Source organism: Dama dama, chromosome 25 (genome assembly GCF_033118175.1).
Source record: "Dama dama isolate Ldn47 chromosome 25, ASM3311817v1, whole genome shotgun sequence".
NCBI classification, from domain to species: domain Eukaryota; kingdom Metazoa; phylum Chordata; class Mammalia; order Artiodactyla; family Cervidae; genus Dama; species Dama dama.
The window spans coordinates 15,088,459-15,376,816 of NC_083705.1; the positions used below are offsets into that span (position 1 = coordinate 15,088,459).

Here is a 288,358-nt window from a genome sequence, read left to right on the forward strand (position 1 = left end):
AAATCAAATCCCTAATGATTATACACTGGAAGTCACAAATATATTCAAGGGATTAGATCTCATAGAGTGCCTGAAGAACTATGGACAGAGGTTCATGACATTGTACAGGAGGCAGTGATCAAGACCATCCCCAAGGAAAAGAAATGCAAAAAAGCAAAATGGTTGTGTGAGGAGGCTTTACAAATAGCTGAGAAAAGAAGAGACGCTAAAGGCAAGTGAGAAAAGGAAAGATATACCCATATGAATGCAGAGTTCCAAAGAATAGCAAGGAGTGATAAGAAAGCCTTCCTCAGTGATCAATGCAAAGAAATAGAGGAAAACAATAGAATGGGAGAGGCTAGAGATTTCTTCAAGAAAATTAGAGATATTAAGGGAATATTTCATGCAAAGACAAGCATAATATAGGACAAAAATCATGTGGACCTAACAGAAGCAGAGGCAGAAGATGTTAAGAAGAGGTGGCAAGAATACACAAAAGAATTATACAAAAAAATCCTAATGACCCAGATACCTGTGACGGTGTGATCACTCACCAAAGCCAGATATCCTGGAGTCGGAAGTCAAGTGGACCTTAGGAAGCATCACTAAGAACAAAGCTACTGGAGGTGATGGAATTCCAGCTGAGCTATTTGAAGTCCTAAAGATGATGCTATTAAAGTGCTGCACTCAGATGACATGATCCTCTACATAGAAAACCCTAAAGACTCTACCAGAAAATTACTAGAGCTAATCAATGAATATAGTAAAGTTGCAGGATATAAAATTAACACACAGAAATCCCTTGCATTCCTATATACTAACAATGAAAAAACAGAAAGAGAAATTAAGGAAACAATACCATTCACCATTGCAACAAAAAGAATAAAATACTTTGGAGTATATCTACCTAAAGAAACAAAAGACCTATACATAGAAAACTATAAAACACTGATGAAAGAAATCAAAGAGGACACAAACAGATGGAGAAACATACCATGTTCATGGATTGGAAGAATCAATATTGTCAAAATGGCTATTCTACCCAAAGCAATCTATAGATTCAATGCAATCCCTATCAAGCTACCAACGGTATTTTTCACAGAACTAGAACAAATAATTTCACAATTTGTATGGAAATACAAAAAACCTCGAATAGCCAAAGTAATCTTGAGAAAGAAGATTCGAACTGGAGGAATCAACCTGCCTGACTTCAGACTCTACTACAAAGCCACAGTCATCAAGACAGTGTGGTACTGGCACAAAGACAGAAATATAGATCAATGGAACAGAATAGAAAGCCCAGAGATAAATCCACGAACCTATGGACACCTCATCTTTGACAAAGGAGGCAAGGATATACAATGGAAAAAAGACAACCTCTTTAACAAGTGGTGCTGGGAAAACTGGTCAACCACTTGTAAAAGAATGAAACTAGAACACTTTCTAACACCATACACAAAAATAAACTCAAAATGGATTAAAGATCTAAATGTAAGACCAGAAACTATAAAACTCCTAGAGGAGAACATAGGCAAAACACTCTCCGACATAAATCACAGCAGGATCCTCTATGACCCACCTCCCAAAATATTGGAAATAAAAGCAAAACTAAACAAATGGGACCTAATGAAACTTAAAAGCTTTTGCACTACAAAGGAAACTATAAGTAAGGTGAAAAGACAGCCCTCAGATTGGGAGAAAATAATAGCAAATGAAGCAACAGACAAAGGATTAATCTCAAAAATATACAAGCAACTCCTGCAGCTCAATTCCAGAAAAATAAATGACCCAATCAAAAAATGGGCCAAAGAACTAAACAGACATTTCTCCAAAGAAGACATACAGATGGCTAACAAACACATGAAAAGATGCTCAACATCACTCATTATCAGAGAAATGCAAATCAAAACCACAATGAGGTACCATTACACGCCAGTCAGGATGGCTGCTATCCAAAAGTCTACAAGCAATAAATGCTGGAGAGGGTGTGGAGAAAAGGGAACCCTCTTACACTGTTGGTGGGAATGCAAACTAGTACAGCCGCTATGGAAAACAGTGTGGAGATTTCTTTAAAAACTGGAAATAGAACTGCCATATGACCCAGCAATCCCACTTCTGGGCATATACACTGAGGAAACCAGATCTGAAAGAGACACGTGCACCCCAATGTTCATCGCAGCACTGTTTATAATAGCCAGGACATGGAAGCAACCTAGATGCCCATCAGCAGATGAATGGATAAGGAAGCTGTGGTACATATACACCATGGAATATTACTCAGCCGTTAAAAAGAATTCATTTGAACCAGTCCTAATGAGATGGATGAAACTGGAGCCCCTTATACAGAGTGAAGTAAGCCAGAAAGATAAAGAACATTACAGCATACTAACACATATATATGGAATTTAGAAAGATGGTAACAATAACCCTATATGCAAAACAGAAAAAGAGACACAGAAATACAGAACAGACTTTTGAACTCTGTGGGAGAATGTGAGGGTGGGATATTTCAAAAGAACAGCATGTATACTATCTATGGTGAAACAGATCACCAGCCCAGGTGGGATGCATGAGACAAGTGCTCGGGCCTGGTGCACTGGGAAGACCCAGAGGAATCGGGTGGAGAGGGAGGTGGGAGGGGGGATCGGGATGGGGAATACGTGTAAATCTATGGCTGATTCATATCAATGTATGACAAAACCCACTGAAATGTTGTGAAGTAATTAGCCTGCAACTAATAAAAAAAAAATAAATAAAAATAAATAAAAAAAAAATAAAGTGCTGCACTCAATATGCCAGCAGATTTGGAAAACTCAGCAGTGGCCACGGGACTAGAAAAGGTCAGTTTTCATTCGAATCTCAAAGAAAGGCAATGTCAAAGAATGTTCCTAAAGGAAATCAGTCCTAAATATTCATCGGAAGGACTGATGCTGAAGCTGAAACTCCATTACTTTGGCCACCTGATGCGAAGAACTGACTCACTAGAAAAGACCCTGATGCTGGGAAAGATTGAAGGTGGGAGAAGAAGGGGACAACAGCAGATGAGATGGCTGAATGGCATCACCGACTCAATGGACGTGAGTTTGAGTAAGTTCTGGGGGTTGGTGATGGACAGGGAAGCCTGGTGTGCTGCAGTCTATGAAGTCACAAAGAGTTGGGCACAACTGAGCAACTGAACTGAACTGAAAGAATGTTCAAACTACCACAGAGTTGCACTCATCTCACATGCTAGCAAAGTAATGCTCAAAATCCTCCAAGACAGCTTTCAATAGTATGTGAACCAAGAGCTTCCAGATGTTCAAGCTGGATTTAGAAAAGGCAGAGGAACCAGAGATCAAATTGCCAACATCTACTGAATCATCAAAAAAGCAAGAGAGTTCCAGAAAAACATCTATTTCTGCTTTATTGACTATGCCAAAGCCTTTGACTGTGTGGATCACAACAATCTGTAGAAAATTCTTAAGGAGATGGGAATACCAGACCACCTTACCTGCCTCCTGAGAAATCTTTATGCAGATCAAGAAGCAATAGTCAGAAGTGGACATGGAACAACAGACTGGTTCCAAATTGGGAAAGGAGTACTTCAACATTGTATATTGTCACCCTGCTCATTTAATGTCATCATCATGCAAAATGCCAGGATGGATGGAAGCAAAAGCTGGAATCAAGATTGCCAGGAGAAATATCAATAACCTCAGATAGGCAGATGACACCACCCTTATGGCAGAAAGCAAAGAAGAACTGAAGAGCCTCTTAATAAAAGTGAAAGAGGAGAGTGAAAAAGCTGGCTAAAAATTCAACATTCAAAAAACGAAGATCATGGCATCTGGTCCCATCATTTCATGGCAAATAGATGAGGAAACAATGAAAACAGTGAGAGACTTTTACTTTCTCAGGGTCCAAAATCACTTCAGATGGTGACTGCAGGCATGAGATTAAAAGATGTTTGCTCGTTGGAAGAAAAGCTATGACCAACCTAGACAGCATATTATAAAGCAGAAACATTACTTTGCCAACAAAGGCCCATCTAGTCAAAGCTATGATTTTTCCAGTAGTCATATATGGATGTGGGAGTTGGACTATAAAGAGAGCTGAGCACCGAAGAATTGATGCTTTTGAACTGTGGTGTTGGAGAAGACTCCTAAGAGTTTTTTGGACTGCAGAAGATCCAACCAGTCCATCCTAAAGGAAATCACTCCTGAATATTCATTGGAAGGACTGATGCTGAAGTTGAAGTTCCAATACCTTGGCCACCTGATATGAAGAACTGATTCATTGGAAAAGACCCTGATGCTGGGAGAGATTGAAAGCAGGAGAAGGGGACGACAGAGGATGAGATGGTTGGATGGCATCACTGACTCATCATGGACATGAGTTTGAGCAAGCTCCAGGACTTGGTGATGGGCTGGGAGGCCTGGCATGCTACAATCCATGAGGTTGCAAAGAGTTGGAGACAACTGAGTGACTGAACTAAACTGAACTGAACTAAGATCATGGCCCCATCCCCAGTAATTCATGGCAAATAGTGGGTGCAAAGGTGGAAGTAGTGACAGATTCCACTTCTTGTCTCTAAAATCACTGTGGATGGTGACTGCAGCCATGAAATCAGAAGACATTTACTTATTGGCAGGAAAGTTATGACAAACCTAGACAGTGTGTTGAAAAGCAGAGACATTCCTCTGCCAACAAATGTCCATATAGTCAAGGCTATGGTTTTCCCAGTGGTCATGTATGGTTGTGAGAGTCCCTTGGACAGCAAGGAGATCAAACCAGCCAATCCTAAGGGAGATCAACCCTGAATACTAGTTGCAAGGACTGATGCTGAAGCTGAAACTCCAGTCTTTTGGTCGTCTGATGTGAAAAGCCGACTCATTGGTATAGTCCCTAATGCGGGATAGATTGAAGGCAGGAGGAGAAGGGGACGACAGAGGATGAGATGGTTGGATGGCATCACTGACTCAATGGACATGAGTTTGAGCTCATGGGAGTTGGTGATGGACAGGGAAGCCGGGCATGCTGCAGTCCATGAAGTCTCAAAGAGTCGGACTGTCTGAGCATCTTAACTGAACTGAACAACAGAAGGATGCAATATTTTTACGGAATCCACTTTATTGAACTATTACAACATTGTGAGCTTTTTGTTGGTTTTGGAGATGACTTGCTGTGGTTATCTTTGTTTGCAAATATTTCTTTGCATTCTAGGTTGCCTTCATTCCTGAAGGTTTCCTTTTTTGGACACCTGCTTTGAAATTGAAGTAGGTCGCATTTTCCTGGTTTGGGCTTATTTCTCATTGCTCTAGGAGATGGGTTCCAAAAGACCTTACAAGGAAAGCATCCAAACCCAAAAAGACCTCTTAGTTTATATCCTCACATGTTCTATGTTTTCCTTAAGACTTTCATCAGATCCCTCCTGACCTTTAGATATTTATGATTTGGAGTTCACTTCGTGTATGGTGTTAGAGAGTACTCTTACCTCATTCTCGTTTTCTTTGTTTTAATAAGCCTCCTATGATCCTTCATAGTGTCTCTTACCAGTGTCTATTACCAGCATCAGGGGAGGAATATTCCCCTTTCTCCCTGCCTTTTCCATCAGTTAGTGTTTGTCAGGTTTCTGATAATGGCCATTCTGAGTGCTGTGAAGTGATTCCTTCCTGTGGTTTTGATTTGCATTTCTTATATTTAGCAAAATTGGCCTCTTTTCGTGTGCTTTCTTTTCAAAGGTGAGTTCACGTTACCTCTCAATGTGGCCTCCTGTAACTCGGCCCTGTTTTAAACTCCTTTCTGATGACTACCCCTAGGACGTTTGTTGAGATCAGCTGTTTTTGACTTCAGACCCTTTCAGTTCAGTTCAGTTCAGTCAGTCGTGTCCAGCTCTTTGCGACCCCATGAACCGCAGCACGCCAGGCCTCCCTGTCTATCACCAACTCCCAGAGTCCACCCAAACCCATGTCCACCGAGTTGATGATGCCATCCAACCATCTCATCCTCTCTTGTCCCCTTCTCCTCTTGTCCTCAATCTTTTCCAGCATCAGGGTCTTTTTCAATGAGTCAACTCTTCGCATGAGGTGGCCAAAATATTGGAGTTTCAGCTTCAACATCAGCCCTTCCTTCCAATGAACAACTAGGACTGATCTCCCTTAGGATGGACTGGTTGGATCTCCTTGCAGTCCAAGGGACTCTCTAGAGTCTTCTCCAACACCACAGTTCAAAAGCATCAATTCTTCAGCGCTCAGCTTTCTTCACAGTCCAACTCTCACATCTGTACATGACCACTGGAAAAACCATAGCCTTGACTAGACAGACCTTTGTTGGCAAAGTAATGTCTCTGTTTTTTAATATGCTGTCATAACTTTCCTTCTAAGGAATAAGCGTCTTTTAATTTCACGCCTGCAGTAATCATCTGCAGTGATTTTGGAGCCCAGAAAAATAAAGTCACTGACTATTTCCACTGTTTCCCCATCTGACATGAAGTGATGGGACCAGATGCCATGACCTTAGTTTTCTGAATGTTGAGCTTTAAGCCAACTTTTTCACTCTCCTCTTTCACTTTCATCAAGAGGCTCTTTAGTTCTTCTTCACTTTCTGCCATGAGGGTGGTGTCATCTGCATATCTGAGATTATTGATATTTCTCCCGGCAATGTTGATTCCAGCTTGTGCTTCCTCCAGCCCAGCATTTCCCATGATGTACTTTGCATATAAGTTAAATAAGCAGGGTGACAATATACAGCCTTGACGTACTCCTTTTCCTATTTGGAACCAGTCTGTTGTTCCGTGTCCAGTTCTAACTGTTGCTTCCTGACCTACATACAGGTTTCTCAGGAGGCAGGTCAGGTGGTCTCGTATTCCCTGAGAATACTCAATGCCCTTCTGCACAGCTTTTCAAGCTGTTGTTCCCAAAATGGCCACAAGGCGGCAGCATTACCCACCCTCACAGACATACATATCTCCCCCCACCCTGTCATTTCAGTGTGATTTTATGTTGGAATAGAGGTGATTTCTGATTTTATGTGTGTTTCAGTCGTACAGGAACTTGATACATTCATGGATGAACAGATTTCTATTCTCTTTCAAGTTCTTATTCCCATCTAGGTGATTACAGTGTGTTCAGTAGGTCGTTTTGGGTCATCTATTGGATACCTATGTGAGGGTCTATTCAAATCTCCTCCTTTACTTCACCGAAGATTGAGGGCTCTGCAGAGGGCAAGAGGCACTCCAGGAACGTCGTGGGGCTCACTGCCTGCCTGCCTGCCTGCCTGCCTCCCAGGACCCTGAGCCCCAAAACAATCCAGCCTGGGACTCAGACCTGCCCAGTCTCCAGAGATATGAGTCCAGCCAAGATAACCATGGGATGAGGGGAATAGAGTCAGCGTATGTTTCTATGTTTATTGTGTTTATCCAGGTATTTGAACTTGAGTATATTGGTGAATTACAAGTCAGTGGGTGGGTTTTGTTGGGTTTTTTGTTTGTTTGCTTGCTTAATTCATAGTCACTTGATTCGCTCACACATTGCTGTATTTCAGGGACTGGCCCTGTATAGATTATGACAGAAAGGAGTATCATTCCTAGTGTTACCCAGTAGGTCCTTGGGGTTTATTTTCTAAATAGTAGTGTGCACATGTTAGACAAGTAGCTTATTTCTGTGTGCCCAACACCTTTTCTTCTCTGCTAACAGGAAGAGAGATGAGTTTTTTCTAAGTCTGGGAACTGTTTATCTTGGCTTGAAGAGCTCCTACGTATCCATTTTTAGATTCCACCTACAGGTGACATCATATCCTATCTGTCGCTCCCTCTGTCTCTTACTTCACTTGCTGTGATCATCTCTACCTCCTTCCCTGTGCCTGAACATGGTACTCTTCCGATCTTCCTTATGACTGATTCATACGCCATTATGTATACAGACCCCATTTTCTTTATTCATTTCTGTGTGCTTGTCCACTTAGGTTGCGGCAGTGTCCTTCACTTGGAAACTGGTCCGGCGGGGATGGCACGGCACCCATCTTTGGAAATGTCTTTTCCCTGCCTGTGTGCCTGGCATATGGCTGCTGCTTCCCCAGACACGTCCATGTCTCATTTTCTAAAGACCCTCCAATTGTGCTTTCTAGTGGACGAACCAATGCAGGTTTTTACTAATCCCATCCAAATTAATTTCTTGATGGGAGTTTCTATTCCTAAACTTTTCCCATTTTTATTTTGTGAACCTTCATTCTTGATCATTTCATGTGTTTGTAGCCATCCATCCACTCTTTCTTTTTCAATTGAGATATATTACTCTGTATGCTTTGGGATACAACAGAGTGATTCAATATCTTCATGGAATATATACCATTTAAAGATATTGCAAAATGATGTCTATATTTCTCTCTGCTGCATACAATATCCTATTATTTTTCTTAAATTATAGTGATTTTTATTTCTTAATTTCTACTTCAATCTGGCAACACCCACAACCAAATCCCCACAGGAATCCATTAGTTTCTGGATTTGTGAGTTTCTTTCTCTTTCATAGATAAGACCATTTGTGTCTTATTTTAGATGGCAATTAAATGTGATTTCCTATGGCAGTTTTCTCTGAGTTTCTGACAAACTTGCGTTAGATGAGAGTATATAAATAAATTCTCCTGAAAGGAGTATAATTTTCAGGAAGAGTATAATGTAAAAGGGACTTTTGTTCACCTTTCAGCCTGCCAGTTGCAGTCCTAAAATAGAAACTTTTCCTTATTTCAGTCCAGGAACCTGAGGGGCAGAGTTGCCAGCCTGAAATGCAGGAGTAGGCACTCTTGCCTCTTGCTGCCCCAGGGGACCCCGGGGGCACCGCCTCCCCCAGGTCAGTAAGAGGAGGCACTCATCCACTGGTCCATGATGGACCGTCATGGAAGTCCCTACTTATTCATTTTAAATTGGAATTGCAAAGTTAACCTGTTAGATGCTCTAATTTGCCAAATTTTCTTATCATTACAAATACTTTAAATACCAAGCATATACAGACTGTTCCATATGACAGACAGACCCTAAGGTGAGCCCCAATGATTTCCCATCTCCCAGTACCCATACTTTTGTGTGGTTCCCTCTTCTTGAGTGAGGGCAGGACCTGTGACTTGCTTCTAACCATAGGATACGGCAAAGGTGGTGTGAAGTCAGTGCCTTGGCTACGTTGTGTTACATGGAAAAGATGATGAGATGTCACACGCACGATTATGTTGTGTTGTAAATGACTCTGTGTCAGCAAACTGGGGTGAAAGTTTCTCCTTGGGCTTTTGAAGTGAGCAGCAGCATTGGAGAAAACTGCTGCAGGCTGATTATTTGCATTCCTCCAGCTCAGCTGGTAAAGAATCCACCTGCAATTCAGGAAACCTGGGTTTGATCCCTGGGTTGGGAAGATCCCAACCTGGAGAAGGGAACACCTACTCACTCCAGTATTCTTGCCTGGAGAATTCCATGAACAGAGGAGCCTGACAGGCTTCAGACCATGGGGTCGCAAACAATCAGACACAACTGAGCAACTTTAACTTTCAAAATCCATATGTGGAAATCCTAACCCAAAAGGGATGGTATTAGGAGGTGGGGCCTTTGGAGGTAATTAGGTCATAATGGTGATGATTTCATGAATGGTCTTACTACTCTAATAGAAAAGGCCCCAGAGAGCTCTGGTGGCCTTTTTCTGCCATGTGAAGACACAAGTACAAACTGACAGTCTGCAACCCAAAAGGGGGCTCTCGCTGGAACCTGGCTATCCTGCTATCTGACTTCCAGCCTCCAGAACTGGGAGAAATAAGTTGCTGTTGTTTATAAGCCCCATCCGCTTACAAGAGAGTGGAGGAGAAGGACATGTGCTCATCTTCTCCTGTGAGAAATCCAAAATTACAACTCACTGCCGAACAACCATCGCCAGCAGAATGTTGGGTCACACCAAAAAAAGATACCCCATGTCCAGGGGCAAAGGAGAAGCCATAGCGAGACGGTAGGAGGGGCGAAATCACATTTAGAATCAGACCCCGTCCCCACCAGAGACACTTGGAGGGCTCAGACAAAACCTGTGTGCACCAGAAGACCCCACGAAAACTGAGCCAGACCCTCCTTTGAGTGTCTCCTGCGGAGCGGGTCAGCAGTGGCCGGCTGCAGGGGCGGGGCTCTGGGTGCGGCAGGCCTGGGTGTGGCATGAGCCCTCTTGGAGGAGGTCGCCATTAACCCCACCATAGAGCCACCAGAACAGACTCTTGGAGGGCACAGACAAAACCTTGTGCGCGGCAGGACTCAGGAGAAAGGAGCAGTGGCCCCACTAGAGACTGACCCAGACTTGCCCGTGAGTTTCCAGGAGTCCCCGGGAGGCCTGGGTTGGCGGTGGCCTGCTGCAGGGTCTGGGGCAGAGTGTGGCAGTGCATGCATGGACCTTTTGAAGGAGGTCACCATTATCTTCACTACCTCCACCATAGTTTGGCTTCAGGTCAAACAGGGAGGGAACACAGCCCCGCCCATCAACAGAAAATTGGATTAAAGATTTAGGAGCATGGCCCCACCCATCAGAACTAGATCCAGTTTCCCCCTCAGTCAGTCTCTCCCATCAGGAATCTTCCATAAGCCTCTTATCCTTCTCCATCAGAGGGCAGACAGAATGAAAACCACAATCACAGAAAACTAATCAAACTGATCACAAGGACCACAGCCTTGTGTAACTCAATGAAACTATGAGCCAGGCCATGTAGGGCCACCCAAGACGGACAAATAACGGTGGAGAGTTCTGACAAAATATGGTCCACTGGAGAAGGGAATGGCAAACCACTTCAGTATTCTTGCCTTGAGAACCCCATGAACAGTATGAAAAGGCAAAAAGATAGGACACTGAAAGATGAACTCCCCAGGTCGGTAGGTGCCCAATATGCTACTGGAGATCAGAGGAGAGATAACTCCAGAAAGAAGGAAGAGACGAAGCCAAAGAAAAACAACACCCAGTTGTGGATGTGACTGGTGATGGAAGTAAAGTCCGATGCTGTAAAGAGCAATATTGCATAGGAACCTGGAATGTTAGGTCTATGAACCAAGGTAAATCAAAGTGGTCAAACAGGAGATGACAACAGTGAACATCGACATTTTAGGAATCAGTGAGCTAAAACGGACTGGAATGGGTGGATTTAACTCAGATGACCATTATATCTACTACTATGGGCAGGAATCCCTTAGAAGAAATGGAGTACCCATTTTAGTCAACAAAAGTGTCTGAAATGCAGTCTGGAGGCAGTCTCAAAAATGACAGAATGATCTTTGTTCATTTCCAAGGCAAACCATTCAATATCACAGTAATCCAAGTCTATGCCCTGACCAGTAATGCTGAAGAAGCTAAAGTTGAATGGTTCTGTGAAGACCTACAAGACCTTCTAGAACTAACACCAAAAAAAAAGATGTTCTTTTCATCATAGGGGACTGGAATGCAAAAGTAGGAAGTCAAGAAATACCTGGAGTAACAGGAAAATTTGGCCTTGGAGTACAGAATGAAGCAGGGCAAAGGCTAACAGTTTTGCCAAGAGAATGCACTGGTCATAGCAAACACCCTCTTCCAACAACACAAGAGAAGACTCTACACATGGACATAACCAGATGGTCAACACCGAAATCAGATTGATTATATTCTTTGCAGCCCAAATGGAGAAGCTCTATACAGTCAGCAAAAACAGGACTGGGAGCTGACTGTGGCTCAGATTATGAACTTCTTATTGCCAAATTCAGACTTAAATTGAAGAAAGTAGGGAAAACCACTAGACCATTCAGGTGTGACCTAAATCAAATCCCTTATGATTATAAGTGGAAGTGACAGATTCAAGGGATTAGATCTGATAGAGTGCCTGGAGAAGTATGGACAGAGGTTGGTGACATTGTACAGGAAGCAGTCATCAAGACCATCCCCAAGAAAAAGAAATGCAAAAAGGCAAAATGGTTGTCTGAGGAGGCCCTGCAAATAGCTGAGAAAAGAAGAGAAGCAAAAAGCTAAGGAGAAAAGGAAAGATATACCCATTTGAATGCAGAGTTTCAAAAAATAGCAAGGAGAGATAAGAAAACTGTCCTCAGTGATCAAACCAAAGAAATAGAGGAAAACAATAGAATGGGAAAGAATAGAGCCCTCTTTAAGAAAATTTGAGATACCAAGGGAAATTTCATGCAAAGATGAGCACAATAAAGAAATAGTATGGACCTAACAGAAGCAGAAGATATTAAGAAGAGGTGGCAAGAATACACAGAACTATGCAAAAAAGATCTTCATGACCCAGATAACCACCATGGTGTGATCACTCACTTAGGGCCAGACATCCTGGAATGCCAAGTCATGTGGGCCTTTAGGAAGCATCACTACCAACAAAGCTAGTGGAGGTGAAGGAATTCCAGTTGAGCTATTTCATATCCTAAAAGATGATGCTGTGAAAGTGCTGCAGTCAATCTGCCAGCAAATTTGGAAAACTCAGCAGTGGCCACAGGACTGAAAAAGGTCAGTTTTCATTCCAGTCCCAAGGAAAGGCAGTGCCAAAGGATGTTCAAACTACCGCACAATTGTACTCATCTCACACGCTAGTAAAGTAATGCTCAAAATTCTCCAAGCCAGGCTTCAATAGTACGTTGCCCTTCCAAATGTTCAAGCTGGATTTAGAAAAGGCAGAGGAACCAGGGATAAAATTGCCAACATCCGTTGGATCATCAAAAAAGCCGGAGAGTTCCAGAAAAACATCTACTTCTGCTTTATTGACTATGCCACAACCTTTGACTGTGAGGATCACAACAATCTGTGGAAAATTCTTCAAGAGATGGGAGTACCAGACAACCTGACCTGCCTCCTGAGAAATCTGTATGGCAACAGTTAGAACTGGACATGGAACAACAGAATTGTTCCAAACCAGGAAAGGAGTACGTCAAGGTTGTATGTTGTCACCCTGTTTATTTAACTTCTATGCAGAGTACATCATGAGAAATGCCGGGCTGGATGAAGCACAAGCTGGAATCAAGACTGCTGGGAGAAATATCAATAACTTCAGATAGGCAGATGACACCACCCTTATGGCAGAAAGCGAAGAGAAACTAAAGAGCTTTTTGATCAAAGTGAAAGAGGAGAGTGAAAAAGTTGGCTTAAAACTCAACATTCAGAAAACCAAGATCATGGCATCTGGTCCCGTCACTTCATGGCAAATAGATGGGGAAACAGTGGAAACAGTGAAAGACTTTATTTTGGGGGGCTCCAAAATCACTGTAGATGGTGACTGCAGCCATGAAGTTAAAAGACACTTGCTCCTGGGAAGAAAAGCTATGACCAATGTAGACAGCATATTAAGAAGCAGAGACATTACTCTGCCAACAAAGGTCTGTCTAGTCAAAGCTATGGTTTTTCCAGTGGTCATGTATGGATGTGAGAGTTGGACTATAAAGAAAGCTGAGCTTCGAAGAACTGATGCTTTTGAACTGTGGTGTTAGAGAAGACTCTTGAGAGTCCCTTGGACTGCAAGGAGATCCAACCAGTCCATCCTAAAGGAAATCCATCCTGAACATTTATTGGAAGGACTGATGCTGAAGCTGAAGCTCCAATACTTTGGTCACCTGATTGAAGAACTGACACAATTGGACACAATTTAGTGACTAAACAACAAATGAGACATCATGAGACACTTAATAGAGTTCTGTACCTTAAAAGGAATCATCTTTGGGCTAGCATATCCCCTAGATTCAAATCCCACATTACCTATTCTTCTATCTGATTTGAGTCGGCTGCTCTAACCTGCCCTCCCCATAAGTTATAGTCCATTATTTGTTCCTTGTTTAGATGTGTGTTTCTTTGGCTTTTGAAAGCTATTATAGTGTCTTTCTACATGACTTAAAGATTGTTTTAATGACATTGCATATGATTCTTCCTACATATATCTTATTCCTGTTAATCCTCTTTGAATTTGATCATTTTTTTTCCTCTTTGTCAGGTCACAATTCATATAGATATTTAAATGACATTTGTCTGGATCTTGCATATTGCCTACTATCAGTAGAAACATTTGATTTAAAACAAACCCAACATGAAAAGATAGAACAAAACAAACAAAAAAAGGAACCTGATGGATTGAACAAGAACAGAAGAAAACCAACCAATAAATAATATCCTTGGGAAAATAATAGAAGATTCTGCATCCATAAAACAAGGGTAGCATATTGTGAAAAACTAAATAGCAATGAATATTTGGAAATCTGAAAAATATGCAAGATGAAATAAAGCATTATGATAGGAGAGTTGGAAAGTCAAATCAAAGTTATTGTCCAGCAAGCAGAACAAAAGGACAAAAAAACAGAACAGAAAGCAACTGGTGGCTTAGATGTAGAGCCTCAGTCTAAGAGATCAGAAATCATAAAAAGAAAAGAAAACGGAAGACAGAAAATTTCCAAGGAAAGGTACAAGAAAATTTTCCACACATGAAGGACACAGAGCCTCCAGACCGAAAGGACCCTCAGTGCTAGCTTGATGAATAGCAGAACATCCACGAGAGGGCACATCTCTGACATTTCAGAACGTTTGACGTAAAGAGGCAACCTTAAAAGCTTTCAGAGAGACAAAATAGGTTACATAGAAAATAATGACAATCAGAGTGCCCTAAGACTTCTCATCATTGCCAGATAGTAGATGGAGTAATGCCTTTAAAATTACCCAGCCAAACCATGCAACAAGCATGGGGATTGAGTAAGACACCCTCCTTACTTCGAGGCTGCTGAAAGCTGTGCTTCAGCAGATGCACAGAGCAGTCAAACCTGGAGAAGGAGGATCGCTGGATTCAGCGAAGGGAAACCCAACACAAGAGCAATAGCTTGACGGGGAAGAGAGTTCTCACGATGACAGGTGTGCGGCGGGCTGAAGAGCAACCCAGCCAGACAGCAGTAGAAAGTGGCGTGCTGTGAGAGGGAGGCCGCTGAGGAAGAGAGGGAAATAGGTTATTAATATGCTCGAGCGCTACGGGGGAGGGAAAACCTACCGAGAGGATTTGACAGAGCAGATGGACCTCTTGGGAAAATATTTAAGATTGATACAGAGAAAATGGGATTTTAAAAATTATTAATTCCAGGAAAATTAAAAATTTGTACAAGATACAATTTATCACGAACTGGATCATCACTAGACTGTATTTCAATAGCCAAAAAATATATTGACTACTGATTTAGCTAGAATTTTTTATGCTGGAGGAGAGAGGAAGTTGGAGGTGATAATACAACAGGCTAATTTATCGTTTACTTGATAGAAGGTTAATAGTTTCAAATTGATAAAATCAAGAAATTATAGTATAAATATATTACTTAGAAATATGAAGATAAATGCCAGGTTTATGGGGTGGGGGGAAGCTAAATTTGTTCAAAATAGTTGCCTCCAGGGAGTAGGGGACACATATTTTCATAAAGACTTTTCAATATTATTTTGAGCACCTACTATATGCCAGACATATACCTTTCTCCTCAAGATCTCAATCGCTAGAGTCAGTCTACTTTCAAAAAGCCATATGGCGATCTGTTTCATTGCCTCCCCCAGGACCCTGCTCCATCCATCACTGTTTTTTAATTTCCCATCATCAGTCAGTCTCTCCCTCTCCACTGGCTTCTTTCCTTTTGCTTATAACTGTGTCCAAGAACTTCCAGCTTGGCAAACTGACTGGCCGACTTTGGCTTCATTCCCTGGACTCTGATCTTGTAACTTGGCACAGAATATCGTTGGCATGATAGCTACTACTAATGAGCCCTCACAGTTCCAGAACCTCCCACATATGGATACTTGCAAGGCACCTAATGTCAGCCCTACCTGCAGCAATGGGCACTGAGAAGTCAAAAGTACTATAACTGCGGATAAACAAGGAAGAAAAGAAGAGTAAAGGCTGACAGTAAAAGCTGGCAGGATCATTACTGACACTGGGAACTCAAAAGCTGGACAATGGTGAGAGAGATATGGAATATGATAAATTTGACTTTAAACAAATTGAGTTTGTAGCTATATAATGCCCACTCTAGTGTCCTTGCCTGGAGAATCCCAGGGATGGCGGAGCCTGGTGGGCTGCTGTCTGTGGGGTCGCACAGAGTCAGACACAACTGAAGCAACTTAGTAGCAGCAGCGGGTTATAGAATTGGGTAGTAATCAGGGTAAAGTAGACAGTTAATCATGTCCCAAAATAGTGAAATATAATGGGGAAGGTTTTGGAAATAATATATACTAGATTCATATTCTGGCTCTGTGTGCATGCTTAGTCGCTCAGTCGTGTCCAAGTCTTTGCAACCCCATGGACTGTAGCCTGCCACTCCTCTCTTCATGGGGTTCTCCAGGCAAGAATACTGGAGTGGGTTGCCATGCCCTCCTCCAGGCGATCTTCCCAACCCAGTGATCAGATTCTTTACCGTCTGAGCCATCAGGGAAGCCCAAAGAATACTGGAGTGGGTTGCCATGCCCTCCCCCAGAGGATCTTCCCAACCAGGGATCAAATCCAGGTTTCCCGCATTGCGGGCAAATTTTTTACCAGCTGAACCACCAGGGAAGCCCATTCTGGCTCTACCAACTATTTCTCTGAGGCTCAATTTTCTCATCTGCAAATGGGGATTGTATCTTGATTAGAAAGCATGCATGACACATTTGAGGTGTCACCAGGGAATCAGAAAGTGATTCTTTGTGGCTGTAGTGTGACATCTAGTTTGGAGATGTCAGGACTGCAGGTAATACTCTGATTCTAATAGTGTAGAAGATCAAGGATAATGGGCTCCAGGTGTACTCAAGGGAGGGAACACCCAAAGGTAGAAAAAGATGGGACAATTTAGGAAATACTTGGGACGTAGAACCATTAGGATGCTGTGATTTATTGGTTTGGGGCGGTGGGGGGTGTGTGGCAGATGAGGTCAATGCTCGACCTGTGGATCCCTCTACCATTTTCGTGCTTTGTTTTCCTTCAAACAACCAGCATCTGTGAGGGGAGCCAGACACAGCCGGGATTTCATCCCCAGGGAGAACCCTAAGAAATGACTCCTGGTGCAGAAGTATTCCTCCTCCAGCCTCCACACCCCTGGTCCAGATTGCTCTCAAGTGGGACAGTCTCCAGGCTCTTCTGTGGAGTTGAGCCTATATTGTCCTCCAAGAGACTTTGTTTGATACCAGATCTTGCTTCTCTTCCTTCTCTGCCATGACTCTCTTCCTCACTGACTGACTGTTTTTTTTCCCTAGCAGCACTTCCCGTGAATCCTCATCTCAGGTATTTTCCTGTGAATCCTCATCCCAGGGTCTGCTTCTGGGGATTCCACCCTAAGATGGTGTTGTAGTCATGAATGTTGCTTGTTATTTTTTCTGCCCGCTGCCTTCTGAGCCTGTGGTAGGGCTGTACTTTCTGGCCTTCTGTGATGGGGCCCAGTCGTCAGCTCTAGCAGACATGATATTTGTTGCTTCTGGGCTGAGCACCAGATAAATCAGCAGGATGAAACCCTTCAGAGTTCTTTTCTTTCCAACGTGGTGGCCAGGAGTGTTCCGGATAGTGGCCTCTCCCTCCGCCTGGGACCTGCAGGCAGTGTGACGGCTTGGGGCAGAGCCCCCGCTCGGCCTCAGGAGTCAGGGGAGAAACAAACTTCCATTGTGTGAAGCCACTCAGAGTAGGAGTTACTTGCTATAGAGCAGTACAAACCAGTATATCCTGACGGATGCGGAGAGGGAGAAAAAGAGGAGAACCAAGGATGGCTAAGATTTCTGCCTTGGCTACTGGATGGATGGAGTTAACATTCTTTGGGGTTGGGAAAAGCAAGGAGGAAGAGCTGGATTTATTTGTTTGTTGTTTCAGGTGGGGAATTAAGTGTTGTTTTAGACATTTTTGAGTTTGAAATTCTTGGGGCAATCTAAACAGAAGTAGAGAAGACAGCTGGTTCTGAATCTCTGGAAAGTGATCTGAGCTGGAGACATATTTGAGATATAGGTAGTAATTTAAGAAAATAGGGGAAAAAAGAAAATAGGGATAGAAAATCAGGATTAAAGGAAAAATAGAATGCATAGGTGCTAATGACAAATGACACAGATGCTATGATTGAAATTTATTTAAAAATTTTGTATTGAAATATAGTTGATTTTTAGTGTTGTGTTAGCAAAATGATTCACTTATTCATGTATCTATTCTTTTTCATATTTTCCATTAGGATTTATTTTGGGCTACTGAATATAGTTCCCTGTGCTATTACAGTAAGACCTTATTTTCTGTAGAGTAATTTGTATCTGCTAATCCCAAACTCTTATTTTATCCTTCTATGTCTGTGAGTCTGTTTCTGTTTCATAAATAACTTTATTTGTGTCATATTTTAGATTCTACATATAAATGATACCAATGGCATCTTTCTCTTTCTGACTTTCTTCACATAGTATGATCATCTCTAGCTTCATTTTGTTGCTGCAAATGGCATCATCTCATTGTTTTTATGGCCAGATAGTATTCCACTGTGTGTATATACCACATCTTCTTTGTCTACTCATCTATGGACATTTAGGTTTTCTCCATGTCTTAGCTAATGTGACTAGTGCTCCTATGAACATAAGGGTGCATGTATCTTTTCAAATTATAGTTTTGTCCAGATGTATGCCCTGGAGTGAGACTGCTGGATCATATGGCAGCTCTACTTTTAGTTTTCTAAGGAACCTCCATGCTGTTTTCCATAGTGACTGCATCAATTTAATTCCCACCAACAGGAGGACTCCCTTTTCTCCATACCCTCTGCAGCATTTATTATTTGTAGACTTTTTACTGATGGCCATTCTGACCACTGTGAGGTGGTACCTCTTTGTAGTTTTGATTTGCGTTTCTCTAAGAATTAGTGATGTTGAAAATCTTTTCAATGTGCCTATTATCCATCTGTATACCTTATTTGGAGGAATGCCTATTTAGATCTTGTGCCCATTTTTGGATAGGGTTGTTTGTTTTTTGTTACTGATCTGTATGAGCTGTTTGTATGTTTTGGAAATTAAGCCCTTCTTGGTTCCATTGTTTGCAGATATTTTCTCCCAGGTTGTCTTTTTGCTTTGTTTATGGTTTCCTTTGCTGTGCAAAACATTATCAAGTTTGATTATTTTGTTTCTTTAAACTTCTGTATTTGATTTATTGATTTGGCTGCCTCAGGTCTCATGCCTTAGTTGTGGCATGTGGGATCTTTGCTGCATCACGCAGGATCTTTTGAGGCAGCACATAGACCCTGTAGCACTTCAGTAGCTGCGGCACTCAAACTCTCTGGTTGTAGCACACGGACTTGGGAGTGCACAAGCTCAGTAGTCGTAGTTCACGGGCTCAGTTGCTCCACAGCATGTGGAATCTTAGTTCCCTGACCAGGGATTGAACCCGAGTCCCCTGCATTGCAAGGCAGATTCTCAATCACTGAACAGACCACTAGGGAAGTCCTCTGTTTTTATTTTTGTTTCTATCACCTTGGGAGACTGACCTAAGAAGACACTGCTGCAGTGTATGTCAGAGACTATTTAGACTGTGTCCTCTGGTAGAAATTTTATGGTGTCATATCTTATATTTAAATCTTTAAGCCATTCTGAGTTTCTTTTTTGTATATGGTTTGAGAGTGTATTCTAACTTCATTAACTCACTTGCTGAAGAGACTGTCTTTTCTCCATTATATATTCTTGCCTACGTTGTCAAAGATTAATTGACCATAGGTGTATGTGTTTATTTCTGCGTTTTCTATCCTGTTCTATTGAGCCATTTGGCTGGTTTTGTGCCAATACCACCCTGTTTTGCTTACTGTAACTTCATAGTATTGTCCAAAGTCTAAGAGAATTATGCCTCCAGCTTTGTTGTTTTTCCTCAGGTTTACTGTGGGAATTCTGGGTCTTTCGTGGTTTGATATAAATTTTAGGAATATTTGTTCTAGTTCTGTGAAAACGTCATGGATAATTTGTTAGGGATTACATTCAATCTGTAGATTGCTTAGGGTAGTATGGCCATTTTAATATATGACTGAAATTTAAATTAGGCATTAAGCTTCCTGGCTGGGGAAACAAAGGACACTTGTTCTAATATATGCCTCTCACTACTAGAAAGAAATAAGTATATCAGTTCCTTCAAGAAAATAAAAGTTCTAATGTTCTCCTCCTACTTCAACCAGAATAGCATCTGAATAATATGGTCTTAGAGGAAGAATTTCATGACTCTTGCCCCCATATACAAAACTTGTAAAACTATAGGTGATCTTCCCTGAGTATCATTTCTTTGGGCTAGATTTCTGATACAAAGTGAAGAGCAGAAAATTCAATATATATTCTCTGAGGAACTCAGAGAACTCTGAGAACAGAAGGGAATCCCAGGGGGATCTAGGCAAAGCAGGCTTTTCTCCAGGAAAAGCAGTTTTGGAATGTTCCCAGCATTTATTTTCACTATCTAAGTTGTCTTGCAAAGTTACATTTTATGGCTTCTAGCCCATCTTGATCACGAGTTTGGACAGTGCTCCTCTGTATTTGCCAGCATCTCTACTGAATAGTGACTGCTACTGCTTTTGTAGCCATGAAACTTTCCCAACAAGTATTACAATATCTTCAGTAGAGCAGAAAGGAATAATCAACCACAAAGGGACCTGGAAGTGATTTTAATCATGAAGAATGACTCTGCAAGATGACTACAGTACTTAGCTAATGTGATGTGCAGGTTTTTCTATCCTAGAACAGCCAATCAACTCAGTTCACTGAACAGACATGATCATTGGTAAAGAATGCATGTATTTGTTGGAGTCTAGTAAGTTTTATGAGAGTGAAAGAATAGTTCTGGCATATATGTAAAATATCAGCATTTGTGGGGGAAAGCAACCATAGGAAACAAAATGGAAAAAAACACACAAAAAGTAAAATTTTAAAAGTTAAATACCGTTCAAGAACCACTAATACATCCTCAGTAAGATGCCATGATAAAAGCCTTCTCTTATAGAGTTAACTACGTGAACTAAAGCATATTTTTGGTATTCATGATAGGGTCTAAAGGGAAAAGCCACCATCCTTTAAAACACAAAGGTAATAATGTAAGTGTTCTCCTTATTCTCCCAATATAATGGGTTTCAGAGTGTTTTAGGGAAAACTTCAATTGTAAAAATACTCATAGAATGGGAAAAACAGAGAACAGGTATAAAAAGGCAGTTGGTAGGCACAAAAAGCACAAACTATAGAAGAAAAGATTAATAAATTTAGACATTAAAAATAAAAATGTCTATTCATCAGAAGATGCTATAGCAATAATTAAAACTTCTTTTCATTGAAAGACACTGATAATAAATATTACATAGTGCTTCCTAGGATTGAGGCACTGTTCTACATCTGTTACATTTTTGCCTAATAATATTTAATATTTACTTAATAATAATAATGCATACTTGCTTATAATATTGCCTTTGTTTAACAGATGAGGAAATTGAGGCACAGAAGATTTTTTAAGTGAAAAAACAAGCCATGGACCAGGAGAATATATCCAACACACACACAGAACTCCTGCAAAACAATAAACAGAATAAAGATAACTGAACAGAAAAATGGGCAAAGGGAATGAACAGAAGAGAAAACCCTGGTGGTCAGTAAAATGTAAAAGATGCACAATCACAGTAGGCATCAGAAATGCATAGTAGAACAGTGCATGAGACAGCATTCCCAGTGCATCCAACCTGCAAATAAGACTGAGTATGGTAAGAATGTAGAAGAACGGGAACATCATTACACAGGTGGCAGCAGAAATGGACACACCATTTTGAAGAACAATTTGACATTATCTAGTCAAGTTGAGGGCTTTCCAGGTGGCTCAGTGGCAAAGAATCTGCCTGCCAATGCAGGAGACGCAGGTTCGACCCCTGGGTCGGGAAGATCCCTTGGAGAAGCAAATGGCAACCCACTCTGGTATTCTTGCCTGGAAATCCCATGAAAGAGGAGCCTGGTGGGCTGCCGTCCATGGGGCTGCAGAAGAGCCAGGCACGACTGAGCAACTAAAGAGCATCAACAGCAAAGTTGAACAAGCTCGTCCCTTACTATTCAGTAATACCACTCCCAAACATGCATTCTCAGAAGTACCAGCTTGTGAGCATAAGGAGACATGAGCAATAACGCCCATTGAGCAGTATTTATAATGGCTAGTTATTGGAAGCTGTCTTTATTTCTACCGATAGGAGATAAAATGTAGTTGATTTGGTGCAGACTGACACGCTGCCGTGAAGATTAATGAGGAGGACCTGTCAGCTTGTGTCTCTGTGAACCTTCTCCTCCACCCCTGCCCTCTTCTCACTGTTTCCTGGGTTTACTGGACACTTTTCTCCACATGGTCTTACTATGAAAAAGGCAAGAAAATGAACTTTCTGTTAATTGAATTACAGTGAAGTAATATGGAGTTTCTCCATATTTTTCTCTCTCAGATTATCCAACATTTTTTTAAATTAGAAAGTCTCTAAAATCCTTTAGTCACATATTTATTCACAATTCTTGCTCTCCTTCCAGAGAGCTAACCACATCCACATGTTGGCTTGTTTTATTCTGTGGCAGCCTTATTTCAAAATCACCAGGTAAGGGACATCTCACTGTGGCCTCCAGATAGAAATAACACTCTTCCATGTGCTGAGTTTTGAAAGTTAATTAGAGTTTGCCTGGCAGAGTGTGGCAGGTAAGGGAGTTCCAGCTGGAAGAATAAAAATGTGTGAAAGTCCAGAGACGGGAAGCAGCTGGGTGGTTGAAGAACCTCTGGGCAATTTACAGAGCTCTCAGTGTGACTGCAGGAGGGTCAAGGCCAAGCCCGCCCGAATGGAGGGGTGACAGATGGGAGGGGAAGGGCTTTGCATTTGGGGAGGAGCTAAGGAGCACGTTAAACAGGCGTGTTGGGACTTCCCTGTGTTACTGTGGTTAAGACTGTGCTTCCAATCCTGTGGTCCAGGAACTAAGATCCCATCTTCCATGTGGTGTGGCTCCCTCCCACCCCCAAAAAGATAAATAAAATAAATTAAGGAAAAAAGCAAACATATCGTTTCCTCTTTGTACTTTCACCCCTCTGCTTTCGCACTGCTTCTCCTGAGCTTTTTTCATCATAACCATAACAAATCATGTCAGCGCCTTGATTTTGAAAAATAATTGCTGAAACGACCCCAGTTTTGAAGAAGGTGCTCAGGAGGAGCACTCTTTCTTTTGCTCTCCACTGTGTATCTCTCTGAAAAGTGGCTGGACACGGATGGAGGTACTGGCCTGGCTACATGGAGCCTGGGACAACGTGCTAAAGGCTGGGGCTTGACCTGGTCTGTGATGTGCCCAGTAAAAGGTTTTAGGAAGGGATTAATCCCAAAAAACCCTACACTTTTTAGAGCAAACACACACCCCTATACACACATAAACATATACGTGCATGAATAGATAGATACACTGTATTTAGAGGCACTAGATAGATTCTCCACAAATGTATCAAGCATGTATGTTAAATATATACACAATTGCTTAGTTTACTATATTCACACACATATGGTGTGTTTTATATATATATATATATACACACACACATATAAGTATGTAGGTGGCAAGAATACACAGAAGAAGTATACAAAAAAGACCTTCACTACCCAGGTAATCATGATAGTGTGATTACTCGCTTAGAGCCAGGCATCCTGGAATGTGAAGTGGGCCTTAGGAAGCATCACTATGAACAAAGCTAGTGTAGGTAATGGGATTCCAGCTGAGCTATTTCAAATCCTAAAGGATGATGCTGTGAAAGTGCTGCACTCAATCTGCCAGCAAATTTGGAAAACTCAGCAGAGGCCACAGGATTGGAAAAGGTGAGTTTTCATTCCAATCCCAAAGCAAGGCAATGCCAAAGAATGTTCAAACTACCACACAGTTGCACTCCTCTCACACGCTAGCAAAGTAATGCTCAAAATTCTCCAAGCCAGTCTTGAACAATACATGAACTGTGAAGTTCCAGATGTTCAAGCTGGATTTAGAAAAGGCAGAGGAACCAGTGATCAAATTGCCAACATCTGCTGGATCATCGAAAAAGTGAGAGAGTTCCAGAAAAGCATCTACTTCTGCTTTATTGACTATGCCAAAGCCTTTAACTGTGTGCATCACAATAGACTGGAAAATTCAAGAGTTGGGAATACCAGACCACCTGACCTGCCTCCTGAGAGATATGTATGCAAGTCAAGAAGCAACAGTTAGAACTGGACATGGAACAGCAGACTGGTTCCAAATAGGAAAAGGAGTACATCAAGGCAGTATATTGTCACCCTGCTTATTTAACTTATATGCAAAGTACATTATGAGAAATGCTGGACTGGATGAAGCACAAGCTGGAATCAAGATTGCTGGGAGAAATATCAATAACCTCAGATATGTGGATGACACCACCCTTAGGGCAAAAAGTGAAGAACTAAAGAGCCTCTTGATGAAAGTGAAAGAGGAGAGTGAAAAAGTTGGCTTAAATCTCAACATTCAGAAAACTAAGATCATGGCACCCAGTCCTATCACTTCATGGCAAATAGATGGGGAAACAATGGAAACAGTGACAGACTTTATTTTTGGGGGCTCCAAAATCACTGCAGATGATGACTGCAGCCATGAAATTAAAAGATGCTTCCTCTTTGGAAGAAAAGCTATGACCAACCTAGACAGTGTATTAAAAAGCAGAGACATTACTCTGCCAACAAAGGTCTGTCTAGTCAAAGCTATGGTTTTTCCAGTAGTCATGTATGGATGTGAGTGTTGGACTATAAAGAAAGAGGAGTGCCAAAGAATTGATGCTTTTGAACTGTAGTGTTGGAGAAGGTTCTTGAAAGTCTCTTGGACTGCAAGGAGATCCAACCTGTCCATACTAAAGGAGATCAGTCCTGAATATTCATTGGAAGGACTGATGCTGAAGCTGAAGCTCCAACTCCAACACCTGATATATGAAGAACAAACTCATTAGAAAAGGCCCTGATGCTGGGAAAGATTGAAGGCAGGAGGAGAAGGGGACGACAGAGGAAGAAATGGTTGGATGGCATCACTGACACGAAGGACATGAGTTTGAGTAAACTCCTGGAGTTAGTGATGGACAGGGAAGCCTGGTGTGCTGCAGTCCATGGGGTCACAAAGAGTCGGACACAACTGAGCGACTGAACTGAACTGATACATGTATACAGTGGAGAGTGTATATATATATATAAAGAATATGACATTGTATGTGTGTATGTAATATGTGTATATGTATATCTATATTCTGTATAAAGGGAGAAACAAACAGCTGGAGAGAGAGAGGCAGAAACATGGAGAAACTGGATGGATACCTACTCACAGTGCTAACAATGGCTACCTCTGAAGGCAGATTGGAGAGAGGACTTTCACTTCCTATATATACCTTACCAGAGTATTTGAATTTGATGCAAGAGCATACACTGATTTTGTAATACAGAAATCTCAAAAGCATAAAAATTTAGGGAGTATTGTGTAGATATGGGGACTTCCTCAGTGGCTCAGGGGTAAAGAATCTGCAGGAGATGCAGGAGACCGGGTTTGATCCCTGGGTTGGGAAGATCCCCTGGAGAAAGGAATGGCTACCCACTCCAGTATTCTTGCCTGGAGAATCCCCATGGACAGAGGAGCCTGGTGGGCTAGTCCATGGGGTCACAAAGAGTCAGACATGACCGAGTGACTAAGCGCACTACACAGTGCTAGACAGTAAGAGCTTGTTGTTTATCCCTTTAATATATAAACACTTGCATCTGCTAATCCAAAACTCCCAATCCATCCCTCCCCACCTCTCTTGGCAACCGCAAGTTTCTGTTTCATAGATAAGTTCATTATTATCATATTTTAGATTCTGCATGTAAGTGATATCATATAGTATTTGCCTTTCTCTTTCTGACTTATTTCACTTTCTATGATAATCTCTGGGTCCATCTATGTTGCTGCAAATGGTATAATTTCATTCTTTTTATGGCTGAGTAGTATTCCATTGTATATATGTACCACATATTTTTCATCCATTCATCCATCAATGAACAGTTATGTTTCTTCCATGTCTTGGCCACTGTGAGTAGTGCTACTCTGAATACAGGAGTGCATGTAAGTTTTCAAATTATAGTTTTCTCTGGATACACGTCCAGGCATGGAATTGCAAAATCACATTGGCAACTCTGGGCTTCCCTGGTGACTCAGATGGTAAAGAACACGCCTGCAATGTGGGAGACCTAGGTTCAGTCCCTGGGTTGAGACGATCCCCTGGAGGAGGCATGGGAACCCACTCCAGTATTCTGGCCTGGAGAATCCCCATGGACAGAGGAGCCTGGGGGGCTACAGTCCTTGGGGTCCCAAAGAGTCAGACACGACTGAACGACTAAGCACAGCCCAGCAATGTCAACGTTATTTTTAGTTATCGAGGAACCTCCATACTGTTTTCCATAGTAGCTGCACTAATTTACACTCCCGCCAATGGTGCAGGAGGGTTCCCTTTTCCCCACACCCTCTTCAGCATGTTATTTGTAGACTTTTTAATGTTGACCATTCTGATCAGTATAAGGTGATACCTCATTGTAGTTTTGATCTGTATTTCTCTAATAATAATACTGAACATCTTTTCATGTGCCTCTAAACAATATAATTTGGTGTTCTGCATGTCAGTGTCTACTTCATGAAATTTCAACCTTGGTGACTACCAGGGGAAATTTCAAAAAAATATAGTTCCCATGTACTGTATATTTGAAGGTTACTTGGATCTTAAAAGTAGATCTTAAAAGTTTTCATCACAAAAAATGAAAATGTGTAACTATGTATGATAAATGATGTTAACTAGACTTATTGTGGTGCTCATTTCTCAATATATTGAATTCTTGTTGTACACCTGAAACCAACATAATTATGCATCAATTTAAAAAAACCAAAAAGAACCCCCAAAACAAACAAACAAACCAGTTTTTAGAGCTACTTGCAGAGATTTTGTTTCAATTGTTTCAAGTTGGAGCGTAGGCCCTTCATTTTAAAAGATCCTCTGGTTAACTTAGCATGCAGCCAGGATTGAAGTTTTACAGAGCTTGTCCTTCCCGCAAGAGATTTCCTTTGAACTCCTTCATGAGAGAGATCAAAGACTTCACATGGATTCACTTGAGATTGAGTTCTCTTGGCCATCTGGCTGACTTTCTGGGTCTTCCTCATTTCCACCAAGATTCTAATAATATTTAAACCCCAACACTCCCATCCCTTTATGCCCTTTCCTTACACACGGGTCAGGAGCTTTATTCTTATCTCAGTTTTCTCACATTTTAAAAAGCTTTGGACATAAGTTTGACAAATTATAATGCATTTGTCATTTTGCTTTTACAGTTCACTGTAAATGTCTTTATAATACTTCTTTCAACTTTATTGCTCTTTTATTTTTCAAAAATATACTATTTATGTAAAAACATACTGGGGGAATTTCCTGACATTTTAGTGGTTAGGACTCCAAGCTCTCATTGCTGAGGGCCCAAGTTCAATCCTTGGTCAGGTAACTAAGAACCCATATGCTGCATGGCCAAACAAAACAAACAAAAATACAGGTATATGTGTATTGCATACACATAAGTACATACACACATGTGTGTGTATCCATATATCTATTGTTATGAACATTCCTTTTTTTTTTTTCTGCTTGTTCTTGGATCTTCCAAACATACAGAAGAATATATATAAGAAGTAAATAGTCAATAAATAGAAGCATAAATCCAAATGGCCAATAAACACATGAAAATATTCTAAATCTCATTATACTTAGGAAAATGCATAGTATATATAATGACTGATTCACATTGTTGTATGACAGAAACCAAAACAACATTATAAAGCAGTTATCTTTCAATTAAAAGATAAAAATAAATGATCACACACACAGAAAAAGCCCAGAATTCACTGCTGAATTCTACAAAACATTTAATGAATTAACAAAAATCCTTCTCACAACTGTCAAAAAATAAGAGAGACAACTTATAATTCATTCTGTGAGTTCAGTATTACTCTGATAACAAAGCCAGACAAAGACATCACAAGAAAAGAAAACTTCAGACCAGTATCACCTATGATCGTGGGTGCAAAAATCCTCTACAAATGTTGGAGAGTCAAGTCCAGCAGCACATAAGGAATATACACCATGACCAAGTGGGATTTATCCCATGAATGTGAGGACTGGTTCAACATATGAAAGTCAATCAATGTAATACATGACATTAATAAAATAATAGATCATCTCAACAGACAAAAAAAACCCCTACATTTGACAAAATCCAACACCCTTTTATGATAAAAACACTCAACAAAGTAGGAGGGAATTTCCTCAGCCTGATAAAGGGCACCCATGAAAAGCCTGCAGCTTATATCATACTTAATGGTAAAAGACTGAAAATATTCCTCATAAAATCAGGAACAAGATAGAAATATCTGGTGTCATTATTTCTCTTCAACGTTGTACTGGAGGTCCTAGCCAGGGCAACTAGGTGAGAAAAAGAAAAAAGGGAAATTGAGGTTGGAAGGGAGAAAATAAATTTGTTTCTATTTGTAGATGACATGATCTTGCACATAGAAAACCCTAAAAAAAAAGAAAAACCAGAACAAAAAATGATTAGAGTTGATAAACAAGTTAACCAAAGTTTCAAGAGGGGATTCTCTGATGGTCCTCTGATTAGGACTCCAAGCTTCTGTTGGGGGAGCAGGTTCCATCCTGGTTGGGAAACTCAGATTCAGCAAGCTACATAGCAAAAAAAACAGAAAAAGTTGCAGAATACAAGATCAGTATACCAACATCAACTTTATTTCTGTGTACTAGTAGTAAACAAATTGAAAATTGAATTAAGAAAACAATTTCATGTATAATAGCATATGAAAGAAAAAATAAATTTAACTAAGGAAGTACAGGATTTGCACACTGCAAACTATAATAATGGAGTAAAAAAAGGATTTAAAGAAGCAAAAAGATATTTTGTGCTTACATACTAAAGCACATAATGTTAAGATGACAGTATTCCTCAAATGTAATCTGTATCAAGAATTTAATTGTTTTTTTTAATAGAAATGGACAAATTAATTCTAAAGTCCATATGTATTTTGCACATGGGGTGGTTGGCAGACTGTGCTCAGAGACTGAGATTGTCCTTGCCCAATATTTATGTGTTTATTTGACATAGGTTTATTGCAGCAATTATAATAATTTCACAAGCCAACAACATATAGGATAATGTCTCTTAATAAGTCAATGAAGAAATAACATACTCCAAACAAATGATAGATTAATGACACTATTGTTCTAGGCAAGGAAGGTAAAAGAAAGTCCAAATGTAGTTCACAGTGTACCTTTATGCAAATTGGTTCTCAGGAGAGGCAGCTTAATCAACAGCAAGCTGACATGCAGCTGCCCGCAGAACAAAAGTGAAAAGCTCCCTGTTGCTAGAACATATTGCTAGCAACCGTGGCACAGATGTTGGGGGCAAGATGATCTCCTTTGGGCCTCTGCGTGGCTTTTGGCACTGTGGATAAAAGAGTTACCTTTCCCATGGCAGGAGCTAATGCCCTAAGCTCTTCAGAGGGCTATTTAGATCAGTAAAGGGTGGCCTTACCCATACCTAACCCTCTTGGATAGCCCTCACCCTAGGTATTTACGGTCTAAATGTCCTCTCATCATAGTTGCTTTTTCATATGTACTTATCAGCAACTCCAGACATGGATGATGACATCCTAACATACAATTTCACTTCAATATCAAAACAACAGCTTCACTCAGGCTTTCCTGGTGGTCCAGAGTTTCCAATGCAGGGGGCACAGCTTCCACCCCTGGCTGGGGAGGTAAGATCCCACATGTGCCATGGCATGACAAAAAAAAACCCCAAAAAAACAAAAAAATTCACTCTTAAAAACAACTTCATTTTTGTCAGAAGTAAGTGGATTTAAAATCGTGTCAAGGGACTTCCCTGGTGGTCCAGTGGTTAAGAATCTATCCGCCAAAAATGCGGCCAGCATAGATGGGTTCTGGTCAGGGAACTAAGATCCCACATGCCACGGGGCAGCTAAGCCACAGCTACTGAAGCCTGAGTGCTCTAGAGCCCAAGGTCCACAGCAAGAGAGGCCAGTTCAGTGAGAAGCCCCAGCACTGCAACTAGGGAGAAGCCTCCATTTGCCGCACCTAGAGAAAGCCTGGGGCTTCCATGATAGCTCGGCTGGTAACGAATCTGCCTGCAAGGCAGGAGACCTGGGCTTGATACCTGGGTTGGGAAGATCCCCTGGAGAGGGGATAGGCTACCCACTCCAGTATTCTTGGGCTTCCCTAGTGGCTCAGATTGAAAAGAATCTGCCTGTAATGCAGAAGACCTGAGTTAGATCCCTGAGTTGGGAAAATCCCCTGGAGGAGGGCATGGCTACCCACCCCAGTATTCTGGCCTGGAGAATCCCCATGGACAGAGGAGCCTGGCAGGCTCCAGTCCTTGGGGTTGCAGAGTCAGACACGACTGAGCGACTAAGCACAGCCCAGCACAGAGGAAGCCTGGGCACAGCAACGAAGAGCCTGTGCACCCTGCCGCCAAAAGGAAAAAATGATTATGTCAAGCCCCTACACAACAAGATGGCGATGTCAAACAATCTTTAAATGACTGGTGTCCAATAGTAGGAGAAGGCAACTATATTATGGCATTTTTATACAGTGAAATGATACACAGAAATCCAAAGGAAGAAGCTACTACCATATTCCACAACACATAATGCTGAGCAAAAATGTCAGACAAAAAAAGTTCATACTGCGTTATTCGGTTTAAATGAAATTCAAAATGAATTTCAAAACATCTATGATGTCAGGTGTCAAAATGATGGTTACCTCTTGGGAGAGGTATGGTCTGGGGCAGGGAATGGGGGAGCTTGGTGACACGCTGGAAATGTTCCCTATCTTGCTTTGGGTGGTAGCTATCTAGGTGTCCACATTTTAAAAATTCATTGAACTGTGCAATTAATCTTAGACCTCTTATTTACTTTCCCATAAAAGTGATGCCTTAGTTCAAAATTAAGTATCAGAATTATATTAAAAAAATTTTTTTCCTTTTATTGAATGCCTACTTTGTGTCACTGCGCTGCCTCTTTTATTTCTCTATTTGGCTGCCCTGGGTCTTCACTGGTGTTCTGGGCTTTCTCTAGTAGTGGTGAGCGGGGGCTACTCCTCATTGCAGTGCCCGGGCTTCTCACTGGGGTGGCCTCCCCAGTTGTGGAGCGTGGGCTCTAGGTGCATGAACTTCAGTAGTTCATGGCTCAGTCTTGGGCTTTGTTGCGCCATAGGATGTGTAATCTTCCTGGACCAGGGATCGAACCTGTGTCCCCTACATTGGCAGGCAGATTCTTATCACTGTACCACTGGGGAAGTCCAAAACCAGAAGTTTAAATCCCTTCACTTTGTCTCATCTGAGTTTCTCTGTCTGTAAATTATCTCACTCTCTTAATAAAGGTGATGCATGCGTGCATGTTATGCTGCTTCAGTCATGTCCAACTCTGCGATGCTATGGACTGTATAGCCTGCCAGGCTCCTCTGTCCATGGAATTCTCCAGGCCAGAATACTGCCATACCCTCCTCCAGGGATCTTCCCAACCCAGGGATCCAACATGTGTCTCTTACGTCTCCTGCATTGGCAAGTGGATTCTTTACCACTAGCACCACCTGGGAAGCCTCAATAAAGGTGATGCCTATGGTGCTTATTTCGGAGAAGGCAACAGCACCCCACTCCAGTACTCTTGCCTGGAAAATCCCATGGACGGAGGAGCCTGGTAGGCTGCAGTCCATGGGGTCTCAAAGAGTCAGACACGACTGAGCGACTTCACTTTCACTTTTCACTTTCATGCATTGGGGAAGGAAATGGCAGCCCACTCCAGTGTTCTTGCCTGGAGAATCTCAGGGAAGGGAGCCTGGTGGGCTGCCGTCTATGCGGTCACACAGAGTCAGACACGACTGAAGCGACTTAGCAATGGTGCTTATTTAAAATGCAAGGCCCCATTGCAGATGTGCTGGATTGGAATATCTAGAGAGACTCGGGCCTGCGCATGTCTAACCTTGAAACTGAAGCGCACGAGGAGCCTGCACACTAAAGGCCTGGTCCCGGCCCAGCCCCCGCCCCGCACTTAGCTCCACTGTAGCATTTTCAAACCAAGGCCAAGCTGAAAAATTGAGAGACATTGTGTATTGTTTCCGCCTTGACGTGGGGGAAGCAGAAGACTGTCCCCCTTCTAAGCCTTGGCAGGACATGCCTTTCATTGCTGGATGTGCCTTTGTTTGGACTGAAAGTTCATCTCTTTTTGTTCCTTTCCAATATAAAAGAAATCAAGTGTTTTGCCTGGTCTTTTTTTATTTTCCCCTAATTATCCTAGTTGAGCTGGAGTATTGAGAGTTTCATAGGTTTTTATTTGTTTTACTGCTTGATTTTTGGTTTTGAAGTTGGGGTAAAGGAGTCTTTGCTTTTATGTTTTCTTGAGTACAATATCTACTGCTTCCACATGGAAAGCATTTTTAGTTCCAGCATTATCTGCAGAACAAAATTTAGTTGTTAATCAGATCTCTCCTCTCTGTCTCCCTGAAAGCAGGAAATAAATCTTCCTGTGAAAGATGCCTTCCCTGCGCTGGGAGGTAGAAAGACATCTTTAACAGCAGAAGTAGAGAATTTGGGGCTTGAGTTGTTGCTGCTGTTGTTCTGTCACTCAGTGGTGTCTGACTCTTTGCGAGCCATGGACAGCAGCACACCGGGCTTCCCTGTCCTTCACCATCTCCCGGAGCTTGCTCAAACTCATGTTCACCGAGTCAGTGATGCCATCCAACCATCTCATCCTCTGTCGTCCCCTTCTCCTCCTGCCTTCAATCTTTCCCAGCGTCAGGGTCTCTTCCAATGCTCTTCGCATCAGATGGCCAAAGTATTGGAGTTTCAGCTTCAGCATCAGTACTTCCAATGAATATTCAGGATTGATTTGCTTTAGGATTGACTAGTTTGATCTCCTTGATGTCCAAGGGATAATCAAGAGTCTTCTCTAGCACCACAGTTTGAAAGCATCGATTCTTCGGTGCTCAGCCTTCTTTATGGTCCTACTCTCACATCTGTACATGACTACTGGAAAAACCGTAGCTTTCACTATATGGACCTTATGACAGTCTTGCAAGGTACATAAAATTGGTTGAAAACAGGGAAATTGCCCTCCCCATCCTCAACAACCCTGAGCTCCAGTTCCTAAAGATCTCACTATTTCAGATGTCCCCACTTGTAGGTCTCACAGCATGGAAAGCTTAATGTAGTTGAAATGAAATTAATGATTTTACCTCCTAAATTCTCATTCCCTAAGTGATGCCTGTTTTAATCAGCAGAATCAGCATCTACCCTGGTTCAAGCCAGAAGCCTGGTGATCGTGCTTATCTTCTCTATTACTTTGTACATTTTGCCAAGTCCTGTTGATTTCACTTCCCACCTTTGAGCTTTAGAAATTCATTTACAACTCTTCATCCTCATTATGACCTCTAGACCAGACTGCCGTCTCTCACCTGGATAAATTAATCAGTTCCATAGCTGGCTTCCAGTCTGCAGACTTATTTTCTTCATTTTCCCAATTGCAGCCTGAGAAAATTTGCTAACGTGTGTCACTCTGAAACTTAAACCTTTTTTCTTATGGCAAATTTTAATATGTATTTGTTGTTATTTAGTTGCTAAGTCACATCCCACTCTTTTGGGACCCTATGGACTATAGCCTGCCAGGCTCCACTGTCCATGGGATTTCCCAGGCAAGAATACTGGGGTGGGTTGCCATTTCCTCCTCCAGGGGATCTTCCCCACCCAGGGGTCAAAAATGTGTCTCCTGCATTGCAAGCAGATTCTTGATCTGAGCCACAGGGAAGCCCTGAAATGTAAATTTTTTAAATGGCTCTCCCTTGCCTTTGGAAGGCAGTCCATACTGACCATCGATAACAAGGGCTTTTTAGAGGAATAACTGGTCTTGCCTGTTTCTCTGGTGTCATTTCTTGACACTCTGCACTCTTCTAAAAGTACAAGTTGTCTTCTCAGTTCTACCAGAAAACCACTGTTCTACGGGCAGGTCCACATTTCCTCTTGGCTCTGCCCGACCCATGTCTCTGTCACATTACAGGGACTAGACAGCACAGTGCCTGGCATAAGTGTATCTTTTTGAAAGATACTTGTTGAGTTAATAAAATATAATAATGAGTGAGAGGGTGTTAATATAAATGTTATGGGAAACACCCTGACTGAAACCACCCACCCTGGCCAGGCACCACAGTAACCACTTGCGTGAGTTATTTTACAATAGGAGGTCCTGGTAAGGAACCCAAAACTAACAAGCCACCACCAACCAGAAGAGTTCGGGAAAGGTCAAAAGGAGATGCCACATGTCCTACCACCTCCCAGAATCCTTCTCGCTGGCATCCATCTTGGTTGAGCAATGTGTGCACCACCAGGAAGGATCCTGAGTCAGAATGATCAGCTAGAGACAGCCCAGAAACTAATCCCATCACCATAAAAGCCAAGACTGTGAGCCATGGGGCGGAGCAGCTCTCCTGGGTTCCCTTACCCTCCTGCTCTCCGCCTAGGGGCCCCTTCCCAACAGCACACGTGTCTCCTTGGACCATTCATTTCTGAGTGTCAGACAAGAGCCCCCTTTAGGCCCTGGAAGGGCTCCCCCTCCCTGCAACTAAGTATGTACTGAAAGTGAAAGTCACTCAGTTGTGTCCGACTCTTTGAGACCCCATGGATAGTCCATGGAATTCTCTAGGCTAGAATACTGGAGTGGGTACCTGTTCCCTTCTCCAGGGCATCTTCCCAACCCGGGGATCGAACCCAGATCTCCCTCTCCTGCATTGCGGGCAGATTCTTTACCAGTTGAGCCACCAGAGAAGTCCAAGAATACTGGAGTGGGTAGCCAATCCCTTCTCCAGCTGATCTTCCCAACCCAGGAATCGAACCAGGGTCTCCTGCACTGCAGGCGGATTCTTTATCAGCTGAGCTACCAGGGAAGCCCAAACTAAACATGAAGGGTTTCAAAGCCTCAATCTTCTGATCTGAAGTCAGATGCTTTATCCATTAGGCCAACGTGGTTCTAGAAGCTTGCATATATACTAACTGAGAAATAGTACAATTAAGTTTATAGTTTATTGTTTAAAGTCTAGTGTAATTCAGGACAACGGTCAAATTTCTGCTCTAGCACTTGGGGTCAGTTTCTTCACCTCTCTAAACCTCAGTTTCCTCATCTCTGAAATAAGGATATAGTATCTACCTCAAATAGATAGTGTGAGGATTAAACAAGACAACTTAAATAAAACATTTAGTATAATGTCTGGTACATAAGTGATTAAAAAATGTAACCCAACAACAATAACAATGATGATCATGATACTTTCCTCCAGATGGGTGATCTATTTTGTATCTGTTATAGAGTGAGTAGCTGTTTCATTAAGCTTTGTGGTTGCTATTAGCACTTAAAAATAATACCTCTTATTGACTGCAGTAAGATAGGCAAATGTTTTGTATTTCTTTGAGTAACAGCAGTTTACCTCTTTAGACATTCATGGTATTATTTCTACATTTTGGCTTTAAAAAAATGCTTTAGTGACATCTTCATACACATACCTTTTTTCTGTTTTTTTCACTGCTTTGAAAATTTTACTTCTATTGTTGTCATTTAACTATTCAATAGCCATTTCGGGAAATACACACAATAAAAAAACATCAGATTGTAGTTAATTTTTTCTTCTTTTTAAAAGGTTCCTTATGTATTAAGGAGAACATTCATACTTTCATCACTTTTGATACGTATCAACAGGTAGCTTTTTATGAAGAACAGACTACTTGTTCTCATTTTAGGATCCCTCTTGACATCTTGATTCTTTTACTTGTTTTTAATTAAAAAATGAAAAGCATAATTATAATTTTCTATATGTTCTTTATGTACTTGGCATGGCAATTACTTTGGCCAGTAACTTCTTTCCAGACTAAAACAGCCATTTGTTATCCTTCTCACAGTGGTATTTGAGACTTACTGAGGTTATGTATGAAATGTGTAAGACCAAATGAATAATCAAGTATAAGGTATTTTTTTTAATGTTTATTTATTTTTGACCTTCACTGCAGCATGCAAACCTGCAGCCGCGGCATGTGGGTTCCTATTCCCTGACCAGGGGTCAAACCTGGGGCCCGTGGTGGGAACGGGGAGCTTTTGCCACTGGACCACCAGTGAAGTCCCAAGATGCTCATTTCAAGGTCAGGAAGCAGTGTGTTTTCTTCATCAAATATCGGATAGGTAAATCACAGGGAGCACTGATTTCTTCAGAACGCCATTCCTTAAGACAGCAGCAAAATCAAAGAAAAGCATCTATTTGTACTGTATACACAGTATAGAAGAGTGTTCTCTGCTTCTAGCCATAGCAAGGAGATAGTGTTTAACTTTGAATTTTAGTGAGGACTGCATTTGTTGTCAAGTAACCGAGAAGACAGGAGCAGTCTGGGATTGCTGTGGTAGCTCTCTATGTCATCATTATCCCGTGTCCCTGTCTCTTGGCTCTGGCACCGTTAATACACGGGTTTCATTCTCTTGGTTACAAGATGGCTGCTCTCATCCCAGGGATAAGTCCTTCTTCCAAGCAGGAAGAATAAAAAGTACAAATGGCAAAAAGCAAAGGGATCACTTGGTGTGTCTTTTACCACTAAAACAAAACCTTTCTTGGAAGCCATACCAAGTAATCTTCTGTTACATTTCATTAGCCAAAATGATCATAAGCTGCAAGAGGAGTCTGGAAAGGAAAACAGCTTTGGCTGGACACATGACCACCCTGAACAAAATTAGATCTGACTGAGAAAAAGGGAAAATAGATATTAACTAGGCAACTTGTTGTATATGCCACGAGTATAAATGTGTAATTTTTCTTTGGTGAAAGCGCTGGGTTAAAACTCAACATTCAAAAAACTAAGATCATGGCATCCAGTCCCATCACTTCATGGCAAATAGGTGGGGAAACAATGGAAACAGTGACAGACTTTATTTTCTTGGGCTCCAACGTCACTGCGGACAGTAAGTGCAGCCATGAAATTAAAAAACACTTTTGCTCCTTGGAAGAAAAGCTATGACAAACCTAGACAGGGTATTAAAAATCAGAGACATTATTTTGCTTAAAAAGTTATTCAAAGTTAAGGTTTATCCAGTAGTCATGTATAGATGTGAGAGTTGGACCATAAAGAAGGCTGAACAGTGAAGGATTGATGCTTTCAAACTGTGGTGTTACTGGAGAAGATTCTTCAGATCCCCTGGACAGCAAGGGGATAAACCTTGCTTTAAGATCCTAAAGGAAATCAACCTTGAATTTTCATGGGAAGGACTAGTGCTGAAGCTCCAATACTTTGGCCACCTGATGCAAAGAGCCAACTCATTGGAAAAGACCCTGATGCTGGGAAAGATTGAAGGCAGGAGGAGAAGGGGATGATAGCGGGATGAAGTGGTTGGATGGCATCACCGACTAGATGGACATGAGTTTGAGCAAGCTCTGGGAGATGGTGAAGGACAGGGAAACCTGGCTGTCCATGGGGTCATAAGAGTAGGATATGATTGAGTGACTTAGCAACAGCAATATGAAAAATATCACATTTTCTTTCTCTTAAACTGAGCCTAAACTTACCAAATACTCTGAGCTTTAACTTATATATCATGTTAAATTAAACTGAACCAAAAGAACAAATTAACTGGTCTTCTCAAACTTGTTATTACTCTCGTTCTTCGAGTTTGTTTTTTCTCAATGCATAGTATCATTCAGGAATTTGAAATCTGCAAATAGTAGTGGTGTTTGACAAAGAAAACCCCGACAAAATAGCGCTTTTAACCCTGAAAGCATTCCTGTGACATACCTTATATACCTGGGTAAGAAATAAAGCATTCTTCTAGGGTGAGTAGGAAAGATGACTAGATTACCTTTCCGCTTCCCCTTTTCCATGGCTGTCACTATTAGCTAACTGGTTAACTAGTTGGCTAGTATTTTAGATCTAGAGGTTCCTAGGCTACCTTAGTCATGAGAGTTTTTTCACTGTAATTTTATGAATTTAAAACATGTATATTGTATATACTGGACCCTAATTCTGTTGCAGGGAGGAAGCCAATTCTGACTCCATGTTGGAACTGTTTCTTTAACTTGCTTTTCATTGTTTTTGTTATTATAATCATACAGAATGGTTTGCTCAGGGAATCCTGCCCCTCTGCCAGACTGTTAAAGTACCCTTGTTCAGAACCCTGTTCACCTGTGGATGGCAGGAAGGAAGAAATTAACACATCCCCTGCTTGAGGCTTGCCATTCTAGATGTTTGCAAGATTAATGGCCTTTTTCCTTTGCTTCCTCTCCTCCCCTCATCTCTGATCTATAACAGAACCTGGTATCCAGATGCCATAAGATGGTTATTTTCAGGCGCTAGCCAGCCTTCTTCTTGGTCTCCAGGCTCCCTGATTAAAGTCTCTTCCTTTCCTCAATACCTCCTCTCTCAGATTCATTGGCCTATGGAGTTGCAAGCAGAGCGAACTTGGACTTGGTAACAATTCTGCCCATTAAGCCTAGTGGAGGGTCAGAGATGGTGGTGAATCTTTTCTTCCATTCACTAAATAAATATATAAATCAAAAGTATAACTGTTCTCAGGAATTTGGGGAAAAAAAAAACTTGGAGAGCAATTACCCTTAAAAGATGTGGAAAGTTGGGTTTTTTTTTTTTTTTTTTTGGCTTTTCAAAAACTAACAGATTATATAATTTTGCTTAATATATATGTGAGGAAGTCTTACAAGTTTTCTTTCTAACTAAGGATTTAATTTCCTCTTCATGTCCAGGAAAATACTACTGCATCTAAGTATGGTATGTTCTAGGGCTTCAAAAGCAAAATTCAATCATATGGCATAAGATTTTGTGTCCATGAAAGGTGGTATGAAACACTGATTAAGGGAGTGTGCTCTGGAGCCAACTGCCAGGATTATTAGCTATGTGACCCTGAGGAAATTACTTAGCTTCTTTGTGTGCCTCAATTTTCCTGTCGATAAACTGGGGATAACATTAGTATGTCCCTCAAAGGTTGGTTATGAGAATTAAATGAGCTGATTTCTACAAAAAAGTTAGTAGAATGCCTTGCAGCTTGCTAACAATTAAAAACATTCGCCATTAGGAATTTCTCTTTTCTAATACAATTTAAGGGCCCTTTTCTGGGTCATTTATATCAGCAACCTCTAAGTCTGGAGGTGTTGCAAGTTTCTCTTACTATGGTTTTATTTCCCTTTTGACATATACTAACAATGCAATGAGAACTCTGAACATATTTCTTTCTGCTTATAACTTAACAAAATAATAATTAAAGCAAGCATGAAAGTGTTAGTTGCTTAGTCTTGTCCAACTCTTTGCGACCCCATAGATTGTAGTGCACCAGGCTCCTCTGTCCATGTCCATGGAATTCTCCAGGCAAGAATACTGGAGTGGGTAAGGCATTCTCTGCTCCAGGGGATCTTCCTGACCCAGGGATTGAACCCTGGTCTCCTGCATTGCGGGCTTCCCTGGTGGCTCAGATGATAAAGCGTCTGCCTGCAATGCAGCAGACCGGGGTTTGATCCCTGGGTCAGGAAGTTCCCCTGGAGAAGGAAATGGCAACCCAATCCAGCATTCTTGCCTGAAAAATCCCATGGTCAGAGTAACCTGATAGGTTACAATCCACGGGTCGCAAAGAGTCAGACAGGACTAAGAGACTTCACTTTCACTTTCACTCCTGCATTGCAAGGCAGATTTGTTACCCTCAGAGTAACCAGGGAAGCAAGCATATGCAACAACAAGAATCAAAGCTATAGAACTCTTATTCCCTACAAAACTTTTTAAGACAAAAGCTTCAAAGCATATTTTAAAATATTTTCATAGCGATTTATAGCATGTATTAATCTGATAGACTAATTTTTCAGTTCTTTATCCACTTAGAACCCATGGATCTTCAGAATATGGGTAAAAACAGAAGCAAGGTATCTGTATCTCAGCCAAATAGGGAAGTAAATAATTTTTTTTTTCCCCTTAAAACACTCAGAGCTTTATCTTGTTGCAAGTGAAGAGAATGAAGCCAGAGTTTCCTCACTTGACACTCCTCATGAGAAGGAGACAGCGCTTCTCCACCAGGGTTCAGCAGGAAAGATCCTTGCCACAGAAAGCACTGAGTTTAGCTGCTTGAATGAGGGACCGCTGGACTCTCTCTTTTAGGGGCTAGGTGAGTGTGACTTTGATTACTAAAGTGTGGTCAGACACCTGAAAGATAGCTTCCCATGCATAAGTGGCCACCGAATATAGTAACAGCTGAAATCCAACCACACTCATGCATTTCAAACATAAAAAATTGTATTGGCTAGCTTTACTCTAAGGCCCAAGTCTTCAACACCTGTTGCCTGGTAGCCAAAAGGACATCTTGCCAAAGCAGCAATCGTTTGGAATTGCCCTGGGGACTCCGATTTACAAATAGCCCTAGAAATACAAATTCAAGAGTTATATAACTTCATTCATTTCAGATTTGCTGTGAATAAAACCCTGGTATTCAAAATTCCTGCTCAATTAAATCTTATTCAGTGTTAAGGGCCAGAAAAATGGTAAATACTTTATAATATTTAAGATTTCTGTTAAATATTACAAATAAAACATTAGAGATGTGAAATTGATTTTTATGAGCAACTAGAAAAGTCTATTTGGCGAAAAACATCTGAGTTAAATATCTCTCTATCAACAAGTGTTCTTTAAAAGTATTTATTGGCTTCGTTGATCATTAGTAAATTCATGAAAGGCTGGAACTGCGATTGCTTAATATTTCCAAGGAATTAAAGAAGCAATTTCAAACCTATTGGATGAGCTGAAAACAATGCCGCAGCTCTTGAATGGTGAGTTTATTTTCCAGAGATTACGGATTGACACAATACTATTCCTCAATTCATTTATTAAACATATTTAAACCATGGCCTGCATTACTTTAAAGAAATCTATCGTGCTTTAAATACTTGAGTACTTATCTTCCTTCCACGAGAGTGTAATTAGCAAAAGGACCCTGGGCGCTAAGGCAGACGAAATATGTTGGGAGAGGAAGGGGAGGAGAGGAGGGTGGAGCCGCCGTTCGCCTGGGGATAGTTTGCGTGTGCTAGGCTGAGAAAAGAGAAAAGGTCAACGCAGGAATCTGGTGGTTCCTGGTAATCTCAAAATGGAAGTCTTGTCTTGTCCAGATTGGGCTCTTCCAGATTGTGAATGGGGCTCTCTACCTCCTTTCTGCTTACATCTTCCAGCGTGGCAGTGGATTTAAGAGGGAGGTGCCGGGCGGTGCCAGTGGTCCTCGCCCGCCCTCCCTGCATCCCGGCCGGAGGTCGGCTGGCCTCGCCCACCCTGGGTAAATTCCCGGAGGTCCCGCCCCTCGCTGGAGAACTCCCCGGGGAGTGCAGACGGGCGTCTGCGAATGTTGACAGTCGAGGAATACGCACATTCAGCGTCCAGGTCCCCGCGGCTTACCCACACCTATTTTTATAGCTAAGCCAAGGTCACTCTTTAATACCGGGCCAGCGCCTGGGCTGCGGCGTCGCTCTCTGCCTAGCGACGGCAGCCGGGGCGGGGAGAGGGGCCGCGGGGGCGGGGGGGGGGGGCCGCGGGGCGCCCCCCGGCCGGCCGAGCCCACACCTGCCCGGCGGCCGCGAGACCCGCGAGCCCGGCCGGAGGCAGGGCGACGTCCCGGGCGTCGAGGAGGGGCCGCGCGCCGCGGGCGGGCGGGGGGATTCGCGGTGGGCGCGGGCGCCGCGCGGCCGCAGAGGCTGGAGGCGCTGCGGCGCTAGTGCGTCACGCCGGCGGAGGGCACGGTGGGCTGCGGCCGGCCTGCCGACCAGGAGCCGGGTGTCCCGGGCGGCGGGCAGGCGGCCGCACTCGCCCCGGCAGCCGCGAGCGGCGCGGCCCGGGCCCGGCCGGGGGTCGCCGGCGAGCCGCCGCCGGCTCCATTCATTCCCGCGGCTCCGCCTCCTTTCCCGGGCTCCTCAGGCGGCTCCGGCGGCGCGTCCGAGGTGAGTGCGCGGCCCGTCCCGGGCGGGGGGCCCCGGGCCCAGGGCCCAGGCCGAAGCTGCTGGGTCCGGCCTCGCGTCCCGCCGGCTTGGCCCCGCACAGCCGCGGGCACGAGCTGCGGGCCTCCCCGAGGGCTCGGGCGCGGCGCAGGCCCACGCCGGCCGCCCGGGCTCGGGGCGCGCGTCCAGCTGCGGGCGACTGGCCGGCTCCTCCGAGGGGCGTGTGGTGCGCTCCCAGGTGCTTCGGCCTCCGCGCCAGCGCCACCATTTTGTGTGAGGGAATGCCTCCTTCTCCTTCCCCCACCCGCGTCGGCCCGACCCCCAGCTGCTGCCTGCCGAGCCCGCTCCCTTCCTGCCTTCCCACCTGGAGCCTTTCAGTCCGGGTCGCTGGCCTCGGCCTGGGGGAAGCGGACCTGGTGGCGGGTGGGGGAGGGGCGGCGGAAGCGTTCCGGTTCCGCCACGCAGGTGGCTTCCATGGATGCTCTGACCATCTCCCTTACCTGTAACCACTTTCGGATTAGGTATTGTATAGATTCCCTTCTAAAATACAGGTCGTGGCAATTTTGTTCTAGTTCTTAGCTGCCCATTGTGCAATTTTCGAGGCCTGTGCCCTAAGAAATCAGTGGGTGAAGCTTTGGATTGTTTATGGCTCAGGGCTTTGGGTTGCGTTTACTTCAGATGAAGTATCTCACTGGCTTTTCAGCTTCTGGAAGTTGGTCTGACTGCCTTGTCTGGGGTAGATTCACAATTAACCGCGCGACCCCTTCCTCTTTTGGGATATCCTTTCAAAACCTCAAACAAAACGTTCTCGTGTGAGGATTCTTGAGTGGGATAGGGACAGGTTGCTAAAAGACTACCCAAAGGACAAGTTGTATTGTGATTCAGAACTGTTACACATTCCGTCGTTTTCAAGGGTCATGAGAATTTGGTAGTTCTTGTTTTTAATTTATCTCCTCACAAATTTACTGAAGTTCCTAGTAGGGTATACTCTGGCCATTTGTATTTTATCACTGCATCACAGACAGGGATTAAAGCCTGGAATGGTGGCTGTTGCATAATACACACAGTTGGGCCCTGGAGGGAATTTGCCAAAATGGATCTGGGTTTGACGTGCCTTGTATGTCTGCTTGCATGTACAAAAGATGTACAGGTTATCTTTGCAAGCTATGTTTTGGTTTTCTCCTACAAGAGGAACGATTTTTAATTTATTATTATTTATTATTCACAAGGTTAAGTTTTTAGTATATGGACAAGACTAAGTTTTGGGTTTTAAATCTTTGCTTGTCTCTTTTGTTTTGTTTTGTGGGGTGGGGGGCAATGTGGGTGTGAGCCCAGGGAATGTGGTGAGAGGAACCTGGGAAGAGTCCATTTGTGATAAGACTTCCAGCGCAAACAATGATAAAATATCAAGTCTTTCACGGAAAGCTTGTAAGCTGTCATATTGGACTCCTCTGAATTTATGATGAGGATTGGTTTAGGGAACTTAGCTTATATGAGTAGCAACATTGCCTGCTCCTTGAGTGATTATACTCTTAAGATGCTTTACCTGTGGATTTTAGATTCTAACAAGTTCCAGATTAGTCTGATCTTTTAAGTAGTATTCAAATCATTACAAATTTCTTTAATAACTATATAATACACCTTAAGCAAAAGACTTAACTTTGATTTGGAGAAAAAATATTTTATAATTAGATGCTTTTGAGAGTCATCTCTTTAAACGTTTTAAACCCTTCCACTCTAAACTTTTTCTGATTAGTTGAAGACTCTTTCACTTATTCTGTCTGAAAATAAATGATTCCGTATCATGTATCATCCCTAGCAGAAGTGTCATGCCTCTCCCTGCTGACATGTTTTTTGGGGGAGAATTAGGTGAAAGGGACCGTGGACCTTGAGAGATGAGTCTTGTTTTAGAGAATTTAAGGATTGCCTGTGCACTGAGTGGACCTGTTTTAGGTCCCTGGGGATTGAGGTGGTTCCTGCCAGGAAGTTCAGCACAGAGTAAAAAGAGAAAAAAAGAGCATGATTTTAGTTACTAGCTCCTCCAGTGAGATGTTAGTTTTAGGTTACACCAGAGGTAGCTTTCATTTATTCAACAAACACTGAGTGTTTTATGCTGTGGAGTGCAAAAACAGACAAACTCTACTCACGATGCTTATAGTCTAGCATTGTGGATTAAAATGTTAAAAATTCCTTAATCTAAATGCACAGAGGTTTTTGCTAATATGTATTGGGAACAAATCAATTTAGTAAATTTCCTTTTTAAAAAAAGTCCAGATTGCATGTGGGGGGACCCCTGCGTTTATGGATTCAGGAGAGGAGAAGGAGGGTTCAGTTGCTGAAAGAAACTGAGAAAGGAAAGAAACTAGTAAACTTGAGAGTATTGTCGAGGAAAGAGAAGCTGGACAGTAGTCAGTTGGGTCTGATCTGTCATAAGGACCAGAAAGGTAAAATGAAGATAATCCTGTGAATTTGGAAATTGAGAGGTTATTACTGGAGGCCTTAAGAGGGGTGATACCAGTATAGTGATAATGGAGAAGCCAATTTCAGTGAATAGCTACAGAGAAAAAGTCAACTTGACTTTTTGTTGTACAATGATAAAGTAATAAACTGTATTGATAAGGAATTTAGTCTATAAAGTCTTTTATACATATTCCTAATGCTTTTAAGTTTACATCAACCAGCTCGTCATATACCAGATGAACTTATTCTCATTCTTAACAGTAGTTATTATTCAGAGGCAGTATCATTTCACAATTTAAGCCAAATAGATAAGTTTGAACCTTGGCTTGTAAGAGTAGTTATAATAGAGCTTATCTCAAAATGTTAGCATAATTAAATGTGATAACATTCCTAAAGGTGAGCTACTACTAGTATCGTCATCAATGAAATTAGAATTTTTTTTTAAGTATCTAGTTCAGTGTTCCTCAACTTTTTCTTCTTTTTATTATCTTCTCCCCACAGTCATGCAGTGTACAGCACATTTTTGAGGTACATTTCAAAACAATGACTTTTTCTTTTTTAAAATTGTGATTTCTCTACCACTTGTCAGAGCTTTTGCTCTTCATGAGATAAAGTATAACCAAAATGAGTTGAGTTGGTAGAGTTCAAGTTAAAACCAAGAAAATCTTTGGTTTTCATTAGTTTGGGTATTAATGTGGGGAAATGAGTGTTGTTTTGCAAAATTGAATATAATTTATATAGTCCCCCATATAGCTCTTGTGGATCCCAGAATAAGAATCTATCTTCTCATTTTAGATCTGGATACTTCCCTGGAGGTCCAGTGATTAAGACTCTGCACTTCCACTGCAGGGGGCATGGGTTCAATCCTCGGTCAGGGATCTACTATCCCATGTGCTGTGTGGTAGGACCAAAAAATAAAAGTAAAAAAAAAATTTTTTTTAATATCTGGTCCTATTTTCTATTAATTACTGCATATGAGTGGCAAATATAGCTATATTTAGCAAAAAGCAAACACATGTTCAAAGTATTGATATTTAGCTTTGTAATTTAATGCATATTTAAAAGTATTTGAAATTAATTTCAAGGCTGAGGAGATTTATTGATAAAATTTTCTAGACCATTAAAAAAGAAACTGAAGTGATTCTGAATGAAGTGAAACTTTGTGAAACTGGTGAATACTAACTTTTTGTATCTGAGCAGCTTTTCAGAATGGCAACACCAACAAAAGGCGTAGTTCTATAAAATGATCCCGGTGATTTTCCAATTGCATATGCAAACAATCACTCAGCTGAATTCCGTGGACTCTTGGCTCTCTTTTCTAGAACTGGCTTAGATGAAGACGGATGTCCTTGTGCCTTGGGTGGAGAGGTGTTACTCCAGTCAGAACTGGAATGTGTCCGCAGTCACTAACGGTACTCTGATGAGCTCATTAGTCCATCTGTGTTTTCAGGAGGTGTGATACATTTGTGGATAGAATTTACTGAAGGGAGGTTTCTTCCCTTGTAAGACTTGTCCAACAAGACTTGCCCTCACTGATTTCTCCCCAGTTCCTTTTCCTCATCTTCTGTACTGTTGTTTCCAGATCCTTTGCCGTCCTGATTGTTTTCCATTGGAGGCGTCCCAGTTTTTCAGTGTTCAGTTCAGTTCAGTCGCTCAGTCATGTCCGACTCTTTGCGACCCAGTGAACCGCAACACCTCAGGCCTCCCTGTTCATCACCCACTCCCGGAGTTTACCCAAACCCACATCCATCGAGTCGGTGATGCCATTTCAGTGTAGTTTTCTTAAAATGTGATCCTCAGGATGGAATAAAAGACTAAATGCTGTCTGACTTATGAAGAGACCGGGGGTCCTTTTCCATTTCTGTATCTCCTAATTGTTGTTCAGTTGCTCAGTCATGTCCGACTCTTTTTGACCCCATGGACTGAAGCATGCCAGGCTTCCCTGTCCTTCACCATCTCCCAGAGTTTACTCAAACACATGACCGCTCAGGCAGTGATGCTCTCCGACCTATCTAAAGGAAAGGGTTGATTTCCTTTAGGATTGACTGGTTTGATCTCCTTGCTGTCCCAGGGACTCTCAAGAGTCTTCTCCAGCACCACAGTTTGAAAGAGTCAGTTCTTCGGCACTCAGCCTTCTTTGTAGTCCAGCTCTCACATTGGTACATGACTGCTGGAAAAACCATAGCTTTGACTAGATGGACCTTTGTCAGCAAATGTCTCTGCTTTTTAATATGCTGGGTTTGTCATAGCTTTCCTTGCAAGGAGCAAGCATCTTTTAATTTCATGGCTGCAATCGCCATCCACAGTGATTTTGGAGCCGAAGAACATAAAGTCTGTCACTGTTCCCCCATCTATTTGCCACGAAGTGATGGGACCAGATGCCATGATTTTAGTTTTTTGAATGTTGAGTTTTAAGTCAGTTTTTTCACTCCTTTTCCACTTTCATGAAGAGGCTCTTTAGTTTTTCTTCGCTTTCTGCCATAAGGGTGGTGGTATCTGCATATTTGAGGTTATTGATATTTCTCCCAGCAGTCTTGATTCCAGCTTGTGCTTCATCCAGTCCAACATTTTTCATGGTGTACTCTGCATAAAAGTTAAATAAACGTGGTGAGAGTATACATCCTTGAGGTACACCTTTCCTCATTTTGAATGAAGCCGTATTGTGGGATCATTTTGCTTTAACTTGGGGAAAAAAAACACTTGCTATAATTCATATTGAGTCTAGTACCAGCTGAATCTCATTTTGTCAGCTTTTAAGTTTCCCTTTCATTTTAAAACGGTTGGCTTTGTATTCATTGTGTCATAAACATTTTAAAATTCTGAAGGTGGATCATAGTGATTAGAACAAGTATCTAAAGTCTGAAGAGAGGATACTGCAAGATTCAAAAAAATCTAACACTTACCGAGTGACTGAACAATATGCTTGATATATGATATTTGTACGATCAGGTACATTATGGGTTATATTGACTTTTGTCTTGATCTAGGAACCTGACCAAATCCCTCTGGAGAGAGATTGCCTAGGTTTAGAGACTGACTCTGCCACTTACCAGCTGTGTGAACTTGGGAAACTTGACCTGTTCACACTTGAGACTCCTCATTGGAAGAATGTGTGTAAGGATAGTTAACCTCATAGAATCATTTTGAGAAATAATTTATTATGTGTAGAATGTTGAGCATAATGCCTTGTTCAAGGTAAGCAAGCAATGAATGATAGTTCTTTCATCATCAGAAAACATTTTGAGTTAGAATAAATGATTATTCATTAGATGGTACCAATCTTTTGTAAACTAAGTGCTTTTTTTCCCTGTCTTCTTTCTCTAAGTGGTCGTGCATGACCTAAGGTATTAGTTAGAAAGGACATCAGAGATCATTTGACCCATCCCTACTTTTTATATATTTGGAAAAATTATGTTTCTCTGGAGTTCTGAGCCTGGTAGAATAGATGAAGAAAAGGTAGAATAGGTAAATCACACTCTCCTGTGATAAGTATGTTAAAAGAAGTATGCATGAGGAACTTGCAAGAAACTCATGAGTTTCTCAAGTTGTCTCCCTTCATTTTTACCTATTAATGCATCCCACACGCAGTTGCTGGGTAAATTGTCTTAAACCATAGCCTTGGGTATCTCTCTGCTGCTCAGGATCTTTAAATTACCTCCTTCTGTGTGCAAAATAAAGTCCAAACTCTTTAATCTAGTGTTCTTGGCCTGTTATTTCTATCCTCAATTTATTTTCCTGGTGTACATACCACTGCTTTTTATATACCTTAACTCTCTTGATGAATCCAACTACTTGCTGTTCTCAGCATGCTTTCTGGCTTCCTTTTAGCACTCCCATCCTAGAGGGTCTCCCCTTCTATCTGCCTGTTGAGAGACCATCTATTGCTCTTCCTCTAGCCGCAGAACTTCACATGGATTTTATCTGTGGTAGTTCTTTGTTCTAGCACCAGTGTGCGGTTTATTTATGCAAAGTTGTTCAGTCTTTCGTCATTCATTTATATAGTAATATGTATTGAAGCCAGGTGGCTCAGTGGTGAAGAATCTGCCTGCAAAGCAGGAGATGCAGGTTCAATTCCTAGGTTGGGAAGACCCCTGGAGAAGGAAATGACAACCCACTCCAGTATTCATTGCCTGGGAAATCCCACAGACAGAGGAGCCGGTAGGCTACAGTCCTTAGGGTTGCGAAGAGTCGGACATGACTTAGTGATTAAACAACAAATATATTGAAGCCAGAGAGGAAGGCTACTACTATCTCTTTTTTTCCCCTGGGCCTGCTGCCGGTGAAATGTAAGAAAACAATTTCACTTGATCTGGGTAAGCATACATACCTGAGTTTGCAGGAAGATTGTAAGAGCAGGTGTATGAGGCTGTGGCTCACAGTGCAGAGTGGGAGAAGCCTGGAAGGGGAAGGGGAATGTTAAACCTGTGTTGGGCAGCTGCTTATGTTGGCCAACTTGAAAGTTGGCGTGGTACTCTGCAAGTAGCAGCAACCCTTGGTTACATTAGGAAATGGGGAGAGGTGGTGGTGATGGTGGTAGTGGTGATTGCGACTCAGCAGAATATTTCCTAAGTTGTAAGCCAAAATTAAGGACCAAGTTTTGTTTTTGTTTTAGTATTTCCTTTAAAACGAAAATATCCATCTTCCTAGTTCTAATGAGACATATCTCTGTGATATTATATGGTAAAGATATGTACAACAATATGCATATTATTTAGACTCCTATTTTTTAAAATTGCCTATGTCCTTGAGATTTACTATGCCAAACTCGTATTTACTTTAAGCAGTATAAAATTGGATCTATTTCATGGTAAAGAAGCCAGGTTTTAAAAAAAAAGATTGTCCAATGTTGAAGGACAAAACTTCATGGCGTATTCATTTAAATAGTTCTTATTTTGCCCCTCCTGAGGTTTATGAACTGCTCCTGTGAGATTATAAACTGTTTAATAATCTGGGTCATGACGGGCTGGGGTAGCTGACATGTTCTAGAGGCAAAGGTATTCTTTTCGGCAGAACCACATGTGGTTGATCAGTGGAAGCTTCAGTTACAAGCACATGTCTGTTTCACATATTGCCTATTAATTTATTGTTAAGCTTTTGCATATGTATCTGAGAAATGTAAGTAGCTTACTCTATCTTCCTCCAAGCGTATAGACAGGAAGAGGAGGATTTAGTATCCATCCCTGGCTGTGGTCATTTAGTATTTGTGGTCTGACTCATTTTGCTTAGGAGTCCCATGTCGGCCCTATGAGCCTTGCTTGTCTTCCCAAGATAGAACCTCCCAAATCACTCTTCTCCCTGGAAAGTTGGATGCAGGCATGTAACCTAAATTTTGTCAGAGTTGCATCCTAGAGAGCCTACACTACACAGTGAGTGATTGAGGAAGGAGGCTCCATGTGGAATCTCCTTTCTTCCCTTGGCTCTTCCTCCTTCACCAGGAATATCTACTGTTCATAGTATAATGTGAGCCCTTCCAGATCACTTTCTGTATAAACATATAAATATATACCAATATTTTTCATAAATTAGTTTTAAAAATACTTGGAGTAGGCTTTTTAAAAAAAATTTGAGTTGAGCATTTTTTATGTTTGTTCTTGTTTTATGAATTGCCTGTTCATGCCACTTGCTTATTTATTTGCTTAGTTTAAAAACTTTTGTATTAAGGAAGCTGATTCTTATGGTTCATATTGGTTATATAAAGTTTGCCCCTGAGTTTTTGATGCAAATTTTTTTCATGTAAAATTTTTAATGTATTAGTTTTTACTTTGAACTTGATTCCTTCTTCAGAGGCCCTTTTCCTCTCTCTGTTCAGCTGATTTGCTTCTAGCCACACAGCTAGTCTGGCGGCCCAGATGGTAAAGAATCCACCTGCAGTGCAAGAGGCACAGGTTCGATCCCTGGGTCGGGAAGATCCTCTGGAGAAGGAAATGACAATCCACCGCAGCATTCTCGCCTGGAGAATTCCATGGACGGAGGAGCCTGGTGGGCCACAGTCCATGAGGTCGCAAAGAGTCGGACACGACTGAGCGACCAACACTTTCACTTTCGCCCAGCTATTAATCCTGGCAGTTTTGGCTTGAGAACACACTCCCTTAACTAGTATTCTACACATTCTGCCTTTCAAGTGCATCAGCTTCTATGCCATGTGACTGGATGTTGCTTTTGTAAGTCCTGAAACATGCCAGGTACCCATTGCCTTCATGTTTAAATGATTTCTTAGATGTAGGACCATTTTTTCTAGAAATGAAGAAGGAATTAAACTGTTAGAAAACTGATAAGATTTCTCTTGGTATGTGTGAGCAGTCTTATACCATCTTAGTATCCTAATGTGCTTTCTGGCCTAGTATGGTGACTAAAAGGATCAGTCTCACAGCCAGACTGCCTGGGGTCAAATCCTAGCTTTGCTGCTTATTATAGGTTGGGCAGTTGGTAAAGAATCTGCCTGTAATGCAAAAAGACTTGAGATGTGGGTTGGGAAGATCCCCCGGAGAGGGAAATGGCAACCCGCTTCAGTATTCTTGCCTGGGAGATTCCATGGACAGAGGAGCCTGGTGGCTACAGTTCACGCAGCTGCAGAGAGTCAGACAGGGGTTGAGTCTGCACACACAGACGTAGTGTGCCTTGGACAGGTTACACTGTTGCTGTGTGTTTTAGCTTCCTCATCTGACAAATGAGATGATTAAATCCCCGGCTTCATGGGCTGGGGATAAAAACTGTCTCAGGGATATATGTGAAATGTTTAAAATAGAATCAGGTGCATAGTCCATGTTGGCTCAGTGATTATTACTTCAAAAGTTGATTTTTGTTCTCTACTTGAAATTAAAAAAGGTAACAAATATAAATCATGTTTGTAGGACTTCCCTGTAGCTCAGACAGTAAAGAATCTGCCTGCAACACAGGAGACCCGGGTTTGATTCCTGGGTCCGTAAGATCCCCTGGAGAAGGTAATGGCAACCCACTCCAGTATTCTTGCCTGGAGAATCCTATGGACAGAGGAGCCTGGCAGACTATAGTCCATGGGATCACAAAGAGTCGGACACGACTGATGCTACTACTACTGTGAACCACATTTAACTTCCTGTCCCATCACCCATACATTTATAGGCATCTTTAGCTATATATGGACTTCCCTGGTGGCTCAGATGATAAAGCATCTGTCTACAATGAGGGGTTCGATCCCTGGGTCAGGAAGATCACCTGGAGAAGGAAATGGCACCCCACTCAAGTACTATTGCCTGGAAAATCCCATGGGTGGAGAAGCCTGATGGATTACAGTCCATGGGGTCACAAAGAGTCGGACATGACTGAGCGACTTCACTTTCACTTTGACTACTTATATGTAATCAAATCTTTTTCCTCTCTCAGAGGATAGAAAAGGATTTCTGAGCATTGTTGAGCCCACCTGAGTGTTGATAACTGTAGCAGTCTGTTCAGTGGTTTCATTTTTGTCATACTCAAAAACTCAGTTCTAGGGGTGGAGAAAGACTCATCTTGGATTTAGGGCCTTACGTAGGATAGGAGGATAGAAGGATAAAAGGTGAGTAGAATAAAAGTTGAGCTGATGTAATACAGGACCTAGGTTAGTCAGAGAAGGATATGATGGTGGGGAGAAAAGAGACAAAGGGAGAATCACAATGAGGTCCAGAAACAGGCCTTTTGTGTAAAAGGTTGAGAGCCATCACAGATTTTTATGTTACTTGGATATCTAACCTATTTTCGGTCTTGGGGAAACAATCAGCAGAGGTAGGATCAAGGCTTGGACTGGTTGAGATAATTATTTTTTTTCTAAGAACTCTTTCACTTCTAAAATCTCCATAATTCTTTGGATTTTCTCCTCCTCCTAAAGCCCCCAATAATAGCGACACTCTTGAAGTAACTTAGGAACTCAAGTTAAAAATATGTATTTTTTCCTGCTTTAAGAATATATTTGATGGGAGGGAGTCAGGGAGGGGATATATGTTAAAAAAATAAATTAAAAAAGGTTCTGATATGCAGGAAATAAAGAAAATAAGAGAGAACACTAAATAATCATACAAAAAGTTCCACATACTTTCAAAGAGGATTCTTATTTTCAGGTATATTTTTAACAATTTGGAAATTATAATGTATAGCCTTAGAGTGATAATAAAATATTATAGAATAAAAAATATATTTGATATCCAGTAATTAACCTTAAAAAGGAGGGGAAATCACAGTAATAATTTGATTTTTAGCTCTTTCTCATAGTTTCTTTCTTAAAGAACATTCATTCTTGCAAACAGTTACATAATTTTTCAGGAAAAGGGGATGGAAGTATTAAAAGATGGGTATAAAATAGCTGGTGGGCCTCTTGTGTTCTTATGTAAGAGGTGTATTATGTTTTTATACAGGTTATCCAGGATTAATGAGCATGCCATTTACTTAATTTATAAATTAATTTGGACACTTTCTACACTTCATTGTCCATTCTGCATAAAATTTTTGATGAGTTAGTTTGCTTAAGGGGACATTAAGCTTTCTCATTCATGTAGAATCTAGTTAGGCCTTTGGTTCATCTCATGGGCAGAGCATAAAGTACTTGACACAATTTGATCTGACAGCTTTTCAGTTATATAACATTGGACAGAAGCTTAAAAACAACAAAAACAGAGAGAGAAGTCACTGATGTTTTTCATAGCAAGTTATATTTCTCTCTAAAACCTTCCTAACCTTCTCTGTCTCCCTAAACCTAGCAGAACCAGCTTAAGGCTAGTAATTTACACAGTCTTAAGCTAACCGCTATTTTTTAAAATAAACAATTACAAACATTTAGAGGTGAAAAGGTCCTTAGGATTATCCCATTTAGTTGCATCACGTTACCAATAAGAATACAGAAGGCTTAAGATGGTAAGTAACTTGCCTAGGGCCACGAAGCTGGCCAGTGGCAAAACTGACCTGGGCATCGGCACAGGGTTCCAATACAAGTACTCTTTCTGGTGTGATACGTGAATACAATGTTTAATAACAAGGTGTAGTTGTGATGTTTTACAGAAGTAAGTTTCTTGTGACAAAGAGTATGATATTTGATTTTGCATATTGAGTAAAAAATAATTACATTGGAATGTCTGCTTGCCTGGATTCATATTCTAGTTCCACTAGTGCTGTGACATTGATCGTGTCTTAATCTCTAAAGCTCGGTGTCTTCATCTGTAGAATGGGGCTGATAGAAGTACTTCATTCTGTGTTACATGCAGCATTCTCTTTAAAGTCTGGTATGTCGTCATTTCTCAGTAAATGTTGCCTGCTGCTCTTACTGATTTATAATAATTTCTAGTTCTTTCATCTTTTTAAAATACTGATCAGTGATTGTTTAGCCAATAAAATTTAGCACTGAGAGTGACCAGTAATGAAAGTAATGGATTTAAGGACAGATTTGAAAACCTAGAAATATTTTAGAAGGGGTGTATGTTTGGGCCTTTGGAGTTGGAGAAATATTTTCTAATTTTTTTCATATTAAAAGCTATGATGCTATAGTTGTTTTTAAACTATATTCAAAAATAACAACTTTTAAGTTTGTTGGGAGATGCCATGGAGGTGAAATGAGAGAGAAAATAGTGAAATAATTTCTTCTATAGTGAAGAAGAAATACATTTATTTTGAACTTGCTTTGTTGCCACAGAAATGATCGATTTAAGGACATTTAGTCATGCTTCCCCCTGGAGAAGGAAGTGGCAACCCACTTAAGTATTCTTGCCTGGAGAATCCCCATGGACAGAGGAGCCTGGAGGCTACAGTCCATGGGGTTGCAAAAGTCAGACACGATTTAGCAACTAACCCATTAGTCATGCTTCCATATCTCCAAAAAAGATTTTAAAAAAAATCCTTTCAATGTTAGTTGCTCAGTTGTGCCTGACTCTGCAACCCCATGGACTGTAGCCCACCAGGCTCCTCCGTCCGTGGGATTTCCCAGGCAAGAATACCAGGGTGGGTTGCCATTTCCTCTTCCAGGGCATCTTCCCAACCCAGGGATCAAACCTGGGTCTCCTGCATTAGACAGACTCTTTACCATCTGAGCCACCAGGAAAATGAACAATATGAAAATTAAGTCAGATGCATCAGGAAATGGCCACATTTCTAGTGCTCCAAGTCTAAAGGTTTTCACTATAAAATAATGAGTCATAAATGTGACACAGAACCCAGTGTTTTACTCACTCTGGAGGATGGGCTTGGGTGTCAGGTCCATGCCTGGATCTGAGATTTGCCACCTACTCTCTCTTTGTGACTCTGGGGAAATGATTAACATCTCCAAGGTGGTTTACTTTCCTATAAAATAAGAATATTAATTGGGTCCACCACGTATCTTTGCCTCAAGGCTTGAATGAGAGTGTTTGGCATTCTTTTAGCACAGTTCTGACACATTCTGGCACTTAATAAAAGTTAGTTATTAAAAAAGAAAGGAAATCACAACCCTTCTAACCATATTTTTCCCCTCTGGTCATGCTTATTATTCAAATTTCAGAGTATTTACATGATTGAATTTCAGGAAAACAGAATCGTTTCATTTTGTGTTTTTATTAAAATCCTTAACTAAAAATGCAGATAAACCCAGAAGACGTTATTTTTTGTATTTAAAAACCTCAGTTTAAAAAGGCTTAAGAATAAAGGATAACAAACTTCTCTTTTTACAACTAGTCATGTTCTGCTTGCCTTTGATCTGTAACGGTGTCTTCTGAATGGTAAGCAAGAGTGTTCTTACATACTACTGGAGATTTAGGAGACTTTTTTTTTTTTTTTTAAGGAGACGTTTTTAATTGATATTCAGGTGAATGTTTAAGTTATAGAAATTTGAATGCTGATTAGGAAAACGTATAATCTCATGTATCAAGTTGAGGATTTCATAGGCTTTATAGTTTAGGATGAATAAATGTTTTTTTTTAAAGTAAGCTTCAAATATTAATTTATATTTTATCCTTTACATCATGGTTATTCTTAGGAAATAAAAATTTTAAATGTTTCATTCATACCATGTTTTGGTAGTTAATATTTTAGAGAGTCTTTTGAGTTGGCTTACGAGGAATACTTTTTTAAATTGACCTTGGCATGTGGGATCTTAGTTCTCCTGACCAGGGATCTAACCTGCCTCCCCCCTGTAGTTGTAGCATGGAGTCTTAGCCACTGGACCTCCAGGGGAAGTCCCAGGAATACTTTTATTCTTTCTTGAACTTCTGTAGCATATTAAGTGTCTTTGAATGTTTTACTTGGGTACAAAGTTGGGATTTTGTCTATAGGAAAGCAAAAACAGTTACTGTACTAACATTCTTTTAACTAGTGTCCTCCTTGTGCTTCTTCCACTTGCTGTTGACTCATGTTTTCTTTCACTCATGTTTTTAGTTTTTGTAAGAAAAAAAAATATTTTTGTTTGGCTACATCGAGTCTTAATTGGAGCATGTGGGATCTAGTTCCCTGACCAGGGGTTGAACCTGGGCCCCCTGCATTGGGAGTGTGGAGTCTTAACCATTGGACCACTAGGGAAGTCCCATGTTTCTTCATTATAGTTGATGGTTTGACTATAGAACATAATGTTGTATTTGCTTAGATTGCTTTTTCATATTGACTTTGATAGAGATACAGAGATTTGCCAAACTGACAAATAAGCTTCCTTCAATGTAGAGCTACTGTTTTATTTTAGGATCCCTTTCTAACTATAACATCTTATTTAGATAAGCTCCTGATGGTTCTCTGATTTTTTTTATTTTTTGGTTCTCTCTTGAAATTTGGTTTTTATTTTCCTCCTTTTCACAAGCTGTCTGTAAGTCCTATGGTATCACTTTCATAAATAGTGTCACAAGTTTTTCTTACTTTCTCTTTTTATTTAGACATTTACTAGCAGATGGGTTGAATTTAAGTGTTCTATTTCTAGGTTTTGATTTTTAAAAATTTAAAAAAAGTCAGCTTAATTTTAAAAATTCTATATATATTTACAAATTAAGGTCCCAGTCATATGTACATCAGGTTTTAAAGTTCTTAGGACCAGTATTTCAGATTATGGTTAAAAAAAAAAAGAACTTCCTCTCATTAACATATCTTCAGAATTCAGAAAAATATGTTTAATTGTATGTATAACAGTATATGTCTTTTTTGTGTTTATCTCATATTTCTATTAGATATTCAGTTCCTTATCTAATGATGCTTTTGTTGTATTAAAATAGATTTGAAGGTCACTTTAAAGAAAAGTAACTTATTTTTTCAGTGACTTTTCCCCTAGATTAAAAAAAAATTTTGGGGACTTCAGTGGCTAAGACCCTTGAGTTCCCATGAAGGGCCCAGGATTCAATCCCTCGCCAGGGAACTAGATCCCACATGCTGCAGCTAAGACCCAGCACAGTCAAATAAATAAATATTTTTTTAATGGGCAAAATTAATTTCTCATTTCAATATATTGTAAGACAACCAGTGAAACAGTACTACCTATTAAAAAGTCCTGGACTACTATGGAAAACAGTGTGGAGATTTCTTAAAAAACTGGAAATAGAACTGCCATGTGACCCAGCAATCCCACTTCTGGGCATACACACTGAGGAAACCAGATCTGAAAGAGACACATGCACCCCAATGTTCATTGCAGCACTGTTTATAATAGCCAGGACATGGAAGCAACCTAGATGCCCATCAGCAGATGAATGGATAAGGAAGTTGTGGTACATATACACCATGGAATATTACTCAGCCATAAAAAGAATTCATTTGAATCAGTTCTAATGAGACAGATGAAACTGGAGCCCATTATACAGAGTGAAGTAAGCCAGAAAGATAAAGAACATTACAGCATACTAACACATATATATGGAATTTAGAAAGATGGTAACGATAACCCTACATGCAGAACAGAAAAAGAGACACAGAAATACAGAACAGACTTTTGAACTCTGTGGGAGAATGTGAGGGTGGGATGTTTCAAAAGAACAGCATGTATATTATCTACGGTGAAACAGATCACCAGCCCAGGTGGGATGCATGAGACAAGTGCTCGGGCCTGGTGCACTGGGAAGACCCAGAGGAATCGGGTGGAGAGGGAGGTGGGAGGGGGGATTGGGATGGGGAATACGTGTAAATCTATGGCTGATTCATATCAGTGTATGACAAAACCCACTGAAATGTTGTGAAGTAATTAGCCTCCAACTAATAAAAAAAAAAAAAAAAAGTCCTGGACTTTCCATTTATTGTTTCTTCTTACTGGTTATTATTATATATATGAGGGCTTGATTTCTCTATGTAATTTTATATCTTACCATTTTACTACATTTTCTTAATTGTTTGAAATAATTTTTCCATTGATTTTTGTTTTTGTTTTTTTGGTTTTTCAGTTAAATGTATTATTTGCAAATTGGGGTAGAGATAGTCTCCTTTTCCCCCTAACCCATGCACCTGTCCCCAATTGTTATGCCTCTAATTGCTTTTTTCTTTAATTTTTTTAGTTAATTAATTAATTATCTATTGGCTGTTCTGGGTCTTTGTCGCTGTGCGTGAGCTTTCTCTAGCTGTGGCGAGTGGGGGCTCCTCTCTAGTTGCTGTGCTTGGGATTCTCATTGCAGTGGCTTCTCTTGTTGTGGAGCATGGGCTCCAGGGTGTGTGGATCTTAGTAGCTGTGGCTCATGGGCTCTAGAGCTCAGACTCAGTACTTGCAGCATGTGGGCTTAGTTGTCCCACGGCATGTGGAATCATCCTGGACCAGGGATTGAACCTCTGTTTCTGCATTGGCAGGTGGATTCTTAACCACTGGACCACTAGGGAAGTCTTAATTTTCTCAACTAAGTGCATTAGCAAGTACCTATATAATATTATTTATTAGGTAAGTCCTTATTTTTCTTGACTTTAGTGAAAAATCTTTAGTGTCCCCCACCCCCTCTAGGTTGTTGGCTTCCTTTTTTAACAGCTGTATTCATGAGAGATACAGTTTACAAACTGTAAATTCTTAAAGAGATGGGAATACCAGACCACCTTAGCTGCCTTCTGAGAAACCTGTATGCAGGTTAAGAAGCAACAGTTAGAACTATACATGGAACAATGGACTGGTTCCACATTGGGAAAGGAGTACATCAAGTCTGTATGTTGTCATCCTGCTTATTTAGCTTCTGTGCAGAGTATGTCATGTGAAATGCCAGGCTGGATAAAGCACAGCTGGAATCAAGATTGCTGGGAGAAATACCAATAATTTCAGATATGCAAATGACACCACCCTTATGGCAGAAAGTGAAGAGGAACTAAAGAACCTCTTGATGAAGGTGACAGAGGAGAATGAAAAAGCTGCCTTAAAACTTAGCATTCAAAAAAACTAAGATCATGGCATCTGGTCCCATTACTTCATGGCAAATAGATGTAGAAAAAATGGAAACAGTGACAGATTTTATTTTCTTGGGCTCCAAAATCACTGCGGATGGTGACTGCAGCCATGAAATTAAAAGACATTTGCTCCTTGGAAGAAAAGCCATGACAAACGTAAACAGTGTATTAAAAAGTGGAGACATTGCTTTGACAATGATCTGTAAAGTCAAAGCTATGATTTTCCCAGTAGTAATGTGCAGATGTGAGAGTTAGACCATAAAGAAGGCTGAGCACGGAAGACTTGATGCTTTTGAACTGTGGTGTTGGAGAAGACTCTTGAGAGTCCCTTGGACTGCAAGGAGATCAAACCAGTCAACCCTAGAGGAAATCAACCCTGAATATTCATTGGAAGGATTGATGCTGAAGCTTCAGTACTTTGGCCACTTGATGTGAAGAGCTGACACATTGGAAAAGACCCTGATGCTGGAAAAGATTGAGGGCAGGAGGAGAAGGGGGCGACAGAGGGTGAGATGGTTGGATGACATTATCAACTTGATGGACATGAGTTTGAGCAAACTCCGAGAGATAGTGAAGGACAGGGAAGCCTGGCGTGCTGCGGTCCGTGGGGTTGCAAAGAGTCAGAAACAACTGAGTGACTGAACAACATTTACCCGTTACAGCTGTACTTCAGAGATTTTTTTAAAAAGTAAATTTATAAGGTTGTTCAACCATCACCAAAACTTATTTGTGAATGTTTCTGTGATTCTGAAAAGTTCCTGTGTCCTTTTATAGCAATTTTTATGTTGAGAGGTATATGATGATTTGTTTGTATGCATATGTGTTTATATCCTATACCTTGTAAATATTTAGTTTTATCATTTAAGGAATTATTCATTTTTAAAAAATGAAGTATAGTGGATTTACAGTATTAGTTTCAGATGTGTAAAACAGCGATTCAGTGTTTTTATAGGTTATATTCCATTTATGATACGGTGGTAAAGAATATACCTGCCAGTGCAGGAGATGCAAGAGACTCGGGTTCAATCTCTGGGTCGGGCAGATCCTCTGGAGGAGGGCATGGCAATCCACTCTAGTATTCTTGCATGGAAAATTCCATAGACAGAGAAGCCTGGTGGGCTACAGTCCATGGGGTCAAAAAGTAGGACATGACTGAGTGTGTGTGTGCATGCGTGCACACGCACACAGACACACATGCAATTTGAAGTTGTTATAAACTAATCATACATTTCCCTGTAGGAACAGTGTACCCTTGTAGCTTGTTTGATGCATGATCATCTGTACTCCTTAATTCCCCAACTTGCCCCTTTCTGCTTCTTCCCATTGGTAAACACCAGCGTGTTCTCTGTATCTGTGAATTTGTTTTGCTATATTCATTTTTTTGTTTTATTTTTTAGGTTCCACATATAACTAATAACATGTAGTATTTGTCTTTCTCTGACTTAATTCAGTAAGCATATTACCTTCTAGGTCCATCCATGTTATTCTTTAAAAGAAAAAATTTCATTCTTTTTTTAATGACTGAGTAGTATTCCGTTATATATATATACATACCACGTTAAAAAAAGATCTGATCTTCTTAATCCATTCATCTGTTTATGGAAACAGGTTACTTCTGTATCTTAGCTATTGTAAATAGTGCTGCTATGAATATTGGGCGGCATGTATCTTTTTGAATTACTATTTTTGTTTTCTTCAGGTATATATCCAGGTATTCGCTTGCAGGATCTCAGTTCCCCAGCCAGAGACTGAACCCAGGCCCAGCACAGTGAAAGTGCTGTGTCCTAACCTTTGGACCACCAGGAATTCCTTCTTTTAGCTTTTTAAGGATCCTCCATATTGTTTTCCGCAGTGGCTGTACCATTTTACACTCCCACCAACAGTGTAGGAGGGTTCCCTTTTCTCCACATCTCTCACATTTGTTATTCATGTTCTTTCTGATGATGGCCGTTCTTACAGATGTGAGATAATACATTGTTGTGGTTTTGACTTGCATTTCTTTGATGGTTAGCGATATTGAACATGTTTTCCTGTGCCTGTTGTCCATCTGTATGTATGACTTCTTTGGAAAAATGCCTATTCAGGTCTGCTGCTTGTATTTTAACTGGTTTGTTTTTTGACATAGAGTTGTATGAGCTGTTCATATATTTTGGATAATAATTCCTTATTGGTCATATCATTTGCGAATATTTCCTCCTATTCAGTAGGTTTTTTCTTTATTTTATTGATGATTTCCTTTGCTGTGAAAAAGCTTTTCAGTTTAATTAGGTACCATTTGTTTATTTTTGCTTTTGTTTCCTTTGCGCTCGTAGACAGATCCAGAAAAGTATTGCTGTGCTATATGTCAAAGCGTATTCTCTGTATGTTTTCTTCTAGGACTGTTATGGTTTCTGGTCTTAAGTTTAGGGCTTTAATCCATTTGGAGTTTATTTTTGTAAATGGTATAAGAAAATGTTTTAAATGGTGTAAGAAAAATGTTCTTTCATTCTTTTGCATATAGTTGTCCAGTTTTTCCAGCACTGCTTATTGAAGAGACTGTCTTTTGTCCATTGTATATTCTTATCTCCTTTGTCATAAATTAATTGACCAAAGGTGCATGGGCATTAATTCTTATTTCATTGCTTGTTTTTAATATGAGTGTTTAAGTTTTCTTTTTGACATACATTTAAATCAGCAGGCTCAAGTTGTAGTCTTTCTTGGCGTAGTAAAAAAAAGAAGTCTCTCTACAATAAAATGCTGTGCTATTACAGAGAAAGTGTTCTCAGTACAGGAAGATAGTATTTCTTTTTTTTTTTTGAAAACAGTATTTCATACTCTGAAACATTTTGTTCCATGTTGTTTGTTAAAGAGGATGGCATTCCCTGTGGATATGTTGGATAATTGCAGTCATGAGGAACTGGAAAATTCTGCTGAAGATTACATGTCAGATCTGAGGTTTGGGGACCCTGAAAATCCGGAATGTTTTTCTCTTCTCAATATTACGGTAAGGCATCCTGCTGTGATTTTTACCAGTCTTTTCCACTGAGTTTATAATGAAGTCAGTATCCTTTTATTATCTTTTAAAGTGTTAACTAATCACCTTTGAAAATTTTATCAGAAGACTTTTCAGTAAAACGGATAAATATTGAATAAAAATCAGCAAAAGAAAATTAATTAAAAAACGAAAGAAAAAAAATCAGCAAAACACTACATTACACTTTTTTGTGTCACAAGCCTTCCTTTTCCCAAAATATTAAAAATTTCTGAATACATTTTGATAGATCATTAGACATAAAATTATTAGAATTCTAGTGTGAATTTGATGACAGGCAAATTCTCTAACCTGTTTAGGCCTCAGGTTTTTCTTTTGGCAAATGATGTTTATTTAACGAATTCTCAGCTTCTTCCAACATCAGTATTTTACAGTTCTTTGAATGGCAATATTACGTGTAAATAGGGAATTAGCGTTCCAGACTGTGAAGAATCTGACTGCAATGCCAGAGACCCAGGTTCGATCCCTGGGTTGGGAATATCCTCTGGAGAAGGGAATACCCACTCCAGTATTCTTGCCTGGAGAATTCCATGGACACAGAAGCCTGGCAGTCTACAGTCCATGGGGTCACAAAGAGTCAGACAAGACTGAACAACTTTAATTCGTTAAAGGCAGAAAAGATTTAAAGTATTGTATATATCTCAGGGGAAAAATACCCTAGTGTCTTTTACTAGAAAATGAAAAATTTCCCTTAAGTGACCTAAATAACAGATGATAAAATTTTTAAATCATTTTATAGAGCATATCATGCTTTTGTTTTTATTCAGATACATAGCTACAGCACAGTGATACTTATTGAAATACTTAATTTTTCTCCCAAGTTCACAAAATTCCTGCAAAAGTAAAGCCTATCTCATGTGGTTTTTTTCTTTTTTTTTCTTTTCTTCTCTGGAGACTAGAAATATCCTCTGTGAGAAGAAACTACAGTTAGTGTTAATGTATGTTTAAAATTTTGGTAGAAACATGGTGTTTCTGATATTTTTTTTTTACCAACTCTTCACTAATGTTTAATCAATTGTCATTTCAGATTCCTATTAGCCTGTCAAATGTAGGCTTTGTACCTCTCTATGGTGGAGATCAGACCCAGAAAGTTCTTGCTCTTTTTGCACCTGAGGACTCACTTACAGGTCTCTGTTTTGCTTAATCTTTATAAATTGAGGAATTTTTTCTCCCAAACAATTAGAAATTTAATAAAAGATAGCTACATGAAGGGATTTTGAAGGAAAAAAAACTTATTTCAAACTGTAAATTTAGGAAAATAAAATTTCTCTTAAATATTTAGTGAGCGAAATACAATAAGATAGTATAAATGGGGCTGCCACACTGTATTATAAAGTATGGGTATATTTAAGAGTATCGTTAAAAGCCTACAAAATAGTAATATCGTGTACTTTAAGACTTCGATGTTAACCATCATTTATTCTCTTTTAGCTGTGGCACTTTACCTTGCTGATCAGTGGTGGGCTATTGATGATATTGTGAAAACATCTGTCCCTTCTAGAGAGGGGCTTAAGCAGGTAACAAGACCCTGTCGTTTTAAAAGTGTTTCTTAAGAGACTATTTCACAATGTGTTTCCCATAAACAGTGATAGTTTTTGAAGTTACTGGGCTATTCTCCATTTTAGTATTCCTGGTGATAGTAAACCCTTTCATTGTTCCATTGTTACGGTGAAACTGGCATTTAGATTGGGCTTCCTTGATTTTAATGTGAGGGTCTGAGTATTGAGGGAGGAGGAATGAGAACCTGTGGTTTAATTGATCTGTAGTTACCCACATCACCTTCAGGTTCTGATTTTTCCTTTTGGGTGGGAAAAAGCATATTCTCTCTGTGTGGTTGCTTAGGTTCTCTGTCTCTAGGAGAGACTATCCAGGAAACTTGCTTATCAGTAGGGCCATTTTGGGTGGTCCATTCAGTGTTCCAAACAGTGTAGTGGAAAGGAGGTCCTCAGTAGCATACTGTAAAACTTAGTCTTTTTTCTGTCCCAGTCATCATTTTATCAGTTACTTAGAAGATGACATAGTTGGCATGCTTATCAGTTCTTCATGCCACAGTGCTGGAAGAGAGAACTCATCTGTAAAGGCAGAATTAAGAAACAAAAGAGAAGGATCTAACATGAAAATAAACTAGTGAAAAAGGTAAAATAATATCTATGGGTTCAAAAAATTAACTGTACACCATGAAGATCAAACTAAAACAGCAGCACATATGAAAAAGATTGGGCTTTAGTTAATTAGAAGTAAAGTCAAGGAAAGAAAGAAAGCTGATAAAAACCCTAAGTTTATACAGAAAAGCCCCATTATCTTATCAATATCTTCAGTTTATATCTGTAGTAGCTGCATCTGGGACATGCAGAGAGACATTAGGGATCTGAAGCCATTTCAAGGGAAAAGACTGGAATGGCAGGAGTACCCAAAATCATATTAGATGAGTCTTTTTCTACATTCAGCTTTGATAGGAAATTTAGGAGAATATAAGGGCTGTTTTCAAATATTTGTAGACTCTGTGGTCCAGAATATCAAGCAAAGTATAGTTTTTGGAAAAGAGATTTCAGCTCAATGTGAGGAGGAATTTCATGCTGGTCAGAGCTGTTCACGGAAGGCATGGGTTACCTTGTAAGCTGGTGAGCATGGTAATTTCATGTGGTGTTTGGTATTGGAAATCTCTTTCCAGGGAGGTTTTTGGTAGTAGTGTGTGTGTGCCTAATACTTTTTTCTCTCCCTTCCCCTAATTAGACATTCTTGTTTTTCTTTAAGGAAAGTTGGAGCGTGCGTGTAGATTTCATGGCTAGACTCTTGTTTTTAGCAGTGACAGATATCTGTGGGGAAGACCCCACTGTTCAGTGTCGGGCAGTTGATGAAGGGGTCCCAGTGACTGTGGAGCCCTCCCTGTAGGAGTGAGGTTCTGTTTCCATTCTGTGATTGACCCAAGTTTTGTTTTCATCAGACTGCCCTGGTGCCACTGTCATCGCCCATCTGATCTGGTGGAGGCGTGTGTGTGTATGTGTATGAGGGGAGACAGGTATTCCCGAGAGTTGCATGACAAACACATGACTGTCAAATGACCATTTTACCTGGAAAAGATGAGACAGATGCCTTTCCCAAGGGCATAATTACGGCTTTCCTCATCAAATGAGATGATTGTTTTTAAAGCCTTCAGAGTAACACTAAGCTTTTGTCCCTTTTATTTTATTTACTTTTTTTTTTTTTTAATTGTGTAGGCTGGAATGGGTGGAAAGAGCTGAGGCACTAGAGATGTTGGGGGCTGCAGTTAGAGTTTGGGGAGACCTGGGATCTGGGCAGTTGGAAGCCAGAAGAGAACGCTGACTGCTGAAGTGGAGATGCTGGGTGTTGGTATATTGGAAACCTGCTTGCCTATTTTAGAATTTTGCTGAGAGGCATTATTTCATGCATAACTTGTATCCATAGAAATGGATTGTTATTGGTGTGAATGACTTGGTCTCATCTTTGTGATAATAAAATGGTTTACAAGTCATTTTGAATGTATTCAAAATGCTTTGAATGTCAGTACAAGATGGAAGCAGGGAGTCAGGTAAATTGCATCTCTCAGTTGATGCGTATTATAACTTGTGCCTGGTGTCTGACTCTCTTTGTAGGTGAGAACTCTTGGGGAGAGAGTGGTTCTATATGTTCTGAATCGAATTATTTATAGAAAGCAGGAAATGGAGAGAAATGAGATCCCATTCCTGTGTCATAGCAGTACTGATTATGCTAAGATTCTGTGGAAGAAAGGAGAGGCCATTGGGTTTTATTCAGTTAAGCCTACAGGTGAGTCTTTAAAAGTTATTTAAAATATGTATTATGTAAACTCACTTTCTGGACCCCACCTATATCAATGTTCCTTTTAAATTAGTATCTAAAGTACAAATTGAAATGATTTTATTCAGTATTTCTTGTGAGTGCTTTTATTCTATGTAAGTGAGGATTGTTAGGAAAAGTCTTGAAAAAAAGATTAAACATTTGACAGGAAAATTTTGCCACGTATGTGATGAAAGTTGTATATTGAGGCTCAAATTTGTCTTCTTTCCCTCTCATTTCCTTCCCTTTATTTAAAGGTCCTTGTTCTACTTCGATTCCTATTGCTGTCACTGTTACTGACTTTTTTCAAAGCCCCTTTCTACCTGTGGACCAGATGCATAGCCTTTCTCTTCTAGTTTTAGCTGATTCGGCCTGACAGATTAAAGGCAGCTTTGCTAATTACCATGAAAAACAAAGTGCTTTAATATATTTAGCGAATCCAAGCAGCTTTGACATCATTAATCTAGTCAAGTTTGGATTTCTGATCCCAGGACCCAACTACACCCTGTTCCTGAAAGACTAGAGCAGCTTCATCTTGCTGTATGTGTTCTCCTGTTCTTTTGGTTCCCTAGAGCTACTGGAGCCAGAAAAACCAAACCTGCTTAGTCCATGTGCATACATATTCCACACCTGACAACCACTAAGTAGCAAAAGCAGCCTTGTTCTGCGCCTCGGCCAAAAGGCCATTCACAGAGAACACTCACATTATTTTTCTATCTTTTTTATATTTCAGACTTGCCAAATTTAGCTCTTGTGATCAAATGCCCTCTAAAGATCTTACCAAATTCCCTGCTGACTTGAAGGACAATTGTGACTAATAACCTTAATCATACAATTAGTGGACATTTATGATGAGAATAAGTATCCATAGTCAACAAAAAGGAGGTCACTTTTTCTCAAGAATAAATAAAACTGTGATCTATAGTTTTAAATGGTTTGGAATAGTAAATAAGTCTCCGTTAGTATGCTGTTTTATTGTAGAAATTTGAAGCAGAACCAGTAATTATGTAACTCTAGAAAGATACCATCGTTTAGAGGCAGAATAATGATGTTTGTTTAGTGGAAGCCTAGTGCTGCATTGCATAAAGACATCACTTAATTGGTTTAAAATGTTCTCATACATTTGGGGCTGGAGTCTGGTTCACTATATGCTTTATTTTATACAAGGCAATTCCTATGGGGATTAGAGGCTTGTTGCTGCTACACTGGCTATAGCAGGGTTTCCTACTTGAAACTAGCTTATAGACATTTGAAGTACAGAAGAGTTTATGCTTCTCCATTTAGAGCATCTGTAGATGAAAGACACACAGTTAGAACAGGGCGCAGCATTCCCCTCTCAGTATTTCTGATCGGAACTTGATTGCAGGCGTTGGTCCCTCGTTAATGTGTGTTTGGGGCTCCTCCTCTGCTTTGGGGCCTGGCTTTTGTTTCCTTTCTCTGGTATTTAACTCAGTTTTATACGCTCCAGCTTCCAAGTACTACTTGTCTGCCCCTCTTAGCACCTTCCATTCTTCTCTGCTAACTGCACGGCCTGTTGCTTTGTCTTTTTCCACTTTAAGGTCTGGCTCTCATCAGCCAGAGAACAGTGGACTTAGATGTGATTATGCTAGCCTTTGAACCCTTAACCATCTAATTCAGTCTGGAAGTAGTTTTCTACAAAGGAAACCCAAATGTAAAATGATTTTTAAAAATTGCCTGGGACAAATACTGAAACACTTTGTGATAGAGCTGTTCTTAATGTGTTGATTTGATATGTATCAGAAAAAACCGTACCAGCAGCAAAAAGGTAAAGTCTTTCTTAAATACATTTGTAGGTGAAGAAAAGTCTGTGACTATTTATGGTTTTTTCAATAAAATAGCAAGTCAGTATATAGGGTTATTAGTAGGAACATAAAAATTATCTTGATATATAAGAGGAGACTTTGTTTATGAGGTCAAATCTAATTACAGTAAATGAAGTTCAAGAAAATATATAATTTTGGGGGGCCTAAAATAAATTATTATGAGGGATTTATAGTTTATCTTTTGGGTTAGGTAGATGTCAGATCATTAAAAATAATTTTTAACAGTAGATCACTGTATAATATCTGATACATAACTCTAAAGGGAGCTTGCAGAGTTGCATAACATCATTGTAATAAGATTTTCTGGTCCCTCCTATGGTTATTAAGCATTTTTATCTATAAAAATAAAGGAAACAGGATTAATACTTGTTGCGTTTTGATAGTAAATAATAATTGTTGGTGGTCTCATAAACTGAAAAGAAAAAGGTAAGCTCTATATATTTAATTAAGAGAGAGATTTTTAGTAAAATTTTTTTTTTTTGCTGAATAGTTTTCCAATTGTATAATATACTTGTGTTTTGATCTGTCATATACTAATATTAATTATAATGACAACTCAGAATTACTTTTGAATTGGTACTTAGAACCTTATGGTTGCAAGGAATTTTAAAAATTTATATTTAAAAAAACTTATATACAGATAATATATTTACAGAGAAGAATGATTAGATAATCAACATATAACCCAAACATAAAAATATATTACATCAAGATAACGGTGTGTAGAATAAATAGAAGGCAGGATGGGGAGGAACGATGTAGATTTTTTTTTTTTATATTATTATTATTATTTTTTTTTTATTAGTTGGAGGCTAATTACTTCACAGCATTTCAGTGGGTTTTGTCATACATTGATATGAATCAGCCATAGATTTACACGTATTCCCCATCCCGATCCCCCCTCCCACCTCCCTCTCCACCCGATTCCTCTGGGTCTTCCCAGTGCACCAGGCCCGAGCACTTGTCTCATGCATCCCACCTGGGCTGGTGATCTGTTTCACCATGGATAATATACATGCTTTTCTTTCGAAACATCCCACCCTCACCTTCTCCCACGAGTTCAAAAGTCTGTTCTGTACTTCTGTGTCTCTTTTTCTGTTTTGCATATAGGGTTATCATTACCATCTTTCTAAATTGCATATATATGTGTTAGTATGTTGTAATGTTCTTTATCTTTCTGGCTTACTTCACTCTGTATAATGGGCTCCAGTTTCATCCATCTCATTAGGACTGATTCAAATGAATTCTTTTTAACAGCTGAGTAATATTCCATGGTGTATACATACCACAGCTTCCTTATCCATTCATCTGCTGATGGGCATCTAGGTTGCTTCCATGTCCTGGCTATTATAAACAGTGCTGTGATGAACATTGGGGTGCACGTGTCTCTTTCAGATCTGGTTTCCTCAGTGTGTATGCCCAGAAGTGGGATTGCTGGGTCATATGGCACTTCTATTTCCAGTTTTTTAAGAAATCTCCACACTGTTCTCCATAGTGGCTGTACTAGTTTGCATTCCCACCAACAGTGTAAGAGGGTTCCCTTTTCTCCACACCCTCTCCAGCATTTATTGCTTGTAGACTTTTGGATAGCAGCCATCCTGACTGGCGTGTAATGGTACCTCATTGTGGTTTTGATTTGCATTTCTCTGATAATGAGTGATGTTGAGCATCTTTTCATGTGTTTGTTAGCCATCTGTATGTCTTCTTTGGAGAAATGTCTGTTTAGTTCTTTGGCCCATTTTTTGATTGGGTCATTTATTTTTCTGGAATTGAGCTGCAGGAGTTGCTTGTATATTTTTGAGATTAATCCTTTGTCTGTTGCTTCATTCGCTATTATTTTCTCCCAATCTGAGGGCTGTCTTTTCACCTTACTTATAGTTTCCTTTGTAGTGCAAAAGCTTTTAAGTTTCATTAGGTCCCATTTGTTTAGTTTTGCTTTTATTTCCAATATTCTGGGAGGTGGGTCATAGAGGATCTTGCTGTGATTTATGTCAGAGAGTGTTTTGCCTATGTTCTCCTCTAGGAGTTTTATAGTTTCTGGTCTTACATAGATCTTTAATCCATTCTGAGTTTGTTTTTGTGTATGGTGTTAGAAAGTGTTCTAGTTTCATTCTTTTACAAGTGGTTGACCAGTTTTCCCAGCACCACTTGTTAAAGAGGTTGTCTTTTTTCCATTGTATATCCTTGCCTCCTTTGTCAAAGATGAGGTGTCCATAGGTTCGTGAATTTATCTCTGGGCTTTCTATTCTGTTCCATTGATCTAGATTTCTGTCTTTGTGCCAGTACCACACTGTCTTGATGACTGTGGCTTTGTAGTAGAGTCTGAAGTCAGGCAGGTTGATTCCTCCAGTTCGAATCTTCTTTCTCAAGATTACTTTGGCTATTCGAGGTTGTTTGTATTTCCATACAAATTGTGAAATTATTTGTTCTAGTTCTGTGAAAAATACCGTTGGTAGCTTGATAGGGATTGCATTGAATCTATAGATTGCTTTGGGTAGAATAGCCATTTTGACAATATTGATTCTTCCAATCCATGAACATGGTATGTTTCTCCATCTGTTTGTGTCCTCTTTGATTTCTTTCATCAGTGTTTTATAGTTTTCTATGTATAGGTCTTTTGTTTCTTTAGGTAGATATACTCCTAAGTATTTTATTCTTTTTGTTGCAGTGGTGAATGGTATTGTTTCCTTAATTTCTCTTTCTGTTTTTTCATTGTTAGTATATAGGAACGCAAGGGATTTCTGTGTGTTAATTTTATATCCTGGAACTTTACTATATTCGTTGATTAGCTCTAGTAATTTTCTGGAAGAGTCTTTAGGGTTTTCTATGTAGAGGATCATGTCATCTGCAAACAGCGAGAGTTTCACTTCTTCTTTTCCTGTCTGGATTCCTTTTACTTCTTTTCCTGCTCTGATTGCTGTGGCCAAAACTTCCAACACTGTGTTGAATAGTAGTGGTGAGAGTGGGCACCCTTGTTTTGTTCCTGATTTCAGGGGAAATGCTTTCAATTTTTCACCATTGAGGGTGATGCTTGCTGTGGGTTTGTCATATATAGCTTTTATTATGTTGAGGTAAGTTCCTTCTATTCCTGCTTTCTGGAGAGTTTTAATCATAAATGAGTGTTGAATTTTGTCAAAGGCTTTCTCTGCATCTATTGAGATAATCATATGGTTTTTCTCTTTCAATTTGTTAATGTGGTGTATTACATTGACTGATTTGCAGATATTAAAGAATCCTTGCATTCCTGGGATAAAGCCCACTTGGTCATGGTGTATGGTTTTTTTAATATGTTGTTGGATTCTGTTTGCTAGAATTTTGTTAAGGATTTTTGCATCTATGTTCATCAGTGATATTGGCCTGTAGTTTTTTTTTGTGGCATCTTTGTCTGGTTTTGGAATTAGGGTGATGGTGGCCTCATAGAATGAGTTTGGAAGTTTACCTTCCTCTGCAATTTTCTGGAAGAGTTTGAGTAAGATAGGTGTTAGCTCTTCTCTAAATTTTTGGTAGAATTCAGCTGTGAAGCCATCTGGTCCTGGGCTTTTGTTTGCTGGAAGATTTCTGATGACAGTTTCGATTTCCTTGCTTGTGATGGGTCTGTTAAGATCTTCTATTTCTTCCTGGTCCAGTTTTGGAAAGTTATCCTTTTCTAAGAATTTGTCCATTTCATCCAAGTTGTCCATTTTATTGGCATAGAGCTGCTGGTAGTAGTCTCTTATGATCCTTTGTATTTCAGTGTTGTCTGTTGTGATCTCTCCATTTTCATTTCTAATTTTGTTAATTTAGTTCTTCTCTCTTTGTTTCTTAATGAGTCTTGCTAATGGTTTGTCAATTTTATTTATTTTTTCAAAAAACCAGCTTTTAGCTTTGTTGATTTTTGCTATGGTCTCTTTAGTTTCTTTTGCATTTATTTCTGCCCTAATGTTTAAGATTTCTTTCCTTCTGCTAACCCTGGGGTTCTTCATTTCTTCCTTCTCTAATTGCTTTAGGTGTAGAGTTAGGTTATTTATTTGGCTTTTTTCTTGTTTCTTGATGTAAGCCTGTAATGCTATGAACCTTCCCCTTAGCACTGCTTTTACAGTGTCCCATAGGTTTTGGGTTGTTGTGTTTTCATTTTCATTCATTTCTATACATATTTTGATTTCTTTTTTGATTTCGTCTATGATTTGTTGGTTATTCAGAAGCGTGTTATTTAGCCTCCATATGTTTGAATTTTTAACAATTTTTTCCCTGTATTTGAGATCTAATCTTACTGCACTGTGGTCAGAAAAGATGACTGGAATGATTTCAATTTTTTTGAATTTTCCAAGACCAGATTTATGGCCCAGGATGTGATCTGTTCTGGAGAAGGTTCCGTGTGCACTTGAGAAAAAGGTGAAGTTGATTGTTTTGGGGTGAAATGTCCTATAGATATCAATTAGGTCTAGCTGGTCCATTGTGTCATTTAAGGTTTGTGTTTCCTTGTTAATTTTCTGTTTAGTTGATCTATCCATAGTTGTGAGTGGGGTATTAAAGTCTCCCCCTATTGTTGTGTTACTATTAATTTCCTCTTTCATACTCGTTAGCGTTTGCTGTACATATTGTGGTGCTCCTATGTTGGGTGCATATATATTTATAATTGTTATATCTTCTTCTTGGATTGGTCCTTTGATCATTATGTAGTGTCCTTCTTTGTCTCTTTTCACATCCTATATTTGAAAGTCTATTTTATGTGATATGAGTATTGCGACTCCTGCTTTCTTTTGGTCTCCGTTTGCATGAAATATTTTTTTCCATCCCTTCACTTTTAGTCTGTATGTGTCTCTTGTTTTGAGGTGGGTCTCTTGTAGACAGCATATATAGGGGTCTTGTTTTTGTATCCCTTCAGCCAATCTTTGTCTTTTGGTTGGGGCATTCAACCCATTTACATTTAAGGTAATTATTGATAGGTGTGGTCCCGTTGCCATTTACTTTGTTGTTTTGGGTTCACATTTATACAGCCTTTCTGCATTTCCTGTCTAGAGAAGATCCTTTAGCATTTGTTGAGGTTTGGTGGTGCTGAATTCTCTCAGCTGTTGCTTGTCTGTAAAGCTTTTGAATTCTCCTTCATATCTGAATGAGATCCTTGCTGGATACAGTAATCTAGGTTGTAGGTTATTCTCTTTCATTACTTTCAGTACGTCCTGCCATTCCCTTCTGGCCTGGAGGGTTTCTATTGATAGATAAGCTGTTATCCTTATGGGAATTCCTTTGTGTGTTATTTGTTGTTTCTCCCTTGCTGCTTTTAATATTTGTTCTTTGTGTTTTATCTTTGTTAATTTGATTAATATGTGTCTTGGGGTGTTTCGCCTTGGGTTTATCCTGTTTGGGACTCTCTGGGTTTCTTGGACTTGGGTGGCTATTTCCTTCCCTATTTTAGGGAAGTTTTCAGCTATTATCTCCTCAAGTATTTTCTCATGGCCTTTCTTTTTGTCTTCTTCTTCTGGGACTCCTATGATTCGAATGTTGGGGCGTTTCACATTGTCCCAGAGGTCCCTGAGGTTGTCCTCATTTCTTTTGATTCTTTTTTCTTTTTTCCTCTCTGCTTCATTTATTTCCACCATTTTATCTTCTACCTCACTTATCCTATCTTCTGCCTCTGTTATTCTACTCTTGGTTCCCTCCAGAGTGTTTTTGATCTCATTCATTGCATTATTCATTTTTAATTGATTCTTTTTTATTTCTTCTAGGTCTTTATTAAACATTTCTTGTATCTTTTCAATCTTTGTCTCCAGGCTATTTATCTGTAACTCCATTTTGTTTTCAAGATTTTGGATCATTTTTATTATCATTATTCTAAATTCTTTTTCAGGTAGATTCCCTATCTCCTCCTCTTTTGTTTGACTTGGTGAGCATTTTTCATGTTCCTTTACCTGTTGGGTATTTCTTTGCCTTTTCATCTTGTTTAGATTGCTGTGTCTGGAGTGGGCTTTCTGTATTCTGGAGGTCTGGGGTTCCTTTTTATTGTGGAGGTTTTACCCAGTGGGTGGGGTTAGACGATTGGCTTGTCAAGGTTTCTTGGTTAGGGAAGCTTGCGTCGGTGTTCTGGTGCGTGGAACTTGATTTCTTCTCTTTGGAGAGCAATGGAGTGCCCAGTAATGAGTTTTGAGATGGGTCTATGTGTAAGGTGTGACCTTGGGCAGCCTGTATGTTGACGTTCAGGGCTATGTTCCTGCGTTGCTGGAGAATTTGCGTGGTATGTCTTGCTCTAAAACTTATTGGCTCTTGGGTGGTGGTTGGTTTCAGTGTAGGTATGGAGGCTTTTGGACGGTCACTTATTACTTAAAGTTCCATGTAGTCAGGAGTTTTCTGGTGTTCTCAGGTTTTGGGCTTAAGTCTCCTGCCTCTGGATTTCAGTTTTATTCTTCCTGTAGTCTCAGGACTTCTCCAACTATGCAGCACTGATAATAAAACTTCTAGGTTAATGGCTAAAAGATTCTCCCCCGTTAGGGACACCCAGAGAGGTTCACAGAGTTACATGAAGAAGAGGAGAGGGAGGAGGGAGATAGAGATGAGCAGGAGGAGAAAAAGGGGGACTCAAGAGGAGAGAGACAGATCTACGCAGCTGTCTGTTCCCAGAGTGTTCTCCGTAGCCCAGACACCCACAAAGATTCACAGAATTGGATTGGGAAGAGAAGGGGAAAGGAGGAAATAGAGGTGTTCTGAGGTAGAAAAAGGAGAGTCAAGATTGGGAGAGAATAATCAACACACGCCTGAATAAAAATGGGAACTGAATACTGGATTCTTAAATGTTCACAATTTATATCATATAACGAAAAACAAAAATTAAAAATCTGGATTAGAGGTTAGACTCTTAAAAATGCTATATTAAAAACAAAAACCAAAACACAGAAAAAAAAATTTTAGAAATATATATGAAGTTCCGTTTAAAAATAGGGCTTCTCTTTTTTTTTTTGTAAGGTTATAGTGTATTGAAAATGAAAATTAAGGAGTAGTAGAGGAGTACTAGAGGATTTTAAAAGAAATAAGAGAAAACGAAAAATAGAAAATAGAAGAGAAAAAGGAAAAAAAAAAAGAAAAAAATTTTCCCTAATTAAAAAAATCGTAAAAATCTATGAAAATGAAAGTTAAGGAGTAATGGGGGAGTAATAGGGAATTTTAAAGGAAAATAAAAGAGAAAAAAAAAAAATTTTTTTTTTTCTTACTAAAAAAAAAAAAAAAAGTAAAAATATATCTAGGAATTCCTCTGGAGCTGTTGCGGTCAGTGTGGGTTTGGCTCAGTTTCAGATAGCTCCTCGTTTCCGCTTACACTTCTCGATATCTACAGGCCCATTCCGGTGTAGTCGGTGTTTTCTACAGGGATTTTAATCTGTTGCATCGGCCCCTTCTGAAGCGGTTCCCTTTGTTTATTTGGCTTCTGTTTGCCGGTCTCTTCAGAGCCTCATTTCCGCCCTGACACAGGCGGGCGGAGGTGGACTCTTATTCAGGTAGCTAGTTCCATCGCGCTGCGGGGAGGGGCTGGCGCTGCTTTCTCCGTCTTTGCTGCGCAGGCTCCCGGCTGCTCTATATGGAGCGCGCCCGCGCTGCGCGCGGTTCCAGCCCTCGGGTGTTCCACGAAAACATGGAACAAAAAGCTGCGCCTGCTCTCCGTGCCTTCCCCGTCAGAGCGGTCCAGGCAGCGAGGGGCTTGGTGGGCGCTTTCTCCCCGGGTGCGGCGCACCCACTCCCCTCCGCGGACCCAGTCTCAGTTTCCACCGGCGCCAGTCGGGTGCGCGCGCCTTCTGCCCTCGCGTCCCCAGCCCCAGTCCCTGCCTGCACCGGTCGGGTGCCTGCGCCCTGTGTCTCGCCGCGACCCTCCCGGCGGATGTCGACCATCCAGAATGTCAGGAGGTCTTTGATTAGAAACTGAAGGCCTGTTTGCAGTGCGGCTGGGGATGCGGTCCTTGGGGCCGAGCCTGCCCCCTTCCCATTCCCCCTGTCTCCTGCCTCCGGCGGGGCTGGGTCAGTTCGCAGCCTACGAGCTCTTCTCTGGACTTTCTCGGTCCCTTTGTTCTGCGAACGGCCAGCAGTGTGTTTGGGCCGGTTAATTTTCTCTCTCCCTTTTGCTCTTCCACAGTTTAAGTTGGCAACTCACAAAAGCTCCCTCCGATTGTCCTCAGGGCACTCAGGCCTGGACCCTACCCCAAGCAATGCCACCAGCTCCTCTCCGTTCCGCCCCCACTTGCTGGTGGCGGATGTGGGTGTCTGGGGTACTTTTCTGCTGCTAGTTGCTTTTAGGCTCGTTATCTGTGGGTTTTATTTATTGTTTCCCTCCCAGTCAGGTTGCCCTCCGAGATTCAAACACTTCCCCCAGGGCCGCCAGTGCGAGGGTTTCCCAGTGTCTGGAAACGTCCTCTATTGAGACTCCCTTCCCTGGTCGGATCTCTGTCCTTAGCTCTTTTGTCTCACTTTTTATCTTTTATATTTTGTCCTACCTCCTTTCGAAGACAATCGGCTGCTTTTCTGGGTGCCTGATGCCCTCAGCTAGCGATCAGAAGTTGTTTTGTGAAGTTTGCTCAGCGTTCAGTTATTCTTTTGATGAATTTGTAGGAGAGAAAGTGGTCTCCCCGTCCTACTCCTCCGCCATCTTGGCTCCTCTCCCTCTAGATTTTTACTGTTAATGGTTAGTTCAGTAGTAAGGAACAGTTTGTTCAGTGTATGATGACAGTTATCAAATCAAATTGATATTAGTTTTTAGGGTCCATATGATTCATTTAAAAGAGTAGTGATATAGTTTTTTTCTTTAATCAATATTGTTTGTTTGAGGAGGGATGGGGCGACTTCCCTGGCAGTCCAGTGGTTAAGACTCCGCACTTTCATTACAGGGGACGTGGGTTCAATACCTGGTCAGGGAACTGAGATCCCCCACATGCCCTAAGGCCAAAAAACAAAAAGGAAACATAGTAAATTTGTATAGAGAATACTGGCAGACACCATGTTAATTAATAAATTCTGGTTAACATTACCAAGAATAAAGCACATCACTATTAGAGACCCCAGTATTGTATACTGAGAAAGGATATCACATCTTTTCTGTACTATTTTTCACCAAAATGCATAATCTCAATTTTATCATGAGAAAACATTCAGTTCATTTCAGTTCAGTTGCTCAGTCGTGTCCGACTCTTTGCAACCCCATGAACTGCAACACGCCAGGCCTCCCCGTCCATCACCAACTGCCGGATTTTACTCAAATTCATGTCTATCGAGTCAGTGACGCCATCCAACCATCTCATCTTCTGTCGTCCCCTTCTCCTCCTGCCCCCAATCCCTCCCAGCATCAGGGTCTTTCCAAATGAGTCACTTCTTCGCATCAGGTGGCCAAAGTACTGGAGTTTCAGCTTCAACATCAGTCCTTCCAATGAACACCCAGGACTGATCTCCTTTAGGATGGACTGGTTGGATCTCCTTGCAGTCCAAGGGACTCTCAAGAGTCTTTTCCAACACCACAGTTCAAAAGCATCAATTCTTTGGTGCTCAGCCAAATGAAGAAGTAGTAAGTTATTTAGAGATGTGGAAGTAAGTACTGAAAAAAGTCACAGTGCTTATTTCTGGGGGATGGATAGTGTGTTGGTGTGTGTGTATTTTCCCCAACAAGTGTTAGAGGACTGTTGTGCGCAGACTGTGTATGTGTGAAACTTTGATGAAGAGTTAAAAGTGAGCGTTATCAAAAGGACTATTCCCAGAGTCTAATTGGTGTCTACCACAAAACCAGGGGAAGTTTCCAGATCTCACAGGGCCTGTGATGATCAGGTCCACCTATTAAAAGCGCTATACTAACTAGAAAACTGCTCAGGAAAAAAATCTCATACAGGTATGAAAATTAAAACAAAACCACTTGCTAATTCAGTGAAAGTTCTGTTAACCGTCCTATGTCAAGAATGATAAAAGATAATAAGTGTGTATAAATTAGATGTCACATTTTAGTGTAGACAAACTGAGGGGAAAATGTTTGAAGACAAGTGCTATTTTGGAAATACTTCTTATTTGGCTTCAACTGTAAATCTCCTTGATCCAATTTGAAGACTCCTGTTTTGGAAAAACATAAGCCTATGAGGGAAGCACAATCTCATCAACACCTTTAAAATCAGTTTGTTAACTCGCTTCCAAAGGGATTTATTTATGATCGATATCAGGAGATGTATTTTTGGTTTTTGAAATTTCCATTTGAAATAATATTTAGTGGAAGTGTTTTTTCCTCTCTTCATTTGCAATTAGCTTTTGTTACAACTTTCTAACTCCGTTTTACTTGGAGCTATAGCTGTGATCTTACCTCCTTTTTTGGACAGGTCACTTACTTTCTGTTCACTAAAATTTAGATTTCTGGCCCTTCTCTTTCAAGATTTTTTGAGGAATAACAAAAATGTGATATAAAATAATAACTATTGATAGTATATACTGTTTTTGTTGTTCAGTTGCTCAGTCATGTCTGACTCTTGGCGACCACATGGACTGCAGCATACCAGGCTTCCCTGTCCTTCACCATCTCCCGGAGCTTGCTCAAACTCATGTCCATTGAGTCGGTGATGCCATCCAACCATCTCATCCTCTCTTGTCCCCTTCTCCTCCTGCCTTCAATCTTTGCCAGCATCAGGGTTTTTAACTACATTGAAGTGAGGTGCCCAGCTGCGATTCCTACTGCTGTGGGTGTAGAGGCATTTGGACCTTTAGCTGTTCCAGTGGCCCATCTAATGGAGTATGAGAGTTGTGAAAAATAACGAAATTATAAATTCTGTTTTAAGCCAGTACATTTGGGGATGGTTTGTGAGGCAGTAATAGGTAACTGAAGGATTGTGAGTCAGAAAGTCATCCACTACCCAGAAACAACTATGTGGCATTGTTATTTAAAAATGAAACTTTTTAATGTTAAGCTTTCCAGATTTGGTTTATTGTAACAGCTCACGTTACCTTAACTGATTTACAAAGCATGAAGACTATAATGAGAATACCTCTCTAGTAGTATATGACGAGATCTCATGTAAAGATATCTAATAGCATTATTTCCTTAGGATTCACTTTATGATGTGTGTCTGTGGAGACAGTCACACACTGGTGGCTTCATAAGGTATTAAGGCAGGTTTTATAAAGGTGAGAAGAGACAAATTCCTGGTTAGACAAAGAAATGGTGACTCCATGAAAAGAGAGAGTCATTCAATTGTGACAGAATAGTTAGTTGTTCTTGAATTTGATACATAGATCCTGAATGGTATTGTGAAAATTTATTCATTTACTCAGAAGTTATTTGTATTTGCTATATTGATATGGAAGGAAAAAGGGAAGGGGAGGAGGGTGAATAGGAGAAAGAGCAAGCAGCAGAAATTGAGAGATAGTAATAAAATGTTTGCAAACTCTATCCTCATGGAGCTTACATTTAAGAGAAGGAGATAGCAATGGATAGACAACCGATATGCTCTCAGGTGCTATGAAGGAAAACTAGATTAAAAGAATAGAATGTTGGTACTATTTTAAATAGATGTACTATTTAAATAGACTAGTCAAGGCAAGCATCTCTGAAGGAAGTGAGGGAACAATGAGGGAAGAACTTCTTTTGAAGTTTCCAGAGAAGAGGTTTTTAGAGGTCTGAATTTCGTTTTGGGTGATAGGAATCTGGTGGAGGATTTTGAACATGGAAGTAACACAATCTGGTTAGCCTTCTATGAAAGTAGCTGAGTTGTGTGGAAAACCAGAAAGAGAGATGGCAGGGTTAAGAGTGAAGTTAGTTAAGAGGCTGTTGCAGAAAACTCTGGTGAGAGGTGAAGAAAGGGGTAGAAGTCTTCATAATTAAGATAAATTATGAAGTCATTGCTGCAGTGTTTCTAATAGATTATGCATGGGCTGTGAAGGAAGATACAAGGATGAGAGCTCAGATTTTGCTCTGAGCCCCTGGTAGAATGATGATGAGATTTCCGGAAAAATTAGAAAACAGGAAAAGGAGCAGGTTTGGGGAGTATATGAAAAATCTGATTATAAACAATTTATTAGAGTCACATGTACAAATTTGTTGTTCCGTTTACATTTTTAAGCTTTATTAAGGTTCATTTACATGCTGTACAATTTACCCATTGTCGTTGTTCAGTTGCTCCATCTGGTCTGACTCTTTGCGACCCCATGGCCTGCAGGACACCAGGCTTCCCTGACCTTTACCGTCTCCCGGAGCTTGCTCAAATTCTTACCTATTGAGTCGGTAATACCATCCGACAATCTTGTCCTCTGTCATCCCCTTCTCCTCCTGCCTTCAATCTTTCCCAGCTTCAGGGTCTTTTCTAGTGAGTCGGCTCTTTGCATCAGGTGGCCAAAGTATGGAGCTTCAGCGTCAGTCCTTCCAATGAATGAATATTCAGGGTTGATTTCTACGGTTGATTGACTGGTTTGATCTCCTTGCAGTGCAAGGGACTCTCAAGAGTCTTCTCCAACACCACAGTTCAAGAGCATCAGTTCTTCGACGCTCAGCCTTCTTTATTGTCCAACTCTGACATCCATACATGACTGCTGGAAAAACCATAGCTTTGAATATGCAGACCTCTGTCTGCAAAGTAATGTCTCTGCTTTTTAATACTGTGTAGGTTTGTCATAGCTGTTCTTCAAGGAGCAGGTGTCTTTTAATTTCATGGCTGCTGTCACTGTCTACAGTGATTTTGGAGCCCAAGAAAATAAAATCTGTCACTATTTCTATTGTTTCCCCATCTGTTTGCCATGAAGTGATGGGACCTGATGCCATGATCTTGGTTTTTTGAATGTTGGGTTTTAAGCCAGCTTTTTCACTCTCTTCTTTCACTCTCATCAAGAGGCTCTTTAGTTCCTCTTCACTTTCTCCCATAAGGTGGTGTCATCTGCACATCTGAGGTTACTGATATTTCTCCCAGCAATCTTGATTCCAGCTTGTGCTTTATCCGGCCCGGCATTTCTCATGATGCACGCTGAATAGAAGTTAAATAAGCAGGGTGACAATATACAGCCTTGACGTACTCCTTTCTCGATTTGAAACCAGTCTGTTCCATGTCCGATTTTAACTGTTGCTTCTTGACCTGCCTACAGGTTTCTCAGGAGGCCGGTAAGTTGGTCTGGTGTTCCCATCGCTATTTTTATCTGTCTTCTTGACTATAGCCAACATGGTAGGTGTGAAGTGGCATGGCCCTGTCATTTTGACTCACATTTACTAAATGGCTAAGGATGTTGAGCGTCTTTTCACGTGTGTTTTTTTCATTTTTGTGTCTTCTTCGAGATAGTTGTTCAAATCCTTTACCCGTTTTTAAATTGAGTTGTCTATTTTTTTCCTTTTTTTCCCCTTCTCGCTTTATTGTGGTTAACTTACAAAAAGTTAACCATGTTGAAAGTTTAGTTTGTTATGTTTTTGACTTACGTATACAGCTGTGATACTATCACTACAATCAAGAGAGTAAACAGATCTCTTATTCCCAAAAGTTTCTTTGTGCCTCTTTGTAACGATCCTTCCTTCCTCAATTTGTCCTCAAGGAAACACTTATCTGCTGTCTGTTATTATATATTAGCCTGCTTTCTAGATTTTTATAAATTAGAATCATATAGTACCTTGTTTTTTGGTCTGAGTTTTCTTTCAGTATGATTTTTTTGAGGGCCATCCTGTTATAATTCACATATCATTGAGTTTACCCTTCAGTGATTTTCAGCATGTTCACAGAGTCGTGCAACCATCAGTACTGTCTAATTCAAAAATATCTTCATCACCTCAAGAATTCCTATACCCTTTAGCTGCCACTTCTTATTTCCTTTATCTTGGAATTCCTGGAAGCCACTAATCTCCTTTCTGTCTAGATTATCTATCTTAAAATATGTTTTTAAATCTTATTTTATTGTGGTAAGAACACTTAACAGAAGATCTACTGTCTTCACAGATTTTTAACTATAGATTACAATATTGTTGACTATAGATGTAGTGTTATGAAAAGCACATCTGTAGAACTTGGCATTACTGAAACTTTAAATCCATTGACAACTGCCCAGTTTTCTCTCACTCTGCCCTTGACACCCGTTGTTCTGCTCTCTGCTTCTGTGAATTTGACTGTTTAAAATGTCTCATATAATTGGAATCATGAAGTGTTTGTCCTGTGGCTGACTTACTTCACTTAGCATAATGTCCTCAAGGTTCATCCATTTTGTTGTATATTGCAGATTCACATTTTTTTGAAGCTGTAGGTATGTATCCTATACACACACACACACCACCCCCTCCCATATTTTCTTTATCCATTCATTCATCAATGGACCTTTAGGTTGTTACCACACCTTGGCTATTGTTAATAATGCTGCAGTGAACATTGAATTGCTAATCTCTTTGAGATACTGGTTTCAGTTATTTTGGACTTATACCCAGGAGTGGGATAGCTGGATCTGTGATAGTTCTATCTGTAATACTTTGAGGAACCTCTGTGCTTTTTTTCATAGTGGCTACACCATTTTGCATTCCCAATAATAGAATACAAGTGTTCCAGTTTTCCATATCCTTGTTAGCATTTGTTGTCTTTTGTTTTGCTGGTAGCAATCCTGATACGTATGAGGTGATACCTTATTTGATTTGCTGTTACCCTGATGATTTGAGACATTGAACATGTTTTATATACCTGTTGGCCATTTGTATGTCTTTGGAGAAATGTCTGTTAAATCCTTAGCTCATTTTTAAGTTGGGTTTTATTTATCTTTTTATTAGTGAGTTGTTAAGCATTTTTCATATATTCTAGATAGAAGTCCCATATCAAATACATAATTTGAAAGGATTTTCTCTCATTTTGTGGATTGTCTTTTTACTTTCTTGTTGATGTCCTTTGAAGCACTAGTTTTTATAAAGTCCAGTTATCTTTTTATGTGTCACTTTTGCTTTTGGTATTATAGCTAAGAAGACTTTTCCTGATCTAAGGTGATGAAGATTTACTGCTGTGTTTTATGCTAAGATTCTTGTAGTTTTAGCACTTAAAGTTATGTTTATGTTCCATTTGCAGTTAATTTTTGTATGTGGTCTAAAAAAGCAGAGTGGAGCCCAACATCATTCTTTTGCATATGTGGATATCCATTTGGCCCACCCCCATTCATTTTAAAAAGACTGTTGTGTTTCCAGAGAAATGCCTTGGGACTCCTGTCAAAAATCAGTTGACCAAAAATAAGAGGTTTTGTTTCTGCAGCTTCTATTCTGTTGATTGCTATTTATTCTTGTGCCAGTACTACACTGGCTTGATTACGGTAGCTTTGTAACTTTTAAAATGGGAAGTCTTTAAATTGGGAGTCTTCCAACTTTGCTCTTCTTTGTTAAGATTATTTGGGTCATTTGTGTTTTTTTGCATTTCCATATGAGTTTTAGGATTACTTTGTCAATTTCTGCAAAAAATCCAGCTGGAATTTTGAACCTATGGGTCGTTTGGGGTGTGTTGACACCAGTGTTGTCTTCTGAATCATGAACAATGGGATGTCTTTCCAGTTATTTAACTGTTCTTTAATTCCTTTGGTTTTTTGAAAAATTAATTACTTAGTTTTGGCTGTGATGGGTCTTCACTGCATCCCAGGGGCTCTTTGTTGCTGTGCATGGGCTTTCTCTAGTTGGGGTGAGCGGGGGGCTACTCTCTAGTTGTGGTGTGCGGGCTTCTCATTGCAGTGACCTCTGTTTGCAGAGCAGGGATTCAAGAGTGCTTTAGTGGGCTTTAGTAGTTGTGGAATATGGCCTTAGTTGCTCTGCGGCATGTGGGATGTTCCCTAACCAGGGAAGGAATCTGTGTCCTCTGCATTTGATTTGCTGTTACCCTGATGTGTAACCCCTGGACCACCAGGGAGGTCCCTAATTTCTTTTAAATGTTTGTAGTTTTCAGTTTTGTATTCTTGCCAAATTTATTCCTGAGTATTTTATTATTTGGTGATGCTCTTGTTAGTGGAATTGTTTTCTTAATTTCATTTAAAGATTGTTCCTTGCTGGTGTCTAGAAATACAATTGAATTTTTTTTTTTTTGGCCACTCTGCAAGGCACGTGAGGGTGTAGATCCTAGTTTCCCAACCAGGGGTCAAACCCACGCACCCTGTAGTGGATGCCCGAGGTGTTAAGCACTGCACTGCCAGGGAAGTCCTTAATTGATTTTTGTATATTGATCTTATATCCTATAATCTTGCTGAACTTAATAAACTACCAGTTTTAATAATTCTTTAGTGAATTTCTTAAGATGAAAATCTTAAGGTCTATATACAAGAAGGTTTTATTTCTTTCTTTCTAGGTGCTTTTCATTTCCTTTTCTTGCCTAATTGCCCTGCTAGAACCTCCTTAAGATACTAAATAAAAGTGGTGAGAATTTTTTATCCTGTTCTTGATCTTAGGGAAAAATATCTGGTCTTTCACCATTAAGTGTGGTTTTTATTAGCTGCGGGGTTTTTCATAGATCCCTTTATCAGACTGAAGACCTTGAGTATTTTTATCATGAATGTGTTGGATTTTGTCTAATGCCTTTTCTCTGTAGTTGGAGATGACTGTGTGTTTTTTGTTGTATTTACATTTATATGAGCTCTTCCATTCATCCTGGAGTAAGTTTCATGCATTACAGAAATAAAAGATTGTGATCATAAGCATTTGAATAAATGTTAGAAACCGTGAGAGTAGGTGAGATTACCTAGAGAGAGCATATAGAAAAAGGTTGCCAAAGGTGAAATTCTGAGGAGTATAAATATCCAAGCTGCCTCTTGTGCAATGCTAAATTAAATTTCATTTCAACTAGATTTTTAATGAAAAGTTCATCTAAGGTTGTAGGGTTTTTTTTTCCCTTTACTAATCACTAAATAATTTTGCTGTTGATGTGTCTGAAGAATCTCTGGTAACTTGGGAAGTTTTTCTGCCCTTTATTTAATTTCTCTTATATCTGGGTAGAAGCTGATAGAAATATAAAAATAAGAATTTAAGGTGTAGTCACAAGAAGATAATTAGCATGGTTTTTTGAAATGAATATGTACATGGTGAGTAAGTAGAACTTTAGACTTTGTGAAAATTGTTAGTTCCATAAATTGACCTTGTTAACACTATTAGCTGCTAGACTCTACCTTTTCTCTATTTAAAGGAATGTTTGTGTAAAGATAGAAAAAAATCAATTTGTGGGAAATTTACTTCATATATTTGATATTCTGAGACATGTACAAGAGTAAAAGCAATAGATCTTCAGTGTTACAAACTAGACATGATTCTCTTCTCATTTTTGCTTTGTTCTTTGAATTAATGTTACTTTTAAAGTAATGTCTCTTGATTTCTTTATCACTTCTAGCAGTTACTATGTGAGAACCCTAATTTTAAGACATTAAAAAAGCTAGTCACAGTAGCTTGTTGGTGAGGCTACCCGTTAGACTAGTAAAAATTTTATGTATTTATTTTGAATTTATTGGGTATAATTGATAAGTTGAGTTATGATTTGATACGCATTGCAAAATATTCACCATAATCATTACATTAATTGCCTAACATGGTTGCCTTTTTCTTTCTTCCTTCTTTTCTCTTATATGTATAATGTGTGTGTGTGTGTGTGTAATTTTATTTACTCTTGTCTGTGTTGTGCCTTTGTTGCTATGCAGGGTCTCCTCGAGTTGCAGCGAGCAGGGGTGCTCTCTGGTTGGGGTGTGCGGGCTTCTCATTGTGTGCTTCTCTTGTTGCAGAGCACGGGCTCTAGGGTGCTCAGGGTTAACTAGCTGTGGCTTCCTGGCTCTAGAACACAAGCGCTATAGTTCCTGCACTGGGCTCAGCTGCTCCATGGCATGTGAGATCTTCCTGGACCAGGGATCGAACCCCTGTCGCCTGCATTGGGTCCCCCCCTCCCTGCGCCCTTGCATTGGGTTTTACATACACATATTTACAACTGAGCCACCAAAGAAGCCCTCTTCCTTTCTTTTTTGAGGTGCTAATGCTTAAGATCTACTTTTTTTTTTCTTTTTTTTTTGGTTTGCGTACTCGGTTCTGTCCAGCTCTTTTCTACTCCATGTACTGTAGCCTGCCAGGCTCCTCTGTCATGGAAGTTTTTAGACAAGAATACTGGAGTGGGTTGCCCTTTCCTCCTCCAGGAGATCTTCCCTACCCAGAGATCAAACCCAAGTCTCCTGTGGCTCCCGCATTGGCAGGTGGATTCCTTGTCACTGAGCCACCTGGGAAGCCTGAGATCTACCTTTTTAATAAATTTAATGTGTATAAAGCAGCATTGTTAATTACAGCCACTGTGTAAGGCATTTGGACCCTTCCTGGTGTCCTAACTGAAGAACAGCGGTTCAGATCTAAGTATGTAACAGCGAGTCACCTGTTTTGAATTTTAATTAGTTGTCTTATTGTGTGTGCTTAGTCGATCAGTCGTGTCTGACTCTTTGTGACCCCATGGACTGTATAGCCCACTGGGCTTCTCTGTCCATGGCGATTCTCCAGGCAAGAATCCTGGAGTGGATAATCTCTTGCAGAGATTATTGCAAAAAGTTATTGAAGTTCTCCAGTTTAATAATAAGTAATTCATTATTTGGTTGAACTTAAAAAGCCTTGCTATATTGACCATCTCATCAAATTATGTGATTGGTTAAAAGTTAATTTGTGAAAGGTTTGGTGCTTGAAAATTGGTTTCTTTCTTGAACTACATCATTGTAAGTATCCAAAATCACATGAATAATATAACTGAGAATAATTGTTTTACTTGAAGTACTAAAAGAGTAGAATAACGACTGATAGCTAACTTAGAAAGTGGGATACTCCACCATGATGTCCCCTTCTTATAAACTATCTTAAGATACATTATAGAAGCTTATACATCTGTTTGATGGGTCAAAACCCAAATCAGGGTTCTCAAAAGACAAATCAGTGTAACTCTGTAATATAATAAGGGGAGGCATATTTAGTTACTACTACAAACATTTCTCCTATTAAACCTTAAATGTACAGGATAGTTTAAAAAGTGTATTCACAGAGGAAAGATTGCTGACTTAGCTGTTTCTAAAACCAATGTTTCCATTTAGTCCTAATCCATAGTCCTTAAAAATTTGGAGAACTAATTCACTTCTTTGCCGTCATTAAGTAGATAAAAATGAAACTGTACTCACTAGGGAAAAAGTAAAGGGGAAAGATGAATATTCACGTATTAAGGTTGGAATTAGATACTTTGTGTACTTATGCAATCACCAAATGCTCTTTAAATTTTAATAGTTGATGAGCTTTGAAGTTGTACAGGTCTATGGACAGAGACATATATTCAAGCATACAGTTCATCAAATGGTAACAGTTAATTTGCATGAGATACTGTTAGCAGCTGTAAAATATGCAGTTCTTCTCATCATCTCAGGTATACATTGTGATATGTAATAGCTGGAAAGCATTTTATATTGTAAATTTTATGCATTGATTTAACATTCGTGATGTAAGAAAAAAATAACCAATTTCAGATTTAACTCATGTTCTCTAAATATATATACCTACATGGTCTTTTAAATGTGAAAAATTGTTGGATTTCTGTTTTATGACTGCAGGAAGCACATGTGCCTCGTTTCTTACCCAAAACTACCAACTGCCAGTTCTGGATACAATGTTTGTAAGAAAGAAATATCGAGGCAGAGACTGTGGGCTTCACATGCTGGAGGACTTTGTTGACTCCTTTACAGAAGAGGCACTTGGCTTGCGGTATCCCCTGACCTCGCTCATGTACATAGGTAATTGGATTAAGTTTTTAGAACGTTAAACTTGTCTCAGTGTCATTTCGGACTTGTTTCTGCACTTAAACGTGTGTATGTCAGTATTAAATAAATTACATTCTTGACTCTCCAGGGTCAAGAGAGTCTATGTGCCCTTACCTCACATAAATGGCATTTTGCAAATGTGCCCTTAACCTCACGTGAATGACATTTTGAGGGTATGGTAGCTTTTTTAAAGAAATTGAAATAGAATTCACATATCATTAAATCCACCCGCATAAAGTGTACAGTTCAGTGGTTTTATTATTTCACAACTTACAACCATAACCACTATCTGATTTTGGAACATTCTCAACATCCCCAAAAGCTCTGTACCAGTTAGCAGTCACCCTTTCATTCCTCCATTCCTTCATCCCCTAGCAACCAACAACTGATCTGTTTTCTGTGTCTATGGATTTACCTATTCTGGAGATTTCATATAAATGTAATTGTGTGATATATTGTAAGTTCTTTGTGTCTAACTTCTTTCATTTTGCATAAATGTTTTCAAGGTTCATCCATGTTGTAGTCTGACTCAGTGCTTCATTTTTTTTTTTAATGGCTGAGAAATATTCTGTTGTGTGGATATGCCATCATCAGTTGATAGACTTGGATTGTTTCCACTTTTTAGATATTAGGAATAATGCTACTGTGAACATTTGTGCAGTTTTTGTGTGACCATTGCTCTGGTGTATATCTAGGTGTGGATGAAATAGCTTGGTCATAACCTTGCCAAACTGTTCTGCAAGCAACTGCACCATTTTACATTCTCGTAAACATTGTATGAGGGTTGTAGTTTCTCTACATCCTCACCAATGTGTACTATTATTTGTCCTTTTAATTTTTTAAGTTTTGATCACACTGCAAGGCTTATGGGATCTTAGTTGCCTGATGGGATTGAACCCTCACTCTTAGCAGTGAAAGCGCAGAGTCCTAACCACTGGACTGCTGGAAAATTCCCATTATTTGTGTTTTTTACTATAGCCCTCTCAGTGGATGTGGAGTGGCATCTCATTGTCTTGATGTGCATTTGGTGTTGAACATATTTTCATGTGCTTATTAGTCATATATGTATCATCTTTGGAAAAATGTATACTTAGATCCTTTAGCCATTCTTTCTTTGGGTTATTTGTTATTTGTCTGTGGTAGGTTTTTTTTTTGGTCGTGCTGCAACACATGTGGGAACTCATTTCCCTGACCAAGGATCAGACCCTCACCCCTCGTGTCAGAGGTGCAGAGTCTTAACCACTGGACCCCCAGGGGAGTCCCTGTGGTAGCTTTTTAAATTAAAAAATTCATATATACAAAAAAAAGTAGGCGGTAACAAAATACTCATGTATCGTCCAGCATGTAGCATCCCTGAGAAGTGGATTTTTGCCAATGTAGTTGTACTCCTGTCCTATCCAATTAGCTTATTCCCTCCCTTCCTTGAAATAAGCACTGTAGGGCACGGAGTTAGAGAAGGCGAGGTTCAGGAAAAGAAGGAGACCAGCCCTGTACGGGAACAGGTCACCTTTAATGAGGCGAGAAGGGGCAGCGGTCAGATTAGTGAGCTGCTGCGCCACCCCAAGAAAGAGTAAGTATACACAGGCATGTATGTGGAAATCTACTGTCTTAAGGGGGCCTGTTCTCCAAGGTTCTTCAGAGTAGTTCTCTCTTAAACGGCTGGGGCAAGGAATTCTGGAGATGGGCCAGAGGCTGGACAGTCTGGGAGCTGGACAAATCAACCTTAATGTCCATTTTTTTTCTTCGGGTGAGAGAGTTCTTTGTTTTGCATAGAATGGTAGGGAGGACCCAGAGGGGAGTTTAACTCCAGGCTATTTTGAGCAGTGTAACTTTGCTTCAAGCACTGTCCTTAATTTGGCATTTCTTTTCCCCATGCATTTATTATACACACACACACACACACACACAGTCCAACAGTGTCATGTTTTTTTAATCATCTTTTTCGTGTGTGGCTTTGTTGGGTTTTAGTTGCATTGGGTGGGCTCTTTAGCTGTGGCATGTGGGCTTAGTTGCCCCAAGGCATGTGGGATCTTGGTTCTCCAACCGGGGATCACACCCGAGTGCCCTGCATTGGAGGACGTATTCTTGACCACTGGACCACCGGGAAGTCTTGGTGTCATACTGTTTTACATGTTTAAGGACTTCAGGGAATTCCCTGGTCATCCAGTGGTTAGGACTCTGCTTTCTGTGCCAAAGCCCTAAATGCAGTCCTTGAAAATCAATTAAAAAAAAAAACTTTATATAAATAATATGTACTGTATGAATTCTGCAGTTTGCTTTTTCTACTCATCTTTAATTTATTCCTATGGATTCATGTAGCTCAATTTACTCTTTTTTTAATGCTGTTTCTATTGTGTGGATGTATTTTGTTGTTGTGTTTTAAAAGCCATTAGTGGATTTATATTTGTATTTGTATGAAGCCTGTAGTACTGCTCTTTTCTTAATGAAGTAAGATTTGATACTGAAGAGTGATTTGTGTGAAAACTTTTATAGTATATAATTTACCATTGATTTTAATCTAGCATCAGATATTCACTGAAAAGATATTTTTGTTCTAAGTTTCTTCTCCCTTTTTAATGTCAAAAATCCAGAAAACAAAAACCAAGCATTGCATGCTCATCTTGATTCACAGTTTCTCTCTAGGCCCGTACATGAGAGTGGAGTGAGTCCTGTATGCCCTGGGTAATCTGAACATGGATTTTCCTCTTAAAGTCTTAATTATTGCTTCACTAAATTTGGGGAGGGATGCAACACATCTCGGAGAAGGCAGTGGCACCCCACTCCAGTACTCTTGCCTGGAAAATCCCATGGACAGACGAGCCTGGTGGGCTGCAGTCCATGGGGTCTCAAAGAGTCAGACACGACTGAGCGACTTGACTTTCACTTTTCACTTTCATGCATTGGAGAAGGAAATGGCAACCCACTCCAGTGTTCTTACCTGGAGAATCTCAGGGACGGGGGAGCCTGGTGGGCTGCCGTCTACGGAGTTGCACAGAGTCGGCCACGACTGAAGCGACTTAGCCGCAGCAGCAGCAAACACATCTACTGTAGGCAGAGTCTCTTATTACTTACCCTTTTTAAGGATTCTAATGATAAATAAATTGAATCCTAAATGAACTACAGGTGCTTATGTATTATGTAATGCATCCTCTACTATTTTAGTTATTTTAATTGAGACAGAGTGGCCTACTGGTTTTCTCCAGCTTTTCACTTCCTGATAGGTGTGGGAACTACAACCAAAGAACCTGAGAAATATTGTCAAATATATGGGGGAAAAGTGAGCAAATGGTATCCTGGTGTCCACATATTAAGTGTCCAGATTAACACATGTTAAGGTTTTGCCATATTTTCATTTATTTTCACTTATTTTAAGAGATTTAAACTAGATGGAGACTTAAACAAGATGTAGATACAGTTGATGTTCTCTTTGAACCCGGCCCTAATCCCATCCCCCTTTCACCTTTTCCTCCCCAGAAATAATTGTGTTCCTCAAGTTGTGTGTATCCTTCCTGCCCATGGTTTCACACTTAAGTCTCTGTCTATACACACTATAAAACATTATTTTGTGTGCTTATTTTAAAATTTTTTAAGTTTTTAAAAAAATAATTTCACTTATTTTTTATGTATTCATATTTACAGAATTACTTTAGATTTTCACACTTCCCAAAATATAGATATAATTTAAAAAGCACAGAAGTTCTCCTCATTTACCCTATTAGAGGTCTTGCCTGAAAACTGGGTTCACGTCTTGATGAGTTTTGAGCCAAAAGACACAGCCAAACCAAAGAGTAGGTTTGCAGTTGCATTAGGTGAGGGGAACTCAGGCATCTTTCCCAGAGCAGTGTCCCCTAAACAGTTTTTTGGTGATAAAATACACATTACACAGCATTTTAGCTGTTCATTCCAATTGATTGCTGGGATTTCTAGAAAAGTTTCAATGTGTTTTTCAGCTTGCAACCAGTACTTTGAAAAATATCCAGGAGACCATGAACTCCTTTGGGAAGTTGAAGGTGTTGGACACTGGCACCAGAGAATACCAATCACCAGAGCATTGCAAAGAGAAACACTTAAAATTACAGGTAAGACTGTTTTCAGTTTGGACATAAGGCTACTGTAAAAGCATTGCCTAATGATGGTCTTATAGTCCAGAATAGTCCAATGTGTTATAATATGATCTCTCTAGTAATAGGCCTTCTTTTCTAAAGTTTGCATTTTTGTTATATTTAAACATTTGTGTCATTATTAGTAAGAAGACCTAGAATAGCCCTATAGAATATAGCTCAGTAGTCCAGTAGAAATTGGTGGGCAAGAAATGAACACAGATTACTCAGCACAGAATAGGCATCAGGGGATCAAAGGTAGTACTCAGTCTTATGAAGTTTCTAAATAACAGATAAACTATTTAAAACTCTTTTAAAGTTTCATTGTAAGATACTGGTGAAGGGATATCCCACATCCGAATATTTAACACCCTTCTTTAGGGCTTTTGTAAAAATCCATACAAAGAATGTGACAATTAAAACCAAATACTAACTGGGTTAAAATTTTAAAAATTCTTTTTCACACAGCAGTTTCTCAAAATGAAGCTAAAAGATCTACATCTGGAGAATACAGTCTTGCCTCTGTTCCAGAATACGAAGCAAGAGCTGAAGACAGTCAGTCTAGTGAGATGCAGCTAACTGTAGGTATACTGTATGTTTACCATAGGAAATACCAAGTGTGCTGTTTTTAAAAGAGGTTCAGCTAATATTTAACTTTATAAATGTTATTGTTCATTCAGCAAACTTACGTAACTTCTACTGTGTTACTTGGCATTTTTTGTTAATTGGTTTCTAAGATTTAATTTTCTTTGAAAAATAATTTGGAATACACAAAGTAGTACAGAAGGAAATAAAAATCTATAATTCTGTTACCCTAGATCTAGCAACTAACATTTTTGTATACGTACTTAATATATATTATGAAACATGTATGTGCATATGTTTCATTTCTGTTTTTATTCTTTTATGCTTCTAACTGGGCTTCCCTTGTGGCTCAGCTGATAAAGAATCCGCCTGCAATGTGGGAGAGCTGTGTTTGATCCCTGGGTTGGGAAGATCCCCTGGAGAAGGGAACAGCTACCCACTGCAGTATTCTGGCCTGGAGAATTCCATTGACTGTACAGTCCACGGGGTCATAAAGAGCCGGACATGACTGAGCAACTTTCATTCACTTTCATACATGCTTCTAACTGCTTTTCTCCATTGACATAATGTTGTAAGCATTTTCTGTGTCATTACTCTTTTTTTTAAATTTTATTTATTTATTTATGGCTGTGCTGGTCTTCGTTGCTGGGTGGGCTTTTCTCCAGTTGCAGCGAGTGGGAGCTACTCTTCTTTGCATGCGAGGACTTCTTATTGCACTGGCTTCTCTTGTTGCAGAGCTTGGGCTCTAGGGTGCACAGGCTTCAGTAGTTGTGGCTCCTGGGTTCTAGAGCACAGGGTCAGTAGCTGTGAAGCATGGGTTTAGTTGCTGTGTGGCATGTGGGATCTTCCTGGACCAGGGATCGAACCCATGTCTCCTGTATTGGCAGGCAGATTCTTTATCACTGAATCACCAGAGAACCCTGTCATTACTTTATTAAATCATTGTTGTTAGGTAGCACACTCTTCTATGTAAATACCAGCATTTATTTTCTTAACATATTATACTTGCTTTTATAAATGGCCCAACCATGAACACAATTATATATGCATCTTTGTTCAAATGTAATTATTTCCTTGCACAGATAAATTTCTTGAAGTGAAATAGGTCAAAGGTTATGAAGTTATTTGGGGGAAGTTTGAGGCTACATGTGTTAAGTCACTGTAGAATGTAATGCACTTTGCAAATACTAGGTAACCTGAAAGTAGAAGGGCAAGTCCCCTTTCCTAATTCCAGAGAACTTACCAGGTACTTTTCTGAAACCTACTTGATATTACTTAAACTACCAGTTCATTGGTGATCCTAGAGGTTTATTTTTTCAGCGTTTTGTTGTGGTAGCTTTTACATTATTATTACATTGGTTAATCACTCACTCATGTCTGACTCTTGCAACCCCATATCTGTAGCCTGCCAGGCTCCTCTGTCCATGGGATTCTCCAGGCAAGAATACTGGAGTGGGTTGCTATTCCTTTCTCCAGGGGATCTTCCTGACCCAAAGTTCGAACGTGGGTCTTCCTGTGTTGCATGGATTCTTTACCAGCTGAGCCACCAGGGAAGGTTTTAATATAGTCATAATTATTTTGTATGTGGGTATCTGAATATATTTTTAGTGAGTGTTGAATATGTCTGTGTAAATGCACATGCATTTCAACAACAAGTGCTTTGGGGAATTATTTGTGCCTCTCTTCTTCTGTCTTAATTAGCATGAGTGATGACTATTTGAGTAAAAATTTTGAAAAGCATTTTTAAGGATAATATAAATAATACAATAACTATATAAGGAGTTCAGTTTTTTTTCCTACCTTTGGAATTTCAGGCTTCAAAATAAGCCCTTCTGTTATGTTGCATCCAAATTCCTCAGATATATTCAAATTCTTTTATTATTGATCAGATATCATATAACAAGGGAAAGTAGAAAAATCTATTTGTTTCATACATGTACTGAGAGCAATGATTTACTTTAATATTAAGCCAAATAATTTGTGTCATTTTAATGAGAACATTAAAATTTCACTATACTGTAAAGGTTGGCAATATAAATTAGATTTTCTTTCATTTTAGAAATTCATATTCTTCATATTACTGTAATATTTTAATCAAGGAAGATATTTCTCATATTAAACTCTCTTTTCATTAGTAACCACATGGGGAAGTGATTTTGTTTAACTACATAATATTTTAGCTTTATTGAGGTATAATCGACAAAAATTATACATATTTAAGGTGTACACCTCCATGTTAAGGATGATAAATGCCCAAATTGAAGCATTGGTAATACCAAAGTGGGGGCAGTTTTGAGAGATTCTTCAGTGTCCTAATGGACAGGATTGTGGTTGGTTGAACAAAGGACAAGAAGTCATTACTGCCCCACAGGTCTTTGATTGGAATAGCATACTGAATTGTTATTGCCAATAACCAAGATAGAGAATAATACTGATTAAATATGAGAGTTTAGTTTGGGACAGATTGGATAGGAGATTGGGTTGGAGTATTCACTGGAGAGAGATTTCATTGGAAATAGAGCTTTGGAAATCAGGAAAAAAGTTGGGGGAATTAAGTTGCATATTTGGATTCATCAGCAAGGAGATGTAAAAGTAAAGGTGGTAGATACAATTACATAGAAGGAGTATTTGGACTGAGAAAGGAGCTGAGGACAGAACAGTTGGAAACCCCAGTGTATATCAGTATTGCATATTAGGTGATTTCACAGGTTCTTGGGCTTATAATAAACTGAAGCTATAATATAGCCTTTTTACTTCTTAAGTGAAAGTGAAAGTTAAGTCGCTCAGTCGTATCTGACTCTTTGCAACCCCGTGGACTGTAGCCCACCAGGCTCCTCCATCCATGGGATTCTCCAGGCAAGAATACTGGAGTGGGTTGCCATTTGTGAATCTTCTTAATTGATGGATAGTGAATACAAAAGGTGCTATTTGAAAAACTTTTAAAAGATTTTCTTTGAAACTGAATGAAGTAGATGCATAGGAAGGAAAAAGGGTCTAAAACTTTTGGTTTTGATATGTATCTCTGTTTTAGATTGATTCTCTAAAAGATGCCTTTGCAAGTACTTCTGAAGGTAAGAAATTCAGCTGGTCTATTAGTAAGTCTTTGAGAGTGTTAGAATTAAGTGTGTGTGTGTGTGTGTGTCCCTTAGTATAAATAAAGACTTACCCACCTCTAATATCTAGGTCGGGGTTGTGGTACCACTGATTCTGCTGTGTGAACAGATAAGCTATTGTACCTCTTTTTTTTCATTCCCTTACCTGTAAAATAGGGACCATAATGTCTGCCTTGTTTATTTCCCAAGATTATTGGAAGAGAATCTAAGTGAAAATGCACAAATACTTTGCAAAGCTCAAGGTAACACAGACATTGAGGAATGAATATTGACTTTAAGGTTACTTCATAAGTTAAAATATGTCACTGACATGGTTTCCTAGCCTGATGTGATAGAAAGAAAGTATGTAATGGTGGTGATATAGTTAAACTAGCTTAGTTTTTGCATTTCTGTGTATAATTAATGGGTAATTCTTTGAATACACAGTCAATTAATTATGGGCTTGCTATTTTTTTCTCAGGTCACGATAAAACACCTGTTTCCACTCGTACTCGAAGTAGCCATCTAAAGCGGCCAAAGATTGGAAAGCGGTTTCAGGATTCTGAGTTTAGTAGTTCTCAAGGGGAAGATGAAAAGACTCCTCAGACTTCTCCCACAGCTTCAGTGAACAAGTAAAGCATTGTTTATTTTATTGTCACTATTTTGTGTCCTCTTATTTTCATAGTATTTAGTTTTTAAGGTGACATTTTTTATATTATTTGTGTAGTAAATGACCTTGGTGTAGAAGTTTGTATTTGAGTTCTTCAACAAGATTATTGATTACACTTAATAAGTGTCACATTGACAGTATTATAGGGAAAAGTTGCTAGTAAGAGAGTAGAATAAACTGATGTTTTAGTCTCTTGTGTGAAAATCCAGAAGAATCTTCTAGTGATTATATTATCTCAAATGAGTCATTTATTGTCAGCTTTGAATTTGACAGTGGTTGTGGTTTTCAGTAATCCTAAAGTTTAGTCAATTTAAGAAACCCTCAATTTTACTTTATAATGGACTTATCTGGACTTATCTTACTAGATTATAGAATATAACATGAATTAGTAATTGCCATAAATGATATCATCAGCTCCTCCAGAAACTTAATAGTCTGTTGAATCAACAGAACCCTTGGATCAAAACCTTATTTTCTTATTTAAAGAAAGCAAGATTTTGAATAGTATAGTTAAATTAAGCTTTTGCTCTGATAGTCCTACTAACTGTTCTTGAGTCAACCATTCATAGCTTTGCCATCTTGGCTATAAAATTATTCTCAGGTAAAGTATTCTGTAGCTATGCTAATTTCATTCTGTATATAATTTTAAAGTTGGATAATTATGTAAATGTTATATTTCAATGAAAAATCCACCATTTTAAAGAAAAATCTAAGTATTTAACTTGTGAAAAGAGTAATAAGAGTTTAGATAATTATGGTTTTTTCCACTGAGTAACATTTTGATGTAATACCCTTTTTAGAAGGGAGTGTAATAGCACATTTTAAATCACACATCACAGAAATGTCGTGGAATTTTTCTTTAGCTTTTCATAAAATAGTAGCAGTGAGACTAGGTGCTTAAATGCTCAGACACGCTGAGGAACCAAACTTCACCTTTGCCATTGGCTAGTAGTTTCTAATACACGTGTCTGTTCCTAGGACACAGGTTGAGAGAGCTGCAAGGTGGATTGTGATGTGATAATAGAAGTGAAAGTGCTGTGGATTACAAAGGAGAGTGTGATTGACTCTAACGGAGGGGATGGAGAAATTTGACATTTGGGCCAGGGCTTCAGGGATGAGTAGAAACTCAACAAGCATATTTGGGAAAGAAGACTTTTCTGGTTTGAAGGTTCACAAACTATGGTCTATAGGCCAGTCTGGCCCACCACCTCTTGTAAATAAAATGTTACTGTACCACGTCCATGTTTATTAGTTGACATGTTTACTGTGGTTGCTTTTGCTTTACAGTGGTGGAGTGAGTGAGTGTTCAGAGACCATGTGTCTCACAAAACCTAACAGAAAAGTTTGCCAGACCTTGGTCTACGCCAGGGCTGTTAGAGAGCTTCCTGTCACGGCGGGTGTGTTCTGTGCCTTGCCTCTGCTCTGTGTGCCTGTCACTGAGCCCTGAAGTGTGGCTCGGGCGATTGAGGAGCTGAGTCTTTTATTTCACTTAGTTTATTACCATATTATAAATAATTGCAAGTGTCCTGTGGTTACTGTATTGTACCATGCAGTTCTAGACTGCAGGAATAATGTGAGCAAAGGTACAAAACTGGGAGGGGTGTTGGTAAGGAAAACTGATACACAGGTAAGTAGCATCACAGTCAGTTCACTCGCTCAGTCGTGTCCGACTCTTTGTGACACCAAGGACTGCAGCACACTAGGCTTCCCTGTCCATCACTAACTCCCAGAGCTTGCTCAGACTCATGTCCGTCAAGTCAGTGATGCCATCCAACCATCTCATCCTCTGTCGTCCCCTTCTCTTCCTGCCTTCAATCTTTCCCAGCACCAAGGTCTTTTGCAATGAGTCAGTTCTTCACATCAGGTGGCCAAAGTATTCAAGTTTTAGCTTCAGCATCTAAGCTGAAGGTAAAAATATAAAGGTCTGGTCATGTTAGACTTTGAGAGGATATGTGCTTTATTCTGCAGTCCATAGAGGACCATCAGAATTTTCTGAGCTGGACTATCACTGGTACATATAGAAAGAAAGAAAGAAAGAAACATAGCTCTTTCAGTCAGTTCAGTTCAGTTCAGTCGCTCAGTCGTGTCTGAATCTTTGCAACCCCTTGAATCGCAGCATGCCAGGCCTCCCTGTCCATCACCAACTCCCAGAGTTTACTGAAACTCATGCCCATCGAGTCGGTGATGCCATCCAGCCATCTCATCCTCTGTCGTCCCCTTCTCCTCCTACTCCCAGTCCCTCCTAGCATCAGGGTCTTTTCCAATGAGTCAGCTCTTCACATGAGGTGGCCAAAGTACTGGAGTTTCAGCTTCAGCATTAGTCCTTCCAATGAACACCCAGGACTGATCTCCTTTACAATGGACTGGTTGGATCTCCTTGCAGTCCAAGGGACTCTCAAGAGGCTTCTCCAACACCACAGTTCAAAAGCATCAATTTTTCGGCACTCAGCTTTCTTCACAGTCCAACTTTCACATCTGTACATGACCACTGGAAAAACCATAGCCTTGACCAGACGGACCTTTGATGGCAAAGTAACGTCTCTGCTTTTTAATATGCTATCTAGGTTGGTCATAACTTTCCTTCCAAGGAGTAAGCATCTTTTAATTTCATGGCTGCAATCACCATCTGCAGTGATTTTGGAGCCCCCCAAAATAAAGTCTGACACTGTTTCCACTGTTTTCCCATCTATTTCCCATGAAGTGATGGGACCAGATGCCATGATCTTAGTTTTCTGAATGCTGAGCTTTAAGCCAACTTTTTTACTCTCCTCTTTCACTTTCATCAAGAGGCTTTTTAGTTCCTCTTCACTTTCTGCCATAAGGGTGGTGTCACCTGCATATCTGAGGTTACTGATATTTCTCCCGGCAATCTTGATTCCATCTTGTGCTTCATTCAGCCCAGCATTTCTCATGATGTACTCTGCATATAAGTTAAATAAGCAGAGTGACAATATACAGCCTTGATGTACTCCTTTTCCTATTTGGAACCAGTCTGTTGTTCCATGTCCAGTTTTAACTGTTGCTTCCTGACCTGCATACAGGTTTCTCAAGAGGCAAGCCAGGTGGTCTGGTATTCCCATCTCTTTCAGAATTTTCCACAGTTTATTGTGATCCACACAGTCGAAGGCTTTGGCGTAGTAAATAAAGCAGAAATAGATGTTTTTCTGGAACTCTCTTGCTTTTATGATGATCCAGCAGATATTGGCTTTTTGATCTCTGGTTCCTCTGCCTTTTCTAAAACCAACTTGAACATCTGGAAGTTCACAGTTCATGTATTGCTAAAGCCTGGCCTGGAGAATTTTGAGCATTACTTTACTAGCGCGTGAGATGAGTGCAGTTGTGCAGTAGTTTGAGCATTCTTTGGGATTGCCTTTCTTAAACCTTACTGAAGAATGTATGTACTGCTAGTCTGAACATGAGTTGGGAAGAAGTTACAGTGTCCAGAGAGAATAGGGCTTGAAGAAGGAAGATGAGAATGGGAATAGAAAGTTGTGGATTTGTTTGAGAAGCATTTCAGAAGTAGAACTAAGCCATATCATTTATTGCCCCAAGTGGTATTTTTGAGAATGAAAGGGACATTATATATAGGCGTACTCCAGAGATGTAGGTTCAGTTCCGCAGTACCAGAGTAAAGCAGCTATCACAATAAGGCAGGTCACAGAAATTTTTGAGTTTTCCAGTGCACATAAAAGTTATGTTTACACTGTACTATAATATATGTCTTTAAAGAAGTAGTATATAATTTTAAAATGCTTTATTGGTTAAAAAAAAAATGATAACCATCATCTGAGCCTTTAATGAGTCATAATCTATTTGCTGGTGTAGAGTCTTACCTCAGTGTTGGTGGCGGCTGACTGACCAGGGAGGTGGTTGCTGAAGGTTGGGGTGACTTTGGCCATTTCTTTAGTTAGACAGCCATGAACTTTGCCATGTAGATTGGCTGACTTCTTCCTTTCAGTAATGATTTCTCTGTAACGTGCAGTGCTGCTTGATAGCATTTTACCCACAGTAGAAATTCTTGCAAAATTGGAGTCAGTCCTCTCAAACCCTGATGGCAGCTTCTTCAACTAAGTTTATGTCATAGTCTTTATTATTTCACCAATCTTCATAGCATCTTCAAGAGTGGATTCCAAGAGTGGATTCCATCTCGAGATGGAATCACTTTCTTTGCTCATCCACAATAAGCAGCTCCTCATCCATTACAAACATCCATTTGCCAGCAAAGGTCCGTCTAGTCAAGGCTATGGTTTTTCCAGTAGTCATTCATGAATGTGAGAGTTGGACTGTGAAGAATGCTGAGCGCCAAAGAATTAAAGCTTTTGAACTGTGGTGTTGGAGAAGACTCTTGAGAGTCCCTTGGACTGCAAGGAGATCCAACCAGTCCATTGTAAAGGAGATCAGTCCTGGGTGTTCATTGGAAGGACTGATGTTGAAACTGAAACTCCAATACTTTGGCCACCTCATGCAAAGAGTTGACTCATTGGAAAAAACGCTAATGCTGGGAGGGATTGGGGGCAGGAGGAGAAGGGGACGACAGAGGATGAGATGGCTGGATTGCATCAACTACTCGATGGACGTGAGTTTGAGTAAACTCTGGGAGTTGGTGATGGACAGGGAGGCCTGGCGTGCTGCAATTTATGGGGTCGCAAAAAATCAGACACAATTGAGCGACTGAACTGAACATCCATTACAGTTTTATCTTGAGATTGCAGCAATTCAATACATTTTCAGGCTCCACTTCTCATTATAGTTCTCTGACTGTTTCTGCCACATCTGCGGTGACTTCCACCACTGAAGTCTTGAACCTGTCACAGTCATCCATGATAGTTGGAATCAGCTTCTTCCAAACACCTTGTAATGTTGATATTTTGACCTCTTCCCATGAATCCTAAGTGTTCATAGTGGCGTCTAGAATGGTGAATCCTTCCCAGAGGGTTTTCAATTGACTTTGCCCGGATTAATAAGAGGAATCTGTATCTTTGACAGCTGTAGCCTTATGAACTGTAATTCTTAAGAAATAAGGCTTTGGAATTGAAATGATTCCTTGATCCTTGGATTGCAGAATGGATGTTGTGTTAGCAGACATGACAACAACATGAACTTCATTATACATCTCCATCAGAGCTCTTGGGTGACCACTTACATTGTCAATGAGCAGTCATATGTTGAAAGGAAATTTGTTGTTTTCCCTGAGTAATAGGTCTTAACAGGGAGCTTAAAATATTCAGTAATCCATGTCGTCAGCAGGTGTGCTGTCAGCAAAGCTTTGTTTTTCCCTTTATACAGGACAGGTAGAGTAGGGAATTCTGAGGGGCCCTAGGATTTTCAGAATGGTAAATGAGCATTGGTGTCAACTGCAAGTCACTAGCTGCATTAGTGCCAACAGGAGTCAGCTTGTCCTTTGGAACTTTAAAGCCAGGCATTGACTACTCTTTTCTTGCTATGAAAGTCTTAGATGACATCTTTTTGTCTACATTGAGAAGTCTGTTGTTTATTGTAGCCACTTTCATTCATTATCTTAGCTCTGTGTCTTCTAGCTAACTTGATAGAGCTTCTGTGTCAGCCCTGGTTGCTTCATCTGGCACTCTCATGGAGATAACTTCTTTCCTTAAATCTCATGAACCAGCCTCTCCACTACCTTCAGGCTTTTCTTCTGCAGCATCCTCACCTCTCTCAGCCTTCGTGGAATGAATAGATTCAGGGCCTTGTTCTGGATTAGGCGTTGGCTTAAGGGAATGTTGAGGTTGGTTTGATCTTCTGTCCAGACCACTACAACTTTTTTCTCTAGACCAGCAATAAGGTTGTTTTGCTTTCGTATCATTGGTGTGTTCACTTAGAGTAGCACTGTTGATTTTTTTTTTTTTTTTTTCCAAGAACTTTTGGTTTGCATTCACAGCTTGGCTATTTGGCACAAGAGACCTAGCTTTCTGCCTGTCTCAGCTTTCAAATGCCTTTATAAATTTAGTCACTTCTAGCAAGCTTTCGATTTAAAGTAAGAAATATGTGACTCTTCCTTTCATTTGAACACTTAGAGCCATTTCAGGGTTATTAACTGGCCTAATTTCAATATTGTTGTGTCTCAAGGAATAGGGAGACCCAAAGAAAGAGAGAGAGATGGGTAATGGCCATTCAGTTGTAATAGTCAGAACACATGCAACATTTATCAATGAAGTTTGCCATCTTAGGAGTGGAGATATGTATATGTATAATTGACTCACTGTTCTGTATAGCAGAAACTAACGCAACATTGTCAGTCAGCTGTACTCCAATAAAATCATTCATTAAAGTTTGCCATTTTGTATGAGTGTAACCTGTGGCATCTTTAATAAAATAAGTAAAAATGTTTTTCTTCGGTTTCCTAGATTGGAGTCTACTGCACGCACATCAGAGAGCTCAGAAGAATTCTTGGAAGAAGAACCCGAGCAGAGTGTGATTGAATTTGAGGATGAAAGTAGTGATAAAGATGTTCAACCAGCACCAGAAACCCAGCCAGGCCTGGAAAAGCAAGAAGGTGAAAAGGTGAGTGATTCGCTTTTTTTTAAAATTAATTTTTATTGGAATGTAGTTGCTTTACAATATTGTGTTATTTTGCTGTACAGCAAAGTGAATCAGCTCTATGTATACATATATCCCCTCCTTTTTGGATTTCTGAGGTTTATTTATTTAATAGAATGAATGGAGGTAAATTTCAACTTAGTCGTATATTGTTGGAAAAGCATAAAGACTCTTAGTAGAAACTGTAATGTTAAAAAGCACATATGTCTAAAGCAAAGTCAGGTAGTGGAAGATAAAGTGTTAAGTATTTTATGTTTCAAACTGAATTTATAAAGTTTGACATATTACAGAGATAAAATAGAAGATGTTTAGATAGTAATGTCCTCTCAGTGTGTTTAAAATTCAAATCAATTTGTGGAATTAAACATAAACTTTGAGAAGTGATGCAAATTATGTGACTAATCGAAGCCTACCTTAAAAAATCAATTAGAATGCCTTAAGGACCAACAAGCTCTAAATTCACCCGATTTTGGATGTAAAGATAGAATTAGTTGTCCAGAAAAAAATAATGTATTTTTACTTAACAGTTGATTTACAAATTCCTAAAAAATAACTACATTCTTTTCTTGTTTAATTACTAGAAAACAGGTAAGAAAATAAGTTTTTGACCGAGTAAAAAATCTGTTTATCTGTCTTGATTTCTGCAGCTCCTCAATTATTTTTCTCTTTCTTTTTTCATCTTCTCTATTTCCTGTCCTTCTCTTCTTTTTCTTTAATATCTTTAGTCTTTTACAGATTCCTTATTTCTTCTTTCAAATGTGCTTAAGTTCCTTTAAAAATATTTTACCTGTTTGTCAAGTCCAACCAGGAGCTAAGAAAGTGAAACTGCATTACTGATTTAAATTGGAAAAATACATGTTTTAAAAACAAAATTTATCTGCTTCTAGATGATTATGGGAATGTATATTTGTGTGGTTTTTTCCTTTATTGAAAATTTAAGATTATGCTGTACATACTACATGTAACCTGTCTCTTCTCTCCAGCGATACCTTTGAGTACCTACGTGGTAGGTCACCAGTGACAGTTTCACTCAGTTGCAGTGGCTTTCCTTACTGAGGCTGTCTATTCTCTCTTCCTCTAGATTTTCTGATCGCCTGGCTTTATAACACTACTGCATTTTGGTTTCTAGGTTTACCTCTTTCTGGAGTTTTCATTTGGTTTTATGCATTTGGTTTTTGACTGTTCTGTTTCCTGTTGTTGTTTTTTTTCCCTTTTTCCCCTGTCTTTGTGGACATTCTTGAAGACTCAGTTCTTGACCTTCTGCCCTTTTGTTCATTTTTTTTTTTTTTTTGAAATGCATCTAGTCTTATGACGGAATGATTGTCTCTGTGGGGGTGACCAGTAGCTCTAGACTTTGAAGATTGATCCAGACTATGATCTCATAATATTACCTGCCTTCTGAGTATTTCTGTTTAGACAGATGTCTTTTATCATCTTAAATTTAATCTCTGTTCTTGCCTATCACTTCTCTACTGGGCTTCTTTTCCTCTTTCCTATTTTTCTTTCTATTCCCAAACCTAGAACTTGAAGGACATGAGTTTTTCTCTTTTGTTTCTCTCTTGTAGTTACTCACCAAAATTCAATTTTTTTACAAAAACCTTTGCTGTCTCTTTCTCATTTTCATCTTTTTAACATTTCTTCTACCCCAGTTGGTCCTTTTGTGAGTTTTATTTTAATTACCTTCTGTGTGCAGTTTATTCTTTGTACTCTGGCCAGATTACTTTTTCTTTTTTTAAATCTGTGGTTTTTTAGATTAATTAATTAATTTGGCTGTACTAGGTCTTAGTTGTGGCATGTGGCACCTTTAGTTGAGGCCTGTAGGATCTGATTCCCTGACCCTCCAGTTCAAACCTGGGCTCCTGCATTGGGAGCACTGAGTCTTAGCCACTGGACCACCAGGGAATTCCCCAGATTAATTTTTCTAAGTCTCTGATTTAAATATCCCTTAGGAAAACACTCATTATATGATTTCAGGGATTCTATATAATCCAGCCAAGTCTATTTTTAAAAATTCGAGTGTATCATTATTCTAATTTTTAAATATAAAATGTCAGTAGTATTAATTAGAAATATTAGACATTAATGGAAGTCTTGTAGATTGATTAAACATGAGAGGAAGAGTTTCAGAAATTGGAGACCTTGTGTTATCAAATCACTTTTCCATATTTTAATGTGATTTAAGGGGCAGGATTGTTCGGAGACAACCATTTATTGACTATACAGTGAGCTCACTGAGGTTGGGGACTGTCTTCTCCCAGCAGGAAGCTTTACCCAATCTCAACCTGCCACAAATCTGGTAGTGCTTCCTTCCCAGGCACGCTGAACTGTGACTTCCCTCAGACCCCAAAGATTCCAGCTACTGAACAGCTGATGTTCTGTAAATAGCCAGCACCAAATTTAGACTTTCTCTGGTAACTTTTTACCGAAAAGGTTCTTCCTGTGACTGCCCTGTAAGGAGGAAAAGGAGGAAGGAGGTAGGGTCTCTTCACTGCATCGTTCTCCATGAACACAGAGGGAAATTGGGCTGCTTAGGGGTTCTGTTCTCTTCCTGACTCTGCTGTTGCTTAATCCTTGCCCAGTAACGTGGTAGAATGTATCTTGAGTCCTAGTGCATGATAGGGAGGTACTGAGCATGGACCCATGTTGCGTGACAAGTAAGTTAATCTGTAATTTTGTCCTTTTTTTTTTTTCTCAATTGTGTAGGAATCTGCACTAGAGCCTATGAATGGTGAGATAATAGATGATACTCTTAAGACTTCACTCGTAACAGAAGAGGAGGACTCCACTAGTGAAGTTTTAGATGAAGAATTAAAATTGCAGTCTTTTAGTTCCAATGAAGACTCTACGAATCTTGCTCCACTGGTGGTAGACTCTTCACAACCCCTTGAGGGTGTTGCACAGGATAAGGTAATAGAAAAATAACCTAACTTTTTATAGTTACAGTGTCCAGCCTTGGTGACTCAGCTGGGGCAGGGTAGGATATATATTTTCCTCTACTTTAACATGTACAGTCATTTAGGAAAAATAAATTATGCTACATTGGATATTTTGAGCAGATGCAATCAGTAGTATAAATTCAAATCTTTGTAACTTCATTCATATCTGACTTATGATAACAACATGAGTTTTACTTTGTAGATTTAGGAAATGCTTAGAAAAATGGATAAAGCATTATTTACCTAAATATTTGGAGATGGCAACCTACTCCAGTATTCTTGTCTGGAGACTTTAATGAACATAGGAACCTGGAGGGCTACAGTCCATGGGGTCACTAAGAGTCAGGCACGGCTGAGTGATTAACATGCCTAAATATTATTCACCAGGTGGCGCTAGTGGTAAAGAACCCAGTTGCCAGTGCAGGAGACATGAGGCCTGGGTGACTCTTTCCCGACCCCTGGGTCGGGAAATTGCCCTGGAGGAGGGAATGGCAACCCACTTCAGGATTGTTGCCTGGAGAATCCCATGGACAGAGGAGCCTGGTGGACCTACAGTACATAGGGTCACAAAGAGTCGGACTCAACTGAGGCGACTTAGCAGGCATGCACGCAAATATTTGATTTACCTATTGCTGGTGTGTGACCAGTACAGTCATTGAATTTGTTTTAATTAGAGAGATTGATTAGTGGGGGAAAGTTGATATAATATTTTAAAGAAATATTTTTATTGAAATATAGTTGATGTACATTAATTTCATGTGTACTACATAGTGATTTGATTTTCCATATGTTATAAAATCATCACCTAAATGTCAAATGTAAGTCTATTAACTCTCTGTCCCCATACAAAATTATTACAATATTATTGACACATTCCTTATGCTGTATATTACATCCCTGTGGTTTGGTTTATAACTGGAAGTTTGTGCCTCTTAATCCCCTTTACCTGTGTCTGTCCCCTCGCTCCCTCCCCTCTGGCAACCACCCATTTGGTCTCCTAATCTGAGTCTGTTTTCCTTTTATTTTGTCTTTTAGATTCCACATATAAATGAGATCATATGGGTTCTGTCTTTGTCTGCTTATTTCACTTGGCATAATACCATGTAGATCCATCCATGTTGTTACAAATGACAAGATTTCATTCCTTTTTTATGGCTGAGTAATACTCCATTGTGTGTGTGTGTGTGTGTGTGTGTGTGTGTGTGTGTGTGTGCGCCACATCTGAAAGGACATTTAATTTCTAGTTTTGAATATCCAATTTAAGTCTAAAAACCTCTTATATAGCATTATTTTATTGGTGTCTCATGTAATTACCTGAGTAGAATTTTCACTGCCTTCCTGCCTGCTAAGTCCATTCAGTTGTGTCCGACTCTTTGAGACCCCATGGACCGTAGCCCATTGGTCTCCTCTGATCATGGGATTCTCCAGGCAAACACATTGGAGTGGGTTGCCAGGCCCTCTTCCAGATCTTCCTGACCCAGGGATCGAACCCGCATCTCTTACATCTCCTACACAGGCTGGTGTGGTCTTTACGGCTAGCACCACCTGGGGAACCCCACCCGTCAACTAATAGTCAAACCAGGTGGGTAGCACAGTGTCAAGTCCCAGGATACTTGGTTCTGGCTCCAGTAACACCAAGAAACTAAACACTTGAGTTGATTCATGGTTTTAAAGAATCTTGATGGATAGTTTAAGAGCCTTAAATACTTTTTGAGGTAAAATCATTACTTTTATTGTATCTTTAAAGCAAGCACTTAATGAATACAAAGTATCATGTAAGACAGTTTTTAAGAAATTGAGCTATATTCAGAGAATATGTGCACATGATTGACAAAAGTAGTGAGTCCTGAATTCTTTAAAATGTGGTTCAGGGAAAATAAAATAAAATGTGGTTCAGGGTCTTTGCATATTAGTGCCTGAGAATAATTTATGTAAGAACTTGATTGCAAAAGTTGTTCACTGGATTTTTTGTTTTTAGATTTCACATGCCACTGACTCAGAAATGTTGCTAGACGAAGGTCCATCTGATGACAAGGGGCGCACCGAAGAGAAGCTGCCTCTGGTTTCAAGAAAGAAAGCACATTTTGGGAGTTCAGACAATGTGGCTACTATCCCAAATGAAGAAAGGTCAGACAGTGCTTTTCCAAACTCTGTAATTGCTGAATTTTCTGAGGAATCGATCCCTGAAAATGTGTCACCCAACACTACTGCCTCATTGGAAGACCAGGGTGAGGAGGGGGTCGCCGAGCCCCAGGAATCATCTGCAGCTCTGCCTCAGAGCTCTCTGATAGAGGTTGAACTTGAAGATGTGCCGTTTTCACAGAATGCAGGACAGAAGAACCTGTCAGAGGAGCAGTCTGAAGCGTCTTCTGAGCAGCTGGATCAGTTGACACAGTCAACAGAGAAGACGGTAGACAGCAGCTCCGAGGAGATAGAAGTGGAGGTGCCTGTGGTTGACAGGCGGAATTTAAGGAGAAAGGCCAAAGGGCACAAGGGGCCTGCAAAGAAGAAAGCCAAGCTGACCTAAGTGAGGAAGACGTGCAGATGATAAAACCTCTTCTTTGCAATCAAGTTGTTGTTTTTACAATATGGCGATGAATAAATGGCATGGGGCCCAGGACAAAAATTCCAAATTTTCAAGTTGAACTTATTTATGATGCTGCTTTCCCTCCCCGGTAGATCCTAGGATTCACTGTTCTTTTTAATTTTTCAGGCTATATTTGTGTAAATACAATTTTTTTTTATTTCTATTAACCATGTTTCGATTTTGGAAGCCAGATCATACTATATTTTCTTTAGCAGTTGGAGATACCTGACCATTATAATTTCAGAAAATAGAAATTTAAAAACTATGAAAGTAGTAGGGCTTCCATCAGTTGTAAGGATCACAGACATCTTTTATACTAAGGGTTTTAATAGTAATCTTGGTGAAGGTTCTAGAAGTTTTATCTTAAATTTGGAAACTAATGATTTTTTAAAATGTAGGCATGATTAAACAAAAATGTCAGTAAATTAGGGTCAAAGTAATTTCAACCAATTGAGAGCACAGATTCAGAAATTTATGGTCAAAGGTTTACGAAGGTGGTATTTTTTATCTCTTAGTTGCAGGTGCAGTTTCTTCCTTTGACTTCTGTATCTGTTGAAAAATACAAACAATCTGTTTCCACTTCACTCTTGATAACATCTGATGTTAACAGTACTGCTCGGGATTTAACTCTAGTGTGTAGGCACTTAGCATAATTATTTAAAATTTCTTTTGAAGCTGGGGGTTGTATTTTGGTTCTCACCCGATTAACATGTATACTTCAGAAGTATGAGAACCCTTCTTAAAGGGTTCTCCTTAATCCTGACACTGCCTTTATTCTAGAATCTTGTTTATATTCCCCTCAGCTTTTGTCCACTTCCCTAACTGACGGAGTGATTCCTGTCAAAAGATCTCTCTGCCTGCCTTCCAGCTTGTGCCCTTGGCTTCCATTTTTGGTAAGTTTAGAACTGCGCCCCAGTCTTAGGCCTAGATGGCAGGAGTAAGTGGCCCCGGGAGCCGTAGTTGCAAGAGTCTTGTCCCTTTGAGCTTGCTCACCCTTGATTTGTTCTGTGCAGAGAAGTGACAGGCTAACCTGTGTAGACATTGTGTGGCCACAGCAAAGGCCTTTGCCTGGGAAAACTAGAAACAAAAAATTGAAAAACACACCCTAAATTGTTTATTTTTGTATAGTAATTTATTTAAAAGTGAAAAAAATGGTCATTCAAATCCAAAGAGAATCTTAAAACAGTCCTATTCTTTGAAAGTATTATGTGTGCTCAAATTTTCATTTGAGAATGCTTTGAGACTATTTAGATTGTTTTTAAAACTGGTCCTTACATGAAAAAAAAATGTGTTATGATTTCGTGTCATTATTTGAGGAGTTAAGGATTGATGTTGAAGGTTTATTCAGTCTATAGTCAGGTGATACTAAATTTTATTTTGGGCTGTTGGCATTTTAGGAAGATTTAAAGTTGAGGTAAAATCGTTAGTAGGCAAAAGAGCAAACCCTCCTTACTCATGTAAAAATTTAAATACTGTGTCCCCTACATTTTCTTTCATTATGTTCAGAGTTAGCCTAGATTATTCCATTCTAAATGAAAATGAAGCACTTTGGCCATTTGTTTTCTTAACAAATGCTAGTCAAGTGAAAGGATAAGTGGCTAATACTAGTGTATGTATTGAATGTTTATGCTGTTTTATACATTTGGTGAGAAATTTTTGTTAATACCACAGTTAGGGAAATAGATTCAGTAAATTCTTAAACCTTTCCATTTTTAATTTCTTAAAACAGATTTAAAAACCTAACATTTACTTTTTCACTTGGATTCTTCTTTGTTCTTTAAAATACTTTTCTTTAACAAGATGTAGTTTAAGACTGAGCTCACTGACATCTTTTGATGTGTGAATATAGTTGCTGAGTTTACAGAAAAGAAATGGATATTCGTATGATCACTAAGGACTCACTATATAAATGTATACTTAAATTTGTTTGGCTTATTCTTAAACCATAAGCGCATTTTAATCAAGTTTCAAAACTTTTTGTTCACACAAGAAAAATTTTGTCACATATTATTTCTGACAGAAAATGTTATTTTGGAGTTTATAGGTAGCAGAGGGAAAAAGTTAAATCGCATGGAAAAAATCTAACTTATATGGAAAAAACCTAACTTTCATGTTCAGTAACAATAAGTTCTATGCTCAGTGAGTGAGTATAGAATTTATAACAAAATTTATCCTCAGTTAGAACTCTAAATAAAACTTAATCAGATTACTTGTACTTTTTGCAAAAGGCATTAGAAAAACAGAATTACAGAGGACTGAAATCTGATTTCAACCAGGTAGTTGAGTGTCCAGTCACATTCTACAGTTCTTTGTGAACTGCTTTTTTTCTGTTTAGAAGTCTTATTTGTGGAGAAGGGAGTTCACTGCAGTTTGTGTAAATACATATATATTTCCTTGTGTAATATAAAGCAGACAGTTATTAGCAAAGTTTTAGTCTTACTTTCAAGTTTATTCAATTGCTAGACATCACAGAAATATATTGAAGAGTTTATTATAAAGTTCCTCTACAACTTTGAAGTGAGAGGGTCTATTATGATTTTTTTATAAAATCAAAAATAGCATGACAGAATGTCAATCTTCTACTACTTAAAATGTGTCTATATTCATGGTGTTTCCACTCAGTGCAGAGAATTATCATGGCAAGGATAAAAACTACTAGTGATTAATGGTTCACTTTTAGCTGACCACCAGAACACCACCTAAAATGGTTTCAGTGACTTTAGAAAAATACTTTGAAAGTTTATGATTGCATCAAGTTGAGCGTTTATCTGGTACCTAAATATCTGCTCTTACATTCTGCTTTACCCTTAGGGATTACCTTCTAAGGTTTGGTCACACCAGCAAACTGAGACAGATCTTAATGTAAATAAAGAATTTATACTAACACTACTCATCTGTATAACAGTATTTTAGAAATTTCTGCCTTGTTTGTCCACTAGTAGCAATACTGTGTTTAAAGTGTTAATCCAGTCTTTCATGGTTGTGATTAGTTAGTAATGTTTATGCTTCTGTTCACATACTTAGTATCAAGCTTTATTTGTACAAGATAGTTAACTTGCTTATTTTTGGTTGTGAAAAATAAGCAAACTTCAGCTCTGTATCCAGTGCTTACCTTTAGTTGATTTTGTTTCACCCTCCAAAACTTGTCACTCACTCATTCCCCATTTCTATTAGTGGCAAAATCATTTGTTAAAATCTGATTGTAAGGTAGGTTCCACTTCTGTTATCCTGAAGTAATTGTATCATACTGGATAGTCATTCCCAAGAAACTAGCCTTTCTTTTCCTAAGTGTTTGTGTGTTCCAAAACTTCTACCTACTGTTTATAGAACTTAGAAAAGATGTTACATTATTCAGAATAGCAAGACTTACTCAAGTACTTATGTTTGTTTTCTTGGTAGTTTTTTTTTTTTCCAATTTTAACAGTAGTAACTAAACCTATATTTTGTGATTGTCGACTATGTTTTGAAATTCCTTCCCTTTTCCCTAATTTCATTGGTGAAGATGTGTTTAGATACTGGATTTGTTTACACTGATTTTGTTAAAGCCACAATTAATCACATTGGTTGTACTTTCAAGACAGACTTTAAAAAAAAATAAACAGAATTGAAAACAATTAACGTGATTATAAATTAATACAATATATAAACACCCTAAAGCTCAGTCACAAACAGACTCAGATCACAGATGTGCTTCTGACTAAAACATGACCTTCTTAATGTAATCTAAGTAACTGCAAACATATTTATTTCCCTTTAAGGGCATTAATGCAGTCTTTTTACCATTCTAAAAATATAAATATACTACCCTAAGTTTAGAATGTAGAAAATGCTAAAAGTATAAACATTTTGGTTTATTTTTTTCATGTGTCTTGAGTAGAAAATATAGTTCGAAGTATATGGCATTATATATGATGAATGAGAAGGGAAAAATGTTTAAGATACTAATTCCCTGACTTACTATTGTTCTTTTGAGCTTTATAGTGTAAATGTGCCATCTCTTGTACACTTTTAAAGTATTTGAATTAAAATGTGTTAATGCTACATTTCTTTGGAGTACTATCTACAGTGAGGAGGAGGAGACCTAAGGTAAGGTCTTAAGACGTGACAGTTCCTTGGCCTATTCTTCACATTTAAGTGTGCACTAACCTTTATGATAAAAGGTATTTTCAACTACACTGGCTTTTCCTTTTTTTAAATGACAGGTCTGCACCGTGTAGTACCATTCATTAATGCAAATACTGTTGAAGTAAGATATTTCTATAATTGATTTTTTAATCATTTGATTTTTATGAACATTTAAACGCTACACAGATGCAAAAGACCAATTTGTAAAATGAGATCATTTTAATGTTGGCTTTTTTCTTTTTTAAAACAGAATAAATAGTTTTCTTTGACTGAAGACAACATGTAAGGTTGATTGGTAGTATTCAGAAATACCAGAGTGATGGTTTCCCGATTGGCGTGTGGCTTCAGTAATTACAAGGAGTTACTTGTAGGTAACTGCTGTCAAACCAGTAAGACTGCATTTATGCATCCGTCATTTTCAGGATTATTGGTAACCTGGGCATATTTTCCTAAGGGAAACAAAACAGAACAATTAGAGGTGTTAGCTAATAAAAAAGAATGCATATGACCTTTGCTTAAGATATTTACAATCACCACTTTAAGAAAGAAAAAAGTGAGCAACAGTAATATTACATGTGACTTTATAAAACGAAATCACTTAACATGCCTTTGTGGGTTGACCCTAGCACCGCTCCTTTTCCACACAATTCTTACTGGAAAAAGTATCAAGTATTATTAACTAGGTTTCAAATCAACTTAACAACCTATTTTGTTTTTGTATTCCAATACAAGTGGCAGCCTGCAGGCTGCAGTTTACTGGCACCTGGTCTATACCACGAACAAGATAGGAAATCATCCAAGTTTTCAAATCCATTAGCAAAACCTCCAGAAGTGATACTTCTAAGTTTTCAAAAAATTTTCCCTCAACCACAGAAAGAGAAAACTATCTTGGTTCTTTCCTCTGACCTAGCATTATACAGACACAAAAACCCGACTAAGATAACAGAAAATAAAGCAAAATATCTTACTTAAAAACACAGAAAAGATAATCCTAAATTAAACTTGGACAAGTTGAATCATTTGAATATTAAAAGAATAATGCATCATGATCAAGGAAGGTACATTCTAGAAATACATTATGGTTTATTACTAGGAAGACTATTAATAGATCAATTAATTCCGTAAATATTTCAGAGGAAAAAGTATGATCACCTTCACAGATGCCCAAAAAAGCATTTGTTAAAACTTCAATATTAATTTTGGCTAAAAACTATTGAAAAAGAACGAAATAAAAACATCCTTTCTCAGCATAATACTATGGCCAATCACTAGCCAAAAAAAAAGGCTTAGTTTTATTAACCTGTTTTAAAATCTAGGTCAATGTGAAGTACGTGTCAATGGCTCATATGAAGATTCAATCAATAAGCTATACACTGTATTCTTCCCTTTCAAAGAACATTAAAGTTTAGAAATACCTGGGTACTGAAAGCAGAAAACTAAGAAAATGAGGAAAAAAGAATTTAAAATTGTTATATATATTTTAGTTTGTAATTGTCACTTAAGTAGTATAGCTACATGTTTGCTGTATGCCTCCCTTCCCCCGTTTGTAGTTAATTTCTTCCAGTATTTTCAATTGTAACTTCCCATCGTTTCTAATAATACCTCTTAAAATAAAAAGCAACCAAAAATATCTAGCAATGTAGTTTATATAACTGAAATCAGTAAACTAAGTTGAGAACATTTGTTTTCTAAGTCTTATTCACATCAAGTTTAACTACATTAAAATCTTGCTGCATACTTCACGTCAACTAAAAAGCATCTATTTTAGGATTATAACACCAAGAATCCCATATTCAGATGGGACTTACCCCAGATGACTTTGCCTCCTTGTGTTACAAGGCCCAACTCACTCACGTTCACCTCAATGACGGTTCCTTTGGTAATAACACCCAAAGTTGTATACAGTGGGGATGAGGGATTCTTCTTTACACCAAGTATTGGCAAGCAAAAGGTGGCTTTCAGTTCAGGATGTGTTACATGAGCCTTCTTGAAACGTAATCCCTAGTAAGCCAAACACAAGAATGTTCTGAGTTAAAGATGTTAATGAAGAATATTGATTCTTTTTGCTTATCTTTTCCAATCATCTCCCCACCCTGCTTCAAAAAGGATTGAATATTATCTCATCTTAAGGCACTGGAGAAAATACAATTAATTCTACAGACAATGTATCTGACAGTTACAGAAAAATATGTGAGGAAAAACTCAAACACATACTCCTAAAAAGTTTTCACCATGGAACAGCAGTCCAGTTGTCTGTACTTCCCGAGGGCTCGCGACATGCCAGGCATTGTGCCAGAGCTCACAGGCAGTGCATTTCAGCATGACAGCCTTAACAACTCCCGCTACTTTTTTTAAAAAAAGGATAAAACAAGGACCAGCAGGTTAAATAACTTGTTCCCAGGCTAAATAGTGTGAGGATGGAATCAAACTTAAGTATCTCGATTCCAAGTCTTTATATACCTCAGCCACCTTCCTTGGTGAAAAAGACTGTCAGCTCTCTGCATTGATGGTTAATACTGGTCAAAAACTGCAGACAGCCCAGAGAAGTTTCTGTTACAGAGACCAGATTCCCCTAGTCACCTAGAGCTGTAGACAACATGTAAATAAATGGGCATGGCTATATTCCAATAGAACTTTATAGAAGCAGGCTGTTGGGCAACATTTTAATTCATTGAAAATGATTCAGGTTGAGAGAGTAATACTGCCGATTTTCCCCTCTGATTCTTTGTTTTTCTAAGCAGGCTGGTGTCTAGCTGGGAGATGAATTCATTCTGTTTAAAGGCATTCTGCAAAAATATATTAGGGGAGGAGAGAAGGAGATTGGGTTTGGCCGTTACCGCTGTCAACAGAAATTGAAAGCCCATTTTAATACTCTCTTGTCAATGACTACATATTAAGTAAATATTTTCAAAGGCACTGATACTTCTCTTACTAAACTGGAATTGACTCTTGAAAAAACAATTTTCCAATTTTCTAACTGTTCTCAAAGACAAGTGTCAGGCATATAGTAGATCACTTGATGAATGAGTAAAATGACTGTGTGGAAATGAAGATTCTAATTTTTTTTTTTTTTTTTTTGCCACACCATGTAGCTTGTGGGATTTCAGTTCCCCAACCAGGGATCAAACTTGTGTCCCCTGCACTGCAAGCACCAAGTCTTAACCACTGGACATCCAGGGAAGTCTCTGTCATGTTTACAAGTCCAGATTCACTGACAATCTCTGTAATGAGAATTCTTTTTCATTTCAAATCTCCTACGAAGCCAAAGATTCTTGACAGTAGTGAAAAAGTGCTAAACAATACCTATCATCAGCTTAAAAACAGCCTAAAAACATCTTTCAACCTGTTTTTTTTTATACCAGTATTAGGAATTTTAGGAAATTGTCAAGTACTTTATCTGGTTTACCACAGGAACTGATCTTTAAGCCATTGCACTCTAACAGGGTCTTACCATTGGCCTAATGAATCTTTCATACTTAGGTGGTTTTCGAGTAAAGCCATCTCCAACAAAGCAGACTTTGGTAACCATCCTCTTCCAGGCTTTCTTCTTTCTCTTTCCTGTTCGAATAACTTTTAATACTTCTGTTTCTCCCTGGGCACGAACTTTGGGCAGAGGGACCTCCCATTTTCCCTAAAACAGATCACAATTAAAATTTATATTGTTAGAGAAAGAGAATGAGAATAAAAAGTCTAGTATTTTTTAGTTGTACAAAGTTGTAGACTCACTTTTTTTGCTTTAGCAACAGTATTTTGGCTTAAGCAACAATATTTTGGCTCAACTGTTTTCTAGAGATCTACATTGTGTCCTCAAACAAGCCTGAAATGAATTGGAACTAGTTAAGTTTACTGCTAAATAGTTCATAGTGTAGAAGTAGATAATCTCTAAAATATGGTGCTGAAGTTCTACTGTTCCAATTTTGATACATACCAAAAAAAGCAGTAAGATTTTACAGATCAAATCTGGAGTCTGTCAGTTCTTTAAATACAGATAGTGCATATTCTGCGGCTACCTAGATTTGTCACTCTATCCACAGGTGTTTAAAAATAGTATCTGTCTTTCCCTCAGCTTCTAGCAAAAGGTAACCGAATTTGACACTAAGGGCAAGCCAAAAACTTTTTTTTTTCTTTTTAATTTCTGAATTTTTATCTGAGTCAAATCACTTAGGATGCTTTCCACTATGCTACTTTTTAACCAGTTTTGGCATTGCAAAGCAACAAAAACAAGAAGCAGTTGTATCCCTCTCTACAACACCACAACATTAGGAGTTGTCAAGTATAAGCAGCTGTTTTAAATAATTTCTTTTTTCTGCCCATGATGTGTGGGATCTTAGTTCCCTGACCAGGGACTGAACTTGTGCCCCTTGCAGTGGAAGTTCAGAGTCCTAACCACTGGATCGGCAGGAAATTACCTTAAGTAATTTTTGAAAACTAAAGATGCATGACATTCTTAAAAAAAAAATTAAATCCTGCTGAATGTTCTCATGGTAAGAAAGCAAACCTTTTTTTATTACTAAAACATTATATATGAAAGACTCTAACATCTAAATAATGGTAACAGTTGGATTTTATTTTTCCATTTAACTGAAGAAACTAAGAAACTCAAATAAGAATTTAAGTAATTCTCCTGAACAACAACAACAAAATAAAGACCAGTTTTTTACTGCTTACCGCTTTCTCTTTTCGTTTCTGTTTAATCATATTGGAAAGTACTTTAGCTCGAGACTGTCCTTCTCGGTCCAGTAGATATGCAGGTACTGCTCCTTGTGGAGTCTTTTCATCATTCTTCTGTTTGGTGTTTCTCTTTTCATGCATCTTAATACTACCAAGAATGAGGAAGACTCAAGATTATCAGTTTTAACAACTAATACTCAAAAGACATTAACTTGGTACAACAAATAAATGGTACTTACGTCTTTTTCATTTGTATTTTCTCAGCATGGCGCTGTTTATGGTAGAGCTTAGCTTTCAGACCAATCATCTTTTTTGCCTTCTTTGAACGTTCATGAGCCTCTCGACCTTCCTTCTTTCTCTTTTTCTCATGATAATCCAAACGATATCCGTAGCGCTTACGGTGTAACTCGATATATTCATTTTGTGGCTATAACGATGCAAGAAGTGTTAACTTTAATTTAAAAAAAACTGACAATTACTTTAAAATACTTTCTTGTGAGCAGCATGTGAAGTATAGATTGTCGTATATCATCCACTGCTCACTTGATTAAATAACTCTTGCCCCGTTAAGTCTAATCATGTAATGTAAGTTAAATAAATTTTAATCCTGTATGACATAAGGTGTCAGGATTTACTTCGGTAATAAACTCAGTGAAAGTTACTGTTTATTGAAGAGAACTGTCCAAAATCCACTAGACCACAAAGCAGACGATCTGATTCTAGAATTGCTCTTTTCTGAACATCAATATCTGGTTTTTCAATATAATCATCATTCATACTTCAAAATTTTTAAATTTATCCAATTTTATTAAAGTATAATTTACATACATAAAGATACGTGCATGTAGGTAAAGAGTTCTTAAGTTTTCACAAGCTATACCACAGTCTATATACACAGAGCTATATACACAGCTCTGTAACCACAGTCAAAATTAAGAATATTTCCAACACCCCAGAAAGTTCTGTGTCACTTTGAAGTAAATCATCTTTTTCCACCTCCAACCTGGCATCTGTTGTTCTAGCTTTGCCTTTCCCAGAATGAAAAGTAAATGGAATCTGCAGTATGCAGGCCTTTGCATCTAACTTTCACTTAGCATAAGGCTTTTGAGATTGCCCTACACTGCTGTATGAATCCATACTTCAATTCTTTTGATAAGTAGTCATTTTATTTTTACCACCATTTGTTTACTCATTTACCAGTTGACGAATATTTAGCTTGTTTCCAGTTTTCGGTGAATAAACGTGTACCCAGTCTGTCTTCGACATATGCCAAACTGTTTTCAAGGCAGCTGTACTATTTTTCGTTTCATTAGTAATGTATGGGATCCTCTTTTGCTTCTTAAGCGCCTCTTTGCTTTCCATATGCCAGTTTTATTTATAAACGTATGGCCCCAGTCTAGTGAAGTCGCTCGGTCGTGTCCAACTCTTTGCGATCCTGTGCACTGTAGCCCACCAGGCTCCTCCATCCATGGGATTCTCCAGGCAAGAATACTGGAGTGGGTTGCCATTTCCTTCCCCAGGGGATCTTCCGACTCAGGAGTCGAACCCAGGTCTCACCATTTGCAGGCAGACGCTTTAACCTCTGAGCCACCAGGGAAGCCCGTTAATTTGTATTTTAAGATTACAAAAATAAAAAATGGTGTGAGGCCAACTCCAACAACACGGAAAATAATTCTAAGTGTAACAATCAACAAGATACTTTGTATTGTGTGGTGTTTTCAACTGCTATCACATAAATTTGGCATCAACCTTGAAAAGGGTATGTGGATTTGACACTTTGCAGAGAAACACACATTAGGTACTTAGTAGAAAGACAAAAGATCTGGCAGTCAGATCTGGGTTATAAATCCAGCTGCTTGGCCGTGGGCAGGGCATACCTTCAGTTTCCTCGGCCGAGATGAGGACTGATGCGGGATTAAAGATTAGTGTACAGAGTTATCACTAGGATCTGGAACTGATGGCCACACAACTTTAGGTGAAGTCAGGAATTCAGCAGAGTGAAACCTGTCTGACTCCAAAAGCCTGTACTCAGGCAAATACTCCACTCCACCGACCAAAAGAGGTTATTTTGACTCCAGGGTATAAATGTGAGAGCTGGACCATAAAGAAGGCTCAGCGCTGAAGAATTAATGATTTTCAACTGTGGTGTTGGAGAGTCTCTCGGATAGCAAGGAGACCCAACCAGTCCATCCTAAAGGAAATCAGTCCTGAATATTCACTGGAAAGACTGATGCTGAAGCTGAAATCCAATACTTTGGCCACCTAATGCGAAGAACGGACTCATTGGAAAAGATCCTGATGCTGGGAAAGATTGAAGGCAGGAGGAGAAAAGGGCGACAGAGGACGAGACGGTTGGATGGCATCGCCGACTCAAGGGGAAGGAATTTGACCATCAGTTGGTGAAGGACAGGGAAGCCTGGCGAGCTGCAGTCCACCGGTCGCAAAGAGTCGGACACGACTGAGCAAGAGCGCACCCCACGGAGTCCACCCTCATTCCCTCAGCAGCACCTTACTTCCGCCTATCACCCCTCACCGCCAGGCCCAGCGCCTATGGGACCCCAGGCCCCGCCACCTTCGACGCCCTAGGTCCCGAGCGCCCGAGGCGACCTCCTCACCATGGTGACGGCTGCCGAGCCGCCGGGTGCAGTCTCCGCGGCGCGAAGGTCTCAATTTTCGGCTCTCAAAGACTCACGAGCCGACTCCGCACCACCCGCGACAGGAAAGGGTCTCTTCTAACTCGACGGACTCCAGAAAAACCGCGACGCAACCGTTCCGAGCTTCCTTTCTCCACTTTCAGCTAAGAGGGCGGAAGTTGCTAGCCGGCAGCCTTTGAGTGGGGCGCTGCCGGAAGTGGCGAAGTGCGGCGCCGACGGAGGCAAAGCGAAACAGATTTAGGTTCAGCTCACCGGTAGGGCGTCCTCGGAGACAGAGCGTAGCGACGTAAAGCCTTTGCACCCTTGGTTGCAGCCGGCACCTCGGCTCTCACCAGCGGGGCGGGAAAAAGACAGCCTCCGAATGCGACCGAGTGCCGGGTAGGTACCGGGCCGCGCCGTGCGGCTCCCGCGTGCCTTGGTCCACGCAGTTCACTGGAGGCCTAGGATGCTACAGCCAGGCAGACACGAGAACCTCAATCTCTCGCCCCTCACCTCGGTGTTCGCCCAGGTGTAGGCCTTTCTTTCCCTCTGACGAGAGTGACTAGTCTTTATTCCTGTCACCGTGTGTAATGTGTGCACGATTGAGAAGGATGCGGAGGCATGAAAACTTACTGTAGAGGAAAGTAAAATTACTGGGCCTTAATGACTGCCAGAAAAGAAAGACAGCGTCCTGTTTTTTCGAACTAATTTCTGAAATTCCTGAGGCCTTTTGGTGCACAGGGCGGTGTGAATTTGCATTTCGTCGTTCTCTAGTGGTACCGAAGAAAGCTGTCCGTTTTACCCTTTAAAGCACGGTCGCTGAAATTTCTTTGATTACGTCTGGAAAGTTATTCAATTATTCGTCTCCGAAAGTCTTAGAGCATGGATTTGAGGCAGCTTTTTAAGCCTTCATCTTCTAATGTGACTTATTTTCTTTAGAACCTGAACTCATTCTAATTAGTATTTGTATATTTCCAAGTGCAGTAAATTATGTAGACTTTAAGTGGGATACATTTACCCCTGGTATGGCCTTCCCCACCCGATTCAGGTCACTGTTATATTGAGGCCTTCCATAGCTCCTTGGGCTTCCCCGGTAGCTCAGCTGGTAAAGAATCTGCCTGCAGTGCAGGAGATCCCAGTTGTATTCCTGGGTCGGGAAGATCCCGTGGAGAAAGAATAGTCTACACACTACGTTTTCTTGGGCTTCCCTGGTGGCTCAGTCCGTAAAAAATCCGCCTGCAATGCGGTAGACTTGGGTTCGATTCCTGGGTTGAGAAGATCCCCTGGAGGAGGGCATGGCAACCCACTCCAGTATTCTGGCCTGGAGAATCCCCATGGACAGAGGAGCCTGGCGGACTACAGTCCATAGAGTTGCAAAGAGTCAGACACGACTGAGCGACTAAGCATAGCACAGCATATGAGCTCCTTATTTACAGTTACTGCTGCCTCAGTTCCCCTTTCCTGCTTAATTCTTTGCTGTAGCATCTGTCACCATAGGAGATGCTGTGTTTTATTCCTTTTGTTTCTTGTTTGTGTCCACTGATAGGATAGAGACAGCATGAAGCAGGGATTGTCGTTTTTTTGCTCACTACTTTAACCCCATTATCTCGAAGACAGTCGTAGACAATAAATTCTTGTTAATTAAATTGAATTCTCATGTGGATCATGTGATGTGATAGATGAAAAGACAGGCTCAGAGATTTGAAGTTAGTCACTAAAGATCATAGAAGACTTGGGACTCAGGCAGGTCCTCTGACTAAAGTCCGGTTGGTTTTTTCCCACAAGTGAAAAGCCCACTTGACATTTCTAGTATAATTAAAAGTCTATGGAGAGTTTTTAAAAGGCTTTATTGATGTGTAATAATTGTGGCACGAAGACAAATGTGTACTGTAGATGAACGATCTTAGTGAATTCTTCAAAACCTGAATATACACATATAAGCAGCACGCAAATCAAGAAATGACCTGCATATGAGAAGCCCTCCTCATGCCTTTTTCACTTATAAGAGTACCTACTATCCTGACTTCGAACAGAATGGATTAGTTTTGTCTTTTAAATTGACTGATTGGAATCATACAGTATAAACTTTTATGTGTTGGTTTCTTTTGCTTCCTGCCAGTTCATGGAAGTATTTAATAGGTTTGTTTAAATTGTGAACTCCTGATATATTTTTTTTTTCATTTGTATTTCTCAAAGCCATATGCCTTTTTCCCTTCTGAATTGGAAATAGAAAATATTTTAGATATTAAGCAATAGTCACATCTTGATTTGTGTGAAGAAGAGGAGGCAAAGTTGTTGCTATGTTGTTTATCATGTGTTCTTACTTTCACCTGGGATTGTGGGATAGAAATGGCCTAATCATGTTAGCAAAAAGCTCTCTTAAAAAAATTTCTTCCTATCTAACTGGCAGTAGCCAAGAAGGGTATCGTCACTACTTTGGTGCATCTCCCAAAAGTATATACTAGATACACACTCTTTGCATTTTGGCTGTCAAAAGCTTGACAATGTATTCCTCTGATCTGTATGATACTGTGATAGTATTTATTGGTGTAGATAAGGTTAGAAGAATAAGCCAGGAGGAAGTGAGAGCTGCTTTGTAAATTGATTTGTTAAAGAGGAGGAACAGGTACAGTAGTAAAAGCCATGCAGAAGGTGTTATGAAGGAATTGTTTGTTGTTTTGATATGCAGGGTTGTTAAAGGTCACAATTTTCCTGAGGCTGGGGATCTTGTGTTACCCATTGTCATGTTTCCAATAGCAGTTCCTTGTGTTGCTTCACTAAATGTTAGTAGAACAAGGAATTGGAAGGTACTTTTCCAGTTGACCTTTAAGAGTATCTTTATTTACTGAGCATTTTTTTCTAGCAAGCTGTTTTTTTTTTAATTGCCAAGCTTTTTTCTTGAATGAAGTTAAATGCTAGACGAATTTTAAAAAACTTATATAAATAGAGCTTGTGACGTAAATCTTGTGGTAGAAATGAGTGTTTAGATAGATAGCCTGAGGTGATCTATTCAATATAAAGAGAAAAAAGCAAAAATGACAGTAGGGGCTGACATTAATCAACGATGAACATATTGACCTGATTCATATTTGATACTTTTCTGAGAATATTGAATATGACACAAATCTGAAGTTTCTAATTCAGGAAAAATTACTAAGTATGGTAACAAATACCATATGCAAACAGACTATTTTAACTTGATGCTATAGAATCTCTTTTCCTATTAATACATTACTTCATCCTCAGGAACAGCATCTTCATTTATGCTTGCATACTAATGTATTTTGTGATTGTATTTTAGTGTCCCATGATTCCTGTTTTTGTGTATTAAACATTACAGACATGATAATCCACTGATTTTTTTTTTTTAATTAGTCTTTGGATTTGCCAAATACTCTTTTGTTTATAGATTGTGTAACTTGTTGATAATGTAGAATGGATATTTAGCTTTTTTCCCCTCGTTACTTTCCCTTTTCATAACATAAGGTGTCACACCTTTTAGTGAGTACTTATGTTACCGAAACAAGCTTGGGTCTACGTGCATGAGCACAATAAAGTCCATCTCCTGACACAGGTTGTGGTGAAGGAAAGTGCAGTGTTTACTGCAGGGTACCAAGCAAAGCGTCCTTGGTGGCTCAGATGGTAAAGAATCTGCCTGCAATGTAGGAGACTCAGGTTTGATCCCCTGGAGAAGGGAATGGCTACCCACTGCAGTATTCTTGCCTGGAGAATTTCATGGACAGAGGTGCCTAGCATGCTCCAGTCCATGGGGTCCCAAAACATCGGACAGGACTGAGGACCAGCACACACAAGCAAGGAGCCTAGGTAGCTAGTGCTTAAAAGGCCTCAGCTCTCCAGAGGCTTTCAAGGAAAGGTTTTAAAGAAAGGGAGAGGGAGGGGGATTGTGGGTGTGTGATCTGCTCATGGACAGTCATTCCAGTCAGTCGGAGGCTACCTGTTTGTCGGCATCGTGTAGTTAACTTCCCCCTGGTGGAGGTTTCAGTACCTGCAAAACAGCTCAAAGAACATGGTTCAGAATGGGTAGACTGTTATTATTTTATCGTTTGGCTATTTTATTTCTGCACTTTCTCACTTCTCCTATTAAATTAGTTGTTTGGAACTTGGGGAAGACCTAGAGGATAAAGTTTTTCTACAGACAGCAGGCAAGTGGAGGGCATGGGAGGGGTCTGTTCTGGAAGGCCCTGTAGGGCTTTGCTGGCTTACGTTTTTTTGTTTGTTTTTACTTTTTGGCCGCTCCCCGTTGTCCTGTGGGATCTTAGTTTCTGGTGAGGGGTTGAACCTGCATCCCCTGCATTGGAAGTGCAGAGTTTTAAAAAACACTGGATCACCAAGGAAAGTGTCTCAGTTGTACTTATGTGTTGTCTAAGCCTGAGGAGGTCTGGACCTTGTATAAAGAATCATCTGATAGTACCAGTAGGAAACAATTTTCATTGAAAATCATTGAGCCAAGAGGAAGAAGAGTTTCAGTGGCAGGCCCTAAATGACTTCGTAGGTCAAAAAAATGTTTGAGGCATGGTGCTAGGCTGCTGATAGAAGATCCCTCCTTTTGAGTCGGTAGTGGAGATAACGTGGAAATATCATGTTTGTCATGAGTAAATATAAGTTCCAGGTATCATGAAAACAGAGAGAAGGTGGTATGAAAACTTTGCAGGAGATTAGGAAAGGCTTCCAGGCTAAGGCTTGAAGGTTGAATAGAAATTTGCCAGGTGTGTGGCTTTGGGGATTTGAGGACTACTTTCAGACAGTGGCACCACTACATGCCAAGGTGCGAAGGTGTCAGAGCTGGTGTTTCAGAGGAATTTTGGCTAGAGCTACTGGAATAGAGTAGGAGTAGGAGAGTACAAAGAATGCTCAAACTACCGCACAATTGCACTCATCTCACACGCTAGTAAAGTGATGCTCAAAATTCTCCAAGCCAGGCTTCAGCAATACGTGAACCGTGAACTTCCAGATGTTCAAGTTGGTTTTAGAAAAGGCAGAGGAACCAGAGATCAAATTGCCAACATCTGCTGGATCATCAAAAAAACAAGAGAGTTCCAGAAAAACATCTATTTCTGCTTTATTGACTATGCCAAAGCCTTCAACTGTGTGGATCACAATAAACTGTGGAAAATTCTGAAAGAGATGGGAATACCAGACCACCTGACCTGCCTCTTGAGAAATCTGTATGCAGGTCAGGAAGCAACAGTTAGAACTGGACATGGAACAACAGACTGGTTCCAAATAGGAAAAGGAGTACATCAAGGCTGTATATTGTCACCCTGCTTATTTAACTTATATGCAGAGTACATCATGAGAAATGCTGGGCTGGATGAAGCACAAGATGGAATCAAGATTGCCGGGAGAAATATCAGTAACCTCAGATATGCAGGTGACACCACCCTTATGGCAGAAAGTGAAGAGGAACTAAAAAGCCTCTTGATGAAAGTGAAAGAGGAGAGTGAAAAAGTTGGCTTAAAGCTCAACATTCAGAAAACTAAGATCATGGCATCTGGTCCCATCACTTCATGGGAAATAGATGGGGAGACAGTGGAAACAGTGTCAGACTTTATTTTTGGGGGCTCCAAAATCACTGCAGATGGTGACTGCAGCCATGAAATTAAAAGACACTTACTCCTTGGAAGGAAAGTTATGACCAACCTAGATAGCATATTAAAAAGCAGAGACGTTACTTTGCCATCAAAGGTCCGTCTGGTCAAGGCTGTTGTTTTTCCAGTGGTCATGTATGGATGTGAGAGTTGAACTGTGAAGAAAGCTGAGCACTGAAGAATTGATGCTTTTGAACTGTGGTGTTGGAGAAGACTCTTGAGAGTCCCCTGGACTGCAAGGAGATCCAACCAGTCCATCCTGAAGGAGATCAGTCCTGGGTGTTCATTGGAAGGACTGATGCTGAAGCTGAAACTCCAGTACTTTGGCCACCTCATGCGAAGAGTTGACTCATTGGAAAAGACCCTGATGCTGGGAGGGATTGGGGGCAGGAGGAGAAGGGGATGACAGAGGATGAGATGGTTGAGTGGCATCACCGACTTGTTGGACATGGGTTTGAGTAAAATCCAGGAGTTGGTGATGGACAGGGAGGCCTGGCGTGCTGTGATTCATGGGGTCGCAGAGTCGGACACGACTGAGCAACTGAACTGAACTGAACTGAGGAGAGTACAAGGCTGTGAAGGTAGTTAAGGGTAAATTTGTCATACTAAAAGACTTTACAGATTTTTAAGTAAGAAATTGACAAGATGATGGATTCAAGCAGTATTTCCCACTTGAACGACCTGAGTACTACCTTTTTAAGTCTGACAACTGAATGTCACCTGAGCTATTAATTACTTAATATTTTTCCTTAAATTGAAATTTTTACATAAATGATTTCATGAAAGCAATACTGCAAAATCCCAGGTGGCCCAGTGGTGAAGAATCCACCTGCAATGCAGGAGAACACAGGAGACTCAGGTTCGATACCTGGGTCAGGAAGATCCCCTGGAGGAGGGCATGGCAACCCATTGCCTGGAGAATCCCATGGACAGAGGAGCCTGGTGGGCTACGGTCCATAAGGTTGCAACAAAGAGTTGGACACATGCATGCACAAACTCATAGATTTTGTTGGCTGTTGTTTCTAACATTTGTTTATTAAATTTTTTTCCCCTCTGTAACCTAAAATAATAATCATGGGCATTTACTTTGGGAAACACAGTGGTGGAATAAGTTAAAAACTTTTGGTCTATAGGAACCTTTTGTTCTTAAAAATGAGTCAGAACTCAGAACAGTTTTGTTTATATGGGTTATAATTGATAACTCAGATACTAGAAATGAAAGCAAAACTTTAAAATGTTTTAATAATTCATTAATAAATCTATTAGATATTAATGTCATTAATACACTATAATGAAAATACCTATTTTTCAAAAACAAAAAATGATCTAGTTTGAAGGGTGTTTTATATTGTTTTATATTTTGGCAAGTCTTAAATGTCTGGCTTAACAGAAAACAGCTTATATTTGCTTCTCTATTATGTTATTATGCATTGTGCTGCTACTACTATGGATTGTGCTAAGCTGACTCTTTGCAACCATACGGACTGTAGCCCGCCAGGCTCCTCTGTCCATGAGATTATGCAGGCAAGAATACTGAGTGGGTTGCCATACCCTCCTTGAGGGGATCTTCCCGATACGTATATATGCAGATATATATATGTAGACATATATATATCTAGCTTCCCGATAGATATATACATATTTTCCTGATATATATATATATATATATATATATATATATATATATACACACACACACATACATACATACATACAGATATGTATTTTAAAATCTTTTTTGGTTGAAGTGTCTGAAGAAAATCTAGCAGAATACATACATGTGGTTGGGCAAAGGAGGAGTCTTTTAGTAGTCTTTTCAGAAAATTGTGTATCAACTTATATACCGGGTTTTGACAGGTGATAGTTTCTTAAAGGTTACAGTGTGGGAACCAGCCATATTAGTGAGCTTTTTGTATTCTGTTATGGTAGAATTCCGAAATTGTTCTATTTCAGAATAAATCTAACATGTTATTTTGCAAATATTCTGAAGTTTGGTATTGGAAATGAAGAGGGAATGGATTCAAGATATACTTGGGAAATAAAATCAGAAGGACTGGTGGCTTCCTAACTAAGGGTAGTGAATGGTTCTGTCATAAGAAACGGGAGATTTAGAAAGGATGATACGGAGTTCTGACATGACTTCTTCCGCAACAGGTTCCGAGGGAGTTTAACCTTATCTGTTTACTTGGTGCCCACCCCCTCATCTCATTTGCTTCTGGGCATTTTTCTCATTGCTTTGAGAGTGTACCTGATGCATGGTGAATATTTAGTATATGTTTTTAAAACTAAAAATACTAACTTTCCATGATCACAGAAGAGGACTTGCTTCTATATATTTCTGGTTGAAAAATCAGAATATACAGATAAACCAAAAAGTTATACTGTCAGTGAGAAATTACCAACTTAACATGTAGATGCTTACCTTTCTGTACTTAATTCTGTGGTTTTTTTTTTAACATAAAAATGCTTTTTTGCTTGGTGTATTTTTGTAATTTCAATATATCTTTTTCTGCAGTATCGTCACATCTTTCTTGAAGAGTTAAAGGATGCTGAAAAAAATATGAGACTTGAGAACCATGTTTCTCATGTTTAGTTTGAGTTTTCATTTTTTGAATTATGTGTTGACTTTTGATAGCTAAAAGTATTGTTTGTATTTTTTAACAGTAATACATTTTTACTTAATATACTGCATTTACCTTACATATGTCTTACATGTAATACATAAGCTTAGTTTTGCAATTCTGTTATTTCTTTTTCAGAGAATAACAGTTTAGAGGGTCAAGATGTCCAATCTAAGGATATTTGCAGTGAATCGGAAGAAAATATCCAGCTTGCACTACTTTAATGTAAGGTTTTCTTGTAAAGTTAAATGTACTTTGGCAACTTCAGTTACTTGACTTCCCGGAAGGTCTAGTGTATTTCTTATACTAGTATAAGAATTTTGTATTTCTTATACTAGTATGTCAACAATTTCTTAACAGGGAGTATGGAAGAATCTGTAGGCAACAAGAAGCATGCCTTATCATTAATCTATAAATTCATTTTGCTACTTTCAAATTACCTGTGCAGCATATTGAGACTATATTCCATTTTGAGGTCATTAGTGGCCCAAGGAGTTACACAGATTTTCTTCAGTGTTTCCATTTCTGATGCTTTCAGAATGTACACCCTTTGATAGGTGATACTTTCTTACCTTGGTCATTATGAAGTAGAAATTTAATTAATTGAGTCTCTTCTCTGCTCTTTTCTTATAATGATAGTGTTTTATTGCCAGCAACTTGGTAACTAATGTAGAAATAACACACAAATCGCAGGTGTGCATTCCTTGACATCCTGAAAGGCAGGTTGTGCAGCTCAGAATCATTACAAACACTAACTGCAACAATGCCCAATATACTGACAGTCATTAAATGTGGTGGTCTAGGGACCACCTAGTGGTCATCTAGTGGTCTAGGGATAAATTGTTGGAGAACATTCAACCTCTGTGTGGGAACATTACAAGAAGATACTTAGGAGCTTTGAAAAATGTTAGTTTTTTTTCCCCTCCCTTCCCTGTCCCCTGAATGTATTTTAAAAGCTTTCTAGCTGTCAGAGTCACGTGGGGGGACTTGGTTTTTTTTTTTTTTTTTGCTGTATTTATTTTTAATTGAAGGCTGGTTGCTTTATAACACTGTGTGGTTTCTGCTGTACGTGAGCATGAATCAGCCACAGGTATACATATGTCCTCTTTCTCGAACCTCCCTCCCACCTCCCACCCCATCCCACCCCTCTAGGTTGTTACAGAGCCCCGGTTTGAATTCCCTGAGTCAGACAGCAAACTCCCCTTGGCTGTGTTTTACCTGTGGTAGTGTTTATGTTTCCATGTCATTTTCTCCACTTGTCCCACCCTCTCCTTCCTACTCCCACACGTGTCCGTAAGTCTGTTCTCTCTGTCTGCATCTCCGTTGCTACCCTGCAAATAGGTTCATCAGTACTGTCTTTCTAGATTCCGTATACATGCATTAATATGCAATATTTGTTTGTCTCTTTCTGACTTACTTTACTCTGTGTAATAGACTCTAGGTTCATCCACGTCATTAGAACTGATTCAAATGTGTTCCTTTTATGACTGAGTGATATTCCATTGTATATATGTATCACAGCTTTTTTATTCATTCACCTGTCGATGGATATCTAGGTTGCTTCCATGTCCTAGTTATTGGGCTGACAACCCTCAGAATGGGAGAAAATAATAATAAATGAAACAACTGACAAAGGATTAATTTCCAAAATATACAAGCAGCTCATACAACCCAATACCAGAAAAACAAACAGCCCAGTCAAAAAGTGGTTAAAAAAACCTAAACAGATATTTCTCCAAAGAAGATATACAGATGGGTAATAAACGCATGAAAAGATGCTCAACATCACTCATTTTCAGAGAAATGCAAATCAAAACTACAATGAGATATCACCTCACACTGGTCAGAATGGCCATCATAAATAAGTCTACCAACAAAAAATGCTGGAGAGGGTGTGGAGAAAAGGGAACCCTCTTGCAGTGTTGGTGGGAATATAAATAGATAAAGCCACTGTGAAAGACAGTATGGAGATTCCTTAAAAAACTAGGAATAAAACTACCATATGACCCAGCAATCCCAGTACTAGGCAAATACCCTGAGAAAACCAGAATTGAAAGAGATAGGTGTACCCCAATGTTCACTGAAGCATTATTTACAATAGCTAGGACATGGAAGCAACCTAGATGTCCGTCTACAGATGAATGGAGGGCCTGTTAAGATGCATTATTTGACCCTATCTGTAGAGTTTGATTCTCTTGAGTGGAATGGGTCCTGAGAATTTATATTTCACATAAGATCCCTGTGATGTTAAGGCTGCAGATCTAGAAGAGCCATCATCTAAGGTCAGCTCAAAGGGGCAAGCAGTATTAACTTTAGCCTTATTTTTCTCTTGTATAATTTTGTGTTGTCACTTTTTAGAAGAGCTGGAGTTAATAAACTGGGACTATTATCTGAAGATTCAACACATATTCTAAAGATTCAAAGTTATGATGTTAAAGCTACAGTAAAAAGTTATGCTAAAATAAAGTTAACATTTCTTTTTTTCCTCACCAGAATATGTGTTCCTCTAAAATAAGAGCAAGTCTAAAAAGATTAAAGCTACATGTGCTTCTTGGAAGACATTACAGTTCCCTACCAGGTACAGATGTTAGATTCTTCTCATCTTTCTTAAACTGCTTGCTTTCTCCCTTTTCTCTGTCTCTTTCTCTCTCATTTGCAAGCATCTCTGTTATTAGGGATCTTCAACCATTTTTAAAGCAGTGGCTCTCTTTTACTTCTTGGCTATTTCTTTGAGATTATTGGAATTGAAGTATTCTGGTAGATGGTAGGCGGTAGTATAAGTCGACTTACATGTCTCATGTGCTGTCCATCCTCATGAGCTGAGCAAAGGGGAGGGTTGGTGGCTTGAGTAGCTGGCTCAGAGGTGTGGCAGGTGGATCAGCGCACTGCATCTGCAGTTGCACATGTGTGGATTCATCCAGCTGCAGATTGTATAGTACTGTGGCATGCATGTATTGAAAAAATCCTTGGATAAGTGGACCTACACACTTCAGACCTCTGTAGTCCAGGGTTCACCTGTAACTTCATTCTGTAGCAGTTCTCACTACCGTCTTTGTCTCGTAGAATACTGGAGTAAAAACACGAGTTGGCTGTGTAACTTGTGAGACATGTGAATTTAACGGCCTGCCTTATTGGTGAATCTGGGGCTTTTGTGTTTTGCCCGTGCAGATTTATCCATAGCAGTGCAGATTATCATCCAGTCTTCAGATTCCCATCAGGTTTTCAAAATATAATAGAAGTCTTCATAATTTATTATAGAAGTTTGGGAGAACTGGTTTAAAAAGCAGAAAGGTGTAGATTAAATTTATAAAATGTAACTGCATTGTTTCTTTAGTATTAATAGAGTAAATGGTAAGTGTGGAATAAGTCATCATGGACTTTTTTATTCCAGAAATACTATTTGGCCTTCTATAAGTATTAGATTATTATAGCTTTCCTATTCAGTGACACCTCCCAGGCCATCTTTAAAGGTATTCTGTCCTTGGAATTGCTGAGGCATGGTAGGTTCCAAATTGTACAAAAACCATTGTCAGATGATATGAGTATCTCTCTTTGCTCTTCAGGCCTTGAGAATGTCAGTTTACAGGATTGTGTAGTGTTTTTTGTTTTGATTTTGGTCTTAAGTTATTTATATGGCTGTGCTGGATCTTAGTCATGGCCTACGATCTCTTGGTTGTGGCATGAGATCCAGGTCCCTGACTAGGGGTTGAACCTGGGCTCCCTACACTAGGAACGCAGAGCCCCAGCCCCTGGACCACCAGGAAAGTCCTTGTGCATTTTTTGTTGTTTGTTTGGTTCAAGACCAAACTTTCTTAGAGAGTGCAAGAAAATAAATTTTAGGTAAATGAGTGTTACATTTAGTTTGAATTTTACTTTAATTGGTATTATACTATTTGCTTAAAATTCTTTTAATTTCTTTAATTTATAAGTTAAGGACATTTTCTTTAACAGTTTGATTTTAACATTCTTTCCATTAGGTTTAATAGGAAATGATATCAAGTCCCTTCATTCCATCATCAGTCCTCCTATTGCTAAGTAAGTCTCATCATTGATACTGTCTTTTCCATAGGCTGCCATGAAACCTTACAGATGTCTCACAGGCTTACTTCAGCATTTAGTGAGTGCTCTAATTTCTATAACTTCCTGCCCTACCTAATTAACTATAAATAGATGTTGGTTTGTCTCTTAAAAGCTGTTGTTTCAGTTCAGTGCTTGGAATTTTTAATGTAGCAGCAGCACACTTTTCATAGAAATATAAGATATTCACACAATTGCAGTTAGCTCTTTGGTTACTTAACTGTTTTGTCAGAATACTATGAGAATGATACGTTATCCATTTTTCTAGTTTTTACACTTTTATATAAAACGTTGAAATACTAACCAGTTTTGAAAATTGCACAGCATAGATATTTTGGTTTTACAGTTTCAGTAATGTCCACCTTATAATACATGTCTTTTTTTTTTTTTCTTCCCTTTTAAACAGAATTCGTAACATTGGAATTATGGCTCATATTGATGCAGGAAAAACTACCACCACAGAAAGAATTTTATATTATTCTGGATACACAAGATCACTGGGAGGTTAGATTGGATTCCTCCTCTCCCTCCCCACCCCTATTAGAAAAAACATTATTGGGAAATATTTTGATTAAGACGTCAACCCAGAGATCTTGAGTATGGCATGGAGGCAGTACTATTTAAGCCACAACATAAAGTTAAGGTAGTTACAGTACTCACCAAAGGATGTTTTTAGTTTCAGTTCAACATTCAGACCAGTTGGCACTGGTCTACTCAGAAGTTTTTGGGGTAGGAAACATAGCTTACAAGCAGAGCAGCAGTAGGTATTTCTTCCTACAGAGTTTCTTAGAGCAGTCTACAGAGTTCTGTGGAAACTGTCTTCTCTGGCCACCCAAAAGTGATAGCTTAGGTACAAGGTGACAAGATTCACAGGAGCCGCTCTAGCTTGGAAAGCTCCTGCCTTGGAGGAGTGAGTCTCTCTCGTTACAGCTCTGTGGGCCACCTTCCAGGTTTCTCACAGAGGACATGCCATACCCCACTCAGGGAAACCTAGAGCTGGGTATCTTCATCACGCATTTATAATTCATTGTTAATCCTTCTCAAGTCAGATATAGTTTACCAGTCAGAAATTATTTTTTCTGTAAGTATGTTGCCTAGCAGTGTGTTTGGCATACTTGTTTTCTGGGCTGTAGGAGAAAAGAGCTGGAAAGTTAACCAGAGGTCAAATTCTCATGCAGAACAAGAAAGGATTTTGTTAATCTTTAACCCCTAGTAATAGTATTATTTACCTAAGTTTGAATTTACTGTTTTTATTATAATATGTCAAAAACTGTGATTCTTTTTTTCTACCTTGCCCCTTATCTCTGGTGAAACAGTTTTTTTCTTTTTTTTTGACACAGAGGGCCTCATGTCCTTTTAACTTTTTTTTCTGGTGGCACTGAGTCTTCATTGCTGCTTGCAGGCTTCCTCTCGTTGCGGTGACCAGGGGCGGCTCTTTGTTCTGCTGCATAAGCTTCTCACTGAAGTGGCTTCTCCTGTTGTGGAGCACGAGCTCTAGACCCACAGGCTTCAGTAGGTGAAGCACACAGGCTGTGTGGGCACTACAACATTGGCTAAGTAGTTTTGGTGCATGGCCTTTAGTTGCCCGTGGTATGTGGAATCTTCCTGAACCAGAGATTGAACCTGTGTTTCCTGCATAGGCAGGTAGATTCTAATCCACTGTACCACCAGAGGAGTCCACCACAGTGATTTTGAAATGTGCTTCATTGAGAACCATTTCTCTAGGTCCTTGGAATTGGCTGAGACTTTTATAAAGGATAAAACCACTCAAGATGAGAATCTTCATGATGATAGGTCTCTATCATCATGAATTTCTCATGGAATTTTTTGCTGTATAAATGGGAAAATGGGGCTTCCCAGGTGGCTCAGTGGTAAAAAATCCACCTGCCAATGCAGGAGACTTGGGCCTGATCCCTGGGTTGGGAAGATCCCCTGGAGAAGGAAATGGCAACCCACTCCAGTATTCTTGCCTGGAAAATCCATGGACAGAGGAGCCTGGCAGACAACAGTCCATGGGATTGCAAAAGAGTCTTTTGTCCAAGTCGTGAAAGTTAGCTGATTCACTTTGCTGTACAGTAGAAACTAACAACATTGGAAAGCAACTATATTCCAATAAAAATTTTAAAAATATTGTAGAGAAGTGATTAGGTTGGAATTAAAGTTTGGTTTGTCTGTGCTCTTTTATGGCATTACTCTGCCCCCTGTCAAGGGATCAGGTGTGAGGAATATCAGGTAAAGATGGGATAATGAAAGTTAAACTAGGGGAAAAAAAATGAAAGAAGTATATGATTCAGTAAAATTAAGTAAAGAGGTTAATCTTTGTTATTACAGAAAAAATGTTTTTATGGAATAATGACTCATCTGCTAAAAAAACTTTTTCTAGAACGATGCTTGATTTAGAAAAAGATTAAGGGTCTTAAATCAATTATTTTATGAACAGTTTTTTTTTTAGAGCAAATTAAACTATGTCAGGTAGACATCAAAGGCCTATGAAATATGCTTGCTTTTGAGCCTCACTGTGTCATTTCTTTCCCTGGCTAGATGTTGATGATGGAGACACGGTGACGGATTTCATGGCTCAAGAGCGAGAACGAGGCATAACTGTTCAGTCAGCCGCTGTCACGTTTGACTGGAAGGGGCACAGAGTCAATCTTATTGATACACCAGGTACAGTGCTGTTTCGGCACTGCAGAGGTGCTGCATTCTTTTGAGTTTTTTTCATTTGTGTGTGTGTGTGTGTTTTTAATCGTGGTAAAAAGCATGTAAAATTCACCATCTTAATAATTTTTAAGTGTACCGTTCAGTAGAGTAAGATTGTTCACATTATTGTGAAATAGATCTCCAGAACTTTTTCATTTTGTTGAACTGAAACTCTGTACCCTTAAACAGCGTCTCTTCTTTGTCCCCTTGACTGACCTCTGGTAGCCACCATTCTACGTTCTGGATCTATGAGACTGACTGCTTTAGATACTGCTTATAATAGGATTGTACACTATTTGTCCTTTTGTGACAGGCTTATTTCACTTAGCAAAACTTTTCAGGGTTCATCTGTATTGTAACCTGTGCCAGTATTTCCTTCCTTTTTAAGGCTATGTAGCATTCCATTGCCCATAAGGAACACATTATGGTATACATACAAAATCTTGTGTGTATACAGAAATATATGGTGAATATTTGAATACAGAAAAATTGATGAATATTTGGGTTGCTTCCACCTCTTGGTTATTGTGAATAGTGCCCTTCTGAACGTGGAGGTGTAAATATCTCTTTGAAATTATCCTTTCAGTTCTTTTGGGTGTATACCCAAAAGTGGGATTGCTGGATCGTGTGATGGTTGTGGTTGTGGTTTAAAGATTTTAGGTGTTATATTTCTCATCTTTTTCTTAGGTCATGTGGATTTTACCTTGGAGGTTGAGCGCTGCCTGAGAGTATTAGATGGTGCAGTGGCCGTGTTTGATGCCTCTGCCGGCGTAGAGGTAAAAAATATTGCCAAAGTAAAGGTAGAAAGTATGATTTTTTTTTTTAAAAGTAGACTGCATCAGATTGATTTAACTATAACCCTTTATTTAGTAAGCTGAAATTGATATTATTATAGCCCTTTATTTCATATGCTCAAATTGGTGTTATTATAACCCTTTATTTGGTAAGCCCATGTAAGTCCAATTATGATGAAAAGAATTTGGAATAATTTGGAATTTAATATTGAGATGTGATCTGTATATGATCTCATGTACTTCAGAGTAAAAGGAAAGTAAAATTTACTTTTCTGTAGGAAATAATGAAAGTTGGTTTTGAGAAGAGCTGGATTCTTACTTTCAAGCTAAAAAGTTAGTCTGCCATAGCTTTATGGATTCTGGCAGGAGACACAAGATTTCTGAGTCAAGGATGAAGGACTATATTAGTCACCAAAATAGCAATATCCAGAGTATCAACATTTTCTTGTGCTGATTCCTCAAGCCCTAATCCCCTTAGGGTGACACAAGAGAGGTCAAGTGAGAGCTGCACGTGCGGTGGAACCTGTGCTTAGAGAATGCAGGTATCTTATAATGGGCAGTAGACATGCCTGCTCTCTGCTCTTCCAGGGTCGTAGACCCGCCTACCTTTTGCTCTGGAAGGAGACACTAGCTGCTCGCTCTAAACTGTTCACTATACAAACATCTTTGAAAAGATAGTCCAGAACAAAGGCAGTCAGTGCCTCTCCTGATAAAACATGCAGAAATATGAGCAACACATGAGGGATTTTCTCCTGAAACTTAATGTAACTCTCCTTGAATAAATCCTGAAAATGATAGCAATACTCCTTAAATTATTGCTCCTGGGGTCTGTTATGTTCTCTTTAACTGGTATTTTGTTTGTTTTGTAATCTCAAGATTGGCTTTACCTTGAATATAGAACCATATCAGTTCTTCTTATCTTAAGATTATTAAAAGTGGTATCTTAATTAAGGGATCAAAATCAGCATCCCCCAAAATGAGACAAATCAATACCATGGGCCTCCTGATATGAAGCACTAAGAAGGATATTGTTTTCTGGCAAAAATGTTTGGCTCATATTGTGAGAGAACAGACTAACAAATCTAAATTGAAAGGCATTCTCCAAAACAGTGGGCCAAGGCTTTTCAGAAATTGAGAGAAAAATGTAAGGAAAAAACATAAGGAAAATGAATGATTGGGGTTGGGGGGGTTTGCTGGGAAACTGTTCTAGATTACAGAATTCTAAAGAGACAGGAAGACTAAATGTAACATACCCTCTTCAGTGGAACCCTGGATCAAAAAGAAAAGGTTACAAAGGACATCTTTGGGAAGATCAGAATTTTGAATATGAAGTATATATATTAGAGTATTATATCAGGGGACTTCCCTGGTGGTCCAGTGGTTAAGACTCTGCCATTCCAATGCATGGAGCATGGGTTCTATCCCTGGTGGAAACTAAGATCCCCCATGCCACAAGGTGCAGCCAGAATTTTTTTTAAAATGTCAACTTAAATTTCCCTGAATGTGATCTTTGTAACTGATTATGTAGGAGAACGTCCTTATCCTTAGGAAATGCATGCTGAGAGACTTCCCTGGTAGCTCAGGTGGTAAAGCTTTCCGCCTACATTGCGGGAGATCTGGGTTCGATCCCTGGCTCAGGAAGATCTCCTGGAGAAGGGAATGGTATTCTTGCCCATCCCCATCCCCCCACCCCCACCCCCCAAAAAACAGAGGCTCAAAGGAAATGCATGCTGAAGTATTTAGGGTTGAAATGTCATGGTACCTGCAACGTGATCTCATGGCTCAGCTCCCATCCACCTTCAGATACACACGTGGTTTTAGTTTGGGTGCCAAGATGGGATTAGATGTAGAAGAGATTTATTGGGGGGAATAAAAAGGGAGAAAGAGAAGTGGCAGAGGGTGTTCAGACCACAGGGCAGGCCACCTGTGAAGGAGAGGGTTAGGAAGGGGGATTCGGGAAGAAGAGTCTTAGGCTACAGCACAGTTACAAGAGTTTGACTACGCTCTGGGGATTCTTCAAGCCAAAGTCACCTGTTAGAGGAACCCATTTTTTGTGGGAATAGACCTACATTATTACTCTGCTGAACTCAGTCATTAGCTGGGAACAGCCCCCTGGAAGGGGGCTCTTGAAAGAACATGGTGTTGATCTAGAAGGCTGACAGTTGGGACCATCAGTTCATCGTGCTCTACACAGTAGTTTCAAGGGGCACACTTTCACAGCCATCGTACACATAATATGTACAGAGGCACATGTTTATACATAGAAAAAAGGCAAGTGTAACAAAATGTTAACATTTGGTAAATCTAGGTGAATGAAGAGTACATGGATATTTATTGTACTGTTCTCTCCCCTTTGTTATAGATTTGAAGTGTTTCAAATGAAAAGTTGGAGGGGAAATAAAACAGTTATTGAAAGTCCCACCTGAGGACCCCTGACAGACAGTGATATTTGCTTGATATAAAGCCTGACACTGAGGTCTGAGGTTGATTATACACTATTATTTGTATTTCTTTGAGTCACTTCATTTCCTAATGGTTGCATCCTTCCTATTGTTATAATTCTTTACAGGCATTTGACACTTAATCATTCAGACAGATTATATTATTTACAAGATCGAAATATGCTTAGTAGGAAGTTTCTGAATTTGTGACACAGAAGGCTATTATTTGCTAAAATAGTAGATGAGCTTTTAGCTGGCAGGTGGCGTGATGGAAGTTTTATTTTTTAATATGTTTTGTTTGTTGGGAAATTTATAATGTATATCCCCCCCTCCAACCCACATAAAAATTAGTGGGGCCACTAGGTAACAGTTTCTTAGAGAAGACACAGGAAACAAAAAACAAAATTGATTCATTGGACGTCATCAAAATTACATGTTTCAAATTTTAAAAAGCAAGCCTTAGACTGTGAAAAAGATGTATAATGCTAGATAAAATACTGTAAGAATGCTAAACTTCCAGAGTGCAATAACATCTGATTATGTAGAGAATATTATTGTCTTGTAAGTATGTACTGAAATTTTCACAGTACATGTATATGACCAAGGACTTGTATCCAGAATATGTGAAGAACTGTGTGTCAGTATTAACCCAATAAAACCTAACAACCCAATTAAAAAAAAAAGACAAAGGATACTTCACCAAAGAAGCAGGTGAATGGCTAGTAAGCACATGAAAAGATGCTGAGTTTCATTGGTCATTAGGGAAATACAAATTAAAGTTACAAAAGGAGACCATTTCATACCCATAAGAATGGCTAAAATTAAAAAGAAGGATGGCAGACCTTGGTTGAGGATGTGTAGTAATTGGGACTCTTACACTTTGTTGGTGGGACTGTAAAGTACTATACTCACGGTGGAAGACTGTTTGGCAGTTTCTTGTAAAATTAAGTATACACTTGTCCTTGTTGTTCAGTCACCCAGTCGTGTCCAACTCTGTGACCCCGTGGACTGTTGTAGCATGCCAGGCTTTATACAGAGCAATTTAGCAGTAAAAATCAACCAGTATATGCAACGATGGAAATGAATGTCGAAAACATTATATTGGGTGAAAGATGCTGTACTATTTATATGAGGTTCAACAACAGGCAGAATGAATCTTGGGACATAAAAATCTCTAATGTTCTATGTGTTCTATCTCTTCATTGGGGTAGTAGTTATTAAGTATACACACTTACCAAAATTCATTGAACTGTACTCTTAAAATCTGTATACAGTTGACCCTCAAACAGCATGGGTTTGAACTTCATGGGTCTGCTTACAAGTGGATTTTTTTCACTAAATAGGGACTTCAGACTCCATGAGCCATGGTTGGTTGAATCTGCAGATGCAGAACAGCAAATAGGGAAAGCCAACTGTAAAGTTATAAGTGAACTTTTGACTTTGCAGAGGTTTGCACCCTAATCCCTGTGTTGTTCAGGGGGCAGCTGTATTTTATTTTATATTAAGTTTTACCTAATAAAACAGATGACAAACTGGTTTCTATTTTAACAATGTCAGCACATTAGGTTTTTAAAAGTCTAGACTCTGCTAGGCAAACTGTTTATATTTAACACGTACAGAAAGTAGAATTAAAAGAAGCCAAATGAAAAAGCATATGAAAATTGTGACTTGGAAATACAGGTGTTGGCTTCCTTTCCCCTCCTTAAATTTTCTTCAGTTTACATGAGTATTCAAACATTCACAGTAAAAATCCTTGATTTTTGTCATAGTAGCATTTTATAGTACATTCTTATTTGTTCTTTTTACATTACAGTTGTCTGAATTAATTAAGGCAAAAGTCCATATTGCACAGATCAGAAAACTGATGAGTTCAGTATTGTATGATGTTACCAAGTGTGATTGTTACTAAGTAAGGTGAAGCCAAACAAAGAAGTTCTTGTGATTCTTGGTTAAGTCCTCTTTCTGTGACTCCCAGTACTTCTCAGTTGTTCATTTCCTTTGTCTTGCATCCTGGTTCACCCAAAGTATTCTCAGTTGGAAGCATAATCTACAGTCACACTTGAGCATTTTCTTAGCTGTTTTAATCTGACGGCATTAGAGTGGGTCCAGAGATATATGTGCAGTGGTACTAGCTATATTAGAATAGGGCCCAGTTCCATTAAAATACAGGCTGAGTCTGCTTATTTCATGTGTAGTAACAGTTGTTTTTGTCAGATGTGTGTTTTTTCCTTATCTTTGCTTTAGGCACAAACTCTTACAGTATGGAGGCAAGCTGATAAGCACAAGGTACCTCGAATCTGTTTTTTAAACAAGATGGACAAAACTGGAGCAAGGTATTTAAAATGTGTTTCTTTGGCTTATCAAAGTAAGAATATCATTTGACTTTTTAATGCACTGTAACTTAAATTTAGAAACAGCTATTCCCTATAAAGTATAATCTATTCCATGGTATCCCAATTCAATCCATGGTATCTATTCCATGGTATCCCAGTTCAATCCCATTAAAAAAAAATTCAAAGCAGCTAATAGATAAAGTAAAAATGTGGGATTAATAGAGAGCTGATAGATGATGAAGCTCTCTGATTCTAAGGTAGAGAGGCTTTATCCTATTTTTTAGGCTCCTGACAGAGTGATGTCTTGCTGATTCCACTGTCTCTATTTAGAGCTGCATGGCTGAGTCCTTGTATTGCTGAATGGTGCTCTTGTCATTGCTAACGGTAGAGGGTAGAGAATTGTTTCCTGTAGTTGCCTCAGTGAATGATGTTCTTCCTTGTCCCCTGATTTTCTTCAGCCACTGGGTAAAATGCTGTCAATAAAAAGAACCTAGGAAGGAGAAATAGGTGTTTTGAGACCTGCATATAGGGCAGACAAGTTAGTGCTGAGATGTAGTGGTAATTCTGCAGACTTAGTGTGGTAATCCTAAATGGACACGTTATTCTGAGAACAGAACTCAGGACAGTCAAGAATGTATGAAGGATTTGGAGAAAATGTGAAAGGGCGAGAGTTAGGAATTCTTATGATTCTGGGGAAATGTTAAAGGGAGCAATCCTGATCTGTGGTATGAGAGTGACAGTAATAAACCGTGTCTCTTCTAATACCACACAGGTATGCTCCGTGTGTCTGTAACTCTGCATAGTAATTCTAAGGCTGCTGGTTTAAAGGACTTGTGTCTTGATTAGTAAAGCACAGCAACCTTCAAAATGTGCTAGACTAAAGTTCTGACCATTTTCTGTTTGGAGTTCCTTGAGATTGATAGGATACTGCCTGTACTGACTGACAGAACCTGTAGTGATGGGAGGGAGATACTGGATACTAGGTTGCTGCTTAAAGACATCGGGACCAGAATGATCTGCATGTGTGTATGAATCAGCCCACATGCCAAAGATGGCATGAGTTTCGTAGGTAGCCAGCCCTAGTGTTAGCACAAAAATGAACAGTATAGCATATGATATGAAGAATGCCTGAGATAAAAGTGTAGAAAAATTAGTCTGGCTCTTGGAAGAAAGTGGGTAGTCATGTGTGATAACAAATGTATTGATATTTGTTAGAAGAATCTTTGACTTGTAATCATAAATCTTGCATTTGAATCTTAACTCCAGTTTATTATGTGTGACTTTGATCAATTCATTTAACCTTAACCTCAAACTTTAGTTAAACAAAGCTCACAATAATAAAATACCCTAAATGCATGTGTGGCAGAATTATGATAGATTCTCAATCACTTTTATCTGAAAAGTGAAAGTGTTAATCACTTAGTCGTGTCCGAGTCTTTGTGATCCCATGGATTGTAGCCTACCAGGCTCCTCTGTCCATGGAATTCTCCAGGCAAGAGTACTGGAGTGGGTTGCCATTCCCTTCTCCAGGGAAATTACCATTAAAAGATTAGACAAAATGTCCTGTGGAAAAATGTTAAATGGTAAACATGAGCAATTTAGGGTTATAATAGGGTTAGGTTCTTAAATCCTATTTTAAGAATCTTAACATTTAAAATTATTTTACAGTTTTAACTATGCAGTTGAAAGCATCAGAGAGAAGTTGAAGGCAAAACCTTTGCTTTTACAGGTTGGTTGATTAATATTTGGTTTAATTAATCTGAACAGATCCTTCTTAGTTTCCTTATCGGTTTATTGTGGTATTATTATATACATTTTTGAAGCTATCTCAAATCCTTTTGGAAGAAGTTAGGATATAAGTAAAAATAGATTTAGATTATGATGATGATGATAAGAGACATTTGGGAGTGAGTGGGGGAAGTTTTATCACCAGTATAGTTTTAATTGAGTTCTAATGATCATTTAATGTTTGTCTCACTCTCACTTATAGTTACCAATTGGTGAAGGCAAAGCTTTCAAAGGAGTGGTGGATGTAGTAGGTAAAGAAAAACTTCTTTGGAATCCCAATTCAGATGATGGAAAAGACTTTGAGAGAAAACCCCTCTTGGAAACAAGTGATCCTAAATTGCTGAAAGAAACAACGGAAGCAAGGAATGCCTTAATTGAACAAGTAAAGTAAATACTTTGAGCTTAAAATTGCTTAAATATTTAGAAACTTTAAAAAATGTTTACTGTGACATTTCATCTAAATTTACATATAGAATATATAAAGTATAATACTGGGAACACCAGTGTAATCACCTCCCAGCTTAAGAAGTAGAATATTGGCAATAGTCTTGAATCTCTGTGTGCTACTTCCTGTTCTCTCTCCCTCCCACTAATCATCTACCCCCCCACCACCATCTTGATTGCAGTGTTTGTCTTTCGTTTGCTTTACTTGATAGTTTACTACAGATATATACCTCATTTTCCATGTTTTTGAATTTTACTTAAATGAAATGGGGCTTCCCTGGTAGCTGAGCTGGTAAAGAATCTGCCTGCAATGCGGGAGACCTGGGTTTGAACCTTGACTGGAGAATCCCCATGGACAGAGGTGCCTGGCGGACTACAGTTAGTGGAGTTGCAAAGAGTCAGACACGACTGAGTGACTAAGGGTGCACGCGCGCACACACACACACCTCTGCCTATCAGTACACATACATACACACACACCTCTACCTATCAGTATACATACACACACACCTCTCTACCTATCAGTACACACACACACACACCTCTCTACCTATCAGTACACACACACACACACCTCTCTACCTATCAGTACACATACACACACACACACCTCTACCTATCAGTACACACACACACACACACACACACACACACACACACACACCCCTCTCTACCTGTCAGTACACATAGACACACACACACCTCTGCCTATCAGTACATACACACACACACCTCTCTACCTATCAGTACACACACACACACACACACCCCTCTACCTGTCGGTACACACACACACACCCCTCTCTGCCTGTCAATACACACACACACACACCTCTCTACCTGTCAGTACACACACACACACACACCTCTACCTATCAGTACACACACACACACACACACCTCTCTACCTATCAGTACACACACACACACACCTCTCTACCTATCAGTACACACACACACACACCTCTCTACCTATCAGTACACATACACACACACACACCTCTCTACCTATCAGTACACACACACACACACACACACCCCCCTCTACCTGTCGGTACACACACACACACCCGTCTCTGCCTGTCAATACACACACACACACCTCTCTACCTGTCAGTACACACACACACACACCTCTACCTATCAGTACACACACACACACACACACCTCTCTACCTATCAGTACACACACACACACCCCTCTACCTGTTGGTACACACACACACACACACACACACACACACACCTCTCTACCTCTCAGTACACACACACACACACACACACACACACTTCTGCCTGTCAGTACACACACACACACCTCTCTACCTGTCAGTACACACACACACACACACACACACACACACCCCTCTGCCTGTCAGTACACACACACACACACCTCTCTACCTGTCAGTACACACACACACACACCTCTCTACCTGTCAGTACACATACACACACACACCTCTGCCTATCAGTACACACACACACACACCTCTCTACCTGTCAGTACACACACACACACACACCTCTCTACCTATCAGTACACACACACACACCACACCTCTGCCTATCAGTACACACACACACACCTCTCTACCTGTCAGTACACATACACACACACACTTCTGCCTATCAGTACACACACCTCTCTACCTGTCAGTACACACACACACACACACACACACCTCTCTACCTATCAGTACACACACACACACACACCCCCCTCTACCTGTCGGTACACACACACACCCCTCTCTACCTGTCAGTACACACACACACACACACACACACCTCTGCCTGTCAGTACACACACACACACACACACCTCTCTACCTGTCAGTACACACACACACACCTCTCTACCTGTCAGTACACACACACACACACACACACACCTCTCTACCTATCAGTACACACACACACACCACACCTCTACCTGTTGGTACACACACACACACCTCTCTACCTGTCAGTACACATACACACACACACTTCTGCCTATCAGTACACACACACACACACACACCTCTCTACCTGTCAGTACACACACACACACACACACACCTCTCTACCTGTCAGTACACACACACACACACACACACACCTCTCTACCTGTCAGTACACACACACACACCTCTCTACCTATCAGTACACACACACACACCACACCTCTACCTGTTGGTACACACACACACACCTCTCTACCTGTCAGTACACACACACACACACACCTCTCTACCTATCAGTACACACACACACACCACACCTCTACCTGTTGGTACACACACACACACCTCTCTACCTGTCAGTACACACACACACACACACCTCTCTACCTATCAGTACACACACACACACACCACACCTCTACCTGTTGGTACACACACACACACCTCTCTACCTGTCAGTACACACACACACACACCTCTCTACCTATCAGTACACACACAGACACCACACCTCTACCTGTTGGTACACACACACACACCTCTCTACCTGTCAGTACACACACACACCTCTCTACCTATCAGTACACACACACACACCACACCTCTACCTGTTGGTACACACACACACCTCTCTACCTGTCAGTACACACACACACACACCTCTGCCTGTCAGTACACACACACACACACCCCTCTACCTGTCAGTACACATACACACACACACCTTTCTACCTGTCAGTACACACACACACACACACACCTCTCTACCTATCAGTACACACACACACACCCCTCTACCTGTCAGTACACACACACACACACCTCTCTACCTGTCAGTACACACACACACACCTCTGCCTGTCAGTACACACACACACACCTCTCTACCTGTCAGCACACACACACACACACCTCTGCCTGTCAGTACACACACACACACACACCTCTCTACCTGTCAGTACACACACACACACACCTCTCTACCTGTCAGTACACACACACACACACACACACCTCTCTACCTATCAGTACAGATACACACACACCTCTCTACCTGTCAGTACACACACACACCTCTGCCTATCAGTACACACACACCTCTCTACCTGTCAGTATACACACACACACACACTTCTGCCTATCAGTACATACACACACACACACACCTCTGCCTATCAGTACACAAACATACACACACCTCTCTACCTATCAGTACACACACACACACACACACACACACACACCTCTTTACCTATCAGTACACACACACACACACCTCTCTACCTATCAGCACACATATACACACACACACCTCTGCCTATCAGTACACACACACACCTCTCTACCTATCAGAACACACACACACACACCTCTACCTGTCAGTACACACACACACCTCTCTACCTGTCAGTACACACACACACACCTCTTTACCTGTCAGTACACACACACACACCTCTTTACCTGTCAGTACACACACACACACCTCTGCCTATCAGTACACACACACAGACCTCTCTACCTATCAGTACACACACACACCTCTCTACCTGTCAGTACACACACACACACACACACCTCTGCCTATCAGTACACACACACACACCTCTCTACCTGTCAGTACACATACACACACACCTCTGCCTATCAGTACACACACACATACACACACCCCTACCTATCAGAACACACACACACACACCTCTACCTGTCAGTACACACATACACCTCTCTACCTGTCAGTACACACACACACACACACACCTCTACCTGTCAGTACACACACACACACACACCTCTCTACCTGTCAGTACACACACACACACACACCTCTCTACCTGTCAGTACACACACACACACACACACACCCCTCTGCCTATCAGTACACAAACATACACACACCTCTCTACCTATCAGTACATACACACACACACACACACACACACCCACACACACACCTCTACCTATCAATAATCCTAAGAAGGATTTTGTAATACAGTTGAGGAGCCAAATTACATTTGCATGTATATCTCTCAATGCTCCAGAACATGGTAGTATATAATGAAAATAAGGAGAATTTGAGACGATTATCAGTAGATAGTAATAAAGTATTCATTACAAGGAATACGTATATATGTATAGAATTAGAGAATAACAGCATATCACACCAGCTAGGATAGCTACGATCAAAAAAAAAAAGGGAAGAAGAAAAAGATAATAAGAGGAAGAGTTGGCAAGAATTGGGAGAAATTGTAACCCTTGTGTACTGTTTGGGAAATGAAAATGATGCAACTACTATGGAAAACAGTATTGTGGTTCCTCCGAAAATTGAAAATAGAATTACCATATGATTTAGCAATTCCACTTCTGGGTATATGTCCAAACAAATTGAAAGCAAGATCTTGAGCTACTTGTACATCCTTCTTCATATCAGCATTTTTCTCACAGCCAAAAAGTGGGAGCAATCCAAGTATTCTTCAGCAGATGAGTGGATAAAATGTACTGTATAAACAGTGGAATATTATTCAGCCTTAATAAGGAACTTCTGACATATGCTACAACATGGATGAACTTTGATGCCATTATGCTAATTGAAATAAGCCAATCACAAAAGACAAATACTGTAGAATATCACTTATATGAAGTATCTAGAGTCCTCAGTGTTATAGAGACAGGAAGCTGGGGGGAAGGGAGAATGAGAAAAAGTTTGTTTCATGGATATAGAGTTTTGGTTTTGTGACATGAAAATGTTATGGAGGTTAGTTTTATGACAGTGTGGAATATACTTAACACTATTCACTTAGAGATGGTTAAGATGGTAATTTTATGTTTGTTATATTTTACCACAGTTAAAAACTTTTTAATTAGAGAATAAGATTAGTGCAACTAGAATCAACTTCATGTGTTCCAAAGGTGAACAGCAATGAAAGAATATTGTATACTTACTATATGTTCTGGAAGCATAGTTTGAATTGGTTATTTAAATTTCACAGTAGTCTCGTGGGATAAGTCCTAGTATTATCTCCACAGGTAACCGAGAGAGAGAGAAGTGACATAACTTTTCTCTTTTCTTTTTTTAAATCTGTGTTTGCCGGCACTGCGTCTTCGTTGTTGCATGCAGGCTTTCTCTAGTTGGGTGAGCAGGGGACCACTCTTTGTTGCAGTGCGGAGGCCTCTCATTGAAACTCTTTTGTTAATTTTATTATCAGCTGATTTCTCCTGTCACATAGGCAAATGATTAGGAACAAATATGAATGAGATTATTTATGTTTTTATTATTGAAATGATACCATGACCCTCTCAACTTAAATGTATTCCCTCAGTGAAGAATTATAAACAGGATGTGTTCTTTTACTTAGGAGATATGATGAACATTCAAAATATTAGAGGATTACCAAATGAAACTTTTCTTATGAACTAAGACCCCAAATCTATTTATTAATTTACTTATTTTGGTCACACGGCATAGCATGTGGTATATTATTTCCCCAACCAGGGATCAAACCCATGCCCCCTGGATTGTAATAACAGAGTTCTTACCACTGGACTGCCAGGGACGTCCCCTCCAGATCTGTTTTAAAGCAGCAGTCCATTGTGTGTGTTATCTTTGGCTATCAGCTGTAAATTTTCTCTTATTCCTCTTGAGTACTCTGAGTAGGTGGTACTGTATTGAGGTGCTTTATCAAAAGGCTCTGGCTTCCCGTGAGTTTAGGAAACTCATGAGATCATATCTTCAGTTTTCAGTCTCTTTCCTTTGAAAGAAAATCTCTAGAAGATGTGATGAGTTCCTTAGCCTGGATAAGTTGGATTGTGTAACTGTCTTGAAATATGTGGGTAATGGATGTTTATGGTGTGTAGACCTATAGTTGTAATAATGAATGCAAGTTATAGAACTAAAGCCTTTCCTTACAGGTTGCAGATTTGGATGATGAATTTGCTGACTTGGTTTTAGGAGAATTTAGTGAGAATTTTGATTTGCTACCAGCCAAAAAGGTAAATTGTATTAATCATTTACTTCTGACCAAGTTTTACTATTTGGATGTGGTTTGATGACTGTTGTAGATTTTTTTTTCAACTTTGGATGTTATTAGAAAATGCCGACTTAAAAATTAGAACACTGTTAAAAATTAGAGAACATTGTTCATTTTCTGCATCCTTTTCCCTTCACTGTGATCATTTCACTAAGTAGTAGTAGGAAAATCACAGATGGAAACTTTTCTTTTTTTTTTTTTTAATTTACTGATTTTTCAGACTACTATAATGGTCATTTTTCTCAGAACATTTTTTTTTTAATCTGTTTTAATTGTTAGTGGAAACTTATTCTAGATCTTCCCAGGTTTTTTTTTTTCTTTCTGGCTTTCTTATGAAATACATCAAACCAGAGAATTGTATTTGAATTATGACAGATTTATTCAAGGTCTTTTTGGTTTTTTCTGACAGGAACCTTCTCCCATGAACAGTGTTTTAAGTGGTAATGTGTTTTAAGTTGACTTCAAGATGAGCCCAGCAAATTGGCTTGGTTATTTTTCATGGAAAGAATTAACGAAAAACACAAGATCTGTAGATTAATTTTGAGCCATTTGAAATTAGAGGTGTAAAAAATTTTTTTCTTTTGCATGAAATGCTATAAGTTTGAGTTTTTTTCTTGTTTAGTATTTGAATGGTTAGATGTGATATTTACTATACCCTATAGTCACATAATATGATTTCTGTTTTCAAAGAGCTTATAATATAAAATGAAGTTGACCCACCATTCCTCTTATCAATAGCTTGCAAACACATCTAAGCTTTTCTTGATTTTTGTGATCTTTTAAAAGTTGTTTCTAGCTTTGGTACACCTCATTTTGCCTTGGATTTTATTTAATGTGAATTTAATTCATTTGAAGAAACTGAAATTCATATTTCTAATTTCTAACAAGTAGACTATCAAGGTTAAATCACAAGTAATTAACTTTTTCAAGAAGTGTTTTTATTCAACTACTTTATTTTAGTAGTTTTTGATGATTTAGTGGTGTTTTATGGGATTTGCTATAATGCTTATATAGATTTTACATTCTAGTGGATGGGGGGACAGACAGTAAACTAAATATATATTTAATATACCAGAGAGTGATTAATGTTATTTACAGTGAAAAATAGAATAAGGCCATAAAAAGAATGATGGTAGTGTGCTGAGGAGTGATATTTTACATGGTTGGTTAGAAAAATCATCTGATTCTGAGATATTTTGGTGGAGACCAAAATACTACACATAAAACATTTATGTCTCTGCTTTATAGCTACAAACCGCAATACACAGAGTGACACTGGCTCAGACCGCAGTGCCGGTGCTTTGTGGGAGTGCCCTGAAAAACAAAGGGGTCCAGCCCTTATTAGATGCTATTACTCTGTACTTGCCTTCACCTGAAGAACGCAACTGTGAATTTCTGTAAGTATAAAAGTACATAGATTAAAATTTTACAGGCTTGAAAAGAGAGGTAGACAGATAGGTCTTATTTTTCAAAAGTGGTAGTTGAATCACAATTTTTGAATAATATTGATGAAGAATATTATTCTAAACAATATAATATAGAGTCATTGTAATTTTTACTTGAAAGGGATGTTTGTCATTATCTCTTGTAACCTGCTGTCTTTAAGATGGAGCTAAGAATGTGTGACTTCTTTGTTGTGTAAAAGTATAAGTGTTGACCCTTCCATCTTAGTCTGAAAAAAAGAAGTAGTATACTGGGGGTGTTTGATAAATATGCTATAGATATATTTATTCTGGATTTCAAGATTTTTCATAAGCTCAAAATATTTTGTGACCGTACAGAAAGATTTGTTGTTTTACTCCTCTTGTGCCTAACAGCTTTGTCCTTGGTTAAAAATCCTCTAAAATCTAAGTGAGCTTTGTGCATAATGGCAGACAGAGGTGGACTTTAATCCTGTTAACTGGAATCTGAGTCACTTCTCATCTCTCTCTATTGGAGAGGCATTATGGCAATGTGATGATGAGCATGGACTGTGTACTACTTGAATTTAAATCTCAGGTCTTCCAAGTTGCTTAACCTCTTATCTGTAAAATGCAGAAAATGGGATTTATCTCATAAGGTTGACACTAGAATAAATGAGCTAATATTTATAAAGCACAAAGAACAGTGCCCAGTATATGATCAACTCTCTATATAAGGACTTGTTAAATAAAATTTGGAGAGAATAGGAATAAGATTAGAGAAGCTCAATAATAGAAGTGTCTCATCTCCTGAGTCATGGACCCCTTTGAAACTAGTGAAAATATGGAGCTTTTTCTTCAGAAAAATGTACCTATGCACAAAATTTGGCAATTTGAGACAAATTCAAACTTTCTGAAACCTCTCAGTGAATACCAGTTTAAAGGACATCATTCTGTAAGTGTTGGTGTTGTAAACAAGTTCAAGTTTATAGTGTAGATTTATATGGCTATGCAGCTGAAGAAGAAGTGGGAGGAGAGCGTGAAAGCAGTAATTGAAAAGTATCTTCTTGTTTATCCTTTACGGGGTTTTAGGAAGTGGTGTGATATTCCTAGGTGTAGTTTTTGAGGAGGGATGTCTCGGCAAGGATTATTTGCTAATAGAGGTAATATTTGGAAGAGAATCTTTTTTTGTTTGTTTGGTTTTTTCCAGTTTTGAAGCATTATGGTAAGATCTCCAATAAGTAGTATAGTCCAGTGGAGGAACAGAGGTACGTAATACATTATTTAATTGTCCTGGGTTGCTAAATTAGAAGATAAGAGTCATCTTTGGAGGACATGAAGGTAAAGTTTATGAAGTAATTCTGACCTTACCTATGTAGATATATAGGAGGCATAATTTAAAGGCTTTTCTGGAATTTCTCCTTAATTTCTAGGCAGTGGTATAAGGGTGACTTGTGTGCCCTGGCATTTAAAGTCCTCCATGACAAGCAGCGAGGCCCCCTGGTTTTTATGCGCATATACTCAGGCATGTTAAAACCCCAAACGGCCATCCATAATATTAATGGAAACTGCACGTAAGTAGAAGCCTAGGTTATTTTCTAAAGCTCCTCATTTCTGAGCTCATTTCTTTGTACTTTTACTAATATGAACCGTGGTTTTACAGGGAGAGGATAAGTCGTCTGCTTTTGCCATTTGCTGACCAACACATAGAAATCCCTTTACTGACTGCTGGTAACATTGCTTTGACTGTTGGGCTTAAACATGTAAGTGACCAAATGGTTTCTGTAGGAAATCACAGCTTAAATGTTTAATTAAAAGTGCGTATTTTATCATAGCAAAAACCCGTAAATAATCCAAAAGTGGAATAATGAATATTGTAGTACATTCATCAACATAGTCAAATCTCAAATATTTAATAGAAAAATAAATTATGGAACGCTATAAACACTATGGATTGTCTTCATATAAATTTCAAATCCAAGTAAAATAAATATATTATTTATGGATACATACTTATGGTTTACATTTATATTAGATAGTGTTATTCTCATTAGGTATTTTCCTATCTTGGTAACTTCAGAAAATTTAACTTTATAACTGATTATGTAAAAAGTGAAGATATTTTCCCAATGAAGTCTTGTAAGGGCAGGAACTTTTGTCTCTTTTACTCAAAGATAAATTTGATTCGCCAGATGAATTTTAAATGTATTTTTTGTGTGTATGTGTGTTTTATTGTTGTCCTCCTCCGGGAGTGTTTATTGTTAGATTTTACTACAGCCGTGTTTTGGATAGAATTAATCTATAAGTTAAATTAGCTTTATGAATGTACAGTTATAATAAGCTTAGTGAATTTGTCTCTTTTAGGTTTTGATGAAGAGAAAGTGCTACATTAAATTTTTCTTTGGTTTCCGTGGTTTTGGTGGAAGCTGAGTGCTTGCCTGTTGTGTTCACGCATCTTGTTTGCTTGCAGACTGCTACCGGAGACACCATTGTCTCATCAAAGTCCAGTGCATTGGCTGCATCTCGTCGAGCCAAAAGGGAGGGAGAAAAGAAGCAGAAAGAAAACGGTGAAGCAGAGAGGCTTTTATTGGCTGGCGTGGAGATTCCAGAACCTGTTTTCTTCTGTACCATAGAACCTCCATCAATGGCTAAGCAGCCAGGTACAAATAATCTTGCTGCATCAATTAATTAGTGCTCTGAAAATTTAGATAAAATAGTTACATTTCACTTCAAAAGGTTTTTTATGTCATTTTATGTCATTGAGTTCAGCATTTCAGTTTAGTTGCTCAGTCATGTCCAACTGTTTGTGACCCCATGGACTGCAGCACATCAGGCTTCCCTGTTCATCACCAACTCCTGGAGCTTGCCCAAACTCCTGTCCATCGAATTGTGATTCCATCCAACCATCTCATCCTCTGTTGTCCCCTTCTCCTCCTGCTTTCCATCATTCCCAGCATCAGGGTCTTTTCCAGTGAGTGAGTTCTTCATATCAGGTGGCCAAAGTATTGGAGTTTCAGCTTCAGCATCAGTCCTTCCAATGGATATTCAGGACTGATTTCCTTTAGGATGGACTGGTTTATCTCCTTGCCACGCATGGGACTCTCAAGTGTCCTCTCCAACACCACTGTTCAAAAGCATCGATTCTTTGGTGCTCAGCTTTCTCTATAGTCCAACTCTCACATCCATACATGACTACTGGAAAAACCATAGCTTTGACTAGATGGACCTTTGTTGGCAAAGTAATGTCTCTGCTTTTTAATATTATGCTGTCTAGGTTGGGCATAGCTTTTCTTCCAAGGAGCAAGTGTCTTCTAATTTCATGGCTGCAGTCACCATCTGATTTTGGAGCCCAAGAAAATAAAGTCTGTCACTGTTTCCATTGTTTCCCCATCTATTTGCCATGAAGTGATGGGACCAGATGCCATGATCTTAGTTTTCTGAATGTTGAAGTTATAGTTGGCACTCCCTATAGTTGGTTCCTCCATATCTGATTCTGTATATAAGAAGACCCACATCAAATCCATGTTATTCAAGGGTCAGCTGTATTCTTCTTTGGTGTGATCATTCATTGTAGAGTAGGCACATTAGCATCTCTTTATTCATGATATAATTTAGCTTCTTTCGTATTTGTTTCTGAAGGCTTTTTTGTTAGCTTCTTAACCTTTGCAGAGTATAATCAGATGATGTTACTGTCCCATGTAAAACCTTTCAGTGGCTTCCAAGTGTAAATCCAGACTTCACCATGGCCTCCAAACGTTGCATGATGTGATTGATCTCATCACACATCTCCCTCATCTGATGCTACTCTTTCTTTTGTATACCAGTATCCAGCTACACTGGCCTTCTTGTTTCTTCCATAGAAACCATTCCTTGCACAGCCATTTCCTCTATTTGGAATTCTTTTTCTGTGGGATTTACTTACGACATCATTCTTTTTGGTTTATGTCTTTATCTAAATCATCCTGGACAGGTCTTTCCAGGTCACTCAATCTCAAGTAACCTCCCAACACTGTCTTGTCACTTTTTTTAATTCTTTACAAAACATTCTGGCCATGTGAAATAACTGTTATTGTAGTACTTTATCTTAAAAAATAAAATGTAAAGGTAACAGTTATTGTTTATCCTCTAGATTTGGATCATGCATTGAAATGCCTTCAGCGTGAAGATCCCAGTTTGAAAGTGAAGCTAGATCCTGATTCTGGACAAGTATGCATATTATTATTTGATTTCCTAAATCTTTGAATAATAATGTTTGTGTGCAGGAGGGTTTAAGTCCATTTGTCTAAAACATTGATTTGTCCATGCACCCAGAAGAAAAGGCCTTCTACTTTGGCTCTCATAGTATAAATTTCTGATTATTATTTTTACTGTCAAGCTAAATTCTTAATTCCTCAGCATGATTATACCTTACTTATATATAAACTACTCCAACATTTTTATCTTCCAGAACACAGCCTTTTGTGAAATTTTGAAATAAATCTTTCAACCCCAAGACAACACTTTGAACCTCTTATGCTAAAACTTACAGAAACAGTTTACTAAAGGGAGGATGCACAGATACTTTCAGTGATGATAACACACATAGCATGGGTGAGAAGTGACAGACCGCGGCCAACAGTGTGGGAAGCAGTGTCTAGAGTGGGCACAGGACCGCACTGTGTGTGTTACGGTACAGTGGGAGAACGCATGTTCATTCTACGTCGTCTTTTCAGGGAGGCAGAGTAGAGTTTATGTAAAATATCGAGAAAAAGGTCCTTTAAAAGATTATAAATTTGCCTGTAAAAAGGATAAACTCATTTTAGTTAATCTGAAAAATGTGGAGTACTTTTTTTTCCTAAATGCCAACTAAATGATGTAGCAGCTTAATTTAATTGATTCTGAAGGCTGCAACAGCAATTGCAATAGAAACTTTTTATTTAAAAACCACCAATACATATATTTTTAAAAATAGCAGATAACATGCAAGTGGACAAAGGAAAGAATTAAAGTCTCCCTTCAGTCTTTCCATCCTGTTCTAGACAGATAATCAGTGAATAGCCTTTCACACTTTTCCAAACATCCGTTTTTTCTGCTGTGCTGTTATAAAACATAGAATATGTATATACATATTTCTAAATATATATATACAGACACATAGCAAGTCGTTCTATTTGTATTATTCAACAACTTGCTTCTTTCCAAATAATTTAGTTTTTTACCTTTATATTAAAGTATCACAGTCATACACCAAATAGTCTTTTGTTGTTGTTTCTTACAGTTTTTTTTATACTGAAAGGAAACAAATCAGAAACAGCCAAGGAAGAGACACACAGGGCAAAGTCTGGGAGAGTTCTAAATGCAAAGCTTTCTTCATCTTGACTCTGCGGAGTACTGCCAGCCAGGGAAGCTCACCTAAGCCTTCGGTGTCCAGAGATTTTGTTGGAACATAATCACATACTGCCTATGTGGCTGACATTTAATCTCTCGTGTCCCCTGTAGGTTTGGGCTACTACCTTCACCCTCTAGGTTGTGAATGGGTATGGCTATTCCAAAGCCTGTTTCATAAGTCACATTGTTAGACTGTCTGGCGGGCAAAGGCGCCAGACAAGCAAAGACACTTCTATCAGGGAGCATTTTGGCCTAGAGATAACTTTCCAGTAGCTGAAGGCAGGGGCCAGATCTCTTTTGGGGTTAAAATTAATTCTTCACTATACAGATGGTATATGAATAAAATGGGGCAAATAGGATTACTTGCACTGTACTCTCCCATACACAAAGACCTTCAGGAGTAACTGTTTTTGTGTTATTTTGTTTTTTGGGTTTTTTTTTTTTTAATGTTTTAATGCAAATTTGGCTGTTCTAACAAGGACCCAAAATGACATTGGTTCAGAAAAGATAAAAGTCAGTTTCTCTGTCACTTGAAGGTTCAAGCTACTCTAGTAGTTTTGACTGCCCACAAAACTGTAAGGTTAAGGTGTCCAGGATGATTGGGAAATAGCCATGTGATTGGGAGTGTGTGGGAGAGGGGTTATTTCCCTCATTCACAAGCTGTTGCCCTCATTCACATTTCAAGATAGTTATCTACATCTTCATTAAGAGAATGGTTTTATTTATCCTTAAAGACATAACCTAGAAGCTGACAACATCATTGATACTTATGTTCCATTGGCCAGAACTTAGCTTTGTGGTTGGGAAGCATGGTTCTGGTTAGAATGCCACTTGGCCAGCTAATAACCCAACTATCACAGAGTAAGAGGCTGACTGCACTGGCTCTTAGTTGTGGCACATGGGATCTTCATTGCGGCATGAGCACTGACTAGTTACCCGACCAGTGATCAAACCCAGGCCCCCTGCATTGGGATTGTAGAATCTTAGCCACTGGACCACCCCTTGTGATTCACTTTTAATTGATTTATTATTATACTCAGAGAAGTTAAAAACAGTGTTTTGATGTAGGAGCCAAAAAAAGTTTACAGGAGACATTTTGTTTGTAAGTAATGGGAAATAAAATGTATTGATACCATACGTGTATTTAGTGTTTTGTGATAAACAGTTTTTCCTTGACCTTTGTTTTGTTTTCTTCCTCTTTTATCCAGACTATCCTTTGTGGCATGGGGGAGTTACATATTGAAATTATTCATGACCGAATCAAGAGGGAATACGGACTAGAAACCTATCTCGGGCCCCTGCAGGTGGCATACCGAGAGGCCATCCTAAATTCAGTTCATGCCACAGGTAAATACAACATTTAGAACTTACTGGTCCTGTTGCTCTCTTTTTCTCCAGGATCTGTTTGCTGCATCTCTTAGTTTAGTTGCATAAAGCAGGGTTTATATTCGCTAGTGTCTTCCATCAGTGAGGACAGGTTTTATGTGTGTTTTCTTGTTTTTTTAGAATTTGTTTGCTTTAGGCACGGCCCTATTTCATTGCCGCTCATTTATTACATATACTTGGCTGAGCCACTCGTCAGGCAGGTGCGCAGTGGGATTAGCCATTGAAGTAGACAGCTCATCCTGGTCCTCAATACCAGAATGAGTATAAGAGTTTGAAGTTGGTGTGCTATTTTTTACTCCATAAAATAGTGGAAATGGGAGTGGGGAAGGTAGAATTAGATGAAGGCAGTCAAATGGTACTGACTTCCAGTTATAAGATAAATAAGTACTAGGGATGTGATGTACACCATGATAAAGATAATTAATACTGCTGTACATTATAAGTGAAAGTTAAGAGAGTATATCCTAAGATTTCTCATCACAAAGGAAAAAATCTTTTTTATTTCTTTAGTGTTATATCTATATGAGATGTTAGATGTTCACCAGACTAATTGTGGTAGTTATTTCATGATCTATATAAGTTAAATCCTTATGTTGTACACCTTAAACTCCTACAGTGCTGTATGTCAATTATATCTCAGTAAAATTACAGATAATTTTAAAATTTAAAAAAGAAAAAAAATAGAGTGGAAAATAATTTCCACTGTTTAATAAACATGGTAATCTTGTGCTGATGGTATTCTTGAGAAACTGAAGTTTTTATATTTCTGTGCCAAAATGTAAGAATTCATGCTTTTTCTACATACGATATTTTCAGTTTGGTTCCCTTAAGTAAAAGAACATGACAGTTATTCCCATCCCCACAGTAAGGAAACTTGGACAGGTTTGTGAAAAAATAAAGAAAAGAGATGTGTAGCGTAACTAGGAACTTTTAAGCACTTCAGTGGTTTATAAATAGGCCAGGTGATTACTTTTCATTGAAACTTGAAAAATTAAACAGGATATAGGGGCATGATGACAAATGACATGATGATTTCTTTTCCTGGACTTTATATCTGGAAAAACAAGATGCTTGGAAAATATAAATAACCCCTTTCAAGTTAATGTCTGAAGTGGTTAGAATATGATGGAAACTTCCAGAGATTAAAAAAAGGAAGGTGGAACAGAAATGTTGGAAGATAACTCAGCATCTAGGCCACTAGCTATTCTGGAGAAATCTGTGGTCGTATTTAACCTACTGCTTGAGAGCCACATTCTCATGGAAACAATATGGAAAGTCTTCTCCATAAAAGAAGGTGACAGAGAAACTTATCTGACTGGCTTTTGGCAAAGGGGCAGAATTTCTGAGGATTTGTAACCATAGGCAATTTCAGCCTAAGTTCATAGAACTAGTGTAATCTATAAAACTCCAAACCAAGAGGAACTTAGTGTGAAGTCCTCTTCATTGGTGATAGACCAAGAGAAAGCAAACAGTGGGCTCTTTAGGTAAATGTACCCTCATTCCGGGCCTCAAAGATCCCACAAAGGAAAATGAACTCAATTTTTTTTTTTTGAAGTTTTAAAATCATAAAGCCTTGAGAAAAGGCACAATGAGCAAAAAAAAGCAGTAGAAACAATAAACCTCACAGGCAGACGAGCAAAGCCTTCTGATACTGGAATTACCATGTACAGTGTATATAAAATAAATATTATTTTTGAAGAAATAAGAAAGGGGATTAAAAAGTATTAGTAAGAAATAGGAAACTTTCAAAAATAAATAAGCGATGGAATGTTATCTGAGAAAGAAAGGAAATGCTCAAAAAAATGATGGGGTTGTGTCATAAGGACATAGGAACCAACCTGAAGAGGCGACACTGGCTAAATCTGGGTTAATTTGAGCTCCAGAATAGCTAAGTACCATAATTAAGCCATTGACAAAAAGCTAGAATTCCTGAGGCCATACCAATAATAGATCAACAAGAAGAGACTGTTTTTCCTTACACTGAAATGGCAAGTGCTGACTGTTAGATGTTGAGGAGGAGGGTTGGAATAGAAAACCGTCATTTTGCAAATACTTAATATTGTTTACGTTGTTGAATAACATATTTGCATAGTCTTCAAGTGTCTCCCTCTAAATTGCTTGCTAGTTACAAAGTGAAAAGCTAGTAACCAGATGCTGCAGCAGTCAGACCACACCTTGACTGAACAGTCAGACCACCAGTGATCACATGCTGTTGAGACACAGGTTACATTTGTGTACATCTAGAAAATTATCAAAATGTACAGGTATTAAGACCCAAGTTCAGTGGGAAACCATACTATTCATGAGACTTCCTTGGTGGTCCAGGGGCTGAGATTGTCCTCCTAATGCCTGGGCCAGGGTTCAGATCCCTGGGCGGGGAACTGTTAATAGATCCCACGTACCACAGCTAAGAGTTCACATGCCACAACTAAAGATTGTGCATGCCACAATTAAGACCTGGTGCAGCCAAATAAATTTTTTGAAAAAAGAGAATGAAAGAAAACTATAGCTAAGAACCATACTATTCATAGATAAGAGGACTGAACAGCATGAAGGTACCAATTCTACCCAAAGAAGTGTATCAGACATTAACACTTATTATAAAAGCAGTCATTATGATACTGATCAACTAATCAAGCTAGGAATAGACAGATATACCGGGGGAACAAACCAGAGCGCTTAGAAACACACTCATATCTAATGAAAATGCAGCTTTCACAGAGTGATATTGAAGCTCAGTGGGAAAGGGCAGACTGAATTTCAATAAATGGGCCTGGAAAAACTATTCATATGAGAAAAGATTTATTTTCCTCCCATAAACTGTATCTAAACCTCAATTCCAGTTGAATTTAAAAGCCTAAATAAGAGGAAAGGGTTGGAAAGTCTCCCTATGAGGACAGAAGAATAAAGAGAATAAATGCTAATGTATGCAAAAGAGGAAAAAAAGAAAACCCCAATGCTTTATGAAAGTTTTTAAACTTTCAAATTTTTGGAAGATAGTATAGGAGAACATAACCAGGTAAGGCTGAAACTGAACTAAAAGATGAGTAAATTTGATGGTATTGAAATTAAGAATGTATTAGAATATAATGAAAGCAAAAAGATAGGCTGAGAGAAGATACTTGCCTCATATAAAACTGACAGATGAGAATCCAAAAATCACTAAAAACATGACAGCCAACCAAGTAGAAAAGTGAGCAAAAAAGGTTGAACAGACATTTCACAAAAGAGGCCGAAGGCCCATGAACACATTAAAAGATTGTCAGTGATTAGGGTCATGAGAGTTAAAAGACAAGATGCCCTTTTACACCAACGAGATTGGCAAGAAAACAGTTTGGCAACTTTGTTATGAAGTTGGCTATGTGTAGACCTTAGTTCTCAGCAGTTCCTCTAGTAGGTATCAGTAGGTATCAGTCCTGGGTGTTCATTGGAAGGACTCATGTTGAAGCTGAAACTCCAATACTTTGGCCACCGGATGCGAAGAGCTGATTCGTTTGAAAAGACCCTGATGCTGGGAAAGATTGAGGGCGGGAGGAGAAGGGGATGACAGAGGATGAGACGGTTGGATGGCATCACCGACTCAATGGACATGAGTTTGGGCGAACTCTGGGAGTTGGTAATGGACAGGCAGGCCTGGCGTGCTGTGGTTCATGGGGTTGCAAAGAGTTGGACATGGCTGAGCAACTGAACTGAACAGGTGGTTTCTTGACTGCTTCTCCCTTGCTTAGCAGTGGTTCCAGATCTGCCCTGTGGAACTCAGGGAAGGTCGTAGAGGCTGGAGTCTTGCCTACAAGAAATGGGGGACAAAAGCCCTCCATGCCAGAGAGCCCCAACATGGCCCCACTCAGTTTCACTGACCACTGTTGCTTGTTGACAAATGAGGGATACCATTTTCACTTTAACAAATAGATCAGTAGTTTTGGAGGATTGAAATCATGAACATTAAATAAAGAATATATTGCTGGAACAGTATGAAATTTAACTGTTTGTTGTCAAGGTTAAAAACCTTTTAATTTTCATTAGATAACCTTTTGTACTCAATAAGTGTTTTAAGTAAAAATTTTGTGCTTAAAAGAATTTCAGTCACATAAACGTTGAAACGTATGATCTGCATGTCAGAACTTGTGTGTTCATCTGCCTCAACACACCCTAACACTGAAGCAATATTAATAGGTGATTCAGAGCAAGTGTTGATAAACACAGAAACTACGCTTTCTTGATAGAACTATTTACTCTGACATTTTTATACTATGCTTAGTGTCTTTATTGGTATTCTCTTCCATGAGACCTTGAATTTGTTGACTGTAATCAACTTGTTCGACTTGCTGATTTTTGCCAGTTGTGGCACCTTGACACCTTTCCAGAACAAATCTCTGAGGTACTATATTCAATTTGTTTACAGATACCTTAGATAGAACTTTAGGAGACAAACGGCATCTTGTGACTGTAGAACTGGAAGCAAAACCCATGGAAACATCATCTCTTCTGCCCATTATCGAGTATGCAGCAAGCGTTGCTGGAGACCTCTCGCAAGCCTCCCGAGAGGCCTTTGAAAATGGCGTTCACAGTGCATGCCTCCAAGGTGAGGTAGTCAAACCAGAGTGAGCATGGGTATCACTTTCAACCCCTTCTAATAATAGAAATTATTTCTTTCTTCTTTTCTAACTTTGGGAGTATTTTCTCCCTGTTTCTCCCCATGCATATGTCATACCTGGTAGTTGTCCCACAGTATTGCATATTCTGTTTTGTTGTTTTCAGTCTTTTGTTCACTTTGCTTTTCAGTTTTGGAGGTGTCTACTGATAAATCTTCTCACTCAGACTTTGCTCCGCCGCGTCCCGTCTGAGCGTGTCAGTGGTCTTCTTCCTTTCTGTTAGTGTCTCTGACCTGAGGCATTCCTTTTTGTTTCTGTCTCTGTGCCATCATGATCATCTGTTCTTCGTGACCTTCACTTTGTCTGTCACAGCCCTTAGCATGTTCATCACAGTTCATATTCTCAGTCTGACCATTCAGCATCCCTGCCATGTTTGGTTCTGATGCTTGCTCTCTCTGTTCAGATTGTGCTCTTTGCCCTTCAGCATTTTTCTTGATAGCCAGCTGTGATACACTGGGTGAAAGGGACTGCTCTAAACTGGCCTTTAGTACTGTGGTGGGGAGGGGAGGGGAGGGGAGCGTCTGTGCCCCTAAGATTGGGTCTTAGCCGGTGCCCTTGGCCTCTGAGCTGCACTGCCGTTTCTCAGACCTTCCACCCCCCCCATAGGTGGGACAGGACGGCTGGAATAGACTGCCATTGGGTGCTTCCCTCAAGTCACCTAGGCTCTGATACCCCTTTAAGTTTGGCTCTGAGGGCGGACCTTGTTAAGAATAGACTGCCTTGGGGTATTTCAGAAAGAATTCCTCCCCACTGCCACCCTCATGAATCTGATATTTACTGTGAGAGCCTGCTTGAGATCACAAAATTGTGCCCCTCCCCACCCCCAAGACTGGATCCTCCTGGAGTTTTTAACTCTGACTGGGCCACACTGAGCCTCAGACAGTTTATCAATTACAGTTCAGTGCAACTCCCTGCACTGACCTCTCTCTCCAGTCTTAGGGACAGTGGTTTGCCCTTTGTCCTCCCCTCTCCAGTCAACCCAATAAGAGTTGTTGCTGTTTATTTATTATTTAGAACAGTGTGATGACTTCAAAGCTCCTTACATGCGGGACACTGGAAGTTCTCTGCCTTTTTACACATTTCAGTTACCCCTCACTGAATACAATACAGTCCTAATATAGTTTTCCCCATTACCTAGGACCATTGCTTGGATCCCCAGTTCAAGACCTAGCAGTTACTTTACATTCTTTGGTAATTCATCCCGGTACCTCCACAACTATGATTTCTGCCTGTGTCTCAAGATGCCTACAAAAGGTATGGAAGTATCCTAATCCTTTCTGCTGTAATTGTGATTGTGGTTTTCATTTCGTTCATTTCATTAGTCTGCCCTCTAAGGGATAAGAATAAGAGGCTTATGGAAGCTTCCTGATTGGAGAAGCTGCTGTAACAGTGCTTCCTATTAAAGTGCTGCACTCAATATGCCAGCAAATCTGGAAAACTCAGCAGTGGCCACAGGACTGGAAAAGGTCAATTTTCATTCCAGTCCCAAAGAAAGGCAATACCAAAGAATGTTCAAACTGCCACACAATTGCACTCATTTCACATGCTAGTAAAGTAATGCTCAAAATTCTCCAAGCAAGGCTTCAACAGTATGTGAACTGAGAACTTCCAGATGTTCATGCTGGATTTAGAAAAGGCAGAGGAACCAGAGGTCAAATTGCCAATATCTGTTGGATCATCGAAAAAGCAAGTGTCCAGAAAAACATCTTCTTCTGCTTTATTGACTACACCAAAGCCTCTGACTGTGTGGATCACAGCGAACTATGGAAAATTCTTAGAGTTGGGAATACCAGACCACCTTACCTGTCTCCTGAGAAATCTATACTCAGATCAACAGTTAGAACTGGACATGGAACAACAGACTGGTTCCAAAATGGGAAAGGAGTATGTCAAGGCTGTATATTGTACTCTGCTTATTTAACTTATATGCAGAATACATCATGCAAAATGCAGGGCTGGATGAAGCACAAGATGGAATCAAGATTGCTGGGAGAAATATCAGCAACCTCAGATACGCAGATGACACCAACTTTATGGTAGAAAGTGAAGAGGAACTAAAGAGCCTCCAGATGAAAGTGAAAGTGGAAAAGTTGGCTTAAAACTCAGCATTCAAAAAACTAAGATCATGGCATCTGGTCCCATCACTTCATGGCAAATAGATGGGGAAGCAATGGAAAGAGTGAGAGATTTTGTTTTTTTGGGTTCCAAAATCACTGCAGATGGTGACTGCAGCCATAAAGTTAAAAGACGCTTGCTCCTTGGAAGAAAAGCTATGACCACCCCAGACAGCGTATTAAAAAGCAGAGACCTTACTTTGCCAACAAATGTCCACCTAGTCAAAGCTATGGTTTTTCCAGTAGTCATGTATGGGTGTGAGAGTTGGACTCTAAAGAAACCTGAGGACCGAAGAATTGATGTTTTTGAACTGTGGTGTTGGAGAAGACTCCTGAGAGTCCCTTGGACTGCAAGGAGATCCAACCAGTCAATCCTAAAGGAAGTGAGTCCTGAATATTCATTGGAAATACTGATGCTGAAGCTGAAACTCCAATACTTTGACCACCTGATGCAAAGAACTGACTTATTGGAAAAGACCCTGATGCTGGGAAAGATTGAAGGCAGGAGGAGAAGGGGATGACAGAGGATGAGATGGTTGGATGGCATCACCGACTCAATGGACATGAGTTTGAGCAAGCTCCAGGAGTTGGTGATGGACAGGGATGCCTGGCATGCTGCAGTCCATGGGGTCACAAAGAATAGGACACAACTGAGCAACTGAACTGAATCTGTTTTGCTTTAAGGCACTCTGGCCAGCCATGCACCACTGATCCGCAGACAGCTGTGCTCCCAGGGCCTGACCTTGTGTCCTTGCATTCTGAACCCTATAATCAAGAGTTTCTAATCCTGGAGAAACTTTGATTTCTTAATCACTGGAGTTTTATTCAAAATAGGGTGTAGGATATTGGTATTCAACACAGATAGTGACTAAACATCCTCTGATTCTGCCGAAGAGGCAAGTTGTTTTAGTGGCATCTCTCCTTTCCCTGCCTTCCCAGGTGGCACTGGAGTAAAGAACCTGCCTGCCAATGGAGGAGATATAAGAGACGCAGCTTCGACCCCTGGGTCAGGAAGATACCTTGGAGGGGAGAAGGAAATGGCAATTCACTCTATTATTCTTGCCTGGGAAATCCCATGGGCAAAGGAGCCTGGGGGGCTACAGTCCATAGGGTTACAACGAGCCGGACTTGACTGAAGCGACTGAGCATACATGCTGCTTTTCCTATACCAGATACATAGGCATAGAGGCAGGCTTGGCAGCTCTGAGTAAAAGACACTCTTTGGGTCAGCTCTGCCCAAAATGGACTATAATGTAAAGGACACTGAAGGTCTAATATTGGTTCCAGTATTGGAGTTCATGTTTATTCTACTAAGATTAATCAAGGATCACTAAAATCAGATAAGTCCTGTTGAGTTACAGATCAGATAAGTGAAGTTCCTTCTCAGAGCATAAAGCAGTTTCCTCTTCTCCTTGTGGTTGCCTGGGGATATGCCTTTGAGCTAGTGGAGGTTATGGAATTCCAGTTGAGCTATTTCAAATCCTAAAAGATGATGCTGTGAAAGTGCTGCACTCAATATGCCAGCAAATTTGGAAAACTCAGCAGTGGCCACAGGACTGGAAAAGGTCAGTTTTCATTTTAATGCTAAAGAATGTTCAGACTACCGCACAGTTGCACTCATCTCACATGCTAGCAAAGTAATGCTCAAAATTCTCCAAGCCAGGCTTCAATAGTATGTGAACGAGAACTTCAAGCTGAATGTAGAAAAGGCAGAGGAACCAGAGATGAAATTGCCAACATTCGTTGGATCATCGAAAAAGCAACAGAGTTCCAGAAAAACATCTCCTGTTTATTGACTACGCCAAAGCCTTTGACTGTGTGGATCACAACAAACTGAAAAATTCTTAAAGCATTGGGAATACCAGACCACCTTACCTGCCTCCTAAGAATTCTGTATGTAGGTCAAGAAGCAACAGTTAGAACCGGACTTGGAACAACAGACTGGTTCCAAATTGGGAAGGGAGTACATCAGGGCTGTATGTTGTCACTCTGCTTATTTAACTTCTATGCAGAGTACATCATGCGAAATGCCAGGTTGGATGAAGCACAAGCTGGAATCAAGATTGCCTAGAGAAATACAGATAACCTCAGGTATGCAGATGACACCACCCTTACGGCAGAAAGAGAAGAGGAAATAAAGAGGCTCTTGGTGAAAGTGAAAGAGGAGAGTGAAAAAGCTGTCTTAAAACTCAGCATTCAAAAAAGATCATGGCATCCAATCCATCACTTCATGGCAAATAGATGGGGAAACAATGGAAACAGTAAGAGACTTTATTTTTTTAAGCTCCAAAATCACTGCAGATGGTGACTGCAGCCGTGAAATTAAAAGATGCACTTCTTGGAAGAAAAGCTATGAACAACCTAGACAGCATATTTAAAATCAGAGAAATTACTTTGCTGACAAAGGTCTATCTAGTCAAAGCTATGGTTTTTCCAGTAGTCATGTGTGGGTGTGAGAGTTGGACTCTAAAGAAACCTGAGGACCGAAGAATTGATGCTTTTGAACTGTGGTGTTGGAGAAGACTCTTGAGAGCCCCTCGGACTGCAAGGAGATCCAACCAGTCAATTCTAAAGGAAATCAGTTCTGAAAATTCATTGGAAGAACTGATGCTGAAGCTCCAGTACTTTGGCCACCTGATGCAAAGGACTGACTCATTGGAAAAGACCCCGATGCTAGGAAAGATTGAAGGTAGGAGGAGAAGGGGACGACAGAGGATGTAAAGGTTGGATGGCATCACCAACTAAATGGACATGAATTTGAGTACGCTCCAGGAGTTGGTGATGGACAGGGAAGCCTGATGTGCTGCAGTCCATCGGGTCAGCCGCCAGGACCTTGGTGTGCTGAATGGTGATTCCATGCATTCATTCAGTGTGGGAATACTCTAGTTTTGTAGGTGACTGATGTGCATTAAAACACTTGCTTTTATCACCATTTTCTAGTATTTTGGACTGGGTTTGAGATGTGGTTTTCTAGTCTTATTTGAATCCATAATTACAAAGTTAATTTAAATACCCTAAGTCCCTGACTTAGGAAGGCTGAACTTGAAAGACTTTTTCATGTGAGTTCAAATTCATACTTCTTAAGAGTTTTCATTTTAAAAAATACCCACTTACATTTTCAAAAATAAAATTATTTAAATATTGTTTTCTGGAGCATATAGTTAGAAATATTGCCTGTAAAGTGGTCATGATGAAATTGTTGAAAACATTTACCTTCCAATAGTTCTTAAACGTTCCACCTGACTTTGGTTTTAGTATTTAAATTACTGTAACCTGAAAGATGATACAGTGCTTCTAAGGTAACGTCAAGCCCCAGTATTTTGGCCAGTCCTTCAGAATCTAATACCCTTTAGTTAAGCTTCCATTAAGACCATAGTAGAGAATAAGAATTAACTTTATGAGGCCTCCACTTAATCTTTAGTTTTAATTCATTACTTTAAATACTACCAATGGAAGTACTCGGAGCCTTGTGAAACTTCATCTGGTGGGGAAACTCCTTGCCTCTGCTGATGAGAAGTCAATGATGCTTCATATAGTTATTGAGCCATCTATGTTGCACTTACGGTGCACTGGGATCTGAGGGAGCGCAATAAGATGTATGTTTTTCTTGACCTAAACGAGCTTATCATTTAGAAGGAAATTAAATATAGCCAAACAGTCAGAATATTAGACAGAATGGTATAAGACTCACAGAAGCTGAGAAGTGGGGAATTGGAGCACGGTTCTTGGTGTCACCTACTATTTGGCACCTGCCAAGAGCACTGGCAGCCCCCGAACAAGGGCGTGCCCGTCGGCCTCTGCAGAGGCTGAGCCCATGCTGCCACAGCTCTCGACCTGCAACACCCCGGGGAGTTCGGCGTGGAGCGCGGCGTCCTCACTGCAGGGAACCTGCGGGACAGGTCTTTAGATACTTGGATGTTTTAGGAACTGATTTCAAGATTCCAGTCCTTGCATCTCCTCTTGCCTAGAAAAGCACTAAATCCCTTTCTGAGGACCTCAGATCCTCCTGGAGAGCAGAAAACCCTTCGTAAAATGAGTGCTTAATTGTATTGAACTTCCCCTTCACCAAAATCTTATGTATTAACCTTACCCCACTGCCTCTTCAGAGCAGTCTCTCAGAGCTATCTGAGGTGCTGTCTCCCAGGCTGCAGTTTTCATTTTGCCCCAGATGAAACTTAACTTGCATCTTTTTAGTCAACACTGGAAAGAAGTTAATGTTGCTGAAATTCAGCCTCTGTTCACAGCTGCTGAATAGAAACGTAGAGACAAGAGTTTTCAGTGAAACAGGAGAGAAGCTTTTATTGCTTTGCCAGGCAAAGGGGCCCTGGTGAGCTAATCCCCTCAAGACTGTGTGAGCCACCCTGAAGAGACAGGGAGGACTTTATAGTGTTTCAGGAGCAGGGTGTTTCAACCGGTCTACAGTCTGTGTTCTTGGGGTTAGCAGCTTTCATCGAGAGGGTTCTGCTTCCTGAAAAACAGTTTACGTGTGTTAAGCCTTTATATCTTTAAGGGAACTGTGAGTTTGGTGATCATTAGAATATAGGAGGGACTGGAGTCTGGAGAACCTCAGGGAATAGACCAGATCTGAGCTAGAGTATCAGCAACAGGAATATCAATCTCAGAGCTCACATTGGGGAAACAGGAAATCAAAGATGCATGTCCGGGTAACCTGACGACGAGTGATGCCGTCAACAGAAAGAGGAGCGAGCAGGCAGGCGTTTGGGAAGGAAGCAGTGAGATCAGTTTGAGGCGTCCTGGGTTGCTGCAAGACACTCAGACATCATCCCAGAGTAGCCCAGTGGATTACAAGGAGCACCCAAAGACTGTGACTCGCGTACAGCTTAGCGTTTCTGAGGAAGCTCTGTAGAAGCAGTTTTTGATGCTCTATAACTACGCAGGGTCGCTAAGGAAAACGCTGTGAAAGAGGACTAAGGACAGACCCATGAGCACAATACCTCCTGTTCAGTCACACAGAACTCTGACCCTTCCTTAGATGCAGCATTACTCTTAATTTTTAGTCTTTTCCCACTCCAATATGTTATTCAAAAAGATACACTGTGAAGTGGCACGAAGCTTTGGGTAAGAATTGCAAAAATACATAGGATGTATTTAGTTGTTTCTGTGTCATTATTTTTCCATAATGTTTTCATTCAAGGATTATTACTTTTTCACTAATTTGAGTCATTTCAGTTGGTAGTGATTTTAAAGGCTTAATCAGCTGCAAAGAACTGAAATTATGCTTTTACTATACATATGTGTGCTATGGTTTTCTGAAATGTCTACAATAGAGAATATACTGATGTTTTTACGAATCTGCCCATTTTCCATGATCGTGAATGTAGGAGGGGGAGGGGAAGGAGGAGGCGCAGAGCATTACTGGACAATAGAGGCGGTGGTGCCGCCGGTCCTGAGTGAGTGGGGGCAGGCGAGCAGAGAGGATGATCAGCCAGAGGCAGATAAAGGAGAGGCCACATTCCAGAGCCCTTGCTCTTTGATCTGGCTTCCACTGCTAAATCCAAGATGATTATATCCCACCGGACAACCAAACAGGCTTAGAATATATGGGAAATTGTTTTATTGTGTTTTAACTCTGGTAGGCCGGAGAAGTAGGTTACCTATTAAAGCAGACTCATCAGTAGTTACAGTGCTTGCAAACGACCTCCAAATCCATGTGCCAGTTTGGCTGATGGAATGATGCTGTGCAGACAAAATCTGACTAGGACCCGGACGCCAATATATTTTTATTCCTCTGCTGCTTCCCCAGTTTTGTCCACTTCCTATTTGCCTGATGCTGTTTTAGCTTTTTTCAGTTTCTGTTATCTGCTTGTTCTTCTTGGCCTTTGAAATCTAAAATTCTGAACAGAATTCTGTTTGTCTTACACTGAGAATATGTTTCTGCTTACTCTGTTTTTACCTCTCTCCTTCATTTCCCTCCTTGATTGCCCTGACTTGTAGCATGGACTGTAACTATAGGTTTCAAAACTTAAAGAGGAGATATATGAAGGAAATATGTCTTTGAGAGGGGAAAACCATTTTCTTTCCCCTGTGTCTCTGGGCACATGTTCACAGGTATTCTACCTAATCAGACTTTACCAAGCATCCTCTTGCAACACATACGTGAAGGTAGGAGCAAACCCTAAGTGAGGTCTCAGGTATACTGTTGGCGTGCATATACATGCAAACGTTGAAGTTTTGGACTTCTTATAAAGAGTGCTAAGGCAGGCTTCTGTCTTTTTGCTGGAGGCTCTGTGCTTAAGAGTATGGACAGTATTTTAAAGTTTTTATGAATCTTCCCTTCATAACAGAAGTCTGATCTGCAGTCTGAGGAAGAGGAGTTAACATCCTTTAATTCCTTTAGGCTCTGAAGAAAGCTGAAAAGCAAATTCTGGAGCCCCTGATGAATCTTGAGGTGACAGTGACAAGAGATTACCTCAGCCCTGTCCTAGCAGACCTGGCACAGAGAAGAGGGAACATTCAGGAAATCCAGTCTCGCCAAGACAGCAACGTTGTTACTGGGTTTGTTCCCTTAGCAGAAATCATGGTAGGTGCTCTGTGACTAAATTAACATATTTTACATAAATTGCTGGAGAAATCCCAGGGATCATATCAGCACGGGTGTGGATGTGTGGCGGAGGGCTTCCCAGCCCTGCACTAAGTTTGAGGTGGGCTCTACCAAAATGTGTCATCAGCCTAAATGGCCATTTCTCCATCCTGAGCACTTATTTACGTCTACTATCGCTGGCTCCCAGCCAGTTCTTGCCATTCTTTTCCCCGCCAGTCTCTCCTGCTCTAGGACAGGCATCTGAGTGCCAGCAGAGCCTTTTACCAAACGTTGGGGCTGGGGAATACTTCTGAAGCATACCCCCACTCCTGGTTTTCTGTCCTCACAGTACTTAGCAAGTTTTTCCTGATAATGGTCAAAAGATGTGCAGGGAGAGATTTGAGGCTTAACTTTGCAGAGATAACTAACTTAAATTATTTTGATTAGGGTTATTCAACTGTGCTTCGAACGTTAACATCAGGCTCAGCTACTTTTTCCTTAGAGCTGTCTAATTATCAAGCCATGAATCCTCAAGACCAAAGTACGCTGCTCAGCCAGAGAAGTGGCTTGTCCTAAGTCCTTGGAGAGAAACTCAGGAGCACCTACCTACTTCGTTTTCAGTAAGAACACTTTAAGGGAGAACTTGAACAGACAGTGGCACTGGTGCTGGTCATCCTACTTTATAGCATGAGAAATGTGCTGTGATGTTGAAGGTTAATGTACCTGAACTGTATGTGTATCTAGGAAATTATTACTGTTGGCAGTTAAGATTCAGTCTTTTGGAATACACTGAGTGATAGATATCACAAGGTTTTTGGTTGGCAGATTTTACGCTTCTCTCACAAGAAAGATGTCAGTATAATAAGATGGAGGTTCAATCAATAAAAAGATGTTTATTCAAAAACATGATTTTTAAAATCGGGTTGATTGTAGTAAGGATTGACTGTGGACTCTTTTCCCATATTTTCTTCTGTTTCAGCTCGTTTTTACATCCTGCCCTCATGGTCACAATAGCCAGTAAAGAGAGGTTGTGCAGCTATTCCTCGTCTGTAGGACAAGTATAAACAAAAGATGTTTTAGACTGATGTAATTCATCTCTGTCTTAAGAAACTTAGTAGCTCAAGTCAGAATCAGTAAACCATACCACAAATTACTGAGGAGAGATTCATAATTAATGGAGAAACAGTTGCCAATTTTTCCTAATTAGATCACTACCTCTTAAGTCATGTACATTTCTGTTTATAGCAAAAAGAAAAAAAATCCCAATAAGCTAGCTAACACTAAATAAGGTTAAAAATCACCCTGTACTTAACAGTATCCTAGCCTGACAAATAAATGTGTCTAACACTAAATAAGGTTAAAAATCACCCTGTACTTAACAGTATCCTAGCCTGACAAATAAATGTGTCTTACTTGACCATTCTGCAGCGGTGTCTTGTTAGTCTCCTGTAGGCATCCTCTAGGTCTGTGACTTCTGGGGGACTCCAGAGTCTCTCACCAACAGCACTCGCCCGAGGCCTAAAATTTAAACCACATGTTCCCCAAAGCAGTTTAAATTCATGTTTTCTTCAAGAAGCAAATCAACACACTTGGGCAAGTTTCTAGTGCTTTCTTGCTTGGGTGGAGAAGAGAAACTCAGGCACCTTAATTCACATGTCCTTCCTTAGATTCCATACCATAATCTTGGAGTAAGGTTAGTTGCATCCACATACTCTCCCCACAGGCAGGCTTCTCCACCAATGACAAGCTGTTTCTGTTCCTGAGTACCTAGATTACAATCAGTGGTGTAAGTTAGGTAGTTGCAACTTGAGGCTCACCTACAGAGGCGGTGCTGATTTCCAGTGTTAGCCTGGGGCAAGGTTTCTCTCTCAGAGTCAGGAGGACCTTGGGAGAAGTTCACAGCTGTGGCACAAAAATTGGTCGGAAACTTTATTGCCACTACTGACCCTGTGGTTCACAGAGTGTTTGTTAGCGTGTGTTGACTAATGTAGCAGGCCAGTAGTAAACTGATCATTTTATTTTGGTTTTATGCAAACTTATTTGGACACCAGAAGCACTTCCCCTGGTTGCCTGCAGACAGTGTGCGAAGGAATGCAAGGTGGACTATGCTAGTGACCACCACTCCTGCCTTCAGTACCTATCTTTTGGTACCAAAGAAGCTAGGTATCTACAGTAATTACGACTTTTTGATTCTCAGAAAATGCTTTTAGAGAAACAGTTCCTGACAGACCTGTAGTTTTGATACTTTTTAAACACTGGAACACTTTTCCTCAAAGGAAATTGTAAAAGTCTAGTGTACAAAACTGGACAAAGCAGAACTGTTTTTAAGGGGGTTTGAGAGCCTGGAGCCCCACCACTCAGACATGCCCATCCCCAAGGATGCCTCCTCCTCAGAACCCGGAAGCCACTGAACAGGACGCGATCCCTACTTAGGTGTCTGACATCGCAGAGAAAGCTCAGGGGAGAGACAAAGCTCATGCAGTAGGCATCTTTAAATGCATGGTGACAAGTTGTGTCAGTGTAAGGGAATCTTACTTTTGAAGTTCTTTCATTAGGAAAGAATACAGTTTCTTTCACAAAGTTTAAAATGATACTGAGTTCAGTCTGTTGGATTATACACAAGGAAAATCAAGGATCAAACATAAAGGGAGGATAATAGGTGGTACCTAGGTAAAGATTCCCGGAGGGAGGGGAGGGGTTGAAAAACCTAACATGTCCACTAAGGGTCGTTGCTTCACTTACCCTCAAAGTCAAGAGGCTCCACAGAGTAGTAATGTCTCCAGTCTTGTCCGTAACTGATCACATCTAAGTACCAAGGAGCAGAAATGATCACAGGGAAGCCAGCTGCTGTAATGTTATTTAGTTCCATAGAGAAGCTGTCCATTTTCCATACTTGAACTACTGTGCCTGGTATAAGCTAATAAAGTTACAAATTGAAGTACATATTATTAAGTCTCGCAACTACAGCAGATGAAAGTAAAAGTCTAAGACACTGTACCTAATAACTAACTCTTTAAGATCCTTGACAAAGCAACGTTTTCTTCTTTCCCCTTTCTTCTTTAAGGTAATATCTAATGCTATTTGTAATAAGGACTTGGACATTTCATCAAACCTTAAGGTTTGATATTTAACTTTTTACCTTTTGTCAATATACAATACCATGTGGGTATAATGAATTGAAGCTTTAGTCCCATTTGTACACACTATTTTACTTTGGAACTTAGAGGATGCCACTAACCCTTTTGGAAAGATAATACAAGTAGCTGGACTTTCAAATTTTCAGTTGCCCCAAAGGAAAATAAAGAATTCTGATTATGTCAGAGAGAAATGCCATTTAAAATAAAAAGTGTACTTGACAGTGATACTTAAAACGAAGGTTACCTTAACAGCAGTAAAGACTCATTCTTATCTGTTTGTTCTGCCCTTCTGAAAAACGGAACATTTTTCAAAGTACTTCAATTTGTTACTAAGAATGAGACGGAGAGGGAGGAGGGGAGATGGGAGAGATGAGAGGAGGCAGCACTGAAGAATGAAGTAAATGGAAGAAATCAAATAAACACCATGATCATTGGTGTCAGCGTGCGGCTCTTGCCTAACCGCAGGTTAAACCGAAAGGTAAGTTGACTTCCCCCAACATTACAGGGAAAGCTTAGAGTTCCTTCCATCCAAGGTGTTAAGAGTATTAGGTCTCATATTATCAGAGCCACACGCAGTATTAGTAACCTCTCACCTTGCCTTCATCATCATAAACCTCTTGCCAGACTATGGATCTTTTGTTCATGGCTGAAATCATATCCAAAACCCTACCATTGAAAAAAATTACAAAGTTATTTCAGATCACAAACTTAGCAATGTGTGTAAAGAATGCACATTTTATACCAAAGACTGCAACACTGACAGATGCCTTTCAGTATGCGCATGCGAAGCTGCTTCTGTGTCCGACTGTCTGCGACCCCATGGACTGTAGCCCACCAGGTCCTCTGTCCATGGGATTCTCCAGGCAAGAATACTGGAGTGGGTTGCCATTCCCTCCTCCAGGGAATCTTCCCAACTCAGAAATCGACCCCATGTCTCTTGGGTCTCCTGCATTGGCAGGCAGGTTCTTTACCACTAGCGCCACCTGGGAAGCCTTTCAGTACAACCCAACTTTATAGCAGAACAAGCTAAGTTTGGTGGTGACCCCTGTGGTTCTTTCTGACACAACAGGAAGGTTCAACAGTCATTTGCAGAATGAATCAGCTAAGCATGCCCCAAAGATAGGACGATGTGGCAATTCACAAGGAAGTGTACAAACAGCAATCCTGGATAATCTCATGAGTACCTTAGAATAAAGGAAACTAGAAACCGTCCTGTGACAGCACCTAAGTAACTTCCAACAGTGCTGACAGTCAATTCACAGATTATCTCCTGATATTCAGACAACGCTGGGTGTTATGCAGGATTAAAAAAAAAAAGTCAAGAAAATCAGACTGCATCATGCAAAAGGCTAAACAGGAAAAGGCTAGAATCTGGACCTGCTCAATGCAGGGGTTGGCAAACTACCCTGCAGAATGTTTTTGTGTGGCTCATGAGCTGAGAATGGTGTTTATATTTGTAAAGTGAAAGTCGCTCAGTCGTGTCCGACTCTTTGCAACCCCACTGACTATACAGTCCATAGAATTCTCCACACCAGAATGTTAGAGTAGATAGGCTTTCCCTTCTCCAAGGGATCTTCCCAACCCAGGGATCAAACCCAGGTCTCCTGCATTGCTGGTGGATTCTTTACCAGCTGAGCCCCAAGGAAGCCCCTTTTTACATTGGTAAAGTGAACTGAAGTCGCTCAGTTGTATCCCCCTCTTTGCAACCCGTGGTAAAGCGCACTTTAAAAAATATTTTTAAAGTATGCAGCATGCTTGCTAAGTCATGGCTAACTCTTTGCGACCCCATGGACTGTAGCCCACCATGCTCCTCTGTCCATGGGATTGTCCAGGCAAGAATACCCGAGTAGGTTATGATTTACTCTTCCGGGGGATCTTCCTGACCCAGGGATCAAACCCACATCTCATGCACTGCAGGCAGATTCTTCACCGCTGAGCCATCGGGGAAGCTGATTAAACCACATGTGCCCCATGAAGTCGCCAACACTTACTATCTGGCTCTTTACAAAATAAGTTTACTACTCTTTACCAAAGGGCAGCACTGTCGGGTAGATCTTTATCTGCAGGGATGGAAATGTTCTATGTGTGCACTTTCCAATATGGTAGCACTAGTCACATCTAGCTGTTGGCTGCAGAGCATGTGAAATGTGGCTAATGTGACTGAGGAACTGAGTTTTTAATTTTCTTCAAGTACAATTTAAATACAAACAGCCACATGTGGTTGTGGCTGCCATACCAGATAGCACAGGTATAAAGTAAAAGCAGCGCTGGAGTTGACAAAATGAATTCCAGGAGCTAGACGGTGACGAAGCCTTCACAGGGTAGCCTGGGTTTTCAGGTGAGCTCACAGAACAGGTAACCATTACCACCCTATGTCTCAACCGTTACTGCAGAAGGATTAGAGTCACCATGTTACTGATTTAGAGAAAATAATGGGTACTGCACCCTCCTTTATGATTTTTATCTGTACTTTGTGTAACAAAGATTATAACATGTACACTTTGAAAAGGAATGGAGAGAAAATGAGAATATAAAATAGTACTAAATAAGAGCTTCAGTTCAATCACTCAGTCGTGTCCGACTCTCTGTGACCCCATGGACTGCTGCACATCAGGCTTCCCTGTCCATCACTAAATCCCAGAGTACTCAAACTCATGTCCACCGAGTTGGTGATGCCATCCAACCATCTCACCCTCTGTCTTCTCCTCCCGCCTTCAATCTTTCCCAGCATCAGGGTCTTTTCAAATGAGTCAGCTCTTCTCATCAGGTGGCCAAAGTACTGGAGTTTCAGCTTCAACATCAGTCCTTCCAGTGAATATTCAGAACTGATTTCCTTTAATATGGACTGGTTGGACCTCCTAAATAAGAGCTTAAACTTTTACAAAAGGCACTGATCAAATAAAAACAAGTAGGCTTTCAAGTAACTTACATCTGCATATAGAAAGATTGTAGTTTCTTAAAATTTTTGCCAAAGCCTTTGTTCATCATGAAATTCAGGACTGCTGGATTGGACTCCCTTAAACAGAAACAGTGATTAAAATTTCATTAAAAGTTCAATATGCCCAATCTTTTTAAAGCAACATATATCCCCAACATCATTTATACACACGGAAATGTATTAAAGTTGTAAAGAGTAAAATAAGCCCAATTATGCCTAAAATAAGCCTAATTATACCTAAAAAATAAGCCTAAAATTTAATTATGAGTTATCTTACCTTTCCACTGCAAATAATTTTTTTAGAAGGTGATATCCTGTAAAAATGGCTTTCCCTAAACTCCCATGTCTTTCTTCCATCTCAGGCTATTTGCACAGAAGACTTTCACTAGAAAAATCTCTCCCACTTAATCAATACCCTCTTCACTAAAGCTATTCTTGTTCTGTATTTAGTTTTTTTTTAATCCCCATTTTCTTCTGCATCTTAATTCTTCCTACAGGCTTCTGTCAATAGCATCCATATGCAAATTATGTAAACAATTCACCCTCTTAGGAGTTGTGCTGCTAGATTAACACCTCACAGAGATGTTCCCCCAAGTCTTCCCTTTTCACATGGACACCTCTACACTTACTTCAAAGATAACAGGTTTTAAAAAGGGGCGGGGGTGGGGTGGGGTGGGGGCAGTTAACAGATTTTCATACCAACAATCAAAATTTACTTCATCTCCTCCCAGATGAATGAACTCATCTGGAAACACAATACTAATTTCTTTGAAAAGTTTAGACAGGAAGCTGTAAGTTGAATTCAAAATAGGGTTTATAGGTCCAAAGGTCCCAGATGGCTCTGTTGCATGATAACATGGAGTCAGGATGTCTTTCTGGCCTAGAAGGAAACATGGAGAATCTTTGCTGAAGTAGTAGTTCAGTCACAAAGACAAGACTTTGCACATGATTATATTACTTTATTTTGTTGAAGATATATGTAAGAGATTTTATACAGAAAAAGATAAGCGTGTTTACTAAGAGTTACTTTGGTAATTTCTTCAGATAAGAAAAGGGAGAATTAATTTCTGAATACTGCCCCTGTCCCACTTTCTTTCCATTTCCATCAGCCTCTCTGAGATTTTATCCCATGTCAAATACTATCTCAAATATTAAGGGCTCCCAAATCTTCAGCTTGCCCCAATCCTTTTCCGCAAGTTTCAAACTGTATTTCAAATTCCCTGCCGAACACAATTAGCTTCACTTCAAATATACTCCAACAGGGCTTCCCCGGTGGGTCAGAGGAAGAGAATCTGCCTGCCAACGCAGGAGACACAGGTTCGATCCCTGGTCTGGGAAGATCCCGTATGCGGAGCAAGTAAGCCCGTGCGCCACAACCCCCGAGCCCGCCTGCCGCAACCAGGGAAAAGCCTGCATAGCACAAAGACCCAGCACAACCCAAATAAATAAAATTAAAAAAAAATACAATCTAACAGAAACCACAGTCTCTGCCCCAAACTCCTTCTGCAGCTTCCCAATTTCCACATTCTGGTCCACGAGCCCCCATCCCACCGAGTCTCTCGTCCCCTCCTGCTGGAGTCAGCCAGTCGCCAAGTTTTGGAGATGAGAAGTCTCTGAATGAGATGTTCTATAACTTGCCCAAGGTCACTCAGTTTATAAATGTGAGAAAATGAAAAGTGAAAGTGCTAAGTTGCTCATTCGTGTCCGAATCTTTGCAACCCATGGACTGTAGCCTGCCAGAGTCCTCTGTCCACAGAATTCTCCAGGCAAGAATACTGGAGTGGGTTGCCATGCCCTTCTCCAAGGGATCTTCACCTCCCAGGGATAAAACCTGGGTCTCCAGCATTGCAGGCAGATTCTTACCATCTGAGCCAGCAGGGAAGCCTAAGTGCCAGAAGCAGGACTCCAGACCTAGGCAGTCTAGCTCCAGAAACAGTTCTTAAGCACCCAGCAGTGAAGAATCCACCTGCAATGCAGGAGACCCCGGTTTGATTCCTGAATTGGAAAGATCCCCTGGAGGCCCTTCTCCAGTACTACCCACTGGAGACAGGCTACCACTGCAGTACTCATCCGCTTCCCTGTGGCTCAGATGGTAAAGAATTCACCTGCAATGCGGGTTCAATCAGGGGTTGGGAAGATCCGCTGGAGAAGGGCATGGCGACTCTCATGCACTGTCCTCCAGCTAAATGCCTTTCCTGCTATTCCCGCAACCAGAAACATGAATATGTTCTTTGATCTCTCAACAACATTTTAGGTGTTACTTAGCTCACTGCTTAAATGTAACTGTTTAACTCACATATCACATTCTACTTGTAATCATTTCTTGTTTTCTTTTATCCCTTGTGTTTATACTTTAGGCAATGCCTAGATACAGCCACCTGCTCACAATGGACATATAATAGTTACTGAATTACAACCATCAATAGTGCTACCTTTGTGCAAATCACAAGTAATAACAAAATAAGCAAACACCAAGTCACAAAATAAGCAAACACCAAGTCGTGAGACGCAGGAGCACACATGTTCACTTTTCTCGACTCATAAAGCACACTCCTTACCTTTTCCCCAAGACGCCGTGTGTCCAGGGCTATCAAATTCTGGCAGGACGCGAATCCCTCGTAATCGGGCATATTCCATCACTGTACGGACATCGTTTGGTGTATAAACATGAGACAAAGAATAGCTTCCCTGTAAAAGTCACATTTATTAAAATTAAAATGTATGAGCTGTTTACAGTTCTGTTTGTACTTTGATATCTGCCAGCAGACTTTTCAGGTGTCACGAAGTATTAAAGTCTTATGTGATGTTGGATGACTCCTTTAAATTATCTGTTTACTGTATCTTATCAGTAAGCTCTCAGCACACTTTGGGTTAATTTCAGATTTAATGACAGAACTATCTATCTCTACCAGCACCTTGTTTTAGCAATGTCTGCCATCATACTATTTCTACCTCATGTGACTGTGTAACAAAACAGAAATAGAATGTTCAACTCCAAGGTGAAAATTCCTAATATATTGCCCTTGTCAGTTTTAGAATCAAAATTCACACATTATTACAAAACATAGCTGTTGGCGTTCAAGATCACTTTAATTACTGCCAGCAGCAAAAATTCCCCTTGAGATGCCCTGATTTTTTTCTTTTAATTAAAGATTACCTTTGGTTCTGTCTTATGTACTTGAAAAATTAGAACTCAGTATCAGTGGTAAATAAAGGTCCATTCAAAGTGTTACTATGGCACATCTCTCAAGGTATAAATATATAAATATAAATAAATGCTCAACTCCTTAAAAAGTAGTCTTGCCTTCCCCAACCCCAACAACAAATCTGTATTGAATTAAGACCCGATCTAAGTTTATAGCAAATACAGGGGACAGAAGAATAAATTGACACTGGAAAGGCAATCAACAAAACCCAGATTGTGGAAAACTACAGGACAAATTGAACTTCGTTTCCTCAATGAAAATAATAAATTAAAAGAAAAATAAAAAGACATGGTCAGGGATGGGCACCCATAGATCAAAAGAGAACAGATATATTAACTAATCACAATGTATGGAGTTTATTTGCATCCCACTGCAAATAAAAAATTTTTTTAAAAGAAAAAGGCTCTTGGGGAAACATGAATAATGATTGGCTATCTGGCTTATTACTAAATTTTTAGCTGTGATAATGAGTTATTTTTAAACAGGCCTTTTTTACTAATAAGAGATGATGTCTGAGATTACCTTCAAAATAATGGTGGAGGGGATATAGGTGTTGTAGGATTGGCCATTACTTGATTATTGAAGCTGAGTGATGAGGAAATGGGAATTCATTAAATTCTACTTCTGTATATGTTTGAAGCTTTCCATATCAAAAGCAAACAACAACAGGAGTGCTGCTAGGATTTCAATCCAAACTACATCAAAACTTTAAGGAAAGCTTCAGAATTGTGACCAGAGGCCTCATCTAGGGTCTTGGCTCTGCCCCTTCATAACTACAACTCTGCATGACACAGGCAGCCTCTCTTGCCGTCAGTGACCAGCTCTGTAGCACAGGGGATCCAGTGAGACGGTGCAAGGCTTGCTCCCCGCTTCACTGGTCTATAATTCAGTCAGTTTGAACACTTCTAACACTACCATTATTTTCTACGAAGAAGCCATTATCTCTGAAGATTCCCTACTTCATACAGTTTTTTAGAGAGAAAAGTTGTCATTTATAGAATTGAGAACAATTCTGTTTAAAACACTTATACAGTTCGGCTACTTGATAAATATAATTATTTAACTTTATGTTAATCACAAAGGCTTCAGGTCTCCTACATCCATTAAGCTTTTAAATTTTTATTTGTATAGCCCCATAAATGTTTACATTTATGATAACAATTACAAAAGCAGACCAGTTTTGTGGACCTAAAATGCTCAGCAATAGTGTATTAAAAATTTTAAACCACGAATATCTAACTTTTACACCTAAATTCTATCCATAATAAGAAACATTTAAGCTGCAAACTTCTAAGGAAACCATACCCAAAACTTTTGTACACCAACAACAATAACATGAATTACTCACTTTATTGCTTAATTCAGGAAAAGTGATGCTCTGATAAGGGAAAGACTGGTCATCCACGATGTGCCAGTGGAGAACATTAAACTTATTAAAAGCCATGGCATCCTGCAAGCGAACAGGTTGAAAATTTATACACCTTTAAACCACAATGAGATTATCAACTCATACCTGTCAGAATGGCTATCATCAAAAAGGACACAACAAATGTTGCTGGGAATGTGGAGAAAAGGGAGCCCTCGTAAACTCCTGATGGGAATGTACATTGGTACAGTCAACAGTTTGGAGGTTTCTCAAAAGACTAAAAATAAAAGTTACCGTATGACCCAGCAATTCCACCTCTTGGTATACATACCCCCCAAAAACAAAAAAACTAATCTGAAAAGATAGACATGCACCCCAGTGTTCATAGCTGCATCATTTACAATTGCCAAGATACAGAAGCAACCTACGTGTTCATGAGCAGATGAATGGGTAAAGATGTAGTGTATGTATATACAATGGGATTCTACTCTGCAATAGAAAAGAATGAAATTTTGCTATCTACGAGATGGATGGACTTGGAGGACATTGTACCAAGTAAAGTAAGTCAGACAGAGAAAGATAAAAACTGTGATATCACTTATATGTGGAATCTATAAACATACAACCAACTAGTGACTATAATAGAAAAAAGCAGACTCACAGAAAGGACAAACCCAGTGGGGAGAGGAAAGGGAAAAATAATTACATACCATAGATATACATTCCAATTTATTAATACTTAGTATATCCAGGATTGTTTCCAATGTGTCTGTTTCCTTTTAAAATTTCTTTTCAACAAGGGAAGGATGTGAAGAAGTATAAATTTCTTTTCACTTTTCAAAAAGCCTATACATAATTCATACCATAAATTAAAACTTTAACTTTGCCCTACCGGAAGAGAGCCAGCTCATAAATTCCCAGTAGTTCTTGGCTACCACTACTGTGTTGTTTGGGAATAGAGCAGAGGAAAAATGGGATTTACAATTCCCACAGTACTGAGATTTGAGTGCCAACTCTTTCTTACAAATGAAAGAAATTCAGTACACAAACAGCACAAATCCAATTAACATTCTCAGAAATTTGGGGGCACTGACACTGATTTTATGTACAACCTGGAGGAGTAAACAATATAATACGTATATAAAATATAAAAGATGATATGAAGGAAATAGAAAATAAGCAGAGAGACTTTCCCTATCAGAGAAGCAGAACATACAGCCTCCCTCCTCACGATGGGGCAAGGTAGCAAAGCAGGAAGGCCCTCTTCCTCACCTCCTGCCATAAACACAGCAAAATTACTATTAAGAGTAATTATTGATGAGAAGCACCTGAAACCTAACAGAAACGATTTCTTCACAACTCAAGATATAAAGATGGAAACACAAGGAGACAAGTAGGTGGGTCAAGACCCACAGTCCTGGGCAGATGACCACAAGTGGGAGGCGAACACAGTTGCAGAGGTTCTCCCCAAAGGGGTGAATCCGAGCCCATATCAGGCTCTGCAAACCGGGGGGTCCAACACTGGGACAGTGAGCCCCCCAAAACTTCTAGCATTGAAAGCCAGCAGGACTTGAATATGGGAGAGCTGAAGGGCTACAAGACACAGATTGTGCTTTTCAAATTTCACGGGCTCTTAGGCCCGCTCTTTCAAGGCGGAGGCAGTAATTTTTAAGAAGCCTGGGTCAGAACTACTTGCTGATCTTAGCCTCCCAGAGAGGCAGGAGACAACTGGGAATCCCCCTGGGAACAAAAGCACTAGAGGGAGCCATTCTGGGGGGCTTGCTGACCCTGGTGATGTCATCTGCTATTTTGGAGTCCTCCCTCTAGACTGTCAGCACCAGACACCTAACTGCCCATCAACAGGCCAGCGCCAGTCCCCTAAGCCAGTCCCACAGGCAGCTGCCCCAGGGCCCAGCTCTGCCCACCCATGGAGCAGCAGCCCCCACAGGGGGCAGGGCCTGTTATATATGACCCTTATGGTGACTACAAACCAAACACCTATTAATAGGTACACACACAAAGGAAGGAATCCAAACCAACACTAAAGATAGCCATCACATGGCAAGGGAAGAGAGCAAAAAGATAAAAGGAACGAAAAGGAACTATGGAAACAACCCAAAACAATGAACAAAATGGCAGTACATATAGATCCATCAGTGATAACTTTAAATGTGAATAGACTAAGTTCTCCAATCAGAACAGAGTAGACTCAGCCATAAAAAAATGAAATCTTGCCATTGTGACAACACGGGTAAATCTAGAGGATATTATGTTAAATACATCAGAGCTACATCACAGAAAGACAAATACCAAGGACCTCTCTCATCTGAAACCTAAAAAGCAAAGTGAAACAAAAACAGACTCAAATACAGAGAGTGGTTGCCAGGAGGGTAAGGGGGTGGGTGAAAATAGGTGAAGAGGATTATGAGGAACAAAGCTCCAGAAACACGATAAATAAACCCTGGGAAGGTAATAATATTGTGATAACTATATGGGGATAGATGGATACCAGACTTATCCTGGTGGTCACTCCATAACGTACGCTAATGTCAAACCATGATTTAGTATACCTGGAACTAATAGAATATTGTATGTCAACTACATTTCAATAGAAAAAGAATCATATGTTAATTCATTCTTCAAGTCTAAAATGAGATAAATGGGACATAAAAATTTATGTCAGTCTTTGGTAAATGAGATTATGGGATCACCATTTTATGTATATCTGTGTTCAAACTTTTTTTTACACTAAGCCTATATTTCTTTCACTAAAAATTACAATAATGACTTTTGAAGGAAAAAATCAAAGTTTAAATGTAAATGTAAAAATAACTTTTTTATAACAGGCTATGTTCATAAATGATTCGGCGAAGGTACAGGAAAACTACCTGATCCTCACAAACTGACAGTGATGGGAGGGATGAACCCATAAAGCATCAGTAAGAGGAGAGAGTTACGTCAACGCTGCTTCCCAGCGCCCTCCACCCGAGGTTCTGTATTTCTTTGGAACACTTTCTTAGTTACAAAGCTGCTCTCAGATTCCTTTCTAGGCCACTTAAAAAAAGCAGTAAGTGGAGGTCACAAAATTAAAGGTCCGCAGCTGGAGATACTGGAGAAGAAAAGAGCAACCCACTCCGGTATTCCTGCCTGGGAAATCCCATGGACAGAGCAGCCTGGGGGCTACAGTCCATGGGGTCACAAGAGTCGGACGGACTAAGTCAACAGCAGCAGCAGCAGCAACCAGAGGTATATATTCCTGATGAAAAGTCTCGACCCATGATTTGACAGTTGAGGTTTACATAGAGGGCCAACAGGCAGCATTATAACTGAGTGTTTTTCTTCACAATGCTGACTGAATCCTGGGTTAGCCTCTCTCCCACCTCAATGAAAACAAGAGGGTGATTCCCGAGGGGAGCCTCCACTTCTCAGCAGAGGAAACATGTATCTCAGGGAAGGGAGGGAAAAGCCCACTGCTTACACTTACTATAAGGAAATAGACTTAGTGTATGGAAATGAATCCCTTGTTCCAACCGGCTCAACAGCACAGTGACCAACATACAGTAACGACATAAAGGAACAGACAATGGAGTTAAACCATTACCTACCAGAGTTTTCAAAATCGTCTTAACGGGCAGAAAGTGTCTAGAGGTATCAATTAAAACTCCTCTATGAGGAAACCTTGGAGAATCTACAATGTTGGATTCATTGGCAATGAACTAAAAGACAAAAGAAAACTTTTATTTATTTTTAGGATTTTCTCAAGTTCAATGATGATTACATCTGTCTATGCAAGTATTGGATAAGAGATTAATTTTACAACCAAACAAAGTGTAAAAACTACATTTACCAGCTAAGAGACACACTTGGGGAGAAGAAACATTCAAGAAGCAATAAATAGCTAAAAAGCTTACATTTTTCCAATAGAATGTTTTATTATGTCTACCCAATAATTTAAATAACATACAATAATCATACTTACAGCCCCATAAGAATCTTGATAAATCAACTGGCTAAAGGTTTCTAAACCTGAGGAAGATAAAATTTATAATTTATTGCATTAATTTATAAAGGAGAAAAGATATATTATCCAAACATAGAACCATAACCAGAAAAGGCAAATAAAATTAAGTATGTTACATTCTGTAACATTCTCCAAAATAAAAGCTTGATTTAAAAAAATCCCTGTTGTTATCAAAAAAAAAAAAAAAAAAAAGCTTCATTGTATCCATACCCGTGTTTGTGTTTGAATGATAAACAGAAAAAATAGTGATTTAAGAAAATAAAATTCCAGTTCCTTAATAAATTTATAGCGTTATAAGAAAGACTTTTCATAATAAAATATTATAGGCACTTTAGAGGGTATTGAGATAGTCAATTCCTCGGCAGGGTGATAAGAAGTCCAGGGGGTCCCCCTGAGGAGAGAGGGGCCTGGGGTTCTCAAGGAGGAGGAAAGGACAAACTTTTTTTTTCCCTCTACATTCCTTAGTCTTAATCACATAAAAAGATTTTTTTCTTTAAGCCTGGAACTCACGATTACACAACATATAACTCAGTTTAAACTCTGTACTAGGGATTATATAACAACAATGTATCCTGCTTCAGGACAGTTTCTCCTTCCTGAAAACCTTCTGACTAATCCTGGTCTGGTAGGATCTTTCTATTGTTAAATTCTAATCCTGTTATCCTAAAATGTAAATTGTGGGAGTGGGTCTGGTAAAATTTTTACAACTTTGAGACATTCTTTTGATTTATTGTAAAAAACTAATTCTGCTTTATTGACTATGCCAAAGCCTTTGACTGTGTGGATTGCAATAAATTGGAAAATTCTGAAAGAGATGGGAATACCAGACCACCGGCCTGCCTCTTGAGAAACCTGGATTCAGGTGAGGAAGCAACAGTGAGAACTGGACATGGAACAACAAACTGGTTCCAAATAGGAAAAGGAGTACGTCAAGGCTGTATATTGTCACCCTGCTTATTTAACTTATATGCAGAGTACATCATGAGAAACGCTGGGCTGGAAGAAGCACAAGCTGGAATCAAGATTGCCAGGAGAAATATCAGTAACCTTAGATATGCAGATGACACCACCCTTATGGCAGAAAGTGAAGAGGAACTAAAAAGCCTCTTGATGAAAGTGAAAGAGGAGAATGAAAAAGTTGGCTTAAAGCTCAACATTCAGAAAACTAAGATCATGGCATCTAGTCCCATCACTTCATGGGAAATAGATGGGGAAACAGTGGAAACAGTGTCAGACTTTATTTTTTTGGGCTCCAAAATCACTGCAGATGGTGATTGCAGCCATCAAATTAAAAAACGCTTACTCCTCGGAAGGAAAGTCGTGACCAACCTAGATAACATATTAAAAAGCAAAGACATTACTTTGCCATCAAAGGTCTGTCTAGTCAAGGCTATGGTTTTTCCAGTAGTCATGTATGGATGTGAGAGTTGGACTGTGAAGAAAGCTGAGCGCCAAAGAATTGATGCTTTTGAACTGTGGTGTTGGAGAAGACTCTTGAGAGTCCCTTGGACTGCAAGGAGATCCAACCAGTCCATTGTAAAGGAGGTCAGTCCTGGGTGTTCATTGGAAGGACTGATGCTGAAGCTGAAACTCCAGTACTTTGGCCACCTCATGTGAAGAGTTGACTCATTGGAAAAGACCCTAATGCTGGGAAGGATTGGGGGCAGGAAGAGAAGGGGACGACAGAAGATGAGATGGCTGGATGGCATCACAGACTCGATGGACAGGAGTTTGAGTAAACTCCAGGAGTTGGTGATGGACAGGGAGGCCTGGCGTGCTGCGATTCATGGGATCGCAGAGTTGGACACGACTGAGCGACTTAACTGAACTGAATAATTTTAAAAGTATATAACTCCCTTGGTAACAGTAGCGAGGCGGTACTCTCTGTCCAAAAACTCCGTTACACGAAAGCTCTTGAGTGATCAAGCCTGGTCCATGGTCCCGAAGCTAAATCTTCTTTCGTGATTAGAGATCCAACACCCTTCACCATAAGCTATCAGTACCTAAACTTAACAGAGGCTGAGAGGCTCAGGAAACACCATGAAACCAGAAAGGCTCAAATTAGACAGTGTTTTATTTATAGCTGCAGACTTTTTTATTCATGTGCACTGTTCCCTGTTATAGGCCAATTCCTTTATCTAGCCTTGACTTTACCAAAATTCATGATTCTAGCTGACAACTATATTGCCAAGGAAAATTTTAACCTAAGAATACAGGTATACCTTACTTTATTGTACTTCAGTTTCTTGCATTTCACAGATACTGTGTTTTTTACAAATCCAAAGTTTGTGGCAACCCCGTATTGTTAGACGATATCAGTATTTATCACCAATAAAGTATTTTTAAAATGGAGGAGGAAACACAACCAACTCCAGTATTCTTGCCTGGGAAAATTCCATGGACAGAGAGGCCTGGTGGGCTACAGTCCATGGGGTCACAAAGAGTCGGACATGACTTACTGACTAAACAATGAAAACAATTTTTAAATTAAGGTATGTACCTATTTTTAAGACACAATGCTATTGCACTATACTGTTGAAAAACTACAGTATAGTGTAAGCATAACTTTTATACCCACTGGGAAACCAAAAAATTTGTGTGACTCCGTTTATTGAGATAGTCACTTTACTGCAGTGGTCTAGAACCAAACCCACAATATCCCCAACGTTTCCCTGTATTGCAAGCTCAAATAAAAGAGAAGATGTGACAACATACTACAAAAATATGAAAGATCATAAGAGACTAGTATGACCAACTATATGCCAACAAGTTTGACAACTTAGACGAAATGAATGAACTCCTAGAGAGAAAACCTACCAAGACTGAATTACGGAGAAACAGAATCTGAGACTGATTACTAGTAAGGAGATGGTAACAATAATAAAACGTCTCCAACAAACAAAGGCCAGGAGCAGAAGGCTTCACTAGTGAACTCTACCAAACAATAAAAAAGAGTTAATTATTAGGATATGACACCAAAAGCAAAAGAAATAAAAGCAAAAATAAACAAATGGGGTGACACCAAACTAAAAAGCTTCTGCACATCAAAGGAAATCATCAACAAAATGAAAAGGCAATCTACTAAAGGTGAGAAGATACTTGCAAATTATGTATCTATCAAGGGGTTAGTATATAAAGAATTCATACAACTCAATAGCAAAAAGCAAGCAGTCCAATTAAAAAATGGGTAGAAGATTGTGAACAAGTATTTTTTTCAAGGAAGACACATAAAGAGCCAACACGTAAATGAGAAGGTGCTCAACATAACTAACCATCAGGAAAAGGCAAATAAAAACCACAGTGACATATCACCTCACACTTGTTAGAATGGCTATGATCAAAAACACAATAATGACAGCTGTTGGTGAGGATATGCAGTAAAAGGACCCCTTAACACTGTTCATGGGAATATAAACCGGTGAAGCCACTATAGAAAACAACACAGAGGTTCCTAAAAAGCTAAAAATAGAGCTACCACATGATCCAGCAACTCCACTTCTCAGTGTTTATCCAAAGAAAACAAAACACGAAATCCCTCCACCCCAAATATGTGTACCTCTGTGTTCACTGCAGCATTGACTACAATAGCCAAGATATGGAAACAACCCATCCATCAAAGGATGAATGGATAAAGATGTGGGGTGTATATGTGTACAATGGAATACTATTTAGCCACAGAAAGAAGGAAAGCTTGCTTTCTGCAACAACATGGATGAAACTTAAGGCCATTATGCTAAATGAAATAAGACAGAGAAAGACAAATACTGCATGATCTCAATTAGATGTGGAATCTAAAAAAACAATAAACCAGAAGCTCATAAATATAAAAACTAGATTGGTAGTTATTAGAGGCAGGGGTAGGGGGTAGGTAAAATGGGTGAAGGGGATCAAAAAGTACAATCTTTCGTATATACACAAGTCCTAGGGATGTGAGGTACAGCATAGTGACTGTAATTAATAAATATTGTGCTACCTATTTGCAAGTTGCTAAAAACAGTAAATCTCAGAAGTTCTCATCATAAAAAAACTAATTCTCTTCTAACTATGTGCGGTGACGGATGGTAACTAAACTTACCCTGGTGATCATTTTGCATTAAATACAAATATAAAATCATTAGGTTGTAAAACTGAAACAAATATAATGTTATGTCAATTATACCTCAAAAAAATTAGGTAAGAATAAAAAGTTCAAAGTTCCTTTGGCTATGCCTTCCTCCTATCCCCAAATACAGAATAACTTTGGAATTTTCTGTTAAGTACCAGTACACTCAAATATCATTTATGGCACATTTTTTACTTTCAAAGTCTGACAGGAAGCGGAAAATAAAGACTTCCTGGACTAGATTCACAGAACGCTCTCAAAAGTTCCTATGTGGATTAGTGCAGACATCAATAAAGCTCATTTCGCTAACAGGCCCCAGACAAGACAGGCAGACCAGACTGGTAACAGTTTAACATCACATCTCAGTATATGTAAATAATCTAGATGATAATATCTGTAGTTACATTTGCAGTAAGTTATCTATAGCTATTTTCGTGTAATTATTTTGAATAAGATCACAATCATACCATTATTATTATGACTATAAAGCACAGCATTAACAATCATTATTTTATTCTAGATAACACTCAACCAGAGTCAAATCCAAAGGTTTCTCTCCTTTTAATTACTATAACTTTGGCTGGCTAGCTCACATTAAAGAAAATTATTCTTCTCCTTTTTCAAAACCATAGGAATCTGGAAGGCAGTAACACAAAATCTTATCCTCTCAAGAGAAGAGGTCAAAGCAGCTTTTGAACAGCAAAAGTAAATGTCCCAACACCTGAACTTTGAAGTTCAGACTAAAAGTCACAGGAAAAGCTTTTAAGGTTCTTCTCTGCTCACTGCCTCCAATCACTCAGAGTATATTTTTATCTTTTCACAACGTTCCTGCAAACTTTCTTATATTTCTAATTTCACAGGAATTTAAAATGGGGGAAGGGTTCTCTTCTTTTCTAGATCATCATGGTGTGTGTGGTTGACTCTGTTCCTGAACTTCTCTTCTTGAGACTCCCAGGATCAAATGATTCCTGGCCAAGAAACAGAACAATAGTCCAATTCCCCAGTGGATTCAGCTGAAAATGGACAATGAGATCAAGCACAACTCCACTCCTGAAAGGAGACACCGGAGAAGAACCAAGCTGAGTCGATAAGGACTCTCAACTGCCACGGCACATGCATTTATGCTGCACTGAGGTCATGAGCATCTTCTCATATCGAGCAGAAAACATCACCACACATGGAGAGTTCGACATGTTTTATTGGGAACATGATTTTCCTCTTTGCTTTTCTGCTTCTGCACTAATAGACTGGTTCAGAAAAAAATATGAGTATACTGTTGTTCGAATAAATAAATAAAATGCAGAAACGATATGCTTGCGACTGAAGGTGACAAGAGGTGACGGATGATAAACCCAAATCTAATTGGAGCAGATCAGGGCCATTTATAACTCTAAATATTACAGATCAAGAACATCAAGGAATTGCAGCATTATGAATGCGATAACCTTCAAACATTTTAAAAGGTCAAATGATCTTTCATTAAGTGGTATATACAAATGATCTTTCCTTAAGTGGTATATACAGTACTTAATGGAAATTGTTTTGGAAATACCCAACAAATCATTCTACAAAGGGCCCCCAGGAAGCAAAGTTTTGCTATTAATATGCTTGATTTCCCAAAGTGGCAACTGAAACTCTTTCCTCACTAGAAAATAACAATGAAGCTACACAGAACTTACCTCGTAATACTCCCCAAACTCTGTTGGCAGTGAGCGTGGCCACTGGTCCTTTCACAAGTAAATTATCTGTATTGGAAAAAAGAAAAGAATGTTTCTTGTATGGTGACAGATGGTGACATTTTACATTATATACAAATATCAAATCATTATGTTGTAAACCTGAAACTAATATAATGTTATGTCAATTACACCCCAAAAGCCAGGAGAGAATAAGACGTTCTCTGCTTCATCATCACCGACCACGGCCACCACCACTCAGGGTGTGGCGTGACAGCTGGTGACACCTGGGAAAACAGATCTCTCCACAGCTAGTCATCAGGTGACGGTCTTCTGACAGGGTAGCCTTTCCTCAGAAGAACAGAGTCATGAGTTAGGCTTATGTGTAAAAATGTATGGAAATACTGAATCACCATGTTGTGTCAGGGGAATTAACACAGCGTTGTAAGGTAACTGTACTTCAAAAACAAGCAAGCTCGAGAGAGAGAGATCAGACTCTCGGTTACCAGAGGCGGGTAACTGGACAAAGGCAGGCAAAAGGTACTAACTTCTGGTTATAAGATAAATAAGTACAAGGGACGTAATGTACACCGTGATGAACACAGTTAGCACGGCGGATGCCACATGTGAACGTTGTTCAGAGTAAATCATAAGAGTTCTCATCAAGAAAAACCTGTTTTTCTTTCTTTAGTTTTGTATCTATGTGAGATGGACGTGCACTAACTTCCTGTGGTAATCATTTCCCGATGTGAGTCAGTCAGATCGTAACGCTGGGCACCTAGACTTACACGGTGCTGTCAGTCATGTCTCAGTAAAACCGGAAGAAAAAATGCTTGCTTTTAATCCCTCAGTGATACACAGTACATTTCCCAAAACATACCATTGCTAGTTCTGCATCATTCCTTTCTCCTGAGCTCCAAACCTGTTTCTCCAACTGCCTTCTGTATATCCTCACATGGAAGTCCCGTGAAAAGTCACAGTTCCTCAGTCCTGTCCGACTCTTTGCGACCCCATGGAATTCTCAGTCCATGGAATTCTCCAGGCCAGAATACTGGAGTGGGCAGCCTTTCCTGTCTCCAGGGGATCTTCCCGACCCAGGGATCGAACCCAGGTCTCCCACATTTCTTGGGGATTCTTTACCAGCTAAGCCACAAGGGAAGCCCAAGAATACTGGAGTGGGTAGCCTATCCCCCCTTCTCCAGGGGATCTTCCCGACCCAGGAATCGAACCGGGGTCTCCTGCACTACAGGCGAATTCTTTACCAGCTGAGCTACCAGGGAAGCCCTGGAAACCCTGACGGCTCTTCCCTAAACTCCACAAGCCCCAGACTGAACTCTTCCCGCTTCTCACTTGCTGGGCTCTGGACTAACATCCTCTCCTCACTCCAGACAGCCCAGGAGCTCAGGTCAGGAAGCTGGGAGGCCCTGCCCTCATTCCTCATTCTCCCTTACTGGAGAGTTCTCTCCCGTTAGCCCTCTATAGAGCAGGGGCTTACTTAAGCTGAGAGTTTAAGTCAAAAGGGCAAGCCCCTCAGTGCCCCTCATCCCCTGATGGAGCCTCTGCTGTCAGTCTTGAGCTCTGTAAGACCAGAGTTTTCTCTGCTCCGGCCGCTCCCCCCCTGTGCCCCCTACTTGCCCTGGACCTCCACACCCCTAACATTGTCCCGAATCTTCCTTCACACTCACTTGCTGGGACCTTGCTGGTGGTCCAGAATCTGCCTTCTAATGCAGGGGATGGAGTTCAATCTTTGGTTGGGAACTAAGATCCCCCATGTCGAGGTGCAACCAAGCTCAGCCCTGCAACTAGAGGTTGCTCCAGCCTCATCTCAGTCTTCAGAAAGGTTTCCCATGGACTCATTCCCAGAGAAAGCGAAGCACCAGGAAGCACAGAGAGGCTGAAAGCTAAAGGCATGAAGACTCTGCAGCAGGAGGGACACTCCAGGGCTGCAGGTTCATGACTTAACTGGCATCTCTGCTTCATCATCACCCTGCACCACCATCACCCAGGGTGCTGCCTAACAGCTGGCTACACATAGGGAGAACAGCTCTATCAACAGCCAACGATCAGGCGACAATCTTCTGACAAGGAAGCCTTTCCATCAGATGAACAGGTTGAGTTAGCTAAAGGCCAGGCTAAGAATGGTATTGCTATTAATGACCACAATCTAATCACGATTCCCCTCCTCTATTAAATCCTTAGTTTAAGCTACCTAAATAGAACTCACCATTTCACTGGTCACTGTTTAAAAGCCAGTTTTTGCCACATTCCAGTTCTGAGATCTCCTGGAATCAGTCAGCACAAAGACTTATCTAAAACCATTAACATGTGGCATATACCTGATGCCAATTATTTTCCAACAGCTGAGGACTGGCTGATATTGAAAAGGATTCTGATTCAACCCAATGCAAAAACCACACATATAAAGCAGTAAGGAAGAGACTGTGTTTCCTAAATATATGGACAAATAAGCTATAGAATTTTTATTTCAAAGCCAAATTCTTAGTCTTAACACTGATAAGCTCCCTGAGGTGGGATGAAGACATCTTTCTTTCAATTATCCCCTTCTATACTTTTTGCACCACACTGTTTTGATGGGTATACATGCAAATAACAGCAATGGATTCCTCTTTTTAAAATAAAAAAATGTTATAGGTAAGACTAAAGCCGTTTGAGATGCCCACTGAACTCCCTACTTTCCTTAGAGGAAACAGCAGGTCTTTTCTGGGGCACTTGTATATCCACGTGACAATAAAAAGAATACTGCTTTCTGTGCACCTTCTTGTATTATGTTGGTATTTAAATGGTATCCTCCTGGACACATTATGATATATCTTCCTTTGTCCAACTCAGCAATTTATCTTGGCAAGTTCTCCATGTCTGTTCTATCTCCACTTGTTTTTTAAGTATTTCATTTCCCGACGTATGCTGCACTGGGTCTTCACAGCTGTGTGTGGGCTTTCTCTAGTTGCAGCGAGCGGGGACGCCTCTCGAGTTGCAGTGCGTGGGTTCCTCACTGTGGTCGTTCCCCTTGTTGCAGATCACAGGCTCTAGGCCTGCAGGCTTCAGTCGTTGCGGCACAGGGACGCAGTAGTTGTGGCGGCTGGGTTTAGTTGCTCCTCATCGTATGGGATCTTCCCAGATCAGGGGTCGATCGCGTGTCCTCTGTGTTGGCACGCAGATTCTTAAACACTGGACCACTAGAAAAGTCCTGTAACTCCACTGGTTTATTCTCAATTGTTGAAGAGTATTCTCCAGTGTCAACTGACAAGATATATGCAGCTATTCTTCTAGTGATGAACATTTCGTTTTGCTTATAAACATTCACTGTGGCAGACAAACCACAGAGAACATTCTTGATGTACGTAATTACTTCTCTATGGTAGAAATTAGTCTACATCTGGTTCTGAGGGGATACCCATTTTTATTTTACTTGATGCTGCTGTTAACACTCGTCAGTTTCTCCAAGATTTCCTTGTACCCTTGGACAATGGTTGATATCTTGTTATTTCCATATTTGTGTTATTTTTATCATCATCATCAACTAGTTTAAAACTAGTTTATCCTTTAACCAGAAAATTTCACGGTTAGCTTATCTCCAGAAGTCTCCCATTCAGAAAAATGGGGTTTGCAAAACTGAATGCAAGGCAGACTGTAACTCCCCAGCCCCGACATATTCCGTCATTTGGATTTTACAGTATGTCATTGTACTGCTGGTGAGCAAAGATTCCTTGGTAATTTGCTGATCATTTCTCAATTCAGATTGCAAAATCTAATTCATAAAGTGTCTGAGTGCTGTCAACTCACATGACTAATGTGGGCAAACCATCCTGTTTCTCTTCTAAGAACAGCCACAGAATGGAAGAGAAATGAAGTTATTTTGCAAAAAGATGTATCAAGGCATCAAGTAATCTCACCTCTAGTCTAATTAAAAGGATGAAGAGATGTATTTTAACTGTCTGTGAGGCAGTCTGAGAACAAAGGGGTTACTCTTTTCTCTACGATATGCATTTTCCTTTCTATTTTTACACCTGACTCACCAGTCTGCTCTTTCTGCACTAATCCTAAATGACCCATTGCTCTTCTTTGATTCCGTGGTACAATTCCACATAATTTCGAGTCAGTACATGCTATGATAAAGGTCTGCCCATCCACTTATTCTTCCTAGAACAAGTTAGGAAAAGCCTTGGAGAATAATATCTTATGCAAACAAAAAATCATGTAGTTAAATGTTGATTTTCAATCAATATAAGTGAAGACAGACTATAAATATAATACAACATAAATCAAAGTGAAAAACTTCATCCCTCTCAGTTCTGCATTATCTATGTGTCAACTTAATTATAAACAGAAATCATGCCAGGGCTTTGCTGGAGCCCAGTGTAAGATTCTGTGCTTCCACTGCAAGGGGCACAGGTTCAATTCTTGGTCAGGGAACTAAGATCCCACATACTGTGCCCCAAAAAAAAAGAAAGAAAGATCATGCCTATAAGCAGAGACTTGATTTCAAAATAAACTATCTAGATGTCCAAAATTAAGGGATAAGCCAAGTGAGTTTTGGCACAGCCATACAGTTGGTAGAACATTATTCATCCACTAAAAATGCTGTCATTGAAAAATATTTATTGAAATTCATGTTTGTAGGCAAAAAACAGGCTTCCTAGGTCGTCCTATTGGTAAAGAACCCGCATGTCAATGCAGGAGACATGAGAGATACAGGCTCAATCCCTGGGTCATGAAGATTCCCTGGAGAAAGAAATGGCAAACCATTCCTGTGTTCTTGCCTGGGAAATCCCACGGACAAAGGAGCCTGGCAGGCTATAGTCCATGGGGTCTCGAAGAGTCAGACACGACTGAAGCAACTTAGCGTAGCACATGGAAAATGAAAAACAGAAAAACCACATGCAGAGAACTAGACCCCTTTCTCATGCCCTTTATCTTATGCTTTTATTTATATCTATGTAAAATATTCAAATGCATTACTCTGCAAAAAAAATATGTAAGTAACCGAGGTTAACTCTTGAGTGCTGGGATTATGAATAATTTAATTCCTCCTCTTGACTTACTGTACTTAAAGATTTCCTGCAATGATTATGTTTTAGTTTTGCCATCAGACTTTAATGGTAATTATTTAGTTATTTATTATTGCCATAGGTACAGCATGTGGGACTTTGGTCCCCCATTCAAGGATCAAACCTGTGCTCCTTGCAGTGGAAGTACAGAGTCTTAGCCACTGAACCGCCAGGGAAGTTCCCTAATGGTTTTTTTAAAAATAATAATTATAAACTCACTGGTTAAGAGCTCACAATAGTTCATGGAGTAGAGTCAGCTTCTGTTACTCAAGTCTGTAACAAGCAGTTTTGTATACAATCCATTCCCATGACATAGGTACTCACAAGACTCATCCGAAGTGATGTTGGGGAAATTGTCACATTGTGGGTCCATGATAACTGAGACTTCAAGTTTCTGTAACTCCATTTCACTTGGAATTTTCTTATAGCCATGATGCCACTTATAGAAACCAAAAATATAGTCATAATATCTGTGTGAGAGAGAAATTCAAACAAATTTTTAAACCGTTGTTCATTTGCTAAGTCGGGTCTGACTCTTGTGACTCCTTGGAGTGTATCACACCAGGCTTCCCTGTCTTTCAGTATCTCCCAGAGTTTGCTCAAACTCTTGTCCATTGAGTCAGTGATGCCATCCAGCCATCTCATCCTCTGTCCTCCCTTTCTCTTCCTGCCCTAATCTTCCCCAGCATCAGGGTCTTTTCCAGAGTCAGCACTTCACATCAGGTGGCCCAAGTATTAAAACTTCAGCACCAGTCCTTTCAAGGAATATTCAGGGTTGATTTCCTTTAGGATTGACTGGTTTGATCTCCCTGAAGTTCAAGGGACTCTCCAGAGTCTTCTCTCGCACAATTTGAAAGCATCAATTTTTCAGTGCTCAGATCTCTTTATGGTCCAACTCTCACATCCATACGGGACTACTGGAAAAACTATAGTTTTGACTATATGGATCTTTGTCAGCAAAGTGATGTCTGTGCTTTTTAATACACTGTCTAGGTTTATCATAGCTTTCCTTCCAAGAAGCAAGGGTCTTTTAATTTCCTGGCTGCAGTCACTGTCTGCAATGATTTTGGAGCCCAAGAAAATGAAAACTTCCACTGTTTCCATTGTTTCCCTCTTTGCCATGAAGTGATGTGATTGGATGCCATGATCTTAGCTTTTTGAATGTTGAGTTTTAAGCCAGTCTTTTCCCCATCTTTTTTAACCCTCAAGAGACTCTCTATTGCTTTTCACTTTCTGCCATACTAGAGTGGGATCTGGTATAGTCGATTAGCACTGTAGCCATGTTTTATTGAAGACAAAAGAAGAAGGGGGTGACAGAGGATGAGATGATTAGATAGCATCAGGGATTCAATGGGCATAAATTTGAGCAAACTCCAGGACATAATGAAGGACTGAGGAGCCTGATGTGCTGCAGTCCATAGCGTCACAAAGAGTCTCACATGACTGGGGACTGAACAACACAAGCTAAGTTTTAAATACATACGTGGTAGTGGGTGATGTTGTTGACTCCTCAAACCCCTGCTACCTGGTATGAGTCTAACTAGAAGCTCCCACCTCAAGCTGCACATCAGAATCACCTGGGGAGCATTTTGCAAACAGGTACTAATGTCCAGGGCTTCCCTGTTGGCTCACCTGGCAAAGAATCTGCCAGCAATGTGGCACCTGGGCTCCATCCCTGGGTAGGGAAGACCCCTGGAGAAGGGAAAGGCTACCCACTCCACTATTCTGGCCTGGAGAATTTCATGGATTGTATGGTCCACGGGGTCACAAAGAATCGGATACAACCTAGTGACTTTCACTTTCACTGATGTCCAGACCTTCAGAATCAGAATCTCCGAGAGTGTGATTTTAAAAGTTGCCTGGGCCATGACCCCAAAGTGACTCTTATGAGGTCCCCATTATAAAAGTAATCTAACCAATAATCCTGGGTGTGCAAGCCCATTCTGACCAGTGATGAGGCAGAGATGGGAGGACGCTTCCTCTCCGAGGTGACACCTACACAAGTGGCAGCCACACCAAAGCAAGCAGGTCAGAGATGACAAGAATACAGGTTTCCTAATGATACTGTTGAACCACGTAGCTAACTAGCCCTGAAATCCTGCCTGCTTTTGGACTTCCCAATGTGTGAGATTCCTTACTGTCTGAGCCACCAACGACCGAATGGTTCAAGATTGAGAAACGAGTAGACAGGGCTGTCTGCTGTCACCCTGTTTGTTTTAACTGTATGCTAAGAACATCATGAGAAATGCTGGACTGGATGAGTTATCAGCTGGATTCAAGACAGGCAGGAGAACCGTAGACAGAGGGATGATGCCACTCTAATGGTAGAAAGTGAAGAAAAACTGAAGAGCCTCCTGATGAGGGTGAAGGAGGGGAAAGAAAGAACTTCCTTAAAACTAAATATTAAAAAGACTAAGATCATGGCATCTGGCCCAATTAGGTGGGAGTTTAGATGCTAAGTCATGTCTGACTCTTGCGACCCCATGGACTGTGGCCTGCCAGGCTCCTATGTCCATGGGATTCTCCAGGCAAGAATACAGAAGTGGGTTACCATTTCCTTCTCCAGAGGATCTTCCCAACCCAAGGATTGAATCCAGGTCTCCAGGTTTGTAGGCTGATTCTTTACCAAATGAGCTACTGGCCCCTAACTTCATGGAAAACAGACGGGGAAAAGGTGGAAGTCAGTGACAGATTTCCTCTTCTTGGGCTCTAAAATCACTGTGGATGGTGCTGTAGCCATGAAATTGGAAGATATTTGTTTCTTGGCAGGAAAGCTATGACAAATCTAGACAACTGTGTTGAAAAGCAGAGACATTACTCTGTGGACAAAGGTCTGTACAGTCAAGGCTGTGGTCTTCCCAGTGATCACGTATGGTTGTGAGAGCTGGACTGTAAAGAAGGCAGAGCACCAAAGAATTGATGACTTCAAACTGCGGTGCTGAAGAAGACTCCTGACAGTCCCTTGGACAGCAAGGAGATCAAACCAGCCAATCCTAAGGGAGATCAACCCTGACTGTTCACTGGAAGGACTGACGCTGAAGCTGAAGCTCCAGTATTCTGGTCACTTGATGTGAACAGCTGACACCCTGGAAAAGTCCCTGATGCTGGGAAAGATTGAGGGCAGAAGAAGAGCGTGTCATAGGATGAGACGGCAGGATGGAATCACCAATACAGTGGATGTGAACTTGGGCAAACTTCGGAAGATGGTGAGGCACAGAGGTCTGGCGTGCTGCCTCCATGGGGTCGCAGAGAGTTGGACACAACTGGGCAACTGAACAACCACAACGTGTGAGATGACAGCTTTTCTTTCTGCTCACGCCACACTGAGTCGGGGTTCAGTTACCTTCCAACAGAAGTATCCAGCTAACACCACCAAAGAATCCTCACTAGGGCCTGGACAATTTACATTCTGCTGGTACCTGAATGTCAGAGGAACAGGGTAGGAAATAAACATTTGAAGGTGCTAGAAGATAAAAAGGTCACATAGTCTTCAAAGCCTAAGACCTGTAACAGAGTTTGAAAAGCCAGAAGGCTGTATAAGCTACTTATTCATAAGACTGTCTTCTGCTTTTTCCAGGGAAGTAAGGAGAGATGGGAAAGTTCTGATGAACCTCGAAGTGTATGGAAGTTAACCAGTGAGACAGTGAAACAGATTAAGGTGCTGGGGGAAATCATTAGCTTAGGAAAATCTTTTTATAATTTAAAAATACATTATTTATTTACTTGGTGGGGTTGAGCCTTAGTTCTGGCATGTGGGATCTACTTCTCTTACTAAGGATTGAACCTGGGCCCCTGCATTGGGAGCATCCAAGAAGTCTAAGCCCCTGGACCACCAGGGAAGTCTCTATTGAAAAATTCTGACAGATTCAAAAGGAAATAAAGATCACTAAACTGTATAGCTAAAAATGGTTAACACAGCATCCTAGGGCTTCCCTGTTGGCACTAGTGGTAAAGAATCCAGCTGCCAATGCAGGAGACACAGAGATGATGGTTCCACCCCTGTGTTGGGAAGATTCCCTGGAGCAGGAAGTGACAACCCACTCCAGTATTCTTGACTAGAAAATTCTATGGGCAGAGGCGCCTGGAGGGCTATAGCCCATGGGGCTACGAGTCAGACACAACTGAGTACATAGCAATCTTATGTATATATTAGCACAACTTAAAAAAAAATTTAAAGGGATATTAAAGCTGTTGGCAGCTTTAAGATTTGAGTCAGGTGCTGGCTTGCCCTAAATAAGGAAAAGCTTGGCCCTGGATATTAAAACTCTTAACAGAAAACCCAAAGGGATCTGACGCAGTGGTATCCAAGGTGTGTGTGAAACAGTCCATAGCTCCATCTTCTCCAACTCTTTGTGACCCCATAGACAGTAGTCCACCTGGCTCCTCTGTCCATGGAATTCTCCAGGAAAGGATACTTGAGTGAGCAGCCACTCCCTTCTCCAGGGGGTCTTCCTGACCCAGGGATTGAACATGGGTCTCCTGCATTGCAGGCAGAGTCTTTGCCATCTGAGCCACCAGGGAAGCCCATTTGAGCTTGTCAGGAACTGAAACTAAAGTTTTGGTTAACTAAGGAGGGGAAAAAGTTAAAAAAAAACTGCCATGTGATCTTGCTGTAAATGCTAAGGAAGCAGCCACATACCAGACAGACAGAACTCTGCCTGCAAAATGCATACTATTTCAAAGCAGGGGTTGATAGAAGTGGGTTCTTCAGGAGACAGGAGCCTTGAGGATCTCAGCACACTGGGGCCTCAGTTTTACCTGTTCTCCATGGCCTCGAGATTCTAGAACACCCATCATCTCTAAACCTTTTCAACTTCATCATGTGTTTACTCTGAAGTAGTAAAGGCCCCTCCTCGGTTCCTAGAACACTCTCCTGAATGCTTTCAAGTCTCAGCCATAATGGCTAATGTTTTATACCCTGCTTCCTAACATGCAGGGTATAATTAATAGCTGCTTCTCACACAGGGCACAAATTAGTTAGGCAAAGTCCTCAGATAACTACCTACACTCCCTTACAATGCCAAGCCTTGTTTCTGAAATCATCTCACAGCTTCTTCAAGTTCTGGTTATCTAACCATGGTTGCCTGACATCATCCATGCTTTCTTGCCAGACTCACACCATTCAGCTGATCACCGTGTCCTTGTTTTACTAGCAGTATGGCACAGAAGGAAAATCCAGTTTTACGAACTGAGTCCCAGAGCAAATAAGGTGTGTTTATGTTTAAAAGATTCCCAAGTCATGATCTTCCATTAAATGGCCTTCAGGTACTTTTTCCTTCTCAGTATCCCAAGGCGGGCAATCAACCACCTTCATATTACTTCTTCACCCAGACTCCAGCCATTCTGACCTGATGGCAGATTCAACACCAAAGACTTATTAGATTATGCATCTAAAATGAGGGTAACATTGTCCCTCGCCTTATTTAGTGGTTCACAACGGAAGGAGAAGAAACCATCTCTGCCATCGACTCCGTAAGTCTCTTCGGCCTAAGCCTAAGTGCGAGGCCTAGCTGGGGTCAGCAGCTGCTCATCTGACTCGTCCTGCATTTACCTCCCAACTGCTTGGTGTCCTGCAAGCACAATTAAGCTCTAATGACCTCAGGGAACGAGGACCAAAATCTGAGGGAGGAAAGGACCTGTACAGTGAGCACCAAGCCACACTCCTTCAGGGCGCCTTGAGGACAGGTCGAAGCCTGAGGCTTCTTGAGACATCGCCCCAAGGGCAGTCCGCCTTGCACGCGGTGCAATGAGCACAGCCAGCGCCGCGGTACAACACCGCAGATCAGCTCTTATGCTGCTCAGTCAGTAGTCATGTCCACCCTCTGTGACCCACGGACTGTAGCCCACCAGGCTCCTCTGTCCACGGGGAACGTCCAGGCAAGAATGCTGCCGTGGGTTGCCATTTCCTCTCCTAGGGGATCTTCCCCACCCAGGCAGGGATGGAACCCATGTCTCTTGTGTCTCCTGCCTTGGCAGGCAGATTCTTTACACCTGAGCCACCAGGGAAGCACCCCCCCCCCACACACACACACCCCAAATCAACTAGACATCAATTTTCAAAAGAAAGAAAGAAAGAACTAGCACTGTGGGCTGCCCCACTACTACACAATTCACCCTGAGGCCAGTGGGGTTACAGACCTGAGGCTGGAGGGCTGAGAAGCGCTAAGGATCGAAACAGGAACCTGGGAGAGTAAGCACATAAGTGCTTCTGGCAAACAAAAGGAGAAGCAGGGACTGCGGCGCAGTGACCATACCAAAGTAGTAGGTGAAAACAGCCAACACTTTGCATGGAACAGAGATCTGGGAAGGGAACGGGAGTTTTGACAATGCTTCAACCTAAGGACTTTCTGCCACCTGAACTGTTACCAGATTGGGGGAGGAGAGATTGCCTATAAATGACAAGCCACTTTGGGAAACCCCTAGCCCGCAAACTTTAAGAACCCATCTTCCTCTTCGAACTCCCTCCAGATAAACTGCCATTAACCCTCCATCCACTCCATTCTCCGAGGCGAACAATGGCCACAAACTCTGAGCACGCTACTCCTTCCGCTCAATACCCTGCACCCGAACGGGTTCCCGAGCACCCGGGAGGTCCCTTAGGAAGCGGGGAGGGGGAGGGGAGGGGCGGTCAGGGGAGGGCTTGCGTTTCCGTCCCTGCTGCTCCAAGCTGGCGCTGCTCTCTCTAGACCCGTGACTGTGGTCCGGTCACTGGCCGGTTCACCTGTCAAACAGGGGCAAGAGCGTCGGCGAGGCTGGAAGGCCGTGCAGGTGCTAAGAGGCTCTCAGGTGCTCCTCCTCTCGGGCCCGCGCCTGCGCTGCGTCCCAGGGTGGGCCGTCCCTCCCCGTCCCGGGGTCTCCGGGTCCCCTCCCCGACCGCCCGTCGGGAGCGCTCACCGCCGAAACGCTTCCTGCAGGACTGCGCAGGAGGGGCCGGCCTTGGAAGCGGGGCTGTGCCCGAAGAAGAAGTTTCCGGGCGATAGGTACAGCAAACGCGGGGTCGTCTTCACAGAGAGAGGCAGGGGCCAAAGATTCAGGTCCCGCCAATATGAGAGGTGCGGGTTCCGCGCCCCTTCCATCCCGAGCGCCGCCCGCACTACCAGCACCCCCAGCGCCGCCAGCAGCCCGGGTAGCCGCAGCCTCCCCAACCCGCGTTGCTCCATGGCTGCTCAGCTGCTCTCTACCTGGGCCCGCCCCGTAAGCACCGGTAGCCGCCCGGGCTTCTGACTTCCCGTCCGGGGTCCGGGGGAGGGTGCGAGCAGCCAGCGAGTCCGAGAGTCAGCTGACTGTGCTCCGCCTCCAGGCGGGTGGGGCGGGCCTCGGGATCAGCGCCCCGCCTCGGCTCCGCCTCCACACGGCTGGGGCGGCCACGGGGACCACCGCCCGCACGCCGCAGCGGACTGCACCCAGCCCAACCGGGCTCCCTCCACACCGTGACTTCCTGTTGGCAGAATGCACGCCTCGGAACGCCCAACTTCCTCCCTCCCCTAACAGCAGGTAGCTGGGGTGGTTACTTGCGCCCCAGTCTGGATTTCTCTAAAACGGCACTTCCGCTTTAAATATTAAAGCCTGCCTTCAGAACTCCTTTAGGACAGAGTTTTCAACAGATGGGAGGTTAAAGATTAGGCGGGAGATGATACTCCGTAAGAAAATGGGCGATATTGAATCTTCCCGCTTAGACATGATCTCTGACTTTGCAAAGTCGGCTTATGCTTAGCGTCGAAGTCTCATAGCCTACTTGAGACGGGCTTTATTTCTTCTTAGGCATGTTGCTAGATTTTTCCTTCCTTTGCTGATGGTGTTAGTAGAATCGCTCCCTCCCCTAGCTCCCCCTTCCTCCCCAGAAGTGATGCAAGAATGAGGTAGACTTTTAGGTATTGGCCTGGAAATAGCTTTCCACTTGCTACTTATACCACTGACCTCACCCCACCTCAAACAGTGTGGAAACACAGCTGCCAAAGTCTTCCTTGTAAAAGGTAGACTGGATCATGTCACTTCCTTACTCAGTCAGTACATGCCAGTGGCTTGTTTCCCATTGTGTCTAGCATAAAATATAAGTTCCTTAACATGATCCACATGGTGTGGCAGAATTTGCATCAGCTCTACATGACTTCCACCTTTCATTACCTTGTTCCAGTGCCCTGACCTGTTACTTGAATCCACTGAGCTTTCTCTTCCTTCACAGCCTGACCTAAAGGTGTCAGGAAAGCAGAGAAGGGAATGAGAACTAATACAACTTACTCCTGCCCTAGACTGGCCACATTTTCATCTATCAACTGGCAAAGAGGTTCTCCTTGACCAAACTTTACTCAGGCTCTCTTAAACCCTCTTCTTGACTAGCATAGCCCAGTTCTAGCAAGGATCCTGATAAGTTAATGGATTAAAAATCCCCCACCACCACCCTTGATGTGGGATCACCCTGGGATCCTGCAGCAAGAATTCTACTAGGTTGGTTTGGCAAGAATCTCCCTTACCCTTGATGTCTCCTGTTCATAATTCTCCATCCACTGACCACTGCTGCCACCTGCTCATTGGCTACAAATCCCCAGCTGTCTTTCTTATATTCAGAGTTGAGCCTGATCTCTCTCCCCTGTTGTGATTGTCTTGGCACTTCCTTCAATATCCTGAATACACGTGTCAGAATAATTTTTAAAAAATTACTCACACAATATTTTTGGATCAATGAGCCCTGAGGAGTGAGGGGCCAGGGGACTTTAGGCAATTCATTTCTAGCTCAGGCTTTTTTTCTTTTTATTTTTGGCCTCAACATGTGGCATGTGTGAACTTAATTCCCTGACCAGGGATCAAATTCTAACCCCCTGCACTGGAAGTTTGGAGTCTTAGTCACTGACCACCAGAGAAGTCCCTCTAGCTCGTTTATGGATAGATAATTTATCAGTCCCTGGTAAAGTCCCTGGTAAAATCCTTGGGCTTCCCTGGTGGCTCAGCTGGTGAAAAATCTGCCTGCAATGTGGAAGACGTGGGTTCAATCCCTGGGTTGGGAAGATCCCGTGGAGAAGGAAAAGGCTGCCCACTGCAGTATTCTGGCCTGGAGAATTCCATGGACTGGTAAAGTCCAGGGAGTCACAAAGAGTCAGAGACGACTGAGCGACTTTCACTTTCAAGGCTTAGCTTCATGGAAGAGTATCCACTCCCCTTAGTGTTACCAGAAAGGAATTAAATACAGGATATCAAGTGGCTCACAGAAACTTGTGAGAGCCGAAGAACTTGACTCTTGGCTGAAATTCCCAGTATTGTGACTAGGAACCCAACTGCTTACTGGAGAAGCATCTACTATGGATGCTAGTTCTAGAATCTACACCAGTGAAAGGGCTGCCTCATGCATGGTCTCTGTCCCCACTTAACTCTCTTCTGAATAACACTCTCAAGTAACCGTTATACCTAATGACAGAAACTAAAAGCTATGGAATCTCAGCAGTGTGGCAGTCTGAGAAATGTAGTTTCCAGCCTCTGTAATATAGGAAGACATAGTGGAAGGAATTTCAAACAGGTGGATGCTGAGTGATCAAGTTCCGCAACCTCCCAGAACATGACAATTGAGACGAGTGGACAACTTAGGACCTGGGCAGACATGTGGGTAAAGCAGCCTAATTCCTGAGGAAACATGAAGAGCCTGTGTTTGGGAGAGAGCCCCTGATATTAGACGTGGATCTTCCCTCTGATTGCCTTTCTCTGCACTCACAACATACCCATAAACAATCCTGAAATATTTGTATATTCTGACATTGCAATCATGAAAACAGGTTCAGTTCCATTTGCCATAGTAATACTGAACTGGGCTCTCCCAGAAGGGCAAGAGGATTTGGAGTTCAATCTGGTTTGGCGGCTGGAAAAGGTTTCTCCCAGTTTTCCAAAGTTTAGCGGTAGGGATTGGATTCTCTCATTCCCTTATCTATTAAACAGTGCCACCTGGTGGGAATCTCAGCTCTCCTTCAATACTCCACATCCACTTTCCTCTTTCAATGAATACAGTGTTTATTGCAGGGCACCACACAAGGAGTTCAGGACAGCTAGTGCTCAGAAAGTCTTGGTGCCCTGAACTGGCTCACTCAGCATCCACCTGTTTGAAATTCCTTCCACTATGTCTTCCTATATTACAGAGGCTGGAAACTACATTTCTCAGACTGCCACACTGCTGAGATTCCATAGCTTTTAGTTTCTGTCATTAGGTATAACGGTTACTTGAGAGTGTTATTCAGAAGAGAGTTAAGTGGGGACAGAGACCATGCATGAGGCAGCCCTTTCACTGGTGTAGATTCTAGAACTAGCATCCATAGTAGATGCTTCTCCAGTAAGCAGTTGGGTTCCTAGTCACAATACTGGGAATTTCAGCCAAGAGTCAAGTTCTTCGGCTCTCACAAGTTTCTGTGAGCCACTTGATATCCTGTATTTAATTCCTTTCTGGTAACACTAAGGGGAGTGGATACTCTTCCATGAAACTAAGCCTTGAAAGTGAAAGTCACTCAGTTGTGTCTGGCTTTTTGTGACTCCCTGGACTATACCAGTCCATGGAATTCTCCAGGCCAGAATACTGCAGTGGGCAGCCTTTTCCTTCTCCACGGGATCTTCCCAACCCAGGGATTGAACCCACGTCTTCCACATTGCAGGCAGATTTTTCACCAGCTGAGCCACCAGGGAAGCCCAAGGATTTTACCAGGGACTTTACCAGGGACTGATAAATTATCTATCCATAAACTTGAGCTAGAGGGACTTCTCTGGTGGTCAGTGACTAAGACTCCATACTTCCAGTGCAGGGGGTTAGGATTTGATCCCTGGTCAGGGAATTAAGTTCACACATGCCACATGTTGAGGCCAAAAAAAAAAAGAAAAAGAAAAAAAGCCTGAGCTAGAAATGAATTGCCTAAAGTCCCCTGGCCCCTCACTCCTCAGGGCTCATTGATCCAAAAACATTGTGTGAGTAATTTTTTAAAAATTATTCTGACACCTGTATTCAGGACTATTGAAGGAGGTGCCAAGACAATCACAACAGGGGAGAGAGATCAGGCTCAACTCTGAATATAAGAAAGACAGCTGGGGATTTATAGCCAATGAGCAGGTGGCAGCAGTGGTCAGTGGATGGAGAATTATGAACAGGAGACATCAAGGGTAAGGGAGATTCTTGCCAAACCAACCTAGTAGAATTCTTGCTGCAGGATCCCAGGGTGATCCCACATCAAGGGTGGTGGTGGGGGATTTTTAATCCATTAACTTATCAGGATCCTTGCTAGAACTGGGCTATGCTAGTCAAGAAGAGGGTTTAAGAGAGCCTGAGTAAAGTTTGGTCAAGGAGAACCTCTTTGCCAGTTGATAGATGAAAATGTGGCCAGTCTAGGGCAGGAGTAAGTTGTATTAGTTCTCATTCCCTTCTCTGCTTTCCTGACACCTTTAGGTCAGGCTGTGAAGGAAGAGAAAGCTCAGTGGATTCAAGTAACAGGTCAGGGCACTGGAACAAGGTAATGAAAGGTGGAAGTCATGTAGAGCTGATGCAAATTCTGCCACACCATGTGGATCATGTTAAGGAACTTATATTTTATGCTAGACACAATGGGAAACAAGCCACTGGCATGTACTGACTGAGTAAGGAAGTGACATGATCCAGTCTACCTTTTACAAGGAAGACTTTGGCAGCTGTGTTTCCACACTGTTTGAGGTGGGGTGAGGTCAGTGGTATAAGTAGCAAGTGGAAAGCTATTTCCAGGCCAATACCTAAAAGTCTACCTCATTCTTGCATCACTTCTGGGGAGGAAGGGGGAGCTAGGGGAGGGAGCGATTCTACTAACACCATCAGCAAAGGAAGGAAAAATCTAGCAACATGCCTAAGAAGAAATAAAGCCCGTCTCAAGTAGGCTATGAGACTTCGACGCTAAGCATAAGCCGACTTTGCAAAGTCAGAGATCATGTCTAAGCGGGAAGATTCAATATCGCCCATTTTCTTACGGAGTATCATCTCCCGCCTAATCTTTAACCTCCCATCTGTTGAAAACTCTGTCCTAAAGGAGTTCTGAAGGCAGGCTTTAATATTTAAAGCGGAAGTGCCGTTTTAGAGAAATCCAGACTGGGGCGCAAGTAACGCCAAAGCCTTTGACTGTGTGGATCACAATAAACTGTGGAAAATTCTGAAAGAGATGGGAATACCAGACCACCTGACCTGCCTCTTGAGAAACCTATATGCAAGTCAGGAAGCAACAGTTAGAACTGGACATGGAACAACAGACTGGTTCCAAATAGGAAAAGGAGTACATCAAGGCTGTATATTGTCACCCTGCTTATTTAACTTATATGCAGAGTACATCATGAGAAACGCTGGGCTGGAAGAAGCACAAAGCTGGAATCCAGTTTGCCGGGAGAAATATCAATACCTCAGATATGCAGATGACTCCACCCTTATGGCAGAGAGTGAAGAGGAACTAAAAAGCCTCTTGATGAAAGTAAAAGAGGAGAGTGAAAAAGTTGGCTTAAAGCTCAACATTCAGAAAACTGAGACATGGCATCCGGTCCCATCACTTCATGGGAAATAGATGGGGAGACAGTGGAAACAGTGTCAGACTATTTTTTTGCGCTCCAAAATCACTGGGGATGGTGATTGCCGCCATGAAATTAAAAGACGCTTACTCCTCGGAAGGAAAGTTATGACCAGCCTAGACAGCATATTAAAAAGCAGAGACATTACATTGCCAACAAAGGTCCATCTAGTCAAGGCTATGGTTTTTCCAGTGGTCATGTATAGATGTGAGAGTTGGACTGTGAAGAAAGCTGAGCACCAAGGCATTGATGCTTTTGAACTGTGGTGTTGGAGAAGACTCTTGAGAGTCCCTTGGACTGCAAGGAGATCCAACCAGTCCATCCTAAAGGAGATCAGTCCTGGGTGTTCATTGGAAGGACTGATGCTGAAGCTGAAACTCCAGTCCTTTGGACACCTCATGCGAAGAGTTGACTCATTGGAAAAGACCCTGCTGCTGGGAGGGATTAGGGGCAGGAGGAGAAGGGGACGACAGAGCTGGATGGCATCACCGACTCCATGGACATGAGTTTGAGTAAACTCCGGGAGTTGGTGATGGACAGGGAGGCCTGGCGTGCTGCGATTCATGGGGTGGCAAAGCGTCGGACACGACTGAGCAACTGAACTGAACTGAAGCACGCGGGTTATCTGGTGTTAGCGGCGGGAGGAAGTTGGTTTTTACGTGGCGTGCGTTCTGCAGTTTCACTAGGCGAGCTGCTGCAAGAACCCCAGCGCTGCCAGCGGGAAGTCTGGGCAGGGAGGAAACCCGGGATCGGCTGGGGGCGGATGGCTGCTGCGGCCGGGGCTGGCTGCCCCAGCCCTCTGGAGGCGGAGCACAGTCCGCTGACTCTCGGACTCGCTCGCTCCACGCACCGCTCCCAGGACTCCGGGCGCGATCAGGAGCCGAGGCGGCGGCCGGTGCTTACGGGGGGGGGGCCCGGGTAGAGAGCAGCTGAGCGGCCATGGAGCAACGCGGGTTGGGGAGGCTGCGGCTACCCGGGCTGCTGGCGGCGCTGGGGGTGCTGGTAGTGCGGGCGGCGCTCGGGATGGAAGGGGCGCGGAACCCGCACCTCTCATATTGGCGGGACCTGAATCTTTGGCCCCTGCCTCTCTCTGTGAAGACGACCCCGCGTTTGCTGTACCTATCGCCCGGAAACTTCTTCTTCGGGCACAGCCCCGCTTCCAAGGCCGGCCCCTCCTGCGCAGTCCTGCAGGAAGCGTTTCGGCGGTGAGCGCTCCCGACGGGCGGTCGGGGAGGGGACCCGGAGACCTCGGGACGGGGAGGGACGGCCCACCCTGGGACGCAGCGCAGGCGCGGGCCCGAGAGGAGGAGCACCTGAGAGCCTCTTAGCACCTGCACGGCCTTCCAGCCTCGCCGACGCTCTTGCCCCTGTTTGACAGGTGAACCGGCCAGTGACCGGACCAAAGTCACGGGTCTAGAGAGAGCAGCGCCAGCTTGGAGCAGCAGGGACGGAAACGCAAGCCCTCCCCTGACCGCCCCCCCCTCCCCCACCCCGCCTCCTAAGGGACCTCCCGGGTGCTCGGGAACCCGTTCGGGTGCAGGGTATTGAGCGGAAGGAGTAGCGTGCTCAGAGTTTGTGGCCATTGTTCGCCTCGGAGAATGGAGTGGATGGAGGGTTAATGGCAGTTTATCTGGAGGGAGTTCGAAGAGGAAGATGGGTTCTTAAAGTTTGCGGGCTAGGGGTTTCCCAAAGTGGCTTGTCATTTATAGGCAATCTCTCCTCCCCCAATCTGGTAACAGTTCAGGTGGCAGAAAGTCCTTAGGTTGAAGCATTGTCAAAACTCCCGTTCCCTTCCCAGATCTCTGTTCCATGCAAAGTGTTGGCTGTTTTCACCTACTACTTTGGTATGGTCACTGCGCCGCAGTCCCTGCTTCTCCTTTTGTTTGCCAGAAGCACTTATGTGCTTACTCTCCCAGGTTCCTGTTTCGATCCTTAGCGCTTCTCAGCCCTCCAGCCTCAGGTCTGTAACCCCACTGGCCTCAGGGTGAATTGTGTAGTAGTGGGGCAGCCCACAGTGCTAGTTCTTTCTTTCTTTCTTTTGAAAATTGATGTCTAGTTGATTTGGGGTGTGTGTGTGTGGGGGGGGGGGTGCTTCCCTGGTGGCTCAGGTGTAAAGAATCTGCCTGCCAAGGCAGGAGACACAAGAGACATGGGTTCCATCCCTGCCTGGGTGGGGAAGATCCCCTAGGAGAGGAAATGGCAACCCACGGCAGCATTCTTGCCTGGACGTTCCCCGTGGACAGAGGAGCCTGGTGGGCTACAGTCCGTGGGTCACAGAGGGCGGACATGACTACTGACTGAGCAGCATAAGAGCTGATCTGCGGTGTTGTACCGCGGCGCTGGCTGTGCTCATTGCACCGCGTGCAAGGCGGACTGCCCTTGGGGCGATGTCTCAAGAAGCCTCAGGCTTCGACCTGTCCTCAAGGCGCCCTGAAGGAGTGTGGCTTGGTGCTCACTGTACAGGTCCTTTCCTCCCTCAGATTTTGGTCCTCGTTCCCTGAGGTCATTAGAGCTTAATTGTGCTTGCAGGACACCAAGCAGTTGGGAGGTAAATGCAGGACGAATCAGATCAGCAGCTGCTGACGCCAGCTAGGCCTCGCACTTAGGCTTAGGCTGAAGAGACTTACGGAGTCGATGGCAGAGATGGTTTCTTCTCCTTCCGTTGTGAACCACTAAATAAGGCGAGGGACAATGTTACCCTCATTTTATTTTTATTTTATTTATTTATTTATTTATTTTTTATTATTATTATTTTTTTTTCCAGTGGGTTTTGTCATACATTGATATGAATCAGCCATGGATTTACATGTATTCCCAATCCCGATCCCCCCTCCCACCTCCCTCTCCACCCGATTCCTCTGGGTCTTCCCAGTGCACTAGGCCGGAGCACTTGTCTCGTGCATCCCACCTGGGCTGGTGATCTGTTTCACCATAGATAGTATACATGCTGTTCTTTTGAAATATCCCACCCTCACATTCTCCCACAAAGTTTAAAAGTCTGTTCTGTATTTCTGTGTCTCTTTTTCTGTTCTGCATATAGGGTTATCGTTATCACCTTTCTAAATTCCATATACATGTGTCAGTATGCTGTAATGTTCTTTATCTTTCTGGCTTACTTCACTCTGTATAATGGGCTCCAGTTTCATCCATCTCATTAGGACTGGTTCAAATGAATTCTTTTTAATGGCTGAGTAATATTCCATGGTGTATACATACCACAGCTTCCTTATCCATTCATCTGCTGATGGGCATCTAGGTTGCTTCCATGTCCTGGCTATTATAAACAGTGCTGCGATGAACATTGGGGTGCACATGTCTCTTTCAGATCTGGTTTCCTCAGTGTGTATGCCCAGAAGTGGGATTGCTGGGTCATATGGCAGTTCTATTTCCAGTTTTTTAAGAAATCTCCACACTGTTTTCCATAGCGGCTGTACTAGTTTGCATTCCCACCAACAGTGTAAGAGGGTTCCCTTTTCTCCACACCCTCTCCAGCATTTATTGCTTGTAGACTTTTGGATAGCAGCCATCCTGACTGGCGTGTAATGGTACCTCATTGTGGTTTTGATTTGCATTTCTCTAATAATGAGTGATGTTGAGCATCTTTTCATGTGTTTGTTAGCCATCTGTATGTCTTCTTTGGAGAAATGTCTGTTTAGTTCTTTGGCCCATTTTTTGATTGGGTTACCCTCATTTTAGATGCATAATCTAATAAGTCTTTGGTGTTGAATCTGCCATCAGGTCAGAATGGCTGGAGTCTGGGTGAAGAAGTAATATGAAGGTGGTTGATTGCCCGCCTTGGGATACTGAGAAGGAAAAAGTACCTGAAGGCCATTTAATGGAAGATCATGACTTGGGAATCTTTTAAACATAAACACACCTTATTTGCTCTGGGACTCAGTTCGTAAAACTGGATTTTCCTTCTGTGCCATACTGCTAGTAAAACAAGGACACGGTGATCAGCTGAATGGTGTGAGTCTGGCAAGAAAGCATGGATGATGTCAGGCAACCATGGTTAGATAACCAGAACTTGAAGAAGCTGTGAGATGATTTCAGAAACAAGGCTTGGCATTGTAAGGGAGTGTAGGTAGTTATCTGAGGACTTTGCCTAACTAATTTGTGCCCTGTGTGGGAAGCAGCTATTAATTATACCCTGCATGTTAGGAAGCAGGGTATAAAACATTAGCCATTATGGCTGAGACTTGAAAGCATTCAGGAGAGTGTTCTAGGAACCGAGGAGGGGCCTTTACTACTTCAGAGTAAACACATGATGAAGTTGAAAAGGTTTAGAGATGATGGGTGTTCTAGAATCTCGAGGCCATGGAGAACAGGTAAAACTGAGGCCCCAGTGTGCTGAGATCCTCAAGGCTCCTGTCTCCTGAAGAACCCACTTCTATCAACCCCTGCTTTGAAACAGTATGCATTTTGCAGGCAGAGTTCTGTCTGTCTGGTATGTGGCTGCTTCCTTAGCATTTACAGCAAGATCACATGGCAGTTTTTTTTTTAACTTTTTCCCCTCCTTAGTTAACCAAAACTTTAGTTTCAGTTCCTGACAAGCTCCAATGGGCTTCCCTGGTGGCTCAGATGGCAAAGACTCTGCCTGCAATGCAGGAGACCCATGTTCAATCCCTGGGTCAGGAAGACCCCCTGGAGAGGGGAGTGGCTGCTCACTCAAGTATCCTTTCCTGGAGAATTCCATGGACAGAGGAGCCAGGTGGGCTACCGTCTGTGGGGTCACAAAGAGTTGGAGAAGATGGAGCTATTGACTGTTTCACACACACCTTGGATACCACTGCGTCAGATCCCTTAGAGCTTTCTGTTCAGTTCAGTCTCTCAGTGTGTCTGACTCTTTTTGACCCCATGGACTGCAGCATGCTAGGCCCCCCTGTCCATCACAAACTCCCGGAGTTTACTCAAACTCATGTCCATTGAGTCTGTGATGCCATCCAACCATCTCATCCTCTTTCGTCCCCTTTTCCTCCCACCTTCAATCTTTCCCAGTATCAGGGTCTTATCAGATGAGTCAATTCTTTGCATCAGGTGACCAAAATATTGGAGTTTCAGCCTCAGCATCAGTCCTTCCAATGAACACCCAGGACAGATCTCCTTTACGATGGACTGTTTGGATCTCCTTGCAGTCCAAGGGACTCTCAAGAGTTCTCCAACACCACAGTTCAAAAGCATCAAGTCTTTTGTGCTCATCTTTGTTTACAGTCCCACTCTCACATTCATACATGACTACTAGAAAAACCACAGTATTGGCTAGAGTTTTCTGTTAGAGTTTTAATATCTAGGGCCATGATTTCCTTATTTGGGACAAGGCAGCACCTTACTCAAAGCTGCTGACAGCTTTAATTTCCCTTCAATTTTTTTTTTTTTTAAATTATGGTAGCATGTACATAAGATTGCTATGTACTTAGTTGTGTCTGACTTGTGGCCCTGTGGACTGTAGCCCTTAAGCCGCCTCTGCCCACATAATATTCTAGGCAAGAATACTAGAGTAGGTTGTCATTTCCTGATCCAGGGGCTCTTCCAGACCCAGCAATGGAACCATCATCTCTGTGTCTCCTGCATTGGCAGCTGGGTTCTTTACCACTAGCGCCAACGAGGAAGCCCTAGCATGCTGTGTTAACCATTTTTAGCTATACAGTTTAGTGATCTTTATTTCCTTTTGAATCTGTCAGAATTTTTCGATAGGGACTTCCCTGGTGGTCCAGGGGCTTAGACTTCCTGGATGCTCCCAATGCAGGGGTCCAGGTTCAATCCTCAGTAAGGGAACTAGATTCCACATGCCAGAACTAAGGCTCAACCCCACCAAGTAAATAAATAATGTATTTTTAAATTATAAAAAGATTTTCCTAAGCTAATGATTTCCCCCAGCACCTTCATCTGTTTCACTGTCTCACTGGTTAACTTCCATACACTTCGAGGTTCATCAGAACTTTCCCATCTCTCCTTACTTCCCTGGAAAAAGCAGAAGACAGTCTTATGAATAAGTAGCTTATACAGCCTTCTGGCTTTTCAAACTCTGTTACAGGTCTTAGGCTTTGAAGACTATGTGACCTTTTTATCTTCTAGCACCTTCAAATGTTTATTTCCTACCCTGTTCCTCTGACATTCAGGTACCAGCAGAATGTAAATTGTCCAGGCCCTAGTGAGGATTCTTTGGTGGTGTTAGCTGGATACTTCTGTTGGAAGGTAACTGAACCCCGACTCAGTGTGGCGTGAGCAGAAAGAAAAGCTGTCATCTCACACGTTGTGGTTGTTCAGTTGCCCAGTTGTGTCCAACTCTCTGCGACCCCATGGAGGCAGCACGCCAGACCTCTGTGCCTCACCATCTTCCGAAGTTTGCCCAAGTTCACATCCACTGTATTGGTGATTCCATCCTGCCGTCTCATCCTATGACACGCTCTTCTTCTGCCCTCAATCTTTCCCAGCATCAGGGACTTTTCCAGGGTGTCAGCTGTTCACATCAAGTGACCAGAATACTGGAGCTTCAGCTTCAGCGTCAGTCCTTCCAGTGAACAGTCAGGGTTGATCTCCCTTAGGATTGGCTGGTTTGATCTCCTTGCTGTCCAAGGGACTGTCAGGAGTCTTCTTCAGCACCGCAGTTTGAAGTCATCAATTCTTTGGTGCTCTGCCTTCTTTACAGTCCAGCTCTCACAACCATACGTGATCACTGGGAAGACCACAGCCTTGACTGTACAGACCTTTGTCCACAGAGTAATGTCTCTGCTTTTCAACACAGTTGTCTAGATTTGTCATAGCTTTCCTGCCAAGAAACAAATATCTTCCAATTTCATGGCTACAGCACCATCCACAGTGATTTTAGAGCCCAAGAAGAGGAAATCTGTCACTAATTTCAACCTTTCCCCCCCTCTTTTTTCCATGAAGTAATAGGGCCAGTAGCTCATTTGGTAAAGAATCTACCTGCAAAACAGGAGACCCTGGATCAATCCCTGGGTCGGGAAGATTCTCTGGTAAGAAAATGGCAGCCCACTCCAATATTCTTGCCTGGAGAATCCCATGGACAGAGGAGTCTTGCAGGCTACAGTCCATGGGGTCGTAAGAGTCAGACACAACTTAGTGTCTCAACCACCACCTAATGGGGCCAGATGGCATGATCTTAGCTTTTTTAATGTTTAATTTTAAGCCAGCTCTTTCACTCTCCTCCTTCACCCTCATCAGGAGGCTTTTTAGTTCCTCTTCTCTTTCTGCCATTAGAGTGGTGTCATCCATGTATCTGAGGTTCTCCCGCCTACCTTGATTCCAGCTTGTAACTCATCCGGCCTGGCATTTCTCATGATGTGCTCAGCATATAGATTAAGCAAACAGGGTGACAGCAGACAGCCCTTTCGTACTCCTTTCTCGATCTTGAACCGTTCAGTTGTTGGTGGCTCAGAGGGTAAAGAATCTCACACATTGAGAAGTCCAAAAGAAGGCAGGATTTCAGGGCTAGTTGACTAAGTGGCTCAACAGTATCATTAGGATCTGTATTCTTGTCATCTCTGATGTGCCATCTTTGGTGTGGCTGCCACTGATGTAGGTGTCACATACAGAGAAAGTTTTCTTGGTGCTCACCTCGAAAAGGAAGCTTCCTCCCACCCCCTCCCCGCCCTGCCCCATCACTGGTCAGAATGAGCTTGCACACCCTGCTTCACACACCTAGTGAGACAGGGAAGCCTGGTGCGCTGTACTTCATGTAGTCACATAGAGTCAGACCCGACTCAGTGAATAAACAACAATGGTTTAAAAATTTGTTTGAATTTCTCTCACACAGATATTATGACTATATTTTTGGTTTCTACAAGTGGCCTCTTGGCTCTAATAAAGTTCCAAGTGCAATGGAGTTACAGAAACTTGAAGTCTCAGTTATCAAGAACCCACAATGTGACAGTTTTCCCAACATCACTTCGGATGAGTCTTGTGAGTACCTATGTCATGGGACGGATTGTACACAAAGCTGCTTGTTACAGACTCAAGTGCCAGAAGCTGACTCTGCTCCATGAACTGTTTTGACCTCTTAACCAGTGAGTTTATAATTATTATTTTTAAAAATAACCATTAGGGAACTTCCCTGGCAGTCCAGTGGTTAAGACTGAGCTTCCACTGCAAGGAGCACAGGTTTGATCCTTGGATGGGGAACCAAAGTCCCACATGCTGTACCTATGGCAATAATAAATAACTAAATAATTACCATTAAAGTCTGATGGTAAAACTAAAACATAATCATTGCAGGAAATCTTTAAGTACAGTAAGTGAAGAGGAGCAATTAAATTACTCCTAATCCCAGCACTCAGAGTTGACCTTTGTTACTTAGATTTCTTTTTTTTTTGCAGAGTAATACATTTGAATGTTTTACATAGTTATAAATAAAAGCATAAGATAAGGAATGGTATGAAAAAGGGGTCTAGTTCTGTACATGTGGTTTTCTGTTTTTCTTCTTTGCATGTGCTACGCTAAGTTGCTTCAGTCTGTCTGACTCTTTGAGACCCCTTGGACTGTAGCCTGCCAGGCTCCTCTGTCCATGGGATTTCCCAGGCAAGGATACAGGAGTGGTTTCCCATTCCTTGTCCAGGGGATCGTCATAACCAGGGGATTGACCCCGCATTTCTCATGTCTCCTGCATTGACATGTGGGTTCATTACCACTAGCATGACCTGGGAAGCCACTTTTTTGCCTATGAACATGGATTTCACTAAATAATTTTCAATGACAGCATTTTTAGTGGCTGAGTAATGTTCTACCAACTGTATGGTTGTGCCAAAACTCACTTGGCTTATCCCTTAATTTTGTACATCTAAATAGTTTATTTTGAAATCAAGTTTGTGCTTATAGGCATGATCTTTCTCTCTCCTCTCTCTCTCTCTCTTTTTTTTTTTTTTGGCACAGTATGTGGGATCTTAGTTCCCTGACCAAGAATTGAACCTGTTCCCCTTGCAGTGGAAGCACAGAATTTTACACTGGGCTCCAGCGAAGTCCTGGCATGATTTCTGTTTATAATTAAGTTGACACATAGATAATGCAGAACTGAGAGAGTTGAAGTTTTTCAGGTTGCATTTATATTTATGTTGTATTATATTTATATTCCATCTTCATTTATATTGATTGAAAATATAATCAACATTTAGCTACATGATTTCTTATTTGCGTAAAATATTCCTAACTTGTTGTAGGAAGAATAAGCGGATAGGCAGACCTTTATCATAGCGTGTACTCACTGGTAATTACATGAAATTGTACCACGGAATCAAAGAAGAGCAATGGGTCATTTAGGATTAGTGCAGAAAGAGCAGACTGGTGAGTCAGGTGTAAAAATAGAAAGGAAAATGCATATCGTAGAGAAAAGAGTAACCCCTTTGTTCTCAGACTGCCTCACAGACAGTTAAAATACATCTCTTCATCCTTTTAATTAGACTAGAGATGAGATTTCTTGATGCCTTGATACATCTTTTTGCAAAATAACTTCATTTCTCTTCCATTCTGTGGCTGTTCTTAGAAGAGGAACAGGATGGTTTGCCCACATTAGTCATGTGAGTTGACAGCACTCAGACACTTTATGAATTAGATTTTGCAATCTGAATTGAGAAATGATCAGCAAATTACCAAGGAATCTTTGCTCACCAGCAGTACAATGACATACTGTAAAATCCAAATGACGGAATATGTCGGGGCTGGGGAGTTACAGTCTGCCTTGCATTCAGTTTTGCAAACCCCATTTTTCTGAATGGGAGACTTCTGGAGATAAGCTAACCGTGAAATTTTCTGGTTAAAGGATAAACTAGTTTTAAACTAGTTGATGATGATGATAAAAATAACACAAATATGGAAATAACAAGATATCAACCATTGTCCAAGGGTACAGGAAATCTTGGAGAAACTGACGAGTGTTAACAGCAGCATCAAGTAAAATAAAAATGGGCATCCCCTCAGAACCAGATGTAGACTAATTTCTACCATAGAGAAGTAATTACGTACATCAAGAATGTTCTCTGTGGTTTGTCTGCCACAGTGAATGTTTATAAGCAAAACAAAATGTTCATCACTAGAAGAATAGCTGCATATATCTTGTCAGTTGACACTGGAGAATACTCTTCAACAATTGAGAATAAACCAGTGGAGTTATAGGACTTCTCTAGTGGTCCAGTGTTTAAGAATCTGCGTGCCAACACAGAGGACACGCGATCGACCCCTGATCTGGGAAGATCCCATACGATGAGGAGCAACTAAACCCAGCCGCCACAACTACTGCGTCCCTGTGCCGCAACGACTGAAGCCTGCAGGCCTAGAGCCTGTGATCTGCAACAAGGGGAACGACCACAGTGAGGAACCCACGCACTGCAACTCGAGAGGCGTCCCCGCTCGCTGCAACTAGAGAAAGCCCACACACAGCTGTGAAGGCCCAGTGCAGCATACGTCGGGAAATGAAATACTTAAAAAACAAGTGGAGATAGAACAGACGTGGAGAACTTGCCAAGATAAATCGCTGAGTTGGACAAAGGAAGATACATCATAATGTGTACAGGAGGATACCATTTAAATACCAACATAATACAAGAAGGTGCACAGAAAGCAGTATTCTTTTTATTGTCACGTGGATATACAAGTGCCCCAGAAAAGACCTGCTGTTTCCTCTAAGGAAAGTAGGGAGTTCAGTGGGCATCTCAAACGGCTTTAGTCTTACCTAAAACATTTTTTTATTTTAAAAAGAGGAATCCATTGCTGTTATTTGCATGTATACCCGTCAAAACAGTGTGGTGCAAAAAGTATAGAAGGGGATAATTGAAAGAAAGATGTCTTCATCAAACCTCAGGGAGCTTATCAGTGTTAAGGCTAAGGATTTGGCTTTGAAATAAAAATTCTATAGCTTATTTGTCCATATATTTAGGAAACACAGTCTCCTCCTTACTGCTTTATATGTTTGGTTTTTGCATTGGGTTGAATCAGAATCCTTTTCAATATCAGCCAGTCCTCAGCTGTTGGAAAATAATTGGCATCAGGTATATGCCACATGTTAATGGTTTTAGATAAATCTTTGTGCTGACTGATTCCAGGAGATCTCAGAACTGGAATGTGGCAAAAACTGGCTTTTAAACAGTGACCAGTGAAATGGTGAGTTCTATTTAGGTAGCTTAAACTAAGGATTTAATAGAGGAGGGGAATCGTGATTAGATTGTGGTCATAATAGCAATACCATTCTTAGCCTGGCCTTTAGCTAACTCACGACTGTTTGTCTGATGGAAAGGCTTCCTTGTCAGAAGATTGTCGCCTGATCGTTGGCTGTTGATAGAGCTGTTTTCCCTATGTGTAGCCAGCTGTTACGCAGCACCCTGGGTGATGGTGGTGCAGGGTGATGATGAAGCAGAGATGCCAGTTAAGTCATGAACCTGCAGCCCTGGAGTGTCCCTCCTGCTGCAGAGTCTTCATGCCTTTAGCTTTCGGCATGTCTGTGCTTCCTGGTGCTTTGCTTTCTCTGTGGATGAGTCCATGGGAAACCTTTCTGAAGACTGAGATGAGCTGGGGCAACCTCTAGTTGCAGGGCTGAGCTTGGTTGCACCTCGACATGGGGGATCTTAGTTCCCAACCAAAGATTGAACTCCATCCCCTGCATTAGAAGGCAAATTCTGGACCACCAGCAAGGTCCCAGCAAGTGAGTGTGAAGGAAGATTCGGGACAATGTTAGGGGTGTGGAGGTCCAGGGCAAGTAGGGGGCACAGGGGTGAGCGACCAGAGCAGAGAAAACTCTGGTCTTACAGAGCTCAAGACTGACAGCAGAGGCTCCATCAGGGGATGAGGGGCACTGAAGGGCTTGCCCTTTTGACTTAAACTCTCAGCTTAAGTAAGCCCCTGCTCTGTAGAGGGCTAGCGGGAGAGAACTCTCCAGTAAGGGAGAAGGAGGAATGAGGGCAGGGCCTCCCAGCTTCCTGACCTGAGCTCCTGGGCTGTCTGGAGTGAGGAGAGGATGTGAGTCCAGAGCCCAGCAAGTGAGAAGCGGGAAGAGTTCAGTCTGGGGCTTGTGGAGTTTAGGGAAGAGCCGTCAGGGTTTCCGGGGCTTCCCTGGTAGCTCAGCTGGTAAAGAATTCGCCTGTAGTGCAGGAAACCCCAGTTCGATCCCTGGGTCGGGAAGATCCCCTGGAGAAGGGGGGATAGGCTACCCACTCCAGTATTCTTGGGCTTTCCTTGTGGCTTAGCTGGTAAAGAATCCCCAAGAAATGTGGGAGACCTGGGTTCTATCCCTGGGTCGGGAAGATCCCCTGGAGACAGGAAAGGCTGCCCACTCCAGTATTCTGGCCTGGAAAATTCCATGGACTGAGAATTCCATGGGGTCGCAAAGAGTCGGACAGGACTGAGCAACTTTGACTTTTCACGGGACTTCCACGTGAGGATATACACAAGGCAGTTGGAGAAACAGGTTTGGAGCTCAGGAGAAAGGAATGATCCAGAACTAGCAATGGTATGTTTTGGGAAATGTACTGTGTATCACTGAGGGATTAAAAGCAAGCATTTTTTCTTCCGGTTTTACTGAGACATGACTGACAGCACCGTGTAAGTCTAGGTGCCCAGCGTTACGATCTGACTGACTCACATCGGGAAATGATTACCACAGGAAGTTAGTGCACGTCCATCTCACATAGATACAAAACTAAAGAAAGAAAAACAGGTTTTTCTTGATGAGAACTCTTATGATTTACTCTGAACAAGGTTCACATGTAGCATCCGCCGTGCTAACTGTGTTCATCACGGTGTACATTACGTCCCTTGTACTTATTTATCTTATAACCAGAAGTTAGTACCTTTTGCCTGCCTTTGTCCAGTTACCCGCCTCTGGTAACCGAGAGTCTGATCTCTCTCTCTTGAGCTTGCTTGTTTTTGAAGTACAGTTACCTTACAACGCTGTGTTAATTCCCCTGACACAACATGGTGATTCAGTATTTCCATACATTTTTACACATAAGCCTAACTCATGACTCTGTTCTTCTGAGGAAAGGCTACCCTGTCAGAAGACCGTCACCTGATGACTAGCTGTGGAGAGATCTGTTTTCCCAGGTGTCACCAGCTGTCACGCCACACCCTGAGTGGTGGTGGCCGTGGTCGGTGATGATGAAGCAGAGAACTTCTTATTCTCTCCTGGTTTTTTGAGGTGTAATTTGACATAACATTATATTAGTTTCAGGTTTACAACATAATGATTTGATATTTGTATATAATGTAAAATGTCACCATCTGTCACCATACAAGAAACATTCTTTTCTTTTTTGCAATACAGATAATTTACTTGTGAAAGGACCAGTGGCTGCGCTCACTGCCAACAGAGTTTGGGGAGTATTACGAGGTAAGTTCTGTGTAGCTTCATTGTTATTTTCCAGTGAGGAAAGAGTTTCAGTTGCCACTTTGGGAAATCAAGCATATTAACAGTATAACTTTGCTTCCTGGGGGCCCTTTGTAGAATGATTTGTTGGGTATTTCCCAAACAACTTCCATTAAGTACTGTATATACCACTTAAAGAAAGATCATTTGTATATACCACTTAATGAAAGATCATTTGACCTTTTAAAAATGTTTGAAGGTTATCGCATTCATAATGCTGCAATTCCTTGATGTTCTTGATCTGTAATATTTAGAGTTATAAATGGCCCTGATCTGCTCCAATTAGATTTGGTTTTATCATCCGTCACTTCTTGTCACCTTCAGTAGCAAGCATGTCGTTTCTGCATTTTATTTATTTATGTGAACAACAGTGTACTCATATTTTTTTCTGAACCAGTCTATTAGTGCAGAAGCAGAAAAGCAAAGAGGAAAATCATGTTCCCAATAAAACATGTCTAACTCTCCATGTGTGGTGATGTTTTCTGCTAGATATGAGAAGATGCTCATGACCTCAGTGCAGCATAAATGCATGTGCCGTGGCAGTTGAGAGTCCTTATCGACTCAGCTTGGTTCTTCTCCGGTGTCTCCTTTCAGGAGTGGAGTTGTGCTTGATCTCATTGTCCATTTTCAGCTGAATCCACTGGGCAATTGGACGATTGTTCTGTTTCTTGGCCAGGAATCATTTGATCCTGGGAGTCTCAAGAAGAGAAGTTCAGGAACAGAGTCAACCACAGACACCATGATGACCTAGAAAAGAAGAGAACCCTTCCCCCATTTTAAATTCCTGTGAATATAGAAATATAAGAAAGTTTGCAGGAACGTTGTGAAAAGATAAAAATATACTCTGAGTGATTGGAGGCAGTGAGCAGAGAAGAACCTTAAAAGCTTTTCCTGTGACTTTTAGTCTGAACTTCAAAGTTCAGGCGTTGGGACATTTACTTTTGCTGTTCAAAAGGTGCTTTGACCTCTTCTTTGGAGAGGATAAGATTTTGTTTTACTGGCTTCCAAATTACTATGGTTTTGAAAAAGGAGAAGAATGATGTTCTTTAATGTGAGCTAGCCAGCCAAAGTTATAGTAATTAAAAGGAGAGAAGGTTTTGGATTTGACTCTGGTTGAGTGTTATCTAGAATAAAATAATGATTGTTAATGCTGTGTTTTATAGTCATAGTAATAATGGTATGATTGTGATCTTATTCAAAATAATGACACAAAAATAGCTATAGATACTTACCGCAAATGTAACTACAGATATTATCATCTAGATTATTTACATATACTGGGATGTGATGTTAAACTGTTACCAGTCTAGTCTGCTTGTCTTGTCTGGGGCCTGTTAGGGAAATGAGCTTTATTGATGTCTGCGCTAATCCACATAAGAACTTTTGAGAGTGTTTTTTGAATCTAGTCCAGGAAGTCTTCTTTATTTTCCGCTTCCTGTCAGACTTTGAAAGTAAAAAATGTGCCATAAATGATATTTGAGTGCACTGCTACTTAACAGAAAATTCCAAAGTTATTCTGTATTTGGAGATAGGAGGAAGGCATAGCCAAAGGAACTTTGAACTTTTTATTCTTACCTAATTTTTTGAGGTATAATTGACATAATGTTATATTCGTTTCAGTTTTACAACATAATGATTTTATATTTGCATTTAATGCAAAATGATCACCACAGTACATTTAGTTACCATCCGTCACCACACATAGTTAGAAGAGAATTAGTTTTTTTATGATGAGAACTTCTGAGATTTACTGTTTTTAGCAACTTGCAAATAGGTAGCACAATATTTATTAATTACAGTCACTATGCTGTACCTCACATCCCTAGGACTTGTGTATATACGAAAGATTGTACTTTTTGATCCCCTTCACCCATTTTACCGACCCCCTACCCCTGCCTCTAATAACTACCAATCTAGTTTTTATATTTATGAGCTTTTGGTTTATTGTTTTTCAGATTCCACATCTAATTGAGATCATGCAGTATTTGTCTTTCTCTGTCTTATTTCATTTAGCATAATGGCCTTATGGTCCATTCATGTTGTTGCAGAAAGCAAGCTTTCCTTCTTTCTGTGGCTAAATAGTATTCCATTGTACACATATACACCCCACATCTTTATCCATTCATCCTTTGATGGATGGGTTGTTTCCGTATCTTGGCTATTGTAGTCAATGCTGCAGTGAACACAGAGGTACACATATTTGGGGTGGAGGGATTTCGTGTTTTGTTTTCTTTGGATAAACACTGAGAAGTGGAGTTGCTGGATCATGTGGTAGCTCTATTTTTAGCTTTTTAGGAACCTCCGTGTTGTTTTCTGTAGTGGCTTCACCGGTTTATATTCCCATGAACAGTGTTAAGGGGTCCTTTTACTGCATATCCTCACCAACAGTTGTTATTTCTTGTGTTTTTGATCATAGCCATTCTAACAAGTGTGAGGTGATATGTCACTGTGGTTTTCATTTGCCTTTCCCTAATGGTTAATGGTTAAATTTATGACCAACCTAGACAGCATATCAAAAAGCAGAGACATTACTTTGCCAACAAAGGTCCATCTAGTCAAAGCTATGGTTTTTCCAGTGGTCATGTATGGATGTGAGAGTTGGACTGTAAAGGAAGCTGAGCGTCGAAGAATTGATGTTTTTGAACTGTGGTGTTGGAGAAGACTCTTGAGAGTCCCTTGGACTGCAAGGAGATCCAACCAGTCCATCCTAAAGGACATCAGTCCTGGGTGTTCATTGGAAGGACTGATGCTGAAGTTGAAACTCCAGTACTTTGGCCACCTGATGCAAAGAGCTGACTCATTTGAAAAGACCCTGATGCTGGGAATGGTTGAAAGCGGAAGGAGAAGGGAACAGCAGAGGGTGAGATGGTTGGATGGCATCTCCGACTCAATGGACATGAGTTTGAGTAAACTCCAGGAATTGGGTATGGACAGGGAGGCCTGGTGTGTTGCAGTCCATGGAGTCGCAAGGAGCCAGATACGACTGAGTGACTGAACTGAACTGAACTGATGCTTAATAATGTTGAACATCTTCTCATGTACCTGTTGGCTATTTATGTATCTTCCTTGAAAAATATACCTGTTCACAATCTTCTACCCATTTTTTTGTTGGACTGTTTTTTGCTACTGAGTTGTATGAGTTCTTTATATATTAACCCCTTAACAGATATATAATTTGCAAGGATCTTCTCCTCTTTGGTAGATTGCCTTTTTGTTGATGATTTCCTTTGGTGTGCAGATGATGAACAGTATGAAAAGGCAAAAAGATAAGATACTGAAAGATGAACTCCCCAGTTCGGTAGGTGCCCAGTATGCTACTGGAGATGAGTGGAGAAGGAACTCCAGAAAGGATAAAGGGATGGAGCCAAAGCAAAAACAACACCCAGTTGTGTATGTGACTGGTGATAGAAGCAAGGTCCCATGCTGTAAAGAGCAATATTGCATAGGAACCTGGAATGTTAGGTCCATGAGTCAAGGCAAATTGGAAATGGTCAAACAGGAGATGGCAAGAGTGAATGTCAAATCAGCAAACTAAGATGGACTGGAATGGGTGAATTTAACTCAGATGACCATTATATCTACTACTGTGGGCAGGAATCCCTTAGGAGAAATGGAGTAGCCATCATAGTCAACAAAAGAGTCCTAAATGCAGTACTTGGATGCAATCTCAAAAATGACAGAATGTGCTAGTTTGCATTCCCACCAACAGTGTAAGAGGGTTCCCTTTCTCCACCCTCTCCACCATTTATTGTTTGTAGATTTTTGGATAGCAGTCATTCTGACCAGCATGAGATGGTACCTCATTGTAGTTTTGATTTGCATTTCTCTGATAATGAGTGATGTTGAGCATCTTTTCATGTGTTTGTTAGCCATCTGTATGTTTTCCTTGGAGAAATGTCTGTTTAGTTCTTTGGCCCATTTTTTGACTGGGTTGTTTATTTTTCAGGAATTGAGCTGCAGGAGTTGCTTGTATATTTTTACGTTAATTCTTTGTCAGTTACTTCGTTTGCTATTATTTTCTCCCATTCTGAAGGCTGTCTTTTCACCTTGCTTATAGTTTCCTTCATTGTGGAAAAGCTTTTAAGTTTATTAGGGAAACACATGTACACCCATGGCTGATTCATGTCATCTTATGGCAAAAACCAAAACAATATTGTAAAGTAATTAACCTCCAATTAAAATTTTTAAAAATTTTAAAAATAAGCAAAGTGTATTTGCTCTTCCACAAATTCCATGTCAATGAAGTTTTAAGGAATAAAAGACATGCTTCCTTAAAAAAAACAAAAACAAAATGACAGAATGATCTCTGTTCGTTTCCAAGGCAAATCCTTCAATATCACGGTAATCCAAGTCTATGCCCCAACCAATAACACGGAAGAAGCTGGAGTTGAAAGGTTCTATGAAGACTTACAAGACCTTTTAGAACTAACACCCAAAAAATAAGTCCTTTCCTTTATAGGGGACTAGAATGCAAAAGTAGGAAGTCAAGAAATACCTGGAGTAACAGGAAAATTTGGCCTTGGAGTATAGAATGAAGCAGGGCGAAGGCTAATAGAGTTTAGCCAAGAGAACGCACTGGTCATAGCAAACACCCTCTTCCAACAACACAAGAGAAATGTCTACACATGGACATCACCAGATGGTCAACACCGAAATCAGATTGATTATATTCTTTGCAGCCAAAGATGGAGAAGCTCTATACAGTCAGCAAAAACAAGGCTGGGAGCTGACTGTGACTCAGATCATAAACTCCTTGTTGCCAAATTCAGACTTAAATTGAAGAAAGTAAGGAAAACCACTAGACTATTCAGGTATGACCTAATTCAAATCCCTTATGATTATACAGTGGAAGTGAAAAGTAGATTTAAGGGACTAGATCTGATAGTCAGAGTGCCTGATGAACTATGGACAGAGGTTCATGACATTGTATAGGAGAGAGGGATCAAGACCATCCCCAAGAAAAAGAAATGCAAAAAAGCAAAATGACTGTCTGAGGAGGCCTTACAAATAGCTGTGAAAAGAAGAGAAGCAAAAAGCAAAGGAGAAAAGGAAAGATATAATGATTTGAATTCAGTGTTCCAAAGAATAGCACAGAGAGATAAGAAAGCCTTCCTCAGCAATCAATGCAAAGAAATAGAGGAAAATAACAGAATAGGAAGGACTAGAGATCTCTTCAAGAAAATTAGAGATACCAAGGGAACATTTCATGCAAAAATGGGCTCAATAAAGGACAGAAATTGTATGGACCTAACAGAAGCAGAAGATATTAAGAAGAGGTGGCAAGAATACACAGAAGAACTATACAAAAAAGATCCTAATGACCCAGATACCTGTGATGGTGTGATCACTCACCTAGAGCCAGACATCCTGGAACGTGAAGTCAAGTGGGCCTTAGGAAGTATAACTACAAACAAAGCTAGTGGAGGTGATGGAATTCCAGTTGAGCTATTTCAAATCCTAAAAGATGATGCTGTGAAAGTGCTGCACTCAATCTGCCAGCCAATGTGGAAAACTCAGCAGTGGCCACAGGGCTGGAATATGTGTTTTCGTTCCAATCCCAAAAGAAAGGCAATGCCAAAGAATGCTCAAACTCCCGCACAATTGCACTCATCTCACATGCTAGTAAAGTAATGCTCAAAATTCTCCAAGCCACACTTCAACAATATGTGAACCATGAACTTCCAGATGTTCAAGCTGGTTTTAGAAAAGGCAGAGGAACCAGAGAGCAAATTGCCAACATTCGCTGGATCATCGAAAAAGCAAGAGAGTTCCAGAAAAACATCTATTTCTGCTTTATTGACTATGCCAAAGCCTTTGACTGTGTGGATCACAATAAACTGTGGAAAATTCTGAAAGAGATGGGAATACCAGACCACCTGATCTGCCTCTTGAGAAACCTATATGCAGGTCAGGAAGCAACAGTTAGAACTGGATGTGGAACAACAGACTGATTCCAAATAGGAAAAGGAGTACATCAAGGCTGTATATTCCACCCTGCTTATTTAACTTAAATGCAGAGTACATCATGAGAAACGCTGGGCTGGATGAAGCACAAGCTGGAATCAAGATTGCTGGGAGACATATCAATAACCTCAGATATGCAGATAACACCACCCTTATGGCAGAAAGTGAAGAAGAACTAAAAGAGCCTCTTGATGAAAGTGAAAGAGGAGAGTGAAAAAGTTGGCTTAAAGCTCAACATTCAGAAAACTAAGATCATGGCATCTGGTCCCATCACTTCATGGGAAATAGATGGGGAAACAGTGGAAACAGTGGCTGACTTTATTTTGGGGGGCTCCAAAATCACTGCAGATGGTGATTGCAGCCTTGAAATTAAAAGATGCTTACTCCTTGGAAGGAAAGTTATGACCAACATTGTTCAGTTCAGTTCTGTCACTCAGTCGTGTCCGACTCTTTGCAACCCCATGAATCACAGCATGCCAGGCCTCCCAGTCCATCACCAATTCCCGGAGTTCACTCAAACTCATGTCCATCAAGTCGGTGATGCCATCCAGCCATCTCATCTCCTGTCATCCCCTTCTCATCCTACCCCAATACCTCCCAGCATCAGGGTCTTTTCCAATGAGTCAACTCTTTGCACGAGGTGACCATAGTACTGGAGTTTAGCTTCAGCATCAGTCATTCCAATGAACACCCAGGACTGATCTCCTTTACTGGTTGGATCTCCTTGCAGTCCAAGGGACTCTCAAGAGGCTTCTCCAACACCACAGTTCAAAAGCATCAATTCTTTGGTGCTCAGCTTTCTTCACAGTCCAACTCTCACATCCATACAGGACCACTGGAAAAACCGTAGCCTTGACTAGACGGACCTTGTTGGCAAAGTAATGTCTGTGCTTTTTAATATGCTATCTAGGTTGGTCATAACTTTCCTTCCAAGGAGTAAGCGTCTTTTAATTTCATGGCTGCAATCACCATCTGCAGTGATTTTGGAGCCCCAAAAAATAAAGTCTGACACTGTTTCCCCATCTATTTGCCATGAAGTGATGAGACCTGATGCCATGATCTTAGTTTTCTGAATGTTGAGCTTTAAGTCAGCTTTTTCACTCTCCTTTTTCACTTTCATCAAGAGGCTCTTTAGTTCTTCTTCACTTTCTGCCATAAGGGTGGTGTCATCTGCATATCTGAGGTTATTGATATTTCTCCCGACAATCTCGAGTCCAGCTTTTCTTCTTCCAGCCCAGCATTCCTCATGACCAACCTAGACAGCATATCAAAGAGCAGAGACATTAGTTTGTCAACAAAGGTCTGTCTAGCCAAGGCTATGGCTTTTCCAGTAGTCATGTATGGATGTGAGAGTTGGACTATAAAGAAAGCTGAGCATGGAAGAATTGATGCTTTTGAACTATGGTGTTGGAGAAGACTCTTCAGAGTCCCTTGGACTGCAAGGAGATCCAACCTGTCCATCCTAAAGGAGATCAGCCCTAGGTGTTCATTGGAAGGACTGATGCTGAAGTTGAAACTCCAATACTTTGGCTACCTGATGCAAAGAATTGACTCATCTGAAAAGACCCTGATGTTGGGAAAGATTGAAGGCAGGAGGAGAAGGGGATGACAGAGAATGAGGTGGTTGGATGGCATCACTGACTCAATGGACATGAGTTTGGGTAGTCTCTGGGAGCTGCTGATGGACAGGGAGGTCTGGTGTGCTGTGCTTCATGGGGTTGCAAAGAGTCGTACACAACTGATCAACTGAACTGAACTGATGTGCAGAATCTTTTACTTTGGTGTTGTCCCATTTGTTTATTTTTGCTTTTATTTCTTTTGCTTTTGGTGTCATATCCTAATAATTAATTCTTTTTTATTGTTTAGTAGCATTCACTAGTGAAGCCTTCCAGTCCTGGCCTTTGTTGGAGATGTTTTATTATTGTTACCATCTCCTTAGTAGTAATCCATCTCAGATTCTATTTGTTTGTAATTCAATCTTGGTAGGTTTTCTCTTTAGGAGTTTATTCATTTCTTCTGAGTTGTCAAATTTGTTGACATATAGTTGGTCATACTAGTCTCTTAGGATCTTTTGTATTTTTGTAGTATATTGTCACATCTCTTTTATTTGAGTTTGCACTACAGGGAAACGTTGGAGATATTGTGGGTTTGGTTCTAGACCACTGCAGTAAAGTGACTATCTCAATAAATGGAGTCACACAAATTTTTTGGTTTCCCAGTGGGTATAAAAGTTATGCTTACACTATACTGTAGTTTTTCAACAGTATAGTGCAATAGCATTGTGTCTTAAAAATAGATACATACCTTAATTTTAAAATGTTGCATTGTTTAGTCATAAAGTTGTGTTCAACTCTTTGTGACCATGGGATTTCCCAGGCAAGAATACTGGAATGGGTTGCTGTTTCCTCCCCCGTTTTAAAAATACTTAATTGCTAAAAAATACTGATCATCATCTGACAATGCAAGGTTGCTTCAAACATTTGATTTGTAAAAAACGCAGCTATCTGTGAAATGCAAGAAACTGAAGTATGCCTGTATTCTTAGGTTAAAATTTTCCTTGGCAGTATAGTTGTCAGCTAGAATCATGAATTTTGGTAAAGTCGAGGCTAGAAAGAGGAATTGGCCTATAATGTAGGGAACAGTCCACATTCATAAGAAAGAGTCTCTGCAGTTATAAATAAAACACTGTAATTTGGGCCTTTATAATTTCATAGTGTTTTCTGAGCTTCTTTGCCCTCTGTTAAGTTTAGGTACCTTCTAAAGTGCTTATAATGTTGTATTATAAAAATTCTTTCTTATAATGCTATAAATTTATTAAGGAACTGGAATCTTGTTTTCTTAAAACACTATTTTTTTGTGTTTATCATTAAAACAGAAAAAATGGTATGGGTACAATTAAGTAAAACATTTTTATTTGATAGCAACAGAGTTTTTTTTAATTGAGCCTTGATTTTAGAGAATATGTTATAGAGTATAACATATTTAATTTTATTTGCCTTTCCTGGTTATGGTTCTATGCTTGGATAATATATCTTTTATTGTTTCCTTTATAAATTAATGCAATAAATTATAAATTTTATTTTCCTCAGGTTTAGAGACCTTTAGCCAGTTGATTTATCAAGATTCTTATGGGACTGTAAGTATGATTATTGTATGTTACTAACATTATTGGGTAGACATAATAAAATATTCTATAGGAAAAATGTAAACTTTTTAACTATTTATTGCTTCTTGAATGTTACTTCTCCCCAAGTGTGTCTCTTAGCTGGTAAATGTAGTTTTTACACTTTGTTTGGCTGTAAGTTAATCTCTTATCCAATACTTGCATAGACAGATGTAATCATCATTGAACTTGAGAAAATCCTAAAAATAAATAAAAGTTTTCTTTTGTCTTTTAGTTCATTGCCAATGAATCCAACATTGTAGATTCTCCAAGGTTTCCTCATAGAGGAGTTTTAATTGATACCGCTAGACACTTTCTGCCCGTTAAGACGATTTTGAAAACTCTGGTAGGTAATGGTTTAACTCCATTGTCTGTTCCTTTATGTCGTTACTGTATGTTGGTCACTGTGCTGTTGAGCCGGTTGGAACAAGGGATTCATTTCCATACACTAAGTCTATTTCCTTATAGTAAGTGTAAGCAGTGGGCTTTTCCCTCCCTTCCCTGAGATACATGTTTCCTCTGCTGAGAAGTGGAGGCTCCCCTCGGGAATCACCCTCTTGTTTTCATTGAGGTGGGAGAGAGGCTAACCCAGGATTCAGTCAGCATTGTTAAGAAAAACACTCAGTTTTAATGCTGCCTGTTGGCCCTCTAGGTAAATCTCAACTGTCAAATCATGGGTCGAGACTTTTCATCAGGAATATATTACCTCTGGTTGCTGCTGCTGCTGCTGTTGACTTAGTCCGTCCGACTCTTGTGACCCCATGGACTGTAGCCCCCAGGCTGCTCTGTCCATGGGATTTCCCAGGCAGGAATACCGGAGTGGGTTGCTCTTTTCTTCTCCAGTATCTCCAGTTATGGACCTTTAAATTTGTGACCTCCACTTACTGCTTTTTTTAAGTGGCCTAGAAAGGAATCTGAGAGCAGCTTTGTAACTAAGAAAATGTTCCAAAGAAATATGGAACCTCAGGTGGAGGGCGCTGGGAAGCAGCGTTGACGTAACTCTCTCCTCTTACTGACGCTTTATGGGTTCATCCCTCCCATCACTGTCAGTTTGTGAGGATCAGGTAGTTTTCCTGTACCTTCGACGAATCATTTATGAACATAGCATGTTATAAAAAAGTTATTTTTACATTTACATTTAAACCTTGACTTTTTTCTTCAGAAGACATTATTGTAATTTTTAATGAAAGAAATACAGGCTTAGTGTAAAAAGAAGTTTGAACACAGATATACATAAAATGGTGATCCCATAATCTCATTTACCAAAGACTGACATAAATTTTTATGTCCCATTTATCTCATTTTAGACTTGAAGAATGAATTAATATATGATTCTTTTTCTATTGAAATGTAGTTGACATACAATATTCTATTAGTTCCAGGTATACTAAATCATGGTTTGACATTAGCGTACATTATGGAATGACCACCAGGATAAGTCTGGTATCCATCTATGCCCATATAGTTATCACAATATTATTATCTTCCCAGGGCTTATTTATCATGTAGCTGGAGGTTCGTTCCTCATAATCCTCTTCACCTGTTTTCACCCACCCCCTTACCGTCCTGGCAACCACTCTCTGTATTTGAGTCTGTTTTTGTTTCACTTTGCTTTTTAGGTTTCAGATGAGAGAGGTCCTTGGTATTTGTCTTTCTGTGATGTAGCTCTGATGTATTTAACATAATATCCTCTAGATTTACCCGTGTTGTCACAATGGCAAGACTTCATTTTTTTATGGCTGAGTCCACTCTGTTCTGATTGGGGAACTTAGTCTATTCACATTTAAAGTTATCACTGATGGATCTATACGTACTGCCATTTTGTTCATTGTTTTGGGTTGTTTCCATAGTTCTTTTTTGTTCCTTTTATCTTTTTTGCTCTCTTCCCTTGCCATGTGATGGCTATCTTTAGTGTTATGTTTGGATTCCTTCCTTTGTGTGTGTACCTATTAATAGGTGTTTGGTTTGTAGTCACCATAAGGGTCATATATAACAGGCCCTGCCCCCTGTGGGGGCTGCTGCTCCATGGGTGGGCAGAGCTGGGCCCTGGGGCAGCTGCCTGTGGGACTGGCTTAGGGGACTGGCGCTGGCCTGTTGATGGGCAGTTAGGTGTCTGGTGCTGACAGTCTAGAGGGAGGACTCCAAAACAGCAGATGACATCACCAGGGTCAGCAAGTCCCCCAAAGTGGCTCCCTCTAGTGCTTTTGTTCCCAGGGGGATTCCCACTTCTCTTCTGCCTCTCTGGGAGGCTAAGATCAGCAAGTGGTTCTGACCCAGGCTTCTTAAAAATTACTGCCTCTGCCTTGGGACTAAGAGCCCGTGAAATTTGAAAAGCACAATCTGTGTCTTGTAGCCCTTCAGCTCTCCCGTATTCAAGTCCTGCTGGCTTTCAATGCTAGAAGTTTTGGGGGGCTCACTGTCCCAGTGTTGGACACTGGGTTTGCAGAGCCTGATATGGGCTTGGATTCACCCCTTTGGGGAGAACCTCTGCAACTGTGTTCACCTCCCACTTGTGGGTCATCTGCCCAGGACTGTGGGTCTTGACCCACCTACTTGTGTCCTTGTCTTTCTATCTTTATATCTTGAGTTGTGAAGAAATCGTTTCTGCTAGGTTTCAGGTCCTTCTCATCAATAATTACTCTTAATAGTAATTTTGCTGTTTATGGCAGGAGGTGAGGAAGAGGGCCTTCCTGCTCTGCCGTCTTGCCCCATCGTGAGGAGGGAGGCTGTATGTTCTGCTTCTCTGATAGGAAAAGTCTCTCCGCTTATTTTCCATTTCCTTCATGTCATCTTTTATACTTATACGTATTATATTGTTTACTCCTCCAGGTTGTACATAAAATCAGTGTCAGTGCCCCCAAATTTCTGAGAATGTTAATTGGATTTGTGCTGTTTGTGTACTGAATTTCTTTCATTTGTAAGAAAGAGTTGGCACTCAAATCTCAGAATTGTGGGAATTGTAAATCCCATTTTTCCTCTGCTCTATTCCCAAACTCTGCAGTAGTGGTAGTCAAGAGCTACTGGGAATTCATGAGCTGTAAGGCAGCTCTTCTGCCTAGTAGGGCAGAAGTTACAGCTTTTCTGCCCTTCTCTTCCAGTAGGGCAAAGTTACAGCTTTAATTTGTAATATGAATTGTGTATAGGCTTTTTGAAAAGTGAAAAGAAATTTATACTTCTTCACATCCTTCCCTTGTTGAAAAGGAAAATTTCAAAGGAAACAAGCACGTTGGGAACAATCCTGGATATAGTAAGTATTAATAAATTGGAATGTATATCTGTGGTATGTAATTATTTTTCCCTTTCCTCTCCCCACTGGGTTTGTTCTTTCTGTGAGTCTGCTTCTTTCTTATTATAGTCACTAGTTTGTTGTATTTTTTAGATTCCACATACAAGTGATATCCTAGTATTTATCTTTCTCTGTATAACCTACTTTACTTGGTACAATGTCCTCCAAGTCCATCTATCTCGTAGATAGCAAAATTTCATTCTTTTCTATTGCAGAGTAGAATCCCATTGTATATACATACACTACATCTTTACCCATTCATCTGCTAATGAACACATGGGTTGCTTCTGTATCTTGGCAATTGTAAATGATGCAGCTATGAACACTGGGGTGCATGTATCTTTTCAGATTAATTTTCTTGTTTTTTTGGGTTATATATACCAAGAGGTGGAATTGCTGGGTCATATGGTAAGTTTTACTTTTAGTCTTTTGAGAAACCTCCAAACTGTTGACTGTACCAATGTACATTCCCATCAGGAGTTTACGAGGGCTCCCTTTTCTCCACATTCCCAGCAACATTTGTTGTGTCCTTTTTGATGATAGCCATTCTGACAGGTATGAGTTGATAATCTCATTGTGGTTTAAAGGTGTATAAATTTTCAACCTGTTCGCTTGCAGGATGCCATGGCTTTTAATAAGTTTAATGTTCTCCACTGGCACATCGTGGATGACCAGTCTTTCCCTTATCAGAGCATCACTTTTCCTGAATTAAGCAATAAAGTGAGTAATTCACGTTATTGTTGTTGATGTACAAAAATTTTGGGTATGGTTTCCTTAGAAGTTTGCAGCTTAAGTGTTTCTTATTATGGATAGAATTTAGGTGTAAAAGTTAGATATTCATGGTTTAAAATTTTTAATATGCTATTGCTGAGCATTTTAGGTCCACAAAACTGGTCTGCTTTTGTAATTGTTATCATAAATGTAAACATTTATGGGGCTATACAAATAAAAATTTAAAAGCTTAATGGATGTAGGAGACCTGGAGCCTTTGTGATTAACATAAAGTTAAAAAATTATATTTATCAAGTAGCCCAACTGTGTAAGTGTTTTAAACAGAATTGTTCTCAATTCTGTAAATGACAACTTCTTTTCTCTCTAAAAAACTGTATGAAGTAGGGAATCTTCAGAGATAATGGCTTCTTTGTAGAGATAATGGCTCCTTCGTAGAAAATAATGGTAGTGTTAGAAGTGTTCAAACTGACTGAATTATAGACCAGTGAAGCGGGGAGCAAGCCTTGCAGCGTCTCACTGGATCCCCTGTGCTACAGAGCTGGTCACTGACCGCAAGAGAGGCTGCCTGTGTCATGCAGAGTTGTAGTTATGAAGGGGCAGAGCCAAGACCCTAGATGAGGCCTCTGGTCACAATTCCGAAGCTTTCCTTAAAGTTTTGATGTAGTTTGGATTGAAATCCTAGCAGCACTCCTGTTCTTGTTTGCTTTTGATAGGGAAAGCTTCAAACATATACAGAAGTAGAATCTAATGAATTCCCATTTCTTCATCACTCAGCTTCAATACTTAAGTAATGGCCAATCCTACAACACCTATATCCCCTCCACCATTATTTTGAAGGTAATCTCAGACATCATCTCTTATTAGTAAAAAGGCCTGTTTAAAAATAACTCATTATCACAGCTAAAAATTTAGTAATAATCCAGATAGCCAATCATTATTCATGTTTCCCCAAGAGCCTTTTTCTTTAAAAAAAATTTTTATTTGCAGTGGGATGCAAATAAACTCCATACGTTGTGGTCAGTTAACACATCTGTTGTATGGTTGCCCATTCCTGACCATGTCTTTTTATTTTTCTTTTAATGTATTAGTTTCATTGAGCATATGAAGCTCGATTTGTCCTATAGTTTTCCACAATCTGGGTTTTGTTGATTGCCTTTCCAGTGTCAATTTGTTCTTCTGTCCCATGTGTTTACTATAAACTTAGATCGGGTCTTGATTCAATACAGATTTGTTGTTGGGGTTGGGGAAGGCAAGATTACTTTTTAAGGAGTTGAGTATTTATTTATATTTATATATTTATACCTTGAGAGATATGCCATAGTAACACTTTGAATGGACCTTTATTTACCACTGATACTGAGTTCTAATTTTTCAAGAACAAAAAACAGGACCAAAGGTAATAATGAAAAACAAAAAACCAGGGCATCTCAAGGGGAATTTTGCTGCTGGCAGTAATTAAAGTGATCTTGAACGCCAACAGCTATGTTTTGTAATAATGTGTGAATTTTGATTCTAAAACTGACAAGGGCAATATATTCAGAATTCTCACTTTGGAGTCGAACATTTTATTTCTGTTTTGTCATACGGTCACATGAGGTTGAAATATTGTGATGGTACACATTGCTAAATCAAGGTGCTGGCTCTGTCAGTAGATAGTTCTGTCAATAAATCTGGAATTAACCCGAAGTGGGCTGAGAGCTTACTGATAAGATACAGTAAACAGATAATTTAAATGAGTCCCCCAACATCACATAAAAGTTTAATACTTTGTGATACCTGAAAAGTCTGCTGGCAGATATCAAAGTACAACAGAACTGTAAACAGCTCATACATTTTAATTTTAATAAATGTTACTTTTACAGGGAAGCTATTCTTTGTCTCATGTTTATACACCAAACGATGTCCGTACAGTGATTGAATATGCCCAATTACGAGGGATTCGCATCCTGCCAGAATTTGATAGCCCTGGCCACACAGCATCTTGGGGAAAAGGTAAGGAGTGTGCTTTATGAGTCGCTAAAAGTGAACATGTGTGCTCCTGCGTCTCATGACTTGGTGTTTGCTTATTTTGTTATTACTTGTGATTTGCACAAAGGTAGCACTATTGATGGTTGTAATTCAGTAACTATTATATGTCTATTGTGAGCAGGTCACTGTATCTAGGCATTGCCTAAAGTATAAACACAAGGGATAAAAGAAAACAAGAAAACAAGTAGAATGTGATATGTGAGTTAAAGAGTTACATGAATGAAGTAACACCTAAAATGTGCTTGAGACATCAGAGAATACATTCTTGTTTCTGGTAGAGGGGATACAGGAAAGGCATTTAGCTGGAGGGCAGCGCGGGAGAGAGCAGTATGTACTATGTTATGTTTTGCTTAGCCTCCCAGTCGTGTCCGACTCTTTGAAACCGCATGGGCTGTGGCCCGCCAGGCTCCACTGCCCATCAGGATTCTCCAGGCGAGAATACTGGAGTGGGTTGCCATGCTGTTCTCCAGCGGATCTTCCCAACCCCTGATTGAACCCATGTCTTCCATATTGCAAGCGAGTTCTTTACCATTTGAGCAACCAGGAAAGCCCATGAATACAGGAGTGGGTAGCCTGTCCCTGTCCCAGGGGATCTTTCCCACCCAGGAATCAAACTGGGGTCTCCTGCATTGTGGGCGGATTCTTTACTACTGGGTGCTTAAGAACTGCTTCTGGAGCTAGGCTGCCTGGGATTCGAATACTGCTTCTGGCACTTATGGGTTTCCCTGGTGGCTCAGATGGTAAAGAATCTGCCTGCGATGCACGAGACCCAGGTTTGATCCCTGGGTTGTGAAGATCCCCTGGAGAAGGGCATGGCAACCCACTCTAGTATTCTTGCCTGGAGAATTTCATGGACAGAGAAGTCAGGCAGACTATAGTCCATGGGTTGCAAGTCATGGGACATAGCTGAATGACTATCACTTTCACTTTTCACTTTCTGGCATTTATAAACTGAGTGACCTTGGGCAAGTTATAGAACATCTCATTCTGAGACTTCCCATCTCTAAAATGGTATATTAGTAGTAGCTATCATGTCATGTTTTTTGAAGTTTAAAAAATGAATATAAAGCAGATAATACTGCACCTAGCATTTATAATTGTTCAATAAGTATTATTAGAATAGACATGGAGAATAGTGGGAAATGAGTCTGAAAAGTAGCATGGTAGGCCTTGGGGGAGGAGTTTGTGCTTTGTCAGGACACATGGAAGCCAGTGAAAGCTGCAGAGCAGAAGAGAGACATGGCAGGGGCCACAGTGCAGGGAGCCCTACGTGAATGCGACAGATGGGAAGTGAGGTCCGAGAGCAGAATGCTGATAACAGGGATGGCAAATAATATATAGAACTGAGAGACATTCTGGAAATACAGTCCATGGAACTTGGCGACTGGCTGACTCCAGCAGGAGGGGACGAGAGACTCGGTGGGATGGGGGCTCGTGGACCAGAATGTGGAAATTGGGAAGCTGCAGAAGGAGTTTGGGGCACAGACTTTGGTTTCTGCTGGATTGTATTTTTTTAATTGTATTTATTTGGGTTGTGATGGGTCTTTGTGCTATGCAGGCTTTTCCCTGGTTGCAGCAGGCGGGGGCTCCTCTGCTCGCGGCAGGCGGGCTCAGGAGTTGTGGCGCAGGGGCCTACTTGCTCCGCATACGGGATCTTCCCAGACCAGGGATCGAACCTGTGTCTCCTGCGTTGGCAGGCAGATTCTCTACCTCTGACCCATTGGGGAAGCCCTGTTGGAGTATATTTGAAGTGAAGCTAATTGTGTTCGGCAGGGAATTTGAAATACAGTTTGAAACTTGCGGAAAAGGATTGGGGCAAGCTGAAGATTTGGGAGCTCTTAATATTTGAGATAGTATTTGACATGGATAAAATCTCAGAGAGGCTGATGGAAATGGAAAGAAAGCGGGACAGGGGCAGTATTCAGAAATTAATTCTCCCTTTTCTTATCTGAAGAAATTACCAAAGTAACTCTTAGTAAACACGCTTATCTTTTTCTGTATAAAATCTCTTACGTATATCTTCAACAAAATAAAGTAGTATAATCATGTGCAAAGTCTTGTCTTTGTGACTGAACTACTACTTCAGCAAAGATTCTCCATGTTTCCTTCTAGGCCAGAAAGACATCCTGACTCCATGTTATTATGCGAGAGAGCCATCTGGGACCTTTGGACCTATAAACCCTATTTTGAATTCAACTTACAGCTTCCTGTCTAAACTTTTCAAAGAAATTAGTACTGTGTTTCCAGATGAGTTCATTCATCTGGGAGGAGATGAAGTAAATTTTGGTTGTTGGTATGAAAATCTGTTAACTGCCCCCCCACCCCTTTCTAAAATGTGTTATCTTTGAAGTAGGTGTAGAGGTGTCCCTGGGAAAAGGGAAGACTTGGGGGAACATCTATGTGAGGTGTTAACCTGGCACTACAACTCCTAAGACGGTGAATTGTTTACAGAATGTGCATATGGGTGCTATTGACAGAAGCCTGTAGGAAGGAGAATTAAAGTGCAGAAGAAAATGGGAATTAAAAAAAAAAAAAAACTAGAGAACAAGAATAGCTTTAGTGAAGAGGGTAATGATTAAGTGGGAGAGATTTTTCTAGTAAAAATCTTCTGTGCAAATAGCTTGAGATGGGAGAAAGATGGGGGAGCTTAGGGAAGGCCATTTTTACAGGATATCAGCTTCTAAAAAATTTTTTTGCAATGGAAAGTTAACATAACTCATAATTAAATTTTAGACTTATTTTAGGTGTAATTAGGCTTACTTTAGGCATAATTAGGCTTATTTTAGGTTTAATTTAGTCATAATTAGGCTTATTTTACTCTTTACAAACTTTAATAGATTTTCATCTGTATAAATGATGTTGGGGTTATATGTTGCTTTAAAAAGATTGGGCATATTGAACTTCTAATGAAATTTTTATTACTGTTTTTGTTTAAGGGAGTCCAATCTAGCAGTCCAGCATTTCATGAGGAGCAAAGGCTTTGGCAAAAAAATTGAGAAACTGGAATCTTTCTATATGCAGAGGTAAGTTACTTGAAAGCCTACTACTTTTTATTTCATCAGTGCCTTTTGTAAAAGTTTAAGCTCTTATTTAGTACTATTTTATTTTCTCATTTTCTCTTCATTCCTTTTCAAAGTGTACATGTTATAATCTTTGTTACACAAAGTACAGATAAAAATCATAAAGGAGGGTGCAATACCCATTATTCTCTCTAAATCAGTAACATGGTGACTCTAATCCTTCTGCAGTAACGGTTGAGACATAGGGTGGTAATGGTTACCTGTTCTGTGAGCTCACCTGAAAACCCAGGCTACCCTGTGAAGGCTTCGTCACCGTCTAGCTCCTGGAATTCATTTTGTCAACTCCAGCGCTGCTTTTACTCTATACCTGTGCTATCTGGTATGGCAGCCACAACCACATGTGGCTGTTTGTATTTAAATTGTACTTGAAGAAAATTAAAAACTCAGTTCCTCAGTCACATTAGCCACATTTCACATGCTCTGCAGCCAACAGCTAGATGTGACTAGTGCTACCATATTGGAAAGTGCACACATAGAACATTTCCATCCCTGCAGATAAGATCTACCCGACAGTGCTGCCCTTTGGTAAAGAGTAGTAAACTTATTTTGTAAAGAGCCAGATAGTAAGTGTTGGCTTTCTCGCGGCACATGTGGTTTCATGGGCGTCCCCGATGGCTCAGCAGTGAAGAATCTGCCTGCAGTGCATGAGATGTGGGTTCAGGAAGATCCTCTGGAAGAAGAAATCATAACCTATTCGAGTATTCTTGCCTGGAAAATCCCATGGACAGAGGAACATGGTGGGCTACAGTCCCTGGGGTCACAAAGAGTTGGACACAACTGAGCACGCATGCATAGGTTACATACTTTTTAAATATTTTTTAAGCTCTGTTTTACCAATGTAAAAAGGGGCTTCCCTTGTGGCTCAGCTGATATAGAATCTGCCTGCAATGCGGGAGACCTGGGTTTGATCCCTGGGTTGGGAATATCCCCTGGAGAAGGGAAAGGCTACCCACTTCAGTATTCTGGCCTGGAGAATTCCATGGACTGTATAGTTCATGGGGTCGCAGACAGTCGGACACAGAAGCAGCTTCGCATGCACATACTGAAAGGCATCTGTCAGTGTTGCAGTCTTTGGTATAAAATGTGCATTCTTTACACACATTGCTAAGTTTGTGATCTGAAATAACTTTGTAATTTTTTCAATGGTAGGGTTTTGGATATGATTTCATCCATGAACAAGAGATCCATAGTCTGGCAAGAGGTTTATGATGATGAAGTCAAGGTGAGAGGTTACTAATACTGCGTGTGGTTCTGATAATATGAGACTTAATACTCTAACACCTTGGATGGAAGGAACTCTAAGCTTTTAAATGGCATTTCTCTCTGACATAATCAGAATTCTTTATTTTCCTTTGGGGCAACTGAAAATTTGAAAGTCCAGCTACTTGTATTATCTTTCCAGAAGGGTTAGTGGCATCCTCTAAGTTCCAAAGTAAGTAAAATAGTGTGGTAGAAATGAGACTAAAGCCTTAATTTATTACATCTACATGGTATTGTATATAGACAAAAGGTAACAAATTAAAAGGTTTGATGAAATGTCTAAGTCCTTATTACAAATAGCATTAGATATTACCTCAAAGAGGAAAGGGGAAAGAAGAAAGCATTGCTTTATTCAAGGATCTTGAAAGTTATTAACTACAATGCCTTAGACTTTTAATATCATCTGCTGTAGCTGCAAGACCTAATACATATTTCTTTTTTAACTTTAATAGCTTACACAAGGCACAGTAGTTCAAGTATGGAAAATGGGAAACCTTCATATGAAACTAAGTAAAGTTACAGCAGATGGCTTCCCTGTGATCATTTCTGCCCCTTGGTACTTAGATGTGATCAATTATGGGGAAGACTGGAAACAGTACTACTCTGTGGAGCCTCTTCGCTTTGCAGGTAAGTGAAGCAACGATCATTACTTGATGTGTTAGGTTTTTCAAACCCTTCCCTCCCTCCAGGGAATCTTTACCTAGGTACCACCTACTATCCTCCCTTTTATGTTTGACCCTTGATTTTTCTTGTGTATAATCCAACAGACTGAACTCAGTTATCATTTTAAACTTCATGAAGGAAACCGTATTCTTTCCTAAATGAGAAAACTTCTAAAGTAAGATTCCCTTACACTGACACGACTTGTCACCATGCATTTAAAGATGCCTATTGCATGAGCCTTGTCTCTCCTCTGAGCTTTCTCTGCGATGTCAGACACCTAAGTAGGGATCACGTCCTGTCCGGTGGCTTTCGGGTTCTGAGGAGGAGGTATCCTTGGGGATGGGCATGTCTGAGTGGTGGGGCTCCAGGCTCTCAAACCCCCTTAAGAACAGTTCTGCTTTGTCCAGTTTTGTACACTAGACTTTAATATACACTTTCCTTTAATTAAAAGTATTTTGGTGTTTAAAAAGTTTCAAAACTGTAGGCCTATCAGGAACTGTTTCTCTAAAAGCATTTTCTGAGAATCAAAAAGTCATAGTTACTGTAGATACCTAGTCTCTTTGATACCAAAAGATAGGTACTGAAGGCAGGAGTGGTGGTCACTAGCATAGTCCACCTTGCATTCCTTGGCACACTGTTCCCAGGCAACCAGGGGAAGTGCTTCTGGTGTCCAAATAAGTTTGCATAAAACCAAAATAGAATGGTCTCTTTACTACTGGCCTGCTACATTAGTTGACACACGCTAACAAATAGTCTGTGAACCACAGGGTCAGTTGTGGCAATAAAGTTTCTGACCATTTTTTGTGCCACAGCTGTAAACTTCTCCCAAGGTCCTCCTGACTCCGAGAGAGAAACCTTGCCCCAGGCTAACACTGGAAATCAGCACCGCCTCTGTAGGTGAGCCTCAAGTTGCAACTACCTAACTTACACCACTGATTGTAATCTAGGTACTCAGGAACAGAAACAGCTTGTCATTGGTGGAGAAGCCTGCCTGTGGGGAGAGTATGTGGATGCAACTAACCTTACTCCAAGATTATGGTATGGAATCTAAGGAAGGACATGTGAATTAAGGTGCCTGAGTTTCTCTTCTCCACCCAAGCAGGAAAGCACTAGAAACTTGCCCAAGTGTGTGGTTTGCTTCTTGAAGAAAACATGAATTTAAACTGCCTTGGGGGATATGTGGTTTAAATTTTAGGCCTCGGGCAAGTGCTGTTGGTGAGAGACTCTGGAGTCATCAAGAAGTCACAGACCTAGAGGATGCCTACAGGAGACTAACAAGACACCGCTGCAGAATGGTCAAGTAAGACACATTTATTTGTCAGGCTAGGATACTGTTAAGTACAGGGTGATTTTTAACCTTATTTAGTGTTAGACACATTTATTTGTCAGGCTAGGATACTGTTAAGTACAGGGTGATTTTTAACCTTATTTAGTGTTAGACACATTTATTTGTCAGGCTAGGATACTGTTAAGTACAGGGTGATTTTTAACCTTATTTAGTGTTAGCTAGCTTATTGGGATTTTTTTGTTGTTGCTGTAAACGGAAGTATATGTGACCTAAGAGGTAGTGATCTAATTAGGAAAAATTGGCAACTGTTTCTCCATTAATTATGAATCTCTCCTCAGTAATTTGTGGTATCGTTTACTGATTCTGACTTGAGCTACTAAGTTTCTTAAGACAGAGATGAATTACATCAGTCTAAAACATTTTTTGTTTATACTTGTCCTACAGACGAGGAATAGCTGCACAACCTCTCTTTACTGGCTATTGTGACCAAGAGGGCAGGATGTAAAAACGAGCTGAAACAGAAGAAAATATGGGAAAAGAGCCCACAGTCAATCCTTACTACAATCAACCTGATTTTAAAAATCATGTTTTTGAATAAAATATCTTTTTATTGATTGAACCTCCATGTTATACATTAGAAGACTGACATCTTTCTTGTGAGAGAAGCGTAAAATCAGCCAACCAAAAACCTTGTGATATCTATCACTCAGTGTATTCCAAAAGACTGAATCTTAACTGCCAACAGTAATAATTTCCTAGATACACATACAGTTCAGGTACATTAACCTTCAACATCACAGCACGTTTCTCATGCTGTAAAGTAGAATGACCAGCACCAGTGCCACTGTCTGTTCAAGTTCTCCCTTAAAGTGTTCTTACTGAAAACGAAGTAGGTAGGTGCTCCTGAGTTTCTCTCCAAGGACTTAGGACAAGCCACTTCTCTGGCTGAGCAGCGTACTTTGGTCGTGAGGATTCATGGCTTGATAATTAGACAGCTCTAAGGAAAAAGTAGCTGAGCCTGATGTTAACATCTGAAGCACAGTTGATTAACCCTAATCAAAATAAGTTAGTTGTCTCTGCAAAGTTAAGCCTCAAATTTCTCCCTGCACATCTTTTGACCATTATCAGGAAAAACTTGCTAAGTACTGTGAGGACAGAAAACCAGGAGTGGGGGTATGCTTCAGAAGTATTCCCCAGCCCCAATGTTTGGTAAAAGGTTCTGCTGGCACTCAGATGCCTGTCCTAGAGCAGGAGAGACTGGCGGGGAAAAGAATGGCAGGAAGAACTGGCTGGGAGCCAGCGATAGTAGACGTAAATAAGTGCTCAGGATGGAGAAGCGGTCATTTAGGCTGATGACACATTTTGGTAGAGCCCACCTCAAACTTTGTGCAGGGCTGGGAAGCCCTCCGCCACGCATCCACACCCGTGCTGATATGATCCCTGGGATTTCTCCAGCAATTTATGTAAAATATGTAGATTTAGTCTCAGAGCACCTACCATGATTTCTGCTAAGGGAACAAACCCAGTAACAACGTTGCTGTCTTGGCGAGACTGGATTTCCTGAATGTTCCCTCTTCTCTGTGCCAGGTCTGCTAGGACAGGGCTGAGGTAATCTCTTGTCACCGTCACCTCAAGATTCATCAGGGGCTCCAGAACTTGCTTTTCAGCTTTCTTCGAGCCTAAAGGAATTAAAGGATGTTAATTCCTCTTCCTCAGACTGCAGATCAGACTTCTGTTATGAAGGGAAGATTCATAAAAACTTAAATACTGTCCATACTCTTAAGCACAAAGCCTCCAGCAAAAAGACAGAAGCCTGCCTTAGCACTCTTTATAAGAAGTCCAAAACTTCAATGTTTGCGTGTACATGCACGCCAACAGTATACCTGAGACCTCACTTAGGGTTTGCTCCTACCTTCACGTATGTGTTGCAAGAGGATGCTTGGTAAAGTCTGATTAGGTAGAATACCTGTGAACATGTGCACAGGGGAAAGAAAATGGTTTTCCCCTCTCAAAGACATATTTCCTTCATATATCTCCTCTTTAAGTTTTGAAACCTATAGTTACAGTCCATGCTACAAGTCAGGGCAATCAAGGAGGGAAATGAAGGAGAGAGGTAAAAACAGAGTAAGCAGAAACATATTCTCAGTGTAAGACAAACAGAATTCTGTTCAGAATTTTAGATTTCAAAGGCCAAGAAGAACAAGCAGATACAGAAACTGAAAAAAGCTAAAACAGCATCAGGCAAATAGGAAGTGGACAAAACTGGGGAAGCAGCAGAGGAATAACACATATTGGGGTCCGGGTCCTAGTTAGATTTTGTCTGCATGATCATTCCATCAGCCAAACTGGTACATGGATTTGGAGCCCGTTTGCAAGCACTGTAACAACTGATGAGTCTGCTTTAATAGGTAACCTACTTCTCCGGCCTACCAGAGTTAAAACACAATAAAACAATTTCCCATATATTCTAAGCCTGTTTGGTTGTCCGGTGGGATATAATCATCTTGGATTTAGCAGTGGAAGCCAGATCAAAGAGCAAGGGCTCTGGAATGTGGCCTCTCCTTTATCTGCCTCTGGCTGATCATCCTCTCTGCTCGCCTGCCCCCACTCACTCAGGACCGGCGGCACCACCGCCTCTATTGTCCAGTAATGCTCTGCGCCTCCTCCTTCCCCTCCCCCTCCTACCTTCACGATCATGGAAAATGGGCAGATTCGTAAAAACATCAGTATATTCTCTATTGTAGACATTTCAGAAAACCATAGCACACATATATATAGTAAAATATATATATTTTCATATATATAATTTCATATTCATAATTTCAGTTCTTTGCAGCTGATTAAGCCTTTAAAATCACTACCAACTGAAATGACTCAATTAGCGAAAAAGTATCTAATAATCCTTGAATGAAGACATTAGGAAAAATAATGACACACAAACAACTGAACACATCCCATGTGTTTTTGCAATTCTTACCCAAAGCTTCGTGCCACTTCACAGTGTATCTTTTTGAATAACATATTGGAGTGGGAAAAGGCTAAAAATTAAGAGTAATGCTGCATCTAAGGAAGGCTCAGAGTTCTGTGTGACTGAACAGGAGGTATTGTGCTCATGGGTCTGTCCTTAGTCCTCTTTCACAGCGTTTTCCTTAGCGACCCTGCGTAGTTATAGAGCATCAAAAACTGCTTCTACAGAGCTTCCTCAGAAACGCTAAGCTGTACGCGAGTCACAGTCTTTGGGTGCTCCTTGTAATCCACTGGGCTACTCTGGGATGATGTCTGAGTGTCTTGCAGCAACCCAGGATGCCCCAGACTGATCTCACTGCTTCCTTCCCAAACACCTGCCTGCTCTCTCCTTTCTGTTGGCGGCGTCACCAGTCAGCAGGTTACCCAGACATGCATCTGATTTCCTGTTTCCCCAATGTGAGCTCTGAGATTGATATTCCTGTTGCTGATACTCTAGCTCAGATCTGGTGTATTCCCTGCGGCTCTCCAGACTCTAGTCCCTCCTATATTCTAATGATTATGCTGCTTTCTTCAAAATGTTTAAATCATTTACCACAGTTCTCAAAACAAATCTCTAATTTCTCAGTGTAGTTTCTTACAGGTTTCCCTACAGTCAGACTCTATTTTACTTTTCCAACCCATCTTTAATCTTTCCATGTCTAGAATGCTGCCACTGTACCCATATCCTCCAAAACATCACAGCTCAACAATTAAGGAAAATGTGTAAAAGCCCCTGTGTCCTTGTCTTTTGAAGTAAAATGCTCAAGAGTTACTGATTGGGAAATGTGAAGAAACAAGGATAGCTGTTGGGCTAGGGAACTGGTCACAATTTAGACTGTACTTCTGTCACAAAGCAGAATGACCAAACTCACAGTTCCCTTAAAGATATAAAGGCCTGACACACACTCCTAAACTGTTTTTACAGGAAGCAGACCCCTCCCGATGAAAACTGCTAACCACGAGAGCATGGACCATAGACTGGTTGAATTAGCCTGCTCCTGAAGCACTATAGTGGTTCAGGGGTCATTGGGGTCATTGGCTCACCAGGGCCCCCTTGCCTGGCAAAGCAATAAAAGCTACTCTTTCCTGTTTCACCGAAAACTCTTGTCTCCACGTCTCTGTTCAGCACCTGTGAACAGAGGCTGGATTTCAGCAACATTTACTTCTTTCCAAAGTCGAAAAGAGGGGTCGCAAAGAGTCGGCCATGACTGAACGACTGAACAACCATTGGGTGAGTTTTAGGTATGTAACAGTGGAACCATCACCACCATCAAGATAATGAAACATGTCATATCCATCACCCCTGAATGTTTCTTCCTGTCCTTTTGTAACCCCTTCCCTGACCCCTGCCCTCTCTAACCTCACCCCCTCCCTCCTTTCCACCTGTCCAGACAAACTGCTCATCTGCTTTTGTTATCAAAGATTAGTTTGCATTCTTTAAAATTTTTTAGAAATCATTCAGTATGTTTTCTTCTCTGAGCCTCTTTTTTTAATCGGCACAATTAAGATTCATACATGTTGTAGTACTGTTACCAAACCAAACTTGGATTCACTTGCCCTGGCACAGTAAAACCACCCTGGTGACGCACAGGATTGTGGAGAGGGAGAATACAGTGTTTGTGGCCGGGCACCACACAAGGAGTTCAGGACAGCTGGTCCTCAGGAAGCCTGAGTGCCCTGAAGGCTTTCAGCAAAGAAGCTTTAAAGGCGAGGGAGGTGAGGGAGGTCGCAGGACACGTGATCAGCTTGTGCACTGCCCTCTGCTTGCTTGAGGGTGAGCTCACAGGGCAGTGTCAGCGGGTTAGCAACATCGGTCCTCAGGCTCCAGCAGGCCTGGGGGTTGTGTGCTCACGGTTGTTACGGAGTTAGCGTCTCCCATTTGGTGGGGGTTTTCATATCTGTAAAACAACTCAGGTATCATGTACTATTACCTAGGTACTTCAGAGAGGCACTTCAGCAGAGCACATGGTGGGTCTGTCCCAGGGCCCAGGTTCTGCTCCATTTCAGTATTTCTATGCGTACTCTGCTCACAGCAGTAGCCTCCTGGGGGCTCAGAGAAGTTATCATTTTCCCTTTTTTATTTACTTACTTAATTTTTATTTTTGGTTGTGTCATTTTATTTTTTAATATTTACATATTAAATTTTTATCTTGGTTGTCAGGTCTCGGTTGCATCACGTGCGATCTTCGTTGCCCCAAATGGGCTTAGTTGCCCCGTGGCATGTGGGATCTTCATTTGTCAACCAGGAATTGAACCTGAGTTCCCTGCATTGGAAGGCAGATCACTGGACCATCAGGGAGGTTCCACTATCATTTTAAAAGCCCTCACTTAACCAGTTGCTTTACAAATAGCATCTCAAATCCTTATAATAGCCTTGTTGTTGTTCGTTGTTCAGTCCCTGAGTTGTGTCTGACTCTTTGGGACCCTATGGACTGCAGCACACCAGGCTTCCCTGTCTTTCACTATCTCCTGGAGTTTTCTCAAACTCATGTCCATTGAGTTAGTGATGCCATCCAACCATCTCCTCATCTGTCACCCCCTTCTCCTCATGCTCTCAATCTTTTCCAGCATCAGGGTTTTTTCCAGTGAGTTGACTCTTCACATCAGGTGGTTAAAGTACTGGAGCTTCAGCTTCAGCATCAGTCCTTCTAATGAATATTCAGGGTTGATTTCTAGTAGGATTGACTCGTTTGATCTCCTTGCAGTCAAATGGACTCTCAAGAGTCTTCTCCAGCTTCACAGTTCAAAAGCATCAATTCTTTAGCACTCAGCCTTCTTCGTGGTCCAACTCTCACATCCATACATGACTATCGGGGAAACCATAGCTTTGACTAGACAGACCTTATGACAGTCTTGCAAGGTGCAGAAAATTGATTGAAACGAGCAGGACCCTGTGGTACCCTCTAGGGGACAAATGTTTTCCCTGCCCTCCGTTTCTTGTTTGTGGGAACTAGACGTCAAGGAGGCTGAAAGACCTTTCCTGAGTTCTAAAGGGCAGATTCAGTAACTAACCTGGGGAGTAAGGGGATGAAGGAGTCTGCCCTGGTGACTCAGCGGTGAAGAATCCACCTGCAATTCAAGAGACTTGGATTTGATCCCTGGGTCTGGAAAATCCTCTGAAGAAGGAAATGGCAACCCATTCTAGTATTCTTGCCTGGGAAATCCCATGGACAGAGGAGCCTGGGGGGCTATAGTCCATGGAGTGGCTAAAGAGTCGGACACGATTTAGCGACTAATTAACAACAACAAAGGGAAAGAGGATACAAAGGAGAGGAGGAGCAATCAAGAAACAGTAGTGCAGTGATGTGGCAGGGTCCTGGTGCCACCTCAAGGAATACGCATCACTGTCTTTAAGTTCTGCAGGAACTAAGGCCTCTACCCAGATGGAAGATGGTAACGTCAGGCTGAGCCTAAGATTCCTGTTTCCTCACCAACAACTAATCAGAAGAAAGTCTGCACACAGTGGAAGATAATGAAGACTCTGGACCTCCCCCCCACCCCATCCCCTCAAATGTTTAACTTCCTTTTCTCCCTTTAAAAACTTTCATGGTCAAGTTGGTTTTTGGAAACGAGTCTGCCTTCTGCCCATGTTCCTGGCCAACTGGATAAAGCAAACTTTCCTTTCCAACCAACGCTTGTTGAGTACTGACTTTCAAGCAGTGGAATCTGTGTTCAGTAACATGGTCTTATGTTACAGATGAGCAAAGTGAGGCTCAGAAAAACACTGCTAGGAAGTTTGAGAACCAGGATCTGATTCTACATGGACTATCTACACATTCTCTTCTTCCCACGGGCCAGGCTGACCCTCTGAAATCATCTTAACTTGTAAAGAAGTTGGCTTCCACTATTAAAGCCTAAATCTGGAAAAACTGCTTCCCACCTACCCTCCCCAAACTCCAATCCAGAAGAAAGATGAAAAAATTATAAGAAAAATAGAATTTTTCTGTGATTAGTGAAAAGCAGAGTTCAAAATCAAAGGACAAATGTGCAAAGAAAAACACACACAGAAAACAAGCTAGTGGTTGAGGCACACAGCTACAGTTCTTAGGAGGTCCCTCCCCAACAACACACCCCTTCACCCGTTCCCTGTCTGCATCAGGTAACCCTGCCTGGGCTGGATCCAGCCTCCATGGATCACAATCAAGGCATGTTATGGCTAGATATCACAGAGCCAGTCTCCATCCCTCCATCCCTTTTGTGGAGCAGGACAGGTTTTCTATTCTCTGAGAGTCTTGGTCTCTTACCGACCCACTCCTTATGGATTGCGGATGTCATCAGTTCAGTTCAGTCGCTCAGTCATGTCCCACTCTTTCCGACCCCTTGGACTGCAGCACCCCAGGCTTCCCTGTCCATCACCAACTCCCAGAGCTTGCTCAAACTCATGTCTGTTGAGTCAGTGATGCCATCCAACCATCTCATCCTCTGTCATCCCCTTCTCCTCCCATCTGCAGTCTTTCCCAGCATCAGGGTCTTTTCCAATGAGTCAATTTTTTTGCATCAAGTGGCCAAAGTATTGGAGTTTCAGCTTCAACATCAGTCCTTCCAATGACTATTCAGGACTGATCTCCTTTAGGATGGACTGGTTGGATCTCCTTGCAGTCCAAAGGACTCTCAAGAGTCTTCTCCAACACCACAGTTCAAAAGCATCAATTCTTCTGCGCTCAGCTTTCTTTATAGTCCATCTCTCACATCCATACATGACTACTAGAAAAACCATAGCCTTGACTAGACAGACCTTTGTTGGCAAAGTAATGTCTCTGCTTTTTAATATGTTGCCTACATTGGTCATAGCTTTTCTTCCAAGGAGCAAGTGTCTTTTGAGTTCATGGCTGCAGTCACCATCTGCAGTGATTTTAGAGCCCCCCAAAATAAAGCCTGTCATTATTTATATTGTTTCCCCATCTATTTGCCATGAAGTTATGAGACCAGATGCCATGATCTTAGTTTTCTGAGTGTTGAGTTTTAAGCCAACTTTTTCACTCTCCTTTCTCACTTTCATCAAGAAGTTCTTTACTTCTTCACTTTCTGCCATAAGTGTGGTGTCATTTGCATATCTGAGGTTATTGATATTTCTCCCAGCAGTCTTGATTCTGGCTTGTGCTTCATCCAGCCTGGCATTTTGCATGATGTACTCTGCATATAAGTTAAATAAGCAAGGTGACAATATATAGCCTTGACATACTCCTTTCCCAATTTGGAACCAGTCTATTGTTCCATGTCCAGTTCTAACTGTTGCTTCTTGACCTGCATAGAGATTTTTCAGGAGGGAAGTAAGATGGTCTTGTATTCCCATCTCTTCAAGAATTTCCCACAGTTTGTTGTGGTCCACACAGTCAAAGGCTTTGGCATAGTCAATAAAACAGAAGTAGAGGTTTTTCTGGAACTGTCTTGCTTTTACAATGATCCAATGGATGTTGGCAATTTGATCTCTAGTTTCTCTGCTTTTTCTAAATCCAGCTTGAATATCTGGAAGTTCATGGTTCATGTGTTGAAGTCTGGCTTGAAGAATTTTGAGCATTACTTTGCTAGCCTGTGAGATGTTTTTGTGCATTAGTTTGTGCATTCTTTGATATTGCCTTTCTTTGGGATTGGAATGAAAACTGACCTTTTCCAGTCCGGTGGCCACTGCTGAGTTTTCCAAATTTGCTGGCATATTGAGTGCAGCACTTTCATAGCATCATCTTTTAGGATTTGAAATAGCTCAACTGGAATTCCATCACCTCCACTAGCTTTGTTTGCAGTGATGCTTCCGAAGACCCACTTGACTTCGTATTCCAGGATGTCTGGCTCTAGGTTAGTGATCACACCATCGTGATTATCTGGGTCATGTAGATCTTTTTTTGTGTAGTTCTGTGTATTCTTGCCACCTCTTCTTAATATCTTCTGCTTCTGTTAGGTCCATACCATTTCTGTCCTTTATTGTGCTCATCTTTGCATGAAAATTTCCCTTGGTATCTCTAATTTTCTTGGAGAGATCTCTAGTCTTTCCCATTCTATTGTTTTCCTCTATTTCTTTGCATTGATCACTGAGGACGGCTTTCTCTTTTCTCTTTGCTATTCTTTGGAACTCTGCATTCAAATGGGTATATCTTCCCTTTTCTCCTTTGCCTTTTGCTTCTCTTCTTTTCTCAGCTATTTGCAAGGCCTCCTCAGACAACCGTTTTGCCTTTTTGCATTTCTTTTTCTTGGGGATGGTCTTGATCACTGCCTCCTGTACAATGTCAGGAACCTCTGTCCAACCTGAGATAACTTAGTTTAATATTATCCACTGTAAACAGTGTGATGCACATGGGGCTGGTTAGCCTTTGAGGAACCCCTAATAAAAAATCCACACTTCAGGGATGATTAGTGAGCCTCTGAAGCATCCTAATCAAGAAGATACACTCCAGAATTATGGATTAGAATTATTGTTTTTGAAAGAGAGGGTTGGTTAACTAGCAGAAGTAATGACTGAAATGATTCCCGTTGAAATGCAGAATTGAAATCTATGACTAATTAGAAAGTGGCTTCCCAGGTGGCTCAGTGATAAAGAATCTACCTGCCAATGCAATAGATGTGGGTTTGATCCCTGGGTTGGGAAGATCCCCTGGAGAAGGAAATGGCAACCCACTCCAGTACTCTTGCCAAGAAAACCCCATGAACAGAGGGAGCCTGGTGGGCTACAATCCATGGGGTCACAAAGAGTCAGACACAACTTAGCAACTAAACAGCAGCAGCAGAAAGACTATAATGGGCCCTACTCCCCTTACCCAAGCAAGTATGAGGATCTGGTCCGCCCAGCCCACGCCTTTGGAGCAGCACTTGCCCTTCAGACATTCGCTTGACCCTGTGTTCTTTCTCATCCCTCTGGCCTGTTTCCTTACCCAACCAGTAAGTTGGCTAATTCTGCTTTAAAAAAATACTGTTCCTCCTTAGAATGAACCTCTCAAGCAAAGAGCTAGCTGGAATGCCTAAAGATTGCGAGGGACTTTTCCCCCACTCACAAGAAACCACTGTGTGATCATTTTTATACCTGCTTGTTAATAAACACTGACACCCTCAGCAGAAATTGGTCTCAGATTCCATTTCATCACAATAAACAACCTGGTAGCAAATTTGTCAAGGAGAGGAAGTGCAGTCTGCACTCTCTCAAACGCTAGAGGTAATCGGCTTTTACAAGAATAACAAAAACAACAACAAATAATTGCCCAACACTGACTTGCCAGTGAATCCGCTGGCTTAGGATAGTTAGCAGCATTACCTTTTAACCTGAAAATACACCTCTCCAAGGTCCTGGGATCTCGTACATCTGTATATGAAGCAAAGACACACACGCTGACTTCAGAGTGGTGCAGCTAAAAGATTCCACCCACCCCTTCTGCCCCCCAAATCCCCACTTTGATCTACAGGTGGAGAGAATTTACCACAGTGAAGTGCCTTCTAATTAGCTGCAAAGATTGTGGCTGCCAGGACTGCTTCACTAATGTCCTGAGGCTATTGCTCTGCAGGTTCCCTGGTTGTGTGCAGGGAAGTGAGGCTGTGAGCGGGGAGGGGGACTTAGCAAGGGGCGGGGACACCTGGCTGGGGAAAGGGCGGGAGGAGCAACACCTGCTCCTGTGTAACACGATCCTGTTGTCTTTATGAGGACAGGACTTCCAGCTAGTCCAAGTGAGCATTTTGTTGCTGGTAGACAATGAGAACCTGGCTTCCAGTCGCGGCCAACCAGTCACAGCCAACTTGACCCACTATTATGGAAATTGCTCCAATTAAGTGCATCACATTTGCATGTGAAATGACAACTAAGTGCTTGCCTCAGAGGCAATTTTTGCAGATGAAGCTGGGTGTTAACAAAATAGGGTAGTTTGTCCTTTGTTGGGATTATTTGTGACCCAGTGAGATGGCAGCCCTCCTCAAGCCTTGCCTTGTGGCCTGTCATAAATTACTTGTCCCTCAAATGCTTCCTATGGCTTGCAGATGAGCCCCTTGAAATAAATGGGCTTCAATCACCAGTTTCAACAATTGTCCTGTCTCCAAGTAATAAAACATCTGGAAAATTGGGCTAAATGGATAAAACAGTTCTCTGTAATAAGTATCTGGCATCCTTACAACTCTGTATAATGTTGTTTTTTTTTTTTTTTTTTTTTAATGACCAGATGTGGTACTTTTGTGTTATGAAGAACAGAGGCATGTTTAGTCATGTTTTTTATTGCATTGAAATGCAACATATATTTTCATAGCTCCCTGGAGAAATGCTCTCCCATTGATTAGGGATTGTTGATGTGTTGGTTTACAAACTTGAAAAGTAAGTGAACCGCTCAGAAAATTGCAGACATAATTTAAACCGTCAATAAACTGGACACTCACAAGGCACCAGCTTAAGAAAAAGAATTCAGTCCATAAATTTACCTTCACTGCTAGTGGATTTGTTCCATCAAATCTTTGATCTTGCTGTCGTTTATATTCTTATCTGTCTTCTGGAATATTTACAGCTTTATGAAAAAATGGTTTCATCAAACTTGCTGTTCACTTCTTTCCAATTTCTCATTAAGAAAGCTTAGCTGCTAACCCACCTGTGTAGTCTCCATTTTATAGACCTTTGTGGGGTTCCAACAAGATGCTTTTAACATCTGTGTGTGTATGGGGAACGGAAACAAAGATATTTAGAACACTGTCCACTGGGCTACTATTCTAAAAATCTCCTTGAACACCACACCACCGAAGACACACACACACACACACACACACACACACCCATTTATTGTAGAAAGTTTGGGAAACACAGAAAACTACAAGAAGACATCTTGCTGTTCCCCTGAAACACAGCACTGCAAACCAATTATACCTCAATTTAAAAAGTGAATGTTTAAAAAAGCATAGAAGAAAACTGAAAAATCATCTGTAGCCATGTCCAGTTACGACCACCGTGTATATAGGTGGCATTTTTCATTTTATAAGATTACAATGATATTCTATTTACTGTGTTGTCACTTCAAATACCACACATGTTTTGTTTTTTTAAAATGGGAAACTTGATAGAAAGACTATTTTTATTGAACTAGTTTATTTGGGGACATTTAGAGTTTTTAGGAATGGTCACTGCTGTAAACAGTCTGTGATACTGAAGTTGCCGAGGGCAGGGAGGGAGGAAGAGGGATGGACTCAGAGTTTGGGGTTGGTAGATGCAAACTGTTATTTTTAGAATGGATAAACAACAAGATCCTGGTGCACAGGGAACTATAGACAATCTCCTTAGAAACGCTATCATGGAAAAGAATATAAAAAAAGAATATATATGTGTAAAACTGAGTCATTTTGCCCTACAGCAGAGATTGCCGCAACACTGTAAATCAACAATACTTCAATAAAAAAGAACAGTCTAGGAGAAATATCTTTCCATAAAAATCTTTTTATAGATCTCTGATTATTTCCTAGAAGTAGAATGGCTAGGTCAAAGGATATGAACTTTTCTTTTTAAGGCTTTATTTTAACACATACTGTCCCGAGTGTTCTTCAGAAAGTGTGTAATGATGAGTGTCATACACACCCACCATGAGAACATGAGTGTTCCACCTTTCATGCCCTCTGGGTCCTCCCATGAGTAACAGTTCCAAAGTAAAGATATTAACCCTCTATCGGCTGATTAAGGGCTTCCCTGGGGGCTCAGACAGTAAAGAATCTGCCTGCAATGTGGGAGACCTGGGTTTGATCCCTGGGTTGGGAAGATCCCTTGGAGGAGGGCATGGCAACCCACTCCAGTATTCTTGCCTGGAGAGTTGCATGGACAGAGGAACCAGATGAGCTATAGTCCCTGGGGTCACGAAGAATTGGACACAATTGAGCGACACACCCACACCCACACCCACACCCCTGTTTAGGTTGCCATTGTTCCTCTAGCCTGCCAGCCAGCCTCCTCCATGCATGGGATCTCCCAGGCAGGAATACTGCAGTGGGTGGCCATGCCCTCCTCCAGGGGATCTTCCCGACCCAGGGATCAAACCCGTCTCCAGTGTTGCCCGGGGCTTCAGTTTACTCAGTGGTAAACCTGAAGAGAGTGTGGCTCAGCTGGTAAGGAATCCGCCTGCAGTATGGGAGACCTGGGTTCAATTCCTGGGCTGGGAAGATCCCCCGGAGAAGGGCACAGTAACACTCCAGCATTCTGGCCTGGAGAATTCCATGGACTGTATAGTCCATGGGGTCGCAAAGAGTCGGACACGACTGAGCGACTTTCACTTTTCAAACCAGAAGAGAAGCTATGAGCTTCAAGTGTGTGCTTTGAAATGTACTTATTTTGTTAATATTTGCAAGTAGGGTGGAGGAATTGGAAAAAAAAAAATGGCGGTAGTGGGAGGGGCAATTTATTAAGTAGGCCTTAAAATGCCTGAATTGGATTCCTGAAACATTTAATTGTGTAGCCTTGGGGAAATGGTTTAACTTCTGCTAGCTTTTTTCCCCTTGGAAGTGTCAGGTGAGTGTATGCTCCTTGGTTTTTGTCTCGCCACAACAAAGATTTGGAGTGACAGACATTAAAGCCCCCTCAGCGTGTTACAGCTCTCAGGTCTCGAACAGACCGTGTTATAGCTCTTAAATAAATCAGTGTTACAGCTCTTTTATTTAGATAATAGCAGGAAAATCCATCCTCGAGGCGTGAGGGCATGTCGATCCAAAGTCGCGAAGAGAAGAGCGCCCCATCGCGCGGGAGAGAGAGAGAGAGAAGAGAGCTTTGGCTCCTCTTTTTATATGTTTCTCTGTCCCTGGGCCTGTCCTATGTAAATTGGGCCAGCCAGGAGTGTTGTTTGTTTTATCTGAGGTTCTCACTCTGGTCCTCCAACCTTCCTTTGTTCTATTTTCGCGGGCTTTTTCCTTCCAGGTCTTTCAGCCACTGCCATTCTGGACTCCTTTTCTCTATTCTAACTACCTAACAGAAGTAAAAGGAAGTTTGTTTCTGACTAGGACCAAATCCTTCACAAAAGAGAAAATATAGTTAGTTAATAAATTTCTGGAAAGATGTACCAACTTTGATGGTAGTCAAAGACAAGGTAAATTAATATAATAATGAAATAAGATTTTTTTACTGATAAAGAAATATTTTTTTTAAATACCCACTCAGTGCTGTGAAAGTGTGGTTAAATGGACACTTTAGGAGTATACCTGGCTATAATACTTTTGAGAAGTAATTTTTACAATCAAGCACCTTGAGACTTCTTTCCTTTGGGACCAATAGGTCCCATCTCTAGTAATTTAGCCTAAAAGAAATTCAACTAAGATGTAGAAAAAAATTGTACATAAAGATGTCAGAGAGTGAATGATGCCAGGAAAATCTCAATAGTAGGGACAATGACAGTGTGGTAGATTTTATAACAACATAATTCATTTAGATTTTTGCTTAAATGACACAGGGTAATCCAAAACAAGTATATTTGTGTTAGTAGAGTATTTCACCATCAGAAATACATAAGTAAATTATAGCGTGCAATCATAAAAAATAATATTTAGTAAGAGTAACAATAAGAAAATATTCATGCTATAATGTTAGATGAAAAAAAGCAGAAAATAAAATTGTCTAATCAATATTATATGCCTGTGGAGAAATACCATGCACAGCAGAAAGACTAAAAGAAAAATTTATGGGGACATAATGTGCAGCATGATGACAATGGTTAATAATACTGAATTGTATATTTAAAAGTTGCTAAGAGAGCAGATCTTACAAGTTTTCATCACAAAGGAAAAAATCATAACAATTTATAGTGATGGAGGTTAACTAAGCTTAGTGTGTGATCATTTTTCATTACATATAAGTATTGAATCATTATGTTGTACACCTGAAACTAACAAAAAATTATTTCAAAAAAGCTTAAAATCATAGAGGTTTTCTTTGGAGTATGGTGAATGTTCCCCCTTTCTACTTTTCTATATTTTCCAACTTTGTGCAATGAACACATACAAATTTTATACTTGGCTAAAAGTAAACCAACTTTTTAGATGAATATTTCTCCTTGAATGAAAACATAATTATGAAAGGAAAAATGTGTTAGGTAAGGTCTTATTGTATGTGGACACGAGGCTGAGGAATTCTGCTGAATTCAGATCTTGGAGCAAACATATTGTGAAAATACATCTCATGAAGCACCTCTGCAGTCTGTCAAATGAACTCTCCGTCCACAATGTGAGTGATCGTCATTCAACATTTTTTTTTATGTATTGAATTTCCTTAAGTAGAACTTAGTTTCAAAAATATGTCAGTTTCCAAATACAATCAAAACTAAAACAGAAAAGCCTGCTTAAACTAGGGAAGATGTGAGCCCCCAGCTGGTCCATCTGGCATGTGTTCCGTTCCAGGCTTTTCTTTCTCACCTCTCTGCCTCCCTGTTGATTTTCCCTTATTCTCATTCAGAGGATAACTCCTGGGGGTCAAGGACTGTAAACTTCAATTTATGTTCAGCTTCCAGAACGCTCTGGGGATCTAATGAGTGCTCGGTGCAAGTGCAATTGGCCTCTGCTCCAGCCCTGAGTTTGTCCTGCTGGGAGGCAGAGAGGGGTTGATTGCTCTGTGACCCCCCCATTGATACCAACAGACAGGGCTTCCTGCCTCCCCGCGGCTCAGTCCACTGCTGTCTGGCCTGAAGGGTGGAAGCCAAGCCGAAAGGGATTTCTTAACCGGCATTTTCCCGCTGCTGCAGGGAGGCTGGGTGGCACCTTTTGCAGGTGCCCATACTCTTGCTTTCCTAAGCTGACCCTTTTTTCCAGGCAATGCCTTGTCTTTCTTACCCTTGCTGTAGTTGCATCTCTGGCCTCATTCAGTTCTCAAGCTGTAGTGTGTGAAGCCCTGATGATCAGAGGCCTCTGTGATGGATTCCATGAACTCCAAGACAATTTTTTTTTTTTTTTGGCCAGGATTTCTCCTGTGATCATCTAAACGGTGGTTTTACCAGTTATAAAGGCTATCAGGATTGAAAGACATTTTCTTGGAATAAGACTTTAGTATTCAGAGGCTGCTGGGAGGAGTAGACACAACTAAGGAGGGTAGCTTGAGCAAACATGTTCTAGTTTTTCTTACCTACCAAGAAGTCCACAGGTGGGTAGCTGCCGGCTCAATTCAGCAGCTTAAGGCCCTTGGGGCTGGGATCTCTGACTCTCCTGCCTCATTCCTCGAGGCTGCTGAGACTTCAGGCATCATGTGTGGTCAGGGAGGGAGGAGGAAGAGGAAAAAAGGTGGCCTCAGAAATATTGGTTTAACCAAAAAGCAAAACATTTCCCAGAAACCTCCCAGCAGGCTACCTTTTATGCTCGATTGGCACTACCCTCGCTAAAGAGGTAGGCTGGGCAACCAGCGCTTAGTAAGAGGATGAGGGTTACTATGTTTGGCTGAGACCAATTGCCAGTTATTGCTGAGGGCTGGGCACACTTGGAAATATCATCGGGGTTTGGGATGGCTGTGGGGGGACTGATGAGTGGGATCTGCCAGACTGAGGGTCTCTGCACCACACATGCCCCATCTTCTTGCTTCCTTCCCAAATGATCCTTGTGTTCTTGACAAAGGTCAGAGCCTCTCTTCTCCTTTGGCTTCTTGCTCAGGTGAAGTGGCAACTGTTTCTCCGCCTCTGGGCTCCTCACCTCTCTCTCCACTCTATCAGTCACAGACAGGCTCTCAAGGTTCATTTCTGTCTCGCCCTTGACCCTTAGGTTAGAAAAGAACATGATTTCTAAGGTAAGAGCCTTCTTTGACTTCTGAAGTATGATACTAAAGTCCAGCCACTTATCAAGCTTTTAAGGCTTAAATTTCATGTATTCTCAACAAAATGCAATCTTCCTGAGTTGAGGAAGAACATTCATGTTCAGCTGACAATAATGCAATGCTATTTCTGCTAAAAAAAACAAAAAAACAAAAAAAAACTTCTAGTGTTAGTTTTTGACTGATTGAAAAGAGAAAAGGAGAAAGAATTGAGCACAGTTCTTTTTTTCCCCCCGAGCAGGGAGGATCTGGGGCTGTCCCCCAGCCCTAGGATCCCCTTGAAAAGACTGAAAAGAGAAAAGGAGAAAGAATTGAGCACAGTTCTTTTTTTTCCCAGAGCAGGGAGGATCTGGGGCTGTCCCCCAGCCCTAGGATCCCCTTCCTCCTGCCTCCTGTCTGTGTTCACATCTACAAAGTGCCTCTGAGTCTTTCTCTACCCTCCGTTTTTCCTTTCAGTTTTCTTATCTCCGGCTGGGGTGGACCTCACACATCACCTTGTTGTCTGAGTTCAGAATTGCCTGCGCTCCCCCTTCGGCATCTGTATTTGTCCATCATCTCTCCTGTCTGGGCCCGTCCACCTGCCCTGTGCTGGGGGTCGTGTGCTTTCCAGTGTGTTCTTAGACCAGTGTGTCCCTGGGCTTGACCATGGTCTGCTGGGCAGAGGGAAATCCGGCATTTCATGTTTTGTTCACAGGTGACTGAATTATGCTAAAAAAAAAAAAATTAATACTGTGCTGGGAAGTCATTTTGAAAGTCTATATTTTTAGAGTATCTTGGGACTTACAGATGCAAATATTAAATAAAGACCACACATGTTTCTCTCCTGTTTTAAAACTCCCTTTCCTCTATGAAAGCTTTGAAATATGATATAAAAAAATACAAAAGTTATGACTAAATGGAAAAAAGAGGATGCGTGGTGTACTGAAGTGAAACGCCTTGGAGCAGAAGCATCAACCTCCTTATGGCATGGGGATGGACCCAGAGTTAGCCAAACTGCAAGGTTTGGGGGCACAGTCCCCAAGGCTGCCCTCACTTTTGATACCAACTGCAGTTTGTGGGAAGAGGTTCCCCAAACCACCCTCAGTTCTGATAATTCCCTAGAAGAAAGGACTTACAGACCCCACTGAAAGCTATGATACTCACAGTACGGAACATCACAGGAGAAGGATATAGATTAAAATTAGGTGAAGGAAGAAACACGTAAAGCAGAGTCTGGGGCAGGGGCTGAGAGCAAAGTTTTTGTTTTGGGGACACGTTACAATGTGCAACAAAACACAAAATATTACCAACCGGGGAAGTTCCTCTGAGCCTCGATGTTTGGAGGTGTTCTTGAAGCCCCATTCCATAGGCATGGCTGATCCAAGCCTCCAGGTCTACCTGTGACCCTCAGGTCTACCTGTGATACCATGTGACCCAAAGCTCCTGTCCTAAATCACAAGGTTGGGCTTTCTCGCCTGGCCTGTCCCACCTTAATACTATGGGATGTGGCAGGCCCCTTCAAAGATCTGCTGTGTCCAGGCTTTGCCCTAGACAAGGACACTTCTATCATAGACTGCCTCCCAGAAGCTGGGGCAAAGGCAACACTTCTCTCTGGGCAAAAACCAAATTCTTTATTAGCAAGATGCTTCACTTCTTACTCATGAATGACGTCATAGGCTGCCTCCAGGAAAGTGCAAAGTGAGAGGCATCAGAGCCATCTTGGAGACACTGATCTGTTAGTGGTGCTGGAGATCAAACACAGTTGCTTTGAGTCTGTTTTCTTTCTCACCAGATATGTTCTAGTGATGTTCCAGCGGCTGACAGACATCAGAGATGCTAAGAAGCTAGGGCTCCAGAGTCTGATGTGTTTCAAGACACCAATGCCCTGGGGACTCACAGATGACATTTCTGGAAGCAAATGACTGGCTCTAACTAGGTCAGAGTCTGTGAACACCTGAACTGGAGATTTGGGGACACAAAGGCTTAGGGGATTCAAAAGAGGTCAAGCAGCTTGAGTTAGAAACTGGACAGGAAACCTTGGACCTTATAAACAAGAGGTGGGAGGGGTGGTTTGGGGGTGGTGGGCACCACACAGCAGGTGAGGCACAGAGTTAGGAACTAAAGCAGCCAAAGGAGCAAAGAGAACACAGATTTGTTAGAAAGCCTGTGACTACACTGTCGGTGTCAAGTTTCAGGAGAAAAATATATTCTTCCTTAAGCGAAGGACTTAATAGCTTTCTCATAAGATTCTGATGAATCAGTTCAGTTCAGTCGCTCAGTTGTGTCCAACTCTTTTGATGAATAGTTGCCATCTTTTCCTTTAACAATATTTATTGAGCATTTACTATTTCCATTCTAGCTCAGATGGCGAAGAATATGCCTGCACTGTGGGAGACCCAGGTTCAATCCCTGGGTCAGAAAGATCCCCTGGAGGAGGGCATGACAACCCACTCCAGTATTCTTGCCTGGAGAATTCCATGGACAGAAGAGCCCGGTGGGCTACAGTCCACAGGGTTGCAAAGAGGGAGACAACTGAGTGACTAACACACACATGCTATTTCCATGCAACATTCTAGGTGCTGAGGGTTCAGCAGAGAGCAAAATAAAATAGCAAAGTCTTTCCCCCCATGGAGCTTGATTTTTAGTGGTGGATAAAAATAATAAATAAATATATGCCTGATGTGGTGACAAGTGTGCTGAAAAAAAATAAAGCAGGGTAAAGCGATGGAGAGAGAGGAGCTTGTCTTTGATCAGGAACCCAGGGACAGCCTCATTAATCAGGAGACATCTGAGCAGAGATACCTGGTTATGCTGATATCTATGGAAGATTGCTCTGGGCAGGAGAACAGTAAGTACCAAGGTCCTGGGCTGTGGAGGGTGGCTGGAGTGGAGATGAAGCCAGATAAACCAGATCTTGTGGTTGTGAAAAGGAGACGGGAGCCACTGAAGGATGGGAACTGTAAGTTCATGTGACCGGGACAAAGAAGGTTCACATCACACACACACACACACACACACACACACACATACACAGAGCCATCTTTGTGCTCAGCCTTCCTCAGGTCCAAGACTGATTTTTGCTCTGAAAATCAGATTTGGATCCCTTAAAAACAAACTCTGATTCTTTTCATTGACTCAAGTCATTTGCATTTAATCATAGTACAGTACCTAATTGTGTGAATTAGCATAGAGACTGATTGCTGACTAGTTCTAACTGGCTTTGCCACACAATAATGAATGGTGACTTATAGATGCCGAGAGATCAACAGTCAGATGTCTGAAACTCTCCAAAGTTAACAACCACAAAAAAAAGGTTCAGCGCTTTAAGAGTTAGTATCCCCATACTTATCTGTATATTGGTTAGAACATTCTTAAAATAACACTGATGCTCTTATCACAGTCCTTCTTAGTGCCTGGCGTAAGCAGGCACATCATTTTACGTCCTCATGTTAAGACATCAGTACTGTAGAAATGGGAAAGGCTACCCTGAGCCACTGCGTGTGATTTCCCAGTGCCTCACCACACCTGCACCCTCCCTGGAGGACTAGTCACCACCACTCCTGTGCTGGTGAAACCACGGTCAGAGAGCTGGTGTCTGTCTCCTGGATAGTCAGCCCCACCCAGCTTCAGCAGCTACACAATTGCGCCCCCTACCTCCCACTCCCACAACGGTCCCAGTAAAAGTCAGCAGGCCCTGCATCCGCAGGTTCCTGCTTCCCGCTCCCTCCCCTTAGTCCAGGCTTACCTGTCCTTTGCATTGGACAGAGCTGTCTCCCTGGCCCTGGCCCCCCGCCTCTCTAGCAGACGCCCTACACAGCAGTCAGGGCACTCTCTCAAAAATACATGTTCCGTGGTGTAGAAACACTTTAACCTTTCAGTATGGCTGCGGTGCCTTGCAGGGACTCATCCCCCCATGTCTATGCCTCCTCTCCATCTGCTGAATGCCTATCTTTACACACCCAGCTCAGAAATCACCTCCTTCTGGAAGCCGTCCCTTACTTCCCCAGAAAGTCTGTTATTCTCCCTATATTCTATGCAATGTATTTATTTGAGTTGGATCCCCTTAACTAAGGAATGAAGGCGAACCTCACGTCCAAGGAGCTGCAGCCCCAGGGGATCAAAGAGCTGTTCCTATCACTACGGAAATGTCCCGGTGTGATTCTGTGGTTACAGATGGCTTCTGTGATGCTGCCAAGCGAGGCCTCGCTACAAAGGTGTGTCCTGCAGCTCAGCGTCACAGACGTCACCTGGGAGCAGAACCTCTGGGACTTCCCTGGTGGTCCAGTGGTTGAGACTCCACCTGCCAATGCAGGGGACGCAGGTTCGATTCCTGGTCAGGAAACTAAGATCTCACATGCCGTGGGGAAAGTAAGCCCATTCTGTGCAACTGCTGAGCCCGTGTGCTCTATGATCTGTGTTCCATGGCAGGGCCCACAAGCCATAACAAAGACCCAGGGCAGTAAAAAAAAAAAAAAAACCCGAAAAGTAAAGCAGGATCTCTGCATCTACCCAGACCTTCTGGGTCAGAGTCTGCAGTTGGACAAGATCCTCGAGTGATTTTAACACACATTAAAGTCTGAGAGTTGCCTGTGTGAGGGTTCAATAGAAAGTACATCATGGAAAGGACTGTACCTGCTGATGCCTGGGGATGGGTGTTTTAAGCTGGCCAGATTCTGAAGACGTGCTGGCTCCTCACACTGGGCGCTAGTGTGAGCTGGCCACCCCTGGCTGCCCAGGCACATGCCCAAGTGGGGCAAGGGGGTGAAGGCCACTTCACCCGGAGAGAGCTGGGCAGGCTCGCCGTGTGCCCCCAGAGCCACCCAGGCGGGCGTCCACAGGACACTCGACGTCTTCACCTTCTGTTGTGTAGGTAACTGAGATGCTTGGCGTGAGGCGGCCTCATGGCTGACTCAGAAGCCTTAGACTAGAACCCCCCTACTCTGAGCTCCCTGGAGGTGTATCCTCAGACCCCCACAACCAGACATGTAGAAGGGTCTCCAGAAACGCTAATGGGTGGATATTGTGTAGTTCACGCCTGTCAGGCCCGTGCGGTGCACAATCACCCTGACGTTTAACAGAAATGAGTCCATCATGGCAGAATTCTAGGAGCTCTGTCTGGGTTGAAAGGTATCACATTTAGTCAAAATGATCTACATTGATAGCCACACCATCAACATCACCACAACCCCTGAGGCAACCCCACTTACTGAACTGTGAATGTGTGTCTGTTCATTCAGCAAAGCTAGAGGAGGTGCCTAGAGGTCCTGTTGGCAGAGGGGTGGCTCTGAGGTTGGACCGTGGCCTGTAGTCTGGCCTTCGTTGCTTGATAACACAATGTCTTGAGGGCCCTCGTTTCTTATGCTTTGTCTGGTTTTAAAAGTGGAAGGTAAATATGGTCCCTGTGATTCCATTTTGGCCAGAAGTGGAAGTTACCTGCTTCATTCATAAACACACAGCACTTGTGTGGTGTTTTAATACCCATCATATTATCTAGGAGGGGACGACTGTGAAAACTGAGAGACAGCTCTGTGTTTTGTCTGGGGCTTTGGCAAGAGTGGGTCATCATTTTGTTAAATCGTGTTGCTGATGTAGTGTGAGTCAGGGGATGTGAATGGGCAGCGTGTGGCCCAGGTTCAGGCTGCATCTGGAGATCCACGCTCACTGTGACTCCGTGTACGTGGGCAGCTGTCTGGCCCCTTTTGATGTCGTTTGGCGTAGTCTTGCTAGGGCACTCACATATTTAAGTGCATATGATTTTACTATAATTTTCCTTTTGTTTCTCCTCGACACTACAGTTAGGAAATGGCATTGGGTTTTTTGAAGTGAAACTTAATAGACTGTATTGTTTATAGACTGTATTGTTTAAAAATTCTGTTTCAGGAAGGCACAGTAGAAAGTGAAAATGCGTGCTCAGTCACTTCAGTCGTGTCTGACTCTCCACGACCCCATGGACCGTGGCCTGCCAGGTTCCTCTGTCCATGGGATTCTCCAGGCAAGAACACTGGAGTGGGTTGTCATTTCCCTCTCCAAATCTGACCTGAGACAAGCAGATAGTAAAAATAATTGACACCAAAAGAGACAGTGTCACTGGTACAGATGTGGGTGGTTCCCTGAGAAGGTGTCTCCCCCTTGCTCCTGATGGGATAGGCCTGGGGCTGTGACGTGACCTCAGAGGAAGCGAGCTGTGTGGTGAGTTTGGGTCAAAAGGGCCATAGACATAAACCTACCATGGTTTCCAGTGTGATGAGGGCAGCAAAATGCCACAGGGTAACTGAGAGGGCCGGGGAAGTTGGGGTGACTTTGCGACCACCTAATGAAGGTGAGAAGGGGTGATTGTTGTTTTGGCTTGTTGTCATAGACAGATGGTGGAGGGGACTAGATGCACCTCTACCCTTGACCTTAAAAAACACTTTGGAACTTGGACACAGCCCTAGGGGAAAGGTGGGAAGGTGGGCGGTGAGGGAGGGAATTCATTCAATGACTCAAGTTAAGTTTTCACCATAACACCTAGAAAAAGAAAATTAGGGACTCCCCTGATCACGTAGTGGTTAAAACTCTGTTCTTCCAATGCAAGGGGCAAGGGTTCAATCCCTGGTTGGGGAGCACGTGGGTCAGGCCCACATGTGGTGCAGCACAGAATGGATAAGAAAGCTGTGGTACATACATATCCACAATGGAATATTACTCAGCCATTAAAAAGAATGCATGTGAATCAGTTCTAATGAGGTGGATGAAACTGGAGCCTATTATGTATACAGAGCGAAGTCAGAAAGAAAAACACCAATACAGTATATTAACGCATATATATGGAATTTAGAAAGATGGTAACGATGATCCTATATGTGAGACAGCGAAAGAGACACAGATGTAAAGAACAGACTTTTGGACTCTGTGGGAGAAGGCGAGGGTGGGATGATTTGAGAGAATAGCATTGAAACATGTATATTACAATATGTGAAACAGATCGCCAGTCCAGGTTCGATGCATGAGACAGGGTGCTCAGGGCTGGTGCACTGGGATGACCCAGAGGGATGGGATGGGGAGGGAGGCGGGAGGGGAACACGTGTACACCCATGGTTGATTCATGTTAATGTATGGCAAAAACTACCACAATATTGTAAAGTAATTAGTCTCCAATTAAAATAAAAAAGAATAAAGTTAGCTATTTGATCATTAAAAAATATAAAAAACAAAAAGAAAATATTAAAAAAAGAAAAAGAAAATTGCATTTCTTATACTTCTAAGTTTGTGTCCTAAGTTTCACAATTAATACCCAAGTATAAGGACCCCTTTCAATGTAAAAAATTGAGCAGGATGTCCCCAAGCATGAGAGCTGTTATGATTTTTCCTACCTTTGACTGAGAAAGGACACAAAGGTAAGAAGCCACTCTGTATTCAGGAGCTGCTTGCTGGCTCCCCGAGTGGATTCTCTGACCAGGAGGCACACAAAGTAGGAAGAACTCAGGTTCTGAGGAAAACAGTCTGGGCTCTGATAGTTGCCATTTGTTAACTGTGGGCTCTCTGGCAAATTAAATTACATTGCTTTCCCTGTCTCCTCATTAACAAAACAAGGATAATGATAGTATTTACCTCACAGGGTGACTAAGAACATTCAATACACTCTGTAAGTCATGATGTGAATATAAATGGACATGAATTATAATTTACAGATGATCTGTGTGTTTTATATTACCTATGGACTTCAAAGTGAGCTTGAATTTAATTTCTGTGCAGGCTGCTTACTCCAGACTTAAGTACCAGATCCAACAAAATAAGTTAGGGTTAGACTTTTAAGGGAATTTCTCGTTTGTCTGACATAAAGGTAGTGTTACATAGAGCTGGTGAATAGATTTACCCACCAGACCACAGACCAGGAGGATTTGTGCTGGCATGTCAGAATTAACAAGAATGACTCACTGTGAGGGTTTCCCACTGGGAGATATGCCCTGCTTTTCCATTACTTAAGTCTTATCATTTCTTGCACCAAGGGGTGCAGACCAATTAATCACCAAGGAGCAGAAATAAATTACTTCCCCTTTGGGTGACTGGCTCTTTGGGTGATTTAACACTTTTTTATCTTGAGAGGAAAAGCATGGTGATGTTGTTTAGTTTACAGTTGGAATGGTCCATACTTCCAAGGAGACTCAAGTTATTTGCAAAGGTCAGTCCTAAAAGAAATCAACCCTGAATATCCACTGAAGAGTGGAAAAGCTGGCTTAAAACTTCAACACTCAAAAACTAAGATTATGGTATCTGGTCCCATCACTTCATGGCAAATAGATGGGTAAACAATGGAAACAGTGACAGACTTTATTTTCTTGGGCTTCAAAATCGCTGCAGTTGGTGACTCCAGTCATGAAATTAAAAGCCGCTTGCTTCTTGAAAGAAAAGATATGACAAACCTAGTCAGTGTGTTAAAAGCAGAGACGTTATTTGCTAACAAAGGTCCATATGGTGAAAGCTGTAGCTTTTCCAGTAGTCATGTGTGGATGTAAGAATTGGACCATAAAGAAAGCTGAGCGCTGAAGAATTGATGCTTTTAACTGTGGTGTTAGAGAAGACTCCTGAGAGTTCCTTGGACTGCAAGGAGATCAAACCAGTCAGTCCTAAAGGAAATCAACCCTGAATGTTCTTTGGAAGGACTGATGCTGAGGCTGAAGCTCCAATACTTTAGCCATCTGATGCAAAGAGCCAACTCATTGGAAAAGACCCTGATTCTAGGAAAGATTAAAGGCAGGAGGAGAAGGGGACCACAGAGGATGAGATGGTTGGATGGCATCACTGACTCAATGGACATGAGTTTGAGCAAGCTCTAGGAGATGGCGAAGGACAGGGAAACCTGACATGCTGCATTCCACGGTGTTGCCAAGGGTCAGAGATGACTTAGTGACTAAACAATAACAACAACAACAATTTATCATATATTGATGATGGTTCATCTTTGGAGATTTGGGGGAACTTCCTCTAATTCATTGGCTCTGAATGTGGTCCTGTTACTTGAGGCATACAGTGAAACTCCGATTAAGCAAAATATTCTGGAAATGGGGCTTCCCAGATAATACCAGGTAAATCATCTGGGCTTAGTCCAAGTTGACATCTATGTTTAATGCTTTGTTAGACTTTCTTGGCTTAGCAAGTACAGAGCAATGCGCATACTTTGGATATTTCTTTATGAATTATGAAATGGTTGAGAGTCACTCATTTGTTAAACAATCCACTTGTTCATTCTAAATATGTTAGTTGTTTTACTACTGTGCGCTGGGTTAGGGACTAGACACACCAGGCCATCCGGTGGTGGCTGAAAGGACCCGTGTACAGGCTGCGACACCGCCGCTTCACAGCTACGTGACTCTGGATTTATTCTCTTGGAATATTTCTCATCAGGGAAATTGTCCCCAGTAACTATAATTAAGTCTCAGTTTGGAGATGTGAGGCTTAGCATAAGTGATCTCTGTTGTCTTGTTTTTAACAAACTCCAGGTCTGGGACTAGAGGTCAGAACACTCCTGTTCTCATCCGGTTCCCATTACTTATAGTTATGGGTCAGACCTACCTACAGAGCATCTGATGATACCAGCTGACAAAGAACAGTAGCTCGTTAACCTGATACTGGGCTGTAACTTCTCTCCACTTGCATCTGTCAAGGAAGAAGTATGTAATTATTGTGCCTTCATCCATTTCCAAGAACTGCTGATTTTAATCTCAATATTTAAGCTTGTGTAGCTGGCAGAATTTTGGCCCCCAGGACCTCTGCCCTCCTTTGTAATGCTCATGGTTATATTGTATTGTGTAGCAAAAGACAATCTAGACAGCATATTAAAAAGCAGAGACATTACTTTGCCAACAAAGGTCTGTCTAGTCAAAGCTATGGTTTTTTTAGTAGTCATGTATGGATGTGAGAGTTGGACTATAAAGAAGGCTGAGCACTGAAGAATTGATGTGTTTGAACTGTGGTGTTGGAGAAGACTCTTGAGAGTCCCTTGGACTGCAAGGAGATCCAACCAGTCCATCCTAAAGGAGATCAGTCCTGGGTGTTCATTGGAAGGACTGATGCTGAAGCTCCAATACTTGGGCCATCTGATGCGAAGAATAGACTCATTGGAAAAGACCCTGATGCTGGGAAAGATTGAAGGTGGGAGGAGAAGGGGACGACAGAGGATGAGATGGTTGGATGGTATTACCAACTCAATGGACATGAATTTGAGGAAGCTCCAGGAGTTAGTGATGGACAGGGAAGCCTGGTGTGCTGCAGTCCATGGGGTCACAAAGAGTTGGACATGACTGAGCAACTGAACTAAACTGTAGCAAAAGGGACATTGTGGATATAATCAAGGTTACTAATTAACTGGCCTTAAGATAGAGAGATTATCTTGTATTATCCAGGTGGATCCAATGAAATGATATGAGCCGTTAAAAGCAGAGAAGGCAGACAGAAGAGGGGAGCACGTAAGTTTGGGAGAAGCATTTGAGGCACCATTACTGGCTTGAAGATGAAGAGGCTTATGAGTCAAGGAAATGGAGAGCACAGTCCTACAACCTCAAGGAAGTGAATTCTTTCAACAACCTGAAATGAGTTTGGAAACAAAATCTTCCTCAAAGCCTCTTGATAAGAGCTCAGGCTGCCTGAACCAGGACTTCAGTCACAGGAGCCTCTGAGCAGAGGAAAGAGTTGAGCCACTCTGTGCTGGCACTTCTGACCCACTGTGAGATAATAAATGGATATTCTTTTCCTCTTATTTATTTATTTTTGATGGGGGAGATGTGTGGGTTTTTTTTTTTTTTTTTTTAGATTTATTTATTTTGTTGTTTGGCTCCGGTGGGTGTTTGTTGCTGGACTTGGGCTTTCTCTAGTTTCAGAGAGCGGGGTCTATGTTTTGTCACAGTGGGCAGGCTTCTCACTTCGGTGGTTTCCTTGTTGCAGAGCATGGGCTCTCAGGGTGCGTGAGCTCAGCAGGTGGGATCTTCCTGGACCAGGGATCCAACTGGTGTCCCTGGCACTGCGAGGCAGATTCTCAACTGCTGGAACACCAAGGAGCCCAACTTACTTATTTTTAATTGAAGGAGAATTATAATGGTAGGTTGGTTTCTGCAGATATTTTTTGTTTTTAATAACACTTTGGGAACTTCCCTGGAGGTCCAGTGGTTGGGACTTCGCCTTCCCGTGCTGGGAGAGGCAGGGGTAGTGGCAGAGGTGGTGGTGGTCCAGGTTTGATCCCTGGTCAGAGAGCTGGGATCCCATGTGCTTTGTGGCCAATGGCAAAAGCATAGAACAGGGGCAACGCTGTAATAAAGTCAATGCAGACCTTACAAATGGTCCATATTAAAAAAAAAAAAAAAAAACTTTAGGGAGTAAATAAATAACATTTTAATTTTTGTGGTTTACTTTCAAAAATTCCTAACATTAACCAAAGTAGTAAAGGCACGTGGATGCAGAACCGGCACAGAAGGACGAGAGGAGGGCAGCAGCCCCGGGCCTCACCCCTGCCAGCTTCAGCCCACTCTGCAGAGGCAGCTGTCCTCCAGCCGTTCCTCGCATCTGTCAATACTGCCTTCACACTGTGCACCTTTATTTCCCAATTTGAGATTTTTCTTACTGATTTGTTAGCTCCAACACGGATATATTCTTGTGTTCAGCATCTTTCTTCTATAGTTCAGTACAGGAAAGTGTTTTATTAGTCATTCTAGCGATTTGGCTTGAGACAATTGAGGTTTTATTGTGTTTGGCTTCTTCAGTGAGTGAAAAGCACCATCACATTCTAATGGAGGATCCATGCCTCCTCACTGACAACATCCTTCGCCATGTCCTTCTCCAGGGGAACTTCCTGACCCAGGAATCAAACTCAGGTCTCCTGCATTGCAGGCAGATTCTTTACCAACTGAGCTACAAGGGAAGCCTCCCATCTGTAAACAACTGTCCAATCAAAAGATTTCAAACTTTACCATAACCTATGTATCCTAGGTTTTTAAGCATAATTTCACAGTTGCTGGATATAGCCAAGCAGTACAGTGCGTCCTTTATTTTCCACTGCATGTTTTCTACAAATCCTTCCAGGAGGATACGCAGAGCTCTACCAGACATTTGGATTTTAGACAATGAAGTGGACAGGTATGTGACTCTTAGCATTTGGTGTCAAGTCACAGTTGGCACTAGAGGTAAAGAACCTGCCTGCCAATGCATGAGACATGAGACTCGGGTCCAATCCCTGGGTTTGGAAGATCCCCTGGAGGAGGGCATGGCGATTCGCTCCAGTATTCTTGCCTGAAGAATTCCATGGACAGAGGAGCCTGGCAGGTTTCAGCCCATAGTATCGTGAAGAGTCAGACATGACTGAAGCCACTTAATGTACACACAGTTGGAGAAATAGTGCTTCGTACCATAGTTAGGAGACTATGTTTGAGTTACATTTTAAAAAGCAATTTGATTAGGACATTATTTTGCTTGTGAATTGATGTACCAATTTCTAGTGGGTATAGTGTGCCAGAATGAAAGAATGATCTGATAACATGTTTAATCAACTATAGTTAAAGTGTAAAAATGAATAATTAAAAAAAATGTAATTTTAGTCAGTTGACTCCAGCTTCTCATTTGTCACATCCTTATGAGCAGAGCAAGCCAAACAATTCACTTCTTTTCCTTCTCTTGTAAATTCACTGCATATATACCAAGGGTCCACATCTGGCCTTCCAGGGGCTGGAAAAGCAGGGGCCCAAGCTAATTAGGACAGTAGAGGAGGCAGGGTGGATCAGTGGTTAGGAACACAACTCTACTGTGATGAAACCCACCTTGGGTTCTGGATTCCCCCATTGAGACCTTCAGTCTCTTAGGGTCATTGTGGGGATTAAATAAGGTGGGTGTGTGTAGTCTTTGGCACAAGAAGCAGAGATATAAAGAGGTGGCAAGAATACACAGAAGAACTGTACAAAAAAGATCTTTATGACCCAGATAACCACAATGGCGTGCTCATTCACCTAGAGCCAGACATCCTGGAATGCAAAGTCAAAGTGGGCCTTAGGAAGCATCACTATCAACAAAGCTAGTGGAGGTGATGAAATTCCAGTTGAGTTATTTCAAATCCTAAAAGATGATTCTGTGAAAGTGCTACACTCAATACGCCAGCAAATCGGGAAAACTAGTAGTGGGGCCTGGAAAAGGTCAGTTTTCATTCCAATCCAAAGAAAGGCAATGCCAAAGAATGTTTAAGCTGCTGCACAACTGCACTCATCTCACAGGCTAGCAAAGTAATGCTCAAAATTCTCTAAGCCAGGCTTCAATAGTATGTGAACCGTGAACTTCCAGATGTTCAAGCTGGATTTAGAAAAGGCAGAAGAACCAGAGATCAAATTGCCAACATCCACTGGATCATTGAAAAAGCAAGAGTTTTTCAACTATGCCAAAGCCTTTGACTGTGTGGATCACAACAAACTGTGGAAAATTGTTCAAGAGATGGAATACCAGATCACCTTACCTCCCTCCTGAGAAATCTGTATGCAGGTCAGGAAGCAACAGTTAGAACTGGACATGGAACAACAGACTGGTTCCAAGTCGAGAAAGGAGTACGAGAAAGGCTATATATTGTCACCCTGCTTATTTAACTTATATGCAGAGTACATCATGCCAAGTGCTGGGCTGGATGAAGCACAAGCCGGAATCAAGATTGCTGGGAGCAACTAACACTTTTATTTTACTTTAAAATCACTGTTGATGGTGACTGCAGTTATGAAATTAAAAGATGCTTGCTCCTTGGAAGGAAAGCTATAACAAACCTAGACAGTGTAGAAAAAAAATAAAATAAAATGAAAAAAAAAAAAAAAAAAAACCTAGACAGTGTATTAAAGAGCAGAGACATCACTATGCCAACAAAGGCCCATGTAGTCAAAACTATGGTTTTTTCCAGTAGTCATATATGGATGTGAGAATTGGACCATAACAAAGGCTGAGCGCTGAAGAATTGATGCTTTCGAATTGTGGGTGCTGGAGAAGACTCTTGAGACCAAACCCATCAATCCTAAAGGGAATCAACCCTGCATATCTATTGGAAGGACTGATGCTGAAGCTGAAGCTCCAACACTTAGGCCACTGATGTGAAGGGCCAACTCATTGGAAAAGACCCTGATGCTGGGAAAGATTGAAGGCAAAAGGAGAAAGAGATGGCAGAGGATGAGATGGTTAGATAGCATCACCGACTCAATGGACATGAATTTGAGCAAACTCCAGGAGATAGTGAAGGACAGGGGAGCCTGGCGTGCTGCAGTCCATGGGATCACAAAGAGCTGGACACCACTTACCAACTGAACAACAATAACAAGATAAAATAAATGCTGGGGATTCTTGTCGTTCTTATCAGCTCCAAGACCATCCCAGTGGACAAATGAGTCCCTGTCCAGCAACCTTTGGGACAACTTATATTGGGCCTAGCTGTGCCCTCTGTTTGCCAGGCTGTAGGTCATAAGAGTTGCAGACTGTCAGCCCCCAGATCACAGCTGACAGTGGCTCATGTGTCATGACCTTCAGGGCTACATAGCTACACAAAAGGCTCCACACCGTGTCCACTATTTCTTTTCCCATATCTTGGTTGTGTGTGTTTTTGCTTAAAAAAAGCACTTTATTGAGATATAACTGACACAAAAAGCTGTACATTTTTTGTTTTTTAAATTTATTTTTAATCGAAGGATAATTGCTTTAGGACATTGGTTTGATTTCTGCCATACATCAATTAGCCATAGGTGTATCTATGTCCCCTCCCTCTTGAGCTTCCCTCCCACCTCCCAGCCCTTTAGGTTGTTGCAGGGCCCCTGTTCGGGTTCCCTGCATCATACAGCTAATTCCCACTGCCTGTCTATTTCACATATGGCAGTGGGTACGTTTCCCTGCTTCTCTCTCCATTCATCTCACCCTCTCCTTCCTCCCTCCCTCCCCCAGCTGTGACCTTAAGTCTGTTCTCTCTGTCTGCCTCTTCATGGGTGCCCACTAAATAGGTTCATTAGTACCATCTTTCTAGATTCCATATGTATGTGTTAATACACAATATTTGTTTTCCTCTTTCTGATTTATTTCACTCTGTATAATAGGCTCTAGGTTCATCCACTTCATTAGAACTGACTCAAATATGTTCCAAAAAGCTGTACATTTTTAATATATACAACTTGATGAATCTGGGATTAAGTCTATACCATCACTGCAATCTAAGCCATGAACATATCCGTCACCTCCAAGTTTCCTCCTGTCCTCTTTATTTATCATTAAAATGTTGTGATACGAACACTTAATAAAAGACCTACCCTCTTGGCAAAATGTCAAGTACACAATACGCCATGGTTACCTACAGGCTACCAAGTCCTAAAGCAGATCTGTAGGGTCTGAGCATCTTGAATTTTGTGATTCTTCATTGCGGTCAGAAGAGGGCACTGTTGCTTCACCCCAGTTCTGCACTGTGGCCCTGCTTCTCCGGCCTGCCCCGTGGTGTCCCATTCGTGGCTTTGTTCGGGAAGACAGTTTCCTTTCTTATGTAACCGGGAAGGGGAAAAAAACTTTTGTCTGTAGCAGAAAAATATATACAGAAAATATTGAGAGAGTTTTTAAAGTTTTAACTTGTTTAAGTTATGCAACATTGTGTATGGCATTTTAAAAATATACAAGTGATTAGTCTGTAACAGATAACCAACAAGGACCTTCTGGGCAGCACGGGGAACTCTGCTCAGTGTTCTGTGGCCTGGGTGGAAAGGGAGTCTGGGGAAGGATGGATCCACGTGTATGCAGGCCTGGGGCCTTTCGCTTTCCATCTGAACTATCACAACATTGTTAATCAGCTATGCTTCGATACAAAATAAAAAGTTAAAAAAAATACAGAAGTGAGACAGAGAAAATTCATGCTGATGGAACTGATCGAGAATCTGCCTGGAACACTATCAGTCAGAAACATCAGAGTGTAACTTGCTGCTCCTGCTGATTTGGGGCAAGGGACCCAAACCAGATGCAGAAGAAACTGATGCACAGTTTTGGGGACCCGAGATGTTTCCTTGCATCTCTTGAAAACAGAAGCCCTTGTGAAAACTAAGGAGGTGCAGTATTGACTCTCACCTCCTACCTGTGAGGTTTCCCTTTTCCTTTCTTGGCTAGTGCCATTCTGAGCCACTTAACCATTTTTAACAGGCCAGTTTTTAATGAGGCAATAAAAGCTTTATTTATAATCCTTGGGTGAAAAATGGCAATTGAAGACCACCATTTCACAAGCCCGGCGCTCGGCCTTCTCTTGGTTTCCTACTAAACTAACAGCAATCAGGGTGACAGAAATTGAGCTCCTTTTCTGTCTGTGTTTATGTTCTTTCCCGCTTATTTCTTTCAAGTTTCTTTATATGACTTTTTCTGTGGTTTCCGCTTTGGGAAGAGACACATTCGAAATGCGAATACAAGGACACTGATGGCAAGCCGAGCCTACACAGTGTAAAATCACAGTAGAAGGCTAGATAAAATGGAACTGGGGACTTCCCCAGCTTTAAGTATTAATATGATGCCTGTAAGTAAATATTGGCTGGGTGAATGACTGAATGAGTGGACAAATGAATGAATAAAACCACAACTTTTCAGATAATTGCAGGTAAGAAAATTGATTTAGAACTACTTGAATATATATACTTTTTTAAAGTCCTCATTTCTTCCTGATATTACAGTATTTCCAAATATCCTCAGATCAAGAAATAGCAAGTCTTCCAACTTTATTTGGGATTTTAGGACTGTTTTCAAAAATGACTTATGTGTCTAGGGGAACATTGTGACTTTACTTTTTTTAAAATTTTAATTGGAGGCTAATTACTTTATAATATTGTAGTGGTTTTTGCCATACATTGACATGAATCAGCTATGGGTGCACATGTGTCCCCCATCCTGACCCTCCCTCCCACCTCCCTCCCCATCCCATCCCTCTGGGTCATCCCAGTGCACCAGCCCTGAGCACCCTGTCTCATGCATCGAACCTGGACTGGCGATCTGTTTCACATATGATAATATACATGTTTCAATGCTATTCTCTCAAATCATCCCACCCTCGCCTTCTCCCACAGAGTCCAAAAGTCTGTTCTTTACATCTGTGTCTTTTTCACTGTCTCGTGTATAGGGTCATCGTTAGTAAATGTCAAAGCAGGAATTCCAGCTTGGTTCCAGAGTCTCTGCCCTTAACCAATTAACTGCCAAAAATAAAATACCATGTGGATACAGAAAGACTAGAATTTAAATGCTAAGTGTCATTATCTCTAATATCTCTCTCTATATATATGCGTTAATATACTGTATTGGTGTTTTCCTTTCTGACTTACTTCACTCTGTATAATAGGCTCCAGTTTCATCCACCTCATTAGAACTGATTCAAATGGATTCTTTTTAATAGCTGAGTATACCTTGTGACTTTATATCCTTGCTCAGGCTGTATTTTCAAAATCATGAGGAGAAATAGTTACGAGAACTTAAAGACAACACACTCACCAGCATCTCTCTTCTTGTTCATTCTTTCTTTCTTCTGACTTGCAGCTTCCTGATTTCAGACTCTGGTCTGAGTCCAGTGTGTGCTCACAGTGTGCCATAAAATTCTCTTAATATTCACTCATTCAAAGGTAGGAGCTCATGGACCACAAAGGTCCCTGCTTCTGGCCCCTTTTTCATGCCCAGACACGCTCAGACTTGGCGTCTTGCCCTGTAGTAAAGCCTACAGGCCAAAGAAAACCTTCACTTCACGGCTTGGAACAACGATCAATTCTTCAATGTAATTACTTAGGACAAATTAAGAGTTTAGATCCACGGGCTTTGGGACACTCAAAAATTATGAAGAAGCAAAGGAAAATGGTTTCAGGTGCTCCTGGGCTGTGAAAGACCCCACCCTGCAGAGGTCCTCGTGTGATTCTGACAGACAGCAGTGGGCTTTTACCCAGTCCTCCACCAGCACCTCAAGGCCCGAAGAAGCAGGGGCTGTGTTTCACATGCGCACTGTTTTGGCCTGCTGCCTTCTAAAAACTGCTTTTAAAAATATATGATTTCTTAAATACTTTTCCCTTTCATCTGCTTAGTTTTTAAGATGATGGAAGGTGAAGAATTGTTTCTCTATCATCAACAGAAGAACAATCAGGACAAAAAGAAGAAAGTGTCAGTAAGAGATGGAAGGAAGCAGTGGTGACTCCCATGAATTTGAGTGTTTTTGCACAAGTTGGGTTTGAGAGAAGCACAGATAAACACTCCAAAATAATATGTATTAATAAATTAATTCAAGACCGGAAAAGTCCTTTAATCCAGTGCTATTGGGCAGGTTGTAGAAATATTAATAGCAGCTTTGATAAGGATTCAAGTCTTTATTACGAGATTACCTAGGAAAAAACTATGGGGTTGTAGGAATATCATTCTCAAAGAGTTGACTACAGAATCATAAAAGGAACCATCATATAGCACTTACCACTAGCCGGGCTCCGTTCTACTCACTTTACATATGCCAATTTATTAAGGAGCCAAACAAACCTCTGAGCCAGGTACTGTTATTAGCTCATATTGCAATCTGGGAAGCTAAGGCACCCAGGAATTACAATACTTGGCCTCCAAACACCTCGTTAGTAAATGTCAAAGCAGGAATTCCAGCTTGGTTCCAGAGTCTCTGCCCTTAACCAATTAACTGCCAAAAATAAAATACCCCGTGGATACAGAAAGACTAGAATTTAAATGCTAAGTGTCATTATCTCTAATTTTTTCTTTTACTTTTCTGTTTTTTCCCCAACCTTCTACCATACAGTGCTTTTATGATCAGAGAGAAAATAATAAATGCAGCTTTAAAAGCTTGACCCTAAAATCAATAACCCACCACAGGTTGTGAAGATCTTTGTTTTAAACGGCCCTGCAATAGAACAAGTCTGAATGGCTTGATTTACTAATGACTGGGACCTTACCGAGAAACACCAAGCAAAAGTGCCTCAAAAGTGTCCCTCTGCAGTCCTGTAAGCAATCAATATACTACCACTTGCCATGTCACCTGGGGATGTGGAAAGCGAGTCTCATAGAAAGAATGAATTCCCCAGCTCTCACCCTGAATAGAGGGGCACAGTCCCATGGTGGTGCTCGGCACTGAAGGTCACAAATACACTACCACACACGACTTTCCACTAAACATCATTATACACAAGTCCCCTGTATTCCTATAGAGCAGCAATGAGCAATTGGAAATTAAAAAGTCACACTATAATCCAACTTAATTCACAAAATACACGTAAAGTAGTCACACACATATAATGGATTCGCGTGCTAAGTCACATCAGTCGTGTCCAACTCTTTGTGACCCCATGGACTGTAGCCCGCCAGGCTCCTCTGTCCATGGATTTCTCTGGGCAAGAATACAGGAGTGGGTTGCCTTTTCTTTTCCAACAGACGCTTTTAGGAAACAAGTAAAAACTTATAATATGACCATGCCTATTTGGATCCAATTCTAAGAATACTCTCAAAGTTTATCATGACATGTTCAACGCAAATACAGTTAAAAAGATATAAATGCAGCAGGTGGTAAACCAAAATTTAGACAACTATCAGTTTAGATCTCTTGTTTCTTCCCAGAGAGACAAATAACTGACTTGAACAATGCTGATGACTTCTTGCATTGATTACTTTACTTTTTTCCTATCCTTGTCTTTTTGATCAACAGTCAAATTTTAAAAAAATTCTCCCGTTTATTAAAGAGTTTTGCTGGTAGGAACTGAAGCCTTATTTGCCTAGGTTTGTAGGCTTGTTGTCTGTGTGGGAGGGTGAAGAGTCAAAGCAGGCATCGCACTGAGCACCTCAGAATCTCCTTGGAGAATGAAGGACAGTGTGCCTGGTCCCGGAGATGCGAGCAGCAGTCCTCAGAACTGTCTCTGAGGAATGTGCATGCCACGGCCCCTCTCCTGGGCAGCCGGCCTTCTGCAACTGGTGATAGAGCCATCGAAAGCCTGGCCTTCACGGCGTCATTTCTGACCGAGACTGCGTCCCAGCTCAGCCTCTCCCCCTGCCCACCCTGCTGCCCTCTCTCCTCCCACAGGAGCCGAGCCCAGGACACAAGCATGCCTGCGCTCAGCACCCACGCCGGGCCAGGAAGGGGTGGAAGGTGTGCGTGTCACCTCCGGCTGGGTGTTCACTTCCAGCGCGAATCTGACACTAGGGGAGCAAGAGCACAAACCTCTGTTGGGCTCCAGGCCCCGCTGACTCCACACGCCTATGTCACAAGTCACACGAGGAAGGAAAGCCATGCCATCTTCCTTACACACACTCAAAAGGAGGTGCAAAGAACAAAGAGGGCACTTTTGGAAGACCAGCAGGCAGCGTGCCTGAAAGGCGGGTGGGGCGTTCAGGGGACCACAGGAGGCAGGACGGCAGCTGCTTAGCCCACTGCTTGGTCTAATCCCCTGAGCTGTCCTGTTCCTGGTACTATGGTCGCAGGGTGTTAATTAAATCATTCTCATTAATTCAGCCCAAGTGTAAATTAGGATGGAATGAAGATAAATTAGGTTTGAAGGCAGCTAATACATTTAACCCCATGCTGCTTATTTTGCAGCCTAACAAAATAACATTGTTAAGGGAGATAACAAGGCCAAAGCCTTGGGCACAGCTTCCTAATAGCATTAAAAATGAGCCCTTGGTTTGCTGTCACAAGGCAGAGGCGAGGACCAGCTCCCAGGGGCCCAGGGGACCGGTCTAACATCTTGAGGGAGGTGGTGGCCATTCTACAACAGGGATGTCTGTAGAGTTTCCCAAGATGTTTATGACTTGTATCTCCGAAGTCTATATCATCCGGTTTGATCACAAGTCTATCTAGAGAGTTCTTCCTGTATAAATACAAGACTTGCTGATGCTTTTCCTCCAGTAAGTGAAGTGATAAGAACTACCTTTAGGACTGGCTGAGAGACGCTGGAGGAATAACAGTTTGAATGGCTGTGATCCTAAAATTGCCAAATCACTTTCAGCTGTGAAGTAAACATTAGAAAGTGCCTATAGGCCTGAAAACTTATCAGGCATCGGCTCAAGCAAACCACTGTACGGTTTGTAGGTCATTTGTCTTCCAGTTTTTATAACCCATAGAGTAATTTCTTTTCCCTTCCTCCATGCCGCTTATCTCCCTAAGGCAGATGAAGTGAATGTATATAGTCACTGATTTTCCAGACCACAACTTTTTTCCGCTTCTCTTTTCTTCAAGTGTAGAAAGGTGGCCACGTTAGGTAGAAAAGATACAGGAAAACAGCGTGGGTGGAAGACAGGATGGCCAGATGGAGTTCTCTCTTGTCTCAGTCCTGCCTGCTGAGCAAAGCTATTTGCAAAGACATGTAAACTTTGCTGTCCCCCCACCCCCCGTTTAAGGACACTCTGCATTTTCTGAGTGGTAAAGACGCAACAGAAACAGATGGCCTGTTCTTAGCTCAGCGGCTTCCGGTGGCAAGATCTCCAGCCGACCAAATGAACTGAGGACATGTGTTATTCCTAGGCAGGGTCATCTAGGTACAGGTCCCCATAGATTTGGTAAGTAACTGAAATAAGAAGGAAATATTTCTCTTTAATGAGAAAAAGTGTATAATCTCTTACACAGAACACCCGCCCCCACCCCAGTCCCACCCTCCAGGGCAGATACTAACAATTGGTCTTCAGCACCAACCTGCTTGTTTTTGACCCGCAGTCCAGAGAGAGAAAGCGCTAGGAGGAGGTACCTCCAGAGGCTGCACTGATTACCTTCCCCCACACCTTGCCGCAGGCTAAGAAAACATGTTTTTTAAAAGACATCTGTGCAATACAACACGTTTACCCCTCTCGGCTTTTCAGCACCTTTCTCCGGTATCTGCGGCCTTTCTCTGTCTGGTCTTTGCTGATTTTTATCCACATCTTTAGGAACCAGAGGTCGGCTCGCAACCTACCCGGTCTCTTTACCTTGCAGCTCGCAGACCCCCTGCACGTGGGTCTGATCGGTTACCGATCTGGCCTCTCTGGCTTTGTGGAGCAGTCTGGAGCCGCGACTCTGCATAATAAGTTAAAATATGAAGCAGATTTGTAAAGGCTCGTGGTGAAGCTGACGAGTTAATGCGAACAAAGGACTTGAGAGGGCACTGTCTTTCTTTGTTTGCGAAGAGCGAAATTTCTCAGCGCGAATACCTGGGGGGACCGTGCTTAAAGGAAAGTGGGGTTAAAGGACCGAGAGGGCCTTGGTTTCTGGTCTCTGGAGTCCGGGCGCGCCAGGGGGAGCCTCCTCTGCCTGTTAAACCATCTCTGCGTCTAATATTTAAAAGAAAGCCGGGAAGTGGGGATCTCCACTCTAGCTATAGGGCTATGCCATTGCGAGTAGCGGTGTGCCCTCGAACTGGACAATTCACTCCAGATCTCCCTGGGCCTCAGTTTCCCAATCTGTAAAAAAAACAAGGGGGGGGGGGCGGGGCTGGACCGGTAATCTCTACAGCTCATTCATATTATTCCAAATGCCCAATAAAAACAGGCATTTCAGCTCCCAGTGGAAAGACAAGCCCCTGGTACAAAGATCAAAAATGGGTTTCATAAATAGTGATCGCCGTTCGAGATTATTTTCTAATCACTTTTCCTTTTCGTGGCACGCGGCGCTTCAAACATGTATGGGCTGAACCATTTCTTTGCTGAACTCCTACCTAACACAACCTGGCGATAAAAGATAGGAAAGAGCCGGGTCTGAGGGGACGATTAAAGGTTTATCTCTACGGAGAGGTGGCGGCGTGGCCACTCCTTGGAGCAGTTCCTTTTGAATCAAGCGGCCGCGGCGATTGGCTGCAAAGCACGTGGTGCGCGCTCCGCCGGACAGCGCCCGGCTGCTGCTGCCCAGGGCGGCGCGGGGCAGAGTCCGGCCGCGGGTGCCGCACCCGCGGTGGGTGGGGGGAGGACGTGGGGGCAGGAAGCGCCCGGCGCTCGAGTCTTTCTGGTCCCCTGCCCTAGAGAGAAGCCCCACAGCCCGGTTTTGCCCAACCTGCGGAGTGCCCAGAGTGTCCAAAATTGTGTTCACACCTCGCCACTGTCCTCCCTCCAGGTATCTCGCTCAGCGGGCAGGCTGTGTGCGCCCAGGGCGCGAACCACTAACCCCCGTCTCGCCTCTTGTCTCTCTTTGCTGAGCCTCACGTCCGCTCCCGCAAGGCCGAGATCACACCTGGGGGGCCGCGCTGTCCCCAACCACCCCAGAAGGGTCCCTCAGCACCCGACTCTGCTCAAGACGCGGACACAGCGACCCAGGAAAACTTGTTTTACTCGCGATTCCCGAAGGCTGCAGCTGCTCGTGGCTGAGATTTCGCATCCGCTTTGTCTCTCTGTCTCCCCCTACTTGCCACAGCCCCCTCCCCCGCTTCCTCTCTCGATTAACTCCCCCGACACGCTCTCCTCCCCTTCCTCCTCCTCCTCCTCCTCCTCCTCCGCCGGCCGCTTTCACGCGCTTCCTCCCTCCCCCCCTGGTGTCACTTTTTGCCTACGCGCCCTCTCCCCTCCCCTCCCCTCCCCTCTCCTCCCCTCTCCTCCCCTCCCCGTCTCGCCGCTTATAGCCGGGCGCTGGGCTGCTGGGCGCAGACTGCTCGGGCAGCCGGAGAGGAGGCTGCGCGGCTGAGGCGCTGCAGAGGCCGAGTGGAGACGCCAGGCGGCCGCCGGCGCGCACGGCTCTTTCCAGCTCCCTCCCCCGAGCGTTCAGCCCGCCTCCTTCCGCGGCGCCTGCGGCCGCTGGCTCACTCTTCCCTCCCGAGCGCCCTCCGGGAGCTGCTCCGCGGGTGGCAGGCACAGAGTCCGTGACCTGGGAACCGCGAGACCGCGGCGATCAGCCCGCGGTAATCAGCCAGCGAGCCGGAGCTCCATGCGCGCTCCTTTCGCTGGGGCAGTCGCTGTTGCTCCCTGGGGCTGAGACGTCTGCTCCGTCGCCTCCCCGCCCGGTTACCGAGGCCAGACCCAACTAACTGGTTGTGTACTGTGGCCGGCCGCCACTGCTGTAAGTCTCCGCCACCGCCGCGGACCTGTTGCGGGCGCCGCGGGTTTCAGGGGCTGCCTGGTCTGCGTGTGTGTGTGTGTGTGCGCGCGTGTGTGTGTGTGTGTGCGCGCGCGCGCGCACCGCGGAGCCGGGAGCTCCGACTTAGGTGGCGGTGGGGAGCTGTTCCCGGGCGGAGACCCCGGCCCGCTGCTGCGCTCCTACGGCAAACAGAGCCGGGCGCTGCCCGAGGGTCCTCCTCTCCGCCGCCCCGACGAGCCGCTGGGGAGAGAGGAGCTCAGCCAGCATACGATCGACGCCCCCAGCAACACGCCCGCAGCCCCACTCCCCTCCTCGGGAAGAGCTGTGCCGAGCGCGCGGGATTGTTTGTTCCCCTTGCACCCTTTGCGGCTCTGCGAACCCAGGGGTCACGCACAGACACCCCTAGTGAGGGCATGTTCACTGCGGCCACATGTCTGTGGGGAATGAATGAAAACTGCTTTCTAAAAAATTAGTTTTTTGTCATTCAAGTTGTTTAGCCTTAACATGCTTAGCTTGGAAGGATAGGAATTGGTAGGCGGGGTGGAGATGAACCACTGAACTTGGCGTGTATCTGGTGTGCCCTTACAGGCATGGCCTTGTGTTAAAGAGCATTACAAGTGCTATAGAGGACTTTATGGTAAAATGCTTTTCTTGTTAACAGTCTCTCTATAGTGTTGTTCCTTTGCTATCAATAATGTAAATTGCCTGAGAAAATCTGCCTAGTTTCTCCTTTGATGGCCTGGAGATCAGGTTCAAAACTTTAAGAAATGTGACGCGTTGCTAAGTATTGGAGGCTGAGATCCTGGTTAAAGAGCATTAAGTGAACTGAAGTTACTGTAGCCAGAATTCCTTTTGATGTTCACTGGTAATAGCAGCCCTTTTCCCCTTCTTCTTTGTGGAGGCAGGTTAAGTATATGTGTGCGTTTTTTGGCCACTTAGTTGGCATGCAAATATTATTTCTCTGGGGGCTTAAAAAATGCCAGAAGGATGATTCATTCTGTGTTGAAGGTGTGTTTAGAGGCTGTATACAGGGTTTCTGCTGATGCTTTAACGTTTGCATACTTTTAAAGCAAAAGGCAAGTTGTCTCCCTTGGGTCTTCAAGTGTACCTTTTAATCAAATATTCCTGCAAGATTGTTGGATTTTGACTGTGACACACTTCTCCATCTGGGTGGCATCCAAGATGACAGGCTAGGCTCTTCTGCTGGCTTTTGAACCTACTTGGGAAATACAGGAGCATAAACACAGGCTGCAAAGAGATGCAGATCCTATATCCCACGGTCTTCTAAACTGTTATGTTAAGTGTAAGCCTGGCTATGAGTGTTATTTTACACTGCTCAGGGAAATGCCTTCTGGGCCTGGTGGGTGTGATTCCAGCTCAATCTGCAGGCACTTTGGTGCTTCTGTACCTTTTGCAAGAGCCTCATTCTTCTGTCAGAGCTGCATTCACTGTTTGCCAGAAAGAAGGCAGCTTTTTTAAAAATTGAAATACAGTTGATTTACAATGTTGTTAGTTTCAGGTATAGAGCAAAGTGTTCAGAATACACACACTTTTATGAATTCTTTTCCATTGTAGGCTATTGCAGGACATTGAGTATATATGCTATACAGTAGGTCCTCTGCTACACAGTAGGTCCTTGTTGGCTGTCTATTTTATATATAGTAGTGTGTGTATTTTAATCCCAAACTCCTAATTTATTCCTCCTTTCTCCTTTCCCCCTTGGTAACCATGTTTGTTTTCTATGTGTGTGTCTATTTCTGTTTTGTAAATAAGTTCATTTCTATCTTTTTAAAAAAGGTTTTCCATGTAAGCAATATCATATGGTGTCTGTCTTTCTCTGTCTCACTTACTTTGTATGATACTCTCTAGGTCCATCCAAGGGAGACAGCTTTTGAGGTTGCTTTGGAAGCATTAGTTTAAAAAAATTAAAAAGCATAGCTACTCATTTGGAATTCTTGCAAGTTTCTATATAAGGCATAAGAGTATTTATACCATTTTTTGAGGTTTAGGCTAAAACTCTTCTTCAAAGTACTTAAGATTGAATGTGCTCATGCAAATAATGACTACAGCAGTTGAACAGCAGGGATGCTAATTCAGGTTTCGAACACATTGGAGAACCTGGTGCATTTACATAGGGTCCTGTTGCTCTTTGGAGCATTGGGCCTCGGGTAGCATGGACTAGACCTTAGAGGCTTAGCTTGAGGTGGGGGTGATGCTGGCCTCCTCACCATTTGTCACCGCTCAGGTCACTGTGGAGATGGATGGCTGCTTCCTAAAGTCTTAACACCAGAGCCCTAGGACTCTGTTGTTTATTTTCATCTCCAGTAAGTCATGTTTACTCATGATAAAAAGTTACATGCCTAAAATAAAACAAGTTGCAACCCCTAATAGTATGAGGCTGGTGTGTCAAAGGCACCTGCCTCTGTTGTTTTTCTGTGCCTGCCTTGCCGCTGCTGGTCAGGTTGAAGGAAACAACCTGGTAAGGACTGGCTGTTCCCTCTCTGGAACAGATACTGTATCGATGCAGTTCACTGTCCAGGAGTAAACAGTTTCCCTACGAATCCTCTGACAGGCGGGTTCTTGAAGCCTTTATTCCTTTGACTTAACAGAAGGGTAGGGTTAAAAAGGAAAAAGATAATTCAATTTTTGAAGATAGGTGATAGGCGTGTCCTGTATCTTTAGCCTACACTTTGATGATTGAGGAAAGCCAAAGAGTCAATTCAGTTCTGCTATAATTCCCATTTAGATACTGAGGAAAGCACTGTAGTCAGCAAATAAATTCTAGGGTGCAAATAAATTCTAGAGTGACCCTAAGTTAACAATGGCTGGCACTGTGTTTCCAGGATAGCTTGCTGATCAGTAAATGGTCATGTTTATACTGGGGCTCTTTTAGGACTGAAGTGGTAGAGGTGTCTGGTTAGAAATGATTTGTGATGTTAAATAAATGTTTGGTCACTTCGGAAGTTGGCTTACACCTGTGGTTTTAGTGTTACATTTCCCATTTACTGTACCTACACTTTGGTAAAGACAGTGGGTCTTACCAAAGGAATTCTTAATGGAATTAATTAGTAGGTATTTGTCTTACACATGGCTTTATGTTGCATAGGGCATTAAAACTTGTGCCCATCCCGGCATTACGAGAGCTGGAGGCCTGGCATTCATTGCAAGTGACCAACCCTGAATCAGCTGGCCCAGGGCAGGGACCTGTGAGAATGAGACCTTGATCCTCTTGGCTTTTGCTGACTTACATTCTCCAGGACTTCAACATCCTGAAAGTTGGCAGTCAGGTTTTCCAAGATGAACCTGCTCTTGAGCAGTGATTTTTTTTTTTTAAACAATGTATAGTTTACATAGCTCAACAGTAGTCTTGAGTGTCTTTCCTTATAGGTAACTGTCTCTGGCTTTGGATAGGCCTGGCCATCCATTATTCAGAATATTAGGCAGCGGGGCCCGCAGTGAAGTTTTTTGTTCCCTCGTGTCTTTTGTCTTCTGGTTTCCATGTGGCTTTGGTTCGGCTGTTCCGAACACTGGGAGCATCCCTGTTCAGTAGTTGCGTGTGGTTTTTTTCAGGAGTGGAAACAATGTCTGTCAGTGTGCACGAGAACCGCAAGTCCAGGGCCAGCAGTGGCTCCATCAACATCTACCTGTTCCACAAGTCGTCCTACGCGGACAGTGTCCTCACTCACCTGAACCTGTTACGCCAGCAGCGCCTCTTCACTGACGTCCTTCTCCACGCGGGCAACAGGACCTTCCCCTGTCACCGGGCCGTGCTGGCCGCATGCAGCCGCTACTTCGAAGCCATGTTCAGCGGGGGCCTGAAAGAGAGCCAGGACAGTGAGGTCAACTTCGACAATTCCATCCACCCGGAAGTCTTGGAGCTGCTCCTCGACTATGCCTACTCCTCCCGGGTCATCATCAATGAAGAAAATGCAGAATCGCTCCTGGAAGCCGGCGACATGCTGGAGTTTCAGGACATCAGGGATGCGTGCGCCGAGTTCCTGGAAAAGAACCTGCACCCCACCAACTGCCTGGGCATGCTTCTGCTGTCCGACGCGCACCAGTGCACCAAACTCTACGAGCTCTCCTGGCGGATGTGTCTCAGCAACTTCCAGACCATCAGGAAGAACGAAGACTTCCTGCAGCTGCCCCAGGACATGGTAGTGCAGCTCTTGTCCAGTGAAGAGCTGGAGACCGAAGACGAAAGGCTTGTGTACGAGTCTGCAATTAACTGGATCAGCTACGACCTGAAGAAGCGCTACTGCTACCTCCCAGAGCTGTTGCAGACGGTGCGGCTGGCGCTGCTGCCGGCCATCTATCTCATGGAGAACGTGGCCATGGAGGAACTCATCACCAAGCAGAGGAAGAGCAAGGAGATCGTGGAAGAGGCCATCAGGTGCAAACTGAAAATCCTGCAGAATGACGGCGTGGTGACCAGCCTCTGTGCCCGGCCCCGGAAAACTGGCCATGCCCTCTTCCTCTTGGGAGGACAGACTTTTATGTGTGACAAACTGTATCTGGTCGACCAGAAGGCCAAAGAGATCATTCCCAAGGCTGACATCCCAAGCCCGAGAAAAGAATTCAGTGCGTGTGCAATTGGCTGCAAAGTATACATTACTGGGGGGCGAGGGTCTGAGAATGGAGTCTCGAAAGACGTCTGGGTGTATGATACCCTGCATGAAGAGTGGTCCAAGGCGGCCCCCATGCTGGTGGCCAGGTTCGGCCACGGCTCTGCTGAACTCAAGCACTGCCTGTATGTGGTCGGGGGGCACACTGCTGCCACTGGCTGCCTCCCAGCCTCCCCCTCAGTCTCTCTGAAGCAAGTGGAACATTATGACCCCACAACCAACAAATGGACCATGGTGGCTCCCCTCCGAGAAGGGGTCAGCAACGCCGCAGTGGTGAGTGCCAAGCTCAAGCTGTTTGCTTTTGGGGGTACCAGCGTCAGTCATGACAAGCTCCCCAAAGTTCAGTGTTATGATCAGTGTGAGAACAGGTGGACGGTCCCGGCCACCTGTCCCCAGCCCTGGCGTTACACGGCGGCAGCTGTGTTGGGTAACCAGATTTTTATTATGGGGGGAGACACCGAGTTCTCCGCCTGCTCTGCGTATAAATTCAACAGCGAGACTTACCAGTGGACCAAGGTGGGAGATGTGACGGCAAAGCGCATGAGCTGCCATGCCGTGGCCTCCGGAAACAAACTCTACGTGGTTGGAGGGTACTTTGGCATTCAGCGATGCAAAACCCTGGACTGCTACGACCCAACGTTGGATGCGTGGAACAGCATCACCACAGTCCCGTATTCACTGATCCCTACTGCATTTGTCAGCACCTGGAAACATCTGCCTTCTTAAATGCCTTGCATCCTGGAGAGAGTGAGCCTGAGGTAAGTCAGCTCAGCTGTAAGTATCTGTATAGTTGAGTGAGCTGTGTA

At 41.2% G+C, this 288,358-nt stretch overlaps 6 protein-coding genes across 16 annotated transcripts in view; 4 read left to right on the plus strand and 2 right to left on the minus strand.

Moving 5' to 3' along the window:
• The first annotated feature begins 40,834 nt into the window (after positions 1-40,834).
• Positions 40,835-111,902, plus strand: FAM169A (family with sequence similarity 169 member A). 9 transcript variants are annotated; one of them, XM_061129528.1, is made up of 13 exons: positions 40,835-40,863; positions 61,619-61,753; positions 62,829-62,928; positions 63,233-63,318; positions 65,416-65,587; positions 86,959-87,138; positions 91,116-91,244; positions 91,734-91,846; positions 94,882-94,921; positions 95,424-95,574; positions 101,975-102,131; positions 104,871-105,074; positions 107,082-111,902. In XM_061129528.1, the coding sequence occupies exons 1-13, from the start codon at positions 40,861-40,863 to the stop codon at positions 107,628-107,630; spliced, it is 2,019 nt and encodes a 672-aa protein (XP_060985511.1). In that variant the 5' UTR covers positions 40,835-40,860; the 3' UTR covers positions 107,631-111,902. The 9 variants fall into 9 exon arrangements, with proteins under 9 accessions (XP_060985511.1, XP_060985510.1, XP_060985514.1 ...); XM_061129527.1 differs by lacking the exon at positions 40,835-40,863 and adding an exon at positions 40,877-41,464; XM_061129531.1 differs by lacking the exon at positions 40,835-40,863 and adding an exon at positions 41,257-41,360.
• Positions 111,903-112,015: 113 nt separating this feature from the next.
• Positions 112,016-119,277, minus strand: NSA2 (NSA2 ribosome biogenesis factor). Its single transcript, XM_061129538.1, has 6 exons — positions 119,102-119,277; positions 116,726-116,913; positions 116,484-116,634; positions 115,267-115,446; positions 113,624-113,816; positions 112,016-112,264 (listed from the first exon to the last, which is right to left on the minus strand). The coding sequence occupies exons 1-6, from the start codon at positions 119,102-119,104 to the stop codon at positions 112,197-112,199; spliced, it is 783 nt and encodes a 260-aa protein (XP_060985521.1). The 5' UTR covers positions 119,105-119,277; the 3' UTR covers positions 112,016-112,196.
• Positions 119,278-119,344: 67 nt separating this feature from the next.
• On the plus strand, positions 119,345-170,783 carry GFM2 (GTP dependent ribosome recycling factor mitochondrial 2). 2 transcript variants are annotated; one of them, XM_061129525.1, is made up of 21 exons: positions 119,345-119,518; positions 127,488-127,574; positions 129,843-129,927; positions 131,327-131,384; positions 131,833-131,930; positions 133,968-134,093; positions 134,814-134,902; positions 139,606-139,694; positions 141,363-141,423; positions 141,685-141,864; positions 147,788-147,868; positions 149,155-149,303; positions 150,740-150,880; positions 150,970-151,069; positions 151,777-151,966; positions 153,436-153,512; positions 155,882-156,020; positions 160,462-160,641; positions 161,850-161,965; positions 169,184-169,366; positions 169,814-170,783. In XM_061129525.1, the coding sequence occupies exons 2-21, from the start codon at positions 127,512-127,514 to the stop codon at positions 169,940-169,942; spliced, it is 2,334 nt and encodes a 777-aa protein (XP_060985508.1). In that variant the 5' UTR covers positions 119,345-119,518; positions 127,488-127,511; the 3' UTR covers positions 169,943-170,783. The 2 variants fall into 2 exon arrangements, with proteins under 2 accessions (XP_060985508.1, XP_060985509.1); XM_061129526.1 differs by lacking the exons at positions 119,345-119,518; positions 131,327-131,384 and adding an exon at positions 131,419-131,466 and having other exon boundaries at positions 127,522-127,574.
• Positions 170,240-202,200, minus strand: HEXB (hexosaminidase subunit beta). Its single transcript, XM_061129537.1, has 14 exons — positions 201,776-202,200; positions 195,206-195,351; positions 189,816-189,881; positions 183,993-184,039; positions 183,619-183,729; positions 179,996-180,097; positions 178,000-178,129; positions 176,141-176,321; positions 175,433-175,519; positions 173,097-173,169; positions 172,109-172,283; positions 171,043-171,133; positions 170,780-170,884; positions 170,240-170,413 (listed from the first exon to the last, which is right to left on the minus strand). Exons 1-14 carry the CDS (start codon positions 202,039-202,041, stop codon positions 170,353-170,355), a joined length of 1,641 nt encoding a protein of 546 aa, XP_060985520.1. The 5' UTR covers positions 202,042-202,200; the 3' UTR covers positions 170,240-170,352.
• Positions 202,201-208,162: 5,962 nt separating this feature from the next.
• On the plus strand, positions 208,163-242,869 carry LOC133046654 (beta-hexosaminidase subunit beta-like). Of its 2 annotated transcripts, XM_061129539.1 has the most exons (14): positions 208,163-208,626; positions 215,199-215,344; positions 220,686-220,751; positions 229,841-229,887; positions 230,150-230,260; positions 233,819-233,920; positions 235,795-235,924; positions 238,073-238,253; positions 238,897-238,983; positions 240,190-240,262; positions 240,753-240,927; positions 241,911-242,001; positions 242,159-242,263; positions 242,696-242,868. In XM_061129539.1, the coding sequence occupies exons 1-14, from the start codon at positions 208,361-208,363 to the stop codon at positions 242,754-242,756; spliced, it is 1,641 nt and encodes a 546-aa protein (XP_060985522.1). In that variant the 5' UTR covers positions 208,163-208,360; the 3' UTR covers positions 242,757-242,868. The 2 variants fall into 2 exon arrangements, with proteins under 2 accessions (XP_060985522.1, XP_060985523.1); XM_061129540.1 differs by lacking the exons at positions 208,163-208,626; positions 215,199-215,344 and adding an exon at positions 215,369-215,448 and having other exon boundaries at positions 242,696-242,869.
• Positions 242,870-282,505: 39,636 nt separating this feature from the next.
• Positions 282,506-288,358, plus strand: part of ENC1 (ectodermal-neural cortex 1) — a 12,449-nt gene continuing 6,596 nt past the window's right edge. Inside the window, exons 1-2 of the mRNA XM_061129541.1 lie at positions 282,506-282,909; positions 286,498-288,310. Coding sequence (XP_060985524.1) covers positions 286,509-288,278 — 1,770 coding nt within the window. The 5' untranslated portion in view covers positions 282,506-282,909; positions 286,498-286,508 and the 3' untranslated portion in view covers positions 288,279-288,310. The remainder of the gene's footprint in view (positions 282,910-286,497; positions 288,311-288,358) is intronic.

Excerpts from the sequence above, each read along its gene's own strand:
- HEXB (XM_061129537.1), bottom strand. The coding sequence starts at position 202,041 with ATGGAGCAACGCGGGTTGGGGAGGCTGCGGCTACCCGGGCTGCTGGCG. Across the intron at positions 183,730-183,992 it reads ATCAAGATTCTTATGGGGCT|TTCATTGCCAATGAATCCAA; the intron begins GTAAGTATGATT and ends TTTGTCTTTTAG. Across the intron at positions 180,098-183,618 it reads AGACGATTTTGAAAACTCTG|GATGCCATGGCTTTTAATAA; the intron begins GTAGGTAATGGT and ends GTTCGCTTGCAG.
- LOC133046654 (XM_061129539.1), top strand. The coding sequence starts at position 208,361 with ATGGAGCAACGCGGGTTGGGGAGGCTGCGGCTACCCGGGCTGCTGGCG. Across the intron at positions 229,888-230,149 it reads ATCAAGATTCTTATGGGACT|TTCATTGCCAATGAATCCAA; the intron begins GTAAGTATGATT and ends TTTGTCTTTTAG. Across the intron at positions 238,984-240,189 it reads GAATCTTTCTATATGCAGAG|GGTTTTGGATATGATTTCAT; the intron begins GTAAGTTACTTG and ends TTTCAATGGTAG.
- GFM2 (XM_061129525.1), top strand. The coding sequence starts at position 127,512 with ATGTCCAATCTAAGGATATTTGCAGTGAATCGGAAGAAAATATCCAGC. Across the intron at positions 127,575-129,842 it reads CCAGCTTGCACTACTTTAAT|AATATGTGTTCCTCTAAAAT; the intron begins GTAAGGTTTTCT and ends TTTCCTCACCAG. Across the intron at positions 147,869-149,154 it reads ATTTGCTACCAGCCAAAAAG|CTACAAACCGCAATACACAG; the intron begins GTAAATTGTATT and ends TCTGCTTTATAG.
- NSA2 (XM_061129538.1), bottom strand. Across the intron at positions 115,447-116,483 it reads AGAAACGAAAAGAGAAAGCG|GGAAAATGGGAGGTCCCTCT; the intron begins GTAAGCAGTAAA and ends GATCTGTTTTAG. Across the intron at positions 113,817-115,266 it reads AAAGATTCATTAGGCCAATG|GGATTACGTTTCAAGAAGGC; the intron begins GTAAGACCCTGT and ends TTGGCTTACTAG.
- FAM169A (XM_061129527.1), top strand. The coding sequence starts at position 41,222 with ATGGGGCTCTCTACCTCCTTTCTGCTTACATCTTCCAGCGTGGCAGTG. Across the intron at positions 87,139-91,115 it reads GACCTCGCTCATGTACATAG|CTTGCAACCAGTACTTTGAA; the intron begins GTAATTGGATTA and ends TGTGTTTTTCAG. Across the intron at positions 94,922-95,423 it reads CTTTGCAAGTACTTCTGAAG|GTCACGATAAAACACCTGTT; the intron begins GTAAGAAATTCA and ends TTTTTTTCTCAG.